This window comes from Stegostoma tigrinum, chromosome 12, assembly GCF_030684315.1.
Source record: "Stegostoma tigrinum isolate sSteTig4 chromosome 12, sSteTig4.hap1, whole genome shotgun sequence".
Classification (NCBI taxonomy): domain Eukaryota; kingdom Metazoa; phylum Chordata; class Chondrichthyes; order Orectolobiformes; family Stegostomatidae; genus Stegostoma; species Stegostoma tigrinum.
The window spans coordinates 76509127-76756626 of NC_081365.1; the positions used below are offsets into that span (position 1 = coordinate 76509127).

At 42.5% G+C, this 247500-nt stretch overlaps 2 protein-coding genes across 8 annotated transcripts in view; one reads left to right on the plus strand and one right to left on the minus strand.

Annotated features, from left to right (window-relative positions):
- Nucleotides 1-30387: 30387 nt before the first annotated feature.
- On the minus strand, nucleotides 30388-218086 carry mcf2la (mcf.2 cell line derived transforming sequence-like a). Of its 6 annotated transcripts, XM_048541031.2 has the most exons (31): nucleotides 217709-217800; nucleotides 213379-214008; nucleotides 165774-165854; nucleotides 155605-155719; nucleotides 151525-151615; nucleotides 147475-147594; nucleotides 139614-139730; nucleotides 134383-134532; nucleotides 128640-128764; nucleotides 126341-126455; nucleotides 122014-122133; nucleotides 118162-118353; nucleotides 110827-111018; nucleotides 109206-109371; nucleotides 105823-105911; nucleotides 97457-97533; nucleotides 91678-91744; nucleotides 90823-90938; nucleotides 82360-82429; nucleotides 80444-80536; nucleotides 77159-77251; nucleotides 75584-75709; nucleotides 71613-71834; nucleotides 65397-65489; nucleotides 59779-59857; nucleotides 51208-51274; nucleotides 48882-48982; nucleotides 37121-37236; nucleotides 34925-35037; nucleotides 32662-32765; nucleotides 30388-32006 (listed from the first exon to the last, which is right to left on the minus strand). In XM_048541031.2, exons 3-31 carry the CDS (start codon nucleotides 165844-165846, stop codon nucleotides 31912-31914), a joined length of 3297 nt encoding a protein of 1098 aa, XP_048396988.2. In that variant the 5' UTR covers nucleotides 165847-165854; nucleotides 213379-214008; nucleotides 217709-217800; the 3' UTR covers nucleotides 30388-31911. The 6 variants fall into 6 exon arrangements, with proteins under 6 accessions (XP_048396988.2, XP_059506426.1, XP_048396986.2 ...); XM_059650443.1 differs by lacking the exon at nucleotides 213379-214008 and having other exon boundaries at nucleotides 217709-218081; XM_048541029.2 differs by lacking the exons at nucleotides 213379-214008; nucleotides 217709-217800 and adding an exon at nucleotides 203027-203645.
- Nucleotides 218087-246334: 28248 nt separating this feature from the next.
- Nucleotides 246335-247500, plus strand: part of grtp1a (growth hormone regulated TBC protein 1a) — a 61387-nt gene continuing 60221 nt past the window's right edge. Inside the window, exons 1-2 of one of the 2 annotated variants that reach the window (XM_048540381.2) lie at nucleotides 246335-246497; nucleotides 246625-246758. In XM_048540381.2, coding sequence (XP_048396338.1) covers nucleotides 246454-246497; nucleotides 246625-246758 — 178 coding nt within the window. In that variant the 5' untranslated portion in view covers nucleotides 246335-246453. Of the gene's footprint in view, nucleotides 246502-246624; nucleotides 246759-247500 lie in introns of both variants that reach the window. The other variant, XM_059650446.1, reaches the window with a different exon arrangement.

Genomic DNA, 247500 nt, shown 5'->3' on the forward strand with positions numbered 1-247500 from the left:
ACTAATACCATTGCCATGTGAGAACTTGATTTTTCCCCTCCCTTGAGCTAACTTCTCATGTTGTGCTAGGTAACCATCATAATATAATCAAAAACATTTTCCTGGGCTGTATGCACAAATGGATTATGATCCTGTAACTTTTTTTTGAGTTACATCAATAGATTTCTGGGATGTAGATATTATTCCATTTATGTTTTTAAGCAGTTCTCTTTTACCCGAATAATGAGATAATCAATTTTTGATATTTTATTTAATTCCCTACTTTTTCCACCTCAGTAAACATATTTTGTGGACTACCATCCCTAATATTGCTTCAACATATTAACAAGAAACAATTACTGATTTTTACTGGTGTCTGGACTTATTGTACTGCCTCCTCCTCTTCCTAATAAACTAATATTTATTAATTTTGGGATACAATTAATGTTTTCTTTATTCATTCACAGGATGAGGGTGTCACTGGCCAGGCAGCATTTATTGCCTGTAGGGCCATTAAGAGTCAACCACGTTGCTGTGGGTCAGAGAATCATGTGTCAGTCTAGACCTAGTAAGGATGGCAGTTTTCCTTTCCTAAAGGGCATTAGTGAACCAGATGGGGTTCCCCCCCCCGAAAAAAATCAATTCACAGGCATCATTAGATTCTTAATTCCAGGTATTTACTGAATTCAAACTCCACTATTTGCCATGGCAGGATTTGAATCCATTCCCCAGAACATTATCTGAGTCTCAGGTTTAACAGTCCAGCGATAATACCACTAGGCCATCACTTTGTTTACTGCGAAGACTGATGCTAAGTGTTTACCTAAGTCCTCTCTCATTTCCTGATTCCCCATTATTTCTCTCATTCTCTCAGATTCCAATGTTAGCTTTGGTTTTTCTCTTTTTATATATATATATGTTTAAAGAATTGCTTAAGTTCAATGTTGACAATGGTAGCAATTTTGCTTTCAAAGTTTATTTTCTCCTTTTTGCTTTGTTGGTTTGAAACTCTCCCAACCCTCTGACTTTCTACTAATACTACATTGTATGCTCTTTTTTTTCCAATTTGAAGCTGTCCTTATCTTCCTTAATTCATCAGAGTTGGTTTATCTCCCTTCCAGAATCCTTCTTTCTCACTGAGTTATCTCTTTGTTATCAGTCACAATCCTCTTTAACTACCTGCCCTTGTTCCTCAACCATTTTTGCTGTTAAACCCCTCTCCTAATCCACTCCAGACAGCTCTGTCTTTATTCCTTTGAAGTTACCCTTATTCAAGTTTAGTGCACTTGTTTCTGACCCAAGTTGCTTGTTGCCCAGTTGAATATTAAATTCCCACCATGTTACGATCGCTGTTTCCGAGCGGATCATTTACTCTGATCTTAAACTTGCATCATTACGCATCAGAAAGTACAAAATAGTCTGATCCTGTTGGATCCACAGCACAGTTCAGGAAATTGTCTCAAATGCACTCCTTGAATTCTTCCCCATAGCTTCCACTGCCAATCTAATAAACCCGAAATCCACACATGATTAAAGTCACCCATGATTTGCACTGTCTTTATTATGTGCCCTCATTATCTTCTGATTTGTTCCCTGTCCCATTATATAGCCACAGTTAGGAGTCCTATCGACTACTCTGACCAGTGTTGTCCTGCCCTTGTAATTTCAAACCTCCACCCAAATGGATTCTACATCGGCCGATGCTAAATCTTTTCTTGCTGATTTGCTCATTAAATCCTGCCTGCCTTCTGGAAAAATCACATTCGCCCTGGATATTTAGTTACCAGCTTTGATCTCCATGTCTCTGTAGTGGCTGTAAGATCATCGCCATGAAAGTACATTTGTTCTGAATAATGCACACATTCACATAAAGGGTAATTAATTTTGCCTTTTTTAGCCATGGTTTTTCCCGTTTGGTCTGGTCTACAGCTGTTTCTCTATGCTTGCATTCTCTTCCCCTTCCTGTCCCACTGGGTATCAGTGGTTGCCCTGTAAAACTGTGGTGTTCTCTCGCTTTGTAAGGACTACACTGCCCCTGTGCTGCTCGCGATAAGAAATTAACTTCCACCCGTCAATGAGAAGTCAAGCCGTGGTTTGGTGGAGATGTTTGTTACTGCTATTAGCACCGAAGCTAGCAGGGTTTGCAAAGAGACATGAGCAAAGGGGGAGCAACAGAATCTTCCCCTTCATCTTCCTGGACAGAGGATGATTGTCTTCCCATGCCTTCCCGGAATTGTGAGGGGAAAGAACAGCCTGATTCTTGAAGCGCACACCCTGCTGTGGGTGAAGCAGGTAGCGTTTTTGAGGCGGAGGGTGGATGGGCTGTTCACAAATTCCTTTGGCGGGATGTGTTTGCACTTCATCTTGGCCTGAGATGGTTGGAAGCTCCACAGAGGCTGCTTCTCCAGTTTGGATGGTGATTGGCAAGAGATCTCCATGGGATCAGCAGGGATAGTGCACCTTTCGGGAAAAGTTCGAGGATGCTTTTGAAGGGTTTTCACTTCCCCTTTTGGTAACTGCTTGCAATGATGAAGCTCAGTGTAGAAGATTGGCTTTGGAAGCCGTGTATCAGACATGCAGCTGATGTCACCTGCCCAATGCAGTTCATTGACAGTAACAGTTTCTTTGAAGTTGGGCATGTTCACCTGAGAGGGGTCATTGATAATACAGTGTGTGTGTGTTGGGTTGGCAGGAATTCGTGGGGACATCTTTATTTGTATTTCTCCAGGGATTTTAGTTGGCTGCCCATGTCTCCAATGCATTCAGAAGGCCTGATGACACTACTGTTCTGCAGATCATGAGTTTATGCCAAGTTTGAGGTCTTCATCATCAAACACGCAAATGGCTGAAAGCTACAGGAAGCTCCCATGTTGTGAGAAAGGATCCACATTTTGAAGTCATTTGCTGTGGATCTTGATAGTTGGGGACAGTGTTCCACTGCAGGAACAGGTCAGTGCAGGTCCTTGTATTCCAAATGGTTAGCCTAATGTCCACCATCTCCAATGCTTCAGTGAAGATATCAACAATTGTTTAGAGATGGACCTCTGAACATTCACACACGGCATCGTCAGCGTATTGCAGCTCAATGATAGGTTTTGAGGTCTTTCTGGACTGGAAGGCGTGAGGATTGAAGTGTTCAGCTCATCCTGTAGGGAAGCTCTGCTGCAGCGGGAAAGTGCATTTTACAGTGAGAATGAATGAGGAAAGGTTCAGCGCTACAGCATGGCACAACTTACAGTCCAGTTTGTGCTTGTGATGGACCCATTGGTGAGAATCATTGCTTGCATGACAACGAACAGGCCGTGAATTGCGATGAATTTCTGCAGGAAGCCAGTTTTGAGGAGAATGCTAGAAACAGCCTCCCAGTTACCGCTGCTCTCTGCAATTCTATTGAACATGTTTCCCTGCAAAGGCCTTATCTACTGTGCCTTAGGATAGACAGAATTAGCATCAGGACTCCAGCAGGAACGCTTCAGCTCCCAGGAGGAGAATGTCTGAAGTGGCCTTCCCTGTGACAGAAGGCAGGGAGACCCTCTATAGATATGGCAACCATTCTTATTTCCTTTTAACAATCGGTGACAATTATTGGGTCTCGGAGATCTTCTGCTATGCTGTCCACCTTGCAGGTGATGGAACAAGGTCATGTGTGCATGCTATGAAAGCTTCTCCACTGCATTCCAAGTGTGCAGGCGAGGTGGATTGGCTGTGCTAAATTGCCCATAGTGTTCAGAGATGTGTAGATTAGGTGTGTTGTAGGGGGATGGGTCTGGGTGGGATGCTGTGAGGGTCAATGTGGACTAGTTGGGCCAAAGGGCCTGTTTCCACACTGTAGGGATTCTATGATTCTATGAGACCATCTGCCTTGTTGGTTCATTTCTGTCAGGCTACTTTTTGAACTCTCAACCCAGTCTGAGGTGTTGCTACTGTCATGCTATGAAGAGGAACAATCAATAGGATGTGGCTGAGTGCATAGAAATATAGGAGATGGGAGAAGGAGTGGCCATTTGGCAACTTGAGTCTGCTCTGTCATTCAATATGATCATCCAACCCGGTATCCTGTTCCCGCTTTTATCCCCATATCCTTTGGCCCCCCCCCTTTAGTCCTTCGAAATATATCTACCTCCTCGAAGAGGGGCAAAAATCACACAACACCAGATTATAGTGCAACATGTTTATTTGGAGCCACAAGCTTTCGGAGTCTCATTTCTTCTTCAGTTGTTAGTGAGAGGGATGGCATCAGACACAGAATTTATAAGCAAAAGATCAAAGGGTCATAGTGCTGATGCAAATGTATCGAACAAAGTTAAGATGGCTGTTAAATCTTTAATCGGTTAGAAAGGATTAATATGCAAATCAGAGAATTTCTTTCAAGTCACTAAAGGTGAGCTAACTAAGGGTTTTATCATTGTACCAGAGGTGATATTTCAGGTCAGACAATGCATTTTAGATATCAGGCCTTGTTTAGAACTGCCTATATATTAACTTGGAGTCAGACTCGTTTTATTTCCAAAGCAGGAATTTATAAAATGCCACATTAGCTGTCTACAAACTGTGCATATCTGCAATTACAAATCTGCAAATGTACGTTCACCCCTATAGATTGATATGTGTGTGTGTGTGTGTGTGTGTGTGTGTGTGTGTGTGTGTGTGTGTGTGTGTGCGGGCGCGCGCGCGCGCGGATCCCAAGGATGAAGGGCTTGTCATGTGAGGACTGGTTGAGGACTCTAGCTCTGTACTTGATAGAGGGGGCATCTCATTGAAACTACAAAATATTGAGATGCCTGGATAGAGTGGACATGGAGAAGAGGTTTGCACTAGTGGGAGAGAACAGAATCATTGGAAATAACAGCACATGCTCCCAGCCCCACATCGCCCAAAGAAGGCAGCACGGAATGTAAGAGGCTGTTGCATTATACTTACAATTCAAGGTGAGAGGAATTGGTTCTGTGGCCCTGTTGCAGTCTGTGAGGCTGTGCATTGTCTTTGTGCTTTGTGTCCCATATGTACCTCCTTTAAGCTCACCAGTGGTTATTTTGGCTGATGTCAGTGTCAAGATGGTCAATGACCTGGATTTATGCCCAACACAATTATACTCTGCATACATTTCTCATGGATGATGCTCTCATCGGCAACCCCAGGCACAAACTTTTATACTCCACTCTCTGTACCTCTATCGACTTCAATACAGTCCTCTGCACAACTCAATTTATTCCTCTACATATGTCCATGCAGCTCTCCATGCAGATCCACACCCTGGAGTATGTGATATTCTGAATGGGGCATGCCTGACAGCCCACAAGTAATTATAAAATAAACAAGTTTAGAAAGTTACCTAAGAACCAGACAATGTCGGTGCGTGAGATGTGTTCATGCACCCGAATGTAAAGCAACCTGGCAGAAGCAGGCACAACATAATTGTCTCAAATGTGCACAGTGAAATGCGGAAGAGCTGAAGTAGGGTGTGAGTTCTTCAGAACAATGTGGTGAGGCTGGGGTTTGGCAATACACACACACACACACACACACACACACACACACACAGTGGTGTTCACGGAGAGTGCAGTCAAATGGTGCGGGATGAAGGAGCTGGATGAAGACCAAGAGAAGCGAGCAGTGAGCTCCTGCCTCCAAGTAATTGCCCAGGCTTTCCTGTTGGGAACTGGCACCATCTGGTTTCCACAGGAACTGAAGGAAAGATTAGGACCTCTATAGATATGTGGCCAAGATCAGTTCATAGAACTGCATGGAAATGAAGTGCTCACCCTTCAATAGTGAGATTCAGAACTCAATGTTCAAAGTAGAAAGGGGAAAATTGGAAATACTTTTTTCAACGAAATCTAACTTTTTTCTTGCCATATTTACCCCAACTTTCTTATCCCTGCTCATAGCACTCAATTTGATTTGATTATCTGGCCCTTCAGCCAGAACCAGAGGGATACAACATGTATATCTGCTGTATGTACCATGGCCAACATGTTACTGACCTTGTTTTAAACTAGGGAAGGCACTGGCCTGGTGGTATAATCGCTGCACCATTAATACAGAGACTCAGCTAATGTTGTGGGGAACCCAGGTCCATGGGTCAAATTTGAAATCAATAATAAAACAAATATCTGGAATCAAGAATCTAATGATAACCATGAATCCATTGTCGATTGTCAGAAAAACCCAGCTGGTTCACTAATGCCCTTTAGGGAAGGAAACTGCCATCCTTACCTGGTCTGGCCTACATGTGACTCCAGACCAACAGCAATGTGGTTGAATCTTAACTGCTGTCTGGCTTGGGCAATATTTGCTAGCCCAGACAGCGACACCTTCATCCCATCAATGAATGTTAAAAAAGACCTATAAATTTCAGTTTTCCTCTTAAGTCTATCTAATGGCATGTCCTATCTATGGCACAAATACCAGTAACACTTTATTACTCCAATGAATAACTCATCAATCAAATTTATCAGATATGATTTGTTCATGCCAATTTTATGCTTTTCATTGTAAGAAATATATCTTACACTGGCTGACTGGCTGTAGTAAGAGGATTAATCTCTATATTTTTTTGAATTGAGGTGTATTTTTTTAACCATCCCTTTCTTTTGGGACCGTATCAATGTCTTCAGAGAAAGATTGAGGTCAATGCCTTTGCCTCCCCTTCCCTAGTAACTCGTACATGCATTTCAAGGTGGGTATACAAGTCCTATTGTATTGAGGGAGTAGTGTACTGCATTGAAAGAGTTGAACTGAACCTGTTTCTTCAGTGACTGTAATTAATGTCAAACTCTATAGACCTTTATTGTGTCCCTCTTCTTCTATTAGTTACAAATTGCTTACAATGTCTAAACCATTCCATCACTAACAGGGAGCACGAAAGAACTGAGGTTCAAATCTGACGAGACTAGATTGGAATTTTACAACATGGGTTGGAACCCGAAGACAGAAGATGGGAATTGTGCAACAATGGACACGAGTGTCTCCATGACAATTGATTATATTTCTGCAAATTACCACTTGATGTCATCAGCAACTGGGGTCCGTGATATACTCCTGGTTATTCAACGCATTTACCATCCCACATTTGTTATTGCTGGTGTTCCTGGTAAGTCTCTATTAACTCCAAAAACTATCATTAACTGCATCACTTCTCCTGCCACTCACTCTGTCCCCCTTGCTGCTGTTCTTGCAAAGCCTCTATGTCCACTCATTAGATCTGTAAACCATATTTCAGTACATTAATGATCTTGTCATTTCAAGCTGGAAAGACCAAAGCTTTGATCCCTACCATAATCTTTAACATCTATTCATTGAGTCCAACCTCATCCTTGGCCAAGTCATGAGGATCAGCGAGATTGTCTGGAATCTTACCAATCCATTTGAGCCCAAACTGGGACAGTCTCCTGATCCTTCCTGGCACTGATTCAGGTAGCTCCGGTACCCACAATGTGCCTCATCCTAGGGGCCTTCAGAGTCAATTCAGTTTCCCAGCTCCCCATCCCAACCAACGCTGGCCTCTCCCTCACCCCATCCCCAGCCACCTCCCCATTCCACTCGACATCAGAAGAATACAAGTTCACTCTCTCAGAACTGGCTGCCCAATAAAAAACAGAGTTGTCCGAAAACTGGAGATTTTAAGCATGTGCCTTGCATTGGTTCGTGAAAGTTTTCCTCAATCACAGTTAACTTAGTTGGACAGTGCTGGCCTTATTGTTTGTTTCTGCGCTTGCGCGCCAATCTATTCCCATGTTCCAAGTGAGCCTTGACACCTCTTATCCCTCCATTTGTACAAAACCTATGGGGAGGCGGTAAGCTAGTGGTATTATCACTGGGCTGTTAATCCTGAGACCCAGATAATGTTCTGGGGACCTGGGTTCAAATCTCACCAAGGCAGATGGTGGAATTTGAACATAATAAAATATCTGGAATTAAGAATCAAATGACGACCATGAATCTATTGCTGATTGTTTTTTTTTAAAAGAAAGCCCATCTGGTTCACTAATGTCCTTTAGGGAAGGAAACTGCCATCCTTACCTGGTCTGGCCTACATATGACTCCAGACCCAAAACAGACTCTTAACAGCTCTCTGGGCAATTAGGGATGGGCAATAAATGCTGCCTGGCCAGCGATGCCGTGGTCCCGTGAATGACTTTTTTAAAAAAAAACGTCCAATGCGACCAAACCAATAGCTGGCAAGATCCAAAGCCAGTCAAGGTTTTGGTGCCATGACTGTTGGTTTTGAGATCCTGTATTTGTACAGGAGCAGGTCTACTCCAACACAAGTTTATTCAATAACCTCTTGGCTGTACCAGCAGTACACTTTCCTTCACACCAACCCACTGTGTTTAACCACAACAAAGAGTCAACACTATTAACGGTAGAGTACTGGGGAGATCTGTCAAAACAGGGAGACCTAGGGGTGCAGGTACATAGTACTTTGTGAGTGGCATCACAGGTAGGCAGGGTGGTGAAGAAGGCATTTGGTGCGCTGGCCCAAAACGAGAGAGCATAGGTGAGAGGGAAAAGATTTAAAAGGGATCTGAGGGGCAACTTTTTCACGTAGAGGGTGGTACATGTATGGAATAACCTGCCAGAATAAGTGGTAGAGGCAGCTACAATGATGGCAGTCAAAACAATTTTGGACAGGTACACAGATAGGGATACGGGCCAAATGCAGACACGTGGGACGAGTTCAGTTTCAGAAAGCTGGTCAGCATGGACCAGTTGGACTAAAAACTCTATGACTGTACAACTCCACAGCTCACAGGTGAGGACCGATGGCAGGAGGACTGGCAGGAGAAAACATTAATGGGAAACCATTGCCTCACTGTTGACCCCACTACATGCCCACCCACCTTGAGCATCCCCATTGCAACAGTGGGCTGTTTTAAACCATTTCCTGACCGGCTAGGCCCTCTGTGCAGACACCAGCATCAGTGAGAATGCAGAGGCCATCCAAGGCTGCAGCTGTACTGCAGTCCACACAATGCCTCAGACTGCCTGAGAGTGTCTACTCACTAAACCTGATAGTGGGCTTAAGGAGAGAGATAATGGGAACTGCAGATGCTGGAGATTCCAAGATAATAAAATGTGAGGCTGGATGAACACAGCAGGCCAAGCAGCATCTCAGGAGCACAAAAGCTGACGTTTCGGGCCTAGACCCTTCATCAGAGAGGGGGATGGGGGGAGGGAACTGGAATAAATAGGGAGAGAGGGGGAGGCGGACCGAAGATGGAGAGTAAAGAAGATAGGTGGAGAGGGTGTAGGTGGGGAGGTAGGGAGGGGATAGGTCAGTCCAGGGAAGACGGACAGGTCAAGGAGGTGGGATGAGGTTAGTAGGTAGCTGGGGGTGCGGCTTGGGGTGGGAGGAAGGGATGGGTGAGAGGAAGAACCGGTTCGGGAGGCAGAGACAGGTTGGACTGGTTTTGGGATGCAGTGGGTGGGGGGGAAGAGCTGGGCTGGTTGTGTGGTGCAGTGGGGGGAGGGGATGAACTGGGCTGGTTGAGGGATGCAGTGGGAGAAGGGGAGATTTTGAAACTGGTGAAGTCCACATTGATACCATATGGCTGCAGGGTTCCCAGGCGGAATATGAGTTGCTGTTCCTGCAACCTTCGGGTGGCATCATTGTGGCAGTGCAGGAGGCCCATGATGGACATGTCATCAAGAGAATGGGAGGGGGAGTGGAAATGGTTTGCGACTGGGAGGTGCAGTTGTTTGTTGCGAACTGAGCGGAGGTGTTCTGCAAAGCGGTCCCCAAGCCTCCGCTTGGTTTCCCCAATGTAGAGAAAGCCGCACCGGGTACAGTGGATGCAGTATACCACATTGGCAGATGTGCAGGTGAACCTCTGCTTAATGTGGAATGTCATCTTGGGGCCTGGGATGGGGGTGAGGGAGGAGGTGTGGGGACAAGTGTAGCATTTCCTGCGGTTGCAGGGGAAGGTGCCGGGTGTGGTGGGGTTGGAGGGCAGTGTGGAGCGAACAAGGGAGTCACGGAGAGAGTGGTCTCTCCGGAAAGCAGACAGGGGTGGGGATGGAAAAATGTCTTGGGTGGTGGGGTCGGATTGTAAATGGCGGAAGTGTCGGAGGATAATGCGTTGTATCCGGAGGTTGGTAGGGTGGTGTGTGAGAATGAGGGGGATCCTCTTGGGGCGGTTGTGGCGGGGGCGGGGTGTGAGGGATGTGTCGCGGGAAATGCGGGAGACGCGGTCAAGGGCGTTCTCAATCACCGTGGGGGGGAAGTTGCGGTCTTAAGGGGAAGTTGGGCTTAAGGAACTCTGTCTAGTCACTGACAAAGCCACTGCTGACCAAGTGTGTGCTGTCCAATAAATATTCTACCAAATACATTTAACATGAGTCTGCTCATTTCACTTTCTATCATTGGAACTTGAATTCCTGTACAATCTTCCTCACTCTTTACTTCCATGTATCATGTCATCAAATTTTGAAATGTTGCCTGTATAACCCAGAATTTGAGTCATGAGTGTACCTCGCAAGCCCCAATGGGGGAGCGCTGATATTTATCAGCCTCCAGTCGGAAAAATACCTATTCAATGCAACACTGATTAAAATCCTCCTGGGCTTTGTAACAACCCTCATTGATGTGTATTAATATGCGATTTTTCCCCATTTTACATGATCCCGTTAGTTTACTTGCTTCTCAATCTACTGAAGAAATCCATGCTGCTGTAAACTCTCTTTCCCAGCTCAATTAATAATTGTTTCTTTTAAACCAATGGAAAATCTTGACACAGGAACAATAAGTAAATCCATCACTGGCTGTCCTAATAAAAGTGCAAATGTCATCCCAAACCGCTCCTTTTAGTCCAAACGTGATGTACAACTTTCCTGATTGACAATGAAGTGACGATTGTGATTTTTTTTTCAATGATTGGACTCATTTCCAATCATAGTTTTGAAGTGACTGAATTTTGTACAAGTGAGGGAACCCTTACAGAACATAGAAAAGTACAGTACAGTACAGGCCCTTCGGCCCACGATGTGCTGTGGAATAATCCTAATCCAAAAATAAAATAACCTAACCTACATTCCCTTCAATTCACTGCTGTCTATGTGCATGCCCAGAAGTCGCTTAAATGTCACTACTGACTCCGCTTCCACGACTACCACTGGTAAACTATTCCATGCGCTCACAACTCTCTGGGTGAAGAACCTCCCTCTGACGTCTCCTCTATACCTTCCTCCTAACAGCTTAAAACTATGACCCCTTGTGGCAGTCAATCCTGCCCTGGGGAAAAGTCTCTGGCTATCGACTCTATCCATGCCTCTCATTACTTTGTACACCTCGATCAGGTCACCTCTCTTCCTCCTTCTCTCCAGACAGAAAAGTCCAAGCTCAGTCAACCTCTCCTCGTAAGACAAGCCCTCCAGTCCAGGAAGCATCTTGGTAAACCTCCTTTGCACCCTCTCCCAAGCCTCCACATCTTTCCTGTAATAGGGTGACCAGAACTGGACACAATATTCCAAGTGTGGTCTCACCAGGGTTTTGTAGAACTGCAGCATAACCTCGCAGCTCTTAAACTCGATCCCTCTGTTAATGAAAGCCAAAACACCATATGCTTTCTTAACAACCTTATCCACCTGGGTGGCAACTTTGAGGGAGCTATGCACTTGTACACCAAGATCCCGCTGTTCCTCCACACTGCCGAGAATCCTGCCTTTAATCCTATATTCAGCATTTAAGTTCGACATTCCAAATTGCATCACTTCGCATTTATCCAGGTTGTACTCCATTTGCCATTTCTCAGCCCAGCTCTGCATTCTGTCAATGTCTCGCTGAAGCCTGCAATAGCCCTCAATACTATCAACGGCACCTCCAACCTTTGTGTCATCAGCAAACATACTAACCCACCCCTCAACTTCCTCATCCAAGTCATTTATAAAAACTACAAAGAACAGAGGCCCAAGAACAGAGCCCTGCGGGACACCACTCAGCACTGACCTCCAGGCAGAATACTCACCATCTACAACCACTCTCTGCCTCCTGTCAGCCAACTAATTCTGAATCCAGACAGCCAAATCTCCCTGTATCCCATACCTCCTGACTTTATGAATGAGCCTGCCATGGGGAACCTTATCAAATGCCTTGCTGAAGTCCATGTACACCACATCCACTGCTCGACCCTCGTCAACCTGTCTCGTGACCTCCTCAAAGAACGCAATAAGACTTGTGAGGCATGACCTGCCCGTCACAAAGCCATGCTGACTCCCTTTAATCATGCTATGCTTTTCCAAATAGTCATAAATCCTATCCCTCAGAATTCTTTCCAAAACCTTGCTGACCACAGACATAAGACTGACGGGTCAGTAATTTCCAGGGATTTCCCTATTCCCTTTCTTGAAAAGAGGAACAACATTTGCTTCCCCCCAATCTTCCGGTACGACTCCCATAGAGAGTGAGGAAGCAAAGATCTTCGCCAGCGGCTTAGCAACCTCCTTTCTCGCTTCCCGGAGCAACCTAGAATAAATCTGGTCTGGCCCTGGGGACTTATCAATCTTAATGTTTGCCAAAATTTCCAGCACATCAACTTCCTCAATCACGATCTGTTCAAGCCTGTTTTTCTGCTCCTCAAAGTTCTCATTCACAACAAGGTCCCTCTCCTTAGTGAAAACCGAAGCAAAAAACTCATTTAGGGCTTCCCCTATCTGCTCAGACTCCATGCACAAGTTCCCTACGCTATCCCTGATCGGCCCTACCTTCTCCCTGATCATTCTCTTATTCCTCATGTATGAGTAAAATGCCTTCGGGTTCTCCCTAATCCTTCCTGCCGAGCCTTTTTCGTGCCCCCTCCTGGCCCTCCGCAGTCCACTTTTGAGCTCCTTCCGAGCAAGCCTGTAATCCTCTAAAGCTGTGCTAGACCCTTGCTTCCTCCACCTTACTTACACTGCCTTTTTTTTGACAAGAAGCACCTCTGTACCCGTCATCCAAAGCTCCTTAATCTTACCTCTTCTTACCTGTCTCAGAGAAACAAATTTATACATCACTCGCAACAACTGCTCCTTGAACAGCCTCCACATGTCTGCTGCGCCCTTTCTGTGGAACAATTGCTCCCAATCTGTACTTCTCAACTCCTGTCTGATAGCGTCATAGTTTCCTTTACCCCAGTTAAGTATCTTCCCCTGGTAACTGCTCCTTTCCCTTTCCATGGCTATGGTAAATGTGAGGCTGTTGTTGTCACTGTCGCCGAAGTGTTCTCCCCACCACGAGATCTGACACCTGTCCTGGCTCATTGCCAAGCACCAGATCCAAAATGGCCTCTCCCCTCATCGGCCTGTCCACATACTGAGTAAGGAAACTCTCCTGAACACACCTGACAAAAACGGCTCCATCCAAACCATCTGCACTAAGGAGGTTCCAATCTATATTGGAAAAGTTGAAGTCACCCTGAACAACAACCCTGCTCCGTTTGCACTTTTCAACAATCTGCCAGCCAATGAGTTCTTCGATCTCCCAACTGCTATTTGGGGGTCTGTAGAAAACCCCCAGTGAGGTGACTGCTCCCTTGCTGTTCCTAACTTCCACCCATACTGACACAGTCGACAAACCTTCCTCAGCAACCTCAGCCCATACCACCTCAGTAGACGAGTCCTCATCAAAGGTTCTTTCAGCCACCGTTATACTGTCCTTGACCATCAAAGCCACACCTCCCCCTCTTTTACCACCTTCCCTGACCTTCATGAAAGATCTAAACCCTGGAACCTGCAACATCCATTCCTGACCCTGCTCTATCCATGTCTCCGAAATGGCCACAACATCGAAGTCCCAGGTACCTATCCAAGCTGCAAGCTCACCTACCTTATTCCGGATACTCCTGGCGTTAAAGTAGACACACTTCAATCCAGCTTGCTGTATGCCAGCACACTCCTGTGACAGTGAGGTCCTGACCATGTCCTCCCTACGCTCATCCTCCTGTGTACTAGTCAGCTTCAGGTAGTCCAACAATTAACTCCCCATGTGGAGCAAAATACTGCAGATTCTGCAAATCAGAAACAAAAACACAATGCTCAAATATACTCGACAACAAAGTGTGAAGCTGGATGAACACAGCAGGCCAAACAGCATCTCAGGAGCACAAAAGCTGCTGCTTGGCCTGCTGTGTTCATCCAGCTCCACACTTTGTTGTCTTGAATTCTCCAGCATCTGCAGTTCCCATTATCACACGCTCAAATATACTCAACAGGATCTGGCAGCATCCAGGGAGAGTCACTACTTCAGACCCATGACCTGCAGTCAGACCCAGGAGTGGTCAGAGCTACTTGTTTAAATTGAGCAGGGAAAGGAGGCAGTTGAAGACAAAATGGAAAGGTTGGAAGACAGGGGAGATTAAGTAACAAAAAGGACTGCGATGAAAGACAAAACAGTAAAGAGAAGAAAGACGTATCCTGAAGAAGAACAAATGCAAGACCATCAATGTGCCACAATAAAGGAATGGGTCAGAATTTCTGATCTGAAGTTGTTGAACTCAGTGTCAATTGTAAACTTTGACCCATTTTTGGGCAGCATCTTTGATGATGATTTTTTGTTTTCCTGTTCACGTTTTTGCTCCTTTAATTGCCCTATTACAATCTCATTTTGCCTTTCATTTTCACCCCTTCTCACATCTGATTTCTCCTGTCTCCTGGGTTACCACAGAACTCCTTATTTGTTCTTCCCTCCTTCCCATGACTGGTTTAAATGCTGTTTCAATGCATTTCCAGTTGTGACAAAGGACTATCAGCATGAAACATTAACACTCTCTCCCCACAGGCACTGCCTGATTGGCTGAAACTTTCCAGCATTTACTGTTTGATTTCTGTCATCCTACCTTTCCTTCTCTCCCTTACTGTAAAGATTTTTATCTGACTGAGACTGAGAGTAGTTCTGACCTTTGCCATCATGTAATCGCAAGCCTTAGATCAATTACAATCGCAGACTAAGTTGGGACAGCTAATTGGAAGGGATATTCCATTGGGCAATCCACAAAATCACATGAGTATAATAGGCGTTTTCACATGTTTCACAGACTTGATTACATTTCCCACAAAAAAACACAAAGTTGTGATACTTACCCGAGGGCAGTGGTCAGTAGTCACACTCACAATGGAACACTGGTCCTCAACCTGCAGTGCTCAATCCTATGTCATACCTACAGCCTATCATTGTCGCTCCATCTTGATGATGACATATGCCTCATGTCTTAAAAATCATTATTTTATACTCTGTTCCCAGCTTGCCTCTGTGCCACTTTAAATAAAACCTTGTTTCTACTAATTTAGTTGGTTAATTTGTTTCCCCAACTACCTTTTCCATGATAGTGCTTTGAGCTCTGGTTTTGAAATAAATTTTTCCTTGCTATTTATATAGTAAAATGACCTATTAGTGAGACTACTATGCCCCTATTCACAACTATTTTGCCTGTTCCAGTTTATGGTTGTTACTGGTTAAATGCAAATCGATGTTCTACCAACTTTTAAATAAAGGATCATCGCATCCTCTGAGTTAATCATTTCCATCACTTTACAACATCGTTTGTCTTGTACATAATTGTAACTAACATTCGTTTGAGCCTGATAAAAACTGAAAGAACTGCAGTTGCTGTAAATCAGGAACAAAAGCTGAAGTTGCTGGAAAAGCTCAGCAAGTCTGGCAACATCTGTGAAGAGAGTTAATGTTTCGGTGAGCCTTCCTCAGAACAGTTCTGAGCCTATTCATTTGAGCCCATCTATCCCACTTCTATGGCTATAATAGATACAGAATACAATTTTAGACTGAAAACTATGATTAAAAAGTTCTGGTAGTGCTATTGTAAAATAAACCCTACACTGAAGTATAGTGAGCTGTACAAATTTTGCATATTTTGCTATCTATGATTCTTTGAAAACCTCTCCATTTACCATAAAATTGAGAAAGTGATCTAAGAGTCCTGTTTAGGTCACTCAAAATAGCCCCTGACGCTTCAGGGAAATGGACCGCTCTGCCAGTATTTGTGGAGTTATAAAATAAACGAACTAAAGCAAAATGCTGCCCTTGCTGGAAATCTGAAATAAGAATAGAAAAGGCTGGGAGTACTGATGGAATATCATTAACCTGAAATGTTAGCTTATCTCTCCACAAGGTTAGTCTGATCTAATAACATAATAAAAATCTTGTTGTAAGTTTACATCACTAGATAGCATGTGAAAGAAAATATGATGGTTTTTCATTTCTGACAAATAATTCATTCTCAGGTTCCATTCCTAACATGTAATCACTGTGATAGTTAATGGAGAAGGAAAAAAACGTTAGACAGGTTGGATTGAATCAATGAGGAGGACATTGAATGACTATTGAAATAGAAACAATGAGCAGGGTGACAGGGAAAAGGCATGGGGTTGCCACTAAGTCAAAACATACTGACAACTCATGCAGATACATTGGGGCCGAAAGGCTTCCTTTTGGCAACTGGGTGATTATTAAACCTGCCCTTCCTTCTACTTTCCTGGGTGTGTAGTCCATGTGCAGGATTCTGCTTCAGTAGAGGTTCTCCAGCGCTCACAAGAAGCTATCAGAAGGAACTCCCATGCTATCAAGAAACAGCTAAGGCACTGCATAAAGCAATGGCCCTGAAAATAACTTGTCGGTGGTGTGTGCCTCTAATACTAGCCATGCCCTGAGTTCAACAGCTCTGATACAGCTATAATACTGGCAACCACCCGATAATAGAGAAATTTAAACTGGTAAATCTCAAACAGTAGAACAAAGCAAATCTGGATAATTACCACCCATCATTCTCATCCCAATTAACAGCAAGACGGTGGAAGGTGTCAACAAGCTGCACTTACTCAGCCATAACTTGTTTACTGGCGTTCAGTTCTGCGTGGGCTACTCAGCATCAGACCTCATAACAACTGTTATCCATATAGGGACAAAAGAGCTGAACTCCTGAGGTGAGATTAACTGCACATGACATCAAAGCAGCAATTGACCAAGTATGACTTCAAGGAAACCTAAAATAATGCGAAATAGGATGAAACTCTCATTGGTTGGAGTCATGCCTGGCACAAAGGAAGATGGTTGTGGTTATTGGAAGTCAGCTATTTCAGCTGGAGGATATGTCTGCAGGAGTTCCTCAGATTAGAGTCCTAGGCCCATCTATCCTCTGCTGCTTCATCGATGGCGGTCTCTCCATCAGGAGATCAGAACTCAGGATGTTAGCTGATTGTTACTCAAAATTTAGTCCCATTCCTGATTCATCAGACATTACGTCCATAATTAGCAATACCTGGAACCATTTTCAGGTTTGGGCTGACAAGTCCAGGTATCTCCAAAAAGAAAGAATGTAACCATTTCTCTTGATTGACCGTGCCATCATTGAATGTCCTAATATTCAACATCCTTGGGGGGTGGGGGGTGTTACCATTGACCACAGACTGAGCTGAACCAGCTGTGTAAATACCAGCGTTACAAGACCATGTAAGAGATTGGTAATTCTGTGATATATACCTCACTTGCTCACTACATACCTAACTCGCTAAACAAGCTGGCTTGTTCTCGTTCAGACATTTCAGCACTATGCTAGGTGACATCGTTAGTGGCACCTCTGATGAAGCGATGTTATTCTACTTTGCTTGGAATTTATACTGTCTGGTCCATTATGGTAGGTACTGTCATTTCTCGTTTTGATCTGTACGGATTTGTAAATGGCATCCAATTCTATGTGTTTTTTGATTACATTACAGGTGGAGAACCATGCCTCTAGGAATTCCTGAGCATGTCTATGTTCAGCTTGGACTACGGTGTTTACCTCGTCCCAGTTAAACTGATGGCCTTCATTGTCTGAGTGTACAGATATTGAGGAGAGTTCATCATGCCATTTTGCTGCTAGCTGAGGTTCATGTATTCTGATGGCTAGTTTCCTTCCTGTCTGTCTGATATAAGGTTTGTGGCAGTTGTTGCATGGTATTTTGTAAATCACGTTCATTCTGCATATTGTGGGAATGGGGTCTTTAATCCTTGTGAGTGTTTGTCACAGCCTGGCTGTGGGCTTGTGGGTCACTGTGATTCCTAGTGGTCACAAGAGTTTTGCTGTCAGTTCCAATATGTTCCTGATGTAGGGCAGTGTGGGCAGTGTGTTAGGGGCATACTGTGTCCCCCTGTTGTCTATTTAGTAGGCATCTGTGGATGAAGTTGCGGGAATAGCCATTTGCAGCGAGGTGTTTATATAAGTTCTGTTCCTCTTTTCTGCATAGTTCCAGGGTGTTGCAGTGTGTCCTGGCCAGCTTAAATAGTGTCCTATTAAGGAGAGTTCATCGTGCTGTTTTGCTGCTAGTTGATGTTCACGTATTCTGGTAGCTAGTTTCCTTCCTGTCTGTTCGATGTAGTGTTTGTGGCAGTCATTGCACGGCCTTTTGTAAACCACATTGGTTCTGCATATTGTGGGAATGAGGTCTTTAATCCTTGTGTGTCTCACTCCTGATTCTCCAAAGTCTGACCATTATCAACAAATGCCAGATCAAGAGTGTGATGGAATGCCCCACACCTGGCTGGATGAGTTCAGCTCCAACAATGATCAAGAAACCTGACAATATCCAGGATAAAGCAACTCCCTTGATTGGCACCACATCCACAAACATTCACGGCTGCTATCATCAATGCATGGCAAGCAGCAGTAATGAATGGCATTTAGAAAATGCACTGTAGCAACTTTGTAAGTCCCCGTTGATAGTATCTTCCAAACCAATGACCTCCATCTTCTTAAAGTAATAGCTTCCCTATGCACCAGATAGTCGATCTTGGGACCATGTTGCTGTTCCTTCACTGTAACAGAGTCAAAATACTGCAACTCCCTCACTAACAGCACTGTGGCTGTACCTACATTATATGGACTTCAATGGCTTAAGAAAGCAGCTTTGCAGCATCTTTGTGCAGACAATCGGAGATGAGCTTCGAATGCTGACCTAACTGGTAATACCCCTATTCTATGGATGATAAAAGAGAATAATCCTGGACTAATGTTTCATTACACAGAATGCCCGAGCAGATGTCAGAGAGAATTACATAAACCCATATTAATCACCTTCATTGAATAATGAACAGGAGCAGGATAGGTTTACTGATATCCACCATGGTCACCAGACACTAATGAAGGGGAACTTGGACTTATACTACCGTACTAGTTTTGAATTAACCTTTAAGCATGAAGAACAGGAATCTGGGTGTTTCCTGCATGCTAATACAGAGTCACTGAACTCTATTCCATTTCTGAAACTGAAACATACCTTGCATGATCTTTGTGATTTGCTTCCTGCATTTACCTTGTTTTCACTTAAATAATCTGTCAACCCAGAGTCAGTTTTTACATAATCTCTTACAAGCTATTCATCATTTTCAGATTTACAAATCTCACCAAGTACTTGATGAAATTGTTGACTTTTCTACCAGCTTCACTAATTTTCTTAGATAATGGGAACTGCAGATGCTGGAGATTCCAAGATAATAAAATGTGAGGCTGGATGAACACAGCAGGCCAAGCAGCATCTCAGGAGCACAAAAGCTGACGTTTCGGGCCTAGACCCTTCATCAGAGAGGGGGATGGGGGGAGGGAACTGGAATAAATAGGGAGAGAGGGGGAGGCGGACCGAAGATGGAGAGTAAAGAAGATAGGTGGAGAGGGTGTAGGTGGGGAGGTAGGGAGGGGATAGGTCAGTCCAGGGAAGACGGACAGGTCAAGGAGGTGGGATGAGGTTAGTAGGTAGCTGGGGGTGCGGCTTGGGGTGGGAGGAAGGGATGGGTGAGAGGAAGACCCGGTTAGGGAGGCAGAGACAGGTTGGACTGGTTTTGGGATGCAGTGGGTGGGGGGGAAGAGCTGTGACCCCAAGCCGCACCCCCAGCTACCTACTAACCTCATCCCACCTCCTTGACCTGTCCGTCTTCCCTGGACTGACCTATCCCCTCCCTACCTCCCCACCTACACCCTCTCCACCTATCTTCTTTACTCTCCATCTTCGGTCCGCCTCCCCCTCTCTCCCTATTTATTCCAGTTCCCTCCCCCCATCCCCCTCTCTGATGAAGGGTCTAGGCCCGAAACGTCAGCTTTTGTGCTCCTGAGATGCTGCTTGGCCTGCTGTGTTCATCCAGCCTCACATTTTATTATCACTAATTTTCTTAGTTTTGTTTCCTCCTCACAGTTAACATTGTAATAATTATAACCTTGTCTTAAGGAAGGTGTGGTCTTTCTAAGCATATTATTTGATACTGGGTAGTGATGTCAGCAACAGATATACTGGTTATTATCTTCAATCTGAATTGTGGCACATTCCAATTATTTATAAGAGAGAATCTTATATCCGACCACAGTCCCCATCTATCTTCCTTTATGTAGTCACCAACTATTCTGTCTGGTTTACTGCCACTTTTACATTTGTTTGATATGTAGCCATTTGCTGCCCAAATCTGCGAATTAAGTTTTGTACTGCAAAGATAACAGCTGTGGTTCTGGGAACAGTAACTGCGCTGAGTGGTTTGAAGAACAGTTTCCAGTTTTTAAAGTACCAATTGATATCCTGTCGTCTCCAGTCTCGGGGTCGATCAAGTGCCTTCATTATATTCTGGACCCAGCAGTACCATTTGTTCTGACTCTGCTGCTCAATGCTTTAGGTATAAAGCATATTTTCATGGCCAGCAGAGTCTACAAGAGGTTTTAGGCTCATAGCAGTGGGGAGAATCTCAGTGGCCCAGCAATGGGGAGAATCTCAGTGGCCCAGCAGTGGGGAGAATCTCAGTGGCCCAGCAGTGGGGATGCAAAGGAAGAGTCTTGGCCCGAAACATCAGCCTTCCTGATCCTCTGATACTGCTTGGCCTGCTGTGTTCATCCAGCTCAGCACCTTGTTATCTCCATCGTTTTATTGTTATTATCTCAGGGAATTTCATCCTGTTATGGTCAGTGTTTATGGTCTACTTTCTAGGGAAACAAATGTATCAGATGGGGTAGAGGGCCACATATCTGCATTATTTTGCACGTAATATAGGATTCATTCTCCAGCTCCCAATCTGCTGCACAGACACTTGTATATACATCGTGACCCAGACTAAGTTCAGAAAACAGCTAAGGAACATGGTTTTACTTGAACGGTGAAATTCATTAAACGATGAGATGGATTGAAGAATTCAGGGATTGGAAATGTGCTCTGTCTCAGAATCCATCCAATCCACTCCCCGTGGTGGGTTCGGTGATACAGACACAGTGAGGTCGGTCTGCTCTCCCCAATCTTTGTGATACAGACTGAGTACATTCAGTTAGCAGTCCCTGTGATCTGCTACAGACACAGTGTGATCGGCCTGTTCTGCCTGCGTCAATGATATAGTCACAATAGGGTCAGTCTCCTCTGTCCAGTGTATGTGATACAGATGCAGTGCAGACACTCTGCCCTGTCTTAGGTATGTGACAAAGACACAGAGTTTGGTCTGCCTCTTTGGGATGCAAGTGAACAAGTATAAATGAGGAGTAGGTCATTTAACCCCTTGAGTATGATCTACCAATGAAGATCATGTTTGATCTGGCTGCATCCTTAATCCATGTTTCCACCTACTTTCTATCCCCCTTGACTCTCTTGTTCTTGAACAGCCCACTTAACTCTTCCAAACAGTGAGCCTACCTCCATTGTTTTTTTTTCCCAGAAGAACGATCCCAATCTGCAACATCAACTTTACTGTTCCTCTTAATACTGCCTAGCCTGCTGTGTTCCTCCAGCTCCACACTATGTTATTTCAGAGTAATGAAGCTCTGTTTAATACTGAGAATAGCTCCAAAGGTGTTTGACATGTCCTCATGAATTGAGTCTCAGGAATTAGATCCAGAGTTAAGTTAGCAATCACAGGCAGCTCACACTTGAGGCTGAAGAAGTTCCAGAGAGTTACTGTATTAGAAACGGAAATACATTTTAGGTTTTACTCAGCAGTAAATCAATAGTGCTGGGTTCATGAAAGAAACATCATTGATGGATTTAACTTTAATTCAAGGTCTATTGTAGAGAAAGCTTATGACAGGCCAGACTGGGGACTGGGTTTAGGTTGAGACCTAATGAGTCGAGTGGGACTGGAACAGAACAGCGCACTCCTGCTACAAAAATAAAGTTGCTGGAAAAGCTCAGCAGATCTGGGAGCATCTGTGGAGGAGAAAACAGAGTTAATGTTTTGGGTCCAGTGAAAGTTCTGAGGAAGGATCACCAGACCTGAAACGTTAACTCCATTTTCTCCTCCACAGATGCTGCCAGACCTGCTGAGCTTTTCCAGCAACTTTGTTTTTGTTCCTGATTTACAGCATCCATAGTTCTTTTGGTTTTTATTTAGTGCACTCCTGCTAGCATGATTGAAACAGAATCGATAGAAATTGGAATCCGGACTATATGTTCATGTGGCTACTAAATTGAGATGATATTTTAAATCATTAAAGCATAGACACGCAGTCTGTAAAGACATCAACACTGAAGCTACAAAAATGAAATTAAGTGCATTATTAACGGTTAGGGGAAGTTAGTTTATCGTTCTGAAGGAGAGGGAATCTGAATTTAGAAAATTAAGAGTTAAGTAGAAAATGCTATCAGTAATTGAGGAAGGAGGTGGTAGAGTGGATGAGGAATCCAATATTCGAGGTGAATGATCTGGAACTGAGGTTTGAAACCTATGCAGTGACTGAATCTGGAATTAAAAGCTAGTCTCACGGTGACCATCAACGTGTCAAAAAAGACTCATTTGGTTCATTGACAACCTTTAAGGAAGGAAATCTACATCCTTACCTGGTCTGGCCTACATATGACTCCAGGTCCCCTTTTACAAGCTATTTATTGTGATAACAGATGTATTAGTTACTCTCAACAACATCACTATTCATTAACTCAGTTACAGACAATGACATGGATAAAGTTGCTACAAAATTTGAGATAAATCTGTTATTTGGATTCACAGACTATTGAGGGTGTAGTGTAACAAACTAATATCTTTGACTAATTTAATCATACTTTACCTGAAGGCCATTCAAACCAGGACCGTTGATGTAGTAACTGAACACCATTGACTCGAGATAGTTTTACAGCAGCTGATTAAATCTCTCCAATTTGCAACGTGAAGGGCAAAAGGTTTTTAAAACTAAACTACCCTGTTCAAAGCTGGAGATGAGCCGAGTTGCTAGTCTGAAATGAAGACTAGCACTTCTGAAGCAAGAGGCTCAGGGTCATCAAATTTGGGTGGAATTAATAAACAGTGTGCCTTCCCCTCAAGCAAATCTCTATTTCCAATTCTGGGGATAGGCCGGCCACCAATATCCACTGCAAACTCACCAACTCCCACAGTTACCTGGACTATACATCTTCACACCCTGCGTCCTGTAAAGACTCAATTCCATTCTCCCAGTTCCACCGCCTCCATTGCATTTATTCTAATGATGCCACTTTTACAAGGTGGCCTTCAAAATGTCTACCTTCTTCCTCAACCAAGGATTCCCTAGCACCGCTGTTGATATAGTCCTCAGCCATATCTGACCTATCTCCCACAGTCCTGCCCTCAGCCCCCTTCTCTTACCTCCCACAACACACAATTTTCTCGGTCCTCACTTTCCCCACCACCAGCTTTTACATCCAAAGGATCATTAGCTGCCATATCTGCCACCTCCAGCAAGACGACATCACCAGACACATATTCCCCTCCCTCCTCTCACTTGTCAGACTTCTGCAGGGGCCAGTCCCTCGGGGACACCTTAGTCCACTCCTCCTTCACTCTTAACCATCCCCCAACACCTACAAAGCCTCAAGGCAACCACAGAAGGTGTAACACCTGTCTGTTTACTTCCTCACTCCTTTGTATCCAAGGGCCCAGGTGAAGCAGCAACTTCCCTGAACTTTACTCAATCTGGTCTAACACATCTACTGCTCACAATGTGGTCTCCTCTACACTGGGGAGGTGAAGTGCAGACTGTGTGACTACTTTGCAGAACACCTATGTTCTGCCCACAGAGCTGACCCTGAGCTTTCAGCACACCACCACATTCCCTAGCCAACATCACTGTCTCGGGTTGTTGCTCTTCTCCAGTGAAATTCAGTGCAAGCTAGAAGAATAGCATCTCATTTTCTGCTTAGAGACACTGCAGCCTTTGACATTCAATATGGAGTTCCACAATTTTAGACTCGGAACCCCTTATCCTGATACATTAGGCCTTGTCATTGCGTGGGCTGTAATGTTGGTAGGAAGCCCATAGTCAGAAGTGGCACAGTATGGCTGCCCATTGGCATAAATATGGCTGCAATAACATAATTAGCTTGCCTGATCCAGCATTAAAGCAAGGACATATATTTGCACAAACGTGGCTTCGAGAAGGACATAACAAGGTCAATTTTGAACAAAGAATCTTACCAATGAATATACAGGGAATTCTGTTATAAAAAACAATGGCTGCAGACGTCCATAAGAGACAGTCTGATTAGAGATGTCTGGGAACAGACAGTCTGTAGTTTGCAGCAAGGATTAAAAAGAAAATTACGATCCAAAATAACAGAGACAAATGATAAGGATGAGAATATGCCTTGTAGAAACCCAGGAGATCAGACAGGTTTATTGAAAGTGGTTTAGTCTTATTAACGAAATAGGTGTTCTCTCATTAGGTAAATGAATTAGAAGACAGTATGTGAACGGAAGAAGTTAGAATGCAGCTATAAGATAGATAGGCAGTGTTTACCTGACCTTCCAAGGTCAGCTGAGGCAGAACTCAATGGCTAAAGAATTCTAATAGTATGTATAACTATTTAACTTTATTGGATCTGATATTGCAAATTTTATGACAATTAGTAAAAATTAATATCTCTTTGTTAATTCATTTATGGGATGTGGACATCGGTGGCTAGGCAGCATTTCTTGCCCATCCCTAGTTGCCCTTGAGAAGGTGGAGATGAGCTGCCTTCTTGAACCGCTGCAGTCCCCCCGCTGTAGGTAGACCCGCAATGCCATTAGGGAGAGAATTCCAGGACTTGGATCCAGCAATAGTGAAGGAACAGCGATATATTTCCAAGTCAGGACTGTGGCTATTTGGAAGAGAGGTTGTAAGAGGTGGTGTTCCAATATATCTGCTGCCCTTGTTCTTCCTCAAAGAAAGTGATTGCGGGTTTGGAAAGTGCTATCAAAGGATCTTTGGTGAGTTTCTGCAGTGCATCTTGTAGATAGTAATCACTGCTGCTGCTGAGCGTCGGTGGAGGAGGGAGCGGATGCTTGTGGATGTAGTGTCAATCAAGCGGCTGCTTTGTCCTGGATGGTGTCAAGCTTCTTGAGTGTTGTTGGAGCTGCACCCATCCAGGCAAGTGGGGAGTATTCCATCACACTCCTGACTTGTGCCTTGTAGACGGTAGACGGATTTTTAGGAGTGAGGAGGTGAGTTACTCGCCACAGGATTCCCAGCCTCTGACCTGTGGCCATTGTATTTATGTGGTGAATCTAGTTGAGTTTCTGGTCAATGGTAATCCCCAGGATGTTGATTGCAGGGGATACAGTGATGGTAACACTATTGAATGTCAAGGGGTGGTGGTTAGAATGTGTCTCTTATTGGAGATGGTCATTGCCTGTAATTTGTGTGGTGTGAACGTTACTTGCCATTTGTCAGTCCAAGCCTGGATATTATCCAGGGCATATGGACACAGACTGCTTCAGTATCTGAGTCGTCGCAAATGGTACTGAACATTGTGCAGTAAATCAGTGAACATCCCACTTTTGACCTTCTAATGGAGGGAAGGTCATTGATGAAACAGCTGAAGATGGTTGGGTTGAGGACACTACCCTGAATAACTCCTGCAGAGATGTCCTGGAGCTGAGATGATTGACCTCCAACAGCCACAAACATCCTCCTATGTGCCTGCTATGATTCCAACCATTGGATAATTTTCCCCCTGATACCCATTGATTCCAGTTTTTCTAGGGCTCCTTGATGCCACACTCAGTCGAATGCAGCCTTGATGTCAAGGGCTGTCACTCTCACCCACTCCTGAAATTCAGCCCTTCTGTCCATGTTTGAACTAAGGCTGGAATGAGTTCCGGAGCTGGGTGGCCCTGGCGGCACCCAAACTGGGCGTCACTGACCAGGTTACTGCTGAGCAGGTGCTGCTTGATAACACTGTTACTGACACCTTCCATCACTTTACTGATCATTTAGAGTAAACTGATGAGGCAGTAATTGGCCGGGTTGGATTTATCCTGGTTTTTATGTACAGGACATAGCTGGGCAATTATTCAGCGTCAGGTAGATACCAGTGTTGTAACTATGCTGGAACAGCTTGGCTAGGGGAGCAGCAAGTTCTGGAGCACAGGTCTTCAGTACTATTGCTGGGATGTTGTCAGGACCCGTAGCCTTTGCAGTATCCAGTGCCCCCAACTGTTTCTCGATATCATGTGGAGTGAATAGAATTGGCTGAAGACTAGTATCTGTAATGTTAGATCTGATCCGTTGTTGTGGAATTGCTTAGCTCTGTCGATCACTTGCTGCTTTCGCTGTTTAGCATGCAAGTAAGTCCTGTTCGGTGACTTCACTAGGTTGATACCTCATCCTCAGGTATGTCTGGTGCTGCTCCTCCTCTACTCTCCATTGAATCGGGGTTGACCCCCAGGCTTGATGGTAATGGTTGAGTGGGGGATATGCCAGACCATGTGGTTACAGATTGTGCTGGGGTACAATGCGGCTGATGTTGTTGGACCACAACACCTCATGGATGCTCAGTCCTGAATTGCTAGACCTGTGCAAAGTCTGTCCCAAATAGCACGGTGATAGTGCCACACAACACAATGGAGGTTATTCTCAATGTGAAGGTAAGACTTTGTCTCCACAAGGACTGTGCGATGGTCCCTCTTACTGATACTGTCATGGACAGACACATCTGCAGCTGGCAGATTGGTAAGGATGAGATCAAGTGTGTTTTTCCCTCTTGTTGGTTCCCTCACCACCTGCCGCAGACCCAGTCTCACTGCTATGTGCTTTAGGGCCTGACCAGCTCGATCAGTAGTACTACTGCTGCCGAGCCACTCTTGGTGGTGGACATTGAAATCCCCCACCCAGAGTACATTTTGTGCCCTCGCCATCCTCAATGCTTCCTCTAAGTGTTGTTCAACATAAAGTAATACTGATTCATCAGCTGGGGGAGGATGGTATGTGGTAATCAGAAGGAGGTCTCTTTGCCCATGTTTAACCTGAAGCCAATCTTGAAGATTCCTAGAGCAACTCCCTCCCTACTGTACACCACTGTGCTGCCACCTCTATTAGATCTGTCCTGCCGGTGGGACGGGACATATCCGGGGATGGTGATGGTGTGTCTGGGGCATTGTCTGTAAGGTATGATTCTGTGAGAATGACTGCATCAGGCTGTTGCTTGACTAGTCTGTGAGATAGCTCTCCTAATTTTGGCACTAACCCCCAGATGTTAGTGAGGAGGACTTTGCAGGATCGACAGGACTGCTTCTGTCACTGTCTTTTCCGGTGCCTAGATCAATGCCAGCTAATCCATCCAGTTTCATTTCATTGAGTCTTCATAGCGATTGGAGATTATAATTAGGAGGGAAACTAAAAGTGATGTTCTCTGCTAGAATTAGCTAAGATTCAGTTAGAAATGGAAATAAAAGCATGATATAAAGGCAGCGAAAGAGTTCACAATAGGAAAGAAACAAAAATTGAAAAGCTTGATCCTCAAAAAGACAGAACTCAAGGAACATGACTTAGAAAGAGCAGGGCTTAGAATGAATGAACAAAAAGGAGATAATAGTTAAGAAGATGATGATCACTCCAATGAGATGTTTGATTTAACTAGAAACCTATGTATGTTTATTACCTACACTTACAGAGGAGAGCATAGAAGGAAATTTACCTCATTTAGAATAGAATATCCTGTATTGAACTTTGAAGATTAAGTGGGCAAAATGTGTGTGAACCTTAAGATTATGGAGGTGAAGTTGCTCGGTGCAACTATGGAAGCTCAGAACAGTTTGTCAGAAGGGCAACTTGCAGGCTATGAAGCTGTCAGAAAAGCAATACTGAATGCTTATGAGCTTGTTTCTAAAGTCTATCAATGAAAGTTTATAACCTTAAGGAAAAAAATAAATGAAACCTACAAAGAATTGGCAAGGGAGAAAAAGGAAACGGTATCAGCGGTTTTGATCGCTGAGGAAAGAGAAAAAGTTTGAGAACGTCAGGGAAATCATGATTATAGAGGAACTGTGAATTTGTATAACATTCAATTACAGGTTAAGATTTGTATGGATGAGTCAAGTATCAAAGACCCAGGTGGTGGTAATAGTTCTGGCAGGCACTTATGATATCTCTCTCAGGTAATAACATGAAGAAATGGTCAATAGGGAAACGGGAGGAACAGAAAATCTGCGGTAGAAAGGTAATAGTTTTAAGAAACAAACAAAAGGATGCTGAAATAAAGGAGAATGGCTAGAACCTAAAAGTGATACAAAGGAAGTGAAATGCTTCATTGCAATATGGCAGGAAATGCAAAAACTAACAGCTGGACATTAAATGGGAGATCTAATGCAATGGTAGGAATGCTGAGAGAATCTTCAAAAAGAGAGCTTTAGTAAAGGAAATGTTGTGATCAAATGGAGTGTGCTAACTCAGAATTTGTTAGGAAGGGAGGGAAGACTCAAGGCAATCAAGAACTTTTTTCTTGATTATTAGTAAAGAGAATCAGATCACCCGAGTTTCTGAATATTTTATTTCAAAAGGGAACAGTATTTCCTTATCATTTTACACAGGCTGGTTAATGATGCAATTTTCTGCCAGAGGGTTTAGTGGAAGAAAAGTATTAATTGGAGGTGTGCACAGAGATTAAACATTGGCACCATTATCCATAGAGTTAGATTAAAGAGTATCACTTAGCAAGTAGAAAAGTTGTAGCTTGTTTATTGGAACAAATCGCTTTAGAACAATTAATGCTTTTTTTAAAAAAAAGCCTGGCTCATTCAAAAATCTTAACCTCATTGAGAGGATTGAAACAGCCAGTAAAAGTGAAAGAAACTGAAATGCTAAAGGTATAACATCCTGGATTGTTCTGTGACTGTGTTGTGACTAGATCTCAGGTCCATAGAATTAGACAGGAAGAGGGGGAGTGAATGTAACAGGGAGATGATAAGAACTTCAACTATCTCACTTAAATTCAAAAGAAAGAAGGTATTGCTTTTCATCTGTCCCAACGTCATTTGACCCGCAAAAAAAACAAACACTCTTTCCACATACTGGGCCCAGTCTTCAATAGGATCAAATGAGTCAAGCTTCCCAAGTAGTGGCAAGATGCCAGAAATGCCTACCCCAACTCAAAGATGATTGCTGCAAGGGAACTATTTCAGCCCTGTGTTTTTTTTCCCCCATCATCCCCATCACCAAGTCGTCCTCTATTTATACATGCATAGTACATGTCACTGACCCAACTAGTTCAGAGCAGAACACTCCTGTTTACAATTGTCAGCCAGGTCTCCCTGATTGGACCAGGTTAACACTCCCAATCAGGGAACTCATTCTATGAGGTTGACAGGGCAGACTGCATTTCAATCACTACAGGTGTGAAGAATAAAGACAACATACTTAACCAAGCTTCTTCATTGGAAATGCAACAGACTGATCTGGAGTTGAGAAAGGTGTATCAAAATAGCTCTGTCAGAAATTGAATCAGAACCAATACCGGAGCATCACTATTTAAAAAGAGAAGTTGCTGAGGAAATGGAGTCTACCTGAAATACCAACTGGTGTGGAATAGCCAGTAAACCAACACAATTTCATCAGCAGCTCACGAAATTTCAATGGTATGCTATATAAATAAGAAAAACATAGGCTAAAATGACTAAGCTTTTTTACAGTATTACACAAGGCACGCTTATCTTCATTGGTTAGAGTACTGGAGTTGGGATGTCATGTTGAAGCTATACAAGACATTGGTAAGGCAACAACTGAAGTACTATGTACAATTCTGGTCACCCCCCTATAGAAAGGATGTTAGTAACCTGGAAAGGGTGCAGAAAAGACTTACAAGGATGTGGCCGAGACTGGAAGGTTTAAGTGATGAGGAGACGATGATTCGGTTGGAACTTTTCTCCCCCTGGAATGACGTTACTGAATGATGCTGATGGGTAGAGATTTATAAAATCATGACAGGAATAGATAAGGTGAATAGCCAAAGTCTTTTCCTCAATGTAGGGGAATCCCAAACTAGAGGGCAAAGTTTTAAGTTGAGAAGGGAAGAGTTAGTCAACAGCGTCCTATCAAGAATGGAAGGAGAAACTGGGGGCATGCAAGAATCTGAACACAGGATTTCTCGACAGAATTGCTTTCTAGTTCAATTTCTTTTTCTGTGATGCCATTATTGGAAACAGCAGTTAGTGCAAAAAAAGAAGAATTGAGTACCACCACAACACTGGGAATCCATTACCATTTCTCCCTTTATTGTATTCATGCTGCCATTCACACAATACAGAAGACAACAAACAGGACAGGTTCTAAGGATCCTGGACACCACCAATAAAAATGAGCACAAAGGGTTGAATAAAGTGCCATGAAGTGTGCTGTAGTGCATCACATTATCTAAAGTGTACTATGACGTGCAAGGGAGTAACACTTTGATTCGGTCAAAAGCTGTATTAAAATATCCCAGCAAAATCTAACACGATAGGAGAGGCAGTTGTGACATCAGCCACCATGGGAAATATCAACGCTCAACTGAAATTGATGGTGAAGTGGCCACCAAGCAGTACACTCAATGGGTGAGGGAAAGCAGATAAATCTTTTTTTCAGTGCTACTGATATCTAAACAATATGGAGCTTTTGGAAATCATACAACAGCTCACAAGCACATCATTTGCGTGTCAGAGTATAGTCAAAGGGTTATAGCCAAAGCTCATGGATACTATAAAGAATGCTGCGCCTGTAAAAATATATACCCCTTACTCAAAGCCATTTACACAATTGGTCAAATATTTTGTTTAATCATTGACATTTGCAACATTTTACCCCAGGCCCACAATGCAGCACTTTGGTAGCTAATGGAATAGAATCACAGTGAATTCCAGAGCAGCTAGCCACTCTCAAAAATGTTCTAACAGATTTTGTAAATCAACCACTAGCAAAGAAACGATCAAATGATTATGTAAACACTCAGAAAATATTTACCTGCAAGTGCCATATTCAACAGTAAAATTATTATTCTGGGGCTTAAAGACCAGATTCTCTCTCAGTGGCAACCAAGAAAGAAAGAGTTTTGCCACCAAGTTGTTGATTGCGCATTAGGTCCAAAAACAAACACATGTGATGACCATATGCATTACAGGGCATTTGAAAAGCACAGCCAAATGCTGAGTTACGTCTTCATAAAGTGCAACTTAATATCCCTGCCAGTTGCTCTGAAATGTGCTTATCTGAAGCTCTTGATAAAGTACCTTCACAGTGTTACTTTTGTGCTGTTATCCCTGCTGTTTCTTCAATGCATCACATCAATAGTTCCCCACCCAGACCACCCCACCCACAAAAAAAACCTCATCGTGTTTAAAATGGTCCTCGTTATGAAATTATACTCTTGTAATATTCCACTCCAACCTGTAAGAATGGGCCCATTCCTTAATTATTCCATTAATTATCCATCAAAAAACGCTCTTGGCACCATGATCAAACTCACAAAGCGGGCAGCCTTCAACAGAAATGAAGAGGCTGTAAATAACAAATTCATGAGCCTCATGGTCCTCTTTCTGAAGGTCTCAGTAACAGTTTAGCAGACACCAAATGTAACGCTACTTCAAGGAACACTTAATTTAGAAGGTAAAGCCCAGTTAAAGCTGAGAATGAAGATGAGGCAGGATGAAGATACAAAACCTTGGACCTTCTACTTCAAGGCTGGTTAGTTCAGGAAGAGGGAGAATTTCCACGAATGGTGTCACCAATTTTATGCATCAAAATAGAACGGTTAGCCCTTAATATTCACAATGCTGGTGCTACTGGCAGTGCTATGTTCAGCACAACTTGATGAGGAGCTCAGGGTACTTGAAGCACTGGCAGATTCTGGAATGGAAAGAGAGAGTGAAAGGCAAATGAATTATATTTCATGCTCCAAAAATAAAAGAGCAGGTCAAACCTTCAAATATCAAAAGTCAGGAAACAAAGTTTTTTTTTACTTTGACACTGAAAACTGAACAATTTCTGTAGCAATGAATGTCAGACAGCCTGTTTGTTCACACCTGAATAACTAGCATAAAGAATGGTAACTGACTGAAAAAATATAATGTGATTTATTGTGTGACATTTCTACCCATTCAGAGTCCAATCCAAGGTTTCAATGGTTTCATACTGATGCCAGAACCGTGTGCTCAACTGCTGTTAATGATATTAGAAACAGATGGGTCACTAAAGTAATGTGATCACAGTACAGGAATTATAGCACATTTACAGGGAGGAAGGCTAGATGGCAATGGGGTGGGAATAAGCAGACTAATATGGTGGGTAGCATATTAAAAGGGTAGGTGCATCATGATTGTAGGGTGGATAGCATACCAATGGAGAGGTCAACATGCACTAATGGGGTGAGCAATGAGCCAATCGCCCAACAAACCAATCAAGCAAACTGCGATAACCATGGCTGTGACCCGTTGAGTGGATTGAGTGTTAATAATGCAGCTCCTCAGCTAACAGCTAATCAGAGGCCTCTCCTCTGTCTTACCTGAGCTACTTAGTGATTGGGAAGAGTTGGAATCCCCCATCAGTGTCTGCAGGTTTGTAGCCGGGACCCAGCCCTCTTTATTTGTGTTAAGATTTCTGACAAGCCTGAGAGCAAAATGAAATTCACATGAACATCACCCCAGTTTCTTATATAGCAACCAGGGAACAGGCACACCAATTACTGGAACAGTAGCCATTAAGAGTAGGAATGCAGGTTAACAAAGCAATTTTAAAAAAAAAACACAAGGAGAGCACTGGGATTCTTTTTAAAAAGAGGAGATCAACTCAAAAGTTATGTCAAGCTTGCACAGGACCTTGGTCAGACCACACAACTTGCATTGTGCAGAATTCTGGTGCCCATATTACAAAAATAACAAATGTTGGTGAAGAGGCAAAAATGATTTACAAAGACAGCACCAGAGCCTTGGTGAAACATTGACTGGGATGGGTTTTTTTTGCCAGAAATAAGAAATAAATGAATTCAATAGGAAAGCAGAAAATAGTTCTACACTTGCAGAGCAGTTCAAAAGTACCAGGTCCTAAGGAAACCATAATTACTGAGAAGAAACTCAGCAGTAATGTCCTTACCCAAAGATTGATAAGAGTGTGGCACTTGTTAGCAAATGGCTTAGTTCAGGGAAAACTATGCAAGTATGTTAGGTAGAAAAGCGACAGAAGGGTGTAACGATAAGGTTGAGTGAACGGTAGGAGAAAACACGTGGAACTCAAATATTGGCCAAATGGTTTGCCTTTATGTTGTAATGTTTAATTATTTCATGTCATTTGCAGCATAACTCATTCATTTAGTTTATCTACTTATACTTCACAGATAGGAGGAGATAGTGTAATAGAAGCAATGTAACTGGACTAAGTAGTCAAGGGACCCAGGCCAATGTTCTGTGTTTGGGGGTGGGCGGGGGTTCAAATTCCAGTATGAAAGCAGGTGGAATTTATCTTCAATCAATTACCAAATCTGGAATCGAAATCTAGCCTCAGTAATACAGGCAAAGGAAATATCATCAACTGTCATTAAAAATGCCTCTGGTCCACTAATCTCTTTTAGGGCAAGAAATTTGCCGTCATTACCTGGTCTCGCATACAGATGCTTCCAGATTCACAGCTTGTGGTTCAACTGCTCTCTGCAAGTGATCTAGAAGACCATTCAGCGCAAGGATAATACATATTAGACAATAAATGCTGGCCTTCCAGTGAAATTGTGGCACATGAAGGAATTTTAGAAAGTAAACATTTTGGTCTTGAAGTCTGTTTAGAATTTCTGGTGCCTGTGGAACCTTACAACAAGCTACGATATTACTTGCAGAGACTAAGTCACGGCCAGCATGACTCCAGTACCTGTTTTGATTAGGATCCCTGCTTCCTGTGGATAGAGTGCTGAATGAGATTTGCTAAATGGATGATAGCCCAGGAGAAACAGAATGACAGACCTGATGGACATGGAGCTTAACAGCATTTCATAAGGGACAGGTGTGGAACTCAAAAGACCTGAACCCTAAACCCAAGCTGCTTCAAACCCACGCTTCCACTTTTAACAGTGGCAGAATGAGCAGCAATACACTCCCAGCAAGTGAGATGCTAATTTATGTATGCTAATAAGGGTACGCAGCTGAGACTCTCTCTAAGTGCTGGAGGTAGAGGAAGGCAGTTAGGGAGTGTTGAATTTGAAACACAAACAGATTGGGCATGATCTTATTGGACGAAAGAACATTCTCAAGTGGCCAAATTGTCTACTTCTGCTCCTATTTTATTTGTGCGTACGATGGACAGGTTTCCTTGGTCTCATCAAAACCAGGAAGCAGGCGGTAGGCAAAGACCGAAATTGCTGGAGAAACTCTGCAGGTCTGGCAGCATCTGTGGACAGAAGATTGAGTTAACATTTTGGCTTCAGTAACCCTTCTTTCTGTTACAGACTTCCAGCATCTGCAAAAAACAAAGTAATCTGGTTGATCAAATCTGGCAGAACTGACTGCACACTAAACCCAGCACTCCAGTATTTACCTAGTAATGTCAAAACAAAGCACAGTCTGTGCAAAATACATTTTAAAAAAACAACAATCAAGGAACAAAAAAAGTTTGCCGTTTCTTGAGGACTTTGTATTCTATTCGCGTACAGGATCAGCGGCAATTTTGTGCAGATGTTGTGAGATATTGGTTTAAACTGACAGACTTTCAGAACAGGTGAAATATCAGCACCATATTGCACAGCTGCAAACTGTACAATAGATTCTTCAAGTCTGCAAACATACCATTGCCCATCCTGGCCCTCACGGATCAGCTGTAAGAGATCGCCGGCATTTGCTGTTAATTCCTCTCTGCCTGACTTCCCGTAGTCTGCTATTACTGTGTACTTTCCAGGGAGCTGAAATGAGAAAGTAATAAAACACAGGGCTGAGTCACTATCAGTTGATGTAAGCAGCAGATTGTCCACATGACCACATTTTCTGAAGTGAAGAAAAGGGAGCAGTTGGTGCAGAGATAATTGATAATATGAAGTAAAAAAAATAAATTTGAAACAATGAGCATTCATTTGAAGCAAGGGAAATGCAGATCTGCATACAGTAAACAAGGCAATGGGACTGCATTAACAAGCGAGCACAGGTGTAATGGTCCAATAGCTGCCTATACTGTAGGCTCCTACTTTCAGTGTGCAATCAGGTAATGATTCCTAAGAGACCAAAAAATAGAAAACCATTTAACCACACAAAACATTTCAAGTTTGCATTATTTGTAGACCAGGCAGCACGGTGGCTCAGTGGTTAGCACTGCTGCCTCACAGCGCGAGGGTCCTGGGTTTGATTCCACCCTTGGGGTGGAGTTTGCACATTCTCCCCGTGTCTGCATTGGTTTCCTCCGGGTGCTCCGGTTTCCTCCCACAGTCCAAAGATGTGCAGGCTAGGTGAATTGGTCATGCTAACTTGCCTGTATTGTTCAGAGGTGTGTAGGTTATAGGGGGACGGATCTGGGTGGGATGGTCCCGGGGTCAATGTGGACTTGATGGGCCAAAGGGCCTGTTTCCACACTGTAGGGATTCTACAAAAAAAAAGCAATCGTTATTGAAGAGGTAAAGCTATGAAGGTGACTTGAACTGCACTGATGTCTCCAAAGGCAATTTCATTGGTTGTGTAGCACTGAGATATCCTAACAGTAACGCATACTTATGGGATTGGTCAGATTTGAGCAGAGAAGCCAGGACAAGTGGGAAGCAAAATGTATAACGGAAATTACATTAATAAATAGAGGCAATCAATCTCATTTAGTTGTATCAGCTGAAAACTGAAGTCTCCAGAAAATGTTTGTGTAGGTTCGAGGTAGATCTGGATGCAGCTTGTCAAATAACTTAAGGAAATCTTTGAATATGAATATTACAGATCCAGCTGTTTCATCATGCTCTAACTGACCATTCTTATGTAAATGAAAAGGATTTCTAATTTGTAAAGTGACATCACCAAATAATTGCTTCTACATGAATTTATTCAGTGGCCCATTCTGCTTTCTTAAAAAGGTTATTTTACCCATGGGCACACAGGAATAAGCAGGAAGTGTGGGAATATTACTAGAAATAAACAAATGCTGAAGTAGGAGAAACAGACAATTTTAAATCGAAATTTATTGAAATCTAGGTTTGGGAAAGCTCAAATTCCTTTCGATTTACATTGTACTAGAAGCTATTTTCAACGCCACCGATAGAAGCTAATCCAAACGTCTCCCAATTTACCATTAAGATAGCTTTTTCCCAGGAAATTTCTGTGCAGCTGAACTCGATGGTAGCACCCGAATATCCAGCCCTTGCAAAATCCCTGGTATCTTCACATTTTTGCACAGATAGACAACTATTTACATCCTTAGCTCCATCCTACTCTATATTGTTCTGAAATCCATAACACTTGAAGGAACCAAATCTCTCTCAATCATCAGTTTGTTCATGTCGCTCAGAAGCCTGCGCTGTAAGTCCTCATCATGGTCAATGAGCTTAATGCATCTATTTCACAATGGAGCCAATGCCACGTTTGATGCCATGACTGTTCAGATAGGATTTTACCCATGGCCAATGACCAGGTATGAGAAATTTCACCATGCGGGAAACTAACGAACACTCGTATCTTCCAAAGGTTTGGAACCTTTGTTTAAAACAGCCATGAAACAATGAACATTCTCAATTGTTGGAACATGCTCCCATTGATGACAGGATTTCTGCAACAGTAGGACAGCTGATGGCCTCAGGTCAGTTTAAAAAGCTCTCTCTGGCCAGGAAATGAAGCCAATAATATCATGCTGTAATGCACATGGGTTATTAACTACAACAGAAACAGAAGGGCAAACCTGAGGCTCATACTGAGCTGACGATTTCAGTGCTCAACACAGAAGTGGATGTAAAAACATCAAAAACGTCCATTCAATGGAAGCTTCTCAACCACTATTTGCAGCAAGAAGCTTGTACCTACCAACTTTCTGCTAGTTTCCTCTTCACAATCGGATGAATTGAGCTGGTCATCAGCACTGGACCATCCATCATTGTTTTCTTCTGAAATGTCAAGGGACTGAGACACTTTGGTCCAACCTGCAATGTAAATACACCTACTGACTAGAGGATGTAAAAACACGATGTAAAATATTATTGTTATAATACGATTACAGATATTAAAAGGTGCAACCTGAAAAAAAATCTAATTTAACAGAGGACTTTAAACATTTATGACCTTATCAAGTAATTGTAAGTGTGTGTACCACTAGCAATGGCCATTCCTATTTTTTCCTCTAGTATTATACAATCCCAGTGCACAACAAGGGGCTATTCAGCATATTATGATGATGCTGTTCATTGTAATACCCATTTAATTAGTGCCACTCCCCTTCTCTCACACGACAGTCACAAAAACTCTTCCCCACAAATATTTATCCGGTGCCCTTTTTGAAAGTTTCAGTTGAACGTACTTAATTGCACTTTAAGGCATCCAAACCATAGCTCCCCGCCTTAAAAAGATTTCCATCTCTCCAATGGCTTTTTTTTACAATTTATTTTAAATCTGCGTCCTCAGTTATCAGCTTGCCTGCTGGTGGAAAAGCCTGATATCCAAAAATTGGCCCCTCAGTTTTAAATTTATCATCGGAGGTAAATAATTACAGCTTCCCTAAAGTTTGTGACCCCATCACAATTCTTGAAAATTTATTCTGCATTTCCCTGTTGAACATCCTTTGGAAAGGTTGATGTCCCCGCCTCCCCCGAACAGTAGCCAAACTAGAGCAACAGTTTTACCAACTTGTCACCATTCTGGAGTCGGTGATACATGGAAGGGTGCAATGGGGGGTAAAACTATGGGATTCTCTTGTGTGGCGTGTGAATGTGTAAGGCAGCATGATGCAGGCATGCCACTCGAGGTGGCTATTTTGGTGGTGGTAAGTGGTTAGGGGTAGCGACGGGGCACTGTGATTAAACCACACCTGTAACGTAGCCAGGAGCATTGAGAAATGTTGGCCACTGACAAAGTACGTGCTGAAAACCTGATTGCAGCAAAGGAGGATATTGTAATGATTCTGCAAGTGCAGCACAAGAGAGAGAGGGAGGGAGCGAGCAAGAGGTGAGAGAGAGAGCGCGAGAGCGAGAGAACCAAGTCCAGAGGTGGGCTTGCAAACCTAGCTACTCTGACACCAACTCAGAGAGTCCTGGAGTTGGATCCACATGATTGGTCAAGGCGATATTAGAGGAAGGTAGTGAGATTCCAAGGCCACATTTCTATAAATCCTATTAAGTAGTGCTTAAAGGACTTTGTTTTAGTGGAGGGCGGGGGGGGGGGGGGCAGCTGGTGAAGCTGATAGAACAGTAGCATTGATTGATTGTTACTTTGGAGGCTTGCAGATTTCCAGCAGGAAGGTGAGTTGCTACACTTAAGGATCAAAAACCGGTTACCATCCCCCAGTGGCTCCAATGTTTGCTTTAAGGAAGCACACATGCTGACTCTCCTCAAATGATGTTGATTCCCCTCAGTCTCCTTTCACTCACTGGCCCCCTCCCCCAATAAGTAAAACATCAACAGCTGCATGCGAAAGCTTCCAGGACCAATTCGAACCTCTGGAGAGCAAATGGAATCTGCTGAGGATGCACCATCACATCCTTGCGCATCAGCACACTTTGAGGCAGGTACGGTTGACTGTAAGGTCGTACACTGATGACAAGAACAGTCATCAGAGAATGACATGAAGCAGCCTCTCGCACTTAGAGAATGAATACGGTAATGTGGATCTTAGCTGCAAGCCAGCAGTTCACACCAGGAGCTGTCCATTAGGCAGCAGACTATGGACAGCAACATGTGGTTTATGGAGCTATAACAGTCACACACTGGTGAGTGTCCATTCACGCCATAAGCACTGCAATTACCTTCAGAATTCATGGCTTGACAGAGGACTCTCCTGCCAGTGCAAAGCAGATTCACAGCATGCAGGGCCTGCTGCCCCAGGCAACTCCAGAATGGCTACCAAAGCCATTCCAGGAGAACTGCAGAAGCGTGAGCCCGTTTCTAGCCCAGCTGGCAGCAAGGAGGGAGCATAATGCTGCAACATCGGAAAGAGAATCAAGAAAAATTCACATTAGTGCTTTTCTTACTTGTGACTTTTTGAACACTTAAGAATTGTACTTTCACAAGATGCTCAGGCTGCATGGCTATATCATCTGCACATGCAGTGATGGTTTGGAATTGGATATCTTCGCTGCTTACATAGGTGTTTGTCTTTGTGTTCCACACATCATCATTACTTGGGACTGCTGCTCTTGAGAAGGGGATAACAGGAGAAGGTGACTAAGGGCTAAGAACGGCCCGTTGGTCCAGAGGTATTATTCTCGCTTAGGGCACTGTACGTTGTTAACATGCGACAGGTCCTGGGTTCAAATCCCGGACAAGCTCAGATTTCTGGGGTGGCACTGCTGCCTCATAGAACTAGGAACCCAGGTTCGATTCCAACCTCAGGTGACTGTGTGTGGAGTTTGCACATTCTCCCCGTGTCTACGTGGGTTTCCTCCCACAGTCCAAAGATGTGCAGGGTAGATGGATTGGCTGTGCTCAAATCGCCCTTGGTGTCCAGGGATGTTTAAGTTAGGTTAGGTGAGGCTAGGCATGGGGAAATGCAGGGGTAGGGGAATGAGTCAGGGTGGGATGCTCTTCAGAGGAGCAGTGTGCACTTGTTGGACTGAATGGCCTGTTTCCACACTGTAGGGATTCTATGATTGTAAGGTCTTGAGCTCAGAACCATTTGGTGTTCAAACCTTTTCCATATACAAGAATTTCTGATCTCCTGGGCATCCAAACCTTTCTGTTCACTGGAATACACAGCTGGCTGGTGTGGCTCACACTCCTCTTCATTAGTCAGTATTTGAGGTTGGGACTGTATTCATCAAATGCTTCTCTGCCAGGCATTGTCCTCTCTAATGGGCCAGGCTGTGTAAGATACTCAAGCAAATGGCCATAACAGACACTCTTACGGGTACACATTACAAAGCACCACCTGAACTGTCCAAAGATCTAAAGCAGATGCTGATAGAGCCATGCATGCACCAGAACCATCATTATACCCCTTCGCAGGCTCTTTCCATGGGCTCCTTCCTGGTATAAAACATCCAAAAGTTCTGGTCCAGTGAATATTCTTGCAACTCAAAAGCCTAAGAATGTATGTATCATGGTTATTATCTAGATAATATACATATACGTGTGTTTTCTGTGATTATAACTGAGTGCAATTTGGACTTTGATTAAGCTTTTACTGCAGCATAGGTACAAACAATTACCTCTTGACCCTTTGAAAATCCAGCCTGGACTGCAAACGCTCCGGCTCCTTCTACATGTGACATGTAAAACCAATGTGTTCATCATGGACACACCTAAACATAGCATTGAGAGAACCTCATGGGGTTACAGCCTGGAGGCTTGGTGATTCTACTAAGGTCTTCACATGCTACCTAAAATGATCCCAGGGCCACAGACACTGGATAGCCTTTTTGCGTAATCAGAAGCCAACTCCCAATATAGCAATTCACAAAGAAATGTCTTCCTTTGAGAGATGCAAAATGGCAGAGCAGGATCGAAGGGATGAATGGTCTCCTACAGCTCCTATTTCTTGCTTTTATTTCCAGACTCACTGGACTTCTGACATCCACATGTGCGACATCCTGACCTTGCAAGTTCAGTTGGCAGGGGACTGCCTTTATCTGCTTGCCTGATATTACTGTCTTCCCTCTTAAACCCCTCACTATTGCTAGATAAAATGATGCATCTACCCCGATCATCTACCCCACCCCCCACTTCCTCATGGGGGAAGACACCTCCAATAGAACAAACAATTGAGGATGTAGACTTGCTCGCCAAGCCCACGTGTTTGATTGCAGACGGTTTGTCACCCTGCTAGGTCATATCGTCAGTGTCTCTCCAGTGAAGTGCTGGTGTTCTGTTTCACTTGCTATTTATATGATTCAGTTTGCTGGGGTGGTTAGCATCACTTCCGATTCTGTTTTTCAGTGATTTGTATATTGGGTGCAGTTCGAAGTGTTTGTTGATGGAGTTCCAGATGGAATGCCAGATCTCCAGAAATTCCCTGGCATGTTTCTGTTTGGCTTCTGCTATTATGGATGCGTCCAGTCCTCCATTTCATGTCCTTGCTTGTCCGTGTGTATTGAGACTAGTGAGAATTGGTCATGTCTCTGGGCGACTGGCCGGTGCTTGTGTATCCTTAATTTCAGTTTTCTTCCAGCTTGGCCTATGCAATGTTTCTCAGTCCTTGCAAGGTATTTTGTATCTTACATGAGTTTTATTGGTGTCTGGGATCCTTTACGTTCGTCAGTCGCTGTTGCAGGGTGGTTGTTGGTTTGTGGGCAACTCTGAAAACTAGGGGTCTGAGTAGTCTAGTGGTCACCTCTGACATTTCTCTGATGTACTATAGAGTGACCAGTGTGCCTGGCTTCTTGGTGTTGCAGAGGTAATGGCGGATTGTACATTTTGGATATCCATTCCTTGTAAAACCTCTGCATCAGTGTTCCTCTTTGACTTGGCGCAATTCCAGGTTACTGCAGTATATTGTGGCTCATTTGAATAGTGTCCTGATGCTGTTCAGTTTATGGGTGTTGGAAGTGAAGTGGGTTGTGAGGCACAGATCCAGCAGTTTCAGGGCGCTGTCCTTGTTGAAGTTGTTGGTGTTGTGGGATGCCCATCTTCCTGATTTTTTCAGCAGTATAGCAATTATCTCTTTGGCTGGGTTGATGGTTATGGATGTAAATAGTACTGTTACGTTGAAGGGTATCATTGTCTGGTCCTCTTTTATTCTGGTGTCCTTGATGATGTTGAGGAATTCTTGGGAGGAGTGGATGGAATGGATAGTTTTGTCAACTAAGTAGTTCAGTTTCCATTGTAGTTCTCTGGCTAGTTTATATATTGTGAGCACGGTTGTGAGACAGTGGGTCTAAGGGGGGTCCCTGGCTTGTGTACCTTATGGAATCCATACAAGTGGGGTGTGTTGGATTCCTCAGGCTTCATTTTTTGGTAGTGTTTCTTACTGATATCTCCAGAGTTCTATAATTTCTTTGGGTTGTTGTAATCTGTTCTGTAGTGGTATTGGGTCTATCGTCATCTGTTGGTATCTGCTAGTTGATTTTGGTTTCTCAATGTCTTTGGGCCCTATTAAGGGTTACTGTCATGGGTCCTTTGTCTGCCAGTAAGATTACAATATTTCTGTAATTCTTGAGTCTTTCCAGGGCTTTCCATCTCTTCTGTGTTGAATGTGTTGCTCTCAACTTTTCTGCTCAGTGTTCTGACTATCATCTGTCTGATGGTCTGTCGTATTTCCTCCACGCATCCACTGTTCTTTAGTGTCGATTCCATTGTAGACAAGAAGTCCGCTTTTTTGGTGTCTCTGCAGTTATAATTCAGTCCGTGTACTAGGGTGGTTTTCTCAATGTCTGTAAGTGGTCAGTCTGAGAGGCTTTTCATCCATGTTTCTGTGTTGTTGTGGGTGAGTTTGGACAGTTTTTCTTGTAAAAGTATTCTTTTCTTGGTTCTGGTCTTTTGTTGTTGTTGTTTGATGATGGCTTGTTCCAATGTGGTTGTCCGATTCCTAGTCAGTTGCGTTGGAGTACAAAGATTTTGGCCTGAAATTTCCTGCTTATATTTGTGGAGACGGTTATGTGAGTCTGCCATTATCTCAGCAACAGACCACAATAAGAAGACACAATACAGCCAGACACACTGGTTACTCTACAGTACATCAGGGACACATCAGAGATAACCACAAGACTACTCAGGCCGCTAGGTATCAGGGTAGACCACAAACCAACAACCATCCTGCGACTGCTATTGACAAATGTAAAGGACCCCAAACTCCCAAGCAATAAAACTAACATAACATATAAAATGCCATGCAAAGACTGTGAGAAACATTCCATAGGCCAAACTGGAAGAAAACTGACAATAAGGATACACAAACACCAAGTAGCCACCAAGAGGCATGACCAGTTTTCATTGGTCTCAGTACACAGGGACAAAAAAGGACACAAATTCAACTGGGACGACACATCCATAATTGGACAAGCCATAAAGAGACGCGCCAGGGAATTCCTGGAGGCCTGGCATTCCAACTGGAACTCCATCAACAAACACATCAAACTGGACCCAACATACAAACCACTGAAAAAAACAGAACTGGAAGTAATACCAAATACCCCAGCAAACCAAGGTTTATAAATAGCAAGTGGGACAGAACACCCAACGCTTCACCAGAGGCACGTGACCATGTTACCTGGGCAAGGTGATGAAATGTCTGCAACCAAACCCGGCGAGCAAGTCTACAACTTCGTCCACAACCGGAGCCACAAATCTTCTCAAAAAACTTTAATAAAGGACAGACAATTCTCAAAAGGGAGCAGCAATATAGAGCACAAATGCTGCAGCACTCATTGATTGGTGCACTCCTCTTCAGCCGTTTCCCTGAGATGATGCCCGAGAGCAGGTTGAAATATAATGAAAGACACCAGCTAAGTCTCCATGTACAGCAGCTGATACTTATGTTAAGCCAGCCACAGTCTGACTTGCTCTAATGGTATTGCTGTTGGACTAATAATCCCACCATATCAGATGGTGGAATTTGAAGTTTATTTTTTTAAAAGATAATCTGGAATTAAAAAGGTCTAAACATGACCATTGTCAATTGTCATAAAAACTCATCTGGTTCATAATTGTCCTTTAGGAAAGGAAACTCCTGTCTCTAAGGTGTAGAGCTGGGTGAACACAGCAGGCAGGCTGACATTTCTGGCCTAGACCCTTCTTCAGAAATGGGGGAGGGGAAGGGCGTTCTGAAATAAATGGGGGGGGGGGGGTGCAGGAGGCAGGGGAGTCTCCTGCATTTCCCACAACTCATCCCTCACACCCCCGCCCCGCAATAACTGCCAAAAGAGAATCCCCCTCGTCCGCTGGAAATGTTATACCTGCCCCCACACCACCTCCCTCACCCCCATCCCAGACCCCAAGAAGACTTTCCACATCAAGCAGATGTTCACCTGCACATCTGCCAATGTGGTATACTGTATTCACCGTTCCCGTGGTGACCTCCTCTACATTGGGAGGCTTGGGGAACCTTTGCAAAACACCTATGCTTGGGTCGCAATAAACAATTGCACCTCCCAGTCGTGAACCATTTCAACTCCCCCTCCCATTCCTCAGACAACATGTCCATCCTCGGCCTCCTGCTGTGCCACAACAATGCCACCCAAACGTTACAGAAACATCACCTCATATTCTGCTTGGGAACCCTGCAGCCCAATGGTATATATGTGGAATGCATCAGCTTCAAAATCTCCCCTCCCCCACCACATCCCAAAACCAGCCCAGCTCGTCCCCGCCTACCTAACCTGTCCTTCCTCCCACCTATTCCCTCCTCCTACCTCAAGTCCCACCCCAACCTACCTACTAATCTCATCCCTGCACCCCCACCCCCCGACCTGTCCGTCCTCCCTGGGCTGATCTATCTCCTCCCTAACTCCCCACCTACACTCACCTTTACTGACTCTATCCCCGCCTCTTTGACCTGTCTGTCTCCTTTCCACCTATCTACTCCTTTATCCATCTTCGATCTGCCTCTCCCCCTCTCCCTATTTATTTCAGAACCCCCTTCCCCTCCCCAATTTCTGAAGAAGGGTCCAGGCCCGAAATGTCAGCTTTCCTGCTCTTTTGACGCTGCTTGGCCTGCTGTGTTCATCGAGCTCTACACCTTATCTCAGATTCTCCAGCATCTGCAGTTCCTACTATCTCTGAAACTGTTGTCTCCACCTGGTCTGTACTACATGTGACTCCAGACCCACAGTAATATGATTTGACTCTTAACTGCCCTCTGAAACAGTCCATTCAGTTGATTCAACTACTAGAAAGGGAAAAGGAACAAAAAAATATTGACAACTAAGGCACTGAAAGTAACAATGACAAAAACTGCCCTTTCGACCCTGCAACGTCCTTACTACTAATATCTGGGAGGCACTAGTGCCAAAATTGGGTGAGCTGTCTCACAGACTGGTCAAGCAAGAGCCTGACGCAATCACATTCATGGAATCATACCTTACACACACAGTCTGAGATAACGACAACACCATCACCATCCCTGGATACGTGCTGTTACACCAACAGGTCTGACCGAGCAGGGGTGGCAGCGCAGTGACATACAGACAGGTGGGAGCTGTCCCCATGAGTCCTCCACATTGACACCAAATCCCATGAATGTCTCATGGCATCAGGTCAAACATGAGCAAGTAAACCTGCTGACTCTACCTGTTGTACTGCGCCTTACCACACCCACCTCTCCTACAGCTGTCTCAGCACTCTTACATGTTGGGCAACACTTGGACAAAGCGTGGAGAGAGTCAAGAGAGCAGAACATACGCTGGATGGGGGACTTCAAAATCTAAAACCGAGAGTGGCTGCACCATCACTGATCAAACTGGTCAAGTCCGAAAGGACATAGCTGCTAGATTGATGGCGGCAGGTGATGAGGGAACTGACAACAGGGAAAAAATATATTTGCCTTCAATCCTCACCAATCTGACCAATTAGTCGTAGGAGACAGAGGGTAGCGGTGGAAGGATGCTTTTTGGAATGCAGGGCGGTGACCAGTGATGTTCCACAGGGATCCGTGCTGGGTCCTTTGTGATCTACATAAATGGATTTGGAGGAAAATGCAGCTGATCTAATTAGTAAGTTTGGGAAGGATAAGAAGATTGGAGGAGTTGCAGATAGGGAGATGGATTGTCAGAAGATACAGCAGGCTATAGATCAGTTGGAGGCACGTGCAGAAAAATAGCAGATAGAGTTTAATCAGGACAAATGTGAGGTGATGCACTACGGAAGGTCAAGTACAGGTGGAATCTTACAGTGAATGACTGAACTCAGAGTATTGATGTGCAGAGGGACCTGGGTGTGCAGGTCCACAGATCACTGAAGGTGGCAGCACAGGTAGATAAGGTAGTTAAAAAAGCTCCTGGCATGCTTCCCTTCATTGGGAGGGCCATTGGGTATAAGTTTAGGCAAGTTATGCTGCAGCTTTATAGAGCTTTAGTTTAGCCATAATCAGAATACTGCATACAGTTCTGGTCACCACACAACCAGAAGGACGTGGATGCTTTGGAGAGGGTACAGAAAAGGTTTACCAGGATGTTGCCTGGTATGAGGGATTTTAGCTATGAAGAAAGGTTGAACAGACTGAGTTCGTTTTCACTGGAACGCAGAAGTTTGAGGGGTGACCTGATAGAAGTTAATAAGATTGTGAATGGTATGGATAGTGTGGAAAGTATGAGGCTTTTTTCCCAGGTTGGAGGGGTCAATTACTAGGAGATGCAGGGTCAAGGTGTTGGGGGGAGTTTAAAACTGACGCATGAGGCAGAGTGCACCTGGAACGCAATGCCAGATGAGGAGGTGGAAGCAGACACAATAGCAACATTCAAGCAGCACCAGAACATATACATGAATAAGAAGAGAATAAAGGGATTCGGATCCTGTAAGTGAAAACTTACTGAAGGGCAAAAATGTATTGGCACAGGCTTGGAGGGCCAAATGGCCTATTCCAGTGCTATTTTATTCTTTGTTCTATCAGTAAGGGTGACCACTGACAGTCTTTGTGGAGTTATAGTACCATCTTCACGTTGAGAGCACCCTTTAACATGTCATGTGGCACTCTCACTGCGCCAACTGCAACAGACTTCACACAGATCCAGCACAAGACTGGGAATCTGTGAGATTGTGTGGCCCACCAGCAGCAGCAATGTTGTACTGCAACACAATCTGTAACCTCATGACAGAGCATATTCCGCCACATTATCACTACCAGCAAACCAGGGCATCAACACTGTTTCAATGAAGACTGCAGGAGGGCATGCCAGAAGCAGTACCAGGCAGACTTAATAATGATGTCTCAACCTGGTGAAGCTACCAAACAGGACTACTTGCATGCCAAACAGCGTAAGCAGCAAGTGATAGAGTTCAGCATTTCTACAACCAACGTATCAGATCTAAGCTCCAATCTAATCGTTATTGCAGGCAGACAATTAAACAACTCATTAAAAGGAGGAAACTTCACAAACAGCCTCATCCTAATAATGGGGGAGCCCAGCACACAAATGCAAACGATAATGCTGAAACATTTGCAACCATCTTTAGCCTGAAGTAGACTATCCATCTCGACTTCCTCTGGAGGTCAGCTGGATCACAGGTGCAAGTTGTCAGTGAATTCAACTCACTCCATGTGATACAAGGAAATGGTTGGAAGCACTGGGTACAGCAAAGATTATTATGCCTAAGGTAACAGTACAGGAGACTTGTGCTCCAGGGCTTGCCGTGGCCTAGCCAAGCTGTTCCGGTACAGCTACAACACCGGTATATAACCATCTCTCTTCTCATACACACACACACCTCACTGTGCACTATAAGCACGACCAACAGCCTAGTCTCAATCATCAGTAATGTGTTGGAAGGTGACATCATTAGTGCTATTAAGGAGCACTAGAATAGCAATGCGCTGCCCACTGATGCTCTGTTTGGTTTCTGCCAGGGTCACTCAGCTACTGACCTTATTACAGTTTTGGCCCAAACATGGACAAGAGAGATGGAAGTCCAAAGGTAAAGTGAGATTAACATATCATGCTCACATTTGATCAGGTATAGCATCAAACATTTCAAGCAAAACAGCAATCAACGGGAGTCAGAGGAAAAATTCTCTACTGGTTGGAGTCACACCTGGCACAAAGGGAGATGGTTGCGGTTTTTGGAAATTAGTCATCTCACCTCCAGGACATCTCTGCAGGAGTTTGTCAAGGTCGTGTTCCTGGCCTAACCACCTTCAACTGATTCATCGACAACCTTCCCACCAGAATAATATCAGAAGTGGAGATGTTTACTGATGACTGAACAAAATTCAGTACTATTTGCGACTTCTCAACCACTGACCTGGACAACATTCTAGGCACACAAGTGCCAGGCAATGATTATCTCAAGAGAAGATCTAGCCGTCACCCTGTAACGTTCAATATTACAACCATCACTGAACTGATCCCCCACTGTCTGGTCATCACCATTGATCAGAAACTAAACTGGGCTAGCCATATAAATGTTGTGGCTACAAGAGCAGTTCAGGGGCTAGGAACCTTGAAGCAAGTAACTCATCTCCTGACTTTCCAAAGCCTGTTCACCATTTACACGGCATGGCTCATGAGTGTGATGGGATAGTCCCACATGCCTGAAAACAAGTGCAGCTCCAACAACACTCAAGAAGCTCGAAACTATGCAGGACAAAGCAGTCTGCATGATTGAATATTCAGTCCCTCCACCACAGGTATTCAGTAGTAGCACAGTGTACTGCAGAAGATGAACTGCAGAAATTCGCATGGTCTCCCTTAAAGAAAACACCTTCCAAATCCATAACCAATTCCATCTAGAAGGACAAGGCCAGCCAATACATGGGAACTGCAATTCACTTTTTATCCTGGCTTGGAAAAAAACAAATTGCCGTACCTTCCATGTCACTGGGTTTAAAATCTTGGAACTTTCTCCTCTTTAACAACATTGTGGGTCTATCTATACCAAACAGACTGCAGCAGCCCAGGCGGCAGCTCACCACTACCTTCTCAACAGCTACTAGAGTGGCCCAGCCAGCAGCACCAACATTCCATGAGTGAATTTTAAAAAACAAACTTACCTTTCACTTTTTCTTGCCTCTTTGGTGAGGTCACCAAAATGCTGTGATTTTCTGGGCTCACAATCTCAGCTCTTTTCACCTTCTGTGGGCTCCTCAAGGGACTGGCATGAAAATAAGATAGATTGCACAAAAATTACAAGCAAAATGGAAAGAGCAGTAAAAATATTAATGTCTCTGAAACAGGATGTAGTTCACAAGTAGATTATATCCAACTAATAGCTTGTTACTCAACTTTAATAATCCCTCCTTTTTAAATGACACCCAATTATTGGGGTGCAGAGTTTATGACACACCGCTGGGTCGGGCTTGGAAGGATAGATATAATCAAGAGATAGAAATGTCCTGTTGTTATATAGAGTGGGCTGACATACAGGGAAAAATAAATAAAAAGAAAGGATAAAACAATGCCAATAAGGAGATAGGTATCACATATCAGTCTGATTAAAGTACAAAATACAACTAGTTTTTGACACATTATAGTAATTAGGTTAAAAAAAGGGATAGCTACAATTAAGTATTGTCACCAGCTAAAAAAAGGCCAGAAAACTTAAAGAAATTCAATTATGATGCCAAACAGAAATGAACAAAAAAACTATTGCATTAATCCAGCACAGTCAATATAAGTACATGTAATTCGTCTGCATCAGAAACAGAACCTTCTTCCCATGCAAGTCAGCTGGTATTCGCATCAACTTTCCAACCTATACTAAGCATGGCTACAAAATGAAACAGCTGATGTTCTTGCAAAATACAAAAACATTTATTTAATGCCAAACACTTTGAATTGTTGTAGAGCCTTAGCTCTAAACAACCAATTCTATGACCTGCATTCTTTTCAAGTGGGACACAAAGCAAGCACTGCAGCCTGCTTCAATACGGAGAGTGTATTAAGTTTCCATATTTAACCCTAAACCATAGATATGCGTGCAATTTTCAAGTGTGCAGAAAATAATGATAGATTGTTATGACATTAAATAAGTGAAAGCGATTTACTTCTCAGTTGCTCAAACTTTCCACCGGAAATCAGTTTAAGATTGTATACAATGTTGTAAAGGAGTGGTTGAACCCCTCCTATAAAACCAAAAACACTCGGAAACTTGCCTCGCCTCGTAATCCATTAAAGGAGTGGTTAAACTAAAGAAATCTCTGCTTGTCGCTTTATAATCAAAAAGAAATAATTTATTCATCTAACTCTAACAGTTAACAAATTAACATAACTACTAACAAACCAAACAATTCCCACTTAACTACCAAATATTCCCAAATAAAACAAAATTTCTAATGGTATGCTGTTCTAATAGATATTAGTCCTACTTATATAAGCCAAATTAATAACAAAAAAAGCTTAATCTCTCAAAATTACAGCCAGGATAAGTCATCCAGAATGTTCTTTGCCTTCTCTGCTGTCCTTCAGTCAGCAATGCCTTCCTCCATCGAATTGTTGTGCCAGGAATATTAGCTAGGAATACCTTAATTAAATGGTGCTTACTCTGAGATCTTAGAGATTTTTGTGAGAGATAGTGATTTTCTCTTTCTCAATAGCTACTGGTTGTTGAGAGCTGTACTCCTAAAGATGACAGTTTTCTCTCGCACTGAATTTCAAATGCCCTCTTCTTTTAGACACTTGATGACCTCTTAATTTCTTACAATAGGATTGGTCCAAGGTTGTCAAACCATCAGACTTAAATTTAATTGGACTTCGGTATCTAGGGTCACAGCCTTAGAATTAGAGGGGTTAAATTTCAAATGGAAATGAGGAGAGATTTCTTCAGCCAGAGTGTGGTGGGCCTGTGGAATTCATTGCCACGCAGTGCAGTGGAGGCAGGGACGTTAAATGCCTTCAAGGCAGAGATCGATAAATTCTTGATCTCACAAGGAATCAAGGGCTATGGGGAGAATGCAGGGAAGTAGAGTTGAAATGCCCATCAGCCATGATTTAAATGGCGGAGTGGACTTGATGGGCCAAATGGCCTTACCTCTACTCCTATGTCTTATGGTCTTATGGTCTGGTTTAAATTAATTGGCTAAATTCAAAAACCTGTTATCTTGGTAATATGCTGGATTGCCTGCTAACAGTATAGCCTTTTGATACAATGTTAAAATTTCAAGAAATCCCTGTATATCTACTGCTGCCTGAAGACATTTCTTTTTAATTTCCAAGCCTTAAAAAACCATCCTCTAAAAAAGGAACCACGCACCCTTCCCCCTATCATTTTACAAATAAATTCTAACGCCCTACCTTCTAATCCACAAGTACTACATTAACTTCGTAACAATAAACATCAGACTACATTCATAACATTAAAGTTACATGAAGACAACTTGCCTGGTATTAACAGGTACAGCTAAAGGAGCCACAGGTGTAGATTCTATCTTCTGTTGTTGATTGGAAACTGGAAAATAAAAGTAGATTGCACTTCACAGTATATCGTCAGCATCACAAGTTTCAACAAGTACTAGATCGAAACTTATCAAAAAAAAACACCTGTTAAGCTCAATTTGAACCAAAGGAATAACAGAACTGTAATTGGGATCTCAGAATTCAGACAGCATAAAGATTGTTTCTCCCATTCATACCTGTTGAAGGATAGATACAGGTCATAAAGCATTCTCTAGTTCTCCACAGTGCAGCCTTAATGAGAAGCACATGGCACAGCACATTGCATGAGAGTAAGCCCTGAAAACTCTCAGAGGATGCTGCTTCTTTTAGATCAAACTCTTACCAACGTTGTGGTTATGGAATAGCATTTTTTAAAGAAAAGTAACCAGTTGGAGCAAAGAATTCATCACAGAATCCGTACAATATGAAATTAGGCCTTTTGGCCCAGAGTCCTCCCCAACTTTCTGAAGAGCATACCACCAAGACCCACCCCATCCCTGTAATACTGCATTTCCCATGGCTAATCCATTTAGCTTGCACATCCCTGAACACTATGGGGCAATTTAGCATGGCCAATCCACCCCAACCTGCATATCTTTAGACTGTGGAAGGAAAGCAGAGCACCTGGAGGAAACCCACACAGGCACAAGGATAATATGCAAACTCCGCTCAGACAGTCACCCAAAGGTGCAATCAAACTTGGGTCCCTGGTGCTGTGAGGCAGCAGTGCTAACCACTGAGCCACTGTCCCACCCAACTCAGATTACTTAACATCACGTCAGCATTACACAGTAAGCTAGAGAGATAGTAGGCCCAGGGATCAAAATCATGGGAGTTACCATAAATCAGAAACCAGACTGGACCAGCCATACAAATACTGTGGCTACAAGAGCAAATCCAGAGGAGGAATTGTGTGCTGAGTAACTCACTGCCTCTCTCCCCAGTGTCCATCCACCATCTTCAAGAATCAAGTCAGGAGTATATTGGAATTCTCTCCAATTTCCTAAATAGTTGCAACTCCAACAACACTCAAGAAGCTTAATACCACTCGAGACAAAGCAGCTCACTTGATTGGCATCACATCACCACCAGCAACATTTCCTCCCTCCACTATTAACACACAGCAGGCTCTGAAGGAAACAGCCAAAGAAGTAGTGGAAACATTGGTATAATCTTCCAAAATTACTTCAGATTCCACAAGGATCTCAGGAGAGTGGGAATAATTAGTGGAACACCATCATTCAACAAAGCAAGGAGACAGAAAGCAGGAAAATTTAGGCCAATTGATTTGATATCTTTTGTGGGAAAGTGTTAAGATTCTGTTATTAAAGAGGTTATTGTGATATTCTTTGAAAATCACAACAGGATCAGGTAGAATCAACATGGTTTTGTGAAAGGGAAATTTAATGGAATTATTTGGGGAATTAACAGGAAAGATGGATAAGTGGGAACCTGTAAGTATAATGAATATAGTTTGGATTTCCAAAACATATTTGTTAAGATTCTACATCAAAGACTACCACAGAAGATAAGAGCACATGGTGTAGGAGGGTAACATTTCAGCACAGATAAACTGCTGGCTAGCTAACAGAGCCTACAACCAGACCAGTCTGAAACAGTCCGAATCTCATCTGATCTCAGAAGCTAAGCAGACTCAGGTTTGATATACACCTGGGAATATCAAATACAGTATACTTGGGGCCCTGTTGTGGTACAGTGGTAGTGTCCCTAACCCTGAACACTGTGGCCTAGGTTCAAGTCCTACATGCTCCAAAGGTGTGGAATAATTTTATGAACCAATTTAAATAAAAAATAAAACTGAAAGCAGAGAATATGTTTAAAAATGTATCAGTGATAATGGGAACTGCAGATGCTGGAGAATCCAAGATAATAAAGTGTGAAGCTTGATGAACACAGCAGGCCAAGCAGCATCTCAGGAGCACAAAAGCTGACGTTTCGGGCCTAGACCCTTCATCCTCTCTGATGAAGGGTCTAGGCCCAAAACGTCAGCTTTTGTGCTCCTGAGATGCTGCTTGGCCTGCTGTGTTCATCTAGCTTCACACTTTATTATCTATTAATACGGGGTTGGCATTCTGTCACCACTGGAGAATCGGTGATGTGGCTTCAATTAATTAAAAACTACAACAATGACTGGATGAAGGGTCTAAATAGATGATAGCTACATTTGCCAAAGACACCAACATTGGTAGGACATTAAACTGGCAAAAAGGTAAAGAGCCAGCCAAAGCGAATGCAGATGGATTAAGCAAGTGGGTGAAAACAGTAGCAGGCAGTGCTTAATGTAGGGAAATGGAAACTTGTACATTTTGGCAGAAGGAATAACGAAATAACTGCACAGAGGCCGGTACCCCATCACAGAGTCACCATTTATTCAGACGTTGACAGTACACTCCCGGTGACCAGCCAGCTGAGAGTCAGCCCCTGAAGTCAGGAGACTGTTTGAATCCCCTGCTTATATCTGTCAGCCAAAGGATTTCTGCTTGGACCAGGTTAACAACCCCAATCAAGGATCTCATAGTCAATGAGATCCACCTAGTTCTAATGACTACATCACAGCCCCACTGCTACCCACACCCACACAACCCCCAGCCCCAGGGATGTAGGCCTGGACTGTCTCTGGCAGCTATTGCCGCAGGTCAGCTTAATCTGACTCAAGACTCAGAAATGGGCGGCATAAACCAGACTGTAGCCTGTCTCTTTCATCCAGAGTGTGTCAGGAGAGTTTCCTCCCCTTCATACCGAGGCAATGGTATCGAGGCTGCATCCATCTCAAACTCCGAGATTTCTGCAGTGCAGGCAGAAGAGGGAGAGCCCATGGTTTCCTGACAGGCCTTCAGGCTGTTCTGAGGGGCCAGGTATGCACTGGCCCTGCTCCATTGGTAAGGTAACAGCTTTTGTGTGATCAACATGTTGGTTCAGGACTGCCTCACCTCCTTGAGCTTTGTATGTCACAGGACCTGACCTCATACCTTGTACCCATACAGGGCCATTCTGCAAACTGCATTGGTTTGATGATTCTTTTGCTTTTCAGCCTCCTGATTTCTGCCTCCACTTTTGCAAACAAGGCATAAGGCACTGGGTGGGCCTTGCAAAAAATGTAGAATTGCTTCCTGGTCAACTTACAAGGTGGCCTTGGGTCCTGTCAATAGCCCTCGACCCTTCCTGAGCAACTCCTGGGGCATTTAATTAGGAGTTCACTCAGACAGCCAATTTCTAAACCAAAAAATGTTGAGCCAATCGAGGTGAATCTTTCTCAACCAATTCCTCCCCAGTAGGCTTAGGCCCAAGCCTTTTACTACCATCATCACTGGTAACTGCATTAACTGCTCTTCATAGGAGATCGGAACCAAAGTCATTCCCTTAAATTGTAACAGCTCCCCAGTGTAAGCTCTCAGTCTGAGGTCTTGTGCAAATTTAAAGATTGCAGTGTAGAGTGAATCTTGTTAAAGATAGGTTGGACATCCTCTGGTACAGTTGCACCAGTTTCAACCTCCATGAGAACTGGGTGACCATTTAACCAGACAGTAATTTTAAACTGGTTCTGATTTGGACATTACTAAGCCATATGTCGGTGAACTTTCGAGGGCTCTCCTGGGTACCAGCCTACGAGTTCTCCTACTCAGGTCTAGGCTGGTGGGACTGCTTTACTGTTTCGAGACCCCATACCGGCAGCATCTATAATTGCTTGCCGGCCCAGATACTGAAGAACATTTGAGCCACTTGGCCAAGGGTCAGCTTTGTCATACGATTTTGCCATTGGCTGGCCTAGGCTCGCTCCGCACAGGATATGTCCTGCATGAGGCTCTATAATTGCCTATACTCAAGTAGTGTTCTCCAAGCAGAGTTGGACAGGTGAGGGTGTCCACTTCCATTGGGGTGCCCTGCAGTTCCCAAGCTCCACTCACTACATTTTCCAATGTCAAACACCGTTGCAGTGGCTGTTCGAAGTCCATCTGGGTTTCAGCTACATGGTACTTTTGCATAGTTACATCATTAATCCCACATACCAAATGGTGCCTGAGCAGCTCATTCAGGGTTAACCCAAAATCACACACCTCTTCCAGTCATTTTAAACTTTTCACAGATCCCTATACAGGTTCCCGTGGCAGCCAAATAAAACTGAAAGCATCTCAATTGGAGGAGACTTGGGGTTGCAATATTACTTAACCAAATCCATCAACTCTTGGAAGGTTTTAGTGTTCGGAGCCTCTGGGAAAGTTAAGCCCATAATAACTAAAAATGTTGCGGATCCACAGGCAGTGAGAAGGATTACTGATTGCTTTTCACCTTCCCCAACATCATTTTCCCTGAAAATATTTGCATTCTTCCCTAATACTGGGCCGAGTCTTCGATAGCAGGATAGGACAAGGCAAGCTTCCCAAATAAGGGTATGATGCCAGAAATGCTTATCCCAACTCAAGGATGACTATCGTAAGCAAACGTTCTTCAGTCACGTACTGCTTTCTCCCATTGCCATTGAAGTAACGGCAGAGAGGTCAGTACCCCTGTCGCTGAATCACCCCTTATTCACACGTGCACAGTACACTGGCTGTGACTGGCCAGTTCAGAGTCAGTCCCTGAAGCCAAGAGACTCTCTGAAACTCCTGTTTATATGTTTCAGTAATGTTTCCTGATTGGTCTGGGTTAACAACCCCAATGAAGGGTATCACAGTCAATGAAATCCAGCAGGTTCCAATTACTATAAAATAGATACATACTATATGATTTGATTGGAGTTGGATTGTAGAACCCAATGATCCAAAGCAAGGTGGGTGCCCTGGTACATACATCACACAAAAAAGTCAGTTTACAGCTACAGCTGATTGGGAAGGCAAATGGAACATCGGCGTTTCTTGCAAGGGAAGGAGAATATAAAATTAAAGAAGTTTTATGGTAGGTGCACACAATTTGGCATGACTGCATCTGGAGTTCTACGTAGTCTGCGTATTTAACAAAGCACTAGAAGCAGTTGGGAGAGGGCTTCCTTGTCTCATGATTGGGATGAAGTGATTATCTTTTGAAGAACGGCGGAATAGGTTGGCCCTATACTCACTGAAGTCTACAGTAATGATAGCTGATCTTAATGAAGAGTAGTGAGATCCTCAGGGGACTTAATAGGTGGATGCAGAGGATATTCCACCTTTGTGAGCCTCTGGAATAAGGGTATACAAATAAGAACAAAAGTCTGAGATGAGCAGATTTTCTTTTCTCTCAGAATTTTGTGATCTGTGGACTTCCTTTTTCTGGAAAGCAGTGAAGGCTGTCATTAAATTTCTTCTAGGCTGAGTTTGATCAATAAGGGATTCAAGGGTTCTGGGGACAGAGAGGGAAATGGACTTGAGCTCACAACCAGATCAACCGCGATCTATTGTATGGTACATCATACTCATGGAGCTGAATATCCTATTCCTGACCCCGAGTAATGGAATATAGGATTAGCGTAATTTTGGGTTCATGTACTTCAGGAACTAAAAAGATTATAAATAGTAACTATTTACAGAATTCACAGCCCTGGAGATTAATGTGAGGTGTCAAAGGAAAATATCCAATTCTCCATCCAATATCCATGTGACAATATTCCTTTACATCCTACTCTAACTGCAGCAATGGTATTAAATAGCTTTACACAGCTACAGTCAGACTGTGAGTGTTCTGACTTCAAATTGCCTCAGAACCCGGAACCTGGGCTCAATTCTAGCCCTTTTGCACGTTCTCCCCGTGTCTGTGTGGATTTCCTCCATGTGCTCCACTTTCCCTTCCTCCTACACTCCAGATGTGCAGGTTCGGTGGATTAGCCACGCTAAGGTACAGTCATAGAGCTGCACAGCATGGAAACAGACCCTTCGGTCCAACTCACCCATGCCGACCAGATATCCGAAATTAACCTAGTTCTGTTGGCCAGCATTCGGCCCATTTCCCTCTAAATCCTCCCTATTCATATACCCATCCAGGCGCCTTTTAAATGTCACAATTGTACCAGCCTCCATCACCTCCTCTGGCAGTTCATTCCATACACACATTCCCTCTGTGTGAAAAAGTTGCCCCTGAAGTCCCTTTGAAATCTTTCCCCTCTCACCTTCGACCTAAGCCCTTTAGTTTTGGACTCCCCCACTCCAGGTAAAAGACGTTGTCTGTTTACCCTATCTATGCCCCTCATGATTTTATAGATCTTTATAAGGCCACACCTCAGCCTCTGATGCTCCAGGGAAAATACCCAATGCCTATTTAGCCTCTGCCTATACTTCAAACCCACCCTGGCAACATCCTCGTAAATCTTTTCTGAACCCTTTCTAGTTTCTCAACATCCTTCCTACAGCAGGGAGACCAGAATCGCGTTCAGTATTCCAAAAGTGACCTAATCAATGTCCTGTACAGCCACAATGTGACCTCCCAACTCCTGTACTCAATGCACTGACCAATAAAGGCTAGTGTATCAAACACCTCTTCATTATCCTATTTACCTGTAAATCCACTTTCACAGAACTATGAACCTGCGCTCCAAGGTCTCTTTGTTCAGCATCACTCCCCAGGACCTTATCATTAAGCGTATAAGCCCTGCCCTGATTTGCCTTTCCAAAATGCAGCACTTCACATTTATTTAAATTAACTTATATTTGCCACTCCTCAGCGCACTGGCCCATCTGACCAAGGTCTGTGCGATCAAACCTTTTTAAACAGTCTACCTTGAGGAACCTTGTTGAATGCCTAAGTGCACATTGATCACATCCACCATTCTGCCTTCAACAATCCTCTTCATTACCTCAAAAAAACTCAATCAAGTTAGTGAGGCATAGCTTCCCACACACAAAGCTATGTTGACAATCTCCAGTTAGTCCTTGCCTTTCCAAATACATGTAAATCCTGTCCCTCCAACAACTTTCCCACCACCGATGTCAGACTCACCGGTCTACACCTCCCTGGCTTTTCCTCACCACCTTTCTTAAATTGTGGCACCACATTAGCCAACCTCCAGTCTTCTGGCACCTAACCTGTGGCTATTGATGATTGAAATATCTCAGCAAGGGGCCCAGAAATCACTTCCCTTGCTTCCCACAGAGTTCTAGGGAACACCTGATCAGGTTCCAGGGATTTATCCACTTTTGTGCATTTTAAGACATCTAGCACCTCCTCCTCTGTAATATGGATATTTTTCAAGATGTTGCTATTTATTTCCCCAAATTCTGTAGCTTCCATTTCTTTCTCCACAGTAAAAGCTGATGCAAATACTCAGTGTCTCCCCTCGTCTCCTGCGGTTCCACACATAGGCGGCCTTGTTGATCTTTCAGGGGCCCTATTCTCTCCCTAGTTACACTTTTGTCCTAAATTGCCCAGTAGCCCCCAGTGATTTGCAGGTTAGCCCTGGTTAAAAACCCCATGTGGGCTTATGGGGATCGGACAGGGTGGGATGCTTTTGGAGGGGCAGTCTAGACTTCATGGGCCAAATGGCCTCTTTCTGCACTGTAGTGATTCTATGAGCTGACATTAGGGAAACAGGGGAACAAGACTCCCAGTCGGGTAATATCACCCTACTTCACTTTAGAGTCAGTTTGGACTCAATTTATTACACAATTGTCATTGTGAGTCTCAGGAGATAGTCTTGACAGCAATGTTAACTCTGTGATGTGGACATTCACTTAAAAAAATGCACCATCAGTCAAGCTTTCAACTGGAATTTAACATCATGCATATATCATTATATATACCAAGTAGAGAAATAAAATGCTCCATAAATTAGTAAATAACTAACTACAGGTTATTGCATCAGCAGGTTGCATTGATACAAGCTCTGTCAAGGCCACCCTGTTCTGCCTGTGCCAGTCTCCTTTTAGTCACTGCAGCTAACTGATCTAATAACCCCAAGTGTAGTTAGAAAACGATCTGCTTGCAAGTTCTAAACCCAATGCCCAACACCTTACTGGTAACGCACCAATACAGCACACATCGAGAGAGGGCAGTCAAAGTGTTGAAAACTGCATCACGCCTTGGTTTGTGTGTCTAATTCAAAAAATGAAAAAAGAAATTCAGATTTCCTCAGTACCAGCAGACAACAGTAATTTGGAGATAACAAAGTGTGGAGCTGGATGAACACAGCAGGCCAAGCAGCATCTTAGGAGCACAAAAGCTTATGTTTCGAGCCTAGACCCTTTTCTGATGAAGGGTCTAGGCCCGAAACGTCAGCTTTTGTGCTCCTAAGATGCTGCTTGTCCTGCTGTGTTCATCCAGCTCCACACTTTGTTATCTCAGGTTCTCCAGCATCCACAGTTCCCATTACCTCCGATACAACAGTAATATGGAATCCCGTCCAAGAGGCATCATAATTTCCCATTATGGTGCTGCTAAGTTTTCTAAATTTCTACATTTTCTCATATTTTTCCCAACTGGAAAAACGTTGCCATTAAATACACCACCTACATTTTTCATTTTAGAAAACAGAAACATACCAGCAACCAGCTAACACAGGTAACTTACTCCCAGTGATACACATATATTCCTTACCTCTACGAGCTTCCAGTTGACTTGTTAAGACTTTCCGTATTTCATTTACCCACATATTTTTTACTTCAGGTGTTGCTGCCTAATGAAAGATAAATAAATGAATTCTTGTATCTTCCAAATATATATTGCAGGTCCAGAAAACTTCATGGTTATTGCAGTAAAGTTATTAACCCCTCTATACAGTGGTTACATCCTATTCTATCACTTAAAGTATCACTGGAGCATCCAAATTGTTTCACTCTGTAGGTAGGCCAGGACCAACACAGATGAAAATTGACAATTATTCTTTTATCTCTATATTTCAAGAGTATGGTATTAAAATGAACTTTCATCCTTAACAGATACATATTTGTCAATTGGTTCCAGATGTAAATCATTTGGTTCTTTTTTGTGTAGCTTTATATCATAACTAAGGCTTTCATTACTTCTTCAAGGACTCAAATCACCATACTTTGTTGGTAATATAGAACAACACAGGTATTCCACGGCAGTTCAGACCCAACTATCGCACTTTTGAAAGAAACTAAGCAAATAAGAAATGGGTCAAAATTAGCAAGGATGCGTGCGACCCAAGCTGGCATGCAGCCAGCAAATGGCCAAACAAGCTGCCCAGATTGCTGAAGGGGAAGAGTGACAATTCTGAGCAACACACACACTGTAACAAGCAGGTATGCTGCTGACAGAATTCCCATGAGGAATGAAATAGCCAGGGACCAACAAGGTGCCCAAAGTGGACTTAACGGCCCATGTAAATAAAGTGCCTCTGTCTAGACTTAGTAAATTCTGGTAATGGTAGGGCTGTGTTGGGGTGGGGAATGTTGATGAATATCTGTGGGTGTAGCCATAGTGAGATGGAAAGGGTCCCAATGAGTGGAAATGTGGGGTCAATGACCATATGAATTGGAGCAGAAGTATGCCCTTCGACCCTTCAACTCTGCCTCATCACTCAGTAAGATCATGGCTTATCTAGTTATGTTCTACAGTCGACTTTTCCATGAGCTCAGTAACTTTTTATTCCTTGCCGAATAAAAATTTGTCTATTTCTGCCTTAAAAATGTCATTAGTTCCATCTTGAATTTTTTCCAGGTGCCCAGTTGTAATCTCCTTAATGATCAATTCTAACACATTCTCCACCATGGGTGTTAAACTAATTAAATTGAAGCTTGCTGTGGGATTGGATTTAATTTATTATTGTCGCATGCTGAGATGCAGTGAAAAGTACTGTTTTGTGTGCTAACCAGACAAATCATAAGTACATCAGGGTAACAGAACAGAATGTAGAATATAGTGTTACAGTTACAGGGAAGGTGCAGTGAAAGATCAACTCTAATATCTGGGACCAATTCATAAGTCTGAAATTTTCAGGGAAGAATCTGTTCTTAAATCTGTTGGTACATATTCTAAAACTTTTGTATCTTCTGTCTGATGGAAGACGGTGGAAGAGAGTGTATAACTGGGGTGGACGAGGTCTTTGGTTATGTTGGCTGCTCTCCTGAGACAGCATAAAGTGTAAACAGAGTCAAACGATGGAAGGCTGGTTTTTGTGATGGGCTTGGCTGTGTTTCGAATACTCGCTGCAATTTCTTGCGGGCTTGGGCAGACCAGTTGTTATATTAAGCTGCTGTGCAACTGGATAGGTTGCTTTCTATGGTGCATCTATAAAAACTGATAAGAATCATTATGGACATGCTGAATTTCCTTAGCCTCCTGAGGAAGTCAAGGTGTGGTGTGTTTTCTTGAATGTAGTGTTGATGTGTTTTCTGCCTCCCTTCCTTCTTGAGTATGGCGGTATTATCTGCCATCTTCCTCTTTTAAGGAATCTCTCCAGAATCTACCAATCTAGGAAAATTAACACCAACCCATCTACTATCTCATTCTCCTCCTATCTAAAAGCCCCAGGACAAGGTTCATCAGGACCTGGAGACTTATCCACCTGTACATCCACCAATTTGCTCAGTACCATTTCCCTTGTAGTTTCACTCCGTTCCTTCATTCCTGCAGCTTCTGCATTTACAGATATTACTGGTACGTTTTTGTATCATCTATAGTGAAGAAGCAGGCAAAATATTTTTGATTGCATCTGTGTAATTTCTTTGTTTTCTACAATGAGCTCACTATTTTCACCTACCAACACTTACTTGACTCACCATTTTCCTTTTTAAGATAGCCTTTAGCTTCTCTTGTGCTCTAACCTATTAGTCCCAATTAACCTTTTAGTCATTCTCTGACCTTCTTCTATACATTATATACTAGCCAGTCATCTGTTCCGTCACTCATCTTTCACAATCAAATGCTTTTTCTTGAGGTTTGATGCTTTATAAATTTCTTCAGTTAACCATGATGATGGACCATCCCCTTGGAGTTCTTCTTTACAGTAGAACTGTACTTATTCAGAGCACTCTGTAATATCCCCCTAAATACCTACCACTCCTCCTCTCCTGATCTATTTCTTAACCTAATATCTCAGTTCACCTCAGCTTTCATGTCCACATGGTCACTCTTTTTAAGTGTAAAATACTATTTTTAGGACCACTATTCTCCCTTTCAAACTGGACGGAAAACTCAATCATATTATGATTACTGCTATCTTGAGGTGGCTTTACTCTGGAGGCCATTAATTAGTCTCATCAGATTACACAATAACAAACCTAGAAGTGCCCGCTCTTTTGTTGATATAAAACATGCTGCTGGAAGAAATTATCTTGAAACAAAAACATTCTAATAATTCATCAGCAAGGTGACTGTTACCAATCTGATTTTTGCAGTTTATATATAGATTAAAATAGCCATTATTCATGTCCCTTTATCACAAGCACCCAATATTTTTCTGGTTTGATCTATGCTAAATGCATGCATTGTTCAAGAATTTCTGAACCAACCCCTCAAGTGATTTAACTTTCCCTATTATTCCTCATCTCCACCTAAATTAAACTCTACAACTTGATTGCCTAAACTGAGGACATTGCCAACTATTACAACAAATCTACGATCAACCACATCTCTACAATGGCAACTGGGTTATAGTTACTCATTTCAATGTGTACCATCAATTTCTTTACCTTGTTACAATGCTTTGCTCCTTCAGATACAGAGCCTTTGATTTTGGATTTTTTTTCATCATATTTGTGGTAACTAGTCTGAAATATTGGCATACTTTTACATTTTTTCTCTTCCTTCTGCCACTTCCTGCCTTTCTTGTACCTTCATTTAATATTTTGCTCTCTTGCCTTGACTTGTTACAATAGCTAACTTTGACTCCTTACACTATTTGCTGAGACCATAGGATATAATAGCAGAAATTAGGCTAGATACTCTATGACCTAGCCTCCTAAGTTCAAAGCTCTTCCTATTTACATAATTGTGAGGCTCACAGGAACACCAGTTGTTGTCCTGTTCAGGTCTAGACAATCCCAAATGCAGAGATCCCACGTTCCCCAATTCTGGTGCCAGTGTCATGCCCTTCCTTTAGTATGGCGACCAGAACTATATACAATACACCGGCTGTGTCTTATCTAACATTATGTGCATTTCCATCCTCTTTGCTCTTATATTTCAATTCCTTGACTGAAATTCCATATGCCTTCTTAACCACTTTATCTACCAGCCCTGCTGACTTCAAGGATCTAATCCTCTGTATTTTCTGGGGTCCTACCATTTAACGTGTACTCCTTTGGCTGCCAAAATGAATTACCTCACGCTTTTCAGGATTAAACTCCATTTCCCAGTGTTCCACCCACTGATCAGTTGGTCTACATTGCACGGTTCTCTTCCTCCTTACTTTTTACCATGCCACCATTTTTTGGCGTCGTCATGTGCAAACTTACTATTCAAACCTCCCACATGCATGTCTAGATCAGTAATGCACATAACAAATAGCAAGAAACAAAGCCTGTGGTATGCCACCTGACACAGGCATCCAAGCAACAGGCGGGTAAATGAAAAACACCTTTCGACCCACTCACTTTACTATCCCCTACAGCTACTACATCCCTTCGAACTCCTTTCACTTGTAACGCTTCCTGTACTGCACTGGGGTGCAAGTTACCAGATCCAACCTGCAACATTTACTCTAATCCAAACAAACTGAGTAAACCACAAACCTTTTGAACAACTATAAAGTCTGATGCTGCTGTACTCCTGTCCTTTGGGTCCCCTTTGCTCGCTCACTCTCTCTCTGGCAAAAACACCACCTATCTCTGACAGAATCAGAGGATCCTGTATGAATACCATGCATTCTGGAATAAAGCTAACATCACTCCTCTATGATAGGTCATTGTTTCTGTAACTCAGCCTTCAGCTCAATATGTCTGAGCCAAAGTTCCCACAGCAACAAACACTTGCTACAGACCCTTTTTCCCCTCTCAGGGAGCTGTGCCCCTTTGGAATTCCCTTCCTCAAAAGACAGTGGGTGCACAATCTATAAGTACTTTAAAGGCAGAACTCGATAGATTCTCAATTACCTAGGGAATGAAAGATTATTAAAGGTATGCAAGAGTGAGCTGTTGAGGTTAAAGCCAGATCAGCGATGAACAGATTGAATGCTGGAACAGGCTTGAAAGGCCAAGTGGCCTACCCTTGATCCTTGTTCATGTGTTTCCCCAGAACACTGGTGTTTCAGCACTGCTGGTATATTTTGCAATAGTGATGAAACAATGTGGTATTTACAATAATGATAAAGCTTACAGACCCTAAGACCACCAAATACTAATAGAAACCTAAATACTAATACAAACCAGATATCAAATTCTGGAAATGGAGAAAAAAAATTTAAGAAACTCTCCTCCTCACCCTCTGCACATTACTTCTTGCAGTAAACCTGTTTAAAAGCACCTCTTTCCTCATCTGAATCAAGCTCCAAGATGTACTACTTAGGCAAAGTCTTCCTCACATTGACTGCGCTTCATATCAATTGTTTGGAAATTACTTTTTTTTATTTAAGAGTTATCTTAGGGTCTTACTTGCGATTTCGCTTCTTGCTGCAGTAATCAACACCTTTTCAGCAAGGGTTTCAGTGGCAAAATATCTCTCAGCCACCTATCAGCAGCTGTTTCACTGCGTTACTTTAACTCAAGGCCTGTTAGTTTAGAATCTGGCTCTTTCTCTAAAACTGAACTCAAAAAAAGACTCACACTTTAAACGTCCATTGTGGATTGAATTTCAATACATGCTCCTTTGGCCAATGTCTATCTCATGATTATGTCATGAGCGAGAGTTCTTCATTTCTCAACCCAGTGCTTTATTTAAATAGTAAAGGGCTAGTGATGTCAAGAGTGGCAATAATGCTGCACTATTCCAAAGAACAGGAGTTAAATGAGACAACAAGTGTAGAGCTGGATGAACACAGCAGGCCAAGCAGCATCAGAGGAGCAGGAAAGCTGACATTTCGGATCTGGACCCTTTCTGAAGAAGGGTCTAGGCCCGAAACATCAGCCTCCCTGCTCCTCTGATGCTGCTTGGCCTGCTGTGTTCATCCAGCTCTACACCTTGTTATCTCAGATTCTCCAGCATCTCCAGTTCCTACTATTGCTGAATTAAATGAGATGGTTTGAATGCATCAGTGAGCCAATGGGTTTGCCGTTTAAGGCCTGAATGGTTCTTGATCCATAGCTCACACTTACCTGTACAATGTAAACCTCTTCCCTTGCGTTGTACCAAATTTCAAATTTCTTATTATCTCCCTTAATATTCTCAGTGATACCAACAGTGGTCATCTGCAAAATGGAAAAAAATGGTTATGTGGTGATGTTTCTGCCATCACCAAGGCTTCATTACAAAAGAAACAATAGAATGTATGGGACTGGTACAGAACAATGAGATGTATCTAACTGGAATTAGTCTTCAGGATATAATATTGCATATATAACTGTACCAAATGTTTCTCCAGGTGCTAATCCAACCTGGTCTTCAATATACTAACAATTCACCCCACCATCTATGTAGTATTATCACCTCCTTGTAAATCAGCAGTCAATTCATCATCTAAATTTCAGTCCTTCTACTGCCTGTAGTGGCAGTGCATTTCATCCACAAGATGCACTGCAGTAGCTCACTCCTTCAACAGTGTCTTCCAAACCCTTGATTTCTATCACTTAGCAGGATGAGGGCAGCAAATAATTGTCAACAGTGCTGTTTGGAAGTTCCTCTCCAAAGTCAAAAAGCAATTGACATGAAACTGCATCACCATTCCCTCAATGTTGTGGGCTCAAAATTCTGAACATTCCGTCCTAACAACAGTGTTACTGCATATCTCTACCAGATAGCTCAAGAATGTGACTCTCAATCATGTTCTCAAGGAGAATTATGAATGGGTAATAAATGCTGACATTGCCAGCAGCATATTTTAATAATAATTAAAAAGATGATACAGGCCTTCAAATGTCTCTCTAAGTTGGAAGCTGTGTACTCTTCAAAATGTATCATTTATTTTTTAAGAAATTTAATAACATTGTGTGTTTATTATGGAAAAAAGCTTTCAAGCAATCTGAATAGAAATTAATAATAACTTATAGCCAAGCTCTTATATTTTAGAGAGAATGCATGAAAGTAGGTATCCAAACACTTGAACATGGAAATGTTAACATTCCAGAGCCTTGCTAATGCTACAGTCTGCTCTTGCAAGCTACAGGAATATACATTATTGTTCATTACAAAGTTCATCCATATCGGAGGGGTCTGGAAGGAACCCCAAACTGTGCAGGGTCATGTGAATGCAGTGCTTAATTCATAAAAACCTTAGTTTGTGTTAGTGGAGCATAGAAGCCAGAATTTTTCTTTAAAGGTATAGGAACCAGTCCTCTGAAAGACTGGATGTTGGCAGGTGGCAGCTGAGAGATTTAGTCTTTTTGAATGAATTGAATTTTGTTTTCAGTTAGCACTTAACAGAGGTCTACATTTTAAATTTAAGTTTCCTGACATGGTCTAAGGCTTTAACGAGGGCTTTACTTGAAGAGCCATTGTGCTTAGTTAAAGGAACAACTGAAAACAGTTTCTCGAACTCAACCTGCCAAGCCTTTTGTATTCGGGAGCATATAACAGACAGCCAACTGAACGAACAATTGCATTTATGTGTGACTTACAACAGGGTTACCATTATATGGGAGTTAGGGCATGAAGTGAAAAAAAAAGTGTATTGCTCCTCTTGTTTCATTCTAACTTTTCAACTTCCAGGATTTGGTCCTTACTCTGCTCCAGGAAGAAAATCTGGTTACTTGATGAGCTTCTGATAACTAACTAAGGTTTATGATGTTAGAACGTAGAACATAGAAAAGTATAGCACAGTACAGGCCCTTCAGCCCACGATGTTGTGCCATGGAATAATCCTAATCCAAAAATAAAATAACCTAACCTACATTTCCCTCAATTCACTGCTGTCCATGTGCATGTCCAGCAATCGCTTAAATGTTACTAATGGCTCTGCTTCCATGACTTCCACTGGCAAAGTATTCCATGCGCTCACAACTCTCTGGGAGAAGAACCTCCTTCTGACGTCTCCTCTATACCTTCCTCCACTTCCTACAGTTCAGAATAGTAGAGCAACTGATGGCAAGGTTAATACATAAAAATGTAAATAATGCATTATCAAGTAATTAGTTAATTAAAATAACTTAAGGACGGCAGGATAGGTGATGCGTCACAGCTGCAGCACGAGTGCTCCCGGATGCCAGTCTGATCCAGGGCAAATGTTGCAGCAATTACTTGAAATTTCAACAACTTCAGTCTACCATTTCAAGTTGAAAGCTGGACCACAGACATTGTGAAACATCAGGGAAGGGGAATGTTACCTGGGCTTGTGTATTGTATTTATTCACCTCGTAGGCTATGGACATTGCTGGCTGACCAGCATTTACTGCCAGTCCCTAGTTACCCCTGGCAAGGTGATGGCGAGCTGCCTTCTTGAACAACTGCAGTCCATGTGGATTATCTGCCTTAATCAGTGGTCGGAGTGGGACAGATTGACAGCAAGTGAGGCAGTTCAGGAGACTCAGAGACGCAGCATTTGCAATTATCGAGGGGAGGCAATGGTATTATCATTGAACGATTGATCCAGAGACCCAGGTAATGTTCTAGGGATCTGGGTTCAAATCCTGCCATGATAGATGGTAGACTCTGAATTGAATAAATATCTGGAATTAGGAATCTAATGATGGCCGTGAATCTATTGTCAATTGTCAGGGAAAACCCATCAGGTTCACTAATGTCCTTTAGGGAAGGAGACTTCCATCCTTACCTGGTCTGGCCTACATCAATGTGATTGACTCTTAACTGCTCTCTGAGCAATTAGGGATTGCAATAAATGCTTCCTAGCCAGGAACACCCTCATCCTGTGAATGAATTAAAAAAAACACATAGGTTTGCAGTTCTTTCAAATGAGGGCTGAGGGTGGATTACCATATCAGCATTGTACAGGAAGATATTTAAGTGGGCTGCACTAACGAGTAGTAGGGAACAATATAGTCAGAAGGACTGACAATCTTCTAAGCCCAAGAGTGCAAGTAATAGAACAGAATGCAGAATATAGTGTTACAGTTACAGAGAAATTGCAGAGAAAGATCACATCTAATATATAGGACCAATTCATAAGTCTGAAAACAGCGGGGAAGAATCTGTTCTTAAATCTGTTGTTACGTATTCTAAAACTTTTGTATCTTCTGCCTGATGGAAGAGTGTGTATAACTGGGGTGGAGGAGGTCTTTGGTTATGTTGGCTGCTTTCCTAAGGCAGCATAAAGTGTAGATGGAGTCAAAGGATGGAAGGCTGGTTTTCGTGATGGGCTTAGCTGTGTTTTGAATACACGCTGCAAGTTCTTGCAGGCTTGGGTAGACCAGTTGCCACACTAAGTCCAAAATGCTGTGTCGCCTGCCCTATGCCAGAGTTCAAGGCATCTGCTCAGGCCTGGAAAAGAACTTGCAGCAAGAGCGGCAGGATAGAGTCTTCATGATCCATGCAGGTACCAATGACCTAGGCAACAAGTTCTGCATAGTCAGTATGAGGTGCAAGGCACTAAATAAACAGAAGGTCAAGGTCATCATCTCTGGGTTGTAAACTGAAACGTTTGCAAATTAGCACAGATCAAACTAGATTGGCTCAGGCTGATGTGGAACTAGTAGGCTTTGGATCAACCGCTCCTTTCCTCTAGACGCTGCCTGGCTTGCTGTGTTTTCTGTCTACACTGTCGCCAATATTGGGGAAATTGGGATCCACAATTTACCATGAACTGTGCTAGGCTGGTATTCTTGAAAGTCACATAAGTAGTGACATAGGGAGGATTTTTACACTAAGTAGCAGAGGTACGGGGTCAAATTTGGGAAAATGCGACAAATCGAAGAGCAGAGACAAGGTCAGATGGAAGGAAGTAACAAGGGAAATGAAGAGTCTGTAACAGGAAACATAACTGGAGTAAAAACCTAAGAGTAATTCCATACAACAGGACTAGATGTTACAAGAAGAATAACAGATAAAACTGATGACTCCACATCAGTGTACACAGCATTTGAAACAAAACTGAGAATGATGAACTGAGTGCTACAGAAACAAGTGTATACAGTCTGGTAGCCATTATAGGAGGCATAGCTACAGGATAATATAGATTGGTAAAAACCAAAAGAACTACAGGTGCTGTAAATCAGGAACAAAAACAGAAGTTGCTGGAAAAGCTCAGCCGGTCTGGCAGCATCTGTGAAGAAAAATAATTATTTTGGGTCCGGTGACCCTTCCTCAGAACTGACGGTAGCTAGGAAAACATCAGTTTATATGCAGAAAATAGGGAGGGAAACGAGGGAGGGAGTAAACGATACGATAAAGTATGGAGGCCACAGAGAGAAAACAGCAACTGGACAAACAAAAGAGTTGCTAACGCTCAGGCTGCAAAGGTGAATAGTTATTAATGGGGACTGTTAGTGACTAACAACAGGGGGTGTGTGGTGGCAGATTATGTGTTAACAAGACCTGGTGTGTGGGGTGGGGGGGGGGGGGGGGGGTGCTGGGACATGGAAGAGTTTAGGCCCTAAAATTATTAAATTCAATATTGAATCTGGAGGGCTGCAGGGTCCCCAAGCGGATAATGAGGTGTTGTTCCTCCAGCTTGCATTGGGCTTCATGGGAACGCTGCAGCAAGCCACAGACGTTGGCCAGGGAGCAGGGTGATGTGTTAAAGTGGCAGGCAACTGGAAGCTCATGATCCTTTTTCACCAGTTACAGAGGAAGGTGCCATAGGGCTGTAGGGAGGTGTTGGGGGTGAAGGAAGAGTGGACCAGGGTGTCCCAGAGGGAACGGTTCCTGCGGAAGGCGGACAAGGGAGGAGAGGGAAATATGTGTCTGGTGGTGGCATCATGCTGGAGGTGGGGGAAATGGCAGCTAATGATCTTCTGGATGTGGATGCTGGTGGGATGGTAATGAAGGATTTCCAGTTGCATGCCACTTTAGACCATCACAATTTTGACCCAATCATGACAACTGTTATCCTCTGCACCTCCAGGCCTCCAGAAATGGTTCTCCCTGCAGATTCTAAACTTCACATTCACAGAAAATGCATTGATATCTTCTCTCCCTGCAATCAACCCTGCCCCAACTCTCAGCTTCTCCTTCCCAGACCTGCAGTGCCCTGGAGAAGGGTTCCGACTCAAAACGTTGACTTTCCTGCTCCTTGGATGCTGTCTGACCTGCTGTGCTTTTCCAGCTCCACATTTTTTTTTTAAACCTACCTTCAAGAATTTGCAATCCTCTCTGTCTCCTGGGCTTGTAAATAGCCTGCTTTCGGCGCTTGTCAGACCCGCTGCGGTTGCCTTCAAACTGCTTATGCTATCTTTTTCCTTTCAAGTCAAGCCCGAACTAAACTTAAATATATAACTAAAGCTGATTTTTGATCAGCACCGAGGGAGCGCTGCATATCAATGCTGCCTTTTTACAAAATGAGATACTACACTAAGGTCTCCTCTAGCCTCTCAGATGGGGCTAAAAGAAATCATGTTGCTATTGAAAGAAAATGCATTCTCTGATGTACAGCTCATGTTCAGCTCTCAACATACATCAGTGAGCAAATTGCACACCGCTGTTTTCATAACTCTATCATGTGCACAGTAGCTGTTATTTCTTACGTTACTTTCATGGCTGAACTTTGAAACTATATCATGCATTGCACAGTGCTTGTAGGTCTTTGAGGTTATAAAAGGTTCTTTGTAAATGTACAGAATAAAATATAAAATGCAGAATAACGTTAATGGCAAATTTGAAATTGGTGATCAGTTTAATTTCAAATTGACATCATGTTCCATTTTAAGGAGTTTAATTGTGAATAATGGGCTTTTCGCCATTTTAGGTTAGTTTGTGCTTGCAGACACAACTAAAATCTCCAGAGGAGTACAGTTCTGAGTGATGAAAAGGTTAAGTATGAGATTAGCCCATCCCTTCCTCCCACCCCAAGCCGCACCTCCATTTCCTACCTACTAACCTCATCCCACCTCCTCGACCTGTCCGTCTTCCCTGGACTGACCTATCCCCTCCCCACCTATACTCTCCTCTCCACCTATCTTCTTTTCTCTCCATCTTCGGTCTGCCTCCCCCTCTCTCCCTATTTATTCTAGAACCCTCACCCCATCCCCCTCTCTGATGAAGGGTCTAGGCCCGAAACGTCAGCTTTTGTGCTCCTGAGATGCTGCTTGGCCTGCTATGTTCATCCAGCTTCAGACTTTATTATCTTGGATTCTCCAGCATCTGCAGTTCCCATTATCAATGAGATTAGCATTGATTTCAGCTCAGTTATGATAACCAGGGACTGACTCCAAGGGAAAGAAATTTTACCAAAACTGCTTTATTCATATGAAGTAGACATTACTTACATGCAAAGATTGCTTATAACTGTAAGAGGGGGCTTTCTCATACCCCTCACCACTTTCTTCTCTTCTCTTGCAAAAAAGCAATGCTTTCTCATGGAGGAACAGATGTCTCTGCATTGGTTTGAATCGCGCTAGATCTTTGACTTTTGCGTGCCCCTTCTTATGGTCTATCCAGACGTTGAACGAACCTTGCATTAGAAGTTTACCGAGTTCATTTAAATTTCCCTGTTAGGAAAGGGAAATCACAAGCCCAGTGTTTAAAATATCAAATAATCGAAATACAATTTTTTTGATCCAGTTTATTGGAGTACCTCAATATTCTCAAACTTTGATTCTTTCTGCATAGACCATGTTCAAGTGAAGTGCCCTGCCTGAAATTTTCAATTAATGTTAATTATTGTTCAAATGAAGCTTAAAACCGCTTCTGTGGTTCACAAGTTCAGAGTCCCTACAGTGTGGAAGCAGGCCATTCAGCCCACTAAGTCTACATTGACCCTCTGAAGAGCATCCCACCCAGACCCACTCTCCCTACCTATTGCTGCATTCCCTGCATTTCCCGAGCCTTCACATTCCTACTCTGGACAATTTAGCATGGCCAATCCATCTAAACTACACATCTTTGCACTGCGAGAGGAAGCCAGAGCACCCAGCAGAAACCCACGCAGACACGGGGAGAATGTGCAAACTCCACACAGGCAGTCACCCGAGGCTGGAATTGAACCCTGGTGCTGAGGCAGTAGTGCTAACCACTGAGCCCCTGTGCTGCCAATTTACTTGACCTTGGCTTCAAAAAGTTTGATCACACTACAGATTCAGTCCTTCGCTTGAATTTGATAAAATTGACCTTCATGAGTGAACAGCTTGCTAACCAACTTTTGTGATTAAAAATTGATTTAGTGATTGTAAACATCACGAATTTCCTTCCTTCAATGTGAATAAAGTAACATAAATTGAAGAACAATGGCCACCCAGCACCCATCTAATAATAGCTCTAAAAGATCATTGCAAGAATTTCCCATTACGTTCAGAAGCATCAAAAATACTGGCCAGGCAGTTGTTATTCCAGCATAGTCGAGTTGCACATGGGGACCCTGTAGAATCTCCACTGGAGGGCACAGGAAATTAAAATTTCTGCTGGACAATTCCTCCAAGACTTGAATTGTCCAAAAAGTCTTCATTTAGGTCTGAAACTCTGGGTGATTCCAACAAAATTAAGTGAGGTAATTACTTGAGAAAGTTAGACTATTGATTATACAATCAAACTCCTGTGTAACCATTAAACTGACCAGATACGAAGGGAGGCAATGGGCTAGTGGTATTATCACTGGACTGTAAATCCAAATAACATTCTCTGGAACCAGGTTTAAATCCCACCTTGGCAGATGGTGGAATTCCAATTCAATAAATGATGATGACTGTGAATCCATTGTTGATTGTCAGGAAAAATCCATTTCTGAATTTCTGAAGGGTGCAGACTGGAAATGTCAGCTTTCCTGCTCTTCTGATGCTGCCTGGTCTGCTGTGTTCCTCCAGCTCCACACCGTGTTACCCCAACTGGTCGACTAATATCCTTTAGGGGAGGAAACTGCCATCCTTACCTGGCCTGGGCATACACGTGACTCCAGGCCCACAGCAATGTGGTTGATTCTCAATTGCCTTCTGGGCAATAAATACTGCCTGGCCAGTGATGCCCTTATCCCATGAATGCATGAATAATAAAAATAAAACTAGAGTAGATCAAGATGAGTGGGAGAAATGGAGTCCATGAATGGTGTAGGTCAGGTCAGACCAGGCTCAGCAGTGTGGGTGGGGGCGACTCACACTCACCCAACTATATTTCTGCCAACCTCATGGGATCCAACACTCCCACCCTGCTGGGCCTGATCCAACAGCATCCTCCCCCAAAACTAACACCTCCTTCCCTCCTGCCTGACCCAACCTGTCACCCCCACCCACACTGCTGAGCCGGGTCTGTCCTGACCTACACCATTCATGGACTCCATTTCTCCAACTCACCTTGACCTACTCTAGGCACTGAATCAGATACCTTGAAGCCTGGATCCAATATCATTTGGCACCCTTACATCACACTTATCTCATGTACTTTATATCTCGGCAATGGCTTCAAAGTGGCTGGCATGGCCTTTAATTTTCAGAAAATGGCAGCTGACTACTGTGAAAAGGTGTGGAGAAGTTGGGGGGTGCTGCTACTGGTGGCGTAGCGTGGTTTGTCACAGTTATGGGCTATGAAAGAACTGTCAGAATGGAAGTACTTCTCTGCATTCCTTGATCAAAATCTCTTATTGGGAATGCAGAACTCCCTTCTTTCTCACAGAGCAACTGTTCGGTAGGGAGCTCCAAGTTGCTGGAACACTCAATTTTATAGATTCTGTCTCTTCCTGCCACATGGTCACCATTATCCAAATCACTACTTGGTTCTTTTCCTCTGATTAAAAATATAACATCTCACATGATCACTTCCTTGCACTATTTGATTTAAAAACCGTCTCTAACACCTGAGTAATACCAACTAGGCAGAGGAGTTGGGATAAATTGGTCTTATTCTGGCTGGCCAGATGCATCTAAGAGTGTTTGGACTTCAGGCCCCAACTATTTATTATCCATATTAATGACTTGGATGCAAACAGACAAGGACTAGAGCCAGATTCGCAGATGGCGCTATATAGCTTGGACGGTAAATGCAAAGAAATAAGAAATCTATAAGTAAATATGTATAGGCAAGGTGCACAGCTGCAGAGAAAGCAAGATACAGTACAAACCAAAACTCAATGGAATCACACACAACATAAATCACACTGTAGAATATGAATCATGGCTTGCAGACTGATTCATACACAGAATAAATTACAGGCAGTATGGTGGCCGTGTACAGAGTACATCACAGCTAGCAGACATGATCATCTTAAGAAAGTTGGTACAGAATTTCTGATGCTCTCTGCACCTGTCATTCTTGAATGCAACCACCAATACTGCAATGCAAACTAGCTACCTTATGCTGACCCAAAACTGGGTGCGTTCAGGAAAAAAAAAACGCACTTCATTTTCTCTCATTACTGAAGATGTTCTAGCTTTTGTAAAATGCAAAACTCTATATCCATTTAACATTGGTGTTTCCCAGGATTCATGTTGGTTTGTTCTAAATCTAATCTTTTGGTCCCTAATCGTTTAAATCTGCCATTCCTATCGCCCCTGTGGGCAACTATGTTCTGCCAACTTCTCTCTTGTCCCTCCCCAGGCTCTACCCAAACCCACAGCATTTCCAGACTCCTGCTATAGTTGTGAGCCTGAATACACATGCGTTATTCTCAAGGTATTCACCAAAAGGGCCAAAGATTCTTTTTGCTGCCTCTTTTCAAGCAACCGGCTGACTACTTTGCCCTTCTGGTTCACCAATTTGCACACCCCAACATGCCAGATGATACTAAACTCACCAACCTCCTATATAAAGAATTCACAACCCTCTCGGCTGATTAGCTGGGGAATTAACACCTTACACATTCACAGAAAGATTGGAATGAAACAAAATCCTTGCCTCCCACAGCCTCACTTTTCACTCTCAAGGATATCAATGTCTTTTTGATTGTTAAACAATCTGGCACTCATGAAGCATTGTTAGCCTTGGCAAAATATTGCTATTAACTGGCTGTATTTATTCTGATATACTAGTTATGAAAGAAACTGTTTGGCAGTGTAGTCATAACACTTCTCGTACCTTGTCTTAAGAAAGGGAATCAATGCCAGAGGTAACTCATAGAACCCCTACAGCGTGGAAACAGTCCACAATGACCCTCAGGGCATCCCATCCAGACCCATCGCCCTATAATCTACACATCCCTGAACACTACGGGCAACTTAGCATGGCCAATCCAGCTAGCCTGCCCATCTTTGTAGGTGTCATGGTGGGTGGTATCAGATCACCCACAGTTTTTGGTGAAGGTCAACTTGTCTCATACCTCGTATCCTGTGATGGCGATCTGGTGCATAGAGTCATTCACGGCTTTCAGAATTCCCAAAATAGCTGCCAGTGCTTCCTGCAGATCCTTGGCTCCATCAGAGTTTTTGCTGTACTTCAACAACTCCTGTTAATTCAGGCACACTCATCAATTCCTCGAATAAACGCACCATTTTGAGGTACTAGTGAACAATCATCAGTCTGTTTGTATGAAAGAAGTCTTGTGTTCATCCTATTCAAGATCACCTCTGAATAGGTGAAACTATTAAAAGTAATAACTCTTACTGTTTTTTTGGAAGTTACAGTTATGTATAATGAAGAAGTTTGCATCAACAACAGTGCTTCTGAATGTCTTCCTTCCTCCTCAGCCTTGGGCACTCCCCTGCACACACTGCAAAATGTAGGTACAGGGCCCTCCACTTTGTCAGATCATTCCCGGCACTTCTGCCCTCAACTCATCTTCCCCAGGTGTCCCTGTCCTCACTTTCCAGCTGTTATGCTGCTTTTGAAAGCAAAGATGTGTGTTTTTGTCCACGTAATAGTAACATTTCCAGGTTGTGTGTGTTTTTTTTGTTGGATATTCACTGATTTTAGTTTTACTGTGTTGTTGATTACCCCATGTCTTGTGTAAATGGCCTGATTATTGAGTAGATGGACTGTTTCTAATGGAAATGATTTTTTTTTAATGTGAATGGTCTGCCCCTTGAATTAACGGTTCAGTTTTTATGTTAGTAATCTGTCATTTTGGAATATTACTGAAGTGTTTTGCGAGTTCTCTCACTCAGGCTCTGCTTATTATTTGGTTCTATATAAAACCTCAAATAAAATACTATCAACCAAACATCAGCAATTACCACCTCTGTATCCATGTTTCATGTCTGTTTCTCAGTTAATTGTAAACACACTTTGCTCAAGGCCAAAATACTGACTTATTGAATAATATTAAAATTGAAAAAAAAAGTGTAAATTACTAGTGAAACTCAGCAGGTCTGGTAGCATCAGTGGGAAGAAAGCAGAGTTAACATGGAGTCCAGTGATTCTTCATCAGAACCAGACTTGAAACTTTAATCTTGCCTTCCTACTAGAGATGCTTCCAGATCTGCTGAGTTTCGTCATCAATTTGTTTTTGTTTCAGACTTCCAGTGTCCACAGTCTTTTAATTTTAATCATGGAACAAATAAAATGGAACAAACCCAACAGCCAGATCGACTGCAGAGTGATGTTGTCGTCCAGACTCCAGGAGGCCATACTTGGTGCGTAAAGTTGTCAAAAGATTGGTGCCTCAGTCAACGTCCTACCCACGAAAATGGCACGTAGGAGTCAGGACACTGAGGGGTGAGATGGCAAAGAAACACCCATCTGTAGCTTCAATTTGCCTGGTAGCAAATTTGCCTAGTAACCCAGTTCCACTGATGTTGCCATCAGCCCCTGCTGCTTATGTGAGGAATTGGTACAGCATAATTGTTGGAAGGTTAAGCATTATAAAACTGAGTAAATGCCGCTGAATAGGACTCTGTTTTCACATCAGCACCCTTTTCAAAGTTCTTTTCTGTTTACTGCTGTTGCAATGCTTTACCTTTAGCAGTAACTGGTACTTGGTTATCCGCTGCACAGGTTTCAACAAATACGAATCCAAACCCAGCTTGTGTTCTAATCTTTTCTGGCATTCCTGAAAACACAACGGGAAGTTGAATAAACAAACATAGTGTTGACACTAACACCTAAACTACAATGTAATGGCTAGAAATCTGCATCCAAATATCCCACCACAAAAATGTCACAAAGAAACTCTGATGTATTTATTAGATTAGATTCCCTGCAGTGTAGAAACAGGCCCTTCGGCCCAACAAGTCCACATCGCCCCTTTGCAGCATCCCACCCAGACCCATCCCCCTATAACCCACATACCCCTGAACACTGCGGGCAATTTAGCATGGCCTATCCACCTAGCCTGCACATCTTTGGACTGTGGGAGGAAACCGGAGCACCCGGAGGAAGCCCACGCAGACACGGGGAGAATGTGCAAACTCCGCACGGACATCACCCGAGGCTGGAATCGAACCCGGGTCCCTGGGACTGTGAGGCTGCAGTGCTAACCACTGAGCCACCGTGTCACCCTTAAGAATATCAGTTGTGCTGAAATAATGCATGTTTTGTACACTCAGGACTTCATTTAGCATTAAATACAATATTACACAGTGTGTGTGAAGAGTACTTCCTCAAAATCAGTTCTGAACTTAGCTATGCATGGCTTTTCTTCACTTTCCCTCTGGTGGTGGTATAAGGGGAAACAGTGTTTAGATTAATTCTTTCCATGTACTCAGAGTCTTACACATTCACTCATTATACTACAAGTTTAACTTTTATCAACTATTTTCATTCCCTCCTTTAACAGTTTGGTTATTCTCAAATTATAATTAGTGAAGTGCAGGTAATTTACTTGTTTGCCCATTGCCGGAACCCATTTCCCTGCGGACAATACAAAGAAGCAACTCAGCAATGTCATGTCCACAATCTTCCAATCTATCGAAGTTTGGGATAACAAGATGTACAGCTGGATGAATACAGCAGGCCACTCAACATCTTAGGAGCAGGAAAGCTGACATTTCAGGCCTAGGCCCTTCATCAGAAATTTATCATTAATTGTCATTTATCAAAGTTTGGATTTGATTTCTGACCCCCATATCATGATGCAACCTTTTTAGCCACCTCCCCTTTAGTCTAACCAGATCTAACCGCTCTGTTTTGCCCAGATGACAAATGCAGTTACACCTACCATCGCTCCCAAATATAAAAATCGCTACAACTTGGCTCCACAATGCCTGTGCAGAGATATCAGCCTTGTAAAGGGCCATGTATAGTACCGTCTGCAAATTATGACAGAGGTGAATTACTTGTCCTTATCCTCAATATCTCCAAGCGTTTTGTTTGTACTGCAGCAGAATAAAAAAAAAAGTGTCTCAGAGAGCTACTGTAAGGCTTTTGCATCAGGACTTTAGGAGCCAAGAGTAACCTTACAACAAAGCAACAACTGCTTCCCACATGACATATTTAGCACTGTGGGAGGAGTTAATGTGATTTGAAAGAAAGAAACTCATGCAGGTACCATCTCCTAAGGATATAATACGATCTAAACCTGGTAGATCTCCAGTTATCATGTAGTTGTTTATTGCATATTCACACAAAATGCAAAGTTCTACAGAAGCCTAAGCGTAAAAACAGTTGTGACTACCACCTCTGACCAACATTACGAATCCCAACTCGAGCGTAGCCTAAAAATCAAAGATGAAAACTGTGCCCAGAAAATCATGGCAGAGACAGATGAAACAGACCTGAAATTGTCTAAAGAACAGAAGAGCTCAAAAAAAATCTTTTTCCCAAAAAAAATCTTTGACATAATTGAAGACCTCGGGACAGCTGAAAAATCCACTGAGCTAAACAACTGCTGTGAAGGAAGAATCTCTGGACAGAAAACCCTTCCAGAGAAATCACAAACACAGCTGTACGTCAAAAAAAAATTGTTTTTATAGTCAGCAGTAGGGAAAACAAACATTTAAGGAAAAATGGCAAAAAAAAAGCAACAAAACCTATAAGACGCCGAGGGGATAAATTCAGATCAAACACGCACAATAAAAGCCGATTCTAGACACCTACAGCAAAGCTTAGATCACGCTCAGATCTGTGAATGGCAGTCTCTTGCATAAATCCATAATGCATGGTTATATTCATGCTACACAAATGTCAGATAATTGCAACTATCTCTCGTCTTCTTGCTGCTCCTCTGTCCCTATCAAAAAGTATAAAAGAGAACCTATTTCAGTTCTAACTTCATATCAGACTTGGAACGTTAACTCTGGTTCTCACTCTACAGATGGTGCCAGACCAACTTAGATTACATAATAATTTTCTGCATTGGTTTCAGATTTTCAGCATCCACAGTATTTTGCCTTTATTCACTATCTCCCCTTGACATTCGAGGGCATTACAATCACCAAATCCCTCACCATCTACATCCTGAGAGTCCCAGAAAGTTAACAGGAGTGTGGGGATAACATGTGGTCAGAGCCTGGGAATTTTGTGATGGTAACTGCACTTCTTCCTTACAAATCCTGTCTATCAACTGCAAGCTCTGAATCAGCAGCGAGATGGAATACCGTTCAACTGCTTCAACAAGTGCAGCGCAAGCAATACTCGAGAAACTTGAAATTATCCAAAACTAAACAATGCCATTCGCCACACTGCAGACTACGTTAAACATCCACTCTCTCCAATAATGGCACAGCACAACTGCAGTGTATATCAGCTACAAGATATATTGCAAAAATTTACCTAAGACACCTCTAAGCACAGACTCTTTAGCATACAGGAGAACAAGGACAACAGATCCTGAATTGAAGATATACTTTACCTGTTCAGTGTTACCGAACCTTAATCCTGGAGCTGCCCAGAAAACAGCACTGTGTACAGCACGCAGATTGCATTGGGAAAAGATGGCCCACTGTCATGGCCCCAAGGTCTATTAGTGAAATCCAGCAATGCTGGTATTTCACAAATTAATGATAATAATCACCCCGAACACAAAGCCTCTTCAATAATGAGGTACAGTCAACACAGGCAGGCTCTGTTGTATTTCTGCGACTTGGCAGCTAGCAAAATGCACAGTAGGCTTGGCAAAATGCAACATTGGAAAACTACAGGTGTAATTAACAGGCCCGCAGAGTCAAGAAAAATGCAGTTAGTTAATAACATAGTCCTCAAATAAGTGTTGCCTCGCATCTTCACCAAATTCAAAATCTAAACAATTTGATAACAAACAATTAGGACAGCAGGAGCACAAGTCAGGTATAGAAGATACAAGTACCTGAAAGAAAATGCAATCTGAGCACTGCCTCCACAAGCTCTCCGAGCGGGGTTTATTCCGACAGTACCGCTCATAAATTTGAAGGTCTTCCATCTACAAATAGAAACAATCCGGTTTTCAAGATTTTCACAAATTTAAAGATGGTAGCTTGGAAATTTACAGTCACTGCAATTAGTTTGCTACTTGGTTAATGAGACTGGCAATATTCTTCCCAAAGGTCACTTCAGCAAGAGTCTTTGTACACATACACAGCATCTTGGAATAGAATCCTAAACCTCAGCAGCAGAATGATTTCATTTCTATCCAACATTTCAGATGTCTTACGACACAATTTATTCCCACTACATCCTTAAGGGCAAGTATCTTGGCTCAGAAGATCTGGAAGTAGAATCAGTAGGGGTGGAGATTAAGATTACCAAGGGTCATAAAACATTGTGGGAGTTTATATGTATCCTCTGTAGTTCTACCAGGAAAGATTAAGCAAGAATTGATTGCAGCTAATTAAAAAGGCAATGCAACGGTGAGAGATTTAAATCTGCAACGGACAAGGACACAGAGCCATGGTTAGCACCATCACTTCACAGTGCCAGGGACCCGCGTTCGGTTCCAGCCTTGGGTGACTGTGTGTGGAGATTTCTCCCTGTGTCTGCATGGATTTCCTCCCACAGTCCAAAGATTTGCAGGTTAGGTGGATTGGCCATGCTAAATTGCCCCATAGTGTCCAGGCTGGGTGAGTTAGCCATAGGAAATGTGGGGATAAGGGGTTAGAATTGGGAGCTGGGTCTGAGTGGAATGCTCTTTGGAGGGTCAGCACAGACTCAGTAGGCCAAATGGTCTATTCCCACACTGTAGGGATTCGGTGATTCTAAGTCAAACAGAAATGCTTATTTGGAAGATTAGTTTGCAAAATACTTTTGAAAAAGAGAAGTTTGTAGTCTGGAGTCTACGAAAGAGCGATTACATTAATCACAGACGCATTGACTGTAACCTTCTAAGATTCCCTAGGTTCAAAGAAATATTCCAGCAGTTTGGAAAACTGCATATATAACACCACTATTAAAGAAAGGAGGGAGACTGAAAGTAGGAAACCATAGGCCAGATAAGTATTTCCTTAATGACAGGTGTCAGTTAAATTGAAAAATAAGGATATTTAGAAAGGCCGAAAACAATCCTGCAGAGTCATTGTGCAATTCTGAAAGGAAAATTTACAGTTGGGGTAAATAGGTAATCTTCAGATTGGCAAACTAGAAATAAGAGTGCCACAGGGATCAGTGCTAGAACTGCAAAAATTTATAATTGATATTAATGGCTTGGATGAAGGAGCTGACTCTATTGCATTCAAGTTTGCTGAAACTGCAAAATATAGGAAAATGAGTTGAGGAGGATACAATGGGTCTGCAAAGAGATGCAGACAGGTTAAATGAGTAGGTCAAAAAAAATTGGCATCCCAAAAATAATGTGAGAAATGGGAAGGTGTCCACTCTGTTCAAAGAAGGCCTGCAAGAGAGAACAGGAACGGGAAAGGGCCTTTTGTTTTACATGTGGCTGGGAAAGTAAATGCCGCTGGCAATACCAGTATTTACTGAACACATTAATTACCTACTAAAAGTTGGGGGTAACTTGCCTTCTTGCACTTCAGCATCCAACGGGTACAGAGGTAGAGGGAGTGAAAGTGGAAGAGGGATAGGAGTGTGAAGATAAGGTTATGCCGGGCTGGCAATGGGAGACGGAATGGAAATGGGTCACATTTCCCTGCAGACACATTTATAATGAGGGTATTGTTTCAAAACAGTGTGGTGAACTAGGACTCTCTGTAATGACAGCTTATAGCCAGCTGAAACCAGTGCTGTGTCTGGCAGTGATAGTGTAGTGAAGCATTGATGCAATAAAGCATAACTCAAACATACTTTACATACCCGTTCCAGGAAACACCGTCCCACCAACTCTGGGCAGTCTATGTAATTTTCCAATTCCCTCAGGAATATCCTAAGTAGAAAGGAGGAAACAACTTCTCAGGGTGGATTTTCAAAATTATCTGAACAATAAAAGGGCCAAGCTGGAAACTGTTGGCCACACACTTATTCTTGATCACTGTTGCCAGGAATACAATATCAGTGTCCGCTATTCAGAGATAGAAAGAACTGCAGATGCTGGAATCAGAGTCGATACAGTGCGGAGCTGGAGGAACACAGCAGGCCAGGCAGCAGACGAGGAGCAGGAGAGCTGACAATTCCTGCCTACACCCTATATCAGGGCTGACCATTACATACCTGTTCCAGGAAACACCGTTCCACCAACTCCAGACAGTCCATGTAATTTTCCAATTCCCTCAGGAATATCCAAAGTAGAAAGGAGGAAACATACCTTCTCACGAAGGGTCCTGATAAGGCGCCCAGGCCTGAAACATCAACTCTTCTGATCCTGCGATGCTGCCTGACCTGCTGTGTTCCGCCAGCTCCGCACTGTGTTATCTCTGCATTTATATGACGAATTCCGTAAACTCCTATTGTATTAAATATTTCCAGCATCTGCACTGTTTTGCTTTTAAGTACATGTATTGAAGCACTTCGCAGGCAAAAAAAACCTTTTAAAGTGTAGTCACTGTTATAATGTAGGCCAAGTCAATTTGCACGCATATTGCAAGAGCCTGTAAACAACGACGACATTAAAAACCAGTTATGCTATCTCAGGGATGAAGTGTTAGGGATAAATATTGACAAGACATAACTGACAACTCGCAATCTCTTCTTTCAACAACACCCAAACATCTTTCTATCCAAAGAGTAATTGGAGGGTAATATCTGCTCAGAGAAACATCACCTCATTTGTGCAGGACTCCCTCAGTACTGCAATGAGAGGCGCCAACTTAGTACTTATACTCAAGTCTCTGAAGTGCTTTTTAGGAAAGGATGAAAAAGGAAAGCCTGGGAATTACAGACCAGTCAGCCTAACATCTATCATGGAGGAATTGTTGGGAGTCTATAATCAAGGATAAAGGTAGCTGAATACTTCAAAAAGATTTCAGCTGATCAGGCAAAGTCAGCGTGGCTTCAAGACAGATAGATTGTGCCTGACAAACTTCATTGGGTCCACAAAACATGTCAGCCATGATCTTATTGAACATTGGAGCGGGCTGCACTCCTGCTTCTATTGCTTATGTTCTTACGTGAGCTTTTTTGAGGTGGTGACTGAAGTAGTGGACAGGGTAATGTACGTGGATGTTGTTTATATGGATTTCCAGAACACATTTAATGAAGTCCCATAAAATTGATTGTTATCTAAGCTAGAAGCTCAGGGAATGGAAGGCGAGTAATTGGCATGGCTGGGAAATTGGGTGCGTGGTGGCTGAGAGAAAGTAGGGATAATGCGTAGATTCTTGAATGGGCAGGATGTGACCAGTGGGTCCCACAGGATCTGTGTTAGAACCCCAATTATTCATTGACCTGGTTAATAGAGTGGAAAATCCTGCATCCAAATTTACTGACGGAGTAATGCTAGGTGGCATTGTAGACTGTGTAAATGATAGCATAAAATTGCAAAGGGATATTGACTGACTAGGTGGATGAGCAAAAGTTTGGCAGATGGATTTCAATGTAAGCAAATGCAAGGTTATTCATTTTAGACCAAGAAAGGATAGATCAGGATACTTTCTAGATGATATGAAGCTAATTACAGTGGATGTCCAAGGAGACTTCGCAGTACAGGTGCACAGATCTTTCAAATACCACAAACAGGCACAGAGCATCATCAAGCAAGTCAATGGAATGCTGGTCTTTCCATCTCAGACTGGAGTATAAGGATGCAGAATTCACTCTGCAGTTACACAAAACCTTTGTTAGGCTCCACTTGGAGTACTGAGAGCAGATCTGGGCACCTTAAGAAGGATATGTTGGCTTTGGACAGAGTACAATGTAAGTCTACAAGAACTATACATAGACTACAGGGGTGAAGTTATGAGGAGAGATTATACAAATTAGGCCTGATTCCTCCAGAATTTAGAGGATTAAGGGGTTGATCTGATCAAAGTCTTCAAGATATTAATAGGGAAAGACAGGAAAGAGAAACTATTTCCGCTATGGGGGTTCTAGATCTAGTCTGAGAATTATGACCAGAGATGTTAGAAAGCATTTCTATACATAAAGGGTGGTAGATCTTTGGGACTCTCTTCCACAACGGCAGTGGGTGCTGGATCAGTTGTTAATATTAAATCTGAGAGGCATAAAATTTTGTTAAGCAGGAGGTATGAAGGATATATGCCAAAGGCAGGTATGTGGAGTTAGGCCACAGCAAAGCAATGATAACATCGAAGTGCAGTTTTCTAATCCAGACGGATCGCACCAGTATGTTGTGCGCTAAAACATTATTTTAAGGCTATCTATAATGTGCTCCCGACTTCTTCTAACACCCTCAGATGGAAACTGTTAGCTCTTAGGGATCTGTTGCTCTCTTAATTCCATTCAATTCCTTATTACCAATGTTTTACTAATGTTAATTTTATTCAGTCTCTGTGCCCAATCCAGTGTTAATTTCCTCAACTTCCAGCAAACTATTCTGCTTTTCTACTGTAAATACTGAGGCAAAGTAATTAGTCAGCACGTCTGTCATTTCCTTTCATTATTATTGACGATAACCCCACTTTCAGTTTTTATTGAGCCAACATTGCTCCTGAACACTGTTTTCCCTTTATGTGCCTCTAAAGTTTCTTCTTACCGATTCTGATGTCCCTGTCAAAGTTCCTTTCATAATCCCTTTTAATAGCTTTTATGAGCTGCATGGTTATTATACCATTCCCTTTCAGCAGGATCTGTGCTATTTTTTGCAAGTCCTTTCTTTCAGTTATGTGTAGTCCCTTATCTCCTTAGAGGTCCCTGGTTTTTTTTTTCTCTGTAACCAAGAGCTTTACCCTCTCAGCGTTACAAACAGGTTTTGTATGGTGTTAAGTGTTTCCATCAACAGATTTCATTGCTCCTCAGCTGACATTACTCATTAGCAAATTTTCCCCATTTACTGTGAATAGTCTGTCTCATCTCAAAGTCAGCCTTACCTAAATCTAAAACTTTAGTAGCTGATTCACGCTTTCCACCTTCAAATGCTACATTAAATGTTCAGGCACAATTAAGTTACTAATTACTCATTACTAAATCCAATATCGCTTGTCCCTGTTTTGCATCTGGGAGAGTCGGAAACTATACCAGGTACAGTCCAGAAATTCACTACCATTCTGAATGGTGCTTGTCTTTCTCTCCCAATTTATGCTAGAGTTAAAATCCCTCATTTACACCTTTCTGGGTTTGCGACTTACCAATTTCTGTACTTATACAATCTAACACTTCAGAGCTATTAGGAGTTCCACGCACAACAGCAATTACTGTTTTAGACGCTTTCACGTTGTATCTTTTCTTACCATTAAATACATTTTCTTATCGGCAAAGGCTACTCCATATACTCTGCCACTTTCCCTGCCAATCCTGTAAATATTACAACCTGGCATATTTTGTTCCCAGTCCTGACAATCCTGCAGTGATGCTTCAGTATTGGCTACTTTATCAATCTTCAATTTAAATTTGTGCCTGCAGCTCACTTCACTTTGCTCCTTACAATCTTGTGTATCTGTATATAGAACTCTTTGTTCTATCAAACATGCTAACCTATCCACCGGCACTGATGCTTTATTCATCTGTCTATTATTTCTCTCTTTTGGCTTAATCTTTACACCTTTACCTGCCATACCTGAAGTAGGGTTCCTAACTGTATTCCAGAGTCCCCCAAGCCCCCCAACTTCTTCACTAGTTTAAAGTCCTCATTACCACTGTATTTGGCCTGTTAGGGAGTTCGGGTAGAGCTCAGTGTAATGGTACATGTTCAGTCCCAATATTGGCGCAGTGGTCCATGAGAAGTAGTCTCTCTCACAGCATTCCTTTAGCCACGCATTTACAACCCTAATTTCCCTACCTCTCTGTCACTTTGCATGGGACTGGGTTAGTAACCCAGAGATTACAGCCTTCAAAATTCTGCTTTTTAACTTTCCTGATATTCCCCAAATGGAATCTCTTGACTAGCATTGCCTATGTTGTTGGTCCCAACATGAACCACAACAAGAACACAGAACGCAAAACATAGAACAGTACAGGTCCTTCGACCCACAATATTGTGCCGACCTATCATCCTACTAAGATCAAACTACCCTGCATACCCTACATTTTATTATCCTCCATGAGCCTATCCAAGAGTCACGTAAAAGTCTCTAAAGTAACTGACTCCACTACCACTGCCGGCAGCACATTCCACACACCCAGCACTCTGTGTGAAGACTGGATACTTTCCTTCTCACTCAAATACCCTTTCAAGCCAGTTCAAGATGTCCCTTACTTTGGTACCAGCAAGCAACCCATGACATGGATTTTCTATCCTGCTTACAAAGGGTGCTATCTGTACCCCTACCAGTTTTCTTCCCTATCCATCATAGATATTTTTAAAAATGACACTAATGCTGCCACAATTCACTGAGAAAGTGTGCTGAGATACTCAAGCCCCAGTACTCTCCAGGTGGTCACAAAAGTTAAACCACTTTAAAGTACCCAAAATTCTGCAGTTTATCTGTCTGATGGACTGGGGTTCATAGAAAAACTGAGATAACAAAGTGTGGAGCTGGATGAACACAGCAGGCCAGACAGCATCACAGGAGCACAAAAGCTCATGTTTTGGGCCTAGACCCTTCATCAGAGAGGGGGATGGGGAGAGGGTTCTGAAATAAATAGGGAGAGGGGGGGAGGCGGACCGAAAATGGATATCTGCCTCCCCTTCTCTCCCTATTTATTTCAGAACCCTCTCCGATGAAGGGTCTAGGCCCGAAACATCAGTTTTGTGCTCCTAAGATGCTGCTTGGCCTGCTGTGTTCATCCAGCTCCACACTTTGTTATCTTGGATTCTCCAGCATCTGCAGTTCCCATTATCTCTAATAGAAAAACTGGGCAGGTTTCTTCAATTAACAAGAAATTACTACATGTTACAAGTAACATAATTTTAACCACAAAATATATATCATCAACTTATAGCTCTATTAGCTTAAGCTCTTCCTAAACCCCTACAACAAGCAAACAAACAAACATGGATGTTATGGGTGGAAGGATATATACTATAGGAACACAGTTCAATTGTATCAGTCCACAGGATTTGAGGTGGTGTTCCTTTTGCTTCTTTCATGTCCTTCTGATCTCCAAGCTCTATTTCCAGACCTCGCAGTTCTCTGCTGAAGACCAAGGGGGCTCGACACACTAAGGTGTTAGAGTTTCAGTCAGTGGTTGTAGCAAGTGGTGGGTCAGATTAGCGATCTTTCAGTTTTGGTTATTTCACTGCAGGGAAAATAAAAAGGTGAGATGCTGTCCAATGCAGTCTGGAGGCTTTCTGCCTCCACAGGTGTTAACTAACACTACACACACACACACACACACACACACACACACACACACGTCTCAAATTTGGATACTGGAACGAGAGGGGAGCGATACAGTTGTGGTCCATGATGGGACCAACAACAGAGGCAACAGTCCTATTTGGTGAATATCAAGAAAATTAAGGAACAGGATTTAGAGGGTTATAATTTCTAGATTGCTAACCAAGCTGATGACTATGATCTCCACCACTGAACATAATTGAAAACCCAATCAATGGCATGTATCTGAGTGAAGCTCGCTCTGAGGAGACAAACACACACCCATGCTGCTGCTGGGTCTCAAAATGTCTTCCCCAATTCCTTGAAAAAAGCAACAATATAAACACAATAAGTTCCAGTGACTCATTTCTAAAACTGTAGCAAGTCCTTCATCCAGTCCTTGGTTTAAAGCAGTCATTTTTGTCCACAAACCAAAATAAAGAAAAACAAAAACAATGAGAGCTTTACAATGTTACGTGATTAAGTAGACAGAACTGGAAACATTGAAACAGTTTGTCCATGTATTGGGAGAATGTGTGTATAGGTTGAGTTATAAGTAACGAGCTATTGCAGAAAGTTCCATGGACTGAAGTAGCACACTTGGGAAGACTAAGCAGACCGATATTCAAGGTGGATTCAGGAAAACCACCTATACAAAAATTACAGCTGAGGCAGGGATAGAATTGCTGGAATGAATTTACTCAACAAATGGTCCACAGTTTGCAAATGAGCAGTTCAAGAGATTCACACATTTCTTTATTAGTAATTAAAAACTGATTAGAATTAAGAACTAATTAGAATTAAGGACTGATTAATTTATTCTTGTTGCACACTCACCCCCGCTTCCTTGAGAGAATGGAGAAGCTGAGACAGAAGCTTGTGCAATCAAAGCATTATTGTAAAAGAATGAAGATTTTCCTTACATGATTAAGCTGCAGATCACCATTGAATCACCATCAGAATCATCAATAGATGGGAGGTTAAGAATATAACTTCCACGTCTACCTCAGAGGGTATAGCTCAATATCACAGAGAATGACCATAATAGAAGAAAACAATGCAAAGGAGAGCAGAGATAAATGGGCTAGAAAGTTCTTTGTTCAAGAAAGATACAGAAGAGGTGGGCTTGTAGAACTGCAGTATGGAAACAGAATGTGGACAAGAGATCAAAGGGCAGAATGAACGATCACAAAAATAAACACAACAACTGAGATTATATTGGTGTTGAAACAGATCACAGAATGATAACATGAAACTGTAACATGTTGATACAATTGAACAAGAATGTAATGGCAACATGGATATGTTTCTCAGAAGAGCAGCAAGAAAATTCAACAACTATACAGATTGGAATACTCAGAATGGGAGGAGGAGTGGGCAGGGAGGAGCACTGGCCTTGTGCTAATGTCACTGAACTAGTAATCCAAAATGCAAGGGTAATAATCTGGAGACAAGGGATCGAATCCCACTACAGCAGATGATGAAATTTGGGTTGACATTTTTTAAAGAAAAGGCTATAATTTAAGAAAATGAGCTCATGGTGACCATGTAATCTTTGATTATTATAAAAACCCATCTGATTCACTGATGTCCTTTATGGAAGGAAATCCCTTACGTGGCCTGACCTACATGTGATCCTGATCCCGCAATGTAGTTGATTCTTAAATCCCCCATGAAATGTCTAGCAAGCCACTCTGTTCCATCACAATGAAACAAGGTCTACAGAAAGGATAGAAACTGAATGAACCACTTGGCATCTACCAAGGCATCAAAACAGCAATGGCAAACCCAGTCCTGCTGATGCAACAAAGATCTCCTCACTAGAACTTGAGCCAAAATTGCAAGAGTTATCCCACAGTTTAGTCAAGCAACATAGTTGCTAACATAGCTATACTCACAGAATCATTCCTTACAGACAACGTTCCACATACCATTCCTGGGATTGTCTGTCCCATTGGCAAGGCGGACAACCACAATTGGAAAGGAATTGCCCTGGAAGTTCTCAAAATTGACTCCAGACTCCATGAAGACCCCAGGCATTAGGTAAAACATGAACAATGAAACCCACTGCTAATTACACTAAGTGTAATGAATCAGCACTCCTCCATACTGAGCAACAGTTAGAAGAACCATTGAGGATGTCAAGGGCTCAGAACGTACTCTGAGTGGGACACTTCAGCATCCATTTCTAAGAATGGCCTGGTAGCACCAATACTGACTGCGTCCTAAAGACATTTGTACAGCAGATAATGAGGGAATCAAAAAGACAGTATAATCTACTCAACTTCATCTTCAGCAATCTACTTGTCACAGACGTATCTGTCACGACAGCATCAGTAGGAATGACCATCAGGGATTCCTTGCGATGTGGAATATCCCTCACTCTACTGACTATGTGTGTGCCAAACAGCTGAAGGAGGGACAAAAGACAGGCTGAGCAATCCGACAGCCGCCAACACAGATCGAAACTCTGTCGTCTTGTCACATTCTGTTGTAATGGTCGTGGACAATTAAACCACGAATAGGAAGTGGAGGCTCCACAAATACAGACATGCACCTAGATGGTAAAGCGATCAATTTTTTCCCCTTTGGCTGAACTCTCATCTGTTGAAGGAACAGGCGAATCCATCAACAATTTGACACAGACAAGACACATCTGGCACCAGATGGGTGCAGTGGGCCCACTGATTATGGCCGGCAACAGGCATACCCCCAACACCCAAAAAGAAAGGTAGATCGGTCATTTGAGATGCTGCAAGCCATTGAGAGGAGAGAGGCCATGGGCACCAAATACTTGGTCATGACAATAGTCTGACATTTGAGATGCACACATGGGGTTGTGAGTGTCAGTAGCTCTTGTGTAAATTGCAATGTCCTTCTGCTGACCCAACAAATCCTTGAGGCCTGTGCATCTCAGGGCAATACTTGGGTCATTAAATGCTTATACCTGTTATGGAAGTCATATATTTCAGGCATGTTTCCAAACAGCACATCTTTCTTATTCTGAAGAACCACTGGAATAAATGGAATCATGGAGGGATTTTCCATCTCTGCAGCATACCCCTAGAGGAAAGACACAATGCAATGAAACAAAAAGCAAATCACTTCTAGCACAGTAGATCAGACTTTCAGCAAACTACCACAAATAATTAGAGCCTCTTCTATTTATTCAAACAGTTTCATTTGGGCATTTCGAGCGTGACAGTTATGTCAGGGTTACTGAAATTTGCTTCAGCCTTCCTATACAATCTGCATGAGCTGCACTATAGGCAGATTCACCTTGGCTGAGAACTTACTCAAAAGATTTTGTGCATTTTGTTCAAAATCTCAGTGTAATTCAGGAGCTAGCTAGGCCCCTTGGATCTGATCTGTTATTCAACAGCGTCACAGCTGACATTGTAAGCTTAATTCCACTTTGCTACCTGTGCCCCTTGAGCCTCAATGCCCTTGTGAATCAAAAATCTAACTCAACACTGAATATATTCAATGGATTAAAGTCTGTTGTTCTCAGTCTTAAACAATTTTAGGGATACGTGCATCAAGTGTCCTCATTGTATAATCAGATCAATGATACCCTACAATAAGAAATTCATCCTCACCTCCACCTTAGATCCCATTATTTTCAAACTTAGCTCCTTGTTCTAGATTCCCTTAGGAGGGGAAACACCCAAAAAGTATCAAAGATACTTATGCAATAAGGTGGGCAATTGAGTAGCTGAATGTTTTACCATAAGTGTCACTATTCATACAGAGCAGCCTCAAAGAGACTAAGTACAGCGACACTCAATACAAAATGACTCACCTCCAGCACGCAAAGCAATTCTTCTACATAGGCCCTCTCTGTTTCAATCAGCTCATTCATTACGTGGCTGTGGGGAAAGAAAATGAATGATCTTACCATTATATCATATTAGAATACATACATGTACGGATATGGTAAGAACGTTATAAATCTGCAATCTCAGTGAAACAATGTTAATTTTTGCCAGGAAGACTATGGTTGCTGCATTACAAGTAGTAACTCAATGCTTGTGAAGCATTGTGGCATGCCCTATGACTGTGATCAGGCACTAAGTCTAAACACATCTATACATGCTATTTGATGAAAATAATCCTGAATTCTAGCAGTTTGGAAAGCACATTATGGTTTAAGAGGACTCCAGGACACAACATTTTGGAAATGTAACCTTTTTATGACCTCTAGATGTCCCAAAGTGCTTTACAGCATTGAAGTTCAATTTAAGAGCAGTACTATTGTAACGTAAGAAGTATGACTGTCAATTTGCTCAGAGTAAGCATTCAAAACTATGATATTCCAATGATTTTATCATCTTCTTTTAGTGACACTGATTGAGGGGAAAATATTGACAAAGACACAGCAGCTAACTCCCCTACTACAATGCAATGGATTCTTTTAATGTCCACCTGCGATAGCACAAATAATTGGAAATATTTACAAAAGTCATTAGCAAAAGAATCAAAGGTAACTTGAAGAAAATCTGAGGTAACAAGGTGTAGAGCTGGATGAACACAGCAGGCCAAGCAGCATCAGAGGAGCAGGAAGGCTGACGTTTCAGGCCTAGACCCTTCTTCAGAAATGTCAGCTTTCCTGCTCCTCTGATGCTGCTTGCCTGCTGTGTTCATCCAGCTCTACACCTTGTTATCTCAGATTCTCTAGCGTCGGCAGTTCCTACTATCTCTTGAAGAAAATCGGTTTTGTGGAGGACATGATCTTGAGATTGAATTCACTGCCTGATCATGTAGGTAGGAAATTGGACAAATGCCAGAACAGATGAGAGACTATTCTAGCCAAGTCCACAAACTAAAAGCTTCAACCAAATGCGTGGGACAAACGATGGAGTGTGCTATACTCAAAGTTCTGAATGGCAATAGCGGAGAGGTTATGGCGCTGCAACACTTAGAATGAACGCGAGGTGAGCCCTTTACCCCCAAAATTTTTATGCTATATTGTCTCCAACTAAACCTCCCTCAGACGCACCTGCCTGTCTGCCTAAAACCTACAGAAATTCCTTTTGATGTGGACTCAGGATCTTCAATCGTGTTGTTTCCCACCTCTAACTGTAGTTCTCCATCTGTGGTTGAGTACGATCTTTCCTTTTGCGTGCACTGCATGTTGGTGTGACCAGCAAGCAAATTCTTACTTCACTGTAGCATCCTTCAGGACTAGAAGAAGAATTCCTTCTGTCCTCCAGTTCTGAGGAAAGGTCACCGGACCAGAAGCGGTGACTCTCTTCTTTTCTCCTCCACAGACGCTGCCAGACCTGCTGTGCTTTTCCAGCAACCGTACTTTTGTTAAGAATTCCTTTTTCTGGTTGAGAGAGTTCAGAATGGCCAGAGTATGATTGCACTTCATTATTTTCAGAGGTTCCTCTTTATTAAAAAGTCTGAAACACCCAAGTGATAAAAGAGAACAAGAGCTAAGTAGTAAGGAAACGCACGAAACGTAGATGCGACGTGGTTTGGAAACTGTGCTTTGGCTCACTTTAGCCGCTCTGAGGTTATTGAACCTCTCCCACTGTTATTTGGCAGCTGCTACATGGAAGAAACTACACTTCACTGCTTTGATAACTTCCTTCCAAAACCATCCTCTTCTAATTTAAAGTTTTTGAGAAGATCTGTAGCTCATATTGTGGACGAGGTTGTAGACTTGCTCACTGAGCTGGTGGGTTTGGTTGCAAACGTTTGGTCACCCTGCTAGGTAACACCGTCCATGGGCCTCCGGTGAAGCATCAGTGTTCTGTCCCACTTGTTATTTATATGCCTCAGTTTGCTGGGACGGTTAGCACCACCTCTGGTTCTGTTTCTCATATATCAGGTCCACCTCAATGTGTTTGTTGATGGAATTCCAGTTGGAATGCCAGACCTCCAGGAATTCCCTGGCATATCTGTGTGGCTTGTGCTATAATGGATGTGTTGTCCCAGTCAAATTTGTGTCCTCCTTTGTCCATGTGTATTGAGACCAGAGAGAATTGGTCGTGTCTCTTGGGTGACTGGTTGGCGTTCATGTATCTTTATTGTCAGTTTTCTTCCAGTTTGGCCTATGTAATGTTTCTGACACACCTTGCATGATATTTTGTATATTACATTAGTTTAGCTGGCTGTGGGTATGGGATCCTTTATGATTGTCAGTAGATGTTGGTTTGTGGTCTACCTTGATACCTAGAGGTCTGAGTAGTCTTGTGGTCATCTCTGATACGTTCCTGATGTACGGTAGAGTGACTAGAGAGTCTGGCCATGTTGTGTCTTCATGTTGTGGTCTGTCGTGGAGCTAATGGCGGATTTAAAATTTTGGGTCTCCATTCCTTGGAAAAACTCTGCGTAAGTGCTCCTGTCCTGTTTTGTTCAATTCTGGGTTGCTGCAATATGTTGTGGCTCATTTAAATAGGGTCCTGATGCAGCTCCATTAGTGTTGGGGTGGTTGCTGGTGTAATTACGTATTTGGTCCGTATGTATAGTCTTTCTGTATACGCTAGTCTGAAGTTCCCCGTTGTTCTTCCATTCTACAATACCTATTTGTAAAGGATCCCATACCCACAACCAACAAATCTAATGTAACATATAAAACGCCATGCAGAGTCGAGAGTCTGCTCTGCAAGTTGATCATGGCTGATATGTTTCTCAAGCCCATTCTCCTGCCTTCTCCCTTTAACCCTTGATCCCCTATTTACCTACAAGAAATAAAACAAAATATCCAAAAAAATCTCAACCAGTACTTTTAATAATGGCTTGCTCATTGTGCAGACAATATTCTAAATAAAGCCTAATTCGTGTTTTTGACAAGCTCATTGTTATTTCCCCACATTTGTTGGACTATATGCTCATACTTAAAAATTCCAAAATCCTCTCACACTTCTAATAGCCATTGTCTAAAAAGAAATCAGAAAACATTCATGGCATGTAGGTACCAAATAGTAACAAGAGAAAGCTCTCTCATCTTTATAGCACCATCACCACCTAATTCCCCACTGTCAATATTTTGGGGACCTCGCCAAATGAAAATAATTGGATTACCCGCTTTAACATTTTATCATGGAACAACAATGAAAAGCTTGACACTGCAGTGAATGGCACATTTTAGATCTCTTAGCACCATTCCATCACCTTGGTTGGACAGCAACATTCACAAAGCTTGATATCACCCAGATAGAATTTGATTAGTGTTTCACCCATGAAATTCAAATTTCTAAATACTCCACCTTTAACGCATTCTAGCTACAGCACACTGGATGTGTATTCATGTCAAGTCACCAAAGTCATCTCAATGGAAACTCTTCCCACGTGGTCTCTACTATGAGGAGGATAAGAACAACAACATCATGAGAACACCATCAGCTCATGGACGTGGACACATACACTGTCACATTCAACTGGTTGGAGTAATAACTGGAACAAGGCAAGATAGTTCTGGTTGTTGGAAGTTTATCATCTCAGGACACTGCTGCTCAGGACTTGCTCAAGGAAGTTCCCAAGGCCCAACCATCTTCAATTGCTTTGTCAATAATAATCATTCCAAAACAAGGTCAGAAGTGGAATGCTTGCTCACGATTGCACAATATTCAGCACCATTTGCAACTCCTCGGTTACTACGGTCACAGATTCATACAGTAATACAGCCTGGAAACAGGCCCTTTGGCCCAAACTGGTCTGTACTGACCACAGTGCCGCCTCAGCTAGTTCAAATCACCTGCATTTGGTCCATATCCTTCTAAACCCTTCCTAGCCACGTACCTATCCGAATGGTTTTTAAATGCTGCTATTGTAACTGCCAGAGCCACTTTCTCTGGCAGACCATTCCATGTACATGCCACTCTCTGCATGAAGCATTTTAGATCCACGTGCAACAAGACATGCACAAGCTTGGGATGAAAAGTAGCAAGCAACATTCCCGGTGCACAAGTGCCAGGCAATGGCTAATTCCAACAAGATAAAACCTAAATCATATCTCCTTGACAGTCAATGACGTTCCCATCACTGAATCATCCACTTGATACTTTTGACCAGAAACTGAACTGAACCAGCCATATGGATAGTGCTGCTAGAAGAGCAGGTCTGGGGTTGGGATATTTGTGGAAAGTAACTCATTTCTTGAGTCCCAAGAACCATCTACAAGGCATGATAAAAGAATGTGATGGAATATTTTTACATGTCTGGATCAGTGCACCTCCAGCACTTCTGAAGCTCAATACTACCCAGGACAAAGCAACATGTTTGATTGGCACTACGTCCACCAATCACATAAATATTCACTCTTTCCACACTAATGCAGTGCAGCCGTCTGTACTGTATATGATGTGCACAGCAGCAACTCAGCAAGGCTGATAGCACCTTCCAAAACTGCAATCTTTACTATTGAGGAAGACATGGTCAACTGATGCATTAGGACAACATAACCTGCAAGTCCAAGCTATCCTGGTTTGGAACTACACTGCCATTCCTTCTCTGCTGTGGAGTCAAAGTCCTGGAAACCCCTTCCTAACAGCACTGTCTATGTACCTACACTAGATGGACTGCCACAGTTGATGATGATGCAATTAGGGATCTACAATAAATGTTGTCCTCGGTCTACTTCTTTTGACATTTTTTTTGAAACTGAAATACCTTTCAACACCATCATCACCAGGAGCACAGTGGTTCACAAACAGAATCACAATTATCTTCTAAAGACAAATGGGGATAAGGTTTAAACACACCCTCACCAATAACACCCACGCCATGGGAATTAAGAGGAAATGACTCCAAATCCACCATATTCTCTTTTATCTGACCAATTGCATTCTCTTCAGAGGAATCACAGATTTCCTGATCACAAACCAAGTGCTGTCTTTCTTAACCCTTTCCTTTTTAAGTACTCTCTCATTTTATTTATAGTTATGGATTCTAAAGAGTTTATCACAACTGCCGTAAAATTAACTGGTTGATAGTTACCATGATTATTCTTCAGTTTCTTTTGAATTAAAACGGTAGCTCTCTAGTCCAGTGCTAAACTTTATGTGTAAACAGCTTCTTCCAACAATCAACGATGCAGCCAAAAGGATTCAGTGACATAAACAGCTTCCAGGCTTTTTTTTTAAATTCATATGCTCCAGAACTGTGATGTAATCATTTGAAAATACCGTGATCAGATCTTTTTATCACCCCTGGAAACGTGGTAACACAGAATGTTAGCTCACAGCCCTGAATTTCCCATAACCTGTTAATACAATCATATTAACAAAGTGTGTAGCTGGATGAATACAGCAGGCCAAGCAGCATCTTAGGAGCACAAAAGCTGACGTTTCAAGCTTTTCTGATGAAGGGTCTAGGCCAGAAAGGCCAGCTTTTGTGCTCCTAAGATGCGGCCTGGCCTGGCCTTGTTCATCTAACTCCACACTTTGTTATCTCGGATTCTCCAGCATCTGCAGTTCCTATTATCTCTAATACAATCATATTTTAGCTATTCACAGGACCTCACGTTACAACATACTTCATGCTTTTATACGCAAATGACGGACAATATGTTGATTCAGGTTATAAGTCAGACGTACATTGGGTCTCTTGCTAAGACCCGTTGTTGCTCTCACCTTCTCAACACTGCAAGGTTTTCCTCATTGTCGGAAGTGGAACATTTCCTTCCCTCACCATGCTCATTCACCTCAATCTGCAGAGAGAGAGAGAGAGAAAGAGAAAAGAGCAAAACACTGTCAGAATTTTCAAATATACCACAATGTGACAGCCATGAACAATACACCTCATTAAAATCAGCTAATACCTCAAAAGGAATACTGCATTGCCTAATGAAGTTCAGAATGCAAGGTTCTAGCCAGACATCGTAAAATTACATTTAACAAAATGAGTGTCATACCCCCGATCTGTAATTTATGTTCACTCTCATTGACGTTCTCAAGCACCCTTTCCCTGCTTCACTAAGGATATAAATAAACTGGAGAGGGCTCAGAAAAGATTTATCAGGAAGTTACCAGGATTGGAGGGTTGAGTTACAAAGAGAGGCAGGATAGGCTGGGACCTTTTTTCTCTGGGAACATAAGGGGTTGAGGGGTGACTTTATAGAGGTTTATAAACATCATGAAGGCCAACATTAAGGGGAGTAGCAAGGACAGGGACAGTTCAAAAGTCAGGGGCATATCTTTAAGGTGTGAGGAGAAAGTTTTAAAAAGGACATGTGGAGCAAATATTTGTTGTTTAAGTGGTTCACGTATTGGAAGTGAACTGCCAGAGGAAGTGGCGGATGCAAGGACAGTTACAATATCCCCTCCTCCCACCTCAAGCCACACCTCCATTTACCATCTACTAACCTCATCCTGCCTCCTTGACCTGTCTGTCCTCCCCAGACTGACCTATCACCTCCCCACCTATACTCTCTTCTCCACCTATCTTCTCCTCTATTCATCTTCGGTCTGCCTCCCCCTCTCTCCCTATTTATTTCAGAACCCTCTCCCCATCCCCGTCTCTGATGAAGGGTCTAGGCCCGAAACGTCAGCTTTTGTGCTCCTGAGATGCTGCTTGGCCTGCTGTGTTCATCCAGCTCCACGCTTTCTTATAATGTTAATAGCAAGTTAGAAGGATGGATCTGTGCTACAAAATCCATTTGAGCACAAGGTAGCTGAGAACAGGGATAGATGCAAATAAGAAGGTTGGTCTAAGAAATAACTGCAAAGGAGCAACAAATCTGAATCTTAGCTCTGCTGCAGACAACAATGCAGGATTTTGGAATACAGCCTTTAACAAAAAAAAATGAGCTTTCTGTGCACCCAGAAGATGCTGATTAGTTTTGGATTGCCTGTCAAAGAATGTATGCGAGCTTTCAGACATTGCCTACAATCTGAGAGATGTCTGGAGCATGTAATTGACATTCAGCAAATCACCTTGGAGTGTGCAGTAGTCCACAGTGTGCAATGACCAGACTCCAGGAAAGATTCTCCAATTTGTTACCCTGTTAGATGGGATACCCCAAACTGTTCAACTCCCAGGTGAGGAGGGCTGAACCCTCTCCATTTGGTTATTCATCTGCCCCTTTCCATTGGTCACAAAAAGGTTAATTTTAAAATGGATCCCTTCTCCGGCGGATACCTATCTCCCAAATCCTTACCTTTTAAAAGCAGCCAATTTAAGCAGGATTTCTTAAATTTGCAAACAGAGTGAGTTTATTAATTACTAAATGCTGGAAGAAATAATAATTTCACACACATACACAAAGATTACAAGGAAGAAGCCAGGTTAAAAAGGAAGATATACAGGGGAACCAAGAGTCCACTGTAGCAGTGGACATTATGGTAGCATTGACACAGAGTGAACAGCTGATTTCAATATTTTTGGCTTTGTGGTTTGATTGAACTCTTTGCCGTGATTCTTTTTAACAAGGTCATGACCCACTTGGGCAAGTGAGCTGATGCCTGATTCCCACAGCTCCCAGAATCATCACAAAAATTATAATATTTTGTTAAGAGCTCAAAGTCCCCAGTTTACCCGTCCGATGGCCTCAACTTGGAAACACTGACCCAGTTCCTGTACTTAACAAGAACGGCTATTTATTACAAATAAATGAATAATAACCACAGGTAAAACAAAACTATTAATTATCAACAGGTAGCTTTGCTGGTTGAAACTCAGGCTGCAACTCCACAATTCCACTGATTTGGAGGAAGAAAAACTGTAAGGCGTATTTTTAAGTTATTATTTAGATGTGGTTGTTGATGGCTGGGTTAGCATTTGTTGCCCGGTGCTAGTTGCTGCTGATAAAGTGGTAGGATGCTGCCTTCTTGAAGCTCTGCAGTTATCAATCTTCTTGTCCCCAAGCCCAGCCTTTGTGGAGTGCGTGATTGAATCAGAAACCTGAGAAATTCTATTCTGAGTTATCATGACGATAGATCAGAAACCCCAAAGTATCATAGACATTATTCACTTTTATCAGCAAAATGTCTTTTTTTTTGAAACAAAGAAGTCTGCCGCAGCCAAAAATTATGAACTATTTACAAAAAAAAATAAATTCATTATTTTGCAAGGTGCAGTGAGACACCCAAGCATCTATACAGCATCAGGAAAACTCCAGCTCGAGAACTGTAACAGGAAGAGATAATGGTTGGGTTGACTATGTTTGTCATGTCTCCTTCAGAAAGCCACCTCTTGTTTTGGACTTTCAAGAATATGCAAAATAAGGGTTACAAACTGACTGCACAACTGGCCTCTGTTAGATGTGATAATGGGAACTGCAGATGCTGGAGAATCCAAGATAATAAAATGTGAGGCTGGATGAACACAGCAGGCCCAGCAGCATCTCAGGAGCACAAAAACTGACGTTTCGGGCCTAGACCCTTCCCGAAACATCAGCTTTTGTGCTCCTGAGATGCTGCTGGGCCTGCTGTGTTCATCCAGCCTCACATTTTATTATCTTTGCCTCTGTTAGATGCCTGACGACTAATATGTGGGCAAATTTCTGACAGGGTCATAGCCCTGCGATTAGCCATTTAAATACCCCTGTCATTGCAAGCACAAAAGGCAACACTGTCTCCCACGTGCACTCTTGCTCTCAATGCTGCTGGTCACTTCATGTTGTCAGGATTGAGTTTTATATTTTTCTTAGTGCACTAAAACTGGGGAAAACAACTGTGGAAGTAATTGCTGTACTTTGAATGCATGTTACTGGAACTTACTGAGTTGCATTTATACTGTTGCTTTGCAAAGAGTTGAAGGAGAGAAAAGGCACTATAACATATTATACATGTGATGCAGTCGAGAGCATTTGAAGGCTGGGGTGGGGGCTGGTTGTGGTCCTTGAAATAGGTGGACAGCTGAGATGTTCGGGAGTGGAACACTCCATCTTGGGAGCAGATGTGGCGGAAGCAGAGGTGTTGGGGGTAGGGGATCGCATTCTGGCGGGAAGGTGGGTGAGGGGAGGTGTAGTCCAGGTAGCTGTGGAGGTCTGTGAGCTTGAAATAGGTATCAGTTTCGACGTGACCTCCACTACCCTAGTAATACACCTAACTGACACCTATCATGGTTCCAGAAAGCAATTGAGACCTGAATGTCTAGGGAGAGGTTGAATTATTGCTGTTTGAGGCAGAATTCTTGGAGTCTAAACTCCTAGAAGTTGTTAACGATGGATCTTGTACAACGTATTGACCAAACTACAGCAATATGTTTTCAAGGTGACTCTCCAGCTAGAGCTCGTTCACTCCGTCCGTTTGTGTTCTTTATTTTTCCTCTTCTGTGTTCTTGACAATGTCCTGAACTTTCAACCTCGGCATGGACTTCTGACTCAAGGCCAGGCGCCAGCGTGGATTGGTTTGGAATTACTGTTATTGTGAACTTTTATTTCTTTATTTTTCTAATTTTTTCTCTCCCCTAAAAATTTGTTTTTAAGAATCTGTACCGAGGTACCTTTGTACCCAAGATGGTGCCACTAAGTGGTGATTCGTAAACTTTTCATTTTTGAGTACGTGACAACAATTCTAATATTTGACCTTCCATACTATATCCAATGGGGAACATCTTGTAAGACATTACATGAGAAGAAGACAGTCAAGAAAGTCACTGAAGGCTCAAACAAAGGTTATTGTTCACATATAGCCATTTACAACAGCAACTAAAGCCATAAACCCTTTTTAAAGTTTCCTTTATGAAGATTCCTCATAACTGCTAACAAGCTGTCAGGTATGTGTTAAACAATAAATCAATATTCGCCTCTTGTAAGATCGCATTTATTTCAGCATGGGTATGCTTGTGATGGATACTTGTTGTGAAGTATTTATGGATTGGAAGGCAGGAGGTTAGAATTTGTTGGTAAAAATAACAACAGTCCCTTTAAAGGATTAACACAGCATGGCAAGTAGCAGAGGAGCAGGGAGGCTGACGTTTCGGGCCTATACCCTACTTCAGCCCGAAACATCAGCTTTCCTGCTCTGATGCTGCTTGACCTGTGTTCATCCAGCTTCACACCATATTATCTCGGATTCTCCAGCATCGGCAATTCCTACTATCCCTCTAAAGGATCTGTGCTTTGTCTGTGCATAGAGATTTTTTAAATGTAGGTCTGTGTGTAACTAGAAGGTGCAATGACAAGTACTTGAAATGGAAACATTTGTAGCAATAGGGCCTTGCAAGCAAAACCTCAGGCTTGTTTTGATGTTTTGACGGCCAGTTCAAGTTTAGCCAATCAATTTAAACCAAGCCCTTCGAAACTAAAAACTATCAAATTTAAATCTGATTGCGTTGGCAAGCCTGAATCCAATAAATATTGAGAGAATTTGTTGCATCAGTGGTATTTAAGAAAGCGATTTTTTTGCAAGTCGGCTGAGAGAGGGAAACATCTGACAGCCAAAGGACAACAGAGGTAGTAGGAACTGCAGATGCTGGGAGAATCTGAGATAACAAGGTGTGGAGCTGGTTGATCACAGCAGGCCAAGCAGCATCAGAGGAGCAGGGAGGCTGATGTTTCGGGCCTAGACCCTTCTTCAGCCCGAAATGTCAGCTTTCCTGCTCAGCCTGCTGTGTTCATCCAACTCGATGCCATAAGACAACACTTTTCTTTGCTCTCAGAAAAAGCCCGTCTAATTTAAAGACACCAGGGTAGTTCAGCTAAAAGTCCTCACAGAAGCAATTACAAAAGGACACCTATGAAGGAAAATAGTCAGGAGAAAGGCTGGAGAAAGCAGGAGGTCCCAGAAGACAGTCTCTCCAACTTCACAGAGACTAAGTTTTAACTTATTGTGTTCTTATTAATTCAATTTATTAAGTGGGACTTGTGTTCCCAAAGAATTTAGTTCAGCTAAGGAATAGTTAGCGTAAAGGGGGGATATTGTTTGGTTTGTTAGTATCTCTCTTATTTAACCTTAAAAATGAACAAATTAAGTAAATTGTTATTTGTTATTTATAAAGTGGATCAGGGATCCTTTCCTTTCCTTTACCCATTAATTTAACAGATTACAAGGGGAAAGGCGAACTTCTCTCGGTATTTTGGGGTAACTATAATAGCAGATCGGGGCTTGTGTCGGTTTACATATCAACGGGGTTTGGCCAATCCCCATCTGTAACAGATTAGATTCTATCACAACAGGGGAGTCTGCAGTTTGAAGGCTTTTTTTTCTTGACAGTGATCACGACTGGAACTGAAAACAGAATCTTCCGTGAACTAGAAGAGAAGCTGATCTTTCAGGTTTTGGGGGAAATTGAAAACAATATCAGAATATCAATAACTACGCAGAGCAGAGGAAAATCACCTATACAGCGTATTCAAAAAGAATGGGTACCCTATGAACACAGTCCGCCGATTTCTCAGCAACAAACCCAAACAAACAGACAAAACGGGCTCAGAAGCCATAACCACTCTCCCCTACATCAAAGACATTTCCGAAATGACTGCCAGACTACTCGGACCCCTTGGCATCAGGGTAGCCCACAAACCCACCAACACACTAAAACAGCAGCTAATGAACTTAAAAGACCCTATACAGACAACAAATAAAACAAACGTCATCTACAAAATACCTTGCAAGAACTGTGACAAACACTACATTGGACAAACTGGCAGGAAGCTAGCCACCAGGATACATGAACATCAACTAGCCACAAAATGACATGACCCATTATCACTCGTATCCTTACATACAGATAAGGAAGGACACCACTTTGATTGGGACAACACATCCATCCTCGGACAAGCCAAACAGAGACATGCACGAGAATTCCTAGAAGCATGGCATTCCAACCGGAACTCCATCAACAAACACATTGACTTGGAGCCAATCTACCATCCCCTGAGAAAAAGAACAGGAAATGACATCACCAACCCAAGGAAACCTAACCAGATAAATAGAAAGCGGGACATAACACCAGCGCTTCGTCGGAGGCTCATGTTGTTACCTAGAAAGGTGACGAAACGTCTGAAAACTAACCTTCCAGCTCAGCAAGCAAACTCACATCCAGAACCTCAACCTGAGCTACAAATCTTCTCAAAACTTGCTAACAATATCAGAAACTTAGATTACTGAAGAAACTAGTTGAAACCAGATTAACAAAACAAAAAAAGACAGAGCCGTTTAAGCTCATGTGCCAACTTGGATGAAGAGAGGCTGGATCCAAAAGCTGGGAATAAGCAAGTATATAACTGTCACTGCTTTTTCATTACTTGAAACTAAAATTGCTGGATCCACATGATCAAAGGTCACTGTGTGGAGAGCTGAGGAGGCTCTACAAACGCATGACATTTTGGTGAATACCATTCCCTGGGAACTCTCATTGGTTCTGTGCTGCTGTCGGAGTCTAGGCCAACTCCTCAGGGATGAGGAACTGAGACCTACCAGAGAAAGTTCAGCACTTTGAAGCTGTTTGTGCCTATAATTAATTCCACGGACATGCTCATAAATCTGACAGAGATGTTTTTATTGTTTTTGCTATCTAATGTACAATTTATAGTTCACATTGACCCTAATTTTCCTGTTATATCAAAAATAAATTAAGTTGATTTTGGTTTGATTGTTAAAGTAAGTTAGAAAAAAAGTGAATCTTATTTCATTGATTTTTCCAATGTGGTAACTCAGTAAATTTGACGATTTTGGATAATGCAGTGGGTATAGCAATAGTTTAACTAAAGTGCTCTTCAATATGTTCAGGCTGCAGTTGACCAATGCATCACCTCCTGGCAAAGGACCTTTGTCACTTCCATTAACATGGTGAAGGTCCTTATTCAGTGGTGGACCTGCATGTTCTTTCTGTTAGATAACAAAGTTATGCAACAGGCAGAAAACCACCATCATACAGGGCACATTATGTGAGGGTGTGCTGATGGAAGCTGTTAGATACGTGAAGGCAGTGTAATTAATGATTCACTAGATGGGAAACTGATGGACCTTACTCTCATGCAGTTTGTCCCTTGAGCATGGTTGACTCAGAAGTCTTTAGCTAAAGTGTACACAGGCTAGCTTGCTTCTCTCCACAGCCAGCAAGCCTCAAACCTGCAGTGCAGGGATAAAGAGGAATTCCACAGAAACCAACAGGAAAATAGGCTCTGACATGCTGCGAGTAACAAAACACTTTTTGCACATTGATGCGTTCAAATTCTTGACACTTTTGGAAGGGCAGTGATGTTGTGTGAGGAAATCCTCAGGGTAACATTCTGGCTTTGGGAGCTTCTTATAATTGTGTAAACCCCAATGTCCAAACCATTACTTCCAGATGTCCACGAGGAACATAATACAATTGTTTACTCAAGGAAACATGGCACCAGTTACCCACTTAGTACAAGCATGGACTGCAAACCCCTGACAATCCCCTAGAATGGGAAGATAGCTAAGACACCAAGTAGGCTATTCCTGTTCTTTTTCTCAGAGGACGGTAGATTGGCTCCAAATCAATGTGTTTGTTGATGGAGTTCCGGCTGGAATGCCATGCCTCTAGGAATTCTCCTGCGTGTCTCTGTTTGGCTTGTCCTAGGATGGATGTGTTGTCCCAATCAAAGTGGTGTCCTTCCTCATCTGTATGTAAGGATACGAGTGATAGTGGGTCATGTCGTTTTGTGGCTAATTGATGTTCAGGAAATGACATCACCAATGCAGGAAATGACATCACCAACCCAAGGAACCCTAAACAGATAAATAGAAAGCGGGACATAACACCAGCGCTTCACCGGAGGCTCACTGATGATGTTACCTAGTATGGTGATGAAACGTCTGAAAACTAACCTTCTAGCTCAGCGAGCAAACTCATCCAGAAACTCAACCTGAGCTACAAATCTTATCAAAACTTGCTATGTTCCAGTGGTTTTTTTTCCCCCCCTGATTTTGAGCATCTGCAGTTCTATGTCTTTTTTTAAAATCAGGTTTGTAATGGGTATGTGTCAAACCTTACTGATTAAATTATGCCGCAGTTCTGGCCACTAACCCGTACCTCAGAGCTAATTTCTCACTGCTTATAAAATTCAGTTGAAATATTGTACCTTTGAAAGACTTTTGTTTCTTTTTAACAGATTAATTTGAGTCACATTTGCTTTGTGGCTGAAGTTGGGATCATGTCCTTTTCCGATATCTGAAAGATAAAAATCAAACTTTAGGCCACTCCCACAAAAAGCAGTTTCAATGTGCACCAATTTATTTATATCAGCATTGCTTATGCCAACCTGAGAATTATCCATTACTAAACTAAATCAGGGAAGCTAATTAGCAGTGCAATCACCCAAAGAAACCACCAATTAGATACTTTTCTAATGGTACCTAGATCTGCACATTTAACAGGAAAGCAAATTTGTTCCACTTCACTGGCATGACCATGAACCCATTGTCGATTGTTGGGAAGAACCCATCTGGTTCACTAATGCCCTTTAGGGAAGGAATCTGCCATCCTTACCAGGTCTGGTCTAAATGAGACTCCAGACCCACAGCAACGTGGTTGACTCTAAACTGCCCTTTGGGGATGGGCAATAAATGCTGCCCAGTCAGCAACATCCACATCCCGTTGATGAATATAGAAAATGTTGGTAAATTCTGATCATGAACAGGTAGCAGGTATGTGGTATAAACTGATGGGCTGACAGTTGAGCAAACTCCTTTGTTTCAAACATAACAGGGCTAAAAAATACAGCTGAATGCTGGCATGCATACAAACGAACAGGGGAGGTCAAAGCATGGAATTGGCTTCTATTTCATAAAGAAAATAGTACACAACTCTCATCACTCTAGAGCAGCATATTTATTGCAACAGGAGTCATGGATTCCCAAGGCTGTTGTAATTAACAGATATTAATGAAAAGACATACTATGATTACAGAAAGATTGTATCAGTCATTTCCTAACTAATTTTCTAATATCGTTTGTGATTTTAATCGTTTAAGTAATATTGCTAAATTGAACTAAATTAGGAATAGGCTATTTTACAATTTGGCCATTCTAATTGTGGCCTCCATTTTCTTGTTTAACCCCATAGTCTTCGAATCCATTGTCAGTCAATAATGGATCTACACAGCCTTGAAAATATTCAATGACCTCGCCTCCACTGCTCTCTGGGAAAGACAATGCCACAGACTAACCGCCCTCAGAGAGAAAAGAATTATCTGCACCTCTATTCCCTTTATTCCCATCACTTTCTCCAATCACCTTCACAAATTCAACAAGGCTTTCCCTTCCACGAGGCCATGTTGACTCTTCCCGACTACTTGAGAATCTTAAGTCAATCTGCTAAAATCTTGTTAGTAGTTTCAAGTGTATTCTGCACAACACATTGGGCTAACTAACTGCGGTTTCCTTCTCGCTGTCTCCCTCATTTCTTGAATAGAGGAGTGACATTCATTATTTTCCAATCTAACAAGACTTTTCCAGAAAGGAAATTTTGGAAAATGCAAACCACTGCATTCAGTATCTGAGTAGCCAGTTCTATGAAGACCCAAGGATCATGTTCATCAGGAAAGGACAATTTGTTCACCTTTATTTCAAATAATTTTCTTAGTACTGTTTTCTTGGTAATTGTAATTGGTTTAAGTTCATTTCATTTCATTTCATTTTAGCTGCACTTACATCTGACACGTTCATTTTGACTTTCACCATGACAGACGAAAGATTTTCAGTATCTACCAGAAGCTGCATTCCCTGCCACCACTTGTCATTCTATAGGTGCAAAATACTACTAGAAAATGGCTGACACAATGTTCAGGATGGGCAGGGTCCATCTGATGTGTGAAAAGGATACTATCCACACTTGACAGATAGGGCACTGAAGGAACACCTAAACAAATGAGCCATTTGCAAATGCCAACTACATTAATTTGCAATAATTGCAATTTATTTACTATGTTTGCACTGTATAGGTGTTTGCAGGTCAGATATGGTCAAAGGAAATTTTCACCACGCCACTGACGCTTGCAAATTGAACAGTGACATCTTAATGTTGTTGAGGTTAACCAGCAATCATGTAACAAAAAAAGGTAAATGTTGACCAAAGGCAATTCATTATTTGTGTAAATTCCAAGATTGCTGTGAGACACACACATGATCGCTTCATCATCTATCACGAATGCAGTGAGGGTGAAAAGATCAATGTGGGTCTGGAGGATGTATGATTTCGGAGTACAGCAAGTACTCCTTTTGGCTGTCATGTGCTTGTTACTCAACTGGTGCAGTATCTTCATCAAGTTGCAGCAAATGCTGAGACTGATACATACTGAACAATTGAGACATACTCCTTGTTACCCCATCCAGCACATCTCACTGTGTGAGGAAGTGTGGTCAGTTCTCATCTACATGCTAAGCCACTAATAAATCTCTGAAATCTAAGGGCCTTCTTCTGTGTTCCTGATACAGGTCATTTCCACTGTGACTCCTGCATCTTGCCACAAAAGGCACTGAACGCTGGAAAAACTTGCATATAATTTCTATTATCACTGCTTCTACTAGCAGCAATTCAGTGACAGAAACCCTACTTATAAAATGTCTTAGAAACTTTAGACAGGTTATATAAAATTGAAATGATCAATAAACCTGGAAGCTTAAACAAAACTCAAAATGCAAGCTATCAACCTAGCTCTAACCAAATGTAAGGTACACTCCCTGAACTGCAAATATAATCAACAAAGCAACGTGATTGTGTGATTACCAGAGGTAAGGTCAAGTTATGCTATAGAATCTACAAAGTGCCAAATGATAAATGATAAAAAAAGGCTTGAAATCTTATTCAAAATGACAGTAAAGGTGGTAAAGAAGGCAGTTGGCATTGCCTTCATCAGTCAGAGTGTTGAGTGCATCTGTATAAGACATTGACAAGGCCACAGCTGGAGTACAACTTACAATTCTGGCTGCCCTGCTGTACGAAAGGATGTTATTAAACGGGAAAAGGGTGCAGAAAAGATTTACAAGGATGTTACCAAGACTGGAGGGTTTGAGTTATAAAGGAGAGGCTGGATAGGCTGGAACTTATATCCCTGGAGGGTAGGAGGTTGAAGAGTGACCTTACAGAGGTTTATAAAATCATGAAGGGCATTGATAAGATGAATCGCCAAGGTCTTTTCCCCAGGGTAGGGGAGTGCAAAACTGGAGGGCATCGGTTTAAGGTGAAAGATTTAAAAGGGACCTGAGGGGCAACTTTTTCATACAGGCTGCATGTATGGAACAAGTTGCCAGAGGAAGTGGCAGGGGTGAATACAATTACAACATTTAAGAGACTTTTGGACAGGTACATAGATAGGAATGGTTTAGAGAGATATGGGTCAAACTTAAGGCAAATGGCAATCGTTCAGTTTAGGAAAGCTGGTTGGCACGGACATGTTGGGCCGAAGGGTCTGTTTCTGTGTTGTATGACTGTGTGACTCTCACTTTTGAAAAAGTCAACTAATACCTTTGCTGGGGAAGGGGATAGGTGATCTTGGAACTCCTTCAGGACGAGGAGCAACTGGTTGCACTGGACGCGTTTGTTTTGCAGCCAACTTCTTAAGACTTATGCTTCGCTTTTCAAACATCTCCTCCATCTCCTCTTGCTTCTGAAAGGTTTTTAGAACACGATCCTGCAAAATGAAGTGAAGTGGTGTTCACAAAAGGTAGCGACACTGTTTAAGTTAACCTTGTTGCAGCCAATCAAGTGGATAGGTGAAAGTAGAGAAGCCAGTTCACCCCTGTCTTTGCTTAAACACTACCACTGCTACTGTTTGGATTAATCTAAGAGCAGGAATCCTCAAGATGGGGGAGTCGGGGGGGGGGGGGGGGGGGGGAGGGTGGAGAACAGATGTAGACAATGGTAGGTGCAAGCAGGCAGTGGTTGAGTAGAAGGATTTACTGACTGTTTTCAGATGGTTTTCAAAAGGATTCTAGTGAAATCACTTGGAACTCAGCAGAGATCCAAATGCATCAGGGCCCCTCTTATTTGTTAAAGTGCCTCGTACCAAGTGGAGCTTTTAACTACTCAAAGACAAATGATGGGGCTATTGGGCAATGTAACAGTGAGTAGGGACTATTGTACAGTGAGTTCCAACTCCTGTGGTCTACAGTGAGCTGCTATACCAGGGAAAGGAAACATACGTTCATAAAGGGAATATCAGTTGGCTCTACTTCAATGAAACAAAATGTTACATAAAGAAATGCAGGAGATTTTACGATTTTAAGACTGGCCCTTACTCAGGTGGTCAAAGGGAATGAAATGGAGTTGAGCGCAAAAAGGGAGCCTGGACATTCTCCACCACTTCAATCCATCTCAAGATACCAGGGCAGCTACCAAAGTTTAAAATATAAACACAAGAAATTGGAGCAGAAGTGCACAACTTAAACTTGTTGTGACATTCATCAAAGCCATGATTGATATGACTTTGGTCTAAAAGGGAGCTGATGTTTATTGGATGCAAGTAGAAAGGTAGATCAAAGGACTGTTTGAATATGTGAATAAATCAACTTCACAGCTCTCTATAGAACAGAATTTCAAGGGTAATGATCCTGGGGGAATAAATTCCTCTTCATCCCCACTTTAAATGGGAGAATTCTACTTTTATTATATGGATTGAGCCAGGACATCATCCACATGGAGAATCATCCCCTCATCATTTATTCTATCAAGACTTCTGTGAATCTTAAAAATATTTCAATAAGATCACCTCTCATTCCAATAAATTCCAATAAGCACAGCCCCACACTGCCCAACCTTGCCTTACAAGACAGGTCTTTCATCCCATAAATCAGCATGGTGAACATACTGCAAACTGATTCTAATGAGGTATAACTCTCCAAAGTGAAGAAGAAAGAACTATGGCCCCAGAGGAGTGCACTAATGCCCTTCCGAAAAGCATACGCAGTTTTGTGCACAGCTTGTGGTGGTTGATTTATTTCGCCTTACAAATTTTATTGGGAGGTCAGTACTGAAAAGTTGTGACGCAGGTAAGCTCAGTCTAAATGCAAACAAGTTCATCCCGAGGAATCTGAGTCGCAGGATCATTAATACCAATACTTATCCTCCATTATTTTCAAATAATTACCATGAGTTCGCCTCCGAGTATCGTTTTATATTCATTAGTGATGTTACTAAGATCGTCCAGTTTCTGGCCTGATGCAGTGTCCAGGTATTTCTCAATTTCCTGCAGGGCTGCCTCTGCCCCATCCTGAGACTGACATTTGTCAACAGATTGAGAGGCTAGTAAATAAATCCCAGAATCACACCACTGCATAGCCTATGGGAAAGAGGAGAGTGTGTCATCAGTACAGGCACAATAAGACTTCAAAATTAACTGGTTTGGCAGCAATATATCTCAGTCACTAGCACCACAACACTGTCCATAACCCAGATTAATGAGGAGGGTTAAACCATGTGCCAATCCCTGCCAAAAATATGGTTGACATGAAGGAGTGATCGAGCAGCATTTTGGTGAGCCCAAGTAATCTGGGAAAGGCCAAGAGAAAGAGAAGGGAAAGCAGGTAGAGGGGTTTCTTTCATTCATGTGCCCAGGAACAATTACATCATAGGAAACATTTTAAACAAAGGCCATACACAATCAATTTTACAAGACCATGGCATGTATTTAACCAAAAGGCACATGGGAAACACAACATCATAAAAGCCTTGCTACCTCAGGAAACCCTTCCAATAATTTTAGTTTAGCAAATGCTGAAACAATTTGAAATTCCTGGCTGATGAAAACCAAGGGTTCAAAATATTGTGAAGAACATTTTACTCACGAGTATATGCAACTGATTTTTTTTTAAAAAAACTTTAGTAATCGCCCGTTAGAGATAGTCTCCAGATCTGTCTACATTCAATATGGGTGTTCTCTTCAAACAAGCTCAATCCCTGTAAAACTAACTGCGAAATGATTACTGGAACAGATTTTTCTGCACCAGTTCATCTAAACACAACTGTTGTTAACCAAGTACATCCTTGCACGTGTTGACTTCGGAAATTTTTCTTGGCAAGTTACTGGAAGTGTAAACTGTTAACATCACCATAGGGTATCAAACACATCCGGGACCTGAGGAAACAAGGCAAGCATCTGTGTATCTTAACCAAGCACATGAAAAGATTGAAGGGCTTAAGAGGAAGTATAAATCAAAATTCAAATTGTGAATTGGCTACAGAGGAGAAATAAAGAGCAAGGAAAGACTGGATTGAGACAGATAAAATTACAGAATTAAAAAGGAAAATGTTCATTCAAAATTATATTGTAAAACCAATTTTCAGGGTCAGGAAGGTTCATTTGCAGTAATTAAATGTTGTGTCACGTTGGGGTATTTGATGGGGTATTTAAATTGGAATGAGCAATGTTTAACTTCCCGTGTCAGTTTTTAGTTGACACTTATCATGCAAATACAACAATGTCCTTGATTTTTAAAGTTCACCCATGGAATGTGGATGTCACTGGCTCACCAGCGTTTATTGCCTGACACTAGTTGCTGAGAAGGTGGTGGTCTTGAACCACTGTAGTTCATATACTCTAGGTAGACCCACAATGCTGTTAGGGAGGAGTTTCCAAGATTCTGACTAGGCAACAGTGAAGGAACGGTGATATAACTCCAAGTCAGGATGGTGTAGGGCTTGTAGTACATCTTATAGATAGTACACTCTGCTGTTACTGAGCATCAGTGGAGGAGGGAATGAACATTTGAGGATCTAGTGCTAATCAAGCGGGCTACTTTGTCCTGGATGGTGTCAAGCTTCTTGAGTGTTGTTGGGGCTGCACCCATCCAGGCAAGTGGGGAGTATTTCAACACAGTCCTGACTTGTGCCTCGTAGATGGTGGACAGACTTCAGGGAATCAGGCAGGGAGTTACTTGCTGTAGTTTTCATCACCTCCTACCTACTCTTGTAGCCAGTGTGTTTAAAGAGAGTCCCATTGAGCTTCTAGCCAATGGTAACCCCCAGGTTGCTGATAATCGGGGATTCAATGATGGTAAATTCATTGAGTGGAAGGGCAGTGCTTAGATTGCCTCAGATTGAAGATAAATCATTGCCTGGCATTTGTGTGGCATGAATGCTATTTGCCACTATGCAGTCAAAGCCTTGTCCAGGGCCTGTTGCATCTGAACACTGATTGCTTCAACATCTGAGATTAAGAATAGTGCTGAACATTAAACTAGCATAGGAAAACATCCCCACTTCTGACCTTATGATGCAGGGAAGGTTATTGATGAAGCGGCTTAAGATGATTCAAATGAGGGCATTGCCTTGAGGAACTCCTGTGCAAGTGTCCTGGAGCTGAGATGACTGACCTCCAGCAAGATGACTGACCTTATTATGTGCCAAATAGCAGAGAGATCACCACTTGATTCCCATTGATTCCAGTTTTGCTCGGGCTCTTTGATGCCACACTTAGTCAAACACAGCATTGACTTCAAGGACACTTACTCTCCCCTCACCTCTGGAATTCAGTTCTGTTGTCCACATTTGAATCAAGGCTGTAATGAGCTCAGGAGCAGGCTGTTGTAATAGAACGCAAACAGCAGCAGGTTGTTGCTGAGCAGGAGTACTGTTGAAAACAACTTTCATTACTTTACGGATGATCAATGGACGACTGATGAAACAGTAATTGGCTGGGTTGGATTTGTCCTGCTTTTTGAGTACAGGACATACCTGGCAATCTTCCACATTGGAACAGCTTGGCTGCGAGTGCAGCATGTTCTAGAGCACTAGTCTTCAATATTATTGCCAAATTGTTGGCAGGGCCCATAAGCCTTTGCAGTATCCAGTAGCCTCTGACCTGTTTCTTGATATGCGCTCCATGTGACTGAATGGCCCAAAGACTGAAATCTGTCATTCTGGGAATCACTGGAGGAGGCAGAGACAGGTCATCCACCCAGCACTTCTAGCTGAAGATTGCTGCGAATGCTTCACCTTTGTCTTTTGCACTGATGTGCTGGGCTCTTCCATCATTGAGGATGGGGATATTTGTGGAGCCTCCTCCTCCTGTGAGTTGTTTAATTTTCTACCACCAGTTACGACTGGTGATGGCAGGACTGCAGAGCTTAGATTTGATCTGTTGGTTGTCAGATCATTTAGCTGTTTGGCAAACAAGTACGACAGCCAAAACAAGTATTACAGCTTCACCAGATAGACAATGCATGTTTAGGTAGGCCTGGTACTGTTCCTGGCGTGCCCTCCTGCACTCTCCTTTGAGCCAGTGCTTACCCCATAGCTCATGATAATGGTCGGGAGGTTGTAGATTGTATCAGCGTTAACTCTGCTGCTGTTAATGGCTCAATCTACACAATATCTGTCCCATTTAGCACAGTGCTAGTGTCACACAACTCACTTAATGGAGAGTATTCTCAATGTGAAGGTGGGACTTGATCTCCATGAGGACTGTACAGTGGTCACTCTTATCAATACCATCATGGTCAGATACATCTGCAAAAGGCAGATTGATGAGGATGAGGTCAAGTATGTTTTCTCTCACATTACCTGTGAGAGTCGGTGTGGACTTGTTGGGCTGAAGGGCCTGATTCCCTAACAGTGTGGAGTCTAAGTCAAGTCATCTACTACTTGCTGTTAGATCCAGTCTAACAGCAAGTCCTTTAGGACCCAACCACCTCATACCGTAGTGTGGGTGCTGAACTACTTGTGGTGATGGATATTGAAGGACCCCACCTGGAATACATTCTGTGCGCTTGCCACACTCAATGATTCCTCCAAGTGTTGCTCAACATGGAGGAGGGCTCATTCAGCAGCTGAGGGAGGATGGTATGTGGTGACCAGTAAGAGGTTTCCTTGTCTCCGTTTAATCTGATGAGACTTTAATGGGATCCCAGAGTCAATGTTGAGGACTCACAGAGCAACTCTTTCCTGGCTGTAATCCACCATTCCAACACCTCTGACAGGTCGGTCCTGTTGGTAGGACAGGACCTACCCAGGGATGGCAATGGTAGTGTATGGCACATTAAAAGGCATGATTCCACGTGTACAACTATGTCAGGCCATTACTTGAGGAGTCCGAGGCAGCTCTCCTAGTTTTAGCTCTAGCCCCAAAATGTTAGTCAGGAGGACACTGCATGAGCAATAGGGCTGTTTCTGACCTCGGTATTGGAAACAACAGTGACAATGCCAAATGGTCCACCTGGTTTTGTTTCTCTGTTCAGGCATCATGGCATTCTATATAATTAAGTAGCTTGCTCAGCCATTTCAGAGGGCAGTTCAGAGTCAAATACATTGCTGTGGGTCTGGAGTCACACACAGGACAGACCAGGTGAGAACAGCAGATCTCCTTCCTTAAAGGACACTGATGAACGAGATGGGATTTCTCCAACAATTGGCAATGCTTTCATGGTCATCATTAGTTTCTTAATTCCAGATATTTCCTGAATTCATTATCTGTTGTGGTGACATTCAAACTTGGGTCCCCAGAACATTAGGAGAGTTGCTGGACTGATAGTCTAGTGATCATACAACTTGGCCATTGCCATTTAATGCATTTCAATGATGGGGCAGACAGAGAAAGCTAAAGTTAACAAAGATTTGGTGGAGAGACATAACTTAAACAGTAACTCTTAGATACTGGAGTTCAATCACACAGCCATTCCTCTCTACAAACTGCAGTATTAAAATAAGTCAGTAGTCCAATTTACTTTGACAGAAAAGTCTGAGCTAATTGCTTTAATCAGCTGATCTGAGATTTGCAGTCTTTCATGACAAATGGCTGATGTGGAGAAAAGCAGCACACCCCATAATACAGACATGCTTCCAACAAACAGGTTGTTTCGGTAGCAGCTTATCTGATGATAATGATGCCAATGATATGAGCTGTGGCATCAGAATTGCATTTTGAAAACAACGCGCATTAAAAATTAAACCACACTGACTGAAGTTACCACTGAAGATTTTCCTTCTCAAACTGTCCCCTCACATGAGGCATGATGACCCCTAGGTGAAACCACCACCCCTCCCTCTAATGGCAGACTGGCTAATATGATTACAAAGCTAACATGTTTACATACATGTCATTTATTATGCTTGAGTTATACATATATTAACTGTTATGAACTGAAGGGTCTAGGCCCGAAACGTCAGCTTTTGTGCTCCTGAGATGCTGCTTGGCCTGCTGTGTTCATCCAGCCTCACATTTTATTATCTTGGAATCTCCAGCATCTGCAGTTCCCATTATCTCTCTCCTTTACTTTGTGTCTTCCAGCTTGTCAGTCTGTACTGTACAGAAGCTCAATGCTCAACCCAGCTTACTCCTTTGCTTTCCAAACAAGTCTAGGCTCAAAGGCCTGTCAAAAGGCTCAGTCCCTTGAGTAAGGAAATTTCTCCTCCTCTCAGTCCTAACTGACAAACCCATATTGAGAAATTATGGCCCCCCGTTCTAGATTTCCTGGCCAGGAAAAAAAAATCACCCTCCCAGCAACTACTCCATCATGCCCTCTTAAACTCTTCTCATTAATTCAAAATTTTTCTACATTTTGCAAACAGACTAGAGGGCCATTGTCAGCTTCTAGCAGAAGTTCCAACACTATGATCAGGAAGCATTAAAGTGATGCACATCATCAGGAATGGACAATTCAACAGTTCAATGGCTTCAAAAAGTTAAAAAAAAACCTGAAACAGGGAGTGTGCTATCCAACGGTTTAACTGCTCTGTGTTTAATTATATGTCTGTTTGTAATTGATGCTCACTGTGTTTAGTTAATTTGCCTGGGAGTAGATTCAGGAAAAACAGAACAAAGTTTCAGGAAGACCTGGCAGTCTGAGTGAAAGTATGGAGTAGATATTTTAAAGCCCTCTGAATAAAATTTGTTACACTCACAGACTGAAATCTAACTAAAAATTAGCAAGAAGTCAATTTGTGGAAGTTTCAGGGAGAGATTCTCTCTATAAATTTTAGAGAGTTATTTTGGTAATTCTCCAATATTCACCTGACTTTATATGCAACATGCCTCAAGGGAGTGGCACTGATTCACGTTGGTCAATGACAGAACTGTTCATGACTTCATATTGAAAACCCGGCTACGCACCAGCTCCATTGCTGTCAGTCACGAATAGGCGTAGTGGGAGACAGACACTTCTGAGGGCACAAATGTGGCTTCCGTGAGGCTTCATTTACAAATGGAAGCTCACATTTGTAAGTGTATTGCCACTTTACATCACTTGTCTGATCAACTTTTAGAGGAACTGCAGCTACAGGAAATCAAACTATGCAGGCTTATCACTAATGAACAGCCTTGTTGCACTGAAAAGACACATAACTCCAACAAGCCAAATGACCCCTGGATGGCTATCAGATGATTCCCTTGACTTTCTGTGCCAACACCCTGATGACTAATTCCCTTAGGCTTTCAGACACGGCTACTTAGTTAAAGCACATTCATCTTCACCCCATTGACTGATCACTGCTGGGAATGATGCTGTGTCTCTGCATTAAGAGGTAAAGTAGACAGAAGCCTGAAAAGTTCTGAATGATTAAAAAAAAGGTGCAAAAAGGCAGGGCCAACATGAGGTGAAGATGTCAGGGGCATTCAAGTAGGTGTAGTACAGGCAATTGCTTGGAGAGCAAGCAAAGAGCATTGAGTTTTATCCTGCTCTGAACCATAAGATGGGTGATTGGTAGAGACGTGCTTTGACAACATGGAGAAGCCAGTGGATGTCTCATGCCAGCTCCCACAATCAGGCCACGCAGATGGTGACTACCCAAGGAGTGTGTCGTGAGGTTTTGGGGACTGCTGACCAACGGAGACCTGCAGGAGCAGACAGCGATCTGTAGGTGACAACAGGTAATCACTCTGACTTTCAAGTCAGAAACCATCACCTTTTATTTCTCTCCATTGCATGCGAGAACAGCAAACGGCTTATAAAAGAGACAAGATAATGAGCTGCTAAATACATGCAAATAGCCTCTTACCACTTACTGGTGAGACTCTCGCATCATTGTTCCAACATGAGGTCCAAAATCAACAATCTCATTTTTCCAATCTGGTCATATTTTCCCAATTTACTTGCTATTGCCCATGTCATTCAGGGACTGGGAAAATAGCACACCCCTTGGTTTGAGTGCATACAGGGCTGTTCATTAACACTGCTATACCAGCAGCGATTACATTCCATGAAGGAGTAAGAAAAACAAAAATCTATTTGGATTAGAACAATAAAATCTCCATCTCTGTTCAGATTATCTCTTCAAAGTGTGCACCCTGTCATAAGATGTGCAGTTTGATATGGTCCTTTCATTTCTCAACAGTATGACAAGCATCAACTTTTCAGAAAGGATAGTTACCATTAGCAAACCCAGCTGATGAGGTTCAATGTCTGAACCAGCATCTTGCAGATAGTGCACTTAATGCAGATGCTTGCATTCTATACAATTTCTAACCTGTATAGTTCAGTATTACTTCTACCTGATCCAGCCTCTTGTGCAACTCCATTGACTGGTTCAGCAGCTCCTTTTTGGTTTTTAGGCCATTTGCTAGGTTGCCACAGACAGCTCGCAGCTCGATGCATTTGGGAAGAATTGAATCCACAGCATAGTGATTGTCCTCTATGAGGTGATCCCCTTGGACTGCCAAAGCTTCAGCTTTCTCTAATACTTCCTGTTACAACACAAACATGAGGCTTCTTTCAAAATACTGTAACATTGGTATGTTTCTTTCTAGCTGCATTTACAACTCAGAAAGCAAATGAGCTTTGATTAATGATAGCCAGAAAAAAAAGTTAACATGATACAATTAGAACATGTTTATTGAGATATTTTTAAAATACTATACTTGAGAAAAATGCAATCTTATTCATAAAATCATACAGTCCCTACAGGCCTTACGGCCCAAGTCCACAGTGGCCCTCCAAAGAGCATCCCACGAACACCCACCCTTCTACTCCTGTAACCCACCTAAATTGACACATCCCTGCACACTATGGGCAATTTAGCATGGCTAATCCACCTAACCTGCATGTCTTTGGGCTGTGGGAGGAAAGCGGAGCACCCAGAGGAAACCCACACAGACATGGGGAGAATGTGCAAACTCCACACAGACAGTCGCCCAACAGTGGAATTGAGCCTGGGTCCCCATGAGGTAGCAATGTTGACCACTGAGCCATCATGCCACCCCTTATTGTTGAGTGCTCTGGAATGTTTATCTCCTTGGTAATGCTCAAATACTTTAATTCTTTGTAAATGGTGGCATATCAGGCAGTAAGTTACGCATTATAGAATTTTCCGCCTCTGACCTCTTCCTGTAGCCACAGTATTGTTATGGTTGGTCCAGTTCTGTTTCTTGTCAATGGAAATATCCAGGATGTTGACAGGACAGAGAGCAGCATCAATGTTAATGCATACCACCGTGAGATAGTTAGATTTTCTCATGTTGAAGGTGACCTCATCTGGAGCTTGTCTATTAACTGCCTGGTTCCCATCCATTCTGCTTCCAGCTCCTGATTAGAATTTAAATAAAACTCTATCCTGGCCTTGTTACGTTCAACTTCACCAAAACGTGAAATAAATGATGTAAAATTGATGTAAGTACTTGCTGGGAGACTGAGATGCGCTCTTGAATGAGATTGTGTATCTGGTTAGGAACAGGAGGCGGCCTTCAGCTCACCATCATATTCTGTAATTCAATGAGATTATGGCTGATCTGTGTCTTAACTCCATATAGCTGCCTTTGGCCCATTTCCATCAATACCTTTGCCTGATGAAAATGGTGCCTCTCTAGCTTTGGAATCCCCAAACAGTGGAAGTTTATCTTCATCAACCATGTCTTTTCTGGTTAATATTTTGAAGACATCAGTCAGATCACCCCTTAACCTTTTAATTTTGAGAAAAATCTGGCCTAATTTGTATAATCTCTCCTCATTACATAACCCTTGAAGTCTTGTAAACTTACATTGTACTCCCTCCAAAGCCAAATATCCTTCCAAAAGGTGTGATGCCCAGACCTCCTCACAGTACAAGTGGAGCCTAACCATAATTTTGCAGAACTGCAGTATAATTTCTGCATCCTTATTTCCCAGTCCTCCAGATAATAGAGGCCAGCATTCCATTAATTTGCTTGATTAATTTCTGCATCCATTCATGGCATTCTAAAGATCCATGCGCCTAAATCCCCATGGCTCTTTGAACATCCATTGCATTTAACAGTACACCATCTCGAAAGTCCAGCGATCCTTTTTTGGTCCAAAATAGATAACCTCACACTAAATCATGTGAATAATTGCGGCGCTAACACAGATCCTTTTGGGACACCACTGGTCACATCCTGCCCGTTTAAGAATCTGCACATTATCTCCACTTTCTGTCACCTGCCACTCAACAATTTCCCAGCCATGTCAGTAATTTGCCTCCAATTCCCAGGGGTTCTACTTCAGTGAACAACCTCTTCTGCAGGTCTTGATTAAAAGGGGTTCTGGAAATCGATATAAACATCAGCCATGGGCATTTCCCTATCCATTATCTCTGTCACCTCTTCAAAAAATTCAATGAGTTTTGTCAGGTATAACCTACCTGCCAGGAATCCATATTGTTATCCCTGATTGACTGAAAATTTTGAGGAGTTCAGTTACCCCCAACCTTGGTTGTAGACTCCAACAATATCCCCACACAGGTATTAGGATCAATGGTCTGTAATTCCCCGGCTTTCTTTTTCCACTCTTCATTAAAGTGGAACGACATGAGGCATTTTCCAAACCTGTGTCTAGGGCACTCTGAAGGATTAGTTAGGTTGTCTACAATCCACTCCCTGGCTTCCTTTAATGCTTTTGGATGGAAACCATCAGATCTTAGGAATTTCTCACTCTTTAATTCCATTAAATTCCCTCATTACTAATGTTTCACAGAGCTTAAATTCATTCATTCCCTGCCCCCAGCCCACTATTAATTTCCATGAAACCTCTGCTATCCTCCTTCACTACTGTAATTACTGACGTTAAGTAATTAGTCAGTGCTTGTGCCATCCCCCCCTACCCAAACCGTGGAAGTTATTGGCAGTATCCCCATTTTCAGTCTTTAATGGGCCAACATTACTCCTCACCACTGCTTTCCCTTTATGTACTCTAAAATTTCTTCTTGCTGATTTTGATCTCCCTATTGAGGTTCTTTTCATAATTCTTTTAGTAGCACTTACAAGCTGCTTTGTGACCCTTCGCTAATCTTTGCACCTTTTCCATTCAGAAGGATCTGTGCTGATTTGTGCATCTTCAGTAAACCTTTTTGTTTAGTTTTATGCTGTCCCTTAACTCAATTGTCCACGGCTGTTTTTCCTATGTGGTGGAACTTTTTCTTCTCAGGATTATTAAAACTAGTTTCGTATCGTGTTAAATGTTTCTTTAAAACGTCCTTCAGTTGTTTTACCCATGGGGAAAATCTCCCAGTTTACTGTGGACAGTCTCTGTCTAGTCTCATTAAATTCAGCCTTACCTAAATCTAAAATCTAGCAGCTGATTTATTCATTTATTCAAAGCTACATTCAATGTGATCACGTTAAGATAACTACTTGACAACTGCTCAGGCATAATTAGGTTACTAATTAAATCCACGTCATGACTTATTACTAAATCCAATATTGCTGTCCCCTTATTGCATCCAGAAAATATTGCTGTTGGAAACTATTCCAAGCACACTCCAAAAATTCTCTTTCTGACAGATGCTTGTCTACCTCTGCCAATCTGTGTTATAGCTAAAATTCCACATTTCTACTACTCTGGCTTTGCCTATTTTCTGTACTTGCACAATCTAACAGATCAGATTCTTTACCAGCAGGTGTTATACACACCAACTGCAGTTTTAGATCCTTTACTGTTCTCAGTTCCATCCACATGCAGCTCATTTCATTTATTTAAATTTATTCATTAATGCATTTGTACAGAGAACCTTTAATCAGGCCATCAACTTTAAACTGTTCCTCAAATGCTGTGTTCTATTTACGTCTGTATTGTTTCTTCCTAGTTTAATCGGTGCACTGTTTATAATTTTGCCATTACGTGTTGATCCTGTAGTAGGATTGTGACTGCTTCTTCACTCTTTGCCCTGTTACTTGACTTTGAAACCATATTGACTTCTCGCAAGCACCTGCCTCCTATATTTGCATCTTTATGCCTTTTTCATTCCCTTATCAAACAATGAACTGATTGCAGTACATGGCTAAACAGGCTTAGAGGTAACCCATTTCCAAATCCTTTGTGTGGAAGATTGACTAAAAGGCCCAGAAACACACCAACTTCTAAACAGTTCCACAGAATTCAAAAGATACAGTAATTACCTGAGACTTTTCTTCAAAGTTACAGAGGTCTTTGACAATGTGGCCTACATGGGAGGAGCTATTTCCAATATCCGTGAAGGTGCTGTGTCGTTCAGTTACAATATCCAAAACTGCCTTGACCTTGAAAAGAAAGCAAATAAACAGATGTGTTAAACTCTACAAGTTATCAAAATCTGGCATAGTTTTGAATTATAATTGCAGCTTAATGTTTGATACCTCCATTTAGAGATACTTCAAACCCATTTTCCATTATGTTGAAAATTGATATGTAACTTCTGAAATTGTATCAATAATGGCTGAAAGCTTTCTCACAGCATTTTCAGTCATCAGATGGGCCGTGTGTCAAACTATGACTTATTCTTCAAATTTAGCCAGTAATTTTATCCAAATCTTGAAATAGTCCCAGATTTCTTTTCTTTCACTGCACACTATGGGGGCTTAAATTTGGATTGATACCCAGCTGAAATGTACCACTCGAGAGCAGTAAACATCAGACAAGAAAACATAGCAAGAATAAAAGACACAACAACTATACTTTGTTTTCATTTTTAAGGATGAAGGCCACCACCCTTTGAAATCTGCCATCACACCACAAATAATCTATTTTGTCTCATACTCTTGAACATGCTGTTGCTTCACAAGTTTTTCCTGCAACTCCAATGCATCCTTCCCTCGTCACAGCATTAAAATAGTCTTTACCATCACTTAAGTCACATAGAATATAATTTGTGACTATGATAAATATTCCCTCCTCATCCTTTTCAAGCTATCTGCAGCCTTTCATAGAACTGAAAAGATTGTCTTCCGATGTCACTCCTCAGTCATCCAGATAGGTGAGACCATGCACCCATGCCTACTTCCAATCTTCTCTATCTATCATGGTCAGAGAATCCTCCAAAATACATTCACAGCCCACCTCCACACTGTTCCCCTGGAGTCCAAGGATTCACTGTTGGCCCAACCTATTTCTCATCAACATGCTATTCCTCAGTAACGTCATTCAGTTGGTTCTAAATGTACAGTGATAACATCTGCATCACAGCCTTAACCCCTCTCAATCGCCAAAGTTTTATGCTGCTCATCTGATGTCACTAAGTAGAAATTTCCCCCAGTTGAATGTTGGAAAGACTGAAGCCATTATCTTTGGTCAATATCACTGCCTTGTCATCAACTCCACCTTTTCCATTAACTATTTTCTGTAGCTATACAAGATCATTTGTGAACTTTCCATTTCTTTTTTTGACAAAGTACGTGCTCAGGCCAGAGTTATCTTCTCTATAACTGAAGTCACCTGCGTAACACCTGCAAGAACTCCATATCAGCAGTAAAATCTGCCCTATCACAGCTCACATGCTGCAGAAATATTTAATTATCCCACTTTTCCCCTTCTCAACTCATCTTTTCAAATGGTCTCCAGTTAGGCCTCCCACATTGCACCTTCTATAAACCTGAAACTATCTAGAACCCTACTGTCCAATTCAGAGCACACATCATGGACCACGCATCCATCAATCTTGTGCTCCCTGGCGTACACTAGTTTTGAGTTTAGCAATAACTCAATTTTAAAAATTTCCTTCAAGGCTTCAAACTCCACCATTGTCTCACTTGTTCCTATCTCTGCAATTCTGTAACTGTACAGTTTCTACAAGCAGTGTTCTTCTGCTTTCAGCTTTCAAGAGTGCTATGTTTCACTACCATTGGTAACAATATCTTCAGCTGCATAGGCCCTACTGTCCAAAGCTTCACCTCCTTCCTCCTTTATCAGGCTCCTTTAAGTCATACTTGAACAATGTTTTGGCCATCTGTCCCAAAAGATCACTGCATGACTTGAGCTCAAATACAGTTTAATATTGCTCCAGAGAACTTCCTTGGGATACCTTACTACATGAAGAAAGACAGTTCATAAGTATAAATAGCTGTTGCTGCTGCAACATCTTCACGTGGGCAATGCTCTTAATATGCTAACATTCTGACGCATGGCTTACTTTATTCCAATTGTCAATGTTAATCTAATGAGGAAAATTATGATTTGGTAAAATGAGTATTACAAAGACCTGAAAATGTAACCCTTCAGTAGCAGCCAGATGACAGAGCGAGTGTTCATTTATAATACTTGGAGAATTATTTTGGAGGTAGAATGAACTAAATAGGTGCTGTATTCATCATACTGGCTGGTTGTAAACTCCAGTTTTTGTCTGTAATTTGGGAGTCAATGATGATTGCCATGACTTAAATTTGCCTGGAGACACTAAAGAAGAGACAAGGTTTAAATGCTCAAGTGTGCAATTTTACCATTCAAGCATTACTTTTAAATAACTCTCCTGCAGCAGTGTATGTAGACTCCATGCCATGGCTTCTGTTGGAAGTGCGGATTGCATTTGTTGACACAAAATCGTACATTTTAGGATGGCTCAAGCACCGAAGAGTAAGGGTCATTGGCCTTGACACTGCAGGTCCCAGTGGAACGTGGATGTATTGTATCCACTGGGAGTAAGGAAGGGGCTGGGGGTCGGGGGGGTGGAGGAAAAGAGGTGTTGTGAAGGAATCCCACCTCACCGTTTTGTTCCTCTCATCTGCAGCAGCAGTTGCAATGTTTGATCTCATGCTCTCCACCAGGCAAAGGTGGTCCCTAGCAAGATGTCAAATGGTCAAAAGGATCTCACAGAGACTTGAATGTCTCCAATAAAGTGACACACCACTCCAATAAAGATAACACATCACTCACTTTCTTCAAGTGAAGTTCTCAGAGAAATTCTGGAAGAAATGTTGATAAAATGTTGACAAATTTCCAAGATATCCTAGATGATCTCAAAAGGTTTTCTGCAAAACCACAGTAAATGAAAAGCAACAGCTAAATATAACTTCAAATAGTAGTTGAAACCCTCAACAAGAACCTGTTTACTCCTGTTCAGTAAGTTGCTGGTAACAAGGTTGGTAAATGAAGCCCTGGCGGTCAAGTCCATAAAACAAAAGAGCAGAAATTAGGCCATCTGGCTCATCGAGACTTCTCCGTCATTCAATCATAGTTGATAAGTTTCTCAACTCCATTCTCCTGCTTCCTCCCCGTAACCCTTGAACCCCTTGACAATCAAGAACCTATCCATCTCAATTTTAGATATACTCAATGACCTGGCCTCCACAGCCTTCTGTGGCAGTGAATTCCATAGATTCACCACTATCTGGCTAAAGACTTTTCTCCTTATCTCCGTTCTAAAGGGTGTTCCCTTTTCTCTAAGGCTATGTCTTTAGGTCCTAGTCTCTCCTACCAATGGAAACATCTTCGCAACATCCACTCTGTCCAGGCCTTTTGTCCTTCTGTAAGTTTCAATTAGATCCCCCTCATCCTTTGGGTACAGACCCAGAGTCCTCAAACGTTCCTCATACGTTAAGCCTTTCATTCCTGGGATCATTCTCATGAACCTCCTCTGGACCTGATCCGGGGCCAGTACATCCTTCCTGAGAAATGGGGCCCAAAAAAATGCTCACAATATTCTAAATGTGGTCTGACCAGAGTCTTATAAAGCCTCAGACATACATCCCTGCCTTTATATTCTAGTTCTCGCGAAATAAATGTCAACATTGTACGTGCCTTCCTAACTCAACCTGCAAGTTTACCTTGAGGGAATCCTGGACTAGACTCTCAAGTCACTTTCTAGTTCAGATTTCTGAATTTTCTCCCCATTTAGAAAATATAGTCTATGTTGCTATTCTCCCTACAAAAGTGCAGGACCTCACATTTACCCGTATTGTATTCCATCTGCCGTTTCTTTGCGCACTCTCCTAACCTGTCTAAATCCTTCTACAGCCTCCCTGCCTCCTCAGTACTACCTATCCTTCTGCCTATCTTTGTATCATCTGCAAATTTAGCCAGAATACCCTCAGTTCCTTCACCTCAATCATTAACTTATAAAGCGAAAACTTGTGATCCCAACAGTGAACCATGTGGAACACCATCCTGAGAAGGACCACTTTATCCCCACACTCTATCCTGTCAGACCGCCAATCTTTTATCCACACTAGCAATTGCCTCCAAAACCATGGACTCTTACTTAACTCAGCAGCCCCCTATGTGATACCTTGTCAAAAGTCTTCTGGAAGTCCAGGTAGATAACATTCAGTGGCTCCCCTTGGTCTAACCTACTTGTTACAAAGGTCAAGGCCCTGTACACTCTTGTGAAGTCACGTTAATAAACGCTAGGAGACAATGTAATTGCTAAAAGGCCATAATGATCCTTCAGCCTTACATCCCTAATATGTGTTTCAATTCCTTATGCAGATTCCAAATACAGATTTAAAAGGCTAGGAGGGGATGTTGATTGGCTCTCACCTCTCGGAAATCTTGCTCAAAGTGTCGAAGTTGGAGGCATTGTTTGAGCTTCAGCTGGTGTTTATTCCAAAATTCATCAAAGGCTATTTCAGTTTCATTCAATTGAGCAAGCAACCTACAAAACAGCAGGAAAAGATAAGGCCCAGACTTTGCACCATCTAAAGAGGAATGATGGAAATTTGTCCTTTGAGTACTAGTTTGTGAATCTTTCCATTGGAACCGAGTCGGCTAAATAAACTTTGTCCCATTCTCACAGTCAGCTGTTATTTAAGTCATAAATTAGTAAGAACATTCAAAGTTGAAAAGGTGCCACTTGACAGAAATACCCATTTCTGTTTAAATCATGGAGTGGCTTCTCAGAGAACGGTATTTTGTTGGAAACACAAAAGAGGGCTCACCACAATGTGTGAATAGTCCATCACAGAAATGTCATCAATCAGCGCTGCAGGGATATTAAAACCATTCTTTCCTTTCAACCAGAATGGGATACTTCCAATTTTTCTGCCAATGGAAGGCACAACCATTCTGTCTGAGGTTCAGTAAAAGCGCACCAAAAGGTCTGCTCATTTTGAGGGTCATAGAGCACAAGGCGAGTTGAAGTAAGGTAGGAAGGTATAGGTTTGGAATATAAGTACTGGCATGGACCATTTGGGTCAAATGACCCATTTCTCTGCAATAATGTATATTAAAAGCTGCAAATATGAGAAATCTGAAATGAAAAGAAAACCCCAGAAATGGACAGCATCTGTGGAAAAAATAGCATAGTTCATTTTTGGGTTAGAGCCTGGATTAAACCCAGCTCTTATGGTGAAGACAGGCTCACACATTTGCCTGTGTTCGTTTTACAGAGGTTGACCAATCTCTTGTGTGGCTTCAACAATTTTTATTCCAGGATCAGAAAACAACCAACTGTAATTTCCTCAGTGACTTCTTAGCAGAATCAGTTCCATATAGGATGTGCTCAATACAGTGCCTAGCGAAACAGGCAATATTAAAGTTGAGAGAGATAACAAAGTGTGGGGCTGAATGAACACAGCAGGCCAAGCAGCATCTTAGGAGCACAAAAGCTGAAGTTTCAGGCCTAGACCCTTCATCAGAAAAGGGGGATGGGGAGAGGATTCTGAAATAAATAGGGAGAGTGGGGGAGGCGGATCGAAGATGGATAGAGGAGAAATAGGTGGAGAGGTAGGGAGGGAATAGGTCAGTCCGGGGAGGACAGACAGGTCAAGGGGGCGGGATAAGGATAGGAGAGAAGGAATGGAAGTGCAGCTTAAGGTAGGAGGAGGGGATAGGTGAGAGGAAGAACAGGTTAGGGAGACGGAGGCAAGCTGGGCTGGTTTTGGGATGCAGTGGGGGGAGGGGAGATTTTGAAGCTTGTGAAATTCACATTGATACCATTGGGCTGCAGGGTTCCCAAGTGGAATGAGTTGCTGTTCCTGCAACCTTCAGGTGGAATCATTGTGGCACTGCAGAATGGACATGTCATCTAAGGAATGCAAGGGGGTGTTGAAATGGTTTGCGACTGGGAATCGAGCGTAGGTGTTCTGCAAAGTGGTCCCCAAGCCTCCGCTTGGTTTCCCCAATGTAGAGAAAGCCACAACAGGTACAGAGGAGAGATAATGGGAAGTGCAGATGCTGGAGAATCCAAGATAACAAAGTGTGGGGCTGGATGAACACAGCAGGCCAAGCAGCATCTTAGAAGCACAAAAGCTGACACTTCGGGCCTAGACCCTTCATCAGATGAGCGGTTGAGGCCCGAAATGTCAGCTTTTGTGCTCCTAAGATCCTGCTTGGCCTGCTGTGTTCATCCAGCCCCACACTTTGTTATCACGGGTACAGAGAATGCAGTATACCACATTGGCAGATGTGCAGGTGAACATCTGCTTGACGTGGAAAGTCATCTTGGGGCCTGAGATGTGTGTGAGGGAGTAGGTGTGGGGGCAAGTGTAGCACTTCCTGTGGTTGCAGGGGAAAGTGCTCAGTGTGGTGGAGTTAGAGGGGAGTGTGGAGAGGACAAGGAAGTCCCGGAGAGAGTGGTGTCTCCAGAAGGCAGACAACGGTGGGGATGGAAAAATGTCATCGTTTGGGTACATCGTGATTACCTCTAACAGCACTGCAATGCAAGATCTCCAAAAAAGGGTTAAAATCCAGAAACAAACGGTCCTGGTCTCAGTTTATTTGTCATCTCGTTCTCAGGCATTTCCTACAACAGACGGTGCAGGCCAAGCAGACGTTCTCGAAAGTAATGCTAATGAACTGGTCTTTATAACGCACTGTATGTTTGTACCCCACAATTCACCTCTCCACGGTGGTCTGATGATCCAACTCATCTGCGTTCAATTTATGATCTGGATTCATGTCAACTGGTTCCTGGATACTGGAGAGGAGGGTGGAGCCATGTCTGCGTGCCCGATTTAGATCATCCTTTCGGAGAAGAGAGAGAGTGTAAAAACAATTAAAACAAAACTGATGGGTAAAAATCAGAATTCTAGCTTAAGTTATAGGATTCTAATGTTTTCTAACCGAGAAAAACGTAACGTTGCTGATTCAGTCCATAATCTGACGTTTGGAGTCAGTGTGAATATTCGTTTCGGATTTAACTCCTCACACTGATGCCAAAGTTGGTAATGAAATTTTCAGTTAGCATTAGGTTATCAGATTATTGGCTCGTCTACAGTACCAAGATGCACAACTTTCACGTGAAACTGCTGGAAATGTCCACAAAAAAATTTATGGCAACGAGTGAATTATTTCCAACTCAAAAAAAATTGTAGAACATCATAGCAGGAATACAACGAGGGTCCAAAAAAGATGAAGGGAGAGAACATTGACAAATTCCAAAGTGAATGCACAAGTATATTTTTCAATAAAGAAGCACTTAGTGGTTAAGTTTAGAATTAACTTGATGGGGATTTGGGAGTAAAGGACATAGGGCATCATGGTGGCTCAGTGGTTAGCGCTGCAGCCTCACAGCGCCAGAGACTTGGGTTTGATTCCACCCTCGGGTAACTGTCTGTGTGGAGTTTGCACATTCTCCCAGTGTCTGCGTGGGTTTACTCCGGGTGCTCCCACAGTCCAAAGATGTGCAGGCTAGGTGGATTGGCCATACTAAATTGCCCGTAGTGTTCTGGGGTGTAAGTTAGGTGGATTAGCCTCTTCGGGAGGGTCAGTCATAGGTCATAGAATAGAATGCCTACAGTGTGGAAACAGTCCCTTTGGCCCAACAAGTCCACACCGACCCTTAGAGCATCCCACCCACATCCATCCCCCTATAACCCACACACACCTGAACACAATTTAGCATGGATAATCCACCTAGCCTGCACATCTTTGTACTGTGGGAGGAAACCGGACCACTTGGAGGAAACCTACGCAGACACGGGGAGAACGTGCAAACTCCACACAGACAGTCGCCTGAGAGTGGAATCGAACGCAAGTCCCTGGTGCTGTGAGGCTGCAGTGCTAACCACTGAGCCACCACGTTGAGTGCTCTGGAGTGTTTATCTCCTCGGTAATGCTCATATACTTTAATTCTTTGTGAATGGTGACATACCAGGCAGTAAGTTACACATTTATAGAATTTTCAGCCTCTGATCTTTTCCTGTAGCCACAGCATTGTTATGGTTGGTCCAGTTCGGTTTCTCATCAATGGAAATATCCAGGAATTTTGACAGGACAGAGAGCGGCATCAATGTTAATGCATACTACTGTGAGATAATTAGATTTTCTCATGTTGAAGGTGACCTCATCTGAAGCTTGTCTATTAACTGCCTGGTTCCCATCCCTTCTGCTTTCAGCACCCAATCAGAATCTCAACAAAACACTATCTTGGCCTTGTTACATTTGACTTCACCAAAAATTTTGTGTGGACTCATTAGGCCAAAGGGCCAGTCCCACACTGTAGGGATTCTATGACATTAGAATGCAAAGAATTGTTCTAAATTGAATTTTCAAAATTACACACACAGGCTCAGCACAAGGGGACGGTGACACTAATTAGACAGAGGGGATTATACACATTACAAATAACTTCAGTATTGAATTTTTTGAGTTGCAGATGACAATGGATACATGTCCAGAGTGGAGTGGGTTCGTTAAAATGTAATAAGGACCAAAAGGAAGGGCAGATCTTAGAGGCCTTTACCTGTTTCCAATGTGGGAATGACAATGTGATTAAATCACTAAAGAGAAATGGCAAGTTCCTGTAAAATAGCTAATGTAAACCATTTCATTTCAATTGATAGTATATCTGTGCTAATACCATTAATGCAAAGGTTTGAATGAAACAGAACAAGGACATGACAAAGCAGTTGTTTTCAGTATGTTGGTGGATTTGCAACTTACACAATCCAGACATTATTGTACCCCTTTGATAAGATCTAACTTCTCCAAATCAAAGTACAGTGACATTATTTGCAACAGGAGATAGTAGTTTAAACAAGGAAACAAAAGGTTATCAATTAAGGCTCTTGCGGCACAGCGGTAGTGTGAGCTACTACGCCCGGTACAAGTCTCACCTGCTCCAAAGATGTATAGTAACATTTCTGAACAGGTTGATTAGAAAAATTGAGAACTATATCAACTGTTTGCTCACCCACCTTTTCATAGGTTAAAAATCCAGCTGAAAGATTCGGTAGGAAGGAACAATGGGAAACTTCTAGAAGAGATCAGTGATAATCATGATCTACATGGATAAGACAACACCACCATGGCCTACAGTGAGACTCCTTCAGGAATGGAATTCAGCAAATTTGTAGCCATGTAAACTTGAAGGTACGTCTATTGATTGTAACAAGGTCAGGCAGGTGGACCTCACAGGATACGAGTTCCCTGATTGAACCCGATTAATAGCCCCAATCAGGGAGCCCTGGCTGACAGGTATCAACAGGAGTGTCAGAGGTTCTGTTCACTGAGACAGAGCTGGATCAGTATCAAGAACGCTACATGTTTAAATAAAGTGCGGCTTGCTGACAGAATACTGACATCTGTGGTGTTACTTAGTTTGGGTTAAGGAAGAAAACATTTTCATCTTGCATTTCATAGCATGACAACTAGATTTAGTCAGTCAATAATTACATGGAACTGGGTGAGAGAAGAGGGAGGAACTGGGGAGAGAAAGGCGGGGGGGGGTGGTTTGGAAAACTGGAAGAGAGAAGGGGGATAAACTGGGAGAGAGCGAGCGAGCAAGAGAAGGAAAAGGATGGGGAAGAAAGGTAGAGAGAGGTGAGAGAAAGTGAGAAGGGGGAAAATTGGGCTGAGATAGCGGGGGACTGGGATGAGAGAGACGGGAAAAGGAATGACAAAACGGGGTGAGGGGAGAGGAAAAAGGGGGAGAGGTAAGGGCGAGAGAGATGAGAAAGGGTGACAGGTCAAGAAAAAAAAAGTGAAATTTGGCAGTGCGTATAAAATGTTTGTTATTAGGTACGGAGTAGCATTTATATAATATTCTAAAAGGAAATCTTGCACAAAAGGCAAATCTGAGAAACATTGGCCCATACAGCATTATGTAGCTAACTATTTTCTTCTGGAAAATGTACCTTCTGCAAAGGACGCTGACGAGGAATGCTTTCAGAATTGACCTTGTTCGCTAAAGGACATATTGGAAAGAAAGAGATTTAAAAATAAAGTGGGTTTATGCAACTCACTATATGTTACTGTTTCATCAAAAAAAAAGTTTTCTTCAAGAAATTACTGGAGATCCTCATTGTGGGTTTACGGGTGTTATCAGAAGTTGATTGTATTACACAGAATATAAAAACAATTTTATTTCTTGATCTGTGATATGAAAATGGGACATAAACATTGTGAAAGAAATCACTGTTTCCTTTTCATTAATTTTGTTCAAGGTTTTTTGGTTGTCTTCAAAAGTTTTTATTTAGAATAGGAAATCTATTAGTAGAGCAAGTTACTGGGGTAATCAATTAGTTACCTGGGTGTGACCCCTTCCAACTCCACTTTGATTTTGCCATCGGCCCCTGTCCCTATTTCTCCCTCACCATTATCTGTCTGCACTGCCCTTAATGGGCTTTGGATACAAATTATTCAATTGGAAAACACATGTGATTTAGTGATGATGGTTTAAAAAAAAGCTGCGCAAGAACACTTCTGGGTTAACCAAAAAAGAAGAAGCTAGGTTGGACTGGTACGTGGAAGAATCTGCAAGAGTGGATGGAGAGCACTTGTAGTACTGTGGTAGTGCCCATACCCTTGAGCCAGGATGCCTTTGTTCAAGTCCCACCTGCCCCAGAGTTGTGTCAGAACATCTCTGGGCAGGTTGATTGGAAACCAAAGAAAAATTAAATGGCATCATGCATTTTCACTAATGTGGAAACATGGGTTACTAAAAAGTGACGGTGGATGATAAGAGGGAAGATCCACAGGCAATGTCGTGGTGGGGTAAAAGGTCACTTGATTGTGTCTGATAAAACTGCTGGATATAATTTAAGAAAAAGACCAAATAGTGAAGGGCTCTTGGTGGTAGCGTCTCTACCTCTGAGGAGAAGGCTCAAGTTCAATCCTACCTCCTCCAGAGATGTATCACAACATCTCTGAAGAGACTGATTAGAAAATATAAAAAGACTGAATCATTCATTCATTCATTCAACCACAAAAGGAAGGTAAAAACCAAAAGAAATGCAGGTGCTGTAAATCAGGAACAAAAACAAAGTTGCTGGAAAAGCTCAGCAGGTCTGGCAGCATCTGTGAAAGAGAAAACAGAGTTAACGTTACCAGTGGCCCTTCCCAAGTTCTGAGGAAGGTGTCTGGGCTTAAGTCTCACTGACAACTTGAATCCCAGCTAATCAATGGAGAGGAAGTGGCTCAGGCCCTATGTAGGAGGTTGTTTCTTACACCCATTCACGCACTCAATGAAGAATGGAAGATAAGACAGTTCAATTGCAAGTCTTTCTTTTTCAACAACATTAAAACATTAACATTTTATCATTTGGTAACATTGTGCACATTAAGGGATATTCTATTTGTGATGACAATTACACTCTAGTTTTCATCCAAGATGGGCACTAACAGGTGGCATCTAAATTGAATTTCATTGCAATTAAAAATTCAATAGAAGGCAACTAAAACAAATAAATTAAGAAAGCAATGAGATTATAGTGTAGCCAATAACCCTGAAAAAAAGATACAAACTCAGCCACAAAGACATAAGGCAAATAAAATCATGCTAATGGTTGTTTATATTTGACGTCCTAGTTGGAACAACTGTTATTAGGATGGATTAAGTAGTAAGAGTGAATTCCACGTTTTGCCTCAGATAGTGTCTTATTACCTTTTTGATAGTATTTCGATTCAGATGATTAAAATGGAAGGTGATTAATACTTAATTAATTTCATAATTTTTGCATGAATCCTGAAAATCACAGAAGTTTCTGTGATAAATTGTATATTTCCGGGCTGGCATGGATAATGCCAATCCTTATGAAACCAGACAGAATAAAAGCTATTTGAAAAGTTAAGTCATAATTATTCCCAACTGCAAATTAGGCAGATATTTGCTGCTACCATGACCACAGTGAGACGTCAGGATGTCTTTTTCAGGATGTTCAATTAACATGCTATAGGATTACACGAAACAAAACGTGATTACATAATTCACATTGCAGCTACAAAGGGCATTCTAACAGTGTAGAGAGCTTCAGAAATGTCTTACATTTTTATGCTTGTAGACTCACTGGAGTGATGGCATAGAAGGTGCACACTACATTGCAGTTTTTGTAAAGGTGGCATTGGAAGATGTTTTTGCTGTTACCTGCTATTATCAGGTTATTGAAGGTCTAATTAAAGCTCATGCCTGCCTGTTTAAATGAATTTGAGCTTTGTTAATGTGTGTCATCATATATACAGGAAATCGTAAGCATCAGAACTGATTTCAAAGCATATTTTGCAGCTCATCACAATACATAATTCCTCCACAGTTTTTAAGTTAGTTAACGCCTTTTCTGCACATATGCATTACAGCATGCTGTGTGGTTAAACAAACTCTCTCCCAAACGCACTTACTCATATCATTGCATGCTGTACATTACCTTCATCCTATCTCGCTTTTGGGTGTGCGTTGTCATAAGACCCAAAGTTGTTGTCACATCATTTGGCAGATCAGTTTCAGCCAACTCTGTTCCAAAGGCCTGTAGCATTTGTGCAGTTTCTTTTACCATTACAGCAAAATTTTCAATACCCTAATACAGAGGATACAGTAAATATATATTAGAACAAATCAGGCTAGATTTGGTATGACAGAAAAACATTTATATGTAGAAAATACACATCTGTAAATATAAATAAAAATTCAGGTTCCAAGTAAACAATAATGAAATTGTAACTCAGACTAAACAAATTCCTTTATTCAAAGTGCTCACAACCGTGGAATCAGTATTAAAATTCATGAAATATTAGAAATAAGTCATATGTTTGAGGCGACTTTTTTTGATCAGTTGAGTTGGGAACATGCTCCTGTTAAGGCATGCTGTTAATTTCAATTTGTTCCACTGCTGTAGTAAGGATAAAGCTGAAGCATTGACAGCACAATCTTCCGCCAGAAGAGCTGAGAGAATGATCCATCTCAGCCACTTCTAGAGGTTTCTAGCATATCACCAGTCTTTAGCTAGTTTGTTTCACTCGCTGTGACCAAGAATAGACGGAAGAGTTTTGGCCATAGTACTGAAGACTTGTACTCCCAAACTTGCCATGCCTCTAACCAAGCCATCCCGTTGCTGGCATCTAATCAGCAATGTGGACATTTGCCCTGGTATATCCTGTACACAAGACGATAGATAATTCAACATGCCAACTACTGACCAATAAGGCCACTCCCAAACATCGGCAAAGTGATGGACAGTTTCATCAACAGGGCTACCAAGCATCGTCTACTCAGCAATAATCCGCTGTCTGAGGCTCAGTTTAGTTTCCAACAATTCCATTCCTGGTCTCATCACAGCTTTGGGCCCAAACATGGACAAAAAAAGCTAAACTCCATGGGCAAGGTGAGAGGGCTATCCTTGGCATCAAAGTCACAATTAACCAAATGTGGCATCGAGGAACCCTAAAAAGCTACAGGCAATAGGAATCAGGGAAACCCCTCCACCAGGTGGAGTCTGAGCTAGCACAATGTAAGATGGTTATGGTTGATACCTCATTCCTGGGATATCACTGCAGGGCGTTCCTCAGGATAGTGTTCCAGGCCCATCTATCTTTATCTGGTTTATCAATGACATTCCCTCTACTATGAATTTAGAGTTGGAGATGTTCGCTGATGATTGCATGATGCTTGGTGTCTTTTGTGACTACTCAGATACTGAAGCACTCCATATGTCATTGAGTAGGCTTGAGTTGACAAGTTACAAGTACCATTCATGTCAGACAAGTGCCAGGCAATGACCGTCTCCAGTAAGAGAGCACTCTTAAGCATTGTCCCATGACATTCTCCCACTATCAACATCCTGGAAGTTATTATTGATTAGAAACAAAACTGGACTGGCCGTTTAAATATTGTTGCTACCAGAACAGGTCAGAGGCTAGGAATACCGCAGGGAGTAACACACCTCCTGACTCCCTAAAGTCTGTCCACCGTCTACAAGGCACAAGTCAGGAATCTGATGGAATACTCCCCACTCGCCTGGTTGATTGCAACTCCAACAACACTCGAGTAGCATGACACCATCCAGAACAAAGCAACCAGCTTGATCCACACCATACTCGGTCCCTCCACCACTGACATACTGCAGTAGCAGTGCGTATATCTACAAAAAGCCCAGCAGAAGTTCACCAAGACTCCTCCATGGGCAGCTCCTTCAAAAAAACAAGGATGGATACCACCTATAAGGGCAAGGGCAGCAAACACATGGAAATACTATTCAAGCCCCTGACCATCCTGACTTGGAAATGCATCACTGCTCAGTCATTGTCACTGGGTCAAAATCCTGGAACTCCCTTCCAAACATCCTTTGGGGATGTACATACAGCAAAAGGACTGCTCACCACTTTCTCAAGGGCAATTACGAATTGGCAATAAATAATGGCACAGCCAGTCATGAATGAATAAAGAAAATGTATATTGCTCACTATCCTTTAGGTAAGCTTCTGTTAATGCTCCAGTTGCCACAGGGGCTAAAATGTTATGCACTCAATTATTTGAGAGTTTATTTGTGTAATCTAGGATGACAGGAAACGCCACAGAATTCAGCTCTGCAAGTGGGAAAGCAGAGAACATCTTAGTGTCCCAATCAAGGATTAGCTGTTGCTCACATGGTCAAATTGCTTACCAATAGATACAAAAACCAAGTGACGAAGTTATTCAGATGAAGTATTGATGGGGAGCAGAATTTGTAAAATAGTTACATCAGCCTACAGGGCTAAAATGTACACAGGCATGATGGATCGTGTGGCTTCCTCCTGTAATATATGTACTGTAATCGTAGAATCCCCCTGAATGGCCATTCAGCCCATCCACACACCCCTCCAAAGTGCAATATAACCCACACTCAATTCCCAACCATATAACACTGCATTTTCCATGGCTAATCCACCTAACTTGCACATCCCCAGAAAATATAGGCAATTTAGCATGGCCAGCCCACCTAAGCTGCACATTTTCGGATTGCGGGAGGAAGTACACAGGCGCGGGGAGAATGTGCAAACTCCACACAGACAGTGACCCAAGGCTGGAATCAATTCTGGGTCCCTGGCTCTATGAGGCAGCAGCGTTAACAAATGACTCACTGTGCTGCCCCATATTAAATAAGCATTTCAAGCAGAAAGAAGATAGGGCAAAACTGGACACACTTTGTTTAGTCAGTGCTCCTGAGATGCTGCTTGGCCTGCTGTGTTCATCCAGCTTCACACTTTTGTTATCTTGGATTCTCCAGCATCTGCAGTTCCCATTATCTCTGATTGTATGAAACATTTGGGTTTCAACAATTACTCATTCAAAGTCATCTGTTTCTCTTTCTTTTCCTCATTTTACCTTTGTTAATACGCAAAGATGATGTACATCAGTCTTAGTACCCAATATAAAGCAAAGTAATTAGCCCAGCTCACAAAAGGACCATAAGTCCATTAGATAGACACATTATGGATATACAGGCTGAATTTTATGAAAAATTGGTTGTGTAAATTTCTGGGTGCTTCAGGAAGAGTTTCTCTCCATGAGCTCAAGCCCAGTTAATTAAGGCATTTCTCTACTTCATTACACATGCACCAGATCCCGACAGTGCTGTGCCCTCACCATTGGCAGAAGTACTCGTCCCTGCCAGGGACTTCCGAGATTTGTGCCATTCATGCTATAGTTAGACCAGCTGTGCACTAGGCCGAGCAATAACCCTTCATAGTACACGCAGTGGGAGGATAACAAAAAAATCAAAGCTTCTCAAGATGTAAAAGTTACACAGGTGGCACTTCATTAGAAATACAGTCCTACAATCATAAATCTATTGCATCTTAGCATCACCACCTGTGTGACTGGCTGTTGTAACAACTGCAACTACAGATGCTACTGTTCTTAGCGTTGTACCATTTTAGAATCCTGGTTGAAGAATGAGTATCACACTTTCCCTAGTGCCCAGCATAGCATAATAAATCAGTCATTCTTCAACGTGGGAGCATCATATATTGGGAAGCTTTCAAACAGCTGATAATGTCAACTCTCATTCAACAATGGAAAAAAGTGAAGAATGGAAAAAAAGAGAGAGATTGGCAGCTCTGAGGATTGGCAGCGGCACCACAGATGTAATGATCGCAGCCAGTACAAGGGGCTGGATGTCAGACAACATTTGAGTGACCGTGAGGAGATTTTGAGGTGGAGTCACCGGGGAAGTGGGTAGGGGTCTGGTTCTCTGCAGGCCCCCCCACCCCTTCCCCATCCCAGGTCCCTCAATTAAGATGTTTGAATGAAGGGCACACAGGTCACCCAGTGAGAGTTGGTTTGACACAATCACTACCTGGCAAGCCTCGCGGTCTACGACTGGGCCAATTACAGTGGTTGCAGGATGAAACCATTAAGTGGGCACTAACTTCCCGTTTAAGGGCATCAATTGATGGCAGGATAGGAAAGCCATCCATGGGCCTTCCTAATATGGACTTAATGAGATGGAGCAGGAAGGCATCACAATCCCCACCCACCCATCCACCTACCACCCTCCCACCAGTTTAAACATCCTTCTCAACATGACAGCAATAAATTCCATCATTGTTTTGCAATTTTCAGACCACCGTTCAGAGGAATTCTAGCATACAGGCTGTCGCTTTCCAATAGATTTCAAATTTGACCATTTTTTCATATTTTGGTGTGCACTCACCCTCTCAAATAGAGAAATATGCAGTTACCCTATACCATGCTTGGCAGCAAGGCAAGAATATCTACTCTTTATTGTTTAAAAAAAAACTTGTAATTCAAACTTGACTGCTCTTAGAGAACTTTAAAACTGAAATAGTAAGAGAATAATTTGGTATGATGCTGCAGTAAACAAAAATAGCAACTGAACAACAAATAACAAAACAACCACAGGATGAGAGGCCAGTTAAACCCAGTGCACATCTGTGGTTGATCTAGCATAGATCAATCTAAAACTGAATGCATTTTCTCATGTGCCTCTATACCCCTTTATTTTTCTTTGCTTCCACCAATTACACAATTGCCCTAAAATAGAAAAACAATTCTGTATGCCTGATGTGTCAGACTCAATTGTGTTACACACATTTGAACACACCACATTGATAAAACTTCTCTTGATATAATACATTGGGCCAGTTCCTGCATTAAGTTTGAGTGATACATGACATTTAGGTGTGATTTAGCCAAAGTTTGATAGTGAGGAAGCAAGACCTCATGAATTGCAACTTTTTGGCCAATTCCACCTGCAGGTGTGCGAAACAGCAGTCTCTCCCTTTTTCTCTTAATCCAATCTCTCTTTCCCTCTCATCAGTTCTCTTCCAGAACCTGCTTCCAAATGGACATCACCCATTCTGATTTATCATCTTCATTAATTAGGTTTCTTTTTCAAATCATAAATCCCACTGGTTAAAAAGGGAAAAAAACTGCGTCCATCGTTCACCCGAGCTCCCAGATTTCTTTGTGGAGCATCACACAAAATAAATTTATGCGCTCCAAAAAAATTAAAAACAGACACATGCACAAGCAAGTCGAATAAATGGGCCATTTCATTCAGCACCCCACTCCAACAAAACACAGCCCATTGTATTATCTAATTTCCCATAAGCAATATGCTGGGAGATCTGTGGGTTCAAGTAAATGTTTGTTTCTTACCGTCCGATGATATAACCACTGACTGTGGGAATATTCCAGTGTACCTCCAAGTTCCTGGGTTAGCTGTGTTTTGTCAATGTGACTGTGTAATTCGGTTACTGAATTCAGCATTATGATCTGCAAAAGAAGATCCTCATAAATACACTGAGCACCTAACACAGAAGAATGACCATTCCCTAACTAAAGCAAATCAAACATTCACCCATTTACTGAAAATGCCAAATGCTGATTAAACCAAATTAAGTAAACTGGCCAATGGAAAATTTGTTTGCTGCAGTTCCTGAAATTTACCCATTGATAAAAATCTGGTTTTGAAAATAATTCTTCTTTTAAAAACATATCAACTGCATCACGCTTCTGCCCCTTGGTATTACAGTAGAACGATCACAATCATATTACGACTATTTTTTGTTATGTTTTGGGTTTGCAGCTGAGTGCAAAGCTGCAATTGCCAGGCACATATTTTGGCAATACGTCATGCCTTGTAAGTTGTGCCCCACAAAAGGCAAGAGTTCCTAGCTGGAGCATGGACACAGAATAGCCCAGAAGTCCAAACACTACCTCAAAACTTTCAGATTGCCTGTCATTTGTTATTTTATACAAATACAGCAAAAGATTCCTGGACTTCTCACTTATTTTCTTTGGCAGAGTTAATATCAGAACATCAGTAGACAAGTCTTATCATCCAGTCATTGCTACTGGTTTAAAAAGTCAGCTCTGGATCAAGAAACTCCTGCTCCAGGCTGATCAACTCCTTTCTGAAATCACGCTTATTTGTGGATCCAAATGCAACATGGATGCATCAATTGTGATAGACAGAGACAAAGTAATTCACAGAGTGACAAACATAGCAGAGGAGTAAAAGAGTGGTAGGAGTAGAGCCAACTACAACTCGCTGGAGCACAGTGTTTAGAAGAGATAAATAACTGACTGGCATATATATGAAGATGCTTTTCTTGCAAATAATGGATATGCTTGATAGAGGAGTTCCACTTCCTTGACCTGTAACATATGCCAGTCCATGTAGTAAATCAGGCAATGTCTGCAACAAGGCATCAGGAGTTTGTTAGTATCAGAGATAATGGGAACTGCAGATGCTGGAGAATCCGAGATAATAAAATGTGAGGCTGGATGAACACAGCAGGCCAAGCAGCATCTCAGGATCACAAAAGCTGACGTTTCGGGCCTAGACCCTTCATCAGAGAATGATGAAGGGTCTAGGCCCGAAACGTCAGCTTTTGTGCTCCTGAGATGCTGCTTGGCCTGCTGTGTTCATCCAGCCTCACATTTTATTATCAGGAGTTTGTTCTTGGGGCAGCTCTGGGTCTGGATTGGCAGTTACAGCTATCCATAGATACATTATAAGATGTCCTTAAGAAGATCAGAACTCTGGAAGGTGTTGATTATTAGTTCAGATTACTAGGTCCAAATATCCCTCTGCAATATCAGTGTGCTGTCAGGAGTAGTACAAGATAAAACGTTGCTCCAGCAAGTGATCCTGATGCACTTTCCTTCTGACCCCTTTGGTGCTAATGTTGGGACATTTATGCCAGAGTCACCTCTCCTCAAAAACTCCTTTAGACCTGCCCCTTAAGGACCTAGTACTCAATAAGCAGTTTGCAGGAAGAACCTAAAACCATTTTTTGGTAAAATGGCAGGAATACTGAATAGACACAGCAGGAAACAGTATAAGTCTTGCATAATTTGTGGTGATGATGAAATATGAGATTTGCTCATGAAATGGGAGGGATTCAACTGCTCTCATGGCCATGGCATGATTTGCTTCCAAAGATTTATCAGCTTTGGGAAATAATGCTCCCTGTGGGGCAAAGAATATTACTCAATATTTCAGGTCTAGTATAAACATGCAAATTTTTTTATTAACAACAGTTTCGGCTTATTTTCTGCATTAACTTGCATGATTGGCAAAAGGCTTATCTGGGATTCATCATCTTTTCCAACCTGCTGCCATATAACCAAGTGATCGTAGATTTTTCCCAATTTCTTACCATCTCATTGAAGGAACATTATAATTTTATGCCATTCGCCTGCCTTTATTTAAATAATCATCAAATGCCATTTTGAATGCCTTTATTGAATCTACCTCCATCATATTTCCAGGCAGTGCATTCCAGATCATAACTAATAATTGAATGAAACTTTTCCCCCTCTCTCCCCTCAATATATTTGTTTCCTTTGCAAATTACTTGGAAAGTCCATGTCCTCACATTCTCTTTTTTTTAAAACAAGTGGCACAGTTTCTCCCTATCATCTATGTCAAGTTTCTTATGAATTAGAAAACTTCTATGAAATTCCCTCTTTAGGGTTTTGGCCCAAAACAGTGACTTCCCCACTCCTCAAATGTTGTCTGACCTGCTGTGCATTTCCAGCCCCACACTTATTGACTCCAGCTTCTAGCATCTGCAGCCCCTTACTGTCTCCCTCTTTGCCTTCTGCATTTCAAGGAAACCCTCCCAAACACTTTGATCCATCTTCATAATTGGATTTTCTCAATCCTGCAAGTATTCTTGCAAACTTTTCCCGTCCCATATGTTCACTATCAATCCCATCCTAAAAGTTCAGGACCCACAATTGCACACAGTACTCCAGCTGGAGTGATGAGGGATCTTTTCCTCAAGACAAGTTATTTAAAGATTTTTGCTAGCCTGCGCTGCAGAGATCCTCAAGGCCTACTTGGACAACAGAAACAGGTCTGTATCCCACTGATTCTGTAATTAGGATGGACATTCCTAAATCCATTCACTCTCGGAAATAATTTAAGGCTGAGTCTACAAATATTTCATTTTCCCTTCAAGAAATAGTGGGGAGGCAATGGAAGCATTCCCTGATCGATCAACAGCCTGTTAAATTATGTCATGAATACTCCTTCCATAGTCAACAAGGCACAGGTCAGAAATCCTGAGGTTTCTGGCCTAGAGTTAGGGATACTACCATTGAACCACAAGATCTCCATTTAAACACAAGGATAAAAATTTTAAAACTATGACAGTGGGGGATCAGGGCCTAACAAAGGTTAAATAGGTCAGCTAGAATAGGTTAATTGTGGAGTGTAATTTGGGGGCTTTATACAAGAAACAGAAGTTTAGCTGCACTAAAGTTTACAAAACATGGGAGGATGGGATGGTGATAACCAGGTCCACATTGTACCTAGATGTGAGGTCATTGCGATGAGCTTTTTAATTGAAGACAACAATGACCTAAAAAACAAAGTCACACTCTCAGGAAATGCCATTTACAAATTTGACAAGGGCCTTTCCGATATTGTGGAGCTGATTCACTTGACTGAATGGATTCAAATGGGTTGCTGTGCAAGAGATTGGTGTAGATCTCGAAGGCAACAGAATGTTCAAGGACTTAAAGATGAAAGAGGAGTAGAAGGTAGGCCAGTAGTTTATAAGGAGTCAAGGGTAGGTCTTTTTTAAGGAAGGGGTGATAACATAGATTTTGAAGGCAGGAAGATCTGCACTTGAAGATGTAATCACTTACAATGTCAGATATAAATGAGCCCGAGGAAAGGAATATGGGTAATTAGCAGCTTCGTGGAAATTGGATCAAGGCAGCACCAGGTGGGAACCATATTTAGGCTAAGTTTGAAGTGGACGTGGATGGGGAGGATTTAGAAAATTAGGAGTGATGCATGATCAGTGAAAACTGCAGACCTGGGAACAAATTTGACTTTAGTTGGGGAAAGCAGGGAAAAACAAGAGCAGCAAAACGCCTGGTCAAACAGAAACATTATTCATTAATAACTCTGATCAAACCATCTTGAGGAATATTAATAAATAAAAGCCACATCTGTTAGATATTAAAACTGCTGAGTGACGAGCATTTTAATTCAAAACATCTTCAAGTTCAAGCTAGGAATGCTTAACAGTTCTCATGTATCTGCTGTACCCAAAACACATACAGCTACCTGTGCAAAGGTTGATAATGTGATTTTATCAGGCATAACAAGCATTTACAGCCAAAAGCCACCAGGTGGAGCCTACTTAATTTTTTGACTGATTTAATCACTAAAGTGATCTGTCAGTAAGGCTAATTTTACAAATTCTGCTCACAATGATAAAGTATATTGATGGCGAACACAGTGGTAATGCACACCCCCTGTTCCCCTTCAAAACTTATTTCATACGTTGGACAGAATTGTGATGCATAGCTTACTTAGCTTAGTGATCATTTTCCACTCTACATTAAAAAGAATACTGACAAAACAGTTGCAATATTAAAATGATGAATAAACAGTCAATCTTTACGAGGTCAGAAATCACCTGACACCAGTTATAGTCCAACAGGTTTATTTGAAAACACAAGCTTTAGAAGCCTCAGCCCTCTTTCAGGTGTTAGTCATGTGATTTCTAACCCAGTCCAATCTCCACATCAATCTTCATGAGTGAGGTGAAACAGTAACATTAATTGTTTTTAACAATGGCCAAACAATCACATTACACTGTTATACATATAGAGTTAGGCCACTGATCAGATAGGATCTCATTGAATTTTGGAACAGACTCACAAGGCTGAATGGCCTACTCTTGCTCCTATGTTGTCCAACCTCAGGTTAAAATCAACCACTACTGTTTTTAGCTTTGCTAGAACATCTAAACCTTACAGTATCAAATTCTGTGTTCACAAAGTACTTCATAAAAAATATCTACTTTATAAAAAAATCCTACTTCATATACTTAAGTAGATTTCAGCCAAAAACTTTCCACATTCCATGTAATCAGATTGCAATGATGTCTCTCTGCACAGACACACACCTTTCCACTCTACCTTCTACCCTATATTCATTAATGAGATAGCAAGAGCTGCCGATGCTGGAGTCTGAGATAACACAGTGTGGAGCTGGAGGAGCACAGCAGGCCAGGCAGCAGAGAAGCAAGAAAGCTGACGCTTCTGAAGAAGGGTCCCGACCTGAAACATGAACTTTCCTGCTCCTCCCATGCTCCCTGGCCTGCTGCGATCCTCCAGCTCCACACTGTGTTATCTCTAGACTCAAATGCTATTTTCTGCAGTCCGCCTCCCGGTTATCCACTCATACCATCTTTGCCACACAGTTTCTCCACCTCGCCCAAATGTTGGACAGCTGGAGTGAAAAAGCAAAGAAAAGAATCTTGACCCTTGAAATTGAAGTCTGCCATTATAAAACCATAAAATCTATTTGTACATATTCGACCTTACTAACAGCACGTCATTACTGCTTCATCTGAACACGCCTGACAACGTTAAACACAGGCACTGTTGCTAGCATAAAACAACATTAACACTGAATATGCAAAACAAAAAAAATCAGGGATATATCATAAAATAGAATTCAAACTGGTCTGTCATGGTACAAGATTCTTTTGAAGAAAAACATTTGGAACACACTCTTCAAACAAGATTGCATTACTTTATCTAAATCTAAATCTTTGAAAGGGAACAAAGTTTATTACGAAATATTAGTGTTATACAACATTAAGCTTATTATTATTATTGGCTTCCTCATTCAAGTCGCATTTTGCTCAAAGAAGTCAGAATAAATCAATATTGTAAGGAAGAATAGAAATGACTTCCCTGTTAGCCTTCTCATATCATAGAATCCTTACAGTGTGGAAACAGGCCTTTCGGCCCAACAAGTCCACACCAAATCTCAGAGCATCCCACCCAAACCCATCCTCAGTAACCCACCTAATCTGCACATCCCCGAACACCACGGACAATTTAATATGGCCAATCCACCTCAACTGTGCATCTTTGGACTCTATTTTCTAACTATTTCCTGGTAAACTGACAGCACTCTGTATCCAATATTCTACTTGTATTCTTAAACTGGCTGCTGCGAGGTGTGCGACAAGAACTCAGATCAAGCTGCTTTTCCATTTGACCTGCTCTACAACATAATTGGCATATTTTCTATACAACATGGTTAAAAAAAATCTCAAATCAATTGTAAGGAATGGTTTGGCCATATATTCTGCCGTTAGTTGCCTGGTTGTCAGCACGTTTTCCTCCTGACTGCCAGGTTAATATCCCAAAATTGCATTGCAACAATTCATAAAAATCAAGTCCAATGCATGAGATTATTAGTTAGCATTATGCTTCTAAAAATATCATTCTCCCTCCTCTCTAGATATTTCCATGTAATTTTCAGGCAAGCACCAGCTTGGGTATTTGTGACATTTACTAACGTGTTCAGGTTGATAGAAGAAGCTTTAAAGTGTTTAGTTTACCAACTTGTTCGTTCAGTAAATTTTATGTCACCTCCTTGTGTCTGATTCCATTTGGTGTCCAGCCTCAGAGACAACGAAGCCTCAGGGTGACAACTGCCTTTTGAAATGCAATGCCTCCTCATCATGGGCCATTTGCCAGATTGGCAGCAGATGTAGCAGACAAGTGCTGAATGACAGTTCCACGGGATGTAGCAAGGGTGGGGAAAAACATAAATCAAAGTGTTCACTTCTGAAGAAGGGTCCAGGTCCAAAACATCAGCCTCCCTGCTCCTCTGATGCTATTTGGCCTGCTGTGTTCATCCAGCTCTACACCTTGTTATCTCAAGTTCTCCAGCATCTGCAGTCCCTATTATCTCTGAATCCAAGTGTCGAGTTCTGTTTTCCGAAAAAGCTGAAATTTCACTAAGCATTTTTCATTCCTGTATGTACAGATCAAAGGCTGGGGATTCTGCAGTGAGCAACTCATCACCTGCCTCCCCATAATCTGTCTGCTATCTCGAAGATGCACATCAAAAGAGTGTAATGGAATACTTATTTTTCCGATAAGTTCAGTTCCAACAGCAGTCACGAAGCTCAGCACCATCCAGGGCAAAGCAGCCTCAAATGACTGGTGCCCCATCTAGCATTTCAAATAGCCACTTCCTCCACAATTGGTACACAATGATACCATGTAACAAGAGACAGTGTAGCAACTCACTAAAACTCCTGACAGTACCCTCCAAACCCATAACCTCTACCACAGAAAGCCAGGGCATCAGACGCATCAGAATGTTACCAATTGCTAGTTCTCATCCAAGTCACACACTGTCCTTACTCGGACTAAGTCATTACTCCTTCCTAATAGCTAAATGGGGTACCGAAACCAGACGAACTGCAAAAGAATAAAATGGCAGCCCATCAACACCTTGACACAGTCACTTTGGGTTGGGAATCAGATGTTGGCCCTGCCAGTGATAACAACATGCCATGTTTTTTTTAAGAAAGCTAACAGTTTGGCAGATATAATTTTGAACTGTGATGACATTCTCTATCAGATTGGGAGGGGACTGTTTGTTCTGCAAAGCAGATAAAAAGGTGCATTTTGTTCTCACAAACACCGCCTACTGCTTATTAATGGCCAAGGGGTCACACCAGTTCCTTTTAGCATTTCCTTTTCTCGAACCAGGGGAGTATACCACCAGTCTAGCAAGCCCCATCCAGCTCCAACCTTACACTTCCCAGGCTTACAGGCTGCCAGGTACTATCCTAGCTTCAACACCCTGCGTCTGCTGGTCAAGTGATCAGTCAGTCTGTATATCAGATGGAAATCAGCAGGATTCCCCCGTTCAGAGGCTCTGCACTCACTGTCAGTATCCACTAGATCCTTCCCATCTCCTGATTAATACTGGCTCCATTGATTTTAAATTGGGCACTGTATTATACGTACATAATTGGCCACTTCTTACCCTATTTCACCTGAAGATTATAATTTGTTTTATCTCCTCTTGTACAATACTATGCAGGATCAACTGGGGCATCATTTAACAAGTCTGGTTTAAGCAGAAACCTTTGGACCAAACTTTCAGTGGCTAAAACAAAAAAAAAATTATCTGCTCAACAATCACATCTACTTGAAAAGTCAAACTTACAGGTACTTTTAACTTAAAATCATCGCGATTAAATCTCAGGACAATGTCAGAGATAGCTCTTTGAAAGATTCCTGAGGGTCGAAGAACGAGAACCAATTGAAGATTTCCCGGGAATGATCCCTAGAGGGAGGGAGAAATTACAGGCCATTAGAAACAAGGGTAGCAGTAAACCATTCACCTTGTCAAACTTGCTTTGGAATTCAAAACAATCATTACATGTATGTGGCTTCAAAACTATTGTTACCTTTTGCTGAATCTAGTTCCCCGAGAGAACAACATCCAACTCAGCCTTAAATATAATAAAATAATAAAAAATCCACAGCCAACTGCAGAACAGAATTCCAATGATTCAAAATACCTGCAGTGAAAAAAGGTCCCCAAAAGCAGAAAGTGGAGACAGACTTGCAGATGTCACCAGTTCAGGGAATGGATGTAGGTGGGATACTCTTTAGAGGGATGGTGTGGACCCACTGGGCCGAATGGCCCGTTTCCACACTGCAGAGAATCTAATGATTCAGTTGGTAAAATGCCTGACCCTGGCAAAATGTCTCAGTTTATTTGTTGGTAATAGGTTTGAGAATGAATGTTTACAAAATACAACAGCACCAAGATAATGAAATGAGAGGCTGGATGAACACAGCAGGCCCAGCAGCATCTCAGGAGCACAAAAGCTGACGTTTCGGGCCTAGACCCTTCATCAGAGAGGGGGATGGGGTGGGGGTTCTGGAATAAATAGGGAGAGAGGGGGAGGTGGACCGAAGGTGGAGGAGAGGAGAGTATAGGTGGGGAGATAGGGAGGGGATAGGTCAGTCCAGGGAAGACGGACAGGTCAAGGAGGTGGGATGAGGTTAGTAGGTAGGAGACGGAAGTGCGGCTTGAGGTGGGAGGAAGGGATGGGTGAGAGGAAGAACAGGTTAGGGAGGCAGAGACAGGTTGGACTGGTTTTGGGATGCAGTGGGGTGGAGGGGAAGAGCTGGGCTGGTTGTGTGGTGCAGTTGGGGGAGGGAATGAACTGGGCTGGTTTTGGGATGCGGTGGGGGAAGGGGAGATTTTGAAGCTGGTGAAGTCCACGTTGATACCATTGGGCTGCAGGCTTCCCAAGCGGAATATGAGTTGCTGTTCCTGCAACCTTCGGGTGGCATCATTGTGGCACTGCAGGAGGCCCATGATGGACATGTCATCTAAAGAATGGGAGGGGGAGTGGAAATGGTTTGCGACTGGGAGGTGCAGTTGTTTATTGCGAACTGAGCGGAGGTGTTCTGCAAAGCGGTCCCCAAGCCTCCGCTTGGTTTCCCCAATGTAGAGGAAGCCACACCGGGTACAGTGGATGCAGTATACCACATTGGCAGATGTGCAGGTGAACCTCTGCTTAATGTGGAAAGTCATCTTGGGGCCTGGGATAGGGGTGAGGGAGGAGGTGTGGGGGCAAGTGTAGCATTTCCTGCGGTTGCAGGGGAAGGTGCCAGGTGTGGTGGGGTTGGAGGGCAGTGTGGAGCGAACAAGGGAGTCACGGAGAGAGTGGTCTCTCCAGAAAGCAGACAGGGGTGGGGATGGAAAAATGTCTTGGGTGGTGGGGTCGGATTGTAGATGGCGGAAGTGTCAGAGGATGATGCGTTGTATCCGGAGGTTGGTGGGGTGGTGTGTGAGAACGAGGGGTATCCTCTTTGGGCGGTTGTGGCGGGGGCGGGGTGTGAGGGGTGTGTTGCGGGAAATGCAGGAAACGCGGTCAAGGGCGTTCTCGACCACTGTGGGGGGGAAAATTGCGGTCCTTGAAGAACTTGGACATCTGGGATGTGCGGAGTGGAATGCCTCATCGTGGGAGCAGATGCGGCGGAGGCGGAGGAATTGGGAATAGGGGATGGAATTTTTGCAGGAGGGTAGGTGGGAGGAGGTGTATTCTAGGTAGCTGTGGGAGTCGGTGGGCTTGAAATGGACATCAGTGCAGGAGGGTGGGTGGGAGGAGGTGTATTCTACAACAACATCAAGTTTCTTTTTCTCCTCAGAGTACACAGAATAGAGAGGGAGAGAGCCAGAGCAAGAGCACAAGAGTGCGAGAACGTGCAAGAGAGCTAGCGGGCGAGAAGACAGAAGAGAGAAAAGTAGTAACACATTTGTACAACATCTTCCATGTACTTAGCATGTCCCAGAAGTAAGTACTTTAAAAGAAAGGGAAAAGGGCAGCCAACTTGTAGAAACTGCAAACAAACAGCAATACAATAAATGACCAAAGTGTTTTTTGATGGTGATGAATGGGCGATAAGTGCTGGTTACGGCACCAGAGAAATACCTTGCTCTTTCCAGCATAATGTCATAGCATCATTTACACCCGGCTAAACAGAGCAACAAGAAAGAGCTAGAAACATACAGTAGGTGAGCCAACACTTGGAAAGATAATGTTAGATCAGAGCCTTCCATCCGTAGCTACATGTTCCTGCTCTTAACTGCACATTAACTAGGGTCCCCTTACGTGCTGCATTTAATTGATGTGACACAAGGCAACTATACCAACTGGCAAATAAGCTTACTTCAATGCATCTACAACACATCCTCTTAGCATAACTAATGTTTTGAATAAGTCAGTAGTGATTTTAAAATATAGATTTCTGAACTCTCCCTCACCCAACTCTCATTTTTCAAAAAAATCCTTCTGAAAGCTCAACTACTGGGTACAAATAACAGCAGTGTCTCTCTGTGTAACAGACCTACCTTCGGTCCACTACCATTGGGAGTCTGAATGGTGAGTACTGGCTGCTATGCGACTGTTGGGACAAGTTGTCAAAACTGCTCCACTTCTCCAGCAAGACACACAAATGAACATTTTCAATGCACTAAGGTGTGCATACTGTTGTCTTGGAAAATCCTTGTCCCAGTCCCAAATTAATTATGTTAGGCCATTATCGATTGAGATCAGGCAGCACTGCTTCAAACAGAAGGTAATAGGATACTGGGACTCTCTCTCACAAATGGATGTAGATACTGAATGTCTATAAAGACTGTGATTAATAGATTTTGAAATGTAGGTACTCTGTGTAAGTGGAGCCAAGGTAAAGGTCACCAATTATCTAGCTGAACAGCACAATTTGCAAAGATGGCTGAATTCTTACATCCATTCCTACATCAATAGAGTTCTATATGTGACCTGTGATTTGACCATCCTGAGAGCTACAGCATCCACCTAGAGACTCAGCATATGCAGATCTTGGAAGAAATTTGAAGCCAGTTGTGCAGACCCTGCAGTTGTTAATGTTAGAAGTTCACTGGGGCACCAAGTAAACTTTAAGTGGGGTGGCTTCTGTATCTCAATAGATCAAACTAGAAACCAACTGCATATTTTCCTGAGATCCCTGTCAGAAGCCACAAATGAAAAAAAAGTGTCAATCTCCCACAGTAGAATCCCTGTCTGTTCAGTGCTTAGCACCCACAAAATACAAAATAAACTGAGTAGGAATTGCAATTTTATATTCACAGTATCACAAGAACATATCATAAATTCACACCTGTAAAACACAGAAATGGTTTGATAGTTCAGTCAATAAAAGCCATACATAGCAACGACAAAATTATTGTGACAGCGCACCTTATGTTACCTTATTGCCTCTACCCAATTTAAATAAAATCAATAGATCTTTTATTGAATGATTGTTTTATTATACGTTGAGAAGCAATCAGGTTGTAGTAACTGCTTTACAAATAGAGTGAAATCGGTGGTTCTGCCCTACCAGTAGGAAAATGTTGTGTCATTGTTTCCTACTTCTGAGGCATGCTTTCTTTAGCAAGTGGGAGCAATAAAATTACCCTGTACATTTTCAGCATTACCTTCATGACCCTCATGAAAAGTCTGGCTCTTGGAGTCAGACCAAAGCAGACCATTGGACCACCTCAGCACAAAAAAGGGTGCCTTTGGCTAAAGGTGAGAAAGCGCACAGCTCACCATCCCACTTGGCTGTCATGTCACAGGTAACTGTGCTCTAATTTAATGCTTAGTATTCAGCAGCTGTCTCTAAAGAAAGACATAAAAGCTGCTGAAGCTTAGACTGCAATGGAACTCACCGTGATTCGTAGTAGTGATGCTCTCACGGAGGACCATTTGTCTTGCCTCCTATCCACAAGCAGAATAAATCCAATGTCACCATCTTGAAAGCTGGGAGGAGGAAATTTCAGGAACAAAATTTAATTTTTTTTTTTAAACAACATGCAGCTTCGCTTGCATAAAGTCAAGCAAGCCCCTGAGCCACTGACTCTCCAGCTGAAAAAATGCACCTGGATAATAAAGGTTTTTTTCACAGACCTTAATTCTGGTTTCAATTCCACCACTTCAAACATTTAGTGAGGAACAGATTGCTGCCAAATTCAAATCATGACCAAAGTCACAGGAGCAAAGCATATTCTAGTTTACATCACCCATTATTATATACCACAAGTTTTTGCTGTTGATAAAGACACGTGTTTCAGAAAGTTTAGAAGAAATTAGAAATCATACTCTTCAGACAGACACAAGAAACACCTCCCATGGGGACAGCTGACTCCTTCAGAAAATGGAGCAGTTGCACTTCACAAGCGAGAAACAGGGACATCATCACTGTTCACATCACATCAACTGCAAACAGAGGTTGTATAGGCTGTGAAGCTGTGATCTGTCAGAAACAGTTTCACTTTTCTGCATCATTCAGTCACGCCTGCCGCATATCGAACTGAACTAAGGAATCTATAAACCCCAGTCTTTGTCAGTCAGAGGGAATTGTACAATGCCAGCGAGGTGGTTTCAAGCCAATTACAAGTGGAATATAAAAGGAGATAGCCTAGCACATCATCAGTAAGCAAATGCTTATAATTTTAATTCTATAACACTGATCCAAAATATAGATATGAGATATCATTTCTCTATTAGATTATTTCATTGCAAAATTCTGCTTCTGTATCCATAGGGTGCAAAACTAGATAACAGCAGCTGTGGGTATGAGGCACTCACTGCAGATTTGCCCAATAATAAAATCCCCCTACTTTAAGATTTCAATTTGCCTTACAACATGATCTTCTTTTCTCGAACAGCCGAGCAGGAAAAAATATCCTCCCTCTTTACATTTCCAAATTCAAGCGAAAAGATGTTTAAATGAAACAGCAAGCAAGCCTGCTACGTAGACTTGTGATTCATCTATATATATTTAGTATCATTTATTTTAGTTTGTGTTTTTGAACTGGTGACTTTTCTGTGCGCTGGAAGGGTTTAATTATTAGTAAGTATGTCTTACGGCAATATCTTTTAAAACAGAGGGCTAGTATGGCCATACAACCATAGGAGATGGGAACATGAGTTGGTTATTCAGCCCCTCAAGCTATTTACTAGGATCATGGCTAATCCGACACTCCTCACATCCACGTCCATGAATTTCTCATTAATCCTTGTTTCACAGAGTGATCAAGAATCTATCGCAGCCTTAAATATACACAAGGATTTTGCCCCCACAGCTTTCTGTGGCAAGGAGTTCCAAAAACTCTCAACCTTCGGAGAAAAGTTGCTCCTCAATTCAGTCTTGAATTGGTGCCCCTTAATTCTGAGACTATATTCTCCAGTCCTGGGCTCTCCCATTATTCTTCCAAACTCCCAAGAGCACATTCCCAACCTGTTCAGCTTTTGCTCCATACCAGGGATAATCCTGTTTAAACATCTGTAGCGATTGTCCCAGCAAACTGCCTTAATGGCATATCATTGCTTAAATAAGGAGATCAACACAGCTCGTGGCACTGCAGATGTAGTCACACCAACACCTTGTACAGTTGTAGAAAGGTTTCCCTGCTCCTATACACCAACCTCTTTGAAATAAGGGCCAACCTGTGTGCTAGCTTTCTAACCTTCATGTATAAACTCCCTCAAGTCCTGTGTGTTGCAGCAAATAGCCATTTGAATAATATTCTGTTCTTTTGTTCTCCCTTCCAAAATGAACAATTTTACATTTGTCCATATTATAATCTTTTTGCCCGTCTTCTGCCAACTTACTTAACCTATTCCACCACAGCAAATGTGAATTCAAGGAAGACGCTTAATTCCAGATTCTATCAATGACCATGAAACCACTGTTTCACTCATGTCCTTTAGGGAAAGTAAATCTGTCATACTTAACTGGTCTGGCTTACATGTGGCTGAACCTTAACTGCCTTCGGGGTAATGAGGAACGGGCAAGAAATTTTGACCTAGCCAGAGCCACCCATATCTATGAGTGGTTAAAAGAAATCTGTCCATTATCATCCCTTTTTGTTTTGCACTATCATCCTTTTTGACATTTAATCTGCCCGGTCATCCATCCTTTCACAGAATTTCTTATTTTTTCCATTCAGAGAGTCATAGAGATGTACAACACACAAAACAGGCCCTTCGATCCAATTCGTCCATGCTGACAGGATATCCTAAATTAGTCTAGCCCCATTTGCCAGCATTTGGCCCATATCCCTCTAAATCCTCCCTATTCATATACCCATCCAAATGCCTTTTAAATGTTGTAATAATACGAGCCTCCACCACTTTGTCTGGCAGCTCATTCCATACATGTATCATCCTCTGTGTGGAAAAAGTTACCCATCAAGTCCCTTTTAAATCTTTCCCTTCTCAGCTTAAATCTACAGCCTCTAGTTTTGGACTCCCCTACCCTGGGAAAAAGACCTTGGCTAGTCACTGCTTCCATGCTCCTCATGATTTTACAAACCTCTATATGGCCACCCTTTAGTCTCTGATGCTCGACCGAAGATAGCCCCAGCCTATTCAGCCTCTATGGGAACATGCTGGTATATCTTGTCTGAACCCTTTCAGGCTCCACAACATCTTTCCTATAGCAACGAGATCAGAACTGCACACAGTATTCCAAAAGTGGCCTAACCACTGTCCTGTACAGCAGCAACATGACCTCCCAACTCCTGTACTCAATGTACTGACTAATAAAGGCTAGCGTACCAAACACCTTCTTCACTGTCTAGCTGTGACTCCACTTTCAAGGAACTATGAACCTACACTCCAAGGTCTCTTTGTTCAGCAACACACCCCAGGACCTTACTATAAAATGTATAAGTCCTGTTCTGATTTGTTTCCAAACTGCAGCACCTCATATTTATCTAAATTAAACTCCATCCGCCACTCCTCGGCCCATTGGCCCATCTGATCAAGGACCTGTTGTACTCAGGGGTAACCTTCTTCACTGTCCACTACACCTTGCAATCTTGGTGTCATCTGCAAACTTACTAAACATAACGCCAATATTCACATCCAAACCATTTATATAAATGACAAAAACAGTGGCCTCAGCACTGATACTTGTGGCTTACCGCTGGTCACAGGCCCCCAGCCTGAAAAGCAACCCTCCACCACCACCCTCTGTCTTCTATCCTCAAGCCAGTTCTACATCCAAATGGCTAGTTCTCCCTGCATTCCACATGATCTAATCTTGCTGACCAGTCTACCACAAGGAGCCATGTCAAACGCCTTATTGAAGTCCATATAGATCAAGCCCACCTTTCTTGCCTTCATCACTCCTCATTGTTACTTCTTCAAAAAAAAATGCAGTCAAGTTCCTCCCCCACCTTTCCCTTCCTTGTTTAAAAGTTAACTCTCTAAGCATTTCCATTCTAATGAAGTGTCAACTGACCTGAAACATTTATTTTGTCTCCACAGAGAGTACCATTATATGGAGTGGTTTGCCATTTTTATGGTAAATTGCAGCTGGAGAGATGAGAAATTTCTAATTTTCAATCCTTACATCAGGACTGATGTCTCTTTTCTGTTTCTTCTTCTTTTTTTCTCCCTCTTCCCTTTCTCCCCCACAACCCCCCCCCCCGCCACATTCCTGATCCGACTCCTATTGATCCTCCTTCCCACTCAGCTTTCCTTTGTCAATTGTCCCAATCCTTAAAGATCATTAGTTAAGGAAAATTGGTCATTTTGTTCAGCAAGGTTACAATGTCTACGGCTTATGCTGCAGCATTTTAAACTTGTGTTTCCAGCAAGCTATGATGCCTGATTTAAGCCGAGAGGTGTGGGAGGAAAGTCTTATTCAGAAGGTACCTGAAGAGATTCCCCCAAACTAACAAGATCAAGCCCACTGCTACATCCATCTACGTTCAACAACACAATAGTTGAAGTCTTACCTGGGAATACTAGTTAAATATGTTATAACAGTTTGGAACTCCTCCTCAGGGACATCAGTGAAATTTGAATATTCAGGAAAGGTTATAATTGGACAGCCATCTGCTCCTCGGCCTCCTGAAACAAAGAACACAACGATGAATAAATAATTGCCGTCCACAGCCTCAAGGCAATTCAAGTAAATAGTCCAAAAATATCCAAAAAACCCTCATGTAAAAATAGATCGCTGCCCACTCAAGTGGATATAAAAGTTTCATATTACCATCTCACCAAAAAGCAGGGCAGTGTTCTGGTCAATATTTAACCTTTAGCCAATGTCAATAAAATGAAACATCTGATCATTATCACACTGCTGCTTGTGCTGTTTTGTTCTTCAATGTAAATGTACCAATCATCCACAGGGGTTACTGAAATAACAAGACAAGGTTCTATTTTTAAAATAACTTTATTTGTATGTATTCTTATCAAGGAAACAACATTTGACGTCTACATCTGGTACTAATAGACTAACTACAAGTCATATCTATAGCATGTTCTCCTGAGATGGTAGTGATTGACAACAAGTTAAGGTGTGCACTCTTAATCATGAATGCACACCCTACCAAAACATCCTCCTCTACACTAACCAAAAGTTAATCTTAAAGAATCAAACCATTTAGACCATAGCAAAACAAATGTTGTGGTTGAATGTATAATTTTATTTAACGTCATCAATTTATTAGTCTTTCATCTTCCTCCACATATGCCTCTGTTCTCTCTCCCACATGCCCCTATTGCCCATGATCCTCTCTCCCACTGATCAGCCCTTTCACACTTTTAAACCTCCTTAGTCACACACCCTCCTCCACCACATCCATCTCACATTCCTCCCCCCTACACCTCACAGCCCAAACCCTCTTCCATGTCATGTTCCACTCCCCAACTTCATATTGCACCCCTCCACCCCATCCATCCAGCGCCCCCCCCCCCACCCCAATGCCACGTTCCACCCCCTTCCACCTTGTACATGTCCCTTCCCTCCTACACCTCATGTCACAGCTCCTTCATCTCAAATTCTCCCTCCTGCAACTTACATTCATCCCAACCTCCACCTCAGTGTCTCGCCTTTGCCACAGGGACCTAACTGACCCTCAACACAAAACCCTCTCACCTCCATCTCATCGAGTTGTACTTAAAAAAGGCAAGATCGGCAGAAACCCAAATGTTTAAGCTCTTTTCCTGCTTGAACCTCACAGCAGTCAGATCACAAATAAAGTTCTTCTAGATTTGGTGCAATCTTACAGAAACCCAATGACCACTGATTGAAGCAAAATGAGGCATGGGATTGGCAGTCCCAGATGAGAAGAGAACTTGAAGCTGTAGTCACAGAGTGGTATTGGGGACACTGTTGCAAAGGGGCACTGAACCCAGGGTTATAATAAGGGATGAGAACTGATCCAAATGCTGCACTCACATATGGGAACTGATCCTGATGCTGTAGTACAGATGGGAATGGAACCAGTTTCTGCAATTACAAAATGGGAACATTCACTGTCCTTAGGGAATGATAACTGACACAGACACCATTTCCAAATGGGAACTAAACCCTCACAAGCCTTCACTGAGCTAGTGGATGCTCACAACTTTCAGCATGAGCTGCTCCTGCATTTGTCTACAGACTTGTGCATCCACCACTTCAGCCTGTCATCACTCTTAACTGCCTCCTCAGGCTACTCATGGTTCAGGCTCCCTCTATCAGAAGCCATATGAAATCCTCTCAGGCCTTGTGACCATTTGTCTCACATTCGTCAGCACTACAACTGCCAGAGTTGAATGCCATAATTGCAGCTGCGAGCCCCATACTCTCCAGTATCGTATCTACCTGCACCACTGGCCTGTCACTGACTATATTGCCTCTGTTGGCACCATCAGCGTCACCTCTGCCAGCCTTGTATCCAATCAGCAAGCAACCGCCAGCATCGTTCCACTAGCCTTGCAGACAACAGACCCGCAACTGCCATTACTACCCACTGGCAGCTTTGGCCTACTAATAAGCATCCGTCATACCCTTGCCAGCCTCATAAGCATCAGTACCAGAAATGCCAGAGTTACCATCAGCAAGCTTGCAACTATCCATGTTAATGTCACCAGCCATGCATCTGCCAATGACACAGATGCCTGCTTGCAACCGCCAAATACAACAGTTGGCTGGACAGCTGGTTTACGAAGCAGTGTGATGCTGACTGCGTAGGTTCAATTCACGTCACTGGCTGAGATTACCACAAAAGGGCTCTCCTTTCTCAACCTGGCCCCTTGCAGGAGCTGTAGTAACCCTCAGGTTAGTTCACCCCCAGCTATCTCTCTCTAAATGGGCGCCACGGTGGCTCAGTGGTTAGCACTGCAGCCTCACAGCGCCAGGGACCCGGGTTCGATTCCCACCTCGGGCAACTGTCTGTGTGGAGTTTGCACATTCTCCCCGTGTCTGTGTGGGTTTCCTCCGGGTGCTCCGGTTTCCTCCCACAGTCCAAAGATGTGCAGGTTAGATGGATTGGCCGTGCTAAATTGCCTGTAGTGTTCAGGGGTGTGTGGGTTATAGGGGGATGGGTCTGGGTGGGATGCTTCAATGGGCAATGTGGACTTGTTGGGCCGAAGGGCCTGTTTCCACACTGTAGGAAATCTAATCTAAATGAAAAAGCAGCCCTACAGCAACTTGACAACAGCCACGTGCTCTAGGACCTCCTTCACTAACCTCACAAATCACTCATCTTGCCGTGACCAGAATGCAACTAGTCCCTCAAGTTCTGAACAAGGTCTAGGCCCGAAACATCAGCTTTCCTGCTCCTCTGATGCTGCTCGGCCTGCTGTGTTCATCCAGCTCTACACCTTGTTATCTCAGATTCTCCAGCATCTGCAGTTCCTACTACCGCTCTCAAGTCCCAACCTCTCCCCTGCGGTGACCCACCACCAACCTACTAACTGGAAGCTTTGCACCACATGCACTACAATCAAGGTCGCGGCCATCAGCATATCCGTCGCAAGCGCTGTCGCTGCTGGCCGAGTTAGTCAAGGTCATCATCACCAGCCTCTTCTGTCCCCAGCCTTGCAACCACCAGTGTCACCGACTGGGAACCCCAAAAATGACAGTGCCACGATCACCAGGTTTGCCCACCCGTCACCATCCAGCAGCAAACCCCGCATGCCCCACCCCCCACAACACCCCAAAACCTCACACCTGCCCAGCCATGCAACAGCTAACCCTGAAACTGCCGCTCAACATAAGTGACACAATTTTTACTAAACCCAATAATGATGGCCATAACAATTTCACACAACTCGGTGTAGTCAGTCACATTGTAAAATCATACGATCATGGTGGCCATAAATTTGATGGACTTGTGTCAGGGCCTCATATTCCTCTGGGAATCTCATTTCTAGAAGAATTCCAGTGCCACTCAACACAGGAGATATTCCCACTGGTGGCCTCATGTAAATAAATAGTTCCATTACACTTTTGTGAATGTGTTCCTCATCCTATTAATACTGGGCCTTCCTGGCCTGACACACAGAGGAGGATCTTCAATGTAACTCAGTGACTATGGCACTTGTGCTGAATTTTCCTATCTCCGTAAATTCGATTGGCAGAATTTTCCTCTTCCTGTACTGGTGCGCTCTATATATCCATCGACAAGTAATGTCAATAGTTATGCAACTGAGTTTACACCAGCAAGTTACATGCTATTAGCAAATCTCTTCTCGACAAAAGGATGAATTTTTTAAAAAGGGCATTAAAAATAATTGACCATTTCCCCTGCCATGTTCAAGAGTGTTACCATGGGGTATACAACGTACATCCAACAACACAGCCTTGTCATCATCTAGGAGAGGCCAAAAAATTCTAACTGACCTGAAGGCAGAATTTGGTTCCTGTGTGTCATTATACCACGAGGATGGTTGTGGCCTTCACCTTAGCCATACTTCAGAGATAAAACACTTGACACATTATACATGGTAAAATATTTTCAATATAAGCTGGTTAAACAAAATGGATGAAATACACATTTAAATTAATGGATTTTGAAGTAATCAAACAGCTGATGACACAGTTTAGTTGCTACGCAATTTTAAAATGCTTCAAGGGACTGCATCCGCGTACAGATAAATATAGGTAGTAACCAAGGCAACCAAGGTATCCCTTAGTTACCATGCAGATCTGACACCAGATCCACAGACCTAACATTCACAGCTTTCACCGCACAAAGTTTAAAAATGGACATGCGCTTTTACAGTCCATCCACATTCTAGCAAAGAATGTAACACTGATCAGAACTTCAGTGATCAATTGTTGTGCTATTGTGCATTATTTAAAAATGTCAACATTCCTCTGCTTTGCAATCAGAGTTGCTCATTTGTTATGGGCACGAAGTAGAGAGGCATGCTGACTCTCTCACTTTTTCAAGGGAAGACTAACACTTAGACCATGTAGTAGAATCTGAATAGTACGCAAGAGATTCATGGTTGGGACTCCAACTTCCCCACCTACCTATCTTGTGACGCCCAAGTACCTACTGAAATGGACAGCCTGTGCCCTGACACCCCAGATATTTTTGAAGCAGTGCTGAGGTTTTTGAGGTTAGAGACATAGTGGTTGCTGTTTTTGGATAGCGACCAGCAGGTCGACAACACTGCTACGCCTGTGAGTTTCAGAATCTAGGGACAGTGTCAAGTTATCCTCTCCCTGCTTTAGGGCCAATCCCTTTGTCATTAAATTGGGTGTAGGATTGGTATAGGACTCTTGCACCAGCCGGATATCTCACTTACATAGATGAGACGAACTCTGTTTATAAAAGGCCAATTCTGGTCAAGTTGGGCTTTTTAAAGCAAGATAAATCAGCCCTTTCAAAAAAAATATCAAATCCCAATCTTTAGTTGTAAACATCTTTCTCCTTAAAATTTCCACAGTGGTAAGAATGACAAGGTGCTCATATAACCATTTTTTCAATGAAGCTACTATTCACAAAATGTGAATAATATGTAAAATGTGAAAGATAAGTGAAGAACAAGCCACTGGCAGAAAACTGAGCTTTCAAACCCTTCAGTAATCTTCAAAATAATCAACAATAACTACACTGTGTATCCATTTCCTTGCTGTCTTTAGATGTGGAACAATGCCTCATATCTTGTTTCTCCATAAGAGTTTACAAAAGGTGCAAGTTACAATCCAAAAGTATAGTACAACCTTACAACCTGTCAAGGGAAAGAGTTTTGCATTGAGGCCCCATCTAATGTGGCCTGTAATCACCATTACATCGCTGTCTCTGGATCAAAACCGGGGAACTCTTAGACAGCACTGTGCTCCATTTGTAGGTTTCAATAGCTTCGCTTTGTAAACAGATAACTACAAGTCATGTAACTATGGAAAGCATTTCCTCAAACATCACCCACCCTCTCTTCATAAGGAACTACCATAAATTGCACGTGCTATTTGCAACTGCAAGTTGACAAATATACACAGTTGGTAAAGAAAATGATTGCTCATGAACAAAAACTATTGCTTATTCCAGTCTGTCCCACATCTTTGCGGCTTTCTGCATGGGAAATCATGTCTTACAAAATTGATTGAGTTGTTGAAGGGGTGACCAAGAAAGTAGATGAAAGGCAGTGTGGTAGACATTGTCTACATGGACTTTAGCAAGGCCTTTGACAAGGTGCCACACAATTCTTGTTGAGTAAGGTTAAATCTCATGGAATCCAGGGAGAGCTAACCAACTGGTTACAAAATTGGCTTGAAGGTAGAAGACAGAGGGTGACAGTGGAGGGCGGAGTTTCAGGCAGGAGGCCTGTGACCAGCAGTGTTGGGTCCATGTTATTCATCTTTTATATAAATGATTTGGATGCGAATCTAGGAGGTGTGGTTAGTAAGTTTTCAGATGACACCTAACTTGGTGATATAGTGGACAGTGAAGGTTATCTGGGAATGCAGTGAGCTCTTGATCAACTGGACCAGTGGGCTGAGGAATGGCAGATGGAGTTTAGTTTAGATAAAAGCAAAGTGTTGCATTCTGGTAGGTCAAACCAGGGCAGGTTTATACAGTCAGTGGTAGGGCCCTGGGGAGCATTGTAGAACAAAGAGATCTAGGGGTGCAGGTGCCCAGCTCCTTGAAAGCGGATTCACAGGTAGACATGGTGGTGAAGATGGCTTTTGGCATGCTCACTTTGATCGATCAGAGCACTGAATATAGGAATTATCGCCTTGTTACAGCTGTACATGATGTTGGTGAGGTTACATTCGGACCTGCGTGCAGTTCTAGTTCTCCTGCTATAGAAAGGATATTATTAAACTGGAAAGAGTGAAGAAAAGATTTACTAGGATGCTAGTTTTGAGTTCTAAGGAGAGGCTGGATAGGCTGGGATTTTTCTCCCCTCAGAGCATAGGAGACTGAGGGGTAACCTTATGGAGGTCTATAAGATCATAACAGGCATAGATATGATGGATAGCCAACAGCTTTACCACATGGGAAGGGGGTCTAAAACCAGACAGCATGAGTTTAAAGGGAGAGGGGAGAGATACGACAGGGTCCAGAGAGGCAATTTTTCTTCTCCCACACAGAGGGTTTGCGTGCGATTGGATCAGGCTGCCAGAGGTAGTTGTGGGAGTGAGTACAATTTTATCATTTAGGAAACAATTAGACCAGTACATGGATAGAATAGGTATGGAGGGACATGGACCAAACACAAGCAATTGGGACTGGTTTATGTTGTGAAAAGTTGGCCCGAAGAGCCCATTTCCACACTGTAGACCTCGATGACTATGAATCTCTTGTCAGCTGTCTGCAGCAAAGGAGCAGTTCCTCCAGGTGTAGGTTTATATCTGCAGCTGGAAATGATGTAGCCGGTCATTCATGTTTTTGTATCATCAAGGTGACAATTTGACTATTTGGAACCAGTATGGAGAAGTGGACTTTTGTTAAGCATATTTTGAATTTTGAAAGTTTGCACGCTATGGTTCTCTGATGCTCAAGTTCTAGCAGAGTGCAGCTTAGCTTTCTTTCATTTGACTTTGATTTTGTCATTCACTTCTGTTACTATTTCTGGCGGTCAGTAGTTTATGTCAGCTGTTGGAAAAATAGTTTGGATGTGGTGACATTAATCAGTGGTTCAGGCTACTTCCTTTCTGTATGCATATCTCTTCACGCTACAATTGTCTTGTACATTATCCCTTTGTATCTGCTCAATTTTCATGATTCCTTCAGTGCTGTCTCCAGCTTTCCATTCGACTCGGGACAGTGTGGAAATGATGGCTGGTACCAAATTTTCCAATTATTTATGAAGCGCCTGTTTTCTTCACTCAAATTTTTTTCTTTATTCACTGTGGGATGTGGATATCACTGGTCAGCAGTTATTGCCCTTGATGGTAGTGAGATGCCTTATTGAAAGCTACAGTTTATGTGCAGTAAGTAGATCTTTAATGCCCTTAGGGAGGGCTTTCCCAGGTTTTGACTCAGTGGCAATGAAGGAACGGTGATATATTTCCAAGTCAGGTTGGTGAGTAGGCCTGGAAGGAAACCTGAAGCCGGTGGTGTTCCCAAGAAGCTGCAGTCCTTATCCTTCTAGATGGAAGTGGTTGTGGGTTTGGAAGGTGCTGTCTAAGGACCTTCGGTGAATTTCCGAGGTGCATCTTGCTGATAGGGTATACACTGCCACTACTGAGCATCGGTGGCAGACGGAGTGAATGGATGTCAATGTGATACATGCATTCAGTCGTAGTGCCATTGACTTTGTCTTTTTGACATCATTCTGCACTCGAGACACACTCGATTCTTGACTTCACTTCTCCTCCAACCCACCCTTGCAGCTTTCTACTTCCTATTACCAGCTTAACACCCTTAAAAATTACACCTTACACTCCCAACCCTTCCTCCCTACAACTTGGTTTTAAATTAACCCCAAGAGTACTTGCAAGGATACCATTCGCAATCCTGTGAAGACGTAACCTATCTAGATCGTACAAGTCCCACCAACTGATCCCAATGCCTTAGAATTCTTATGTTTTCCTCCCTGTAATCAGATTTTCAGCCACATGTTCAATTGATCAATTCTCCTGTTCCTAATCGGTGCTAACATGTGGCACTGGGAGTAATCTTGTGATTAGTCCTCTTGAGGTATACTTTTCAATTTCTTTCTCAACTCCCGAATTCCACTTTCGGAACCCAAACCCTCCTCTTACTTAATTCTGAGGAAGGGTCACCAGGCCTGAAACGTCAACTCTGATTTTGTTTTCTTTGCAGATGTTGCCAGGCCTGCTCAGCTTTTCCAGCATCTTCTGTTTTTGTTCCTGCTCATACTTGGTGTCATTAGCACCAATGTTGTCTATCATGTACGGCTGACCCGAGCATTCTGGAAAGGGTCACTGGACCCGAAACATTAACTCCGATTTCTCCCCTCACATGCTACCAGAGCTGCTGAACTTTTCCGGAATTTCTGTAGCTGTTTCCGCTTTCTAGCATCTACAGTTCTTTCAGTTTTTAACCAAATTTCCTGCTGCACACGAAAACAAAAGCCCTGAAGAGTTGCGGAAACCGTAAATCAGAAATGCTGGGAAAACATCGTCCATTCTCCATCCAGCCTGGTGATCTGACGGAGGAGATGCTACCAGACATACCCAAGGGGCAGCGTACAGAGGTGTGCCAAACCTGCAGGAGGTCAGAGCATGGTGACCCTCTGCAGGAACTGTCAACAGGAGGGGCACCTGATCAAGGACTACAAGTAGTCCAGGAGTCTGAGGGAGGAAACAGGCCAGCTTTACAAGGCCTGCCCAAGACAGGGGACCCTGTAGAGGTTTTAAGTGTGTGGGCAAGGATGTGGCAATGGAGTATAGTATAGGATAATGTGAAAATTTCCATGCTGGGAGGAAGAACAAAATGAGAAGCAATTCTCTAAACAGTGAGAGATTGCACAGGTGAGCTGCATAGAGCTCTGGGCTAACAGAATGTTATCATTTGTTGCAAGGGCAAATTAATACAGAAGTAGAAAACAAGACCACATCCGGAGTACTTCATACAGTATTAATGACCTTATTTAAAGAATGTAAATTATTAGAGGCAGATCAGAAAAGGCTTATCTCGCCAACAGTGGGAATGAGAGGGGTGTCTCATGAGGAAGGGATGGACAGACCAGGCTTGGATCTGTTGGAGTTTAGAAGAGCTTAGAATGGAACATAAAAATGAAGAATCTTGACAGGATAGTTGTGGAGCAGATGCCTACTCTTTACAGGAGGACCTACAGCTAGGGCCAACATTTAAAAAAAAGAAGCAGCAGGCGCCCATTTAAACAGACGTTAACAGTTTTTTTTTCCTCCCAAGAGGGTTGTGGTATTTGGAACTCTTCCTGAAAAGGTGGTGGACGCAGACTGTTAATATTTTTAAGGTAGAAGTCGCCACTTGTTAAGCAAGAGGTTGAGAAGTTATTAGGGTAGAAGGCTACAATCAGATCTGCCACAATCGTACTGAATGATGGAAGAAGATCAAGGTGCTAAACAGCCTACACATGCTCCTAGTTCGTACGTTTGTATGTAACAATGTAAAGTTCCAAACAATTAAACACAGTACAACCAACTGTGTGTATTTCAATGCATATTTTAAAACCAAACTTTTCTTTTCCAATATGTTAACAAGCATCAAGGAATAATGCATACTACAGCCAAATCTATAATCCCCGTACGTACACACACTTTCAAATTAATTCCATGGACGATATGGGTCACTTGCATTGCGTCAAAAGAGGTCAAAGCTACATGTAAAGCACCCATCACCATATAGCCTTCTTGTAGGCAATGCAGTTCACATCTTGCAAAAACACTTATCTTTACTGCTTCCTAAACAAACTTCTATTGCTTTCTTGTAGTTGAAAGCATTTGGTTTTACATTTTGTGCCTGCCAAAGGAGCTGCACCATTTTAAATTCTGACTCTTTGAAAATAAATACTCGGAATATAGATTTTAGTTACTGTAATAAATTAGGTTTCTGCACCATTACCAAAACAGTTACCTAATCATAATCAACTTGGTATTGCTACATTGTAATAGTTACAAGTGGCTTTCCTACTGTCAAACAAAGGAATTATAATCCAAGTTTAGTACCACATCTGTCAATGGGACCATAAGCAAGTGAGAGGTGATGTAAACAATGATTCTTACCTGACCGAATAGCAAATTTTTTGGCCAGCAGTTCAGTGATGTGAGCAGCACATACAGGACTGTTTTGCTGCATGGTTTCATCTATGAAATCAAACAAATTAATAAGTATTAACTCAAGGTGAAATTTAGCAAATCTCTCCTTTATTCTACACAGAACAATGAATTATACAAGCATTGCATTATACTACAGTTTTTGATCAATAGTTGTGATCTTCTCAGAGACTAATAACATAAAATATGAACTTATGACTTTGAAAAGAACGAACATGAAGACTTCACGCTTTACAACATTTGCCATCACAAATAAAGAAGGAAAAAAAAACCATAAAAGCTCAAATGACGCCATAGCTCGGAATCCAGAAGTCCCAAACGTTGTCCCAGTACCCAAATTGTTTCACCCCAACCCCTTCACCAAGAGCAAAAATAAAGTTGCCAGAAAAGCTCAGTGGGTCTGGCAGCATCTGTGGAAGAGAAAACAGAGTTAACGTTTCGGGCCCAGTGACCCTTCCTCAGAACTGATGGCGGCTGGGAAAATGTCAGTTTATATGCAGAAAATAGGGAGGTGGGTGGGGTAAGGAGTAAACGAAAGCATCGAGCCCAAAGAGAGAGAAAGACAGTTGGACAGACAAAGGAGTTGCTAACGATCAGGCTGGGAGGGTGAATAGTTGTTAATGGGGACTGTTAGTGACTAACAACAGGGAGTGTGTACTGGCAGGCTGTGGTAACAAGGCCAGGTGTATGGGGTGGGATGCTGGGACATGGGAGAGTTCAGGGCCTAAAATTATTGAACTCACCATGAAGATGGGGAAGAGGAAAATTAGGACAGGATCTGTTGTTCATGAAAGCATCAGAAAATGTAAAAGTTCAACGGCCATTAAACAGAATTAATTTTCAAAAATCAAGATTTCCAAAACAAAGCTTGACGATGGCCTTTTGGCTTTAGAGAAAATGGTGAATAACTAAAACTAAGAGTTTAAATGGGAGGCAACATATTTTTAGAAAGGTCCAGGCACGTTGAGATTGATACAGGTAGATATGTATTTGCTTCCTTGACATCTATTTCCAATTCTGGGGATAGGCTGGTCGCCAATATCCACTATAAATTCTCTATACATCCACACACCCTGTTCCCTGTAAAGACTCTACTCCATTCTCCCAGCACCTCCATTTCTATCACATCTATTAGGATAACGCAAACTTCGAAAAGGTGGTCTCCGCAATGTCCACTTTCTTCCTCATCCGATGAATCCCCAGCACTATATTCATGGAGGCCCAAAGCCATGTCCAACCCATCTACTAAACTTGGGCCCTCATCATTTCTCTTCCTTCCCACAATAGCAACACAATCTCCCCCTTATCCTCACTTACCATCCCACCAGCATCCACATTCAGAGGCTCATTAGCTGCCATTTCTGCCACGTCTAGCAGAATGCTACAACCAGACACATATTCCCTTTCCCTCCCCTCCCCTCCCTTGCCAGCCTTCAGCAGGGACCATTCCCTCCAGGACACCTTGGCCCACTTCTCCTTCACTCCCAACACCCATCCATAGCTTGAGGGCACCTTCCCCTGCAACTGCCGAAGGTGTAACACCGTACCTTTACCTCCTCCCTCCTCAGTATCCAAGGGCCCAAACACACCTTGCAGGTGAAGCAGCAGTTAACATGCACTTCACTCAAAATTGAGCCTGCTGCATTCGCTGCTCACAGTAGGGTCTCCTCTCTACTGGGAAAGCGAAACACAGACTGACCGACCCCTCAGCGGAACATTCTGTCTGCAAAAAAAAAGAAACTGAGCCACTTCAACCACCACATAGTTCCCTGGCCAACATGTGTCTCAGGCTTGCGGCAGTGCTCCAACGAAGCTCAAACTGCAGGGGGAAGAACACAACTCACTTTCCACTTGAGATCCTTTCAGCCTTCTGAATTCAATTTCAAGTTCAGTAACTTTGAGGCTTCAGCTGCTCCCATGTCCTTACCCAAGTCCTACACCCCAGGCCGTGTTATGACAGTGTTATCACACAGGGGCATTGTTAGCCACTAACAGTCCCCATTACTAACTACTCATTCTCCTTACCTGGCTGTTGTCCACTACTCTCTGTCCAACTGTCCTCTCTCTTTGAGCTCTAGCTCCATCTATTGTTCGCTGTGTACCCCCTCAACCCACCTTATCTTCTGCGTTAAAAAAAACTTTCCCAGCTACCATCAGTTCTGACGGATCACTGGACCTGACACATTAATTCCAATTTCTCTCCACAGATGCTGCCAGGCCCTACTGAGCTTTTCCAGCAATTTTTGTTTTGGTTTCTGATTTCCAGTTCTTCAGTTCTGAAGAAAACAAATGCGTTGTAGACAAACCTGCACAAAACTAGACAGAAAGGCACTTGTGAGAGGGATACAAACAGTTTACACAGAGATACTGATATGTTAAGCAAGTGGGCAAATGGAATATAATGTGGGAAAGTGTGAAGTTCCTCATTTTTGAACAGGAGAACAAAAGAAGAGAATTATTTAAATGGAGAAATAGTTCAGAAAGCTGCAACACAACAGGGCTTTGGAAGACTTGTGCACAAAACACAGAAAGCTAGCACACAGGTAATCAGGAAGGCTAGTGGAATATTAGCCCTTATTTCAAGAAGATTGAAGTCGAAGAGTGGGGAAGCCTTATCGAAATTGTACAAGGTGCTAGTGAGGCCACATCTGGAGTATTGAGAGATAGCAAGAACTGCAGATGCTGGAGTCAGAGACAACACAATATGGGTCTGGAAGAACACAACAAGCCAGACAGCAGAGGCGCACAGCTGTCTGGCCTGCTGCATTCCTCCAGCTCCACAGTGTTAGCTAGAGTACAGTGCGCAGTTTTAGTCCCTTTATCTAAAGCAAGGCTATTATTTCATTGGAAGCAGTTCAGAGGTTAGCTAGGATGATCATTGGTATGGCAGGATCGTTTTATAAAAAGTATAGGCTAAACAGTTTGGGAATCTACTCATTGGAATTTAGTAGAATTTGCGATGATGATATTGAAACGTATGGGTTTAAGGGGCATGACAGCATAAATATTTCTCTCATTGGAGAGCGCATAGGACCAGAAGGCACAGTCTTAGAATTGTTTTAAGGAATGAGGAATGTCTTCTCTCAGAGGGTTCAGTGTCGTAGGAACTCCACATCACAGCATCCTCCTGTTCATATTTCTTACAGCCCCACTTACTCCTGAGGTTGTAATCACCAGAAGACTGTAAGATATAGGAGCAGAATTAGGTCATTCAGCCCATCAAGTCTACTCTGCCTTTCAATCATAGCTGATATGCTTCTCAACCCTTTCTCCTGCCTTCTCCCCATAATTCCTGATCCCCTTACCAATCAAGAACACAATCTATCTCCATCATACATACACTCAAAGACTTGGCCTCCAAAGCCCTTTGCAGCAATGAGTCCCACAGTGTCAGCCCCTCTGTCTGAATGGATTCTTCCTCTTCTCAGTTCTAAAGGGCTATTCCTTCACTTGGAGGCTGTGCCCTTGAGACCTCATCTCTCCTACTCGTGGAAACACCTTCTCCATGTGCAGTTGGGCTGAACCTTACAGAGCACTGAATCAGATTTCCCCCATCGTCCTTCTAAACTCCAAGTACAAATCCAGAATTCTCACTGCACCTCATATTCAAAAGGTCTTCATCCCCACGATCATTCTGTCCTCTGGACCCCCTCCAACACCATCACATCATTCCTTACAATATTCCAAATGCAATCTGACCAGATCCTTATATAGCCTCAGCAGTACATTACTATTCTTGTGTTCTAGCCCTCTTGAAACAAATGCTAACATTGCATTTGCCTTCTAAACTGCCAAGTGAACCTGCACGTTAACAGAGAGAATCCTGAACTTGTGCTTCAGATTTCCAAAGCCTTTCCCCATTTGGAAAAAAACAGTCTACACCTCTATTCTTCCCACTGAAGTGCATAACCTCAATCCTTCCCACATTGTATTTCATCTGGCACTTCATTGCCCATTCTCCTAGCATGTCCAATTTTTTCTGCAGCCTCCTCACTTCCTCAATACTACCAGTTCCTCAACTCATCTTTGTGTCATCTGCAAACATAGCAACAATGATCTCAGATCCCCTGTCCGGATCATTAATGTATAGTGTGAATAGCTGTGGTCCAACAGGGAGCCCTGCGGAGCTCCACTAGTTACTGGCTGCCATCTTGAAACAGATCACTTTATCCCTGGTCTGTCTTTTGCCAGTTCCTTGCCCCAACACCACCAGCTCTTCACTTATTAACAGCCTCCTGTTCGGCACCTTGTGAAAGGCCTCCTGGAAATCCAAACAGATCATGTTCACCAGCTCTGCTCTGTCTAACGTGCTCACTACCTTTGCGAAATGATGCCAACAGATTTGTCAGGCAACACCTCCCCTTGATGAATCTGGACTAAATCAGTCCCAGTTAACTGTGTACTTCTAAATACTTCACAATCTCATCATTAGTAATTGTAAATTCTTACGAACGACCAAGGACATGCTAACAGGCCGATAATTTCCCGTCTTCTGCCTCCCTTCCTTCTTAAATACTGGTGTTACATTAGCCATTTTCCTGTCTTCTGGGGCCCACCCTGACTCGTGATTCCTGAATAATCACTGCCAAAGCCTCCACATTGTCTTCAGTTATTACATTCAGAGGTCTGAGGTATAGTCCATCCGATTTGTCCACCATCAACATTTCAGCTTCCTCAGGTGACTTCTCCTTCAGTGATGGTCACTGCATGCCCCCTCACTCCTTTGAAGTTTTGCTATGCTGGAGTCTTCCACTGCGAGAACTGATGTGACGCACATATTTAGTTCCTTCCACCATTTCTTCCCCAACCCCCCCCCCCCCATCACCATTACTACTTATCCAGCCTCACTTCCAAAGGTCCAGTGCCCACTCTTGCCACTCCTTTACCTTACAGCTATCAAAAAAACACTCTCGCAATGTTATTTTGCATGACTAACTAGCTTTCTCTCAAACTTCAGCTTCTCCACCTTTAACACTGTTTTGGTAATCTTTTCTGGTTATAAAGCTTCCCAATCCTCTGGCTTCCCTCTAATCTTCACCACATTGTATGCTTTTGCTTTTACGCTGTTCCTGATTTCCCTGCCATGGCTGTCTCAGCCTCCCCATGGTATGTAGGTTCCTTCTTCTGGGCTGAATTTCTGCTGCCCCTCCCAAAATACCCCCAGAAATGCCTGTCATCACTACTCCATCAGCTTCCCTTCCTACTCTAGCCAGCTCTTTCATGTCTTTGTAGCTAGCTCAACTGTAATACCACTTCATCTAATTCAAGCTTCTCCCTCTCAGACTGCAGGGTGATCACCATCATTTTATAGTCACTGTGCCCTAGGGGTTCCTTCATCTCAAGCTCCCTAATCAAGTCTACCACATTACACATCACCAAATCCAGAATTGCCTACTCCCTAAAGGCCTCACAAAACTATCTCAGACATCCTATGACAACAAAATGTGAGGCTGGATGAACAACAGCAGGCCAAGCAGCATCTCAGGAGCACAAAAGCTGACGTTTCGGGCCTAGACCCTTCATCATCTCTCTGATGAAGGGTCTAGGCCCGAAACGTCAGCTTTTGTGCTCCTGAGATGCTGCTTGGCCTGCTGTGTTCATCCAGCCTCACATTTTGTTGTCGTGGATTCTCCAGCATCTACAGTTCCCATTATCTCAGACATCCTATATTCCTTTTCTTGAGGTGTGCTACGAAGATGGCACAGTCTTTCAGCATATTGAAGCCTGCCCCCTTAATGATTGTATTGTAATAGTGCCTTTCCTATCACCCGATTTATTTTCTTACCACCTTATAACCACTGCTAAGAGGCCTGTACACAACGACAATCGTTGTCTTTTTTCCTGTGCAGTTCCTTGACACTACCCACACAGATTCTAAATCTTCTATATCACTTCTTACCATTGGTTTAATTGCATTTCTTAGTAACAAGGCAAAGCCACCCTCTGTACCCATCTGCCTGTCGATAGATAGGGCACGTATCTTTAGATATTTAGTCACCCACCCTGATCCCTTTGCAGACACAAAGTATCTCTGTGATACCCACAACATCGTCCCTGCCAAATTCAATCTCTACTACAAGCTCATTTGCCTTGCTTCGTATACTGCATGCTATTAAGTACAAGGCCCACAGTCCTGCATCAACTATCACCTTCTCATATTGCCCCCTCATCTGCTGTACCTGAAGTTAGATTCCAGGCCCATTCCATGTGTCCTGTCACTTGTTCTGAGAACTTTAATAACTTCTGCTGAGCCCTCTCCCGCCTTCAACCTTTTCCAAAATTTTCCATGCTACTGAACTCATCGCCCCCACCTCCACTATTTAGTTTAAAACCCCATCCACCGCACTCGTTATGCAATTCACCAGCACTTTGATCACAGCATGATTTCAGTGGAGCCCATCCATTGGTATTGTCCGCAAATTGAGAAATCACGTTTTTGATTTAAAAGTCTGCAATCCAATCCTTCAGGATGCCACTTCCTACCTTCTGTCACTCTGAATTCCTACTCAATTCTTGGCCTCTACTTTTAGCCAATGATGTCTTCATTCTGACAACTGCCCCAATTCTGTACCTTACTGTAACAAAGTATGCAAAGTGCACAATCCTCCTTTGCTTTCAAAGCAAATGTGGTTGGCTCTTAACTGCGCTCTGATAGAGCCTAACAAGTCACTGGGTTAAGAGTAATTAGGGATGCTAGGTCCAACCTGCAAAATCCATATCCCATGAAAGAAATAAATATGTATAAGTGGTAGTGGGGTTTCAGAAAATTACAGTGATCCATCCTTCTCCAGTGTGAATTTGGCTACTCGATTAAACTAACATTGGCTTATGGGCCCGAAACAGTAAGTCAGGCTGGCAATCTGTGGCCACTGAGGTTCCACAGGGACCACTGCTAGCACCACAACTGTTTACAGTATGTACTCATGACTTGAAGAAAGTAAAAGTGAACACACTGCAGCCAAATTCAGCGACCAACACAAAATCTGATGGGGAGGCAGCTTGCGAGAGGAATGCAGAAGTTTATAGAGCAATAATAAACGGAACATAATTTCAAAAATTATGAAGCTTTTCATTCTGGAAGGGTGAACGAAATGAGTGCTGCTTAAATGAAGAAAAACTGCAGAAATTTGTAACATAAAAAGGGGACTCGAGAAGTTTGTACAAAAAACACAGAAAACTAGCACACAGTTACAGCAGGTAATCAGGAAGGCTACTGGAATGTTGGCCCTCATTTCATGAGGGATGGAGTATAAGAATAGGAACATCTTACTGCAGCCGAGGGCTAAAAGTCTTTGGAATTCCTTGCCTCCGACAAGAGGGCAGAATCCTGGTGCATATTGAAGGCTGAGATGGATTGATTCTTGATCGGTAGGGGAATCAAGCATTAAGGGGGAAAGTGGACAGGAAGAACATCAGATCAGCCATGATCTTATTGAATAGTGGAGCATGCTCAAGAGGTGAATGGCCTACATCTCTTCCTATTTTTTACGGTATTATGATTGTCTTAGCAATGACAGTTTGGGTTACTCATGGAAATAAGAACAAAGAATGAAAATTACAGCTCAGGAAGAGGTCCTGCAGCCTTCCAAGCCCGCACTGGCATGCTGCCTGTCACAACTAAAACCCCTACCCTTCTGGGGCACTGTGTCCCTCTATTCCCCATCCTATTCATGTACTTGTCAAGGCGCTCTTTAAAAGTCACTACCGTATCTTCTACCTCCACTGGCAGCGAGTTCCAGGCACCCACCACCCTCTGTGTAAAAAAACTTGCCTTGTACATCAAGTTTAAACCTTCCCCCTCACATCTTAAAACCTGTGGCCCCTCCTCTTCCACCCTGGGAAAAAGCTTCTGACTGTCCACTAAGTCCACGCCCTTCACAATCTTGTTGACCTCTATCAAGTCCCCCCTCAACCTCCATTGTTCCAGTGAGAACAGCCCAAGTTTCTCCAACCTCTCCTCATAGCTAATGGCCTCTGTTCCAGGCAACATCCTGGTAATTTTTTTTTTAAACCCTAAAAGATTCTGAAAAAAAAGAGATAAGACAGAAGGAGAGGAACAGTGTGTAAAATGGGTGAGAGGAGCTGAAACAGTATATGAAAGGAGGATCAGAAATGGAGATCTGTGAAGAAACATGGAGAAGGCAGAGTACCAGATGAAGACAACAGGGAAAATAATTGAGGAAATTAGTGGGAAAAGGCCATCAGAAAGAGTTATGAGTGAAGAGGCACAAGATGTAAAGACAGTGAGAACAATAGTGTGCATAGAGGGTGAAAATGGAAAGGGTAATGCTAACTTGAGATATTAGGAACACAAAAAGAGAGAAGGTATGTGGAAGGAGCATCATAATGAAGAGGATGGGTTCAGAGGTGTAAGGAGCAAGAGCTAGGGCCAAAGTGAGTTGAGTAGGGATGCAAGGAAGAGATGGTGTGAAGACAGTGAGGAGGAGATATCTGGCATGTATGCATGGAGTAGTGTGAAAAATACAAGGGCCTAGGATGTATGAGGAGGAAAGGAGGTGCACTAAGGACAACGAACAGAAGGCAAATGCAGAAATAAATAGCCACAGGAGAACAGGTTATTTGAAACAGAGTGCAAAAGATGTAAAGGTTCAAGAAGATGCTTATGAGGGAGATAACTTGTACTCATTTACATAGCAGCTCACTATGTTGAAATGCCCCAAAGCTTCATGTTGAAATATTTTCTTGACGTGAAGTGTAGCGACTAGTCACAGTTAATGCACACATAACCCATAAAAGCAATATTTCCTTAAAAAAAAATTGACAAATGACAAGTTAGTCTGCTTTAGGCAGTGGTGAATCAAAAATGTAAATTGGTTGGGATTTCTTGCTCTTCAAATAATGCCTCAGAAGTCCACCAACACTGTCAGCTGGGCCTTTGGTAGAAGATTTCATCTTCAAGAGTGACCTCAATTTAGATTATCTACTCAGGACCTGGTGTGGGGATTAATGTCATGCCAAGCCAATAAAGATTATCACGAACTAGTACACAATGCATTGGTGTAAGTGCTACTCGTTGAGCTGTGTGCTTTGAACAATTTAGTGAATGACATTTCTCTTGGGACATGTAATAAAGTATAACTACATTACAGCGGTATGGAAATAAAGTGATTTCTGACTCTTTTGAAAAGTAGGCTGGCATCATTGGTAAGGAAATATTCCAACCATTTCAAAGTTTTTTATTAAAGAGACTGAATCACAATTCTTATAAAGCACATTGAATGTGCATTACTTGGAAGGCACAAACATTATTCAAATATCAAGTCATAAGGTACAGAAAAACAGGTTTAGCAAAAGTACTAAATTTGAAAGGCAAATAAAAATGAGAAGTATTTGATAAGGTACCACATGGAAGACTGATTAATTAGGTTAAAGCACACGGAATTCAGGGAAACTTGGCAGGATGGATCAGAGACTGGCCTAGTAATATGACAACAAGAGAGGTAGTGGCAGAAGTCTTCCAAGTGACTGGATCCAGGATCAGCAATGTATCTCAAGGATCAGTACTGTGTCCCTTATTGTTTGTTATATACTTAAATGATGTAGATGGAAACGTGGGGGGAATGTTAAGCAAGTTTGCAGACAACTCCAAGATTGGTAGAGTGGTTAGTAGTGAAGAAAATCGTTGTAGGTTACAGGAAGATATTGACAGATCAGTCAGATGGGCTGAGCGGTAGCAGTTGGTTTTGACAAGTGAGAGGCCATGCACTTTGGAAGAAGAAACAAGATGAGTGAGTAATTGTATGTGTGGCAAGACACTGGGTAGCTCAGAGGGACTTAGGGGTATTTATTCACAGATCTCTGAAATCAGCAGAGCACCTGAAGAGGACAGTTGAGATGATATATGGGACACTTGCTTTCATCAGATGTTGCATAGAATACAAGAGGAAGAAGGTTGGAGTTATACCGTGCACAGTTCTAGTAACATTGCCACAGGAATGATGTGATAGCACTAGAGTGGGTACAGAGGAGGTTCACAAGATGTTGTCTGGGTTGGAGCCATATAAAGAAAGGCTAGACAGGCTTGGATTGATTCCTTTAGAGCAGAGAGGAGCGAGGGGGAACATGACTGAGGGGTGTAAGATTATGAGGGTATTGGACAAGGGCAGCAGGAAGTAGCTGTTCTCCTTAGTTGTGGGTTACTCATGAGATGGCATAACTTCAAGGTACGGGGCAGAAGATTCAGAGGGGATTTGAGAAAAAAAGACCTTTTTCCACTCAGAAGGTAGTGTGAATCTGGAATGCACTGCTTGGGAAGGTAGTGGAAGCTGGAAACCTTACATCCTTTAAAAAAGAAAGTACCTGGATGAACACTTCAAATATCATAGCATTGAAGGATGAGACATGTGCAGGAAATTGGGATTAGCACGCCTTTATTGGTAGTTACTGTGGGTGCAGCCTTGATGGGCTAAAGGGCCTTTTCTGTACTGGATGATTCTCTAACTGTGACATTCTGCCCATTTAAACAGACCATGATATACTCCACCTGATCTAACCGTCTTTTCAATGATATAGTCACACTAGTCAAGCTCAAACATTCATCGCTGTGCTAATATTTCCAGACCAAGTGTCATTTTAATGAGTCACTATCAATAATGAAAATATGATACACTGCAAATAGCCAGTGGATTTTTTTTTAAATTTAAAAGTTGCAGTGTCTGTGGACAGAAAGAAAAGTTCATGTTTCAGTTTTTGATCAAAAAATTCCCCAGCCTGAAACATTAGCTCCATTTCTCTCTTCACAAATGCTGTCTGACCTGCTGAGTCTTTCCAGCATATCATGCTTTTACTTCCAACCCTCAGCACCTGCAGCACTTTGCTTCCAGCTTTACTAAGGTCTCCAAAATGTTTTAGCACTCATTTATTATTTGCATCACTAGATCGTTGTCCTACCACTCAACAGAACACAGGCATTGTGCTAGTTCTCAATTTCAAAATGAATACAAAATACATTAAAACATCTCCAGATGTATGACAAGTTTCATACCTTAAGTCACCAGGTTAAATATGGCACAGTTACATTGTTCATTATTATTAGCAAATATCTCAATTGCTTTTGCTGCTGAAAATAAAACTATAAATAATCTTAAACTTTCTAAACAACTGTTGTATCTCTGATCCAGGAGCTGTAAATCTAACTAGACACTCAAGTCTTACTGAAGTGCAAGTTACAGCTACAAACAAAAATAATCAAAACAGACAAACAAGAAGAATTTTTGTATTTATTCAACTTAGTTGTATTGCAAGATATAAAACAACTCATTCCTTCTTACCATAAAACAATGTTGACTACTAGTTTCCCAATGTCTGCTGAACCAGTATCAAGTGCTCTCATAAACCAGAAGTTGCAATTTATTCTGGTTAAAAAGAGGTTCAATTACATGAACAATGAATACATCACCAGCTGGGAGGAAACCTTTTGTGCGCAGGCTTCCTTCCTGCCTTATAATATCAGGCTAAATTTAAACACAGACCTTATGTTGAGGAATTTAACGAAGATGACACGTCTGCTTCATAGTATTCACCATGATTTGCAGTCTGCGACAATGGATGCAAGTTACACAGAGGTAGTACAGCATTGACCAATCTGACTGATAAGGGTGTGAATTTGAATCTCCTCTGCCATGGCATGCAAATTAGTCTGAATTTCCCATTTTCAGTGTGAGCACCCATTCTGAAGGGAATTATTTCATTGTTTAATATAATCCTGCCATGTTTCTGCGTAGAATGAAAGAAGACATGACATTTCTGAATGATCTTTTTCACAACCTCAGGATGCTCCAAAGGCGTTTTGGAATTCATAAAGTAGTTTTGTGGAATTATGGCATTTAGGTACACCAAAAATATCATCAATAAAGCCAAAAATCAATGCTGGTCAAGGCATAAATAAATATTGACCCAGGACAGACAGAATTTCCAGTTCTTTCAGTAGTCTCACAGAATCTTTCACACCCACCTGGGGCAGTCAGAACTGTGGCTAAACACTGGAGTCTGAAATAAGCATTTAAGATGTGAAATTCAGGTCCATATCACCACTAGAGAAGCATTATGGAAGTTGAAGGGTACCAAATGGATCTAATGTCCCAGGTTGGGTGAACTGATCACACTGGCATCTACTGCATGTGCTCAAAACTCCTGTAACTTGAGAATATGCAGGTCTGTTGCACACAACTGCTCATCTCTCACAAAGAATGAGTGCTCAGCTGCAGGATAGGCCCAAATAGTTGTGTTACTTAAGACTGTGCACTCAACTTGGTACTTTGGAATACTGTTCATTATTAAGAAGTGTCAGAAAATAGCATGAAGATGTTATATTGAGCTCCTACATATGACAGAAAATGTTGCTACATTCTCACAGAGGGCAGAGGAGTTACACTACTATACTATATCCTTTTTATGGTCACGGGTACTCCATTATGGGAGCGCAGTGAAAAACATTCACAATGCCTACCTTCCTATGATGGCACCTTAGGTACAAGTACCCAGGTACAATTCTTGGATACAGCAGAGAGACAAAAGCAGTTGCTTAGTTACAGAGTTAAAAATAAGTTTAAAAATAGGAAAATAATAAACACATTACGGTGTTCTAAGGCAAGTTCTAACGGCCGCTGTGGGGTATCTTCCCCGTACTGCTCCAGGCTCACAGCCCAAGCCTGCAGGCTGCAGAGCACAAGGCCATGCTGCCCATCCTGGTTCTGTTGCAGGACTTGACCCATGCCCACTCGCTCCAATCTGCGGCAGGACTCAGCCTGCTCACATTGCAACTCGTCTCTTCAGGGGGTTGGGAGAAAAAGGGAAAACCACAAAGAGGAAAGATTAAAAAAAAAGGGAAAAATAGGTAAAGTGAACAGAAGAGCTCCGACTGCAGCACCCTACTCTACCATCATCTTGGTGATTTAAGACCACAATAAGAAACACAAACAGGAATAAGCAATTCAGTTACTTAAGTCTGCTCTGCCATTCAATCGGATTATAACTGGCCTATCTATACAGAGGCTTCAACAGGCACCTAGTGTCTCTGGGTCTGCAGAGGACAGGGAAATGGAGTCAAGGTACCGAAGAATGGATACTCAATATGATGGCCTTCTCCCACCCCATGTGGGAACATGGTCCTTCATAATTACTCACGAATATACAAATTCAGAGCAGAAATGGAGGATTCAGCTCTTCTACCTTGTTCTATCATTTTATGATGTTTGTGGCCAATTTGATTGTGGGCTCAAAACCACATTCCCATCCACCTCTAATAAACAAGCAACAGCACACAAGGGCTCACCTGGAATGTGAAAACTCGGAACCTTGCACGTACTCATTCACTAACTTAAAAGAAAAATCATATAATCATGCAAAACAGGTAGCAGGTCAGAAGATTAAAACAGAAAGAATGACAAAAAGGTGTATAAAGAAAGCAAAATCAGATTAAAACAGAAAGCTATCCAGAAATATAAAGAGAGAGATTTGCAAGAGTTTCCATAATGTTTTTCTTAAAATAGTCAACAATGAGGGTCAGTCCTATGGAAATAAGTCTAGGGATTTAAGAATATACTATAAGGAAATTTCAAATGAATTGACCGTGTACTTTGCATTAAATCTTCAGTAAATAGAATACAAACAACAGCTCAGAAGCAGCAATAAATCAGGAAGTGGATGACAGAAAAATCAGGAAAATCTCAATCACTAGGAAAGTGGAGCTGAGAAAATTATTGGAGCTGTGGGCTAATAGGTTTCTGAGTCCTGATGAACTATATCCTAGGGTCTTTAAAGAAATAGCAATTGAGATAGTTGATGCATTGATTTTATTTTTCCCAACTTCCCAAGATTTGGAGACAGTTCCATTAGTCAAAAACGTAATTCCTTTATTCAAAATGGGAGGGAGACTGAAAACAACAAATCACAGGCCAGTCAGTTTAGCATCTGTCATCGCGGAAAACATCAGAAGCTGTTTTACAGATATTAGAGAAGGCTGCTTAAAAAAAATTCAAGGTAATCGGGGAGAGCCAACATGGTTTTGTTATACATTAATGCCATTCTCCTGTCTTTTCCCCCATAACCCTGTGTGTTAACTCTATTTTAATAATAATAACAATAATCTTGAATGATAAATTATCCCACTTCCACCATATTTGCAGATAGTGCGGTCATAACCTAACTAAACACTTAAATTGTAGCTCTCTGATGAAGGGTCTAGGCCCAAAATTTCAGCTTTTATGCTCCTGAGATGCTGCTTGGCCTGCTGTGTTCATCCAGCCTCACATTTTGTTGTCTTGGATTCTCCAGCATCTGCAGTTCCCATCATCTCTCCCACTTAAATTGTTCACTCATCTTTCGCTTCCTCCCTTGGCAAAAACTTGAAAACTGTCTCACCTGGTTCTCAGAGATAACGGGAACTGCAGATGCTGGAGAATCCGAGATAACAAAGCGTGAAGCTGGATGAACACAACAGGCCAAGCAGCATCTTAGCAGCACAAAAGCTGACGTTTTGGGTGAAGGGTCTAAGCCCGACATGTCAGATTTTGTGCTCCTAAGATGCTGCTTGGCCTGCTGTGATCATCCAGATCTACACTTTGTCATCTGGTTCTCAATCCATTTACAAGTGGAAACAGTTTCTCCCCACCCATTATGTTTAGTTCACTCATGATTTTGAAAACTTCGATCAGATATCCTCTTAACTTTCTCCTCTCCAAGGAAAGCAATAATGACTTTTCCAATCTTTCATATTACTGAAGTTAGCGCAGATTGAAAATTGGCCGGCTAACAGGAAGCAGAGTTGGCATAAACGGGTCGCCTTCACGTTGGTGAGATCTAACAAGTGATTCTGCCAGAGGGATCAATGTTGGGGCTTCAAATTTTCAGCGTTTTCTATAAATGACTGAATAAAAAGGAACTAAAAAGGAAAGATTCATAACTCACCTGATGGAGCAAAGATTGGTAAAAATTGTGGAGGGGGAATAAGGAGGCAACAAAGGGACAGAGATGAGTTAAGCAAGTGGGCAAAGATCCAGCAAATGGAATATAATGTGGGAAATAATGGAACAAAAACAGAAGTCATTGGAAAAGCTCAGCAGGTCTGGCAGCATCTGTGAAGAAAATAATCGGAGTTAAATGTTTCAGGTCTGGTGACCTTTCCTCAGAACTATTGAGAAAGGGTCACTGGACTCAAAACGTTAACTCCGATTATTTTCTTCACAGATGCTGCCAGACCTGCTGAGCTTTTCCAATGACTTCTGTTTTTGTTTCTGAATTACAGCATCTGCAGTTCTTTCAGTTTTTATTTGGGAAAATATGGAATTATCCATTTTGACAAAGGAGGGGAAAAAGCACATTATCTAAAGGGCAAGAGATTGCATAGCAGAGATGCAGAAGAATTTAGGTGCCCTAGTGCATGAATCACAAAATGTTATTACGTAGGCACAGCAAGTAATTATGAAAAGCCAATAAAATGTTACTGTTTATTACAAGGAGAATGGAATGCATAAGTAAGGAGCTTATGCTTCTGTTTTGTGGCACTGGCAAATTGTACCTAGAATATGGGATACAATGTTAGATCTTTAAGGATATTTAAGGAAAGATGCATGATGGGAGTAATTCAGAGAAGATTTAGTAGACTGATACCTGAGATGGTCAAGTTATCTTGATAGGCAAGGTTTCTCAGGCTAGGCTTGTATTTGCAGAAATTAAGAAAAGTAATGGACTTCTCATGTAAATGCAACAGTCAGGAAGGCACAACATAGCCTCTTCTTCCTCAGGTGGCTCAGGAAATTGGGCATTTCCACAAGGCCCCCTCACCAACTTCTACAGATGCACCACTGAAAGCAAAAATGTCCGGGTACTTAACGGCCCGGTCTGGCAACTGCTCTGCCCAGGGCTGTAAGAAATGACAGAAGGTGATGTGCACAGCCCAGACCATCATGGGAGCCATCCTTCCATCCATGGGCTCTACAGACACAGCTCGCTGCTGCGGAAAGGCTGCCAATGTCAAAGACCCATCGCACCCTGGTAATGATCTCCTACAGCCTCTTCCATCAGGCAGAAGATACAGAAGCTTGAACAAGTGCACCAGCAGGTTCAGTAACAGCTTCTTACCAGCTGTTATCAGACTGTTGAATAAACTCTCTTGCCTCAAATTATGTAACCTTTCTGTCTCTAAGTCCGTAGGTGCTTTGCTTCCTGTGATCTGCCTGTACTGCTGAAAACAAAGCTTTTTGATATATTTCAGAACACATGTAAACAAAATCACATTCAAATTGATTGAAACATTCAAGATCCCGCTAGGACTTAACTGGGTGCAGAGGACATTTCTCTTTGTAATCTGAAACTAACTACCACCTGTTTAAAAACAAGGGGTTATCCACTAAAAGCAGACACAAGGCAAATTATTTTCTCGCAGACGACCATTAAAGTCTTGGTTTCCACTATTTTTTGAAGAATTCCAGAGTCCTGGAATATTTTTAAGGCAGAGATGGATAACTATAGGTAAACAACAGGGATGAACCATTAGCAGGGCAGGAGAAATGCGGGTCAACATTATAAACTGATCAGCCCGGATCTTTTTAAATGATGGGGAAGGCTTTCAGATTTGCATGGCCTATTCCTCCTAACCTAACCATTATGTATGAGGAGTGTACAGCAACAGGAGACTGTCTAGCAAGCCAGCCAACGCAACTACTGTCAGGATATGCCCACACAGCAGGCTTCTCCTGAGGCCCCATGGAGATCCTCAAGTGATTTTCAAATAACAGTGTTCACCTCCAAACAGAAAGCATTAAAAACGTTTAAGTGTGTACTCATTTTTCCTGTATGGAGGTACCCAAGAGTTCCCAGGAACAGCCAGCTGGGTTCCGTTCGCTTTCTTCTGCAAATCCACAGTTAAAAAAGAGTGGATGTCAAATGTTTTTAAGAGACGTTAAAAAGACAAAGTTCTCAACCAGTGAATTAAGGATTGAATACCCAGATGCATACAACCGTGTGCTATCAAAAGTGAAGCAAAAGAAAGCCCAAGCAGACTGCTATGATGTGTCACAATATTGTATATATACAGCACAATAAGTCGTTAAAAGAATAACTCTCAAAGCCACACTACACATACAACATGGCCCTACTTTCCAAAATGAAGTTTAAGTATTTATAAGAGCAAATCGAGTCTATTAATTTATATGAAATTTAGTTGAATCAAGGGCACTTCTCCTTTTACCAGCTTGGGTAGCCTGTAAAGTTTATCCAATGTGACCATCTGATTTCTCAGCTTCTACCTAACCTTTCAGTTATAATTTTGGATCATTATCAGTTGTGCAACCTCGATGGTGTAATATTTAATGGTTTTTGTCAAACCATCTCATTGGTTTGTGGTCAATCTTGGCCACAAGATTTTGACCAAAGAGAGAGGTATAAAAACATATGACTCCAAAACTAAACTATTTCCCACTCATATTCAAATAGGACTGTGCTATAGACAGAGCTGGAGGAAAATGTAATTCTCTTTTTTTTGTAATATGCATAATTCCCAGGCTTCTCTGTGAGGCATCTATCGCTAGGGTATCCATTGGGGTCCAAAAATTGCAAGTTTGGCTGCTGTTTCAGTGCTTTGGAGAGGCACTAATGCCACTTGTGCCTCTGGAAAAACATGAGCTTTCTCAATAAATTGCTTTAGTTATGACGACGTTTGAACAAAAATTGAGAACATATGGCAACGAGTGAACAGAGAGACCTAGATATATCTTTAAAGGTTATCCTTGTCTTGAGAAATTCTCAAGGAATCATGTCCTCCATTTTGCTTGGATCAGGATGTCTGCCCACAATGGAATAAATGGATCTGAAAGAGCTGATCTGTCAGACGTTGTTCTGATATTTCTGACTATTGAACACCAATCCCACAATGCATGACACGCATCAAGAAATACAAATTGTAGTCACGGTCTTGCTTTGTTCTTCCTACCACAGCAATGTCAGTAGTCACTGGAATGAACCCTGGTATAGTGAACAAAACATTGCGCACATGAGCTTGAAGTAAATCGTGGGCGACAACCTCAAGGAGGCATGAAAATCATATCATCTGAATTGGCTATCGAATATAAAAGGAAATCCTGACACTCCTGCACAATACGTACTCATCAGTAACTATGCTGGGCATCAATGTTAAGAAACATTTCACCTCCACACCCTCTAATGGGATCACATCTTTCCTGTTGTGTGGTGGCCAGAAATTTACACATACAAATCTCACATCTAGCTCTTCTCAAGGCGGCATTTTGTCAGAGCATTGTTTCTAAGTTGCATTTAAGTGTCGTGGATGAAAACATCCCCTCAGAGATCCAGAGATAACAAGGTGTAGAGCTGGATGAACACAGCAGGCCAAGCAGCATCAGAGGAGCAGGAAAGTCTGATGTTTCAGGCCGGGACCCTTCTTCAGAAATGGGTCCAGATAGGAAACATCAGCTTTCCTGCTCTTCTGATGCTGCCTGGCCTGCTGTTCCTCCAACTCCAACATGGTGTTATCTCTGCCTCCAGCATCAAGGATTCTTACTATTCCCTCAAAGATCCATCCTTCTTTATGATGCATATTATCAAGCTAATACCAGTGTTCTGAACTCTTTAAATGACTGCATCTTGGTTCATTTCATCTGGCTCGTGAATTAAATCCTCTTTTAACCGAGACTGCATTTATGTGAGTTGACAAAATGTGGAGCTGGAGGAGCACAGTAGGTCAAACAGCATCCGAGGAACAGGAAAGTCATGTCTTGGGTCGGGACCCCTCGGCAGACGACGACAACGCCTCTTTCTAACAAATGATCCTTCGGTCTGGGAATGACTGGGATTGTTCAAGTCACAGCTGTATATCGGACAGCCTCGAAGTTACCAAGGGTGCTCTTCCCAGCAGAAGGGGCGTGGACTGAGCATCAAGACTGAAGGACTATTGGTTAGAAAGGAGGTATAATCACCTCATGAAGGGTCCCTATCTGAAATGTCGACTTTCCTGCTCCGAGGATGCTATCTGACTTGTTGTGTTCCTCCAGCTTCACGTTTTATCAACTCTGACTTCCAGCATCTGCAGTCCTTGCTATCTCTACTGCATTTACGTGAATGGGTCGATGGATAAGCTTGGATTCTTCTCCAAATACAGCGCTACAGCTCTCTTAAAATTCTGCTTCATGAGGAAAATCTGGATATTCCAATATTAAGTTGTGAAGTGAATTGTTAGGCAAAATTTCTGAGCTTGATCGGTTGTCTGATGTCTGACTGATTCTATAGACTGCGACTAATAAAAGACCACAACATATAAGCAGATCTCAAATTGCTGCTTCTGTAGCCACAATGATGTGGAACATCTGTGATGCCTAGGTGGTCAGTTAGCTGGGTGGCTGGATTGCAATGCAGAGTGTTCCAACAACATGGGTCCAGTTTCCTATATCAGCTAGGTTACCATGAAGGACCCTCCTTCTCAACTTCTACCTCTTGCCCCAAGGCATGCTAGCCTTCAGGTTAAACCATCACCAGTCATCACTCTGTAATGAGAGAGCCGCCCTAGTAGTCTGGTAGGACTATGGTGACCTTATTTTTATAGGTGGAATGACTGTATCTTGCACTACTGATCCTATATGTAGAATGGGTGGATCATTGCATGCTGCAAGTTTACATTTATGGATTTTGTCATTGATTTCCACATATAAAGCACAGAACAGTACAGGCCCTTCAGCCCATGATGTTGTGTCAACCTATTATCCTACTAAGATCAAACTATCCTGTATACCCTAAATTATACAATCATCTATGTGTCCATCCAAGAGTCACTTAAAAGTCTCTAAAGTATCTGACTCCACTACCACTGCAGGCAGCGCATTCCACACACCCACCACTCTGTTTATTGGTACATGTTTATTAGGATTTGCGGGAGTAGTATATTAGCGCATGCCAATAGTCAATTTTCAACCAGTTTCAAGGACACATCATTCGAATTTTTACAAACGTTTTGGATGGCATGATGACATTGATATTTTCTTTGGGACTGTGTGAAGAATATTGTTTAATCATGTAAAACAAACTGATTTGTCAATCACTTTACGTATAAACTGATCTCGGAATACCAGATGGTATTTATCTATCCTGATTATTTTAATCCTTTTTGTGATTCCTCTGCTTTGTCTGTTGGGATCAGAGCAGAGCTCTTGGTAACTTAATCAGCCTTTGTGCTCATGCAATGTCTCGGTCAATGGCCTTTTCTACTCTATGCCTTAGAAAATTAATAGAAAGTTGGGCATTTCCTTAGTGCATGCTATTGATCCAGCACAGACAACTGATCATTTACCTTTCTAAGGTGAGTTAAACTAGCCTCATATTGTTTGCTTACCAACATGCTGCTTTCTCAACACTCTGTTACTGAAACAAAAAAAATAATTGATGCCTCGTTCATTTTAAACGCAAATTTTATACATGATCATATATATGCCACTTGTAGATAAACATGTTTTCTGACTGTTCAAGCTCAAGAGGCCTCATGAGCATGACGGCTTCCACCACTGTTCATCAGGTCATGTGAGTGATAACAGTCTAATAATGCATTGGTCTCAAGAGATTTATTAATAATTTATAGTTTAGCTCATTTAAAGTAATGAAGCAAACTTATAAGCTACAAAGTAGACATTATGGAGAGGCAGAGATAATAGGAACTGCAGATGCTGGAGAATCTGAGATAACAAGGTGTAGAGCTGGATGAACACAGCAAGCCAAGCAGCATCACAGGAGCAGGAAGGCTGATGTTTCGGGCCTAGACCCTTCTTCAGGTTTAGGCCCAATGATGCTGCTTGGCCTGCTGTGTTCATCCAGCTCTACACCTTGTTATTATGGAGAGCCAACTGACTTTTGAGCATTCAGATTGCAACCCAAAGCAAATTGACTGCAAGGGAGTGTTGCAATTAGTATACATGCAGCATAAGGAATCCTTAAAAGGTGAACTCACTGAAAGGCAAAAGCAACACATACACCTGATGAGGTGACAGCCAAGTGTCTGAAAGTTGGAAACCAGAAAGGGTGAGATCTGGGTGACGTGACAGTGTGTCAAACAGCATGGGACATATCATGAGTACCTTACTCATCAACTGCATGGAACAGAGTCAGCTGGAAATTGAGAAGAGTATACAAGACAATAATACGCTGCCATCCTTAATGTTGTGGCTTGCCTCACAGTTGGCCCCATAATGCAAAGAGCCATCCTGTTTGTCAGACTCAGGAAATTCTAGCAACCTTGACCTCAATCAGTTGTATTCTACTTCATCCTATTGAGTGCCACCCTGTCCTATAGAAAACACCAATGACTGCTTTGGTCTGCTTTTGATGGGCCTGTCACCGCTCAGTAGGTCAGTGGAAGCTGTGAAGATCAAGCGCAAGTTACGCAAAGCACACTACGACGAGATTGCTGGAATGTTAGGCATAAATGTTGAATAGCAGGTAATGCTGATGGGTAAGCGCTGAGGGTATGGTGCATTAAATACCATGAGAAACTGGAGGAGTGTTGGGTTGGACATGTCGTTTGACGGTGCGTTCACTGACCCTGGCCACCCAAACGCGGTCAGGAGGCTGGGGTTCAAGTTGAATCTATTCCAGAGGTGAACAAGTTCATTTAAAATATCCACAGCATTTGTTGTGGCACTGCTGCCAAATCCTTCGGCATGGAGCCAGAAAGCCTCTTCCCTTACCACCTGCTCCCAGTCCAATTGGAATTTTGTCATTTGTAGGTCTCCGTTGGTATCCCTGCAGGACCCTGACATCTCTCCAACTGTTCACCTCCCTCCATATATTTTCCTAGGTTTCAAATTGTAGCAAAAACATAAAGCAGCGTCTTCTGGATCAGTTTCCTTTTAAGAGGGATAGATTTCCTTTTAAAATGACGGCTAGGTGGATGCATAACATGTTATCGGCACCTACCGGATTGTTGCCCAGCCCCAATCCTCCTGGAACACAGAAAAGCCAATCCATACTGCTGTAAGTCTGAGTCACTCATATTCCAGACCAGTCAAGGGTAACAAAGTGTGGAGCTGGATGGGCCCAGCAGGCCAAGCAGCATCTTAGGAGCACAAAAGCTGACGTTTCGGGCCTAGACCCTTCATCAGAAAAAATTGTTAAGGTTTCCTTCCATCAAAAGGTGGGAAGGTGAACTTGATGTATTCTTGGAATAAAACCTAGACTTTTAGGGTTATCATTACTGAGATTAGCTTTCAATTCTAGGATTTTTATTACACAAATTTAAGTCAACCGGCTGCTTGGACATTCCATCTGCATCTCTGGAATACCAAAGAAGTGACATTTACATTATACCACCATATCCTTAGCATGAGGAGAGCATGGTTAAAGCTGGGCAAAACTTCAGAAAAAGAGACGACAGGAAGTCGTTTTAGGAACCAACTCAATATAGTTGGAAAATGTAACTTGGAATTGAGCAGACTAAAGTGAAGGGAGGGATCTGGTAAAGGGAGTTTTAAAAATTTTAAATGGAAAGTCGAGGTATTAGGGCAATGTGGGGCTTTTTGGTAAAGACAAGCAAAATAAGACACGGAACAGCAGACAAATTAATAGTAAATTAGATCCAAACAAGATACAGTGGTAAGAAACCAAACGTAACAGCTGATTATTGAATGTGCAAACTGTTTGTTTTAAGATATACACAAAAAGAAACAAATAGGTTTAATCTAGTCACCAACACAGAACAGGGTTTCAAATGTTTGGGAATGCTAGAACTAAAGGGGCACGGTGTCAGAATTAGGGCCAGGCCATTCAAGAGAGATGTTCAGAAGCACTTCCACAATAGAAGAGTGGCAGGTATTTGGAACTCTCTTCCACAAATGGCAGTGGACACTGGATCAATTGTTAATTTTAAAGCTGAGAAAGATAATATTTAAATTTTTGATAAACAACAATTAAGGAATATGGGCCAACAGTAGGTTAATGGACTTCAGCCATAGATCAGCCATGATCTCATTGAATGACAGAACAACTTAAGGGGCTGAATGGCCTCTCCTTGTTCCTAAGACTGAAAATTAGGGCCACATAGTGCCCCATTTCCCAAAACCCTCTGCTCATGGAAACTGTTTTTATTTTATAAAATCGTGAGGGGTGTGAATAGGGTAAATAGCCAAGGCCTTTTCCCCCAGTGTGGGGGAGTCCAAGACTAGACAGCATACATTTAAGATGAGAGGGGAAAGATTTAAAAGGGATCTGAGGGACAGCATGTTCACACCGAGGTTGGTGTGCATATCAAACAAGCTGCCCGAGAAAATGGAGGAGACTGGTCCAGTTATGACATTTAAAAGACATCTGAATGGGTATATGAACAGGCAGGATTTAGAGGGATATTGGCCAAATGCTTGCAAATGGTACTAGATTCATTTAGGATATCTGCTCAGCACAAACATGTTGGATCAAAGGGTCTGTTTTCACGCCATATAAGTCTTACGGCTCTGTCGTTTCCGATTAATAGATTGAAGATTTCAATCAGATCGTTTTTTTTTAAGATTAGATTAGATTAGATTCCCTGCAGTGTGGAAACAGACCCTTTGGCCCAACAAGTCCACACCGCCCCTTGAAGCATCCCACCCCGACCCATCCCCTATAACCCACATACCCCTGAACTCTACAGGCAATTTAGCATGACCGACCCACCTAGCCTGCACATCTTTGGACTGTGCGAGGAAACCGGAGCACCCGGAGGAAACTCACGCAGACACGGGGAGAATGTACAAACTCCACACAGACAGTCACCCGTGGCTGGAATCAAACCCAGGTCCCTGATGTTGTGAGGCTGCAGTGCTAACCACTGAGCCACCGTGCCGCCCTTATTTTAACCTTCTAAATGACAGAAGCAGACCTAATTTATACCTATGTTGTACTCCCTCAAAGGCCAATATACACTTAAGGTGTGATGTCCAGATCTGCTCACAGTATCCAAGTCGGTGGTCTAATCTGGATTTTGTATAACTGCAGCATAATTTCTGCATCCTTACACTTCAACATTCTTTATTTAAAGGCCTACTTACTTGGCACTCAGGACCTCCCCAGCTGGCACCCTACTTACAAGGCCCCTGCTCCCCTGATCATCTGGCTTTCTACCCCTGGCACCCTAATACATTCCCAGGAGTTATGTACAGTTTGACAGCAGCTAAGTAACTGTCAGGACATGTACATTTCAGAATTTGTCAACTAACTACTGTGAAAAGCGGTTCTAGTTTGCCTTTCTGATATTTTTAATAGCACAGAACAATCCAAACACAGGTATGACTCCACATTTCTCAGGGAGCCCAGAGCAAAATCGCCTCTCAGAAAGAAATATGGAGCTCCTTTCTTTCGTAAATATAGAAGGATCTGTAGGACCAAGCAAAAATCTTATAAATTTTAAAATACTTCTTTAAAAAGCCTCTCATTTAAAACTTCTGGACCAAACCTTGGACTGAAAACTAAAATACTTTAAAAGGAGCAGCTGAACTGAAGTCTGAGAAGAACACAATCAGACACAGAGAACTGCCTGGAACTTTTCAAGTCAGCATTTTGGCGGGGGGTTGGGGGGGTGTGGGGAAATGAGTGTTGGGTATTCTAAAAGGCATTAGGGTGGATAAGTCCCCAGGTCCGGATGGCATCTATCCCAGGATACTGAGGGATGCGAGGGAGGAAATAGCTGGGGCCTTAAAGGATATCTTTGCAGCACACTTGAGCACGGGTGAGGTCCCGGAAGGCTGAAAAATTGCTAATGTTGTCCGCTTGTTTAGGAAGGGTAGCAAGGATAATCCAGGTAATTACAGAGCAGTGAGCTTGACATCAGTGGTAGGGAAGCTGCTGGAGAAGATACTGAGGGATAGGACCTATTTACATTCAGAAGAAAATGAGCTTATTAGTGATTGGCAGCACGGTTTTGTGCAGCGAAGGTCATATCTTGCCAACTTGATAGAATGCTTTGAGGAAGTGACAAAGTTGATAGATGAGGGAAAGGCTGTAGATGCTACACAGTTGGACTTCAGTGAGCTGTTTGATAAGGTTCCCCATGGTAGGCTGATGGAGGAGGTGAAGTCGCATGGGGTTCAGGGTGTTAGACGGATACTAGTTAGAGACTAGAGACTAGTTAGATGGATAGAGAACTGGCTGGGCAGCAGGACACAGTTGTAGTGGAAGAGAGTTTCTCAAAATGGAGAACTGTGACCAGTGGTGTTCCACAGGCATCTGTGTTGGGACCACTGTTGTTTGTGATATATATATAAATGATCTGGAGGAAGGTATAGATGGTCTGATTAGCTAGTTTGCAGATAACACTAAGATTGGTGGAGTAGCAGATAGTGAAGGGGACTGTCAGAGAATGCAGTAGAATACAGATAGATCGGAGAGTTGAGTGGTGAAATTGCAGATGGAGTTCAATCCAGGCAAATGTGAGGCAATCACTTCAGAGGACAGCTCTCAGTTTAACAGAAAGACTCACTTCAGAAATGAACCACAGTTCTACCCAAGCCATCAAGCAAATAGCAAGTGACTTAATCACAGAGCTTACTGAGCCTACGTGAGTAACCTCCAGCTTTCCAACTAAAGAACCCAACGCTACATTTAACACAAATTTAAAGATTTCAAAGCACAAAATATAAACTCACAATAAAATGCAATCCCATTAACCCCAAAAATACAGCTTTACAATAGTCATTTCACTTCTAGTTCATATCTCCAAGGTTTAATTTAACTATGACTTCAATAACCCATCTTAAGAATCTGACAGCCTCTTCTTGAAGTCTTCATACAATTGAATTTAGACTTTTTCTGTTTCAATTCTGGTCAGGAACTTTTAAGCTAAGCTTTTTACACTGAGGTAATCTATTTCTTCAGTCCTAAACAATCTCCCTTTCTCAGGAAGAAGTGTTTTACACATCCACATTCAGCCAAGAAAGTGTCCCATCTGAAACTAAAATGCTTATTGCTCAAAGCACAATTTTCAATTTCTTTTTCAATTAAAAACAAATAGCATTCTCAGACCTAATTAAGCATTAAATATATTTAACTTAACTGCTCATTTTGTCCACTTGTAAACTCTTCTAATGAAAGCAAATTTCAAAGCTTTCAAATTCTAATCCTTTGGCAATAAACACCAGTGTTTTGATTGTACTTCTAACTGCATTAAGAACTTGTGTTTCTAGATTCGTGATCCTGCACCCATAAAGCCCTATGCACATTTTCCAGGGAGTATGCTGCTTTCCCTATCTCTCATCAAAATACACCACCTCACACTTTTCTCCATTGAAATTATCTTTCCACTTACATATCCATTCTAGACATTTGATTGGGTGCAGGTGTATTTTATGCAAGGGACAATGAGTCAGCTGATCTCCACCCAGCTGTTTTCCATACACGTGCTTCCATATTCATCATTCGACCAGACTCTTCCTGATAAGAATTTTGAATATCACTGTTTCAATTAACATTTTGAATTGTCCCAGGTTTTTTATGTCAAGAGATTTATGAATGTTTCCTTCACAAAAGGGGTTATATTTAAGAACTCAGAGTTAATGAATATTGGGGTATGGCAGCAATGTAGTGGGTCAGTATTCCAGAAACCTTGTGTACTGCTCTGTAGAGGTGGGCTCAAATCCCAACAAAGCAACAGCTCCTACCTAAAGCACAAACTGGTAGCATTTAAACTCAAGTAATTAATGCATCTAGAATTAAAGCCAATCTCAGTAACGTCGATTTTGAGAGATTGTTACTACAAACTCATCTGTCCAAAAGTGTCCTTCAGGGTACAAAACCTGCCATTACTATTTAGACTGGCCTGACTGTGATTCCAGTCCCACATAACGTAACTGACCACCCTCGGAAGTAGCCTAGCAATCTCTCAATCTCTGCTGGAGAATAAACTGCTACAGAAACATCAAAAATAGTAAAAGCCATAAGAGGGCTGCATGGCATTGACCCATGCGATACGAAACAACACCCTTGCCCACTCGACCCTGCAAACTTCCCCTTCCTAACACCTGGGAAAAAATTTCAAGAACTGTCTCAACGGCCTGACAAGGTGCACTCACCGAATCGTTGTTTATCATATCAGAAACATCGCCGTCACCATCTCAGGATATGTCCTCCAGCAGCAGGTGAGACCAACCGGATGTGGTAGCACAGAGACATACTGAGGCTGGAGTGCCCCAGATCTCCTCCAAACGGAGGTGGACCCATCAGGTCAAACAGGAGCAAGAAAACCTGATTTCCACACGATGCCGTCCGTCAGCTGACGAATCAGCACTCTTTCATTTTAAATTCCAATTGGAATTTGTACTAAAAGCACCAAATATCGTTCTGGGTGGGGGCCTTCAGTGGCCAACGCCAAAAAAGTGGCTCAATATATCTGCAAGGCGAACCTGCAACAGGTAATGAGGGAATTAACAGTTAACCTTGTTTTCACTAATCTACCTGTCACAGACATATCTGTCCATGTTTAAAGGGGAGACTACTAGATAGCCTTTGTGACAATGTCGAGAATCTTTCATCTGTACCTTCAATTGCACTACGTGCTAACTACCACTGCGCTAAATGGAATAGATTTCCAACAGATACAGAAACTGAAAACTGAGCATTTGCTTTCAGTGGTATTGTATCAGTCATAGTATCTAACCACATGTTAACCAGAACTTCCCCCACTTTACTATTCTATTCAAGTCAGGTAACAGTGTCTCAATGAAGAGTGCAGGAGGGAATGGCAGGAGTAACACCGGATGGAGTTAAAAATTTGGTGTTGACCTCGTAACGTTACAACATAGGACTATGTGCACGCTAAACAGCAGACATTACGTGTGCTAGACAGAATCAAGAGATTCCACATCAAGATCCAAATCAAAAGTCTGCGGAACTGCAATGAGTCGTGAATAGTGATGGACAATTAAACACCTAACCATTTTTAGAGTCTCCCCAAATATCCACATCCTCAGCAATGAGTGCACTCAGGACATCGGTGTAAACGACAAGATTGAAGAATTGGCAACCATTTACAAGTGGTAAGTGGATGATCACTTTCCATCTTTTCCTGTCAATGACTTAGTCAATTCAATTTGTTCCAAATATTTAAAAAAAAACTGAAGTCACTGGATACAGCAAAGGCTATAGGTACTGACAATAACCCAGCATTAATACTGAAAGCTTGTCCTCGTGAATTAGCCACAACCTTAACCAAGCTGTTCCAATACAGCTACGCCACTGCCATCTACCTGTTAACATGGAAAACTGCCCAGCTGTGTTCTGTTCTCACAAAGCAGAACAAATTCTGCCACCCACTTATCATCTCATCAGACTATTTGCAATCAAAGTGATAAAAGGAAGCCCCCATTGCTACAAGACCTACATAACAATAACCTGCTGAATGATCCTCCGTTTCAGTTCCACCAGATCGTACTCATTACAGCTTTGGTCCAACCATGGATGGAAATCTTTCTGAGATAGCAGGAACTGCAGATGCTAGAGAATCTGAGATAACCAGGTGTAACCATCTTAGTTGCTGCTTGGCCTGCTGTCTTCATCCAGCTCCACACTTTGTTATCTATGTTGCTGATGATTGCAGCATTGATTTGTTCATCATATTTCAGATGTTGAAGCAGAACATATAAGTGCACATTAATATATGGACAACAGCTTGGTTAAGTGGCAAGTAAAATTTGTACCATACAAGCACCTGCAAAAACCATTTCCCACAGGAGACAAACTAATCACTTCCCCTTGAAATGCAATGGCACTACCATCACAGAATCTCTATCATCAATATCCAGCAATTACAACTGTCTAGAAATTTACTGGATTTAATCACATACAGACATGTACACTGTAACCAGACAAGTGGGTCAGAGATAAGGAATCCTGAAGTAAGCAACTCAGCTCCTGAACCCTTAAACCATGCTTGCCCAAAAGGCACATGTCAGGAATGTGACAGCACACCATTCATTTCCCGAGTGCAGCTCCGGCAACACATAAGTGTTACCATCCAGGACAAATGGGCTGACTGGATTGGTTGAAAGTTTTAAGAGTAAAATCCTCACACCAACTGTAATAACGTGTACAACACCCATGGGCAGTCACTAATCTCCTTGAGGAACTACGAGTTTCTTTGATCACAGACAGTGGCCACCCCGATATATATAGATCCATGCAGGCCTTCTTGAGATGCAATGCCAGTGTCCATACCCACAAACTCTGACATCTGGGTTCAAATCTCACCTACCCCAGAGGTGCATAATGATATCTTTGAACAGGTTGATTAAAAAAATAATTAACCTATTTTCCTGAAAAAAAATCCATAGGGTTCTTGTGGCAGTGATACTGCTCCTACTCCCGAGTCAGGACTTCACGGTTCAAGTCCCACCTGCTCCAGAGGAGTGTAAGCACATATCTGAACAGGTTGATTTAAAAGTCCCATCCTCACATTTAATAATTTGCATTGCCCATAACAGGCTTCACATGTAATCTTCCAAAAATGATTTTGGATGATTACTGGTTAAATTCATAGAACCCCTACAGCGTGGAAACAGGCCCTTCAGCCTAACAACTCCACACTGAACTTCACAGCATCCCACCCAGAACGAATCCTCAAACCCACTTAATCTACAGATTCCTGAAAACCACATGGCCAATCCACCTAGTCTGCACATCTTTGGGCTGTGGGAGGAAACCGGAGCACCCGGAGGAAACCCACACAGACACGGGGAGAACGTGCAAACGCCTCACAGACAGTTGCCCGAGGGTGGAATTGAACTCGGGGCCCCTGACACTGTGAGGCAGCAGTGCTAACCACTGAGCCACCATGCCACCCGTAAGAATAAACAAGAACTGTCACAGTGATTTGAGGGTGGGAAAGCTGTTCAGTTGGGGTGATTACACTTCCGGACATGAGAAAAATAAACGAAAACTAGTATACCGGTGACTTACTGGTGGGAGTTAATAGTTAAAAAAAAAGGCTCATTGAGAATAGGAACTGCAGATGCTGGAGAATCTGAGATAACAAGGTGTAGAGCTGGATGAACACAGCAGGCCAAGCAGCATCAGAGGAGCAGTAAGGCTGACGTTTTGGGCCTAGACCCTTCTTCAGAAAAGACCTTTCATTTTCTGAGGAAAGATCTAGGCCCAAAACGTCAGCCTTCCTGCTCCTCTGATGCTGCTTGGCCTGCTGTGTTCATCCAGCTCTACACCTTGGTAGAGGGAGACTCAGTGATTTGGTGACAAGAAAACCATTGGCTTTTATCACAAAATCAAACTGACTGTCACTTTTCCATGGTCACGTTCATACCCAGGGTGACTAGAGAGGGACCAATGCTCTCAATGCCTTTAGGGAGAAATGGACAGCACGGGTGCTGCAGCTTCATGTGTGCTTAATTTCTTGAAACTGGCTATGAACAGTCAATTTTCCAAAGCCTTGGAAAAGCAGGCAGTGAAAACCAGGAGAGGACTGTCAGAAAGAGACGAAAATGGAAGGGGATTGGGAACCAAGGCAAGGTGTCAAAGGTAAGAGAAACAAGGACAGTAATAATTAAAGAAATCAGTAAAATGCGACAATAGATCAGGTTATCAAGGGCATAGGGCAAATAGAGTCACAATACAAAAAAAAGTATGATTAAAAATAGCAGAAAGGCAAGACTAAAGGATTCATAGTCTGTAGCTCCATGCATTAAAATAAGATTCTGACAGCACAGGTCAAGGTAAATGGATATGTTATCATAGCCATTACGGAGACATGGTTACAAGGAGATCAGAACTCGGAATTTATTATTTGGCGATATTTGGCCTTTCAGAAAGGCAGGAGGAAGGAAAAGGTAGTACAATAGCACTGTTAGTAAGACATGAAATGGGGACAGTTGAGGGACACAATTTGGACCCAGACGTTGTACATGCTATTTGGGTGTATGTAAGAAATAACAAGGATAGATGGCATTGGTGATAGGAGTAGTGTACAGACCCCCACATTGTTGGAACAGGCATAAAATCAACAAGTTTAAGTAGCAGGCAAAAAGAATAGCAATAATTAGGGGGTAACTTTAAATCTTCACGCTGATCAGGTTAATCAGATTGGGAAGGGTGATTACAACAAATTCACAGTATATTAGGAATGGTTTCCTACAGCACTGTGTCATGGGGCTAACCAGAGAAATCGGCTAAACTGAATCTGGTAATGGATAATGAATCTGGTTTAATAATCGAATTAGAAATCTCAGAGGAGGTAGTAATTATATCAGGAGAGAATCTAACATTCAGTTTCAGAGTGAGAAACTTTGGGTGATAAGAACTGCGATAACAAGGTGTAGAGCTGGATGAACACAGCAGGCCAAGCAGCATCAGAGGAGCAGGAAAGCTGACGTTTCGGACCTAGACCCTTCGCTGTGATTACTTTAAATAAGCAAATCACAATGAATTGAGTGTAGAGGTAGCTAAAGTGGACTGGGTTGATAGTTTAGCAGGAAAGACAGCAAGTCATTTGAGGAGGCAATTCATGACTCAGAATAAAATAGTATCTTTCCTTCTTACCAGGATAGAAGACAGCTGAAAAAAAGGCTAACTAAGGAGATCAAAGAGAATTAAGTTGAAGGAGAAAGCATATATGGGAGGCAGAAATCAGCGATAACCCAAAAGACTCAAATTCAGATTCCAGCAAAGGAGGCCTAAAAGGATAAAAAAGGTAGAGAAAATAAACTGAGGGCAAACTAGCAAGGAATGTAAAAACTGACAACTAGAGTTTCTTTAAATATATAGAAAGCAAGAGAGAAGCAAAAGTGAACACAAGTCCATTAGAAAACAAATCTGGGGAAATCATTATTGAAATAACTCCACAAAGGCCTGTATCCCATCACAAGATAACAAAGTGTGAAGCTGGATGAACACATCAGGCCAAGCAGCATCTCAGGAGCACAAAAGCTGACGTTTCGGGCATAGACCCTTCATCAGAGAGGGGGATGGGGAGAGGGTTCTGGAATAAATAGAGAGAGAGGGTGAGGCGGACCGAAGATGGAGAGGAAAGATGATAGGTGGAGAGGAGGGTGTAGGTGGGGAGGGAGGTAGGGAGGGGATAGGTCAGTCCAGGGAAGACGGACAGTTCAAGGAGGTGGGATGAGGTTAGTAGGTAGGAAATGGAGGTGCGGCTTGAGGTGGGAGGAAGAACAGGTTAGGGAGGCAGAGACAGGCTGGGCTGGTATTGGGATGCAGTGGGGGGAGGGGACGAGCTGGGTTGGTTGTGAGATGCAGAGGGGGGAGGGGACGTACTGGGCTGGTTTTGGGATGCGATGGGGGAAGGGGAGATTTTGAAGCTTGTGAAGTCCACATTCATACCATTGGGCTGCAGGGTTCCCAAGCGGAATCCCCCTCGTTCTCATATACCACCCCACCAACCTCCGGATAAAACGCATGATCCTCTGACACTTCCGCCATCTACAATCCGACCCCACCACACAAGACATTTTTCCATCCCCACCCTTGTCTGCTTTCCGGAGAGACCACTCTCTCTGTGACTCCCTTGTTCACTCCACACTCCCCTCCAACCCCACCACACCCGGCACCTTCCCCTGCAACTGCAGGAAGTGCTACACTTGCCCCCACACCTCCTCTCTCATCCCCATCCCAGGCCCCAAGATGACTTTCCATATTAAGCAGATGTTCACCTGCACATCTGCCAACGTGGTATACTGTATCCATTGTACCCGGTGTGGCTTCCTCTACATTGGGGAAACCAAGCGGAGGCTTAGGGACCGCTTTGCAGAACACCTCCGCTCGGTTTGCAATAAACAACTGAACCTCCCAGTCACAAACCATTTCCACTCCCCCTCCCATTCCTCAGACGACATGTCCATCACGGGCCTCCTGCAGTGCCACAATGATGCCACCCGAAGGTTGCAGGAACAGCAACTCATATTCCGCTTGGGAACCCTGCAGCCCAATGGTATCAATTTGGAGTTCACCAGTTTCAAAATCTCTCCTTCCCCCACCGCATCCCAAAACCAGCCCAGTTCAGCCCCTCCCCCCACTGCATCTCACAACCAGCCCAGCTTGTCCCCTCCCCCCACAGCATCCCAAAACCAGCGCAGCCTGTCTCCACCTCCCTAACCTGTTCTTCCTGTCACCCATCCCTTCCTCCCACCTCAAGCCGCACCTCCATTTCCTACCTACTAACCTCATCCCACTTCCTTGACCTGTTCATCTTCCCTGGACTGACCTATCCCCTCCCTACCTCCCACCTATACTCTCTCCACCTATCTTCTTTTCTCTCCATCTTCGGCCCACCTCCCCCTCTCTCCCTATTTATTCCAGAACCCTCTCCTCATCCCCTCTCTGATCAAGGGTCTGGGCCTGAAAGGTCAACTTTTGTACTCCTGAGATGCTGCTTGGCCTGCTGTGTTCATCCAGCTCCACACATTGTGTCAGGGCCTCTGCTCCCTAAGAGCTGGCTCTGAGTCAGAGTCGTTTACTATGCACGTTTAAAAAAGTGGTGATGGGATACAGACGTAATGGGAACTGCAAATGCTGGAGAATCCAACATAACAAAGTGCGAAGCTGGATCTTAGGAGCACAAAAGCTGATGTTTCGGGCCTTGACCCTCCTGATGAAGGGTCTAGGCCCGAAACATCAGCTTTGTGCTCCTAAGATGCTGCTTGGCCTGCCGTGTTCATCCAGCTCCACACTTTGTTATCTCGGATTCTCCAACATCTGCAGTTCCCATTATCTCAGAACCCCTGACACTCCTGTTTATATTTGTTGTCAGTCAGGGCTCCCTGATTGGACCAGGTTAACGGCCCCAATCGGGAAACTCATTCAAGAGATGGAGATAGCAAGAACTCCAGATGCTGGAGTCAGAGTCAATACAATGTGGAGCAGGAGGAACACAGCAGGTCAGGCAGCATTAGTAGCAGGCGAGGGAAGATCCCAACCCGGACTTTCCTGCTCCTCTGATGCTGCCTGACCTGCTGTGTTCCTCCAGCTCCACACTGTGTTGGCTCATTCTATGAGACACAACTGGTTGATCTTGTTCAATCATTACAATTATAGGAGAAAGAAATGGCAGAGGGATTAAACAGATATTTGATATCATCCTTTATGGTGGAAGGTATTTTGAACATCCCATTAGTACTAAAAGAATATGGGGAAGGAATTAAGTACCATCACCATCATTAGGGAAGTAGTATTAGATAAGCTAAATGAGGTTAAAGGCAGACACACCCCATGGGTCTGGCAGCTTGCATCCAAGGATTCTAAGAGAGGTGGCTACACAGATGCATTGATTGTAATTTTCCAAAAGTCTTTAGGCTCTGGAGAAGCACTGGATGGTTGGAAAACTGCCAAAGTAACAACCCCATTCAAAAAGGGAGAGTGCAAGAAGTGGGTAACTTATCCCAACATGTATTGTTGGAAAAATGTTGAAATCAATTACTAAGGAAGGAATTCCCACACATTTGTAAAATTATAATCTAATCGAGCAGAATAATCATGACTCCATTAAAAAAAAAGAAATCATGCCTGACTACTTTACTAGTTTCTCAAAGGAGTCTCAAACAGAATGGATAGATGGGAATCAATGCTGTATTTGGATTTCGAGAAGGCATTTCACAAGGTAACAGCCAATGGTATTGGAGACCGTATATCGATGTCAGTGCACGGGCAGGAAACTGCAACTGGGGATTAGAGATTCTTTTTCAGGTTGGCAACATATAACCAGGGATTCCACAGGGATCAGAGCTGGGACTGCCAGGTACACATTAATGACTTGGAGAAGGCAGCAAAAGTACTATAGCCAAATTTTCACACAAAAACAAAAGAATAGAGTATTATCTAACTGGAGAAAAACTGCTGCAAAACAGAAAGGTGCTTGTGCAGAAAACAGAGAGCTCAAACACTGGTGCAGGAGGTAATCAGGGAGGCTAATGGAATGTTGGCCCTTATTTCAAGGGGTTGGAGGTTAAGAGTAGCGAAATCTTACTACAACTGTATAAAGTGACGTATAAAGTGATTAGATTCCCTGCTGTGTGGAAACAGGCCTTTCAGCCCAACAAGTCCACACTGCCCCTTGAAGCATCTCACCCAGACCCATCCCACTGTAGCCCACGCACCCCTGAACACTATGGGCAATTTAGCATGGCCGATCCACCTAGCCTGCACATCTTTGGACTGTGGGAGGAAACCGGAGCACCCAGAAGAAACCCACACAGACACGGAGAGAATGTGCAAACTCCACATAGGCAGTTCCCGAGGCTGGAATCGAACCCAGGTCCCTGGTGCTGTGCGGCTGCAGTGCTAACCACTGAGCCACCATGCCGCTCCAGGCGCTGGTGAGACTACACCTGAAGTACTGTGAGCAGTACTTTATTTAAGATACAATATTATTCAACTGGAGCATTTCAGAGGAGATTCACTATGATGACTCCCTGGTTTGGAAGGATTGTCCTATGAGCAAATATTAAACAGTTTAGGACCCTATTCATTGGAATTTAGAAAAATTAACAGTTGATCTCATTGAAACCGATCAGATTCTTATGGGGCTTGACAGGGTCAATGCTGAGAGGATGCTTCCCCTCATGGGAGAGTCTAATCTAGACAGCATAGTCTCAGAATAAATGGGCACCAATTTAAGATTGTGATGAGGAGGAATTTCTTCTGAGGATTGAGTGTCTCTGGAACTCCTCACCACAGACAGCTATGGAGGCAGAGTCCTTGTGTATATTTAAGGCTGACATGTACAGATTGATAGAGTCTTGATCAGTAGGGAAATCAAGGGCTATAAGGAAAGGAATAGAAAGTGAATGTACGGAATCCCAGATTAACAAGGATCCTGAAGCGTGGTGAAGCTAACTCAAGAGACGAAACACTCTATTCCCGTTTCTATTTATTACGGTGTTATGGCCTTATGGTTTTACTGTAGGGCTCCTTTAGGGACATTAAGCAATGTATCATCTCTCTAAGAGTCTGCTCAAATGATATCTTGTTTTGGAGTACAACTCAAATTTTAGGCAAGGTACCCATAGATGTTTGAGTTGCACATTACAGTTATGATCAAGCAGTCAATATTCGGTTCAATGTAGTGGCTCACATACGGATGGAAAAATGGTCTGGCACAGTCAAAATGCATAGCTGTTCTGAAGACAGTAAGATTTCTCTGAAATACTAAACATGACCACAAATCACCTGTAGGAGCGGAACCTGTCAAGTTTACAACATGTCTTAGCATTGTAGTCATCACATCCTAAATGCAACACACACGCAGTCAGTTACACCCTGCTTTTCATGGATCATTCTCTACTCTTCTGGTCACAAATAATGAAACATAAGCCATAAAAACTGTCAGTAAGAATAAAATAGGCCAGAGTAAGCTTTATGGCTCCTCAGGCACCTCCACCAAATCAATAAGATCCTGTCTATCCCCCATTACCCTTGACTCTTGAACCCTGATAGTTCTTACTTTTAGAACCTAATGACTTCAGTGCAACTGCATGCTACTGTAAAGAATTCCCAAGGTTTGACAGAAGAAACTTCTCCTCTTCCACTTCTTAAATAGGCAACTCCATATTTTGAAACTGTGTCCCCTGCTCTAGGTTCACACAAAGGGAAAATATATTATATACCCCCTCAAATCTCCTCAAAAATCTTATTTGCTTCAATTAGGCCACCTATTCTTTATGATAATAAAGCCCTCATTCGACAAACGGCTTAGAGGGTGTTTTCTCTTATCTATCTCTGTACTCAAACAAGGCCTCAAAGCATGAGTATCCAAGCTCCAACACTTAACTCCATGACAGAAATTAAAAAAAGTCCTTAAAACAGATTTATACTACTACCAGCAATATCCTGAAGGTAGGACTCTTCTACATACTGGAATGTTTCAACACAGGATGCAAACTATTAGGCATGGCCTAATATCAGACATCATGGCCTGGAAATGATGATTGGTTCAAGGCTAATATCACTGATGGAAACTGCCATTAAAGCAAAGCAGTCTAACCTCAAATCACAAGAGAAATCTGAGTAAAAAGGCTTAAGTAACTTTATGTAATTGTAAGCATTTCTAAAGGGGTTTTTTCCCTACCCCCTTTAATACAAATTGTAGTGATGAGTCGTATATTAAGTCATCACAGGTAGCTCCTGCCCCAGAGTCAGGAACACCAGTAGGTCCCAGCCTAGAGTCAGGAATACGGTACAATTACAGGGTTGATTAGTTCATTACTTACTTTAAGTGATTTTGACTCCAGTCGACCAAAAAAAAGTTTAAACTTGTGATTAACCGGTCTTTGAAGCACCTTCAGTTCCTGTGACACTGAACACCAGCTGTTACTTAATCTCCTTGTAACCGAGAGTGAAGCTGCTCTCCCAAAATACACCTGTCATCTTCCTCAGTCGCAGCCACATTTCAGTAATATTCTCGCACAACAAGGAAACACGGTTACTGGTCATCATAGTCAAATCACAAAATAAACAGCCATCCAGGTGCGTGGTTGCCCATCCCACGAGTAATGTGTACTCTCAGTAGCTAATAGCTCAGCTTACACAGCAGTCAGAAGGATGTCGCACAAAACACGGACCAGCGTCCGGGTAGAATCTCTCAGCTGTGACCTGAATGCAGTGGGGCATCCTCTCACACTATGCAAGTGAATCTGCTTCGATACGTCAACAGGCCAAAATGTTACAAGCCAAATGCGCTTGGAAATGCGAAATACTTTAAAGCAAGAGAATCTTACTTTAGATAACGAGTAAAACAGATCAAAGACAAAGTACGCCCCTTCATGTCGATAGTTTGAAACCTCCCTAGGGCCCCCCAGACAACAGCTTTGATGGAGTCAGGTGATAAGCATTCAGCCTGAAAAAGGATGAACAGCCAATGTGTCCTCCTCTATTTGTGAATTCGAGTGCTGCCGCCTTTCAGTTAGGTACAAACTGAAATCCTTTGCCAGTGCCTCCAGAGTAAACTAGACAGGCCAGCAGAATTCAGAATTAGGAAGTATTAAAACAACCCAATTAATCTTCTCATGAACGAGCTATATTTCATAGTTTTTATTTTAAGATTTGAGGATAGAATAATTATCCTACAAAAACAATTTCAGTACAAAATTAGAATTTTACACAACAGGATATGGAAACCTAAATCACACGTCATACTGCAAACAAGATAAGGTACGGAACCGGTCTGTTTCCCAACAAAACAATGGTAACTACACTTTTAAAAGTTTTTATTTGCCTGTAAAATGTTCTGGAATAGCCCAAGGTCTTGAGAAGTGTTGTATAATTGCAAATGCTAGCATTTCTCCCCTTTATTCTTCCATTCAAACTGTAAACTGAATGATGCTATGATTCACAGTAGACAACTGAAATAGCTTTCTGCAATATCTTGTTGATTATCAGTTGCTGCTCCCCGGAATACCACCCAGATTACGTAAAGGGACACGTTTCATTCCTTTGATGCTGACATTTCCCCAGTCTCTTGGAATGGTTAAAACTGCTATATGGAATTACAAGGGGCAAGAAGTGTCCTAAAATGTTGAGTCTGGAGACTTTAAGTGAGACTTAACAAATGTGGCAGCTAAGACTGCTTCATGTTTCAATTCTATCCTTAAGGGCAGTGTTTCTGGAAATAATAGTCAAAAACCAGTACTGTGGAATTCCAATCTCCAAGAGCACAGCAATATTATTGGCAGATGTTTGCTAACTGAGTCATGAATGGTAGACTTAATTATTAAGTACCCATGGAACGAGCCCAAAATCTCAAAAAACCTCAAATGAGGCACACTGCCCCTACCTGTTGCTCTTCTGGGCTCTAGTAATGATCCTTGCAGTACCCCAATAGTTTTAAATTTATTCACAGCATGTGACAGTCTTCTGGCTAGGCCAGCATTTACTGCCCCGAATTGCCTAGAGGCCAGTTGAGAGTCACATGTAGGCCAGACCAGGTAAGGATGGCAGATTTCCTTGCCTAAACAATGTTGGTGAACCAGTGGGTTTTCCTCCCACCAACTGGCAATGGCTTCGTGGTCATCATTAGATTCTTTATTGAATTGAAATTTTACAATCTGCCATGGCAGGATTTGGGCCCAGGTTCCCAAAACATTAGTCGAATTTCTGGATTATTAGTCTAGCAATAATACCAGTAAGCCATAGCCTCCCCAATAAGTCACAGCATTACAACCAATGACTCAATAATTCTTATTCTGTTCTCTGTCCATTACACAATTGTCAATCCATGCCAAAGTTTTACACCAAACCCCATTTGCTTTAAAATTTAAAAAAGTGAATGCTGGAGATTTGAAACAAAAACAGAAATTGCTGGAGAAATTCAGCAGCTCTGGCAAGTCTGTAAGAAGAAAGCAAAGTAAAATTTTGAGTTTGACGACTGTTCATCAGAACCTGTGTGCTTTAATTATGCTTATTAATCTATGTGAGTCTTCATCAAAAGCCTTTTGAAAATCCATATATGCCACAATCTGAGTTTGGACCTATTTCTGTATTCTGTTAGTTATGTTCTAAACATGGTTTCCAAACTTGATCTTCCTCTCATAAATCCATGTTGACTGTCCAGTCTGACCATTATTTTCTAAGCGTTCAATTATCACGTTCTTTTTAAGAAATTCTGACTTTATTAGCCTGAAATCAGAAGAATAATGTAAATATAGGACTAGAATTTATGCACTCCACTGAGGGTACTTTCAGCAAGGGCACTGAGATGGATCAGGTGGCTAGCCTATTACCTTCCAACCCACAACTGAGCTTACGCTATGATTCATTAAGTGGGCAGGCATCAAAATTGCCCATCTAATCCTAGGGATTGCCCATCTTTGGGATATATAATTAACTGAACAATTGAAAACAACAAGTACTTGTTAGAGGAGTTTCAGCCTTCTCTATTCTGTTGTAACTTTTATTAAATGATAATGGCACAAATTTTGCAATCTAATTAAAATTGGTCCAGTTGGCAAATCATACTGAATTTGGAATGACAACAGTGTTTGTCAAACCAGTGCAAAACATCACACAATGACCAGAGGAAATGGAGCTTCTCTAAGTACAGGTTGACAGAACTGCTGAAAAATCAGTAAAGTGCAAAGACAGGCCATTCCACCTGATATGTCTGCACCAGCTCTTGAAATGAGCATCATGCCTACTGCCATTTTCCTACCTTCTCCCTGTAATTCTGCATATTCTTCCTTTTCAGAAAAACTTCTAACTCCTTTCTGAATACCTCTGTTGGATTCTTCTCCTCCTCCTCCACACTCCAGACAGTGAATTCCAGAGCCTAAAACACTTGCTGCAAGAAGACGTTGTCACTCCAGGCAATGCGTTCCAGAGCCTAATATCATATCATTTTTTTCTAAAAATTACTTCAAACCTATGCCCACACTTTCTCATTTATTTCACATGCAGGATTTTTTTCTCTCAATTTCCTTTGTTCAGCTGTCCCATGATTTTGAGTACTTCAAATCAGATCTCCTCCCTTCTCCAATGAGAACAATTCCAGTTTTTACATACCATCTTCATTCTTGACGTTCCTCATCCCCAAAACCATTCTTATAAACCTCTTCTGCATTCTTTCAAATGTCTTCACATCCTTACTAAAATACGGTGCTCTGAACTGGATGTAATGCCGGAGGTGGAGAAGACATAGAACATAGAACAATACAGCGCAGAACAGGCCCTTCGGCCCTCCACGTTACACCGACCTGTGAACCAATCTAAGCCCCTCCCTCCACACGATCCCATTATTATCCATATGCTTATCCAAGGAAAGACCGAATATCTTCTTTGGTTATACAGTCATAGTTGAACAATACAGAAACAGACCCCTTCATCCAACCAGTTTGCACAACCAGCTATCCTAAACTTATCTAGTTTCTTTGCTAGCATTTGACCCAAATTGCTCTATACGTACCCATCCAGGTGCCTTTTAAAGGTTGTTAATTGTACCAGCCTCCACCACTTTCTCTGACAGCTCGTTCCATACATACACCACTCTCTGTATGGAGAAGCTGCCTCTCAGGTCCCTTTTAAATCTTTCCTCTCTCAACTTAAACCTATGCCCTCTGGTTTTAGATTCTGCTACCCTGGGGAGAAAGACTTTGACTATTTACCCTATCCATGCCCCTCATGATTTTAGAAACCTCTGTAAAGTTACCCCTCAGCCTCCGACACTCCAGGGAAAATAGCCCCAGTCTATTCAGCCTCTCCCTGTAGCTCAAACTTCCCAATCTCAGCATCATCATTGTAAATCTTTTCTGAACCCTTTCAAGTTTAACAACATCTATTCAATAGTAGGGAAGACATAATTGAATGCAATATTCTAAAAGTACCATCGCCAATGTCCTGCACAGCTGCAATATGACCTGTGCCCTTGTTAATAAAGCCTAGAATACTGGAAGCTTTATTAGCTGCTATCTCAACCTGTTCTAACACCTCTAATGAATTCTGACTTTATACAAAAAGTTAATGTTAAAAGCCATCCTGACCACATCTGTTTTGAGATCTTTGAGATTAAGGATATAAGTACACTATTAGACATGTTCAGAAGTCTTATTTTATTAAGAGACTACTGGTAACCAGTATAACTGAAAGAATGTACAGCACAATTAAAGACAAATTATTTAATATTGATTTACTCAGATGGTGAATTATTACTAATTCAAAATGCTTATTTCAAAAAATCTACTTTTATTCATCAAATTACACAGTTACCACTCAAATATATCAAGGAATATTTTATAAAGCAATTTTTAAGTCACTCCAAAAACACTGTCTAATTGCGTTGGTTTACAGGAGATTTGAGTTTTTGGCAAGATGGAAATTCATTTGAGCAGAATCTTGAGGAAAACGCTTTTTAAAACTAGCACAATTTTGGGTGCACTTCATGCCCAATCAAGTTTGCATCCTAAATAGAAATGTTACTGCCTAAATTTATAATCCAGTCATGCAATAATACAGGCCAGCTGTTACGACAATGTTGTAATTCAACAAGTGGCCTATAATGGACAATTCTGGTCACCCTTCTATAGAAAGAAAGTTGTTAAGCTTGAGAGTGCACAAAAAAGATTTATAAGGATGTTGCCAGGTCAGGAAGGTTTGAGTTAAAGGGAGAGGCTGAATAGGCCTAGCCTTTTAATCCCCCCAGAGCATCAGAGGCCGAGGGACGGCCTTACAGGAGTTTGATTTTGTCTTGATTTGATTTATTGTTGTCACACGTACCAAGAAACATTGAAGAGTGTTGTTTTGCATGCTTCTAGGCAAACTGTACCATACAAAGTGCATCAGGTAGCAGAACTCAGTGCAGAATGCAATGTTACAGCTGCACAAAAAGAGAACAAGACATCAGTGTTAAAATTGGACAGGTCCTTTCAAAAGTCTGATAAAAGCAGGAAAGAAGCTGTTCTTAAATCTGTTCATATGTGTATTCAAACATTTATATCTTCTGCCTGACAGAAGAGGGTGGAAGAGAGTATAACCAGGCTGGGAAGGGATTTTGATTACCTTGGTTGCTTTCCCAAGGCAGAGGGAAGTAGAGATGGAGACAGTAGATGGAAGGCTGTTGTGTGTGATGGACTGAGCTAAATGGCCTCTTTCTATGTCATCTAGGGTTCTATGGTCCTGTTAAAGGATTTAATAGACGAAGTAGAAATAACTTTTTCTGAATAAGGGGCCATACCATTAGACTATTCACAGGTAACATCAAGAAAAACTCCTTTACACAAGGACAATGGAAGTTGCACTATCGTGAATAGGCCTGTTCAAGAGTCAGAGTCATACAGCACAGAACAGACCCTTCAGTCTAACCAGTCCATGCTGACCATAATCCCAAACTAAACTAGTCCCACCTGCCTGCACGTGGCCCCATCCCTCTAAACATTTCTTGTTCGTATACTTATCCAAATGTCTTTTAAACCTTGTAACTGTACCCACTTCCACCAATTCCTCTGAAGTATACCCTCCACATGAACTATTGTGTGAAAAATTTATCGCCATGTCTTTAAATCTTTCTGCTCGCACCTTAAAAAAAAACATGCCCCCTAGGTCTTGACATCTCCTAGATGAAACCAGATGAAGAAGAATCAAATCCGGCTTGAGAAGTTAATTCTGTTTCTCTCTCTGCAGATATTTCCAGAGCTGCTGAGCTTCTCTCGTATTTCCTGTGTTTGTTTCAGAATTTCAGCATTCATAATATTTTGCTTTTACATGTAAAAGCCATGATCTAAATTAATGGTGGAACAGGTTTAGGAGCTGAATGGCTTATCCCGTCCATATATACCTGGGAGAAGGAATTGGCTGTTCAAGCTGTTTTGTCCTAGATGGTGTCAAGCTTCTTGAGCATTGTTAGAGCTACACACATTTGGGCAAGTGCAGAGTTTTCCATCATTACTCCTAACTTGTGCCTTGTTGATTGTGGGCAGTGTGTTGGGAAGATGGAAGGTGTTATTTGCTGCAGAATGTCCAGCAGCTCTTGGGGCCAAGATATTTCTGTGGTTGGTGCAGTATAGTTCATGGTTAATGGTGACCCACAGAATGTTGATAGTGGAGGATTCAAGAATGGTGATGCCACTGAGTGTGATCATCTTCTGTAACATTCATTCTTGGAGATGGTCATTGCGTGACACTTAAATGGCAAGTGACATTTGCGCCACACATTAGCACAAGGCTAGATGTTGTCCCAGGCCTTGTTTCATTTGGACATGGACTGCTTCAGTATTAGATGGATGGTGAATAATGTAGAACGTTTTGCAATCATCAGTAAACATTCATTCTTCTGACCTCATGACAGAGGTGATTTACCTCTAACAATGACGACCATCTTCCGTTGTGTTAAGAATGACTCCAATCAGTCAGTGAAGAGGTACCGCCCCCAACCCTGATTCCTATTAACTCCAGTTTTCCTGGGGCTTCTTGATGCCATACTCAGTCAAATGCTCTCTTGTCATCAAGGGTAACCTATTTCACCTTGCCTCTGGTCATCAGCTCTTTTGTGCATATTTGGGCCAAGATTCCAATGAGGTCTGGAGCTAAATAGCCTGAGTAGAACCCAAAATAGTGTCCAAGAGTATGCTATTGCTCAGTAAGTGCCATTTGATAGCACTGTCAAAGACCTCTTCCCTCACTTTGCTAATGATTACAAGTAAATATACAGCATGATAATTGGCCAGGTTGGATTGGTTTGTTTTCGTGCAAGGACACATTCCAGCAATTCTCCACATTGCTGATAGATGCCAAACTTACATGTGTACTGGAACAACTTGTCTAGTTTTGGAGAACAAGTCATCATATATTCCAGTATATCTAGTGTCTTCGGCAGTTTCTTGACGTGTCATGCGGCGAATGTAAAAACATGAAGACTGTGTGATGCTAGAGCTCCCAGAAGGTGAGTGCAAATGCTTAAAGCCTTGTCATTTGCAATGATGTGTTGGGTTTTCCCCATCACTGAGAGTGGGGTTATTCATGAAGCCTCCTCCTATTGTTACAAGTTTAATTATCCACTACCATTCTTGACTGGATCTGGCAGGACGATACATCTGAGGTCTGATCCATTGATATTGTGGAATCACCTAGTCTTGTTCATTGCATGCTGAACCTACCATGTGGTATGTAAGTAGGCCTGTATTGTAGCATCATCAGGTTGACACTTCATTTTTATGTCTGTCAGTTGCTGCTTCTGACACTTTTTTTTCCCACTGACCCAAGATTGGTCCTCCACTTGATAGTTTAGTCGACAGAATTGTTGCATTCCAGCGCGACATTGCATTATAACAGGGACTATGGAAAAAGTGGGGTTAGATGCAGACCACCAAAAAATTCCACTCAAAAGCCTAATACAAAAGATTGCAGAGTTTGAATGAATGTTTAATTCATATTTAATAATGAAATAAAAGTAAATTTAAACATCTTACCTTGCAAATACGTGTGTCATGACGGCTTGATGGGGGAGGAGGTTGAGAGGTTACTCTGTTGTTAATGCAGGGGCCGAGAGTCATCATCACCACCACTATCTTCAGGTGCAGAGATAGTAGGAACTGCAGATGCTGGAGAGTCTGAGGTAACACGGTGTAGAGCTGGATGAACACAGCAGGCCAAGCAGCATCAGAGGAGCAGTAAGGCTGACATTTCTGAAGAAGGGTCTAGACCCGAAATGTCAGCCTTCGTGCTCCTCTGATGCTGCTTGGCCTGCTGCGTTCATTCAGCGCTACATCTTGTTACCTTCAGGTGCAGGTGTGTTTGCATGGTTAGGGCAAAAATCCAGAAGTGAATGGCTGTGGTTCATTGTCTTCTGACTGTTTCTTGGAGGTTGCCTTGAAAAAACAAGACTTCTAGTTTTTGTTGCTTTGCCCTTTTTCTTCTTTCAAGAAGCTGTTCATAGGGTGCCAAATAAGATCTTATTCCACAAACTGCTACCCTGCTGTGCTTTGTATTGTAATCGTTGTCCTCCAGAAGCTGTAACTGCTTCTCAATTTCCTTCAGGACAGAAGGCAAAACAGAAGTGGAAAGGTCTAGTAGTGCTGCATCCTGGACTTCTTCATCTTCATCTCTATCTCCCACTTACCCCTCAGCAACAAACTATTGTCTATCAGCTATAGAGAAGTCTTCACAGTGGGACCCAAGCAGCTCTTCAAATCCTCACTCTCTACTTCAAATCCAACTTGCTTTGCAAGATCAGCACAAAGTTCTTTGATTCTTAGGAGCTCCTCTGATGGCTCAAAGCCTTTAAAATCTTGGGAAAAGAAAATCTGGGAGAAGCTTCCACCAAACTGAATGCAAGCAGTCCTTATTGACATCAACCCAGGCCTCTACAATAATGTCAATTGATGCTAAAGTTCTTCCTAAATTGAAGAACACTGTCCTTATCCCATTCAGTGGCTGCACACAGCCTCTGAAACGTGTGCCTTAAATAACAAGCTTTAAAACCTGCTATTTCACCCTGATCCATGGGCTGAAGGAGAGAGTTGTGTTTGGGGGTAAAAACAGCACTTTGATGTTTTCAGAAAGCTCAAAAAAGGTGAAAGGATGGCCTGGCATATTATCCAATTTGAGGAGAAGCTTGAAATCCACAATTTATTTTCCCTGCAATACTCTGAGTACTGACAGAATTGCGTTATAGCCAATACAACTCCATATTTTAGAACTAGTGTTCCCCTGTTTGTCAGTCACATTATAGCCAATTTGTGTTATAGCAGAACTGTCTGTATTGATTATATGCTCTGAGACAAGCGCTACTTGTAAAAACCTCAAGAGAACTACAAGTGGAGTCGATGTGGATTTATTCATTATGGCCAATCAAATGGCAAACTTGAATTTAGAACCCAAACCTAACAAAATTCAGTGCGGCACGGTGGCTCAGTGATTAGCACTGTCATCTCACAGCGCAGCAGTTGGGACCCAGGTTTGATTCCACACTTGGGCAACTGTCTGTGTGGAGTTTGCACATTCTCCCCGTGTCTGCGAGGGTTTCCTCCGGGTGCTCTGGTTTCCTCCCACAGTCCAAAGGTGTGCAGGTTAGGTGGGTTGGCCATGCTAAATTGCCCCGTAGTATTCAGGGATGTGTAAATTAGGTGGGTTATAGGGGATGGTTCTGGGTGGGATGCTCTGAGGGTCAATGTGGACTTGTTGGGCTGAAGAACCTGTTTCCACACTGTAGGGATTCTATGATTAAAATTTAGCAATTCAGTCAAGTCATAATGTAGAATTTTACCTCACAAGCACTCAAAGGATTATTTATCATCTTAGAAATAAGATTTATCAAAGTATCAGAAGTGTTTGTACCTTTTGCTTTCATAGCGCATTAACCCTCATTGAATTAGCAAGCACATCCTTTCTAAAAAAAACTGTCACAATCAAATGAGGAGTGGGAAAGTGTAAGGGAGACACTTCCTCCTTGTTAGATTGTACAGGTTTTGATTAAACAAATTAGCAAAAAGTATATTCGACTAGTTGAACCAGAATCTGTATTACATAACGTTAAGATTATCTAAAGGATAAAGGATAAAACATTAGGGGAATTTTGTTTACACCATGGACTGGTAGGAAAACAATAATTTGTATTTATATTGTGCTATAAGATAGAAAATCATCCAAAAGGTACTCCATAAACCTCAATTTTAAAAAAATGGATGCCAAGCCAAGAAAGAAAATGGCCAAACATTTAATCAATGTAGTGAGTTTCAAGCAGTTATCTGAAAGAGAAGGAAGATTAATAGGCAGATAGCTTGGGAAAGGAAATTCCAAAAAGTGTCACAGATGGCCTGTGCGAAATAAATGCAGAGGGCCAAAAAGTCAAATAAACAATCTCACTATTTCGTTGTCCATACTCAAGGAAGACTCTTGCATGAGCCCAAAAGAAATTAAAAGTGAACAACAGGAAATTCATTGTTTTCCTGTTTCTTTTGCTAATCTTCGCAGAAGGAAGAATGATCCCCAAGGGAGTGAGACAAGGAATCAGCACAAGCATCTTTAGAATAGCCAGTGCTAAATAGCATACCCCATTATGCATTCACTAATTCAGATATGTTAACACGGGCTAATACAAACATGATGTATCTCAGAAGAGTCAACATTGACTGATTCTCACCTCATAAAGGAGAACATATTGGAGTAGCAGCATGTTGGATGTTAAGAGTCACATCACATCTTGTTTGTGCATTTATATAATGATGTCCACAATAAGGTTCTCTAAAAAGAGTTAGTGCAGGAACCTTCCTCTGAAATTTTGATGTTAGATTGAGCAGTAGTTCTTGAAAGTTATCAGACATTGTCTTCACACACACAGCTGCATAGATATATTGGAGGAATAATCTTCTGAAGCCATACTGCTGACTAGGCACAATGTACTTGAACATCCACTGTGAAGGTGCCTAATAACAGGAGGCAATGATCTAAGTGGTGTTATTGTTGGACTTCTAATCCAGCAACTAAGTTAATGTTCTGGGGGTCAACTTCAAATCTTGGCATGGCAGATGGTGGAATCTGAATTCAATAAACATCTGGAATTAAAGGATCTAATGACGACCTTGAATCCATTGTTGCTTGTCAGGAAAAACCCGTCTGGTTCACTCACGTCCTCTAAAGGAAAGCAACAGTCATCCTTACTTGCTCTAGCCCACGTATGACTCTAGATCCAGCCATTTGGTCGACACTTAATTGCCCTCAGGGCAATTAGAGATGGGCAATAAATGCTGGCCGAGCCTGTGATGCCTTCTTCCTGTGAATGAATATTAAAAAATGGCCAGACTTGCCTGTTGTCCATCCTCCTGTTCCACTCACAAGTAAATGATTGAAAGGAGAATCTGCAGGGAGAAAAAATATTCTGCAGCTTCCCTCTTAATTTTATAGATAAATTGTGAAGATTCAGTAGGTGTGTGTCACATCAAGATCGTGAAATGGCCCACATCTACATCATTAACCCTAACATGATAACAATGGGTTCCTTTACTGTACGTATACATTGCAGTATCTCTGAAGGAGAAAACAAGAGTTAAATTTTGGGTCCAGTGACCCTTCCTCAGAACATTCTGAGGAAGGGTCACTGGACCGAAAATGTTAACTCTGTTTTCTCCTTCACAGGTGCTGCCAAACCTGAGCTTTTCCAGCATCTTTATTTTTGTTCCTGATTTCAGCATCCGCAATTCTTTCGGTTTTTATACATTGCAGCGATGGCTTACATAACCTGAAAAAATTCTCTATTTAGACACATAAATTATTGCACTAAACTCGGTTTATACTTACTAACATGTTCTGCTGTGACTATGCTTGCAATGAATTAAATCTCTATATCCACACAAGGTACAATCAATTAACACTTTATATATAGATGCGGGTTCTACACCCAGGAAGCAGTCTCAACAGCATTCCCTTTGTTTCTCAAAGAGCACATGACCTGATTAGTGATACATAAAATAATGTCATGTTCAAACCTAAAATCAAAATATAACCAATAAATAAGGATGTAACTCAAACCTGAATACAATACATATTGCCTTCAGTATCTCCATGTAGTTTCAGAGTATCTGTTTCCCTTGCAGTAATACTGGTTTCCTATGACATTTAAATATAAACTATTCTCTTTAGTATTTGTTCTTTATCTTTTAAAAACCACAATTAAATTGAAGTGTATGAGGAGGAAAATTACAAATCTTATCATGTTCCTGTATCAGAAAATGTTCATGTTCCAAAGCCAAAAGACCTAGTAGTGGTCTCCAGCTTTGGTGAAATATGTCTGCTAAAGCTAAGAAACAGTTTGGTTGGTTTTAAAGGTATAGGCAGAACTGTAATGTATTTCCAACATTTTGTTGCTTTAGGAGCTCAACTGATTTTATACAGAGGAGGCCGATTGCACAACCTACGCTAAATCATGATCCGAGTCTACAAATTAAAAGCAGACCTTTGCAAAACCTTCCTACTCATTCCATCATTACTGCATTTCTTGGTTTAATCACGATCCACAAAATGTCACCATCAACTGATACATTGGTGAAATTTTCATTTCTTGATGCTGTATGGATGCGTCCTAATAATGGGAGCGGTGGGTTGTGATTTCTCACACAGTGAAACTCTTCTTGACTTATTGCAAATTCATTGCTGTAAAAAGTCAAACTTATGGGTGGAAATTTCTTATGTCTACTCAGCTCTTTGGTGTTCCAATACCCAGGTGTCATACTTGAAAGGCAGTTGCACAGCATCCACTCTCTGCAACTCTGGAACATCACTCAAACTGTGCCCACCCACTCTTGGAGATGTCAGAACAGGCACCAAGGCTTAATGATGCCTCTATGGTGGTTGTCCTGAAGGCTGTTTTTTTTGGTGGGGGTGGGGTGTGAGGAGGAAAGTTATTTTCCCTGTGGATGGCAACAAGAGGCCATCCTGACTGACAAAGGCAGCCTAGACAGGAGAGGTCAGCATCCGTGGGTGGGTCAAGAGAACTACACTTAAGTACTGCAAGAACATCAATGATGTTCTGCACTGTCAGCTGTGTACCACTGTCCACACAATGCTGCATGCTTCAATGTGTGAATTAGCCACTGTAGAGACTGTCACACAGGAGGTTGGAGGCATCTCCATGAAATGTTTCATGGTCAGTCCATGTCGGTCACTTCACTGCAGCTGCATATGTAGCACTGATAACATAGTGCTACTACCCCTCATACATCTGCCATGGTTCATACTTCAAGGAAGATACAACACTGAACAGCCTACATGCCATCAGAATGGAATATGCTGCACATCTGATAGCTCTTCACCAAACACTTGCGCTGGACAAGGACACAACCATAACAGATGGTCTTGTTTGTTGAGCCTCCTTCAAGTTTAGCCTCACTTCCCAGATTTGCTGGTGTCAGCCAATGTGGCTGTCTTCCTGACAAGCTTATTGGCCTTAAAGGGCTTCACCTTGCACTCTAAGCATTTAACAAAAAGCCTGGGAGCAGAGACACTGAAGTTGCCAAAGAACTGAAGACATTTGCACTCACCTGAGATTGAAGAAAAATGTCTACTCCATCAGGTACACACCACATAAATATTGGACTTATAAACACATGCCTTTAAATTAACAAGATTGCACCCTGAATATAATTCTAGTGGGCTAGGGAGAAAGTAAGTATTCAGGACATGTCAATTAATGTTTCACAGACAATTCCTACAAAAATTCTGAAAACTTGACAGCAACATTTTAATCTGTTGTCCAAATTTTAAAACATTGCCACCCGATCTCAGTATGCTGTCAATTCTAATTTGTCTTAATTCAACTAATTAAAATAGTAGAATATATTTTCAAAATAGTGGTAGCACTTTACCCTATGAACAAGTGATTGTTATGGAAACATACCGGATTGAGTCAGAGAGATTTTGCAGCACAGAAAATAGCCCGTTAGCCCATTATGCCAACACTGGTAATCAATTTATTCTCAGCAGATTTTCCAACACAGTATTCCCTCTCTGCTTACGCCACGCCAACCCATGGTCAACAGTGACAGCACAGTGCTAGTATTGTAGCCAAGTCAAAGTTGCTATAGTTCCATAGGGCCACAAAGTGCTCTTGTATTGGAGTGAGGCACACTCTGCTGCTAGTGCATTTATTTGAGAGTCACCAACTCAGAAAAGGAGTGACATTTAAGAAGCTAGGGCCTTCACGGTGACTTGTCAATGAGTATTGAACTCACATGTTAGATATGAAAACTACAAACCTGTCATCCAGCCAACTGAAATATCAGAGTAGTTATACGGTATTGACTCTGGTTGGAGTGTTGGCATAATGGGCTGAAGGGCTATTTTCTGTGCTGCAGAATCTCTCTGACTCAATCCAGTATGTTTTCTTAACAATCACTTATTCATAGGGTTGAGTGCTACCACTATTTTGAAAATATATTCTACTATTTTAATTAGTTGAATTAAGACAAATTAGAATTGACAGCATACTGAGATCGGGTGGCAATGTTTTAAAATTTGGACAACAGATTAAAATGTTGCTGCTATTTTCCAATAAACAGCTCCTGGGAAACTGACTTTTGCCTAGTATCCACCCTTCTTAAAGTTGCAGGCAGGCACTCAAAATACCACGCAGTATTTATTAAGTAGTTATATCTTGGAAAAATCTTGAACTGATCTGTGTACTAATGTTAAAACATATTTCAGTTTAAGACTGTACCAGACCTACTAGTCTTCATGAAACATGCACTGCATTAAAAAAATAACATTTAGGATCCAGTTTTCCATTTATCATTGTAGGGGTTAAGGATAGTCTCTGTTGGATATTGCTTCGATTATATCACCAACAGCAATGACACAGAAAATAGCCATTGCAAGAATAACAGTGTTATTGGAATTACGAGAGGGGCTGAGAAATCAAAGGCAAACAGCAGCTAACATTAATTTGTATAAATGTTATATCATTTGAATGAAGAGCTCACCAGACCATCTCCCTTTTTGATACGTCTTCGTGTTTGCTTTGGAGGTGAACTGAGCACTGCTGAAGTCAGGTTTTAAAGAATGAGATCGATTAGTGTGGAGATCTTGTCGTAAGGTTTGTGTTCTTCCTTCACTCTTACAGAGATTTTCATGCATCAGACTAAGAAATTTTCCATAATCTTGAATTCTTCATTAAATGATTTCCATCTGTCACAAAAGACCGGCTTGCAGAAGCAATCATCTACTGAGATAATCCGAATACAGGAGAGCTTTCAAGGGCAAATCTGTAATCGAAAATAAGTACAGTAACTCTTAGATCACCAGTGCGATTACTGCAAATCTCTTTGCTGGAAACAAATTGCATTGTGCAGAGCCGATAACCATTATTCCTTTTTATCAGTCAGTGGAGGCGGCTGCTTTTGCGCTACTTACATTTTGTGCTAAATGCAGCACTTCTAAGCATATGACACAGCAAGAATTCTTAATAGTTTGCAGCATGTAGTAGCAGAGTTCACCAAATCCATTTACAGAATCAGTTTCTTCATAAAGTTTGTCACGTGAAAAAAAATCAGCTTCATTTTCCTGTCTCTTAGCGAATAGAAATAACGTGCTTTCTTCAAATACTCTCTCAATGAGTTTACCAACAGAAACTATGGAACTCAGTAAGATAAAAGGACTGCATATTTAGTAGATTATATAAAAGTGTTTCTTGAGTTACTAAGATATAAATCGAGCGAGAGCATTTAATGAACAGATAAGCAATAGATAATTTGCAGCACAGAGTAATGCTCCCAACTGAGGACATGTTTACCAGCACTTGTGCATCATGAAATGTTTTTGCGTTGATTAGGATTTCCACTTACCATGACCCACTGGTGCTGCAGTGTCTAATAGTATACAGAAATGTTATGCCTCTAGAGGCCAGTCATTTAATGGACTGCTCAAATCAGCGCTGAGATATGCTGCTGTATGTTGCTGACTCATGTTCTACCGTCCTTTACTTGCTGTAAAAAAAATGTTAAAAACACCAGCAAGTTGGGACACATCAATAACACACAAATCTTTCAATACATTGAGAAGCTTTTCGTTTTCCAGTTTATAAAATCGCACCTTCTGGTTTCTTTCTGCTTGGAACTTGTCAAGGGGTCTGTCTGGTCATCAAAATAAACTTCAACACTAAAGAGGAGGCAGGAAGGAAGGAACCACAAAGTCTCACCGTGTTGTTTTAGACTTGCACAGAGAAGCTAATCAGTCTTAGGAATGGCTGTTTACATAAAGATTATTAGCTAGACATATAGCAGTACATTTCCTACTGAATCACATTCACATTATTGAGAGATATGTAGAAATCACATTCCTGGAAAGGTTCAGGCTTTTAATTAGTCCATCTTGTGACACCAATTACTAGAGGAAGTTTATAACAACATAATCCCATTGCACGCTTCAACATTATTTATTTAATTTCAGATGTTCAGCATCCAAATAACAGATGTTGATTTCCAAGAAGAGTTTCCCAGGCAACCCTTCTGTAATTGAGCGCACTGTGCATAATACAGTTAGCAACAACTCTGCAGGTCAAGGTCAAAAACCAATTTCTCCTAGACTAACAGTATAGATACCACAGCTTCAACAGCATATCAGATAGACCAACTAGTGATCATAGAGATATGAAAATGACTGCACAGAGACAGGTCCTGCATGCTTATGATAATGATCTCTTTCACTCAATCAATTTCATCTAATTTCAATTTCCTCAATTCTTCTGCATTTTCTCCTGTAACAAAGTGATCCAATCTACTCATTAATAATATTACATCTGAATGCATTTATTGTCTGCATCATTGTTCTTATCCTTTTGTCACAATTTTCAATGTTTCCACATTTTAAACTCTTCTTATTTACAATGTGCTTTGTTTATGTCAATTTGTCATCATTTGTATTTCTATAATTAGACCACTGGGTGGGCTTGGTAAACCAAATTCCTGAACTGTTTTTGCCATTCAGACACTGAGCAGGAATTTGGCTTTTGGGTTAGCACCCTGATTTGGAGGCAAGTGGAAGTCACCCTGCTCATTGTATCACCTGATGGTAGATTTTTCAGAATTTCCTAATTAATGGTCAGAAGACAGGCCAGTCTTTCAATTGCAGTGCTGTATCAAAACTGGATGGTTAGTAGGAGCCACTCCAGCTCAGAAGCATCTATCTCCCCAGTGAAGGTCCACTATTTCTATATTATGGGAAGCAAGAATGATTGTTCCAAGCAAAGGTCACCAGCAGATACTAGCCCAACTCTACCAGGATCATGCACGCTTTCCAAAATGAAGATGTTGGCGAGACGTTATGTCTGGTGGCCAGGATTGGATGCCAATGTAGCTGTGTCGGTGGGGCAGTGCCCAGAATGCAATCAAGGACAAAAATTACCACCAGCAGTTCCCCCACATTCATGGGAATGGCTGGTTAAACCCTGAATTTGGTTACACTTCAACCATGCCAGTCCTCTATATTTTTAGTCATTGTGGGTACCCATTCAAAGTGGCTGAACATGCATAGTGTTCATTCGCCAAACACGAGGACAATGATTGAAAAGTTGGGAGTATCTTTTGCAACACATGGACTTCAGGAAGTGTTGGTCACAGACAATGGTCCGTCATTTACCAGCAGGGTATTCGACTATTTCTTAAGCTCGAATGGCATTCAGTGTGTAAGGACAGCTCCATAGCATCCAACATCCGGTGGTCTGGCAGAAACAGCAGTCCAAACTTTAAAGGAGAATTTAAAGAAACAGCCGACAGTTTCACTCGATACCAAACTGTCCCAGTTCCTGTCTGATTATTGGATCACTCCTCACGCAACTACAGGGACAGCTCCAGCAGACCTACTAAGGGGGAAAAGACTCAGCTCCAGATTAAACCTGATCTTCCCAGGCCTGGGTGGGAGGATGAAACTGCATCAGAAATGCCAGTGCTGGGGACGAGATTTCTCGAAGTGAGAGAGGCAGTTTGCTTCTGGAGGGGAAGGCTGGTGTCAAAACCACAGGAATGGCCCTGTATGAGTAAGAGGCATGGTCAGTTCTTCCCTCTCACTGGGCCATTTCCCCAACATTTTTGGGACACTAGCTTTCACAAAAGGAGGACATAAATAAACTTGGTTTTATATTAAACTAAGTATTATATTAAGTAAAAACTGTGGCTACTGTAAATCTGGAACAAAAACAAAGTTTCTGTCCAGTCCTTATACACCTGTACTCCGCATGCAGATGGCCTCAAGGCCCTCCACTTCTTCCTGTCCCGCAGGCCCAACCAGTCCCCCTCCACTGACACCCTCATCTGCCTAGCTGAACTCGTCCTCACCCTCAAGAACTTCTCTTTCAATTCCTCCCACTTCCTACTGACAAAGGGGGTGGCCATGGGCACCCGCATGGGCCCCAGCTATGCCTGCCTCTTTGTAGGTTAAGTGAAGCAGTCCCTCTTCCGCACCTACACAGGCCCCAAACCCCACCTCTTCCTCTGTTACATTGATGACGGTATCGGCACCGCCTCTTGCTCCCCAGAGGAGCTCGAACAATTCATCCACTTCACCAACACCTTCCACCCCAGCCTTCAGTTCACCTGGGCCATCTCCAGCACATCCCTCACCTTCCTGCACCTCTCAGTCTCCATCTCAGGCAACCAGCTTGTAACTGATGTCCATTTCAAGCCCACCGACTCCCACAGCTACCTAGAATACACCTCCTCCCACCCACCCTCCTGCAAAAATTCCATCCCCTATTCCCAATTCCTCCGCCTCCGCCGCATCTGCTCCCACGATAAGGCATTCCACTCCCGCACATCCCAGATGTCCAAGTTCTTCAAGGACCGCAACTTTCCCCCCGCAGTGGTCGAGAACGCTCTTGACCACGTCTCCCGCATTTCCCGCAACACATCCCTCACACCCCGCCCCCACCATAACCGCCCTAAGAGGATCCCCCTCATTCTCACACACCACTCCACCAAACTCCAGAAACAACGCATCATCCTCCGACACTTCCGCCATCTACAATCCGACCCCACCACCCAAGACATTTTTCCATCCCCACCCTTGTCTGCTTTCTGGAGAGACCACTCTCTCCGTGACTCCCTTGTTCGCTCCACACTGCCCTCCAACCCCACCACACCCGGCACCTTCGCTTCTTCCTGTCCCTCATCATCTTATACACCTCTATCAAGTCACCTCTCATCCTTCTTCACTTCAGTGAGAAAAGCCGTAGGTCCCTCAACCTTTTACTCATAAGATCTGCCTTCCAGTCCATACAGCATCCTGGTAAATATCGTCTGCACCCTCTCTAAAGCTTCCACATCCATCCTATAATGAGGCAACCAGAACTGAACACAATATTCCAAGAGTGGTCTAGCCAGGATTTTATAGAGCTGCAGCATAACCGTGCACCTCTTAAACTCAATTCCCCAGCCAATGAAAGCCAAGATAAATTGGCATTGTAAGCAGCGTACAGGAAGTTCACTAGGTTAATCCCAAGTAAGGAGGAACTGTTGTACCAGAAAAGATTGAATAGGTTGGGCCTATACACTTTACAAGAATGAGGTGATCTTATTGAAACATTCAGGATTTTTAAGGGACTAGATAGGGTTGATGTGAAACAGTACAGAAGAGGGTAGAACCATAGGGCATAATCTCGAGTAAGGGGTCACCATTTAAGACAGAGATGAGGAAGAATTTCTTCACTCAGTGGGTAGTGAATCTGTGGAAATCTTAACTGCAGAGGGCTGAGATGTAGTATATTCAATGTTGAGATAGGTTTTTGATGAGAAAGGGAATCAAGGGTTATGGGGAAAAGACTGGAAAATGGAGTTCAGGATTATCATACCTGCCATGACCTCATTCAATAGCAGAGCATACTTGATGGGCTAAAAGGCCTATTTCTGCTCCCACCTCCTGTTGTCTGCCTCTGTTCAGATGAAATTCATCCAACAGTCTCCCCAAAAGTCAGTCTCAGTGTTCCAAACATCTCTAACCGTACCTTCTTTCCAGCCATACATTCATCTGTTTTATCGTTCTATTTCTGTACTTGTTTGTGCATGACTTTGGAAAAACCTCAGAGATTGCTACTTTCAAGACCCCGTTTGCTACTTTTTCGAATCTATCTCCCTAAATTCTGACTGGAGGACCACATCTAGCAGTTAGTACCAACACAAACCACAACCTCCAGCTGATCCTCCAAAACAGTGTCCTGCATTCACTCTGTCACATCCATGTCCCTGGCGTCAGGGAGGCAACATATGACCCTGGACTTGTGTCAACAGCTGCAGAAACAGCTATCTGTTACCCGAACTTACAAATACCCTGCCACTCTATTTCCTTTCCACCCATACAGCTGAGCCAAATGTAGTGCCATGTGTTCTTCTACAGGACTTCCGCAGCCATTGCCACTTTCTGCACATATGCTTGTCCTGGGCATGTGAAATGTCCACAGGATGCCATATCTAAAGCTTAATTTTGATCTCAATTGTTTGAATTTATTTGTCAAGAACAAGATATTGTATCAATTTTGAGGATGAAAGCAAGACAACTTATGTTCAGATGCCAGACTGAGCACACTCCATTATAAATGTTTCCAATTTATCTGTTCGAAATATTAGTAGACATCTCTGGAAGAAGTGGGACTTGAACACCAGACCTCAGTGTCAGGGATAGGGACATTACCACTGCACCAGAAGTTAGTTCCATGTAACAACCACCTAAGTTAATCTCCATGATCTTGCTTTCAATTCTCTTGGAGAAGACTGAAGATCTCCACTCTCCACATTTAAATTTGAACTCAGTAAAGCAGTGATGGAGTCAACAGCGAATACCAGAATTTTATTCAAATTTTTTTCAAGGATTCCTGGATAGCTGGTTTTCTTTCCATTGAGTGTTTTGTTCTCATCCTTTCATTTTACCAGAAAGGATTTTTTTTGCTCTTGACATTGAATTGGGCAGTTGGAAATAATTTCTTCCAATGATATTGAAATCCTTGGCAAGAACATAAAATTCTGTGCTTTTCCAAGTAATTTCCAACAGACCTTTGTGTATCCTATGAAAAAAGTCAAGTCAGAGAACTTCCAGAATGGCCAATCTTGGTTTTGTAGATCAATATGTTTATCCACAGCATTTAGATGTCTTCACTACTTTGGGTATTGTTTGAGAATGGAATTACTTAGAACATATTTCAGTTTTTCTTCGATGCAAAACTCACAAATTTAACCATGTTCTTTACCTGTTTTTGAGCTTTTGGAATTTTTTTACTAATCTCATTATAGTCAATGAAGCCAATTCTTTTGTTAATCTTTTGACTTCATCTTGAAGTTTCTGAACAGAAATGCTTACTGTATAGTTTCATGTTTTCCTTAAAGATATAAGTATAAGTTAATGCATCATATCTGCTTAATCTCAGCAAAAATCTGTTATCTTGGTCGCATCTTCACCCATCCTTCAGCATTTCGCAATGTTACCAATGGTTTATGGCTTGTTTCAAAGGCAAACTTTAGACCTAAAACATACTCTGAAAACTTCTCAGAAGCCAATGTAGTAGTCACTGCTTCCTCCTCCATTGTTATGTATATTTGGTCTGTTTGAGTCAAAGACCTGGACATATAGGTTGAACAATGCTGTTTTTGTCTTTACGGATCTGAAAAGGTACTACATCTGGTTATTGATGCAACTGCTTCTACGTATGTTGGTGATATTGATCATAATTGGCAAATTTGTCTGGTGAAATAAGCATCTCTTTAGTGCCCTTGAAAATTTGTTCACTTTCTTGTCAATATTGTGGGTTCACAAGTGACCAGTCTGGTCTGTAGTCTGTCTTATTTGAAATGCCTGTCAGACAGTAGCTTCCAGTGTTTGTGCCTCCTAGTGGAGGTCACATGACTCCAGGAGACCACAGAAGATATTTGTGCATGATTGCATTTCAATTTAGACATACCCCTTTTCACGAAAAAGTTAAAAATAAATTTGCATGCACTATTGTGATTATGATTTGCACACTCTACAAATTTTCAAACATTATCACATGTTTGATATTCTCATCAGTATTTCCATATGGGCTGCCCATGTACTCTTTAGATTGTGCTGGTCATTAAACAGTATATTTGTAGATATCGTCACTGGCTTTTCCTTTCAGTAAGGATCCTTCCCAGGGTGTGTTGTTCCGATGTCTTTTGTTGATGCAGTGGTACTTGTTGTTGCATTTCTGTTATTAGGTTTCTGGAAACCCATGGGCCTCATGGTTGATCAGCAAACCACACACACAATGCACTCAAATCTCCCTGATCAGCCATCTGGAATTGCTTTTCCAGTTGTACATATGGGTCTGTGATTATGATGATTTATCTGGTCATTTATTTGCACTACATATGATCGCTGTGATAAGCTATTTAAGCAAGTCCTGAGTCATCCCTCGGGCTGGCTCTCATTGAGAGTGTTGGAAATTCATACCTAGACCAACTCTTCAATGCTTTATGCGAGCATTTGCATGGCAGTCTTTTCAAAATGAAAATTGACTTTCTCCATTTCACCTTGACTTTGTCACTCAGAGTATCTGGCTTCTGGCTTCAGTAGCTTTTTTTTGTTTTTGGAAGAATAGTTTGGGTGTGGTGTTCCACAAGTCTTTGTATGGGTTACTCTCTGTGCCAACATGGAGTGCATTTTCCATTTGAGGATTGTGTTGACTGTATCTGGGCTGGATATGCTTGATTTCTTTGATTCCTTTCACAACTTTTCACTGTTGCCTTAGCCTTTCAGTTTGACTGGGGATGGTGCACAGTGTTGAATTTCCCCGTTGCTAATGAAGAGGATGAATTCTTTGCTCATAAATTAGGAGCCATTGTCGCTCACCGTAACGACACTAGTGTGTGTTCAAAAATCTCAGCAGCAGTCACTGAAATCAGCTGGTCCACCTCCCAATATTCAGAAACAAGAGTCCATAGCAACTGACCAACCAGTTCCAGCTTCTTCCAAAGTCTACCTGGAATGTCATGTGTTAACAGCAGAGCCCCCAGATGCTTAACTTGGTTCTTATAACATTGGCTGATGTGGTCCTTGCTTTTGTTGCTCATCTGTGGTCAGTAAAAGACATCTTTTGCCTTCTTCAGGCTAGACTCAATTCCTTGGTGGCTTGTATGGATACCCTTTTGCATCCCTCCTCTCAACTACTTTGGGATAATGATTCTATTTCTTTTGTACAAATGCCAGCTCGGTTGTAAATCACTTCTGCATCTATAATACACCCTGATAGATTCAGGTGTTTCCTTGATGTTTTCTAGCCATCCTTTCATCACTTCCTGCAACAGCTGGAGGGTTGTGATGTTTTGGGCTGTTTGTTTGATTTGAGCGAAGCACCTTGTCTGTTAGATTCAATGTCTTCACTGGGCTGATGACTTCTAGAGATGTCATGCTGCTGCTTCACATAGTTTCCAGAAAACATCTCACACCAGGGTGGGGCTGGCCTCTGAGGTGAGTATAACATTGACGGCTAGATTTTGGGTACAATGTCTGGCTCTACTGTGATGAAGTGTATGTCAGGTTTCAAGCAATTACTCGTAATAGGAGATTTTCTAGTTTGGGGCACAGACAGACATTTCTACTGCCATCAGCAAGACACCAAGATGGTGTGCTGCCTACCTGGTGCTGTGGTCAAAAATGTCTTTGAGAGGGTGCAGAATATTCTGCAGTGACCAGCAGAAGGTCATTGTGCACGGTGGTACCAATGACTTACATAAGGAAAGGGAAGAGGCTCTGCAGAAAGAATATAGAAAACTAGGTAGGATATTAAAAAGGAAGGTTTTCAAGAGTAGTAATATCTGAATTACTACCAGTGCCATGTGCTAGAGAGAGTAGGAATAGGAGGCAGAGTGGATGAATGCGTGGCTGAGGTGCTGGCGCAGGGAGCAAGGATTCATATGTTTGGACCATGGGATCTTTTCGGGGCAAAAATGGCCTGCATAAGAGGGATATATGTGTCAACTGAATTGGAAGGGCACCAATATCCTTGCAGAGATTTGCTGCTGCTACTTGGGAGGCTTTAAACAAGTAAGGTGGGGTTTGGGAACCAAAGTGGTAGTGAGAAAAGACTGAGGCTTGTACAATAGGTAAGGGGAGCAAGTCAAATAGTCATAGCAGACAAGAGCTTGGCAGGGAACAAAGTAAGACAAATTAACGGCATTTACTTCTGTGCAAGAGGTCTAACAGGTAAGGCAGATGAACTTACAGCATGGTTGGGAACATGGGACTGGGATATCATAACCATTACAGAAATGTGGCTCAAGGATGGACAGAATTGGCAGCTTAATGTTCCGGGGTATAGATGCTATATGAAGGACAGAAAGGGAGGCAAAAGAGGAGGGGGAGTGGCATTTTTGGTTAGGAATAATATACAGCTATACTTAGAGAGGATATTCCTAGGAGAGTGTCCAGTGAAATTATATGGATGGAACTGAAAAATATGAAAGGGATGATCACCTTGTTGGCATTGTATTAGAGGTCCCTCAGTCGTCAGTGGGAAATTGAGACAAAAGTATGTAAGGAGATCTCAGATATTGTAAGGATAATAGGGATGTAATGGTAGGGGATTTTAACTTTGCAAACGTAGACTGGGACTATCATAGTGTTAAGGGCTTGGATGGGGAGGAATTTAAGTGTGTGCAAGAAAACTTTCTTCTTCAATATATGGATGTACCTACTAGAGGAGGGGCAATATTTTACCTTTCGTTGGGAAATAAGGCAGGGCAAGTTACAGAGGAGTGAGTGAGGGAGCACTTTGGGGCAACTGATCACAATTCTACAAGTTTTACAATAGTTTAAGGAAAACGATAGAACTGATCAAAAAGTTAAAGTTCTAAATTGGAGCAGCACCAATTTTGATGGTATTAGACAGGAACTTTGAAAAGTTGATTGTGGGAGGCTATTTGGAGGTAAAATGACAGTTGGGAAATAGGAGATCTTTAAAAATGAGATAAATGAGGCTTGAGAGACAAAATGTTCCCGTTAGTGTGAAGGGAAAGACTAGTAAGTGCTGGGAATGCTGGATGACTAGGGAAATTGAGGCTCTGGACAGGAAAGGGGAGGTGTGTATAATGTTTGTACAGCTGGGACTGAGCGAATCTCTAGAGGAGTATAAGGGCAGCAGGAGTATACTTAAGAAAGACAAAAAGGGGTCATGAGATAACTTTGACAAATAGAGCTAAGGAGAATCCAGAGATATCCTGTAAGCATATTAAGGGCAAAAGAGTAAGTAGGGAGAGAATAGGGCCTCTTAAGGATCAATATTGCCATCTGTGTGGAGCCACAGGAGAGCAGTATGCTACTAAATAAATGTTTTGCATCAGTATTTGCTGTGGAGAAGGACATGGTGGCTAGGATACTTGGGAAATTAAATAGTTTCGGAGATAGTAGAAACTGCAGGTGCTGGAGAATCTGACATACCAGAGGAGCAGGATCCCATGCTGCTTGGCCTGCTGTGTTCATCCAGCTCTACACTTTGGTATCTGGGAAATAAATAGTGATGGCTTGAGAAGGATTCATATTACAGAAGATGAGGTTCTGGAGGTCTTAAAATGTATAAAGGTAGATAAATCCCTGGGGCCTGATCAGATGTTCCCCTGAACTTTGTGGGAAGCTAGAAAAGAGATTGCTGGGCCCCTTGAGATGTTTGTATCATTGATAGCATGAGTGAGGTGCCGGAAACTTGGAGGTTGGCTAACGAGGTACCATTATTGAAGAAAGGCTGTAAGGAAAAGCCAGGGAACTATCCACCTGTGATCCTTGTGCTAGTTGTGGGTTGTAGGGGATTCTGAGGGACAGGATGTACGTGCATTTGGAAAGGCAAGGACTGATTATGGATAGTCAAAATGGCTTTGTACGTGGGAAATTGATTGATTTGTTTGAAGAGGTGACAAAGATTCATGAAGGAAAAGTGGTCGACATTATATAGGCTTCAGCAAAACATGGTAGACTGGTTAGTAAATTTAGATCACATGGGATCAGAGGTAGTTAGCTAATTCGATACAAAATTGCCTTGAAGGTAGGAGGCAGCGTATGATGATAGAGGGTTGCTTTTCCATCTGGAGGCCTGTGACCAGCAATGTGTCACAAGGATCAGTTCTGCAGTCATTGCTTTTCATCACTTATATAATGATTTGGATGTGATTATAGGAGGTATGATTAGGAAGTTTGCAGATAAAACCAAAACAGGGAGTGTAGTAGACAGTACGGAAGATTATCTCAGAGTACAACGGACCCTCATCTGATTGGCAAATGGGCTGAGGAGTGGTAGACAGAGTTTAATTTATATATATGTGAAGCGTGGCATTTTGATAAAGCAAATCCTTATCCTACCCTGATAACTATATAAGAACTTATATAGTTAATGATAGGGTCCTGGAGAGTGTTGTCAAACAAAGAGGCCTAACAGTGCAGATGTGTAGTTCCTTAAAAGTGGAATCACTTGTAGACCAGGTGGTGAAGAAGGCATTTGGCATGCTTGCCTTTGTCAGTAAGACCACTGAGTACAGGAGTTGGGATGTCATGTTGAGATTTACAGGACATTGGTGAGGCCACTTTTAGAATATTGCATATAGTTCTGCTTGTCCTTCTATAGGAAGGATGCAGTTAAACTTGAGAAGATGCAGAAAAGATTTACAAGGATGTTGCCAGGATTGGAGGGTTTGAGCTACAGAGAGAGGCTGAATAGGTTGGGGCATTTCCCCCTGGAAGAGTCAGAGGCTGAAGGGTGACCTTATGGAGGTTTATAAAATCATGATGTGAATGGATAGGGTAAATAGCCAAGGTCTTTTTTCTATGGTGGGGGACTCCAAAAGTAGACAGCATAGACTTAATTGAATTCAGTTTATTTCCACATGTACTCACAAGAGTACAGTGAAAAGTTTACAAGTGGCCTCTTGACCTCTCCAGTACAAAGGTACCCACGTACAGAATCTTACAAAGCAGAAAATAAGGAAAACAAAAGAAACACAGCTAACAGTTCCATGCCACAATCCATAAGCACCTGGCCATGCTGGACTCATGCTCCTCACAAAGGTTTGACTCCCCACTTCAGGCTGCTGCCCCAGGCTGCTGTTTTCACTGCTTTGCAGCCTGCCCCTGCTCTCACCACTGGCCGCCCTGGGCTGACTGCTCCCCCTCTCACCACTGGCTGCCCTGGGCTGACTGCTCCCGCTCTCACCACCCCAGGCCCTTGATGCCACTTCTATCACTGTTGCCACCAAAAAGAAGAAAAAGATGTTATTGAAAGAGAAAAGAAAAAAGGAGTAAGAATGATGTGGTTGGGAGATAGCAAGAACTGCAAATGCTGCAGTCAGAGTCGATACAGTGTGGAGCTGGAACACAGCATGTCAGGCAGCGTCAGAGGAGCAGGAGATTTGATGTTTCAGGCCGAGACCCTTCATCAGGATATGGCTGGCTTGTACTGAGGAGTGGATGCTCAGGATCTAGAATGCTGCCTACCCCGATGCTGCCATCAAGGGGTAGCTTTTTCATGCAGAGGGTGGCGTACATATGGAACAAGCTGCCTGAGGAAGTGATGGAGGTGGGTACTATTTCAACATTTAAAAGGCATCTAGATGGGTATATGAATAGGAAGGGATTCGAAGGATATGGGCCAAATGCTGGCAAAAGGGACTAGGTCACAGTTGGACTGAATGGTCTGTTTCCATGCTGTATGACTCTATGACACCTATATCCTCTACTTCATTGGAAAGGCTGCCCTTGGCAGCATGTCTGCAATTTACATCTGCTTCAGTTACCTGCCTATCATGTCCAGATGGTATCTCTATAACTTGATTAACATTCTTTGGAGCAGATAGTAGCAACTTGTGGAAATTAGTTTGAAGTGGCTTATGGTTAGTGCAGAATGTCATTTTGTCCCCTGGAAGTAGGTATTGATGAAAATGTTCACAAGCAAAGACAATGGCCATGCAGTCTTTGTCCATTTAAGTGTAATGTGTTCTAATCGTAATCAGTGTTCTGGAACCAAATACAACCAATTGTCCTTGTTGCATTAGGATTGCAGCAGGTCCTGTCTCATTGGTACCTCATAGCAATGTGACTTCCTAATTTATGCCTGAGTATTTCAACACTGGCATTGCTATCACAAATTGCTTGAGCTCAGACAATGCTCCTTCTTGTACTTTGACCCAATACTATTATTCATCATTGACTACGTGTTGGCAAAATAGTTTGCACTCTGATTTTTAAAAAAAATTGGGCAAAACTTTGTGAAGCAGATGGAGGGACAGGTAGTTTTAAGGAAGTGGGGAGGCTGCAAAAGTACTTGCATTTGCTAAGAGAGTGGGCAAAGAAGCGGCAGATGTAATACTATTTGGAAAAGTGTGAGGTTATGCAGTTTGGTAGGAAGAATAGTGGCATAGAATATTTTCTAAATGGGAAAAGGCTTCAGAAATCTTAAGTACAAAGGAACTTGGGACTCCTAGCTGAAGAATCTTTTAAGGTTAACATGCAGATTTAGTTGTTAATTAGGAAGGCAAATGCAATGTTGGCATCATTTTAAGAGGGCTAGAATACAAGAGCAGGGATGTACTGCTGAGGCTGTATAAAGCTCTGATCACTGCATCTGGTACACTGTGAGGGGGGTTTTAGGCCCTGAATCTAAGTAAGGATGTGCATGGAATGATCCTGGGAATAAAGGGCATGTCATATGAGGACTCTAGGGTGGTACACAATAGGGCTTAAAGGATGAAGGGAAATTTCATTGAAACTTAAAGAATACTGAGATGCCTGGATAGAGTGCCTGGATAGAGTGGACATGGAGAAGAGATTTCCACCAACACATACAGCTCTCCTACAATGCAACAGTTGCATTCTTGTTTGACCTCGTGCTATAGAAAAGTCACATTATAGGGAAATCGCTAGACGTGTACAGCAGAAAGTTCACTTTATCCAAGCAGTGTCCACTATTCATCAATCATGTTACATCCAATTTGTGTCAGCAAAACACACATTATAGCAGAACTACTTGCAGGAGAGGCTAGGACTCAATGGCCTAGCCACAAAGTGAAGGGATGACTCTTTAGAACTGAGATGAGCAAGAATTTCTTCAGCCAGAGGTTGGTAAATCTGTGGGACTCATTGCCAAAAAAGGCCGTGAAAGCCAAGTGTATATCTACCCTGTCTTTTCCGACTAATGTCTTGAAGACTTCAATCATATCACCCCCTAACCATCTAAATTCTAGGGGGAATAGGCCTAATTTGTATAATCTCTCCTTATAACTTAACCCCTGAAGAACAGGTATCATTCTTGTAAACTCATTGTTCTGGAGATCCAGTTTTGAACCTTACCATGGCAGACGGTGGAATTTGAACTCAACAGAACAAAACCTGGAAATAAGAATATATTGATGATGATAAAATCATTGTTAATTGTAAGAAAAACCCATCTGCTTCACTAATGTCCTTCAGAAAAAAAAATCTGCCATCCTTTCCTGGTCTGGCCTACATATGACTCCAGACCCACTACAAAACAGTTGACTCTCAGTTGCTTCTGAAATGGACAAGCAAGCGATTCAGTTGTACCAATCCCTACAAAGTCTCAAAGAATTAAAACCAGACAGATCACCTGGTATTGACCTCGGCACCAGAAAAGACAACGGCAGAAACAGTCCTCTTGACCCTGCAAAGCCCTCCTCACTAACATTTGAGGGCTAGTGCCAAAATTGGAAGAGCTGTCTCACAGACTAGTCAAGCAATAGCCTCACATAATCATACCTAATAGACACCACCATCACTATCCCTGGATACATCTCAGGTTAAACATGGGCAAGGAAACCTCCTGTTGATTACCATCCTCCCTCAGCTGATGAATTGGTACTCCTCCGTGTTGAATAACACTGAGAGGAAGCACTGAGGATCTCAAGGGCACAAAATGTACTCTGGATTGGGGGATTTCATATCCACCATCAAGAGTGGATCAGCAACAGTACTACAAATTGAGCTGGTTGAGTTCTAAAGAACAGAACTGTAGGGCTGGGTCTGTGGCAGGTGGTGAGGGAACCAAAAAAAGGGAGAAACATACTTGACTTCATCCTTAACAATCTTCTAGCTGCAGATGCTTTTGTCCATGACAGTATCGGTAAAAGTGAACATCACAGAGTATTTGGGGAGATCAAATCCTGTCTTCATATTGAAACTTAGCTCCATCGTGTTGTGTGGCATCATCACCGTGCTAAATAGGACAGAATTCACACAGATCTAGCAACTCAAGACTTGGCATCCATAAGGCATTGTAGGTCATCAACAGCAGCAGAATTGTACTACCGCACACCCTGTAACCTCATAGTCCAGCATATCCTCCACTCAACCATTATCATCAAGCCAGGGGATCAGCCCTGGCTCAATGAAGATTGCAGGAGGGCATGTCAGAAGCAGCACCAGGCATACCCAAGGATGAGGTGTCAACCTGGTAAAGACGCCAAACAGGACTACTTGCATGTCAAACAGCATATGCAGCAAGTGATAGACAGAGCTAAGTGATCCCACAACCAACTAATCAGATGAAACGTTTGCAGTCCTGCCACATTCAGTTGTAAATGGTAGTGTACAAATTAAACAATTGCCTGGAGGAGGAAGCTCCACAAATATCCCCATTCTCAATAAGGGAAGAGCCCAGCACATCAGCCTAATGTTTTCACAACAATCTTCAGCCAGAAGTGCTGAGTGGATGATCCATCTCAGCCTCCTCCAGTGGTCCCCAGCATTGCAGATACCAGTCTTTAACCAATTTGATTCACTCCATGTTTTATCAAGAAATGGTTGGTGGCAGTGCATACTGTAAAGGCTACAGGCCCTGACAACATTTCTGGCAATAGTACTTAAGACTTGTACTCCAAACTTTGCCACTCCCCTAGCCAAGCTCTTCCGGTACAGTTACAATACAAGCATCTACCTGACAATGTGGAATATTGACCAAGAATGTCCTGTACATAAAAAGCAGGCTAAGTCAACCCAGTTCCTGACCTCGTTACAGCCTTTGTTCAAACATGGACAAAAGAACTGAATTCCAGACGTGAGGTTACAGTGACAGCCCTTGAAGTCATTAGCTGCATTCGACCAAATGTGGCATCAAGGAGCCCTACCAAAACTGGAATCAATGAGTATCGGGGACAAACTCTCCGCTAGTTAGAGTCATACCTGACACATAGGAAGATAATCATTGTTGTTGGAGGTCAGTCATCTCAGCTCCAGGACATCTCTGAAGGATTTCCTTAAGTTACTTCTCAAGGGCAACTAAGGATAGACAATAAATGCTGGCCAGCCAGTGACTCCCACATCCCACAAAATGAATACATTAAAAAAACTCAGTACTCCCTCCAAGGCCAATATATATGTGATCTTCACTGGTGGTCTAACACATACTTTCAAAGCTTTTAAAGTTTCCGCAGTCTGTCAACAATTTGATTTTATCAACAGGAAAGCTGTATGAGAATGAGAATTCATCAAATTATATCAATTGTTTAACATTGGTGTCTTTCTTTTGCCCCTTACAACTTTTTATCTCAGCAAAGTGTTTGGTGCCTTTTGTGTGAATGTGTTTTTGTCGGATTAAAAGATAATATGGTTCTAATTCCGGATTATAGTTTTGGTATTAATCAGTCTTGACATTTGTTTATAGAAATGAGTTGCTTTTAATAATGAATAGGTTTTTTGGAGTTCATTAAAAAAAAACCTGGTAAAAGTCTGTTTTATCCAGGATCACAGTGCAAAATGGAAACAAATGGCCATTTTGATGATTGAATCAAAACATTTATACCAGTGGTGCTGACTTGTAAAATAGCAAGTCTTAATCACCACTGCATTCCTTTCATCACAATCATAACACTGTCCAGGCTCCCAAATCATTTTGAAATTTCTGCTTTGATTTCTTTAGGCTTACCCTGGCTTTCACTGACGTTATGTATGAGTCACAGCCCTGCATGATCTTTCTGGCAGAGCATCAACACTCTTGATGTGGAATCACATGCAGGGTCCCTGTTATTTCTCTTAATACTGATGTATCACAGTCATCTGTCCTTTGAATCTGAGTACCTCCTGGATTGATGGCTGGTGAAAATTTTATTTTAACCATAGTTTTGTGTCTGAAATGGATCTAGAATTTAACTCTGCTTTGAATGATCTTTGTAACTCTTCGTCAAAGACTTACAATCCTCTGAGAGAAAAATATTTTCTCCATCTCTGTATTAGATCAGGAAACTGCTTATTTATAAACGATGACTCCTAGTTATACATCTATCACAAGCATTTAACAGATAATATTGGGTCTCCTTATTCAAGGAATAATGCAAATATGTTGAAAGCAGTTCAGAGAAGGTTTACTTGACTTTCACTTGAAATAGGTAGGTTATCTTCAGAGGAAACATTGGACAGGCTAGGCTTGTATCCTCTGTGAAATTTGAATGGGTGCATGTAGAACACTAACTAGGGCAGTGACATGAGCTATCTTTGGCCAGAACTGTCCATTCAAAATAGCACCTAATCTCAGGAGTGCTCAAAAATCTAATGGCAGTGTCCCCAACCTCCATATAATAACTCCTGGAAAGGAGCAGCAATCAATCTGGCTAGGAGGCAAGTGAGATGCTCGGTTGTGGATTGCAAGGCCATTATCAAGACAAGAGTGAAAATGGTGTTGAGGACTGGACATAGACACACATGTGACACTGCATTGGGAAATGAGTTAATACATGACCACAAGTTAATTCTATTTGGTTTCCACTACACATCTTTGCCAATAGGAAACTTGTAAACCACAGTCTGCAGCAAGCTAGAATTTTCCACTTAACTGATGATGATATAGAACACTCAAAGGGTGCATTGTCCTATTGTTTCCCTGCATCCTTCAATAGCACAGAAAGTCACCTTGGTGGAAATGCATTCGCAATTAGGCTCGGGATCACAATGCAAACAAGTGGCAGCAGCTGGTGAATGATGTGACAACCAGGTACCTATTGTGAAGAGACTGGTGGGGTCCAGGCTCATGATTATCCTCACATTGATACACATCTGGAAGCAGCTCCTGGATATGCAAAATAGACAGGGGAATATTTGGCAGGGATGCCATACGTCCTGCACAGCTTTGAAGGAATGGTGAAAGAGTACATCCAAGCCATGAGTTCTAGCAAGTGAACACGTGGCTTCTTCCACAAAGAGGTGGGTGACCACATGGAAAACCAAGTCTACCCTGCCTTTGACACAATTGACGAGACCCCCTTAATTTAAAATATCTAATTGGGTGGCTAACACATGATTCTTTGGCCAGCCATACCACCACTGAGATGTCCCTAACACATCCAATTCCTTTGTTGGTACTTTTGATGCAACTACAGATTCTGCCCAAAGTCACATTCATTCCATCCTTATCTTTTCTGAACTTGTATTTCCTCCCAGTATCCCAAAACTCTCAATTCAAAAATCATCATCCTTGCGCTCAAATCACCTCAGGGTTTGTGCCTTCTTACCTTTGTTAACCCATTTCTATACTCCAACCCACAAAATAATTATTTTGTCTCTAGTTTCTTGTGTGCTGATCATTTGTGATTATTGTATGAGCTCACAGAATAACATTGAATTGGGCTCAAGATGCGTGTCTGCAGTAATAGTGTGCCTCACGTGACTGTGGGAAGCCAAGAAGGATATCTGTACGTAATTGCATTTTAATCCAAATATGCCCCTTTTCATAGCAACCAAAAAATAAATCTGCACACTACGATTTGCACATTGATTTACCTAAGTTACACATTATACAAACAATGGTGTCCATCCACTAACAGCTGCTTGTTACTCAGTTAGTCATACTTTTGTCAATTTCTTTAGAGATCATGAGTACCATACATGTAAAAGTTTTTGGAACAAAAACAGAGTTGCTAGAAAAGCTCAGCAGGTCTGGCAGTATCGGTGAAGGAAAAAAAGAGTTAATATTTCAGATCCAGTGACCCTTCCTCAGAACACTAAAAAATTTATTTCTATAGCTGGGAAATCTAGCTCAGCTGGCACAACCATGAGGTAAGGGTTGAGCATTTAGATCTGAAATATAGAACATAGAACATTACAGAACAGTACAGGCCCTTCGGCCCTCGATGTTGTGCCGACCTCTCATACCGATCCAAAGCCCATTTAACCTACACTATTCCATGTACGTCCATATGCTTATCCAATGACGACTTAAATGTACCTAAAGTTGGCGAATCTACTACTGTTGCAGGAAAAGCGTTCCATTCCCTTACTATTCTCTGAGTAAAGAAACCACCTCTGACATCTGTCCTATATCTTTCACCCCTCAATTTAAAGCTATGCCCCCTCGTGCTTGCCATCACCATCCTAGGAAAAAGACTCTCCCTATCCACCCTATCTAACCGTCTGATTATTTTATATGTTTCAATTAAGTCACCTCTCAACCTTCTTCTCTCTAATGAAAACAGCCTCAAGTCCCTCAGCCTTTCCTCGTAAGACCTTCCCTCCATACCAGGCAACATCATAGTAAATCTCCTCTGCACCCTTTCCAAAGCTTCCACATCCTTCTTATAATGCGGCGACCAGAACTGTACATAATACTCCAAGTGCGGCTGCACCAGAGTTTTGTACAGCTGCAGCATAATCTCTTGGTTCCGGAACTCAATCCCTCTATTAATAAAAGTAAAACATTGTATGCCTTCTTAACAGCCCTGTCAACCTGGGTGGCAACTTTCAAGGATCTGAGTACATGGACACCGAGATCTCTCTGCTCATCTACACTACCAAGAATCTTACCATTAACCTAGTACTTTGCCTTCCGGTCATTAAACTCCATTTGCCACCTCTCAGCCCAACTTTGCAGCTTATCTATGTCTCTCTGCAACCTACAGCATCCTTCGTCACTATCCACAACTCCACCGACCTTAGTGTCATCTGCAAATTTACTTACACATCCTTCTACGCCCTCATCCAGGTCATTTATAAAAATGATAAACAGCAGTGAACCCAACACCGACCCTTGCGGTACACCACTAGTAACTGCTCTCCAGGATGAACATGTCCCATCAACTACCACCCTCTGTATTCTTTCAGCAAGCCAATTTCCGATCCAAACTGCTATATCTCCCACAATCCCATTCCTCCGCATTTTGTACAATAGCCTACTGTGGGGAACCATATCGAATGCCTTGCTGAAATAATTGGAGCAACTTATTTTGAGAAACTTGTGAATATTTGGAATTCTCTACTGCAGAGGGATGTGGATGCTCATTCATTGAATATTTTGATGGCTAGAATGGACAGATTATTGATTGTTTGGGGAATTGAGAAATATAGCGAGTGAGAAAGAAAGGTATTATCAGCCATGAGCATATTAAATGGTAGAGAACAGTTGAGGGACTATGTGATCTACTTTTGCTCCAATTTCTAAGGAAGGTTCACTCGAACCGAAACATTAACTCTTTTTTTTTCCCCCTTCACAGATGCTACCAGACCTGCTGAGCTTTTCCAGCAACTTGTTTTTGTTCCTGATTCACAGCATCTTCAGTTCTTTCGGTTTTTATTCATAAAGTGTTTGGGTACACATGGGGTTATCAACTTTTCCTCCAAAACCTGCTGGTAAGAATTATGCACTTTCTCGTTCTAGTTTGAAATCAGTTATGCAGGCTCTGCTGATTTACACCACTTTCCTTTAGTTTCTGTCTCACTCTCTGTTCATTTGTTTATCAAGTCAATGAGGCCTGCAAAACTCCAAATGACTTCCTTCAAGCACATTTAGGATTATTAGCCTGAAATTTTGACTTATTTCTACAAAGATGATTGGCTTCAGTGTCATAACATCTAGTATCTGAAATTCCAGATCTTCATTCTCGCCATATTGGACTCTCACACTAAACTGTCCTCTTAGGATGAGCACTATTCCTTCAAAAAGCCTCAGCTTCACCTTTCATTTTTGAATCACCAGGTCTGTGGAGCTGTTAGTGTTAAAGAAAGCACCAACATCGACTGACACTTCATATTCATTTGATGTTGTCTTTCTGCCATTCTCATTGCAGTAGTTACAAAGCAATTTCTCCTTTAGAATTGACATTACCAACCTGTTCTAGACATAGTTTCATTAATTACATCTTCATCCAACATCTCTCTACTATCTGTCTCTCCAGTACCATTTGTCAGAAGCATCATTGAAGAGTCTCAAACAAAAATCAACTATTTAACTCCCAACATAAATGCTGTCAGTGCCATCCAATAACAATCACATCATCTTATCTGATCTTCACAATCAATCTGTGATTGTTTGCATTTTTAAAAGTTCTATCTTTTTCAACATACCTTTTTATTTCTAATCTGTGTGTATGTGTTGTACTACCATTTCTCCACAAATTTAGTAATCAATAAACTCATTCTTTTTGTTATTCAGAGAAGCTTGGTTAAATTGGTTCCTAAACATCATTTAATTTGGATCTGGGAAGCAGGTATCCACAAGGGAGCCTTCTTAAATTAACCACATTGCAATCAATGAAAAGTTGAGTGAATAACCAATGGAAACCAGTTAATCTCCTCTTCCAGGAGGTTAATAATTGGGATACCCCATCAGGAACTGAGTTCAAGATGAATGTGTGCAGAGAGTATGTCTCATGATACAGGCCATATGACTTTTGGTCACCATTCTAATGCTTCACTCTTTGTTTGGGAAGCCATCTTTGTCTGTTTACTTTTCCGGCCAGAACTTTAGAATGTTTCACATTATAAGCATGCAAACTACTGTTATCATTGTTCGATAAACAATCCTGCTGTGAAGCGCCAGTTTCAGGTTCTGTCCTCCAGGTGTCTCTGCAGTGCTGTGTATATAAACATTTTATTTGTAGATCTCTCCCACCAAAACCTACTTCTCACATCCCTATTGAACTTATTTGAGTAAAAGGGAAACAACCACACATAGTAAAAAGTTAAAACAGCAATTCTTGCTCACATGTTGCTCATGTTTGTTTTAAAAATTTTACACAAGTACTGGGTTCTGCTGGGTGCTTGGCCTCTTGTATATTAGAGTTGATCTTTCTCTGCACCTTCTCTTAGTACCAGCAAAAGGTCTAGATCACTTCACTGGAAGACTGGACAGGAGTTTGAGTCCAGGCTAGCTGGGTTGGTCAGGGGAAATGCAGGGTTACAGGGACAAGGTAGGGGTGTGGGTCTGGGTAGGATGCTCTTTGGAAGGTTGGTGTGGACTTGATGAGCTGAATGGCCTGCTTACACACTCTAGGGATTCTATGATTCTGTACCACTGGTAATGCAGCCCACCAAGTGGCATTCAGGGATGCTTATGGTTCCCAAAACCAGTTGGTTCGCTATGTATCTGCTAACGTATAATTGACCAAGGCTGTGGAAAGGGAACTGTATCCCATGGCACCCGTAGATGAAAATGTGGCAAAAGTACAAGCTGGCCAATTTTTTACTAAACTGGAGCCACCCACCATCCTTCCTGTCAACCCCCCTGTACCACTCTCTTTCATGAACCTGTCACTTGAAAACTGCACCTTATAAGTTAGTTCCACAATTCTGAGACTCCACTGCCTGTCCTTCCACAAGTTTCCACAGGCTCATGACTGATGGTGCTGCACACTGGAGATGTCTCTGGCTGGTTGGCAACTCTTGGCAGATGAGTTTTCCATCCTGGTCATGATTTCATGGCAATATTTGTTTGGTGCATTCACCAGACATTCCTGAAAAGCAGCAGCACTGATCTCTTACCAGCTGTCCAGCTGGCAGATTGAGAACACCATCACCTCAAAATTCCACCCTGAGCATCTATGCATTGGAGAAATACTCACAACATCCTTTCTAAAGATTGCTGCTTGTAGACAATGCTTAATGCTTTTCACTGACAATCCTTATTTCTCACCTACCATCTACCCTTCTGAGGTAATTAATACATTTAAATATTAAATTCATTCAGAACAGGATTATCAGCAAAGACACTCCCATAAGCCTTTCTCCAACAATTTCTTTTTCATGAATATCACAATGGTCTGTCCACAAAGTCTCTTTCTCTGTAGAGCTAATGTCACAGTGTATGGATATTCCAAGTTTCTCCTTCCAAATCTGTCCTGACCCACTAGATCGTGATTAGTTTCTGTCCTTCATTCCGAGCCCCACTTTCAAAGCATGGGTTTCTGCCCTCAATCCAATATGAATTTCTCTCCAATCATAATCCCAAATTTCCCCAGCCTAATCCTAAAGAATCCTACACCAAAATCTAATGTCCCATAAGGTTATCAATCTCAAACTACTCCAATCTCAAACTGTCACAACCATAACCCCAAACTAACTCAACACCCTCTTAATCCTATCCCAATTCTTCCAAACCAATCCACAAGTACTCCAAACTAATCCCAAATTACTCCAATCTATAGCTAAAAATTGTCATAAAACAGTTCAACACAGCCCAATCCCAAAATATGCAAAACTTATTTCAAAGTATCTCAACTCAAATCTTTCCCAAATTAAACCAATCCAATCCAAACCACACAACCAAATCCAAAAACTACCCCAAACACCTTTGTAAATTCCAAACTAATCCTAAACAAACCCAAGCAATCCCAAACTGCCCAATTGCAATCAAAACTCGAAACTACCCTGGGTGCATGACCTAAAATAACCAAAAACTACCTCAAACAGTGTCAAGCCACCAAGTCCAATCCAAACTACTCAAACATAAACTACCCACAACTTTTTCATGAACCACTCAAACCATGACAAATGCCATCAGAAATTGCATGCAGCCCATTGTAAACTGCACCATCCCAAACAATAGCATAAATTCACCAATTCCCTAAACACACCACAAACATCTCCAACTGCCTCACCAGCTAAATGAATCAATCCAACTACCACAGCTTTATCAGAAACTACTCCAACCAAAATAAACTATACTAACCTCACAATTTAACCTTAAGCTATGCTACTTCATCTCAACTTCAATAAAAGTCAAACTGCCATGTTACCAGTAAGCTAGCCCAAACAATGCCAAACACCCTATGTCCCAGTCCAAATAATCTGAATCCCAAACTATCCAAAACCCAGTATTTAAAATATTCTGCCCAATCCAAACCACACCACCCGACTGTAAAGTATCCCAATGCAACCCAAAGCACAAGGTATGCAGTCCATAACTACCACCCTGCATCATCCTCAGACACAGAACTTCCAGCAACCTTCTCACTGATCACATCTTCCCTCAGATGTCGCTTGCAGCAGTGTTGACAGGTGAATGGCAGGTACATATCCTCCCCTCCTTCCTCGATCAACAGGGAAACCTCAAAACTTCCCAAAGCACAAGTACCCACCTTCCCGCGCAAACCAGCCGTTGGTTTTTGAAAGAGAGCCGCTGCCACGTGCCCAGCGGCCCCAGGCGCTCCGGTCCGCCCTCAAGCGCACGCGCCAACCGCGCCCCACCGCCTGCGGTCTCGCATGGAGGGTCGGGGTTGGTCAGAGCAGGAACCCGGAAACCTCTTGTTGCAACTCAGAGCTGGCACACAGTGATGTGATACTAGCATTTGTAGCCAATCGCCGGGTTGATCCGAGACAGTGGCAGTGTGCCGTGACCTACTGCCTACTCTTTGATGGAGATTGTTGCACAAAAACAACTGGTCGGGGTTTCAAAGGCGAGGGAACGGTCAGATATGTACAAGTCAGAGTGGTGTGAAAATTCGAATTACTGGTGATGTCCCTGCAAGCTTTGTTGCTCTTGTCCTTCCTGGCAGTAGTTGGACGGTACTAGAAAGGAGATAAAAGACAGAAATTGCTGGCCAAAGCCAGTACTTGTGGGAAGAAAGCAGAGTTAATGTTTCGAGGCCGGTGAGTCTTCAGCGTGACGTGGACGGAAAATGTTCACAAACGATCCTTGGTGCATTGCATCTTGCACCATATCACTGCAGTCTCAGTGAGCCTGAAGTGGATGTTGTCTCCAAGGATATCGAACAAAGGAACCACTTTGCTTCAGCTCTTGTGTGTTACGGCTGCACCAACCAGAGGAGTGTTGGGTATTCAGTCGCAATCCTATGTTGTCCTTGGTAGAGAGTGAGCCAATCATCACAGAAAACACTGATTGTCCTTCTGTTGTAGCACATGATTGGATCAGCTCTGGTCAGTGCTGACCCCCAAGATGTTGATGAAGGTATCAGCAATGGTGCCACTGTTATTAGAAAGTAATCGGACCTATTCTTGTTGGTCATGATCATTACCCCAATTGTCTACTCATTGCCATCATCTTGTTCTAGACCTTGTCAGCTGCTGTGAGAAGCAGTGACTGGAATTGACTATGAAATCGTCTATGCAGGAAACCAATTCTAATTGTGCGATGGTGCGTCTACTCCGGTAACATTTAAGTGAAAATGGTTGTAGCGGCATGCTATATTTTAAATAAATAGCTTTCAGCAGCCAAGTTTGTGTTCCTGTGTATTCCCAATGGGAACACTTCAGTGAGCAGGGTTTATGGACAGGTGGCTGATTGACACTTCTGTAGGCGGTGCTGAGCCAAACTCCGCCCCCGGCCGGTCCGCAAACCTTTGGAGGGGACTGATTGACAGGTGCGGTGTGTTATCATGATTGACAGGAGCTGTAGGCCGGACTACACTATTTCACTTTACCCACTGGCAACGCCGTCCTTGGGAGGTGTTGGTGGACAGGGCTGATTGACAGGTGTGGTGGTTATGTTAATTGACGAAGTGGGCGGGGTTGTCACATGCGACGCCCCTCGATCTGCCCGCCCATGGGTGTAGTTTAATTGACTGGGGAGTTTGAGTTAAAGTGGGTGTGACTGCGCCAAACCCCAACCCAGTCCTAGACAACAAAAGTGTGAAGCTGGATGAACACAGCAGGCCAAGCAGCATCTCAGGAGCACAAAAGCTGACGTTTCGGGCCTAGACCCTTCATCAGAGAGGGGGATGGGGGTGAGGGTTCTGGAATAAATAGGGAGAGAGGGGGAGGCGGACCGAAGATGGATAGAGGTGAAGATAGGTTGGGAGGGGATAGGTGAGGACGGACAGGTCAAGGAGGCGGGATGAGGTTGGTAGGTGGGAAATGGAGGTGCGGCTTGAGGTGGGAGGAGGGGATAGATGAGAGGAAGAACAGGTTAGGGAGGCGGGGACGAGTTCCCATCATCCGTGATCGCCAACCCAGTCCTTTGTGCCCACTAGTGGGCTGGGCTGAGGTTGTCATTATGATTGACGCACGAGGTGGCTAATGGCTGTTGCCATGGGTGGTGGGCGGGGCTGCACAGGAACATGTTCAAGTGCCGTCCTCTACATTCGTGGGCGGAGCTCAGTCAGACGAATGGGCGGGTAATGAGCTAAGCCCCACCTCCGAGGCCAGCCGGCCCACCTGTGAATCTAGAGATAAGGGGAACTGTAGATGTGAAGTTGAATGAGCACAGCAGGCCAAGCAGCATCTTAGGAGCACAAAAGCTGACACTTCGGGCCTAGACCCTTCACCAGAGAGGGGGATGGGGAGAGGGTTCTGAAATAAATAAGGACAGAGGGGGAGGTGGACTGAAGATGGATAGAGGAGAAGATAGGTGGAGAGCAGAGTATAGGTGGGGAGGTAAGGAGGGGATAGGTCAGTCCGGGGAGGACGGACGGGTTAAGGAGATGGGATGAGGTTAGTAGGTGGGAACATAGAACATTATAGCACAGTACAGGCCCTTCGGCTCTCGATGGTATGGCAGGTCGGCACAACAATCTGAAGCCCATCTAACCTACCATATTCCATGTATGTCCATTTGCTAGTCCAATGACGACTTAAATGTACTTAAAGTTGGCGAATCTACTACCGAAATGGAGGTGCGGCTTGAGGTGGGAGGAGGGGATAGGTGAGAGGAAGAACAGGTTAGGGAGACAGAGACAGGCTGAGCTGGTTTTGGGCTGCAGTGGGGGAAGGAGAGATTTTGAAGCTTGTGAAGTCCGCATTGACACCATTGGACTGCAGGGTTCCCAAGCGGAATATGAGTTGCTGTTCCTGCAACCCGAAGTTGCAATGTGGACTTCACAAGCTTCTAAATCTCTCCTTCCCCCACTGCATCCCAAAACCAGCCCAGCTAGTCCCTGCCTCCCTAACCTGTTCTTACTCTCACCTATTCCCTCCTCCCACCTCAAGCCACACCTCATTTCCCACCTACTAACCCCATCCCGCCTCGTTAACCTGTCCGTCCTCCCCGGACTGACCTATCCCCTCCCTACCTCCCCAACTATACTTTGCTCTCCATCCATCATCTCCTCTATCAGCCTTCGGTCTGCCTCCCCCTCTCTCCCTATTTATTTCAGAACCGTCTCCCCATTCCCCTCTCTGATGAAGGGCCTAGATCCGAAACGTCCGCTTTTGTGCTCCTAAAATGCTGCTTGGCCTGCTATGTTCATTGACCTCCACACTTTGTTACCACCTGTGAATCTCTTGAACAGTGCCAAGATGGTGATCAGGAAAACAAAGAGGTGATATGAGATAGTCTTGGCAGATAAAGTTAAGGATAATCCAGTCCTGCAATCAAGTTATCTACAGGCACATCAAGAGCAAGAGAGCAACTAGAGAGAGTGGGGCCCTTTCACGATCAAGGAGATTGTCTTTGTCTTTGTCTTTGCGTTGAACCTCAGGAGATGGGAGAGATATTGAATTAATATTTTGTTAGTTTTTACCGAGGAGGGAAAAAGAAATGGAGGCCAGACAACTCAGTGAAATGAATATTGATGTTCTGAAAACAGTTTGCATCACAGAAGAGAAAGTATGGCAGGTCTTAGAAAACGTGAAGGTAGATAAAGCTCCACAAACTGAAGGGTCTCAGCCTGAAACATCAGCTTTTGTGCTCCTGAGATGCTGCTAAGCCCTCTGTGTTCATCCAGCTGCACACTTTGTTATCACAGAGTATTCATGTGCTCCTCCGGCTTCACATTGTGTTATCTCTGACTCCAGCATTGACAGTTCTTACTATCTCTGATCTAGAGTATAGATGTGGGAAGTTAGGGAGAAAATTAAGGGCCCTTGCAGATATATTTGCATCATCTATGACTATGGATGTGCTGCCAGGTGTCTGATGGGCAGTTAAAGTGCTTTTCTTTAAGAAGGTCTGGCAGCATCTGTGAAGAAAAAATATCACAGCTGCTGGTGTTCTGTAGAAGGGTCGCACGACCTGAAACATTAACTCTGATATTTTTCTTCACAGATGTCGCCACACGTTGCTGAGCATTTCCAGCAGCTTCTGGTTTTGCTCCCAGTAATTCTTTTGGCTTTTATTTAGTTTAGGATTGTGTTCAGCATGGACTGGTTGGAAGGATGGGTCTGTTTCCACGCTATATGACCCCTCAACTGTGGGTAGAACCAAGTGTCAGGTAGGGTGGGCGGGGCTGATTGACAGGTGGGGTGGGCGGGTGCTGCGGTAAGCCCCGCCCCGGCCGTGTCTGCGGCGCTGATTGACAGGTGCACTGCGCGCCGCCCCCGGAACTGACCTGCCCAACTATGGGTGGGGCTGATTGACAGGTGGGGTGGGCGGGTGCTGCGGTAAGCCCCGCCCCGGCCGTGTCTGCGGCGCTGATTGACAGGTGCACTGCGCGCCGCCCCCGGAACTGACCTGCCCAACTATGGGTGGGGCTGACTGACAGGTGGGGGTGAGCGGGGGCTGTGGTAAGCCCCGCCTCGCGATAGGGAGCAGCCTGCCCACCTGTGGCCTGTCACTGCGGGATCGAGGCGGTGAGCGGTCATGGAGAGCCAGCAGCACCTCGCTGATCAGGAGCGGGACACCGGGTAGGTGGGTCTGGCTCGTAGAATTGAGTGCCAGACGACGGGTGTCTTGGTCGGATTGGGGCTGTTTACTGAGGGTCGAGTCCCTGGCCCGGCACTAAGCCGCTCTTTTCTTTTTTTCCTCCCCCAGGACCGATGAGTACGGGTTCGTCCGGCCGCCGGGCTCGGAGCAGGTCTCCTCTGATTACGGGTCGGTGCTGAGACGCCGGGCGATCAAATGGCGCAAACTGCTGCAGGGTAGCCGTGTGGAGCGGAGCTTGAAAAGTGAGTGAGTGTCTGGCTATTAGGGAACAGAGTACACGCTCACCGAGAGGACTGGGACTTGGGACCTCACACTGCCATTACTCACCATATCCCTGTAAACACCCCCTCTCTTCTCTCCAACACCCTGTAAACACCCCCTCTCCTCTCCTCTCCTCTCCTCTCCAACACCCTGTAAACACCCCCTCTCCTCTCCTCTCCTCTCCTCTCCAACACCCTGTAAACACCCCCTCTCCTCTCCTCTCCTCTCCTCTCCAACACCCTGTAAACACCCCCTCTCCTCTCCTCTCCTCTCCTCTCCAACACCCTGTAAACACCCCCTCTCCTCTCCTCTCCTCTCCTCTCCAACACCCTGTAAACACCCCCTCTCCTCTCCTCTCCTCTCCTCTCCAACACCCTGTAAACACCCCCTCTCCTCTCCAACACCCTGTAAACACCCCCTCTCCTCTCCTCTCCTCTCCTCTCCAACACCCTGTAAACACCCCCTCTCCTCTCCAACACCCTGTAAACACCCCCTCTCCTCTCCTCTCCTCTCCTCTCCAACACCCTGTAAACACCCCCTCTCCTCTCCTCTCCTCTCCTCTCCAACACCCTGTAAACACCTCCTCTCCTCTCCTCTCCTCTCCTCTCCTCTCCTCTCCTCTCCTCTCCTCTCCTCTCCTCTCCTCTCCTCTCCTCTCCTCTCCTCTCCTCTCCAACACCCTGTAAACACCTCCTCTCCTCTCCTCTCCTCTCCTCTCCTCTC

Bases quoted from the DNA above. Each gene is read 5' to 3' on its own strand.
- mcf2la (XM_059650443.1), bottom strand. From the start codon at position 217,862: ATGCATGAAAATCTCTGTAAGAGTGAAGGAAGAACACAAACCTTACGA. The intron at 37,237-48,881 runs GTAAGTTTGTTT...TTTACATTGCAG, and splicing joins GAGGCAAGAAAAAGTGAAAG to GTTGGACCAAAGTGTCTCAG. The intron at 32,766-34,924 runs GTATGTTTGCAG...TTTTGCTCTCAG, and splicing joins GAGGGCCAGGATGGGCAATG to GCTTGTCAGAAATCTTAACA.